The 288,358-nt window shown below is 36.6% G+C and overlaps 1 protein-coding gene across 4 annotated transcripts; it reads left to right on the forward strand.

The window, feature by feature from the left end:
• The first annotated feature begins 10,302 nt into the window (after positions 1-10,302).
• EPHA7 (EPH receptor A7) lies at positions 10,303-220,768 on the forward strand. Of its 4 annotated transcripts, none has more exons than XM_027551379.1 (17): positions 10,303-10,635; positions 15,047-15,111; positions 18,635-19,304; positions 80,534-80,689; positions 81,540-81,875; positions 182,074-182,198; positions 184,810-184,993; positions 190,347-190,455; positions 191,057-191,112; positions 195,452-195,577; positions 196,419-196,604; positions 197,193-197,254; positions 199,029-199,238; positions 199,952-200,101; positions 213,077-213,270; positions 214,498-214,653; positions 217,478-220,768. In XM_027551379.1, the coding sequence occupies exons 1-17, from the start codon at positions 10,539-10,541 to the stop codon at positions 217,590-217,592; spliced, it is 2,997 nt and encodes a 998-aa protein (XP_027407180.1). In that variant the 5' UTR covers positions 10,303-10,538; the 3' UTR covers positions 217,593-220,768. The 4 variants fall into 4 exon arrangements, with proteins under 4 accessions (XP_027407180.1, XP_027407181.1, XP_027407182.1 ...); XM_027551380.1 differs by having other exon boundaries at positions 195,464-195,577; XM_027551381.1 differs by having other exon boundaries at positions 184,810-184,978.
• The last annotated feature ends 67,590 nt before the right edge of the window (positions 220,769-288,358 follow it).

Genomic DNA, 288,358 nt, shown 5'->3' on the forward strand with positions numbered 1-288,358 from the left:
TTTTGATTTTAATATCTCAATGGCCCTGTGTTATGTGGGAATCATGGAAGACACAAATTATGCTTCCACAACCGCTGCCATCTTCCCATAATTCTTAAACAATTTATTTTTAAAAGAAACTTTAAAGGAAAAAAAATGGAGAATCAGATTTATTTTTTATTTATAGAAAGAAAAAAAAAACCATCTACAAGATGACTGTTTGCTGGAGGCTTAGATATGTTCTCATTGTTAGCAAGGGAGACTACAACTGGTAGGGATGTGACAGCTCCTGGTCCAGACAAGATGTTGACTAGATAGTCCAAATGCCCTTGTGCTGCAAACGTCCAGCCATGTGATGGCCAGGCCTTGCTCAGAAGAAAGAGAGAGAAAGGCTCTGGGAGTGAAGAGGGAAGGGAAACCCAGGGGCAAGCTGTCATCCAATATTTCAGCTGCCAGGGTAGGGGTTCTCTTATTGGTCTATTGAGACAGGTGCCTGAATGAGTTGTCTTTTGCTGGGAGAGGAGGCAGAGATCTGCAGTGGAGACACACACACACACACACACACACACACACACGTCTGATGGTGGATTGTGCCCCTAATAGAAGGTTGACTAGATACAGCAGTCCCCAACCTTTTTGGCACCAGGGGCCAGTTTCATGGAAGACAATTTTCCACAGACAGGTAGGGGGGTTATTTTGGGGATGATTCAAGCGCATTAGATTTATTGTGTACTTTATTTCTATTGTTATTATATCAGCTCCACTTCAGATCATCAGTGTGGGAAAATTAATAAGATGGTGCCAGTTGAGCTTCCTTGCCCCATGCTCTCATGTCGTCTCACCTCATGTTCTGTAAACAATGACTTTACATGGTTATGTAATAGCTGAGATCACTTATAGCATTGCACATGCATGTCATGAGGTACCCACTTGGCCACAGGCTACTTTTGTTCTGTAAGTATATATAAGCTTCACCTGGAAGAGCCTGTCAGGATTATGTGCAATTACGTTGTGTTATGTCTGCTGCTACAGCTGCTGTGCCAGCCAGGAGACAATAAACATGTCTGCAGTTCCTTTGGCTCCTTTCATTTTCTTCCAGTCTCTTAGCTCATGCCTTGCCTACCATGGGTTCAGCAAACCATGCACACAGTGAGACACAGAGAGAAAACTGATTCTGTGAGCAGGATCAGCAATACAATCAGGTATTAGATCCCAGAGATTGAGGACCCCTGGACTAGAAAACATTCTAATCATTAAGGAAACTTTATAGTCTGGGCTCTGGATGAGAAAGAAAATGACTTCTCTGAAGGAACCCCAGGTGGCACAGAAGTAAAGAATCTGCCTGCCGATGCAGGAGACACAGGAAACTTGGGTTCGATCCCTGGGTGGGGAAGATCCCTTGGAAGAGGAAATGGAAACCCACTCCAGTATTCCTACCTGGAAAATCCTATGGACAGAAAAGCCTGGTGGATTGCAGTCCATGTGGTCTCAAAGAGTTGGAAACAACTGAGTGAGTATGCATATGCACAGGGACTGAATATTTGTGCCTCCCCAAATTCATATGTTGAAATCATAACCTCTAAGGTGATGCTATTCGGAGAAGGCAATGGCACCCCGCTCCAGTACTCTTGCCTGGAAAATCCCATGGATGGAGGAGCCTGGTAGGCTGCAGTCCATGGGGTCGCTAAGAGTCGGACATGACTGAGCGACTTCACTTTCACTTTCCACTTTCATGCATTGGAAAAGGAAATGGCAACCCACTCCAGTGTTCTTGCCTGGAGAATCCCAGGGATGGGGGAGCCTGGTGGGCTTCCATCTATGGGGTCGCACAGAGTCAGACACGACTGAAGTGACTTAGCAGCAGCAGCAAGGTGATGCTATTAGGAGGTGGGACCTTTGGGCAGTGATTAGGTCATGAAGGCAGAGCCCTTGTGAACGAGTGCGCTTGTAAAAGTGGCCTAAGAGAGCCCCTTTGCCCCTTCTGATGTGTGAGAACACAGCAAATAGATGACTATCTATTAACCAGAAAGTAGGCCCTCATTAGACACCAAGTCTGCATGTACCTTGATCTTGACTTCTCAGCATCTAAAACTGAGAAACAAATTTCTGTTGTTTATATGCCATTGAGGCTATGGTACTTGTTATAGCAGTCCAAAATAAGACAGCCTGGGATTCAGCCAGCCAGTGTCTGATTATAAGTGTTAAGGGTATAATAAAATAGAGGAAGGGGTGGAGGCTGGGAAAGGGGGACATTTTGTTTTAACTAGGATGATAAGTGAAGTTTGAGTCAGGAGTAACATGAAGGAAATGATATCTAAAAAGAACACTACATGTTCATCTCCACAGGGCCTGAAAATGTATTTGTGAAAAATCAATATTCTTTTGTGATTAAAAACCAAAATCACATTTAACAAAAATGACAACAGGTAAATATGTCCTTAACATAACCAAAAGAGCATATATATATATTTGTATATACAAGTGTATATATATATATATATATATAAAAATGTGTGTGTATGTGTATGTATATATATAAGTGTGTATATATCTCAAAACCCCAAAGTTAGAAAGGATCCACCATCACCAAAATATGCCCTGATCTCACCATGAACAACAGTCAGCAGATACTACAAATGGGTGGATTACATCAAGACCTACATGAAATAGACAATTTAATAAAACTATAACTGATAAAAGAAATCCCTGTAAATTGGTTAAAGACATAAAAGATTCATACTGTAACCCTAAATGAATAAGATACTGTGAAAAAATAACTGGAAATTAGAAAAACAAAACAAGATAAAAAACAATTTCTAAAACTAAATAAAAAACAAGCCATGGAAATAAGAATTCTATTGGATGGAATAAGTAGCAGATTAATCAGAGCTGAAGAGAGGAAAGATAAACAGAAAATAAAAACAGGGCAAATACAATGAAATATCAAAGGGGTGACTGTAGAGCAAATTTTAAAAATATTATATTCTGCGATATTTGAACACATAGAACTATAATATTCATCCTAAATTTGTGACTGCTTCCCCCCACACTTTTTTATTTAGTATCTTTCACCATCCTGTTGTGTAGCCTTGGGAACAAGTGTAATAGATTGAATAACAGCTGTTATCCTCTAAAATGGACATAACTACCATTTAAAACGTGATGCTCTACTGGACAGTTTCCCATATTGTCCTTATTATAGTATACCTTTATTCAAACTTAGAAGGTGATTGTTCCTCAAAATTTAACTCAAAGTTACCATGTAAATATATGATAAATTGTTAAAATAAAGACAGATGTGATTGCATAGAAACATTAAATCCATGTTGAGATTTGAAAGAACTCTCATAAGGGGTCTTGTCCTTCTTTATTGGAATGCAGATTAAATTTCCTTTCCCTGTACTTGTGAGGTAGATAAAGTTGGTTTTGCCTTTTCTGATTATCATCTACCTTAAATGAGGCAAATTTCTGTAGTGTTTTTTACATCTTTAGTTTTACACAATTTGCCACCAGAGCTTGTTGCATAAAAGACTGCCGAGAGAGTGACTATCAGATATTAAAATACTTAATTAAACTGAGATTGACCTCAGTCATTTCATCAATCTAAAATCAACTAGAGAATGTATCAGCTTAACTTTGTAGCTTTAGCTAAAGCAAATGCATCTACATAACCAAGCAATGATAATAATATACTCACAGAATCTTGAGATGGAGTATGAATGTTCATGATTTTTTTTTTTTTTTTAATCTGATCTGAGTGCAGAGAGGGGAGAAGAAAAGACCTTTGGACAAGGCGGATGATGATCCTTATTGTAGCGTTGAATCACTGCAATTTATGGTTAAAAGTGTGACTATGTTAGATATCATCATTGTTCTCATGGCTGAAATCAACACTGAGTAAAATTGGCTAGTTACCTATTTCTCTAAACATATGATCTTCCTGTTTCTAAAAGGAAACATGAATCACAAAGGAATCCTGATGGCGTTAGGTCTTGAGAGTATTGGGCTATGCTTTGTTCATCTGAATATGACCCCTGTGCCTTTCTAAATATTTAATACTTGAAAATACTATTTTAATCAAGGTTTATGTCAATATTCTTTTACTGAAATATTATGTGTTTTAGATTGTGAATCTGTAATCTATTTGATCCGCATCATCAAGGAAAAGTATATAGTCATTTGTCTATTTTAATTGGCTCAGTTCAACTGAAAGGGAAATCTAGCATCTCCTTCTTGAGGTTTTCTTTTCTCCACAATTGTCTAAGAACTTCTAGAAGTACAGTCTGTTCAAAGGGATCATATTTCTTCTCAACGATTCATTTGTTCAGTCCGCTAATGTCTTCATTTTCCTTACTGCCACACTGTATAACATTTGAAACCTAGCTTTACACAGAATTACTGCAGTGAAACCTTGCTCCGTCACTCAACATTTGAGGTCTAATGGTATGTCTCTTTTAGTCCAGACTTAGATAATTAGGACAAACATCATACCTGGGTGGCTGGGTTCAGAGCGCTTCTGAGCCTCAGGCATGTAGGTTCACCCAGCAAATTTTAAGCCCAGAATTTTCATTCCCCTCTCAATGAGGACTTCTTTGAGGTCTTTAGGTGTATTTACGTCTCGGTCAGAGCCATTCTAGTATTTAGAGCTTCTAATATTGTTGAAATTCAAATGGGACTGCATTAGGGACTTAACACACTTTTCCTCCCAGAAATTTGCCCACTTTCTCCACAGAGAATACGCTGTGGGCCTAGTTAAGGGGTAGTAGAAGGCAACCGGAGAAGGCGATGGCACCCCACTCCGGTATTCTTGCCTGGAAAATCCCATGGATGGAGGAGCCTGGTAGGCTGCTGTCCATGGTCGCGAAGAGTCGGACATGACTGAGAGAATTCCCTTTCACTTTTCACTTTCGTGCATTGGAAAAGGAAATGGCAACCCACTCCAGTGTTCTTGCCTAGAGAATCCCAGGGACAGGGGAGCCTGGTGGGCTGCCGTCTATGGGGTCGCGCAGAGCCGGACACGACTGAAGCGACTTAGCAGCAGCAGCAGCAGCAGAAGGCAACACCTTTGGCAGTGTACAGAATTCCACACTTGAAAGTGAAAGTGTTAGTCGCTCAGTCGTATCTGACTTTTTGCCCACTAGGCTCCTCTCCATGGAATTCTCCAGGCAAGAACACTGGAGTGGGTTGCTATTTCCTTCTCCAGGGGATCTTCCCCATCCAGGGATTGAACCCAGTTCTCCTAGTATTACAGAAGTCTTTACTGTCTGAACTAGCAGGGGAGCAGACTTAGTGGAAAAAGTACCCTCAACTTTATAATTTTATAGCTAGGGCACACTATTTCTAAATTCTTTTCCCTGTAACATAGAAATATTATTTCTAAATTACTTTGATGCATAAGATTACTATTGTTCAGACCTTTTCTTAGACCTCCTTGAGATCAAGCAGGCAAATTTTGACAAAATTTCATTTTTAGTATTAACCATGGCAGAAGACCATGGGTAGAAGTGGCCTATAAAATGTTCCTCAAGCAAGAGAGTCCTGGGCATATCACAGGATCCTTAAAAACTGTACTATCAAGTCTGAGGGAACACTCAATCCCAGCCTGGCCATGTTTCGAGGGTGAAAGACTTTAGGAGTAAAGTGGGTGGAAAGCAAGAGAGTATCTGAGGTCTACCTGGAGACTGAGAGTTCCTCAGATGCTTGGTTTAAAAGAATCGGAGAGAGCTTTTCTGCAATATAATTCACCTTCTAAGGTGCCTTCAGAATCTATTCAGTTAAATATGGCCTGAACAGTTTGAAATAGGTTATATAGCATCTCACAATTTTTTACAAAGGCGTTTAGTACACTGGTATAGGTACAGAGTATAAGAAACTTAAAAGTGTCAAAGGAACAAGTATGTATTTATTATATATATACACATATATAAAGTTATACACACACACATATATGTATATACACATAATTATGTATGTAAATAATTTTATAATTACCTCATCCTTATTCAGTGTGGGCTTGGTTACTCAGGACACCCAGAGATCCTGATGCCCCCTGGTGGTCACTGAATTATCACAGATCTCCTTGACATCTGAAAATCCACTGGGTTTGAAGAACTAAAAAGTTGCAAGATGAAAAACCATGTAGCATGTAGAAGTAATTTGCATAATTTAAGCTAGTTCTTCCTCTCAGTGCTGGTGATTTATGGAATAGAGAACTATAAGTAATGGACGAGCCTCCTCCAGCAAACCAAATTTGGAAAATAAATTCTTAAGCACAAGTGGGCATGTGTTAATGAATTTGAATATAATGTGTCACATTTCTCTGCTATGTTTACTAATTCTTTTAATAATAATCAAATAATTAAAGTTATTTTATTTAACACTATTTTATTTAACACATTTTAAGTGATCAGAAAATTTCAGAGTGACACCTCGGCAATATTCAATTGGACTTATAATTTTGATAAACTATTTTTGTTAAGCTCTCTTGAATTAACTCAGTAATTGCAGTTAAAGAATTATAATTTTAATCTTCTAAGTGTTACCAATTTATCCAACCATGCAAAAGTGAATGAACTTTTATAAAGGCACAAAATATAGCCTTGACTTCTGATATCTGACTTCTAACTTCCTCTACTACTGGATAAATCTGAAAATCTGAAGAATAAGTAAAATCATTGCTATTTATGAGCTTTGCCTATGTACATTTTTTACACTGGACTACAAGTAAATATTTTATATATACTACATAAATCATGCTAATGTAAACATGTAAGTGATTTTCCTGCACAGTGGAAAGATTTGTTTACATTTAGACTGAAATCACAAATAGAGAACCCAATTTTCTGTAATATCTATTAACTGAGACATAATTTTTTTTTCTATTTATAATCAGTTTCTTCTGTACAGGACCTTTTCTAATTCAGTTTAAATTACCCCTTTTCTGTGATGAACTTGCATTTCCACATTTACCAGCTGTGAATGCATTTAGAGAGTAAGTGCAAAACTACTAGGTTCAGAAACAGACCTTTGATTTTGTTGTCACTGTTAACTATTTAGTTTGGCAGCCTTGGGTTTGTAACTAAAGTCTCAGGTTTCTCCTTTCCCCTCTGAAGGCCTGTTTACTACACACACACACACACACACACACACACACACACACACACACAAAGGCTTTTATTTGAAAATTTATGGAACTTATTCCCTGAAGTCATTAGAATGTACTCCTAAGTAACTATTCCTCTCTTAAAATTGGAAAATATCTCCCAGAGATTAACAGTGAGGTAAAATAAATATTAGTGTTGAAGCAAGTTAAATGAAGTTAATAGCTGTACCCTCATTTGGAATGTTTCCTGAATTTGTACATTTATTTCCATATATGTACAGTTATGTGTGATTATCAGTAATCAGATAGATAAAAATAACAGCACATAACTATTGGGCATATTTTCTTTGAATCTGAAAACATGCATTTGTCATCTTTCTGCTATACAGTTAAGACAGATGTTTCGAAAGAGGGTTTATAAATGTAATATTAAAGTTTTGGTCTCTTTTTTCCAAAGTTATCTAAATATAAGCAGGGTATTCTATTAACTGCATTTCCCAACAAATATATAAAAATTAAAAAACAATTTTTCTGGAATTTCTGCTTTGGCTCACATGTGTTGGTTATATATATGCCATTTGGTATAGTTCAGGAAAATGATTTCTAATACATGTTACAAACATACATACATTTGCTTTTCTAAAATTTGCCTTAGCAATAATATGCACAAATAGATAAGATGCTAAAATAAACCATTTTAAAAGTGATATAAAGGAATTAACTATTTTAAGTTATTATAAAATAGGACAGTTTTGTGAACTAATTATTTTTTATTTCAATGGCTTCATGTACAAAGAGGTTTATAGACTTTGCTGTTAGTCAATGAGTCTATTGCTAATTTATACAGTTTTTATATATTAAAATATATACTGTATAAAACAGTATAACAATCATCCTTTCCTTGACTAAGTCATTTACTTTAAGTTAAATTCCATGACTTTTTCATCACTTACCTAGATACAAAAGAAAGAAGGTTGGTAAACCTGAAAATGAGTATCATTGTGCAACTCTGCAGGCAAAACTGTTAGCAGTCTGGCACGTGTGCATTTAATGCAAAGTCTCTTGTTTCTAAAAGTGAAAGCGAGGCTGAACATGCCTCTATGTCTGATAGAAGGGACACAATAAGGAGATTCCTTACACCACCTACACTCATCAGAGTGAAGGATGTTACTTCTTTGGTTTCCTGGTCTAATGGAAAGGTATTTGTATTCACATCACTGAGTATTAGTCATTCAATAGATGAAAGGAATATTTTAAACTTTAAAGGCTACCTTGGTGTCATTCTAAGAAGTGGGGATGAGACCCTGGGGAAAGTGTTGAAATTCTGGAGAATTATTTTAACTATTAGAAGTGGTTTAATATCTGTGAGTATGTGAGATTAACAGTTTTACTGCCTACATGTGGGGATCTACATTCTTAGTTCTAGTGTTTTACCTTACAATTTTTACTCCTTAAAGCACCCGTTTGTGTAAACACTGCTTAATCTCTGTAACAAGTGCACTCTACATCTTTTTGTCTAGTTTCAAGGTTACTCTATTAAGTGATTTACATTTTCCATGCATCTTCTAAAGGGCACTAAAGATGCTTTTAGTTATAATTTTTAAAATGTTTAATAGGGGTAATGGCTAGGAACAAGTAATATTTAAGAAATAAAATAGAGACCCAAAGATAGGTTAGAGGGGAGGAAATCTCATTTCTCTTTTCTTCGTAATTGCATTAGGCAAGTAAAAACTACAGGAGACAATTTTTCATAAAATACAATTTTAAAATCTAGGGATCTGTCATCTCTGAAAAGTCTTTGCTATAAATACCAGAAACAATTCAATTTACTTTACATATCCAGATTGAAAAGATAGGAAAAGTTTGGAGTCTTAGACGAGGTCAAACTTTTTGCCTCTCTTAAATAGAGGCAAATCATGAATGACAGAATTTTTTTTTTTTTTTTTTAAAGGGAGGAAATATATATATAGGACAGGAAGAAAATGAAGCTCCTCTTAGACATGTGATCAAGTTACTAGGCTTGACCTTCGGATTTGATGATTTGGCAATTAAGGTTTTTAAGTTCTTCATCTTATTGTATTACCCATCTTTTGAATTGCAAAGTGTCTGAAACTACCTAACGGGAATGGGATTCCTCTAGGTAGTCGTCCTCAATATTTTAGTTAGACGAAATCAACCGGCGTTGTTGGTGACATTTTTTATTCTTAGTTTGCCTTTGAAAGGTAATTATTGACTAATTATTGAAAAGTACTCAATATGTGCGAAAGAGGTCTTGATCTTAATTTAAATTAATTGAATGCATGGTAACATTCTTTAAAATTAAATGTAATTTATGCAGCGAAGTGGAAAACGATCAAAGTGGGGGGAATTCCAGGAAAATCTCGGAAAATGATACGCATGTAAGAAAAACGTTTCGGAACTTTCAGAAGTTTCTCTTGCAGTGTTCTATTTAGTCCTACCACCTATCGGTAAACGATAGGGCGGGGGTGAGGGGGGCACATAAAACAAAAGACTTCCTTTCTCCACTCCCTTTTCCTCTGGCTCTCTTGCCAGAGCTTGTTGCAAACTCTTGGAAACATTGTTTGAATATAATACATTTGATTACTTTTATTCTATCAGAGATTGTGCTGGGTGGTGTCTAAAACTGTCTTTGGAGTCTTGTAGTAAGCCTTCAAGAAAGAAAAAGAACAAAGTTACCCGACCCGCGGAGGTTGTGAGTAACAACAACAAAAAAGTGAAAGGCACTTTACTTAAAGGCACAGCTCATTTCACTGTCCCGGCTCCGTGCTTGGTAGCTGAGAGAGCTTGCATCGCTCTGGTTTCTAAATGAGCGCGAGGAGCACTACTATAAACACGACTGTAAATTAGGAGGGTTATTTTAAGATTGATTTTGCTCCGCGAAAGCTGCGATTGCTAAAAGCCAAGCGCCCACAGCAGCACGCACCTCGGCTGCCATCCACGTCCTCCTCGGAGCATCCAGAGCCAGCCGAGAGCTCAGAACCTGGAGGGAATCCTGGATCCGCAACCTGACTCCGCTTGCCGCCGATTGGCCCGCGCCCCTAACCCAACCCCCAAGGTTGGGGCGGCCGTTTCGCTGGGACCCGCCCCTAAGCCCTGGGAATCGCCGCCTGGGAGGCCGGCTACGCCTGCCACTCAACCCGAGTGGCGGAGGCTCTCGGCTCGGAGCCCCGCCCCCTCCCCCCTAATTGATATTATTGGAGTGTGGAGCAAGCGGCCGGTCTGCAGTCGGAGACTTGCAGGCAGCAAACACAGTGTGAACGAAAGGAGGGGGGAAAATTTTTTTTAAAGCTAAACGTGGAGCAGCCAGCCGGAGATCGAGAAGGGGAATCAATGCGTGGAGCGCAATAAAAAATAAAAAGCCCATATACTTCGGAGCAAACAGCATTTAAAAAGCTACGGCTCAACTGAAACCTAAGATAAAACCTGCTCATGCACCATGGTTTTTCAAACTCGGCACCCTTCATGGATTATTTTATGCTACATCTGGCTGCTCCACTTTGCACACACCGGAGAAGCGCAGGCTGCAAAGGAAGGTAAGGTGATGGGAAAGCAAAGTTTGTTCTGACTTATTTATTTAGCTGTCTACCTGCAAGAGCCGGCTGGTCCGCGGGGCTGCCGGCCGCGCCTCTGGTGCCCGGCGACCCTCCCCCGCCGGCTCCCCGCCCCCTCACCGCTCCGGCCGCTCCAGGCTGGCCGGTGGCTAGCCGGGCTCTCTGAGCCGCCTGCAGCCCCGCGCCCAGGGCCGTTAGCCCGACGAGAGTGGGATTTCTGGCGCAGACTGTCCAGAGGGCGTGAGCATCAAAGGAAGGCGGAGGTGGGGGGGTTGGGGGGGGCGGGAGCTCGGGGGTGTGGGAACCGCCGACGAGCTCGTTCTCCCGGACCCGGGGCAGGTCAGATCTCTTCCTCTAGCCCTCTGCTCTTCCTCGTCTCGCCGTTCGTCTCACTGGGAGTAAGCTGTGGCCAGAGTTGGTCGGAGACCGGGGAGTGCAGCCTCTAGAACCCTGGCCAGCCCGCCGGCGAACGGCTGGATCCTTCCCTGAGGGGCCGTGACTTGTGTGAGCTCCGAACGCTCGGGTTACTAATGAAGTGCTCACTGCGTCGGAGGAGCAGGCGCGGGCCTGCGGTTGGCGCTCGGACGCCGGCGCGGAACAATAACGCCGCGGAGGTGAAGCAGCGGACGGCGCGCTCCCCGCGCCCCGCCGGCCTGAGACATCTCCATTCAGCGCGCGCCGCGCAGGTCCCGGCGGCCGCGGGGACAGTGGCAGACCAGCGGGCTCGGCCCGGCCAAGGGCGGGCGGTGGGAGTGGGGGTCAAGGGGAGGGGGATAAAGGGAGGGCTGGGACTGTGCAGTTGATAAAAAGATGCCGCCTGGGCGACCAGAAGTCCTCAAACCTCTGCCCCCACAGTTCTGCAGTTAAGGAATACGAGTGATCGAACCTTGCAAAAGACATGGACCCCGGGGCTAGTTCTGGTTCATGAGAGCAAGATTCTTTGGGGCAGCTAGATACGCCTGTATATGGCTTTTTCCTCTCGTCTTCTCCTTTGAACCATTGACAGAAGGTAAAAATACCTTTTGGTGCCTGTAGTTGGAGCTGGGGAAAAATAAATCCTGTCAATGGAAACGTCTTCTGAGCAGTGTCACAGTCTACCCACTCCCCTCCTTATCGTGCAGGCTGTACGTCTAAAGCTGATTTCCCGATATTGAAAAGCCGAATACTAATAATTACTTGTCCCTAAAGTGTGGAGGATGGAGGAAATCTGTTACCAGATATAGGTCTGTTACCAGATATAGGTCTTGGGGTCGGGAGTTGATAGGCATCGGTACTCGCTTCATCTATGTCTGAAAACTTCCTGATTTAGTGCTGCTTTTTACGATTCTCTTCATGGGGCCTTCTTTGGTCACTGAAACCTCTCTCCCCACCCCCGCAACCAAACGCCACCACCTACTCTTTGATCCAGCCTGACCTTCTGACCCCAGTTTCCACATCTGCAACCTGTGTTGATGCTGAACCCATTCAGAGCAAACCTTAACTTCCAGCTGTCGGTTTCGCTCTTGCAGATGAACAGACATCTGCTAGAAACACACAGCCATACACACCAAAATCCACATTTCTACTCGCGTGACATCAGAGAATAGGGACATTGAATCCTGCAAACTTATATTGATTGCTTAGGAATCTCGGGACCCGAGGAAAAGTTTGCACCGCCGGGGCGAAACCCCGAGTGCGAGCTAGCGCAAACCCCGGCTGGAGTTTGAGCTATAAATAACTGCATCACTAGGGGGAGAGGTTCCTGCAGTCAGAATGGCTTGCTCGCCCGCGTTTCTCTTCTGGGTGCGAAATACGTGGAGAGGATTCTGATTCTAGGAGGCCGAATTCTTTACATGCAGAAGTGAGCTGTTTAAAAGGTGGGCGGGGGTGGCGAAGGCGCTCCGCTTCTCGGTGGCGACTCACCCGGCGAGTCGCGGCGGTCAAGGGCTGCCGTTCTGGGAGCGAGCGAGCCCCGAGGCGACGCCGGGGCACCCAGGGGCGAGCGCCAGGAAGTGCCTGGAGCAGGTGCCTAGCTCTCTGGAGCGGATGGGAATGATTAGAGAAAGATGAGAGACCTCCTTTCTCCACTTTTTCCGCACATGTTCTCTCGGGGAGGTCGGTTCCCGCTACTGGGAGCGCGCATATAAGTCAGTCTAACGCTTGGAGGCGAAGTGCAGACGCTATATTTCCTCTCCATTAATGCCGCTGCCGCTGCCCCCTCTGAGGAGACGCTTCCCGATAGCCTCTCTCCTCCTCCTGGCTCCCTCTGGAGCTAGGGCGCCACCGGTTCCCTGGAGTGCCCAGGTCTGGCGGAGGCGTAATGGATGCTCCGCGCGGCAGGCGCGCCCGTCTGGCAGCCCCCGCCCCGCCCCGCCGACGGCCCCGCCCCGGCTCTCGCTGCTGCCCGCGCGGCCGGGTGCCGGCTCCACCGGCGCGCCCGGCATCTCGCTCCTCACCCGCAGCCCCCGCATCCCCCACCCCAGCCCGCGCGGCGAGGGCTCAGAGTCCCGGAACCCGGGACCGCACGCCGCGTTCCCGATTGACCGCCAGGCTACGCCTCCGCGGGAGGGAAGAGAGGCTGGTGCTCTGAGCGGGAAGGCAAAAGCGCGCAGTTACCGGCTGGTCCAGAGAGCAGACAGCGGAAGGGAGACGGGCTGAATCTTTAAGAGCTAGTTAAACGCTCAGGGGCCGGTTTCCCTTTTGTTTTTATTTGCTCGTGTGTTTCTCTCTTAACTTGTTTGCCATCACCGCCCCACCTGGGTCCCTGGCTCTCACCCCAGGCTGTACCGAGGGGTAACGGAAAAGCAGTAAATCATCACTGTGCTTATTTCACCTTCAAAAATGACCCAAGAAAGTCTCCTGGGTTTAAAATTCACTTGTCACTATGAAAGACGGAAATAATAATAATAATAAAATAAATCATCTCTAAAGAAAAGTACATAGAACCCACATTGTTTGTGCATTTGAGGACAAAAACAAAATAAACTTTAAAAATCATTTACTATAAATTCAGTAGTCCAAACATTTATTGATGTTCCTAGTTCGAAGTACAACTTAGTATTTTAAAAGCGTGGCTTTTAAAATTATTATTATTATTCGAAAGGGTGAGTGCTATCATGGTCTCCCTGAGAGTCTTAAGTATAAAACATTTTGAGAAAAAAGTGTTTGTATATCTATATTCAGTTATAGGGAATAACCTTGACTAGTGTGAAGGAGTCGAACACATTATCAACTGTTTCTCTCTTTTCTTAGAGTAAACAATTTTCATTACCTTTAACACCACAGTGTTTTACTCTATTCATAGTTATTGAAAAGTTTATTTAAGCATGTATTTCATTTAAGTTCAAATTCTAACATTTTGTTGAGGTTGATGGAAAGCATATTTACATGCCTGAAAATATATTCACCATTATTTCTGGAAAGATTGATTCATTTGTTAAAATGCTATGGAATCATGGAAATATTTTTGAAGAATACAAACTCATAATTCTGAAACTAGTTTGAGCAAAGAGTGAATGCTTTAGGAGATTAATTGTCCTAAAAAGCAGTAAAATATATCAAATTGGAAGCATGGTATATATTAATGTGTGACATTTGAATGCATTACCTTGCATTATATTGTATTGTAAATGCATCCGGAGCATTTATTACATTTATATAAATATTAATTGCATTATACTTTATGGTAGCGTAAAAGCATAATATAACTGTTTTTAAAAGTTAAGTCAAAGTTTGAATATCCCATTTTGAGAATTAGCTAATGCTTTGAAATATTTGTAAATTTAAAAAGTAGAAATATTAAAAACAGATGTTTGAATAACCCAGAAATGTATCTTGTAAGTGATAGGCAATTTACTTTTCTCATAATAACACTGCTTAATATGATTTTTAATTATAGTCATTTTGGCTTAAGAGAAGACATTGTGTGTGGAAAGTTAAAAAAATAAACTCCAATTCTCAAAAGGCACAAGGAAATAGTTTTTGAAGAATAGTACAAGTCAGTGACTGAGGAGTAATATGGAATTATGCTTTATTATGTTAATGCTATTTTATTTGACAAAATTTAGAGCACTCAGTGGTTTACAGAATTCTTTATAATATATAATTACTACTGAATCAGTATGCATCACATATCATTTTTTTACTTTTGCTTTCATACTTTCAAGTTTCTAATTAATTTTAACATTTCAATTAAAAAATGTAAGTTGGTTTTTCAATGTCTTTCTTCCCTTAAGAAAGTGGAATATTTTTGTCAGGTGGGTCTATATTTCATCATTCACTAATATAAATAACTGTTTATACATTTTAAATCATAAAGTGATAATTGTTTTAAAAATTAGATTGACTTTAATAACTTTTACAAACATATTTTCCCTTTTCATCTAACATTTAGAAATGCAACTTTCTTTTTCAGTACTACTGCTGGATTCTAAAGCACAACAAACAGAGTTGGAATGGATTTCCTCTCCACCCAATGGGGTAAGTGCTTCTCCTCATAAAATACCAACCTCTGTTTTTTAAAGTAAGAAATAAAACCTCTTTCCCTTCCCCAGTGGAGTTATTCAGATTCTTCACATTTAAATTGTTTTGATTTCACATATCTTGTTCAATATTTTGTTGGGTTTATAATGAGACATTGAATTCTTGGAGTAGAGATGGTATACTTAGAACTCTGAAAAATAGATTAAAAAAAAAAATCTCTTTAACCATTATCTTTTGAGTTCTTCTGTGCGTGGGACCATATGTCAGTTTCCAGGCTATAAATGTTAACTAATTACAGAGAATATGCCTTTCATGAACTCATATCTCTTTAGTTACTTTATACTTCTTTAGTATAATCACCAGGTAGGTTGTGTGTAGTTCTTTAAAAACAGTAGGTAATCTGTTTTCCTCTTTTGAAAAACGTTTTAGCATTATTCAAAATATACATGAAAGGATAACTAAAAGTCTAATATGCTCAACATTTTAACATAAAATTTGCTATGAAATATGATTTGGATTCTCCAAAATTTGTACTATGTGCTACCTGTTCTTATTAATCAGAAGTGATGGCAGAGCAAGCACATATCAGAGTAAAAATCTGTTATAATAAATGAGTGAAAGCTGTCCAATAAAAGTTTATGAGAATATAAGTAGATTCTAAAAAACTACTGTTAAGTGTCATGTATCCAGAAAGATACATCATTTACTTAAATTTAGTTTGATGTCAATGTCTTTGGGTATTATTTTAATTGTGAAAGAGGGTACATACTTCATCCCTTACTAAGTAAAAAGGCTCCAAGAAAGGGAATTGTAATCCCCATTGTTACTTAAGTTAATCTTTGGTACAATGAAAAGTTTGGAGTCAAAGAGCCCTAAGTATAAGTGAGGATATAAAAAGTTTGCAAAGAATGAAAGTCTGAAAGAGATTTTTGAGTTTAAGAACATCATGAAATGAACATGTCATAAGCTGGAAGTTAGTTTAAAAAACGTAAAATGTGAACAATGCAAATCTGTTTAAAGTAGATTAGGTTTTTAAAATGAATATTTGAGATGCTTAAGATCATATTGCAGTTATCTGTATTGGTCAGAAAGAGCTATGAAAAAAATGACAAGTATTTTACAGATTAAATATAAAAAGTAGGCTGAGTTTGAAGTATGAATGTCATACTTAACCTTGAAAGTTGAATGGTTTCTGTGAGTAAAATAATATACATTATAGGAAGGCATTCACAAAAAAATTGAGCACCTTTCTTGCCAATGATAGATGTGGCCCATTTTCCACCCTTCATCAGTTAAAACAAATAGAGATAGAGGATGGTTTTTATCTCGTAAGGAGAAGTAAACTGATATATGTTTCTAATATTTCATCCATGCAATCCCTAACATGATGAACCATGACTTTCTGTGTTATCTTGGACTGAAATGGACATTTTATCAGTGCAAAATATCTTGAGTGAACTTAACCCTACATATCTTATGAATCAGCAGATAATATTAGACAATGATGATTGACAGTGTATTTCATGTATAAAATGGGTTGGCTTACATGTGGTTAAATATCTAACTGGAAATAAAATATTATTGATATAAGTGTCTAGAAATAATTTTATAAGCATACTATAAAAGCACACTAGCCAAACTAAGACTTCTTTCCCAGTGTAGAAATCACTGCAGTCTCTTAGTAAGATAGTAAACCAAAAGTTGCATTAAATGCATTCATTTTGTCTCAATCCATCTAAAGTTTCCCTTCAGGAATAAATTTTTAAGTAAGCATTAAAGTTAACTGAGTTTCATTGGTAGTAAAATTGATTTTTCATGCATTGAACAAAATAATATAATTGTTCTTAGAGCTAGAAAAAAGAGTTCTGCAGATGTATTCCTTTCTAATAATTTGCCTTGGCTTCTTCTAACTAGGGAATTGTTAAAAAGAGCACATTTATCCTTGGAGCTTTTCACTTTTTGGTAGATGCTATTACTAGTTTCACTTCTTTTAATAATTCCAACCTAATTAAGAGACTAAAATCTGCTCATCCAAATGGATGAATTTGGTTATATTTGGCTAAGAGCCATTCAAGAAGATTATAAGCAGCTAACTAAAATGGAAAACTATGCACTGCATTAACTAGTCACACACTTAAGTTGTGTTGAGTAAAAAGCTAAACATGATAATGGGCTGTTTGCTACTTTTGAGGACCTTTGATGGTGTGTATAATAAAATTGTAGCAAATATATGTCATCACAAGAAATTTCTGAATTTCAGGATATTGCTACTTTGTCTTGTTAGTTTTCTCAGAGCTACTTTTAAAAGTAGATATTAGTATTTTACAAAATATGTAAGGAAACCAATGTTTCTGATCAAGTTTTATAAATAAAACTCATTACCACATGCTTATTTTTTCCCATTTGCTTTTCTTGAAGCAGTAGTTTAAATATTGCATGCTATGTGACTTTGGATTAGAAGACTAATAGGATTTTATATTTGGCATTTCCTATTAGGGAAATGAATACAAGTAGGTGACAATTTCACTATTAAGGTATCATAAATACAAAGTTGGAAATTTTTTAATAATGGTAAGAAAGGACATAAACAACAATTGCCTTAGGCTTTTAGGTGAAATGAATTTATTAACCAATGAGCAATATAAATAATATTTAGCAAGGTTTAATAAGCTTTAAATTGTTGCAAATTTAGCTGAGCTTATTATTTTCCTTTTTTGTGAAAATAAATGAGTTTGCTGTAGTATATATTATATCAGCATATGAATGGGTATTTTTAAACATCAGATATTTTTCCTGTCAGAAAGCTTGTTACCTAAATGTGATTCAACGTTCTGGTTTGCCATGGACATTTTATTGTCCATTGAATCATACTTTTATAATTATTTATAGTTATGTGGCATTATGGACCATATTATATACAACACTGCAGTAAATAAATAGCTCTATAAAACATTACTCCTTTATATCTCATTTTGCAAAGATTGTGAAAGATTCCCCATTATGAATATCAACATGTTGTGAAATGCTCTTGCATTTCAGAGTACTCTTGGCATTTTCTTCCCTGTGTTTTTAGGTACTCTCTTAATTTAAATATAACATCAACACTTAAAATGTCAACGGAGTGATCAAAAATTCCGCCATGTAGCTGTATGTATATGCATTAAATGGTAATTTAAGTCATTTCGTTATGTGCTTTAGTCTATAAAAATCATAAGCTCAGTGGAGACATTGGCATAAGCAAACATGTAAAAAGCAACACTAATACACCAGCAAACAGATCTAAGCAAAATGAAAGATTTATTGTATGCATAAACAATATAAGCAACCTAAATGATGTTCTGCCACCAGGATGAAGCTGAACAGAGACTCATTCTAAAGGTTACATTGTTTGTCACCGTAGGAGTTCACCTCACTTTTTCAAAGATATGCATTTGTGCCACACTGAAGAGTCCTCAGGCACTTGCAAAACCCTAATTTTATTATTTGATGAATGACTGATGACCTTTTCTAAATTTTACAGTGGGAAGAAATTAGTGGTTTGGACGAGAACTATACCCCAATCCGAACATACCAGGTTTGCCAGGTCATGGAGCCCAACCAAAACAACTGGCTGCGGACTAACTGGATTTCGAAAGGCAATGCACAAAGGATTTTTGTAGAATTGAAATTCACCCTGAGGGATTGTAACAGTCTTCCTGGAGTCCTGGGAACTTGCAAGGAAACCTTTAATTTGTACTATTATGAAACAGACTACGACACTGGCAGGAATATAAGAGAAAATCTCTATGTCAAAATAGACACCATTGCTGCAGATGAAAGTTTTACCCAAGGTGACCTTGGTGAAAGAAAGATGAAGCTTAACACTGAGGTGAGAGAGATTGGACCTTTGTCCAAAAAGGGATTCTATCTTGCCTTTCAGGATGTAGGGGCTTGCATAGCTTTGGTTTCAGTCAAAGTGTACTACAAGAAGTGCTGGTCCATTATTGAGAACTTAGCTATCTTTCCAGATACAGTGACTGGTTCAGAATTTTCCTCTTTAGTCGAGGTCCGAGGGACATGTGTCAGCAGTGCAGAGGAAGAAGCGGAAAACTCTCCCAGGATGCACTGCAGCGCAGAAGGAGAATGGTTAGTGCCCATTGGAAAATGTATCTGCAAAGCAGGCTTCCAGCAGAAAGGGGACACTTGTGAACGTAAGTAATATGTGCTATTAAAATTTCTCTTTGCACTTTTTTTCTGTTTCAGTGTCAAAGATTTCAAGTAATAATGATTATTTGAACAGGTGAGTCAGTTTGTACCAGCAATCCGATTTGGTGGATTTTAAGCAAAGTCACTATTGAACTTATTGATGATTCGCTACAGTGATTTCTGCACTAAGTGTGCAATAGGTATTGCAGTAAATATTGATGATAGTGGTATTCCTTCCTAAGATTTAACTAACCCTGTGCTTGACGTGGAAGACAACAGTTGCACTTTGGGCTATGAGATTTAAGAAAGGAGATTGGGCAGAGTGAGGTGACATTAATTAGGATTGAATGATGTGTGATTCCTCTTGTTTTGAAACCCATATTGTCTGGACTCATGGGTAGCAGGAAAAGGGCATTGAGGGGGCTGCTAACAAGAGTTCTTCTAACAGACAAGATACATACAAATAGAGTTACACACTTAGAATTATTTTTTATAAGTACTAAAATTTCTATGCAAAAATCATCAGATTTCACTTGCTAAATCTCTGAGGTTGCTTCTGCCAAAGCTGTATTTCTTTCCAGGACTAAATAAAAAAAGGAGTGTTCCTCTGATAAGTCAAGTTTTAGGTAGACTACATTTTTGTGGAAGTGGGCCAAAGTAAAGTTTTAGTTATCAGAATATATCAGCTGGACATTTTCTGTTTTGAAATAATAATAGCATATGAATTTGTGACCTTTTCCTTTGTGTAATAAAACTGAATTTTCTCTCACATAGCTTTATGTAGTCATAATAATTGGCCAGTTTTTTTCCCATTTAAAACTATGTCCAGGGATATTCAAAATCAATAGATATTTTTTCTGTTTGTGAATATCCTGAAAATATAATCAGGTTATATTATGTCTCTTATAAACTAGAAAACATAATACATTACCCGAAATAACTTTTATATATTCTTTGTACCCCTAAGGCAGCTGTATAATTTTAATATTCGTACTTCCCAGTTAATTTAGAGGGAATTTTAGTGAAAAATAATTATTGTAACTAAATGTTTTTTGCTAATTTACCATGTGCAGATACTCTTCCATGTGCTTTACACAAAAGAGTTCATTTAATGAGATAGATAACATTATCACCTCTATTTTACAGAAAAAAAAATGAGGCTGTCAAGGGTAAAAGATTGCTTGCAGTTACTTTAGTAAGTAATTGTCCTAGCTTAGATTCGAACTCAGAATGTTCTGATTCCAGAGCCTGGACTTTTAGCGACAGTGTTGCTCTGGCTTCCATCAGAAAGCAGGAAGAATCATAGCAAGTATTATTGTTTCATTGCTGAACTTAAATGCCTTGGTTCTAGTTTGATATGTAAATCACATTACTTTCTTATAAAATTCTCATTCTCATAGAATGTTTCAAGAAATTAGCAAATATTTAGATCTGTGTTGTCTAGGAAGGTAGCCGGTGGCCACATGTGAATCTGAGGTTTTAAAAAATGGCAATTCTAAGTTAAGATATACTGTAAGTATGACTTACACACTGAATTTCAAAGTCTTGGTACAAAAAAAAATGTGGCAAACATCAGTAATTTTTTATGTTGCTTTGATTTTGAAAAACTCATACATTAGGAATATTGGGTTAAATCAATATAACATTAAAAGTATTTCAGTTATTTCTTTTTACTTTTTTTAATGTGGCTACTAAAAATGTAAAAATTGCATATGTGGCTTGTGTTATATTTCTACTAAATGCACTATTTAGATGGAATAACTGAATAAATATGTTTTTTCTGTCCTGATTGAAGTGTTAAATACTTCATGTGAATGGTCGCTAGCATATAAAATGCCTCTGACCCAGCACTCAATTATCATTCCTGCCATAGCTGACATTGTAAAGTGAGCTCTGAGCTAAACAGAGATGATGTATTCCTGTCCCCTAGACCAGTTTAGCAGCCTCCCTGGCCATTCCGTGAAGGAGTCAAACCTGTCTACCCACTGTCATCTTTTCCTTTCCCTCGCTAGTAGTATTTTTTATTAAGTAGAACATCCTGCAGGATGCATATGTATGGAAATCAAAAACTGATGGAGATTTATCACTACTAATAGGCAGAATGCTATTCCACTGGTAAGTATAGAAATATTCTTAGTGAATTCATCAATTCAGTGAAATGGAATGTTCTTATTGACTTGAGATTAACAACAGGTACTTGAAAATGATGGAGGATTCAACAATAACTATTATAAGAACATTTTAATGACACACTGTTACACTTCAGCTGTGAAAGCAGCCGGTTTCAGTAGTATGCAGATTTTGATTGATGTGAAATTGGAATTTAAAATGTTTGCACAATTAAAAATGGAACACATAAAAATTCATATAAAAGTGCACAATTAAATTTGTCTAAAAAGAAACTGGGAAATAACATTAAAGATCTTGTTCTTTTAAGGTTTAAAGAATTTTAAAGCAAATTATAATCTTTTTTTGTTTTATTTTGTGTAATTTAACTCAAATGATCTCTACATTTACTTACTAAGAAAATCAACCAGGAATTGTTTGACTTCTGTACTTCTAAGTATAGAATTTAGTATGAAAAGCAGTCTTTAAATGCAGTGAAGAGATATATTTTCCGAGAAGTCTCCAGTTTCTTCGAAATGACGAAAATCATCTCATTAAATGTGGTACTATTAAGATTATTTACATTCATTTATTTTGGTTTCAAGCATTGGAACCACATTTGAGTATCAAATTATTGTCGCCTGCAAACTGTGCCAAGGTGCTTAAAAATAAAGTAAAATTAGTTCACTGTCTTCTGCATTAATTCTGCATTGGAATAGGTGAAATTAGGTATTAATAGTGCTGTTGCTGCTACCGCTGCTGCTAAGTCGCTTCAGTTGTGTCCGACTCTGTGCGACCCCATAGATGACAGCCCACCAGGCCCGGCCGTCCCTGGGATTCTCCAGGCAAGAACACTGGAGTGGGTTGCCATTTCCTCCTCCAATGCATGAAAGTGAAAAGTGAAAGTGAAGTCGCTCAGTCGTGTCCGACTCTTAGCGACCTCATGGACTGCAGCCTACCAGGCTCCTCTGTCCATGGGATTTTCCAGGCAAGAGTACTGGAGTGGGGTGCCATTGCCTTCTCCCATTAATAGTGAGAGTTCATTAAAAACATGTGATTCAAGGACTCAAGATTCCTTCTTATGGTTCAAGCTAAAAGAGGATGTGTGCACTGTTTTGTCTACCACGTAACTTTCTTAATTTTTAACCTTAGTGATGTTGACAAAGGAATTAAATACCTTATACTTAACCATGGCACTATGTTCATTTGCAAAAACATTTCCCTCCTTGGCATAATTCCAACGCATTGCTGTGAGAGTACTTGCCTCTGGAATCAATCCAGGCCTGCCTTTATAAGTATTTCTCCTGTTTCCTTTCAGTGATCCTGTTAAGAGTTTGAAAACAAATTTCAGTCCCATATTGAGGAAAACTAAAGAGTTTGGGAGAGGATGGTAGTGAGTCCCTAGCCAAATAACGGTAGTTAGTCACTTAAAGGCAAGTTTATCTGGGCACTTTCTAGAATGGCAGCCTGTTGTGATGTATGTTAACAGTGTAGTTTGAAATATGGACAATTATGAAAACTGATTACAGTTTTCATCAGTTGATGTAAAAGCTTTTATTTCTTTGTGATTTTGGAAAACATAATTCAATTTTGAAAACCACATGTTTCTCAAATCTACTAGTATATGGAGAACTTCTAATATTTTTATATAGTATTTTTATGAAAATATCTTTACACTCATTTAAAAACATAATTCTAGATAGCATGTTGATTATCAAAAAGTCCTTTTGAAAATATTTAGCATATCAGTTCCATCACAACTACTGTGTAAACTAGCCAGTATATTTGGATAGAAGTGTATTAATTTAAAAGAATGAGAGCAGATTTTATTTTACATATACAAATATCTCTTGAAGACTAGTAAAATTGTATTCTGAAACATAGCTTGAAATTTTTAGAAGTTTTTTTACAATTTTATTTCATTTAAAAAGTATTCTCAAAGTGTAGAACTTGTTATTATAACTTAAATTTGTATAAGTAATTTGCAGCTCACACTGAAAAATCATGGTCATTTTTCTCATTTAATCCGTATTGCACTGCTAAGAGGTGGAAAGTATTTTTTTTCTCTTTCAATTTAGGAAGAAACTGAAGCTTAGGGATATTAATAAATAACAAAATTGGCTGAGAATCCAGGATCCTGTTTATCAGTTCAAGTCCTTTATTTCCCTAATATATCACAACGCTTCCTAAAATTTATACTGAACTTCAACCATTGGATTTTAGTTACTGAAGAAGTAATGAAATTTTATTCTAGGTAGGGTGACCCTAAACCTAGTTTTTCTGGAAATAATTGTTTTACTTTTTACACTGTGTCTTTTTGCTTTTAAAAATGTTCTGATTTGGCTGATAAAATATATGGTCAACCTAATTGTAAAAAATCCAAGGATGTGATGCAGTTTACATGCACATACATTGGCACTACTTGCATTATTTATATTGCTTAATTTTAATTTCCTGAATTAAAATGAAGATTTAATAGTTTTTGATGATTTCATATAAAGGAAAATTCAAATAATCATAGGTTTTCTAGTTTTTATTATAAAGTATTTCCCTAATAGTTGCTTCTTAATATTTTCTATATACCATTATTTTATTAACATATAACTTATGGATATAGAACAAATGTTATATATTACTTGAAGAATTAAAACATTCATTAATTAAAACACTCATTCAATTTAATGGCATTAATAATAGTTGAAATCTGGTTGTTGATTTTGAAAACTGTATTTTCCACAGAAAAGTAGCAATTTGTACCATTACTTTGACATTTACATTTGACAGTAACAAATATATCTTTATGATATATAGTATTTATAGTATATAAACAGAAATATAAGGTACACTACAGAGTTAATAGCTCAGATGCTGAAGTCATAGCTTTTAAATTCTGGCTCAACATCATACCAGGTGCAAAAACTAGGACAATCTTCTAAGCCTTAGTTTCCTTAAGTATAAAATGGTGCTAATAAAAATAGTACCTGTTTCCATAGAATTCTTGTCAGAAGTGAAAGAAATAATACGTGTAGAAACCCTATCTGGGACATAGCAAATAATCAATGAATGCTTGCTGTTGTCTCATTATTAATAATGCAACAAGGAGTTGTCTAAGTAAAGAAATTTTATGGCACTGGGTAAATGAACATGTTTCCAAAGACACAGATAGTTAAATATCCTTTAGGTCAGTAATCTCATCCCTGGTCATTTGCTGAGGAAGATATATCAATGAAAGAAAATAACTTTTTATATAACCTTTCTTCCCACCAGCCTTGTTTATAATTTGAAATATTAAAAATAATCTAATTGTCCAAAGTTAAGTGCATCCTCTTGATTGAACTTAAAGTATCAGCAGTGTGATGTAGGAATTTTGTCATTTATTAATAATTTTAAATGGAAAACAAAGAAAAATATGTTATATATACTGATATTTAGAATTATGAAAAATATGCATATGAAAAAGAATAGATAAGAACATAAATATCACAGTGAATGTGTCAGATTGCTGAAATGGTGGGTGATCTTTTTTCTCTGTGTTTTTAAAGTATCTTGAGATTAAAATTTTCTAGCAATGTAAGTTTTAGGTAACCTGGTAGCTTATTCAAACACAACTTGAAATGTATCTCCAAAATATGGGTTTTTAAATTAACATCTGTATAAAATCGCTCAGGCAATAGAACAGCAGTAAATCTTTTAAATTATTTAAAAGAGGGGAGATTCACCAAAAGGCATTTAGTAAATGCAGGTCATAGATTTTGTTGGTTTTTAAATTATAAAAAGCTGGCAAGAGCTGTTTTAAGTGTTTCATTTTATTAATTCATTTAGTCTTATAGAGAGGCATTCCTAACTCAATCTGGTGGGTAGGCACTTCTATTACCTAGTTTTAAGGAGAAAAACATACTTAGAAGTCTTTAAAATGTAAAAGTTATACATTCTGTATATTAAATTAGATTTACATAAATTATATTTATACACATTTTTATGTAAGAAAACCAAAGCACAGCGAGGGGTGGGTTATCTACCTAAAATCACACAGCACATAGACTGGCCAACTGCCATTTAATCAAGGTAATCTGACTCCAGAATCCCTGCCCATAACTAATACAGTGGATCATATCTTTATAGATGAGCATTTATCTATCAGAAAATTTTTTTAAAAAGATAAGATTTTTTTCAGGATGTCTTAAAAGGTGATACAAATTTTCTTCAATTTATAATAATTTTAAAATACTTGTATCTCTGTCTTTCCCAAACATTCTAAATATTTCATCTGCTTTGCCATTTTCTATTCCAGTTCTTTTATGGAACAGTAAGAATGCACTTTGTAAAATGCGACAGAGACATTGTTACAGTATTACTCAGAAAGCTTCAGGTTTCTAATAACCAATAAAAATTCCCCATTTTTTACAGTGGCATTTTATTCTTTTCTTTCAGTCACATAATTTATCATCCTTGAGAGCTGTGTTCCATCTGCTTGATACTGGTCTCTTGTTCTACCTGAAGACATCTATAGATGTTTTTAACATTTGGTCCCCAATAAACAGAAATGCAAATAAACCATCATGACCTCTCACAATTACCTATTATATCTTAATCTCACATATCCCCGGTTTCAGCAACCTCTCTTCCAAATTCTGATGTTAGAAACTGGCTGTACTTCCCCTGGTTTTTACCTTGCCTTTTTTCTAACCCACAATGCCACCTGCCCTGTATCAGACTGTTGAAATTATGCCCTTTCTTACAATTTCAAATTAAATGACATTTATACCTTGTTAGCAGAGCAGGCAATGGCACCCCACTCCAGTACTCTTGCTGGAAAATCCCATGAATGGAGGAGCCTGGTGGGCTGCAGTCCATGGGGTCGCTAAAAGTCGGACAGGACTGAGCGACTTCACTTTCACTTTTCGCTTTCCTGCGTTGGAGAAGGAAATGGCAGCCCACTCCAGTGTTCTTGCCTGGAGAATCCCAGGGACGGGGGAGCTGGTGGGCTGCCGTCTATGGGGTCACACAGAGTCGGACACGGCTGAAGTGACTTAGCAGCAGCAGCAGCATACATTGTTAGATGATCCCACTTTGTGGATTCCTATAAGTGCTTTGCCCTTTACCTCTGGAGATCATCATATATGGTCTGATTTTTATCATTGTAATTTCTTTTTACAAATTCTAAAACTTAACAACCAAAATCTACTTATAGTATGCTACCTATATTTCACAGTAGCTGACACAGTTCCTTGCACCACCCAAATCTTCCAGTAAATGTTTATCAGATTTCTTAAAGACTTTGAGAAATTTGGTAAATATGCTACCTACTCCAAAGGCAAATATATTCTATTTCATTTTGCTCATAGCACACAGCAAGTTGACATGCAAAGAATAAGCAAACATGAACAGGAGTCTGCTCCAGACATGAGGAATTTATTTCTATGAGGATAATGTAACTACTTATATGTATTCATTGTGATATTGCTATTTTCTATTTGTCCATTATCTTTATGTTTTTCTTTTTAACTTCTCCATCTCCCTCTTTTAATGAAAGGAAAGCCATTTCTCCCTTTATACTAACATACTATCTATGTCTTAAGAAAAAAGCCTGATAGATTTTCCAAAATAAGATCTTGAAGTTTATCTTACATGGCAAAGTGGCGTTTGTTTTAAGATTATATTGGTTTTCTTCCAAATTATATATTGTAAATATTATCTTGATTTGCAAAAGAAATGAAAAATAATACAAAGAAACAAAACACAAGAAGTCAATTCCTAAACTAACATTTCACTCTATATATTGGAAGTTAACATACATTCAGTTTCATGTCCAAATGTATTTCTGCTATTTGAGTCATAACTATATTGTGTTACAATTTTTATACTCTTCTTAAAATTATTAATTTTCAGAACCTTGTAGTACTTTTTTAAAAGGCTTTTTGAATAGGTAATTTGCAAGATCTGGAACAAGTGCCATCCATGTGTGCTCCGGTCCCAAATTTTGCTTTTCCCAGGAGCAACTACTGTTAATCAGTTTCTTCTGTCCTTTGCAGAGATATTTGTTAACAATTTCTTTAAAAATATGGAGAAGGATCATTGTGATACTTAATAAGAATCATAGTACAATTTCCTTATAGAACACTGTAGACTTCATTTAAAATTATACTGTTTTTTACTCATCTCTAGTCATCTTTGTATGTACCCAGAGTTCATTGAAATGATAACTATTCAAAAAATAAAGAAGGACAGAAAGAAAGAAGATCTGATGAAAGTGAGGAAAATTAATCAGAGGAAAGAAATATGAAATTAATATATGCAGTTTAATTTCATATGATTTAGAAACTCAGAATATGATATCAAATGATTTCTAATTATCCTATCTTCATATACCCCTTTATATTTCTAGTAGAAGTTTAAATTGGCATCAGTTTCTAGAAGCTAATGTTAAAATTTAAATTATTGTTACCTTAAAATGTTGCAATTAGTTTGATTTTTTTATTGAACCTTGAGTTGTTTTCTGTAAGATAATTATCACTAATCTACAATAGATTTTATTCATAATAATATTATGTATAATATAGTTATTTTGTGCAAATAATGCTATTATTTTAATGGGATAAATTTAACCTAGCCATTATTTACTATTTTTCTCTATGAGCATAAAAATCTGATGCAGGATTCAGAGACGAAAACTTCAGACAATCCTTTATCCAAATTTTCCTCAGAGTTAATTTATCTCATCCTATGCAAAATATCACACAAATTCATTTTTATGAAAGCATGTCTTCACTAGGATAGTCACATAGTACTGCTGCTGTTAAGTCGCTTCAGTCATGTCCAACTCTGTACTATCCCATAGACGGCAGCCCATGAGGCTTCCCTGTCCCTGGGATTCTCCAGGCAAGAACACTGGAGTGGGTTGCCATTTCCTTCTCCAATGCATGAAAGTGAAAAGTGAAAGTGAAGTCACTCAGTCGTGTCCGACTCTTAGCGACCCCATGGACTGCAACCTACCAGGCTCCTCCATCCATGGAATCTTCCAGGCAAGAGTACTGGAGTGGGGTTTCTCCTCACATAGTACTAATACATGTTAATTCATATAGTAATAATATGTGGGAAGTAGAAGAGTACATTCACATGTAATATGAGGATTGGCAACAAATCCAATAACAAAAACAATTCACCCTTAAGTTTAGGTCAGATTAATGAGATAAAGTCGTTAGTTTTTGTTTTCTGCCTATAATATCAATCTCATTAAAAGTTTAGAATCCCTGTGTTTTTGTTTAGTTGCCAAGGTGTGTCCAGCTCTTTTGCAACCCCCTCTCTCATTGGGATTTACAAGACAAGAATACTGGAGTGGATTGCCATTTCCTTCTTCACAGATCTTCCTGACGCTGGGATAGAACTCACAGCTCCTGCATTGGCAGGCAGATTCTTTACCACTGAGCCAACAGGGAAGTCCAAATCTGTGGGTACACATGATATATATTAATCCGTAATAATAGCATTTCACAGGAACCCAGAATAATATATCAATTGAAATAAGTTTACATTATTTTTCTTAACTTTTGTGGTCTTATTAAGAAGTAAGGAAGGTTTATTATTTAGTGTTTTTTGTTTAGTCTAGGGTCAATCAGTAACGTAGAAAACAGGGGAAAATACAGTTTGGGGCATAATAGTTTGAAAATTTTTAATAGTTCCATTTTGTGTATTATGTATTTTGAATTTTTAAATTTAGTTCATTCACTTATTTACTGTTGATAATTATATTATCTCTTGCTTCCAATATATTAGAAAATTAAGAGGCTTTGAAAGGACACGTAACCGTGGTTTATTTTTTGTTTCATGTGTCATCTAGTTAACATCTCATTTAACCTCTTAACTATGCTGGTGTCAGCCTCGGACCTGCACTGAAGCTATTAGCACTGAAAGAGCCTTTCAAAGAAAACCTAGATTCAAGGAAGGATATTAACATTGCAATGCTTTTATTAATAAAATACAATATTGATCACATAATTTACATATCTTATCTTTTTCACTTTTCAGAGTTGCTTAACAATTTGTCATGTTAATATTACCTGTTATACTTTTTAAGAAGATCATTCTTTTAAAAGAGAAATTAAGGGTGGGAGTGTAAAGATGCGAATAAATCTAAAAATCACTAGATATAATAAAAGTTTTTTTCTGAGAAAAATAAATTATTAATTCACTATATTAATCTATGTTTTCCAATGATATATATATGTTCCAATGATATATATAAACATATATATGTTCATTTTAATAATAGTTCATTATTTTAGCTAAACAGTTCCCATATAGAAGACACTTAATGGTATTAACTTACCTAAAAGATATTAATTAATGACCTTAATTTAACTAGTAGATGATCTAAATAAACCTAAGTGATTTCAAAAATGTTTTTTTATATCTTCTGTCTTAAAAGGTGAAATAAAGTATACTACATAGTGTTCTTATTTTAATTGACATTTTGCTGTAAAGTAGTTTTATCCTTGAAAAGAGATGTGAGATATGTATCTTACCCACTCAAATGTATAAATTCATTATAGCACAAATGTTCTGTGGACATTCTTGTACTCCTTGAGGGTATACTCTCCTCCAAGACAATTAGAATCACAAATTCTTGAAGGTTGAGTGTACCTTAAAGATTTATCAAAGATAAATTGAAGAGGTTTTTTTTTTTTTTTTGAGAGGATTGTAATAAATGGGACAACTAAAAACCTCATTTATAGTTATAACAGTTTATTTATGACAGGTCTCAAGGTAAAATCAGAACTTACTGTTTCCAGTCTTCTTTCCACTTCAGTATCACAAACACACAATACATATATACATACACACGCATATACAGAAACATTGCCCACCTCGTCCCCTACCAAGAAGAAAACATGCAAGTGAACATAATGAAACAAAAAAATAAGATTATTGTTCTCTTTGACCCATTTTTAGATTTCTGAATTGCTGTGCACTAATCTCTTAATTTATAAGTACTGAATAATTAAGATTCTTTTCTCTGTGGAAATCTCAGGTGACAGTTACAAAGAGGCTGAATACTCATATAGGATATTCTTGGATTATTGCATATTTTAAAAAGAAAAAACTAAAGTAAAGCTGCCTCAGTAATGTCTTTAAATTTTGCTTCACAAAGTAAACAATTTATAAACAAATTTTTGTTTCTTTATTTTCATGTAGATTATATTTCCTCTACTATGAGTGAAAGTAAATTTCACTTTTTTTTTTTTTTAACTTACTTAATTCATGTAGTATTTTACCAGATCCTAAGAAGGAGGATTTTTGCAAATAATGTGTTTCAGATATTGTGACTGTTGTGGGTAAATATATTTTAAAATGAGAACAGCGAACACCTCTTACATTACCAGAAATCTGGAATTTGGGATGCAGCAGAAACTCTGCTGTATAACTTTGTGGTTTCTGTCTAGATTTCCCTCTGAGAAACCTATAGACTTTAGCCGCCGCTCAGTCTTTTCAAGGACAGGGGACAGTCAGGCTTCATGAAAATCTGTTTCTCAAACTGACCTCTAAAATTAGCACATGCTAACCTTAGACATTCAGCTTGTGATCTGAAGCTAGGAAAACACGTGGCTCCAGGTTTAGTATATAGAGACAGTATTTGAGTTTGCAAAGAAAACCTGACAGGAAAATTTAAATTTGCTTTTTCGACCATGTTTCTTGCTGTGTCTAATGTTTATTCTGCACAAACATTATGTACTTGAGCACTGTGTGTTTCAAGGCAGAACATAATGGTTTGTTCATTTTACCCCTTTGTAAATCTTTCCCATAAGAAGACATTGCTACTTACTCCAAATTCAGAGAGCTCTCCGTTGATTTTCAAGATTATTCACCAGGTCATCACTGTATGTGTAGTCACTCTTCTTTCTAATATTCTTCAGTCATCATTCAAGGTGGCAAAGTGAATGTTCTTTCCCATTCCAGCTCCCTCTGATTTCCCTTTTATTTTCCCCTCATCTTTTCCTATAGTGGCATAGACTTTGAAAATAGCTTTTCATTTACCATTGAGAAGGTTCTCCACTCTTCCTGGGTTTAAAACTTTTTAGAAGGTATTGAAAGTACATCTTCCTTCCCTCCTCTGTGTTTTTATTGATGAGATATAGCTTGAAACATTTTGCCCTTTTACCTTTCTAACATGACAGTGATTCTATACATTATAATTCAGCATCATTCATATTAAATAAAGAAATTTAGACCTTATAACTATTGCTCATTTTCATCGCAAAGTTTTGGTCTCATGATGGTATATCTTTCTGTTTTGAGCTATTATCTATCCTTTCACGTTTCTGGTTGAATTCTTAAGTATGTGTAACAGGAAATCTAGTTTTTATCTCTTCCATCATTGATAATGTTAATTCTTTGCAAACGTACATAAAATTAAGCTTTTACTATTGATCAGAGAAAGATGTTTTATAATGGAAAGGTATAGTGGTAAATTAAAAATTAAAACCACAAATCACAGTATGTGGCGTAATTTGTATTCTAACTTTGTTTTTTTTTTTTTTGAGCTAAGAAAATAAACCACACTTTTGATCAATGTTGAAGGTTATTGTCCCTTTTGTAACATTTATACTGTATCTAACTCTAGAATTACCATTATCAGTACCACAAAGGAACAGTCAAGATGTGTATATGAATGCTTAATCAGTTAAAAGTTGTCAACCCTGATATTTTAAAAAAGTTGTAACAATGACTGTTATGGTATGCTTGAATCTGAGAAAGAGAGATGGAGACACTAAGAGTGTAGTAATAATCTAAAAAGTTTTCCTGCCAGGAAGGCAGATTAAGGGTACATAACAGAAGAGGTGCAAGATTAGGATACTGACACAACTTCTTCTGATCTTTAGTTTTTTAAGGATCTTCTGTCTTATATACTCTATTACAGAGACAACAAACTACGTGTTAGGTCTGTAAAAGACAGCATACACATTCAGGAGGCTGTGAATACAGCTCACTTAAGCTCATATGATACAAGCTAAGACAAGGTTGATTTCTTGAAAAGCAAAACACTGATGTATACCAGAGACCACATTAAGCACATCTTTTATTGCAGCTACTTTTAAAAAACCATTTCCTAATACATGATTTAAAAAAAAAAAAAAAACAACACAGCAAACAAATGCAAAAACCAAGTCTGCTTTTGCATATTGGCTAATCTGCACTGAAAAATAATGTACATTTTATTCATGTAAACCTAAAGGGCATGGTTATTTATTATTCATTAATGTCAACAGATAACTGACTGTCACTTGCTGTCAGAGTGGAATCTGATAGAATGCTGACATTGATTGATAGACATGATCCTGAGAATCTGTATGGACAGACTTTTTAGATCAGTTCAACAGAAAACCCAGATTGGATATGAGGCATCTTTTTTTTTTTTTTTTTAAAGCGTATCCAGAATTCATTTGATTTTCAAGATTAGTTCTAGGTTTTTAGTACCACAATTATAAAATAAGACTACTAACTGATTTGATTTTAAAAATAATTCAGGCTGCTGGTGCTTCTTCTGGCTCACATTTTGGAGCAAGAATTTTAATTTTGTTCATGCTGTCTTATAGAAAGAAAAATCAATAAAATAAATTTTAAAAATTGATAGCTGTTTTGCATATGCATACCTGAAATAATTGAAATTCTTTGGGGAGATACTGTTTTCTTAAGAGAGTAAAAATTAAGAGTCATTGAGGTACCATATATAAAATAAAAGAGAACTGTGTTCTTAAATTTCTCCTTGAATATCTGTCAGCACTGTACATTTTTAAATGAACTCCTCTCACTAATAAGTACACTTCCTTTAGAGAGAGTTGTTAATATATTTAGAACAAAATGTTTGGCTCCAAAGATTTTAAGTGATGATTGTTTTTAATCATAATTTATTTTCTCAATTTGAGTGAAAGCACCAGCACTAAAAATAATATGCAGAATTCATGGTTTTTATTTCAAACTACGGGAAAATCATCATATTGTATTTTGTCTGCAACTTAATAAAAGGATTAATAAGTTAAAATTGGGACATCACATTTATTTTTGTGAAATTTATTTTTATTTTTAGTTCTTTTTTTTAGTACTGAGATTGAAATAATATATACATATATATATTTACTAGCTAACTCTGCAATTCCAGATATGCAAATATATTAAATTATATTTTGCATGGAATAAATAATGTTGATAGTTATGTATAATAATATTTTGGAGTCTTTGAGTTATAAATACATACATAATCAAAATAGTTATTTTTTTGTAAAATGTGTTGCATGTAAATCTCTTTGTAAAAACTTGTCATCATTTTATCATATGTGCTTTAAACATTTGAATTTGAATTTAGATAATTTCTATCAAATTATTCAAATATCAATAACAAATCTCCAACATATTAAAATAGCTCACAGTCAGGATCTCAAAGAAACATGTAATTTATTATATCAATAGCATCTTTGTTAGGCATTAAATATTTTTATGTATTTGTTAGTCAGAGAAGGCCATATTTCACAGTGTCAACCACTGGTAGAGGTCACAATAGAGTTCTGAAAATTATGTAGAATATTTTCAGGTACATTTGTTCTAAAATATGGTTGTCAAAACTGCTTATATAAAATGACTGGGAACCTTTTTTTCCCCTACTGACTGAATAGTTCTGTGTAACATATGTTACATACTAGTTAGTCATCAAAATGACAAAAGATTTTGATTTTCTATTTAGATATATACTAAGATTATCTAAGGGTTAATTTCTACAGACAAATGCCATATCTCTTTCATTAAAATTACTTTGGGAAATGGAGATAAGTAGTTCAGTGCTCTCTGTGCTGACATGATGTTTGCCTGTCCGATTGCATCCTTTCCAATAGACAGCAGAGATGGAATTACAAAAAAAGACATCTGTGCCAAGGTTTAGCTAGCCAAAAAGGGCAAGCTCTTGTGTTTAAAAGGTATAGAATCCAATCGATGAAAATGTCTGGACCTGTTAGCACCAATAAAGCTGAAGGCCACTGGGAAGCTCAGAGAGGGTCTTTTGTTGTAGAGCTAGAAAGAGACCCAAACTATGACAGTTTAGGGGAGCAGGGTCAGCGAGGAAGATCATCCATCTTCTGCAGTGGCAGCTGTCTGTCAGAGTCTAACCCTGTTCTGTACAGGAACTAAGCCTCTACTGTTGACACCAACCAATTCTCAGCCAAGTGTAAATGAAGCTAATATTCACTGACCTTATGCATAGCAAATGAAGCTCTGTGTGTCACTTAAGAAATCATGTTATCTGACACTTCAAAAAGTGAGTGATGGACAGTGTGTATATGTGTTTTTGTGTGTGTGTATGTCTGTCTGTTTTTGTGGATCAAGTCAACAGATATGTATTCCTTAAGCACTCTGTATTTTTAATTGATTTTCACAATAGCCACAGATTTACCATATTGACACTGATTTACCTTTTGTTATATTTTCACCTTCATGTCATGAAATTTTACATGCAGGGATTCACTGTGTTGCAGAACAAAGTCTCATTTGGCTTCCTTTAGATCTGATACAATACCTAGTCACAGAAAGAGAAGACTCAGTTTCGCTCATAAAAAAATTTTCAAAGAGAATTGAGTTACTAGTTCACATCCAAAACATGATAAATTAGAATATATGTCTTTCTGATTATGAAAAATGCATTTGTCTCATTATAGTATAGCAAGACAGAATTTGACTGTTTTGTTTATCATTTTAAAGCATTGTCTAAAACCTCTTTCGAGTTAGTAATGCCTGTTACAATATAATAGTCTTTCTTAGTCTCTAAATCAAGATATTCATATATTATGCTTACTAAGGATTATATGTTAAATTGCATTTTGTGAATTTCTCATTCACCAAGGTTTTTCATGGTACTTAAAAAAGATGCTCACAAAAGTGAGTGTTAAAATATACCGCCAGTCATAAATATCCATTACATCAACAATACTTTGTAGCCAGTGTGCTTTGTAAGTAAAACAGTACCACTAAAAAAAAAATGGAAAAAATAGCCATACTAAATATAAAGAAAAAATTCTAAAGAATGTGAAGAATGCAAAGATTTAAGGGAAAGATGAGTTAAAGCATGGGGTTGAATTTTCAGAGAGTTCTATGGAAGGTGATTTATCTGACATGGTGGATTTCATGAGACTCACCAGGACAGATCTGCATCTAATTGACATCAATCATTTTTTAACTGAAAATAAACAGTTGTAAAATATTTGGGATCTGTGTATTGATTTTTGTTCACCTCATCAGTCTTGTTTATTTGTACTTATTAAATGAATGAACATGTTTTTTCCTACCAAACTTAAAAAGACAGCATCTGATCCGTAAGATATTTTTTTCTTCTTTTTTGACAAGTAACTAAAATCAGATGAGATCAAACACAAAGTTTTCTCCTGGCAGTGTTCCTGAATCTAATCACATAAAGACACTAAACATGTGTTTAGTCAATTCTTATTTCTTTTCCCTCACATTTCTGTGAATATAAGCACCCTTCTAAGAAAAATGATGCTCAAAAACCAGAGAGAAATTATCCATGTTGATAGTAACTTCACTGAATAAGGACAACTCTTTGTCTGTCATCAGCTGTTTATCTTCTACAGGATTTAACAATGATGTCCATATAAAACAAAAGTATTAGAGTTGCAGCTTGTTTATGAATTATATGTGATAGGATCTGCATATATGGTTAGTAAATTAGGTCAGTGAATCAATTATTTTCAAAGCAGTGCTCTGACAAAGAATAGCTTCATAAGCTTTGCTGTTAGTGGTGTTAAGGGCTGGGAGGGCGAGTTAGGGGTTAGAATTAGGGTTAGGAAAAGGAAGTAGACTAAATTGAGCTGATTTTCATATATTTTGAATTGCATTTGTTTGTACAAAGGGTCTTTAAGATATATATATGCACATTTACTCCAGAATTGACAGGAGCCTACTATTCTGGATATAAATTTATTGATAGCAATTGATAGAAATTTGTGAAAAGCTCTCTGCAAGTACAGATATAATTTTGCTTAGACTTTTTACATTATTTTGTCATAGATTTTGTTGATTTCTTCAGAAATGTCATTTGAAGGGTTTTCATAATAGAAGGAAATAAGGGCAAACTTATTAAAAGGAAGTATATTTTGCTTCATGGAATCACACGTTAATGGATTTAGCCAGGTGTTTGAATCTACATTGAAAAGACCAATTGTACTTTATGATTTGCAGAAGTCAGATTGGATTAGTAACACTGAAGTTTAGAAACCAAAGTGTCATTTTGTGCTACGAAGTAAGTCTCAGCTCTTTTGCCCTGAGAGTTTACAAAGTTCCACTCAGTTCCATCCTGCTGGCTCAGTAGAGATTTTTTAACATGTGGGTCAGTGTATTATGGTATCATAAAGACTTCTGGTAACTTTCCAAAATGATTCCTTGTTGAATCATGTGAACTCGTGGTGGTATCATATCATAGGACTGCTAGGCTTCTTCTCACAGCCGTTGTTTGAATTGGAAACTTGGGAACATTGAAAGTACCTAAACATCTTTCATATACTAATTTAACAGTCACTGATGGAGCTATATCATTCAGCATTATACTATGTAGCAAATTCACTTATTACAATACTGATTTATATTTCAGATTTTTAGAATCCAAAGAATGCCTGAAATAATTGTGATTCCTGGTTTCTGGTGAGAAAGCTGTAATAGCTGACTGTTGTGGTTTGAGAAAAGATGCCATAGAGGGTTATTAAAAATGCCTAAATAAATCATGCTTCTTTAGTATGAGTTATAATTTGCTAGAGCAGATCTTAAGATGAGTTTCAAAGATCTTTGCATTCAATCAAACTGTAGAATCTAAGCAACCTTTTCCAGAGTTGCTTATAGTCATTGTCATATATTAGTATTAAATGAAATGAGATATTTTGTCCAATTAGTACTGGTTTCATGATTTTCTCTAAAGTAAGGATTGCCATAATTCATTTAATAAGTATTTTTACTTAAATCTTAAACTAATTCCCAAGAAAATTTTTGTTTCTATTTATTTTCAAAGAAAAATGGAAACATATTTCAAGTAAATTCGTTCTTAATTTTACATTTTATACTTTAAGACTTTACCTAGGAAATATGTATATACAGAGAGAGACATTATTGTTTTAAAAATAATAAATGGTGCTGTATTGTGTAAAAGACAGGCTTGATATGCTTATATTTTTAAATATGAATGAAATTGGTCTAGATTCAAAACCCCCTCTCCTCTGAAGTCAGTCTTTTCCATGGTAAGACTTTATATGCTGTGTTAAGATATCTTAATCATTGCTTATCTTCAAGGAACAATTTATGGAGTAATCAGGTAAATGGATAGTATTCAGTTTCAAATACTATTTATTTTTTCTATTCAAAAAGTGAAGGAAAAAATGGGACTGGTGATTTGTAGTTTAATAGGTTGGAGACTCATCAGGTGAATAGTGACATCTCTGACTTAGAGCTATGGAAGGTGTTTTTTCCTTTGTGTCAATCTGGAGGGAAAAATAAACTGGCAGTTCCAATGCCTGGTCTGACATTTCCCATCTTTTCTTGTGGAGGCAGCCGGGCAAAAGCACACATGGTGACTGAAAAGGTAACTATCCCTTTGAGGGCATGGTTGATTTTCCTTCTGATTCTTAAGGTGCTGTAGGGGTGAAGGATTTCTTGAGAAGCTTGACCTATGTTTGCTGTCAGGAAAAGTGGGTGATTTTCACTCTCTATACCTGCAAGTCTCTGAAGTTATGTGTAGATTGGAGTTTATTCTACACTGCTTTGTCAGCATAGCTGTGGCTTTTTTTGACAGTTGTAAAAGAATCCTGAGATGGAAAGAGCTGAGTGTAAAAATTGCTTTCTTTTGTAGAGCAGGAGACTTCTAAATAATTTATAGAAATTTAGATTGGACCATATACCTTTAACAAAATTTTACAGTATGCCATTTTATAGTTAAGAAAATTCTTTTTAATTCTGACTGATATGCTCCAAAGTACAAATATTATAATGAGTTGAAATCCAACTACAATTTAGTTCTTAGTGTTTTTTTTTGTTTGTTTGTTTGTTTTAGATTTTCTGCTCCTAAACCATGAAGAGTTTAACTTTTATTCTGTTTTTAGGTAGCTGAAAGTTGAATGAATAAGTAATAGGTTAAAAAAATAGATTGTTTTATTCTGTTGTCCTTATCTTTTAGCTAGTTAACTAAATAACCAATCATCTTCTTCCTCCACTTCTCCCATCCTGCTTTCCCCTTTCCTTCTGTTATTTATTTGTAATCATTAATATACTATAAGTAGTTTATAATGACATAAATATATTCATAAATATACAGATAGATTTCCCAGGTCAATAGGCCTTGCAGTAAATCCTCTTATGTACATCTTTTCCTTTGTGATGGAGAAATTATTACTTGAGTTTTTCCCTATTCATGCTACTTCCTTTAGGCCCTCTTCTGACCTTTTCTACCAAGACATGAACATTAACATAGAAGATCAAGGTGCTATATTTTTATCTTAGCAACACAATATAATTATTGCACTAAGTAGTCTAAATTTTTTTCTGATTTTCTTTTCCTCCATTATCAGTTTTCTGTTTCTGTTTGTTTCTTGGACAGTGATATCATGTTGGGAGTTTATTGAGTGAAGATGACACTGAAGATTTCATTCACATTTTTATACCTGTAATGACCTTTCTTGCTCTCAAAGTAAAGTTGCTTATTTCTACATCTGTTTGAACCCATGAAGGGCTAGTGTGCAGCATAAAATTCCAGAGGGATTGATTTCATTAGAATATACCCATGTGGTACTAGTGGTAAAGAGCCTGCCTACCAATGCAGGAGACATAGGAGACACAGGCTTGATCCCTGGGTGGGGAAAATCCCCTGGAGGAGTGCATGGCAACCCACTGGAATATTCTTGCATGGAGAATCTGCATGGACAGAGGAAACTGGTGGGCTACAGTGCACAGGGTCAGAAAGAATCAGACACAACTGAAGCAACTGAGAATGCACACATGCACAAGGCTGCAAGGACTGCTACTGCAGTCCAGCTGCAGTCGGACTTCGTGTCCGACTCTGTGTGACCCCATAGACGGCAGCCCACCAGGCTCTCCTGCCCCTGGGATTCTCCAGGCAAGAACACTGGAGTGGGTTGCCATTTCCTTCTCCAATGCATGAAAGTGAAAAAGTGAAAGTGAAGTTGCTCAGTCGTGTCCTGTTCTTAGAGACCCCATAGACTGCAGCCCACCAGGCTCCCCCATCCATGGGATTTTCCAGGCAAGAGTACTGGAGTGGGGTGCCATTGCCTTCTCCAGCAAGGACTAGTAGGCTATATTTAAATATGTATTGACAATTTATATTATTGCTGCAATTTAATGCATTTTTATTGCGGGAAATTTATGAAACTGACAGGAATATAATAGAAAGGGGAAGTAAGGATTCTTCAGCAGTACATGGAGAGTAGAAGATCAAACAAAACAAAAATATTGGCCTTAACAGGAATTCACTGGGAAAAGGACTGCTGGAGAAAAATGTTTGGAATATAAAATCAATTCAGTTGAGTTCAATAAATATTTCTTGGATGCTTTTCACTTATAGATAACTATGATAAGCTTATAGAGATAAACTTACATGAGTTTATAGATTGCCAAAAATACTCAATATTCACCAGATGGTGGAGTAAAAGGACGTGTGCTCATTTTCTCCTATGAGAACTCCAAAATTGCAACTAACCTCTGAAAAACCATTAACAGGAGAATGTTGGATCCCACCAAAAAGTTACCCCACATCCAAGGGCAAAGAAAAAACTCCAACAAGATGGTGGGAGGGAAAAATCACATTTAGAATCAAACACTATACCCGCCAGAGATGCTCAGAGGGCTCAGAGATGCACAAAATCTTGTGTGCACCAGGACCCCACAAGAGACTGAGCGAGACCTGCCTTTAGTGTTTGAGTGTCTTCTGTGGAGGCGGGGGTCACCTGTAGCCTGCCATGGGGGACAGGGGCTCTGGGTGCAGCAGACCTGGGAAGCATGGCATGTGAGCCTTACCATAGAGTCACCGAACAAACAACCCACAAACTGGAGAACAATTATACAAAAGAAGTGCTTGCACTGTTGTGAAAGTTCTAGGGACCACAACAGATTTCCTAACCCAGGGATTTGGCAAAGGGACTGAGAACCCCCCAGGGAATTTGACTTTGAAGGCCAGTGGGTTTTGATTATAGAACTTCCACAGGGCTGGGGAAACAGACACTTGGAGGGCACAAGCAAAACTTTGTGCACACCAGGACCCAGAAGAACCACAAAAGACTGAGGCAGACTTGCCTGTGAATGTCCAGGAGACTCTAGCAGAGGCTTGGGTGGACAGTGGCCAGCCATGGAGTCAGGGGCACTGAATACAACAGTGCTGGCATAAGTCCTTTTGAAGGAGATTGCAATTACCACCATTAACCCTAGCATCATTTGTCTTTAGGCCAAACTACAGGGAGGGAACACAGCCCCACCCATCAATAGAAAACTGTAATAAAGATTTACTGAGCATGGTTGTCTGAGGAGGCTTTACAAGTAGCTGAGAAAAGAAGAGAAGCTAAAGGCAAAGGAGAAAAGGAAAGATATACCCATTTGAATGCAGAGTTCCAAAGAATAGCAAGGAGATATAAGAAAGCCTTCCTCACTGATCAATGAAAACAAATAGAGGAAAAAAATAGAATGGGAAAGACTAGTGATCTCTTCTAGAAAATTAGGAAGAGAACATTTCTTGCAAACATGGGCAAAATAAAGGACAGAAATGGTGTGGACCTAACAGAAACAGAAGATAGTAAGCAGAGATGGCAAGAATACACAGAGGAACTGTACAAAAAACATCTTCATGACCCAAATAACCATGATGGTGTAATCACTCACCTAGAGCCAGATGTCCTAGAGTGTGAAGACAAGTGGACCTTAGGCAGCATCACTGCAAAGTTAGTGTAGGTGATGGAATTTCAGCTGAGCTATTTCAAATCCTGAAAGATGATGCTGTGAAAGTGCTGCACTCAATATACCAACAAATTTGGAAAATTCAGCAGTGGCTACAGGACTAGAAAAGGTCAGTTTTCATTCCAATCCCAAAGAAAGGCAACGCCAAAGAATGCTCAAACTACTGCACAATTGCACTCATCGCACATGCTAGCAAAGTAATGCTCAACATTCTCCAAGCCAGGCTTCCGCAGTACGTGAACCGTGAACTTCCAGATGTTCAAGCTAGTTTTAGAAAAGGCAGAGGAACCAGATGTCAAATTGCCAACATCTGTTTGATCATCAAAAAAGCAAGAGAATACCAGAAAAACATCTACTTCTGCTTTATTGATTATGCCAAAGCCTTTGACTGTGTGGATCACAACAAACTGTGGAAAATTCATCAAAAGATGGGAATACCAGACTGCATTATCTGCCTCCTGAGAAATCTTAAGCAGGTCAAGAAACAATAATTAGAATTGGACATAGAACAGGCTGGTTCCAAATTGGGAAAGGAGTACGTCAAGGCTGTATATTGTCACCCTGTTTGTTTAATTTGTATGCAGAGTACATCATGCGAAATGCCAGGCTGGATGAAGCACAAGCTGGAATTCAGATTGCTGGGAGAAATATCAATAACCTCAGATACGCAGATGACACCACCCTTATGGCAGAAAGTGAAGGAGAACTAAAGAGCCACTTGATGAAAGTAAAAGAGGAGAGTAAGAAAGCTGGCTTAAAGCTCAACATTCATAAAATGAAGATCAAGGCATCTGGTCCCATCACTTCATGGCAAATTGATGGGGAAACAGTGGAAACAGTGAGAGATTATTATTTTGGGCTCCAAAATCCTTGCAGATGGTGACTGCAGCCATAAAATTAAAAGATGATTGCTCCTTGGAAGAAAAGTTATGACCAACATTAGACAATATATTAAAAAGCTTTGATGAAAGCTTTTGCATTACATTACTTTGATGAAAAAGATCCATCTAGTCAAAGCTATGGTTTTTCCAGTAGTCATGTATGCATGTGAGAGTTGAACTATAAAGAAAGCTGAGTGCAGAAGAATTGATGCTTTTGAACTGTGGTGTTGGAAAAAAACTCTTGAGAGTCCCTTGGGTTTCAAGTAGACCCAACCAGTCAATCTTAAAGAAAATCAGTCCTGAATGTTCTTTGGAAGGACTCCTGCTGAAGCTGAAACTCCAATACTTTGACCACCTGATGTGAAGAACTAACTCCTTGGAAAAGACCCTGATGCTGGGAAGATTGAGGGTAGGAGAAGAAGGGGACAACAGAGGATGAGATGGTTGAATGGCATCACTGACTTGATAGACATGAGTTTGATCATGCTCTGGGAGTTGATGACAGACAGGGAAGCCTGGTGTGCTGCAGTCCATGGGATTGCAAAGAGTGGGACAGGACTGAGCAACTGAACTGAACTATACTGAGCATGGCCCTGCCCCCATAGCCAGTCCCTCCCCTGAGGAAGCTTCCATATGCCTCTAATCCTTATCCATCAGAGTGCAGACAGAATGGAAACCACGATTACAGAAAACTAGCCAAACTGATCACTTTGGTATCATCCTTGTCTAACTCCATGTAGCTATGAGCCATGCTGTGTATGGCCACCCAAGATGGATGGGTAATGATGGAAAGTTGTGGAAAAACGTGGTCCACTGGAGATCGGAATGGCAAATCACTTCAGTATTCTTGCCTTGAGAACAGCATGAACAGTATTAAAAGGCAAAGAGATATGACATTGAAAGATGAACTCCCTAAGTCGGTAGGTGCTCAATATGCTACTGGAGAAGAGTGGAGAAATAGCTCCAGAAAGAATGAAGAGTCAGAGCCAAAAAGAAAACAGTCAGTTGTGTATGTGACTGGTGATGAAAGTAAGGTCCAATGTTGTAAAAAATAATATTGCTTAGGAACCTGGAATGTTAGGTCCATGAATCAAGGTAAATTTGAAATGGTTAAGCAGGAGATGGCAAGAATGACCATCAACATTTTGGAATCAGTGAACTAAAATGGACTGGAATGAGCGAATTTTGTTCAGATGACTGTTTTATACACACACACACACACACACATACATATATATATACACACACATACTACACAACTGTGGGCAAGAATCCCTTGGAAGAAATGGAGTAGCCCCCATGGTCAACAAAAGATTCCAAAATGCAGTACTTGAGTGCAATCTGCAAATATCATTTTGAGATCAGAGAAATCATAGAATGATCTCTGTTTGTTTCCAAGACAAGCCATTCAATATCACAGTAATAAAAGTCTATGCCCCAACCACTAATGCCAAAGAAGCTGAATTTGTATTGTTCTACGATGACCTACAAGATCTTGTAGAACTAACACCAATAAAGATGTCTTTTTCATCATAGGGGAATGGAATGCAAAAGTAGAAAGTCAAAAGGTATCTGGAATAGCAGGCAAGTTTGGCCTTGGAGTACAAAATGAAGCAGGGCAAAAGCTAACAGAGTTTTGCCAAGAGAACGCACTGGTCATAGTGAACACCCTCTTCCAACAACACAAGAGATGACTCTACACATGTACATCACCAAATGGTCAATACTTAAATCAGGTTGATTGTATTTGCTGCTGAAGTTGGAGAAGCTCTGTGCAGTCAGCAAAATCAAAACCAGAAGATAATTGTGGCTCAGATCATGACCTCCTTATTGCAAAATTCAGACTTAAATTGAACAAGGTAGGGAAAACCACTAGTCCATTCAAGTATGACCTAAATCAAACCCCTTACGATTATACAATGGAAGTGACAAATATGTTCAAGGGATTAGATTTGATAGACAGAATGCCTAAAGAACTGTGGACAGAGGTTCGTAGCATTGTGTAGGAGGCAGTGATCAAAACCATCTCCAAGAAAAAGAAATGCAAAAAGGCAAAATGGGTGTCTGAGGAGGCCTTACGAATAGCTGAGAAAAGAAGAAAAGCAAAAGGCAAAGGAGAAAAGGAAAGATATATTCATCTGAAAATGCAGAGTTCCAAAGAATAGCAAGGAGTGGTAAGAAAGCTTTCCAAAGTTATTTCAAGTTAAAACTTTTGGTAGGTATATAGTGTAGTTGATACAGTTTATTTTTCACTGCATCAAATCATGTCACATTTTCCTCTTATTTGTGATGCTGTTTGATGACTTGTTTCAAGTTATATATTTCAGATCCTTCTGTTGTAATAGACTGTCTTCTCTTTGAAATTAATCAGTCATCTATGCAGGGCTACTTGGAGACGCTATGATTTTCTAATTCCTTGACAATATTTCACCCATGTTTTATCATCTATTGTCACATGGAATCATCCACTGTCACACGAAATCACTTATTACATTGGTAGTTGTAAAATGTCAATTACATAATTTTTTTCATTTCTTTTATGTTTGGTAGTTTGTTTTATTCCATAAGAAAGAGTTTTACTTCCTTCGGCCCAAATTTTATTTTTTGAATAATGCTATGAACTCATAGAATCTAATAAAATACTTCTTTAAAGAGAGTATCTACTTGAAGAAGAATGAGTTCTATTAAATGAAGAAATAAATTGAATATTAATAATATTTAAATTAATGACTTCATATTTTTTAGGATTTAAATTCTACCCATGTCTTCCAGTTTTTATTCTATTACTTTTTTACATATTTTCCCTCAGAGGAGAAGTTTAATGCATCTTTTTTGTTGTGCATCCTTTGTGACAGAATGAATAAATATTTTATTTTCAGAGACTTTTTGATACATCTTTCAGATTGGCAGCATAACCCTATTAAAGTAATTAAATAATGCTTAAAAATATCCCATCTATACTAAAGATACACAGAGATGCCTGTCCAGAAACCAACACCAATTATCTGTATAAATGGGCAAGTTACTTAATCTCTTTAAGACCTTGGTCTCTAACATATAAAGAGGGAAATACTGTCTATTTCAAGAGGTTGTGTTGTAGACCAAATGATCTAATAAACAGAAAACACTTGAACAAGGAAAGTGGACAATAAATGTGCATAAAAATGGGGTGATTCTTGTAAAGCATTTAGCACACTAACACGTGATAAGCAACCCATAGATGTTTAGCTACAATTATTATTATTCCAAGAATTGCTATCTGTGTTTCTGTTTTGGTTAATGTGCCTGGGAATGATCGAGGAGTCTTACTGATTCTACCTCTGTAAAATCTCTCCAAGGGACACTCCTCCATCCTAATGCCACTATCTTAGTTTAAGTCTTTTCATGTTTAACTCAGAGAATATCAGTAGCCTTTTAATTTGTTTGTATTTGCTCTTACTCGCCTTCCGTATTTTCTACTCACCCTCAAGAGCTTTTTTAAAATGCAGATTCAGTCATTTCAAAACTTTCTTCAAAATGTATAATTGCTTCACATAATTTCCAAGTTATTTTTTAACACCCTATTCAAAATCCTTTTAACTTGACTGTACATATCTGTTTACCCATTGCTCACTTCCCTGTTGGCTTAGTGGGTAAAGCGTCTGCCTGCCATGTGGGAGACCCGGGTGCGATCCCCGGGTCAGAAAGTTCCCCTGTAGAAGGAAACGGCAACCCACTCCAGTACTCTTGCCTGGAAAATTCCTTGGACGGAGCAGCCTGGTAAGCTACAATCCATGGGATTGCAAAGAATCCCACACGACTGAGCAACTTCACTACTATACTGAGTAATTTGAGGTATCCTAAATACTTTACTTCTCCTTCTGATTTTCATATATTGTAATTTTCTACCTAGATGGCCATCTCTTTTTGAAGACTTTTCTAATCTTCTTCCACTCTCCTCTCTTCCTCCTTCTTCACAAGTGCATAGACACACTGGCCAGGCAGGCATTCAACGTACATCAGCTTTGCTGTATGCACCTCATGGGATTATAGGTTACTACAAAGTAATGGCTTTTCCTTATGTTCTTCACAACTAGCACCCTACCTAAAGAATCAAACATAAAATGATTGTTTAATTAACTTGTTTTTGGATAGCAGGGCATAAAGATTACATATCATACCCAATATTCAGTTGTGTCAACAAGTAATTTCGGTGATGATAATTATGATGATAATAGAGATTCTCTTCCTAGACAAACAAAGAATTTTGACTCTTAAAAGGGAAATGACAACCTTAAAGGTCCAAGAATAGGAGACAAAAACTACTATGAAATATCCCTAATTTAAGATGTCATGCATGCATGCAAAATCTCTTGAGTTGTGTCCGACTCTTTTTGACCCCATGGACTGTAGCCCACCAGGTTCCTCTGTCCATCCGATTCTCCCAGCAAGAATACTGGAGTGGATTGCCATGCCCTCCCCCAGGGTAGTTTCCTGACCCAGAGATACAACCCGTGTCTCTATGTCTCCTGTATTGGCAGGCAGGTTCTTTACCACTGAGCCAGCAGGGAAGCCCTTTAAGATGTCAAGTAGAGTCTCAAATCATATCATTGAATTATAAAGTTTACATGGGGAAGTGTTCACAATATTAGGTTAAGAGTAGTATGCAGAGTAGTATTTACAATATCATTTTTAGGAGAGACTGGAAAAGTATACATAAAGTTGCTAACATGGATCATCTGTGACCAGTGGGGATATAGGCTATATTTGGTTTTCTTTGAATTAGTCTATGTTCTTTATGTTTTCTTCCTTGATCATGTGTTACTTTGCATGGATGTATGTACAATATGTATGTATGTGTCCATATATGCATCTATTGGGGGCTTCCCAGGTGGCTCAGTGGGTAAAGAATCCACCTGTAGTATGGAAGACACAAGAGATGTGGGTTCAATCCCTGGGTCAGGAAGATTCCCTGGAGGAGGGCATGGCAACCCACTCCAGTATTCTTGCCTGGAGAATTCCATGGACAAAGGAGCCTGGTGGGCTACAGTCCATAGGGTCACAAAGAGTTGGGTACAACTGAAGCCACAGAACATGCTCACACACATATATCAATCTATCTCACCTCTCTATATGTAATGTTACAAAGAAAAAAAGGAACATGGGAGCTGCAAATGACAAAATTAATTCATCCTTGCCTTGATTTTTACTCTTAGCACTTGCATTCCAAATGCTTTTTTTTTTTTTTTTATTGCTGTTTGATATTATGGGGCACCATTCTAGTTAATAGGTGGGCTTCTCTGGTAGCTCAGTTGGTAAAGAATCTCCCTGCAATGCAGGGGACCCGGTTTGATTCCTGGGTCAGGAAGATACCTTGGAGAAGGGAAAGGCTACCCTCTCCAGTCCTAGAGAATTCCATGGACTGTATAGTCCATGGGGTTGAAAAGAGTTGAGCATGACTGAGCAACTTTCACTTTTTTCTTTATTTTCAAGAATATTTTAGTATTAAAGAATTCCCCAAATTTGACTCCTAGTTGGGGAGCCAAGATCTCACAAGCCACATGGCAAGGCCAAAAAAGTAAAATAAAATAAATTATCTAAACCAATTTAGTAAATGAACCACTGTTAAGTGTATATGGAAAATGAACTTTTGAGGATTTAAAAAGTTATGGTCTTTAACTTTTATGATTTCTTTCTGATTACTAGATGACACAGAGAAGTAGATTATTTAAGCACACTGTATGTATCTCTTCCTTTCTCTCTGTCTCACACACACATACACACACATATATATGTAATATATATTACATACATATACATGATATGTACACATATATTTTAGTCTTATCGATTACTAGCCCTTGAGCTGTAGCTGTTATTAAGAAGGTATTATACACTTGCAGTCATTTGCATTCTTCTATGGCATTGAATATTACTTATAGAATAAGCTACAAATGGGTAGTATAGTTCTAGTAGATTTTATTAATTCCCCAAAAGTAAATGTGTCTTTTTGTGTGAGGAAGAAATTGGTATGTAATTGCAATTTAATTACAAAAAATGAAACCAAATTAGTTATAAACTTAAGTGCTAAAAGGAAGTAAATACACAGTAACAATCACCTTCAATAACATATTGAATCTTGCCATGTTCTGTATACTACACATACATTAATATTTGTACTGCAACTGATTTTTGATTGTCTGATATGGCATATTCAAACTCTGGGTTTCTTAGTTTGAATGAAACTACAGTTTTTAATTTTCGTGCTATTCAGTATGTCTGTTTTAAAGACTCCACTTTAATTTTCATATTAGACTACAGACAATATTTTAGGGTGATAAATCTTCTGGGAATCATGACAAGAGTATAATTTGTAAGAGTGTTTTAAAGATGTATGTAAACTTGTGGCCTCTAGATCTGCTTAGTCTTATATAATTTTGGCTAGATCAACCTTTTCTACTCAGACATTTAGGAGTAAAATAACATGTCAGAATCCCAATCTTAGAAGCTTCTGCAACACCAGGAAACTTGTGATTAGTAGATGGAAAATAGATGGAAAAGGCTACCCACAACTTTTGTTTTCCTGCCACAAAAACTGTTGCCTAGCTCAAAACTTGGATCACGAACACTTCTGCCCCTGATGACAGCTTCCTACCAAATTATCTCCCTGTCATTAGTTGAAAAAACAAACCAGACAAACAAAGCAAAAAACTGTACTGAAAATCTATTCTGTACATTGTAGGTAAACTTTCTGTTTTCATCAAAAGATAAATATTTAAATCAGATCAGATCAGATCAGATCAGTCTCTCAGTCATGTCCGACTCTTTGTGACCCCACGAATTGCAGCACGCCAGGCCTCCCTGTCCATCACCAACTCCTGGAGTTCACGAGACTCACGTCCATCGAGTCAGTGATGCCATCCAGCCATCTCATCCTCTGTCGTCTTCTCCTCCTGCCCCCAATCCCTCCCAGCATCAGAGTCTTTTCCAATGAGTCAACTCTTCGCATGAGGTGGCCAAAGTACTGGAGTTTCAGCTTTAGCATCATTCATTCCAAAGAAATCCCAGGGCTGATGTCCTTCAGAATGGACTGGTTGGATCTCTTTGCAGTCCAAGGGACTCTCGAGTTGTCTCCAACACCACAGTTCCAAAGCATCAATTCTTCGGCGCTCAGCCTTCTTCACAGTCCAACTCTCACATCCATACATGACCACAGGAAAAACCATAGCCTTGACTAGACAAACCTTTGTTGGCAAAGTAACGTCTCTGCTTTTGAATATGCCATCTAGGTTGGTCATAACTTTCCTTCCAAGGAGTAAGCGTCTTTTAATTTCATGGCTGCAGTCACCATCTGCAGTGATTTTGGAGCCCAGAAAAATAAAGTCTGCCACTGTTTCCACTGTTTCCCCATCTATTTCCCATGAAGTGATGGGACCGGATGCCATGATCTTCGTTCTCTGAATGTTGAGCTTTAAGCCAACTTTTTCACTCTCCATTTTCACTTTCATCAAGAGGCTTTTGAGTTCCTCTTCACTTTCTGCCATAAGGGTGGTGTCATCTGCATTCCAGCTTGTGTTTCTTCCAGTCCAGCGTTTCTCATGATGTACTCTGCATATAAGTTAAATAAACAGGGTGACAATATACAGCCTTGATGAACTCCTTTTCCTCTTTGGAACCAGTCTGTTGTTCCATGTCCAGTTCTAACTGTTGCTTCCTGACCTGCATACAAATTTCTCAAGAGGCAGATCAGGTCGTCTGGTATTCCCATCTCTTTCACAATTTTCCACAGTTGATTGTGTTCCACACAGTCAAAGGCTTTGGCATAGTCAAGAAAGCAGAAATAGATGTTTTTCTGGAACCCTCTTGCTTTTTCCATGATCCAGCGGATGTTGGCAATTTGATCTCTGGTTCCTCTGCCTTTTCTAAAACCAGCTTGAACATCAGGAAGTTCACGGTTCACATATTGCAAAGCCTGGCTTGGAGAATTTTGAGCATTACTTTACTAGCGTGTGAGATGAGTGCAATTGTGCGGTAGTTTGAGCATTCTTTGGCATTGCCTTTCTTTGGGATTGGAATGAAAACTTACCTTTTCCAGTCCTGTGGCCACTGCTGAATTTTCCAAATTTGCTGGCATATTGAGTGCAGCACTTTCACAGCATCATCTTTCAGGATTTGGAATAGCTCAACTGGAATTCCATCACCTCCACTAGCTTTGTTCGTAGTGATGCTTTCTAAGGCCCACTTGACTTCACATTCCAGGATGTCTGGCTCTAGGTCAGTGATCACACCATCGTGATTATCTGGGTCATGAAGATCTTTTTTGTACAGTTCTTCTATGTATTCTTGCTACCTCTTCTTAATATCTTCTGCTTCTGTTAGGTCCATACCATTTCTGTCCTTTATCAAGCCCATCCTTGCATGAAATGTTCCTCTGGTATCTCTGATTTTCTTGAAGAGATCCCTAGTCTTTCCCATTCTGTTGTTTTCCTCTATTTCTTTGCATTGATCGCTAAGGAAGGCTTTCTTATCTCTTCTTGCTATTCTTTGGAACTCTGCATTCAGATGTTTATATCTTTCCTTTTCTCCTTTGCTTTTCACTTCTCTTCTTTTCACAGCTATTTGTAAGGCCTCCCCAGACAGCCATTTTGCTTTTTTGCATTTCTTTTCCATGGGGATGATCTTGATCCCTGTCTCCTGTACAATGTCACGAACCTCATTCTGTAGTTCATCAGGCACTCTATCTATCAGATCTAGGCTCTTAAATCTATTTCTCACTTCCACTGTATAATCATAAGGGATTTGATTTAGGTCATACCTGAATGGTCTAGTGGTTTTCCCTACTTTCTTCAATTTCATTCTGAATTTGGTAATAAGGAGTTCATGGTCTGAGCCAGTCAGCCCCTGGTCTTGTTTTTGCTGACAGTATAGAGCTTCTCCATCTTTGGCTGCAAAGAATATAATCAATCTGATTTCGGTTTTGACCATCTGGTGATGTCCATGTATAGAGTCTTCTCTTGTGTTGTTGGAAGAAGGTGTTTGTTATGACCAGTGCATTTTCTTGGCAAAACTCTATTAGTCTTTGCCCTGCTTCATTCCGTATTCCAAGGCCAAATTTGCCTGTTACTCCAGGTGTTTCTTGACTTTCTACTTTTGCATTCCAGTCCCCTATAATGAAAAGGACATCTTTTTTGGGTGTTAGTTCTAAAAGGTCTTGTAGGGCTTCATAGAACCGTTCAACTTCAGCTTCTTCAGCATTACTTGTTGGGGCATAGACTTGGATTACTGTGATAGTGAATGGTTTGCCTTGGAACGAACAGAGATCATTCTGTCGTTTTTGAGATTTTATCCAAGTACTGCATTTCAGACTCTTGTTGACTATGATGGCCACTCCATTTCTTCTGAGGGATCAGAAGATGGTAAATTGTATATAAATTCTAATTAAGGGTTGAAAGAAATTTCAACTAGAGAAAAAAGGCTTTTAGGTGATGGTATGTGTATCGAAAATGTTAGTCACTGAGTTGTGTCCGACTCTTTGCTACCTTGTGGAATGTAGCCTGCAGTCTTCTCAGCCCATGGAATTCTCTAGGGAAAAATACTGGAATGGGTTGCCATTTCCTTCTCCAGGGGATCTTCCTGACCTAGGGTTTGAACCCAGGTCTCCTGCATTGCAGGCAGATTCTTTACCATCTCAGCCACCAAGGAACAGACGGATGTGAAATCATATAAAGACACTTCCAGGCCTGGTGAGAATGATGAACAAAGATGGTGTATGTATGAAGTTACAGGTCATGTTTGTTAATCAGATTGCTGGGGTGAGTGTGGAAAGGAATATAGTGAGAAAGTTAGGAAAACAGAAGATAACTTGTATTGGGTCTCAAGGGGCTTTCTATGTTGTAGTAAGGAAATTGTACTTTTGTATTTATGAAGAAACCATCACAAATTTGTTAAGTAGGGTATATAATCAGAAGTTGTGCTGTAGTGATAACTCGAAGGGAGGTTGGAGACTGGATTAGAGATGAGAGAAACTGAAAGTAACACCTATTTGAGTGACTAGAAAAAAAATCTCTGAAGGAAGACCCTGTTACTGAGAATGGGAAGGGAGAGGCGTGTTGGGACACATAAGAGACAAAACTAATGCTCAGAAAAACAGCAAGCTGTTAAGGGTGACATATGACATTAGAGTTTTGAGCTTATCTTTTATTACTGTCCTATTTAAGCACACTTAGCTTCAGTCTAACTTTATTTGTCAATATTTCCTAAATGTAGTCCTTAATTTTTGGTTTCAGTGTTTTCTGTCATGCTTGTTTCAGATTCCTGATACTCCTTTTCCTCCATTCCACATGAAACATGCATATATTGTATGCCGTTCAAACACTCAAGTTTAACTACCCCCAGCAGCCCTCTGTGATTTTCATGGTCTAAACAAATTTCTTGCCTCCTGAAGTCCCAGGATATTTTATTTTTGTATTTTTATGAAAAATATATTACTGTCTAAGATAACACATTTCACTGGTAAAGAGCAAGAGCTTTGAAGTCAAATTCTTATTCTACTGCTTCACTAGTCTTAACTTTGTGCAAATTACTTAATCTCACATAATGTTTCCTCATCATAAATTATGGATTCATGGTCGAATCCATGGAATCCAAGTGATATCTGATATTATTATTAAGAATAAATTGTATGGTGTATATATATTACTGAATGACATACCAGGAACAAAATAAATGTTTGGCAAATTTAGTATGGAGAAGCTCTATACAGTCAGCAAAAACAAGACTGGGAGCTGACTGTGGCTCAGATCGTGAACTCCTTATTGCCAAATTCAGACTGAAATTGAAGAAAGTGGAGAAAACCACTAGAACATTCAGGTATGACCTAAATCAAATCCCTTATGACTATACAGTAGAAATGAGAAACAGATTTAAGGGACTAGATCTGATAGAGTGCCTGATGAACTATGGACAGAGGTTTGTGACACTGTACAGGAGACAGGAATCAAGACCATCCCCAAGAAAAAGAACTTCAAAAAAGGAAAAAGGCTGTCTGAGGAGGCCTTACAAATAGCTGTGAAAAGAAGAGAAGTGAAAAGCAAAGGAGAAAAGGAAAGATATAAACATCTGAATGCAGAGTTCCAAAGAATAGCAAGAAGAGATAAGAAAGCCTTCCTCAGCGATCAATGCAAAGAAATAGAGGAAAACAACAGAATGGGAAAGACTAGGGATCTCTTCAAGAAAATCAGAGATACCAGAGGAACATTTCATGCAAAGATGGGCTTGATAAAGGACAGAAATGGTATGGACCTAACAGAAGCAGAAGATATTAAGAAGAGATGGCAAGACTACACAGAAGAACTGTACAAAAAAGATCTCCTCGATCCAGATAATCACGATGGTGTGATCACTGACCTAGAGCCAGACATCCTGGAATGTGAAGTCAAGTAGGCCTTAGAAAGCATCACTACGAACAAAGCTAGTGGAGGTGATGGAATTCCAGTTGAGCTATTTCAAATCCTGAAAGATGATGCTGTGCACTCAATATGCCAGCAAATTTGGAAAACTCAGCAGTGGCCACAGGACTGGAAAAGGTCAGTTTTCATTCCAATCTCAAAGAACGGCAATGCCAAAGAATGCTCAAACTACCTCACAGTTGCATTCGTCTCACACACTAGCAAAGTAATACTCAAAATTCTCCAAGCCAGACTTCAGCAATACGTGAACTGTGAACTTCCAGATGTTCAAACTGGTTTTAGAAGAGGCAGAAGAACCAGAGATCAAATTGCCAACATCTGCTGGATCATGGAAAAAGCAAGAGAGTTCCGGAAAAACATCTATTTCTGCTTTATTGACTATGCCAAAGCCTTTGACTGCATGGATCACAATAAACTGTGGAAAATTCTGAAAGAGATGGGAATACCAGACCACCTGAACTGTCTGTTGAGAAACCTGTATGCAGGTCAGGAAGCAACAGTTAGAACTGGACATGGAACAACAGACTGGTTCCAAATAGGAAAAGGAGTACCTCAAGTCTGTATATTGTCATCCTGCTTATTTAACTTATATGCAGAGTACATCATGAGAAATGCTGGACTGGAGGAAGCACAAGCTGGAATCAAGATTGCTGGGAGAAATATCAATATCCTCAGATATGTAGATGACACCACTGTTATGGCAGAAAGTGAAGAAGAACTAAAGAGCCTCTTGATGAAAGTGAAACAGGAGAGTGAAAAAGTTGACTTAAAGCTCAACATTCAGAAACTGAAGATCATGGCATCTGGTCCCATGACTTAAGTGCAAATAAATGGGGAAACCATGGAAACAGTGGATGGCTTTGTTTTTCTGGGCTCCAAAATCACTGCAGATGGTGATTGCAGCCATGAAATTAAAAGACGCTTACTCCTTGGAAGGAAAGTTATGATTAACCTAGACAACATATTAAAAAGCAGAAACATTTGTCAACAAAGGTCTATCTAGTCAAGGCTATGGTTTTTCCAGTGGTTATGTATGAATGTGAGAGTTGGACTATAAAGAAAGCTGAGCGCTGAAGAATTGATGCTTTTGAACTATGGTGTTGGAGAAGACTCTTGAGAGTCCCCTTGGACTGCAAGGAGATCCAGCCAGTCCATCCTAAAGGAGATCAGTCCTGAGTGTTCATTGGAAGGACTGATGTTGAAGCTGAAACTCCAATACTTTGGGCACCTGATGTGAAGAGCTGACTCCTTTGAAAAGACCTTGATGGTGGGAAAGATTGCAGGCTGGAGGAGAAGGGGACAACAGAGGATGAGATAGTTGGATGGCATCACTGACTCAATGGACATGGGTTTGGGTGGACTCTGGCAGGTCGTGATGGACAGGAAGGCCTGGCGTGCTGTGGTTCATGGGGTTGCGAAGAGTTGGACACGACTGAACGACTGAACTGAACTGAAATTTGGTTTAGCTATAGATGGTGTGTGAATTGATGGGAACTGCCTAAAAGCTTTAAAGCAGTGGGGAATAAAGGTCTCCCATAAAATGTTGGGCCAATCAGATTGAGCACTCTTAATGTGAGGCTCTTAAAATCAGAGAAAGACTTTGATTAAGTGCAATGGACAAGAAGAAAGGATAGTTTCCAATACCCAGTTTTGCTAAAATCTCATCCTTGGTCAAGACTTAGCTAGTGAATAACAGCAACAACATCCTTGTTCAGGTCAGAAAACCTGGCAATATGGGCTTCTCCTTTAAAATGGATGTGGCTATACATGGTCGCTGCATACAGTGTTAGCCATACCCCATACACATAACTTGAATAATCTAAGACCTTGTCAGAGATATTTGTGAAAATGATAGTAGTTGTAGCAAAAGGTGGGAAGACAAGTTAGATTTAATCTAGCTGGCATAGTTTCTCAGGATGAATCATACAGGGGTAAGTAGCGTCTCAGTCTATCATCTCGATAGTGGTAAGGGCAAAAACCATATTCAAGTGAGCCAAGAAATGAATGGTCAAGTGAGAAAATGGTGCTTGTCATGAAGAAAAGAAAACTAAGACAAAGTAAACTTGTTAGCAGGATGGATAAAAGTTTATCTATTTAGTTATTTGGATGGTCCACATTAAAAGGGGTTCTTATTCTGTGTTGGAGAGTTAATGATGGTAGACAAAAGCTTTAAGGAGTTGGTATTCAAGACATTTTATTCAAAGTTTCCTAAAATTATTTGATAGAATGTGCAAAGTTGACTTTAAGATAAATCCTTTTTGTGTAGTAATAATTCATAGTAATATTTGGAGCAGCATTTCCAAATGCAGTGGAAGATTATCTATAGTCCTTGAAGGAGAAGGGCAGAGAATGAAGAAAGGAAGGAGATTCAAAGCTGAGATCAAAGTGGGGAATTTCCGAGTTTGTGACTGGGAAATGAAAAACATTTGATTGATGATGATAACTTAAGCATGACTGTGCTTGTTGACAGAAGGAGAGATTCTATAAGTTTATCCCTCCAAAAGCTGGAGCAGAATTGGAAAGAGAGGATCACAGGGTATAAGAATAAAAGGACAGAGGCGAGGGTGCGGTGTGGTGCGGTGGTGGTCAGGGTGGGGAAGGGATGCAGAACTCTGTCTTGGAATTTCAGAATGTAATAATCTTTTCTCCTGACTTATTAGCTCATTGGTTCTAATGACCTTTGATATAAAGTTTCTAAGCTTTTTAATTTGTGATTTAACTTGTGATTAATTTAATTGGTAATTAATTTGCTAATGTTTGTTAACCAGTTGTTAGAATTACTAAATACATGTGTTAATATTCACAATACCAAAGGAAGCTGCTTTTTTTGCCCTATAAATCAAACTGAAAGGTCCTACCTTTTAAAGACATATTTTGCAATAAAAAGGATTTTCTAAAATAGAAATCTTTAGTTTGTTTCAGAGAAAGTAGGAAAACTTATGATCTTTTAAAGACATATTACATCTGATCTTTTTTTTTTTTTTTTTACATCTGATCTTACTAGTGTTCGCCACCACTTCTGTTCAGTTCTTGATTTGTGGAAAAGAAATGTATCACTTACCTATCTAATAACTTAATGTAATAATTTACTTTTATTGCTTATTTTCCTTTTCAATGAAAATTTATCACCTTAGAATTTTCTCAGTTTGTAATTGTGTTCAAGGACAGTTGTGCATGAAGCACTGTAAGGAGATGAATTTGTAAATAAAAAGTATGATCCTTTGAAATGAATATAGTCATGAGTAAAACACTAAATAATCCAGGAAAAAAATGGCTATATTTTTTTTGCTGAAAAGGATTTCATTATATTTAAGAGAATACTCTGAAAAATGTTCAGGAGGCAATGCTTAATGTTAACTGAAACACATGAAAAGCAAATGGAAACAAGGCAGTCACCTTCTGCAGAGCTTTTAATAGTTACAGTGAAAAATTAAGGACCACCTGCCATGTTGAATTTTATAAGTATGAATGATGCAGCAGTATTTGCCAATACGTTCATGAATAAGTGAAAAAAGAGGGGTTTTATATAGTAACACAAACCTTCAAATGGAGTTAATAAAAGACAGGGTTTTTCTTTACTGGGTGGAAAGTTATCTGCTATATAGAAAAAGGCCTACTGAATGAAACATTTGTCCTCAAATTCCTTTTAATCTGCTGTGAGGTTCTGCCTTTTACCTCACTTGGAATAATGTGCCAATTTTGTAAGGATAAAGAGAATTTTATCCTTTTTTCATTCCTTTAGCTTCTTGATGCAGCATTTCCTTGAATTTCACAGTACCTGCCTGTTTTTAGCAGCTCTAATTTCAGACTATCACTTTCCTGGGCTAACGTGTAAAAACTGATATTCTCATCCCCTTGATGGAGAATATTCAAGAAATGCAATCCCAGTGAGAATGCTGCTTACTAATGGATATTTCTTTCTCCAGGCATCTTAAAAAATTCTGTTTCTGTTTCAACTCTTTAATACCCCCAGTTCTCTGCAGAGCTGGATTAAAATGTCTGGTATCCGTGGAAGAACGCTTTTGTAGTAGCAATTGCTTTTGTATTATATATTGTAAGTAGTTATTGTTCACAGCTCACACCTTAATGGTTTGAGTTAAAGGTTTTTTTTTTTTGGCTCCTACCAAAATATTTGCTTTGTCCTGTGACAGTTTGGAACTGAAGTGCAAGGTATGCAAAGGTATAATAGGGTTTGATTAGTTTGGCATTGAAGCTTGACTTTTCAAAGTTAATTGGGTATTGTTCCTATAGATTGAAAAGATTTAAGTGGAAATAATTATAGATTTGTAAAATGTTATGGAGATTGAAATCTGTTTGGTAACTATGGCAAAGTATTCAGGTTCTTAGCACTAAAAAAGATACTTTACTGTGCAGGAATGTTAAACAGCAACAAAAGATTTTACAGTTTCCAATTCAATGTTAAGCAAGTTGTTACTGTGAAATATATTGATCCTAACTTACTTCTAAAAATATTGGTATAATTTCCAAACTTTCCAGATTTCCGAACCTTGATGTATGTCTAGGTTATTTAATTATTTTATTTGTATGTGAAAGTGAATTTTACTGAGGAGCTCATCACTGTAATTTTAGGAACTCTTAGAAAATCCATTTTCCTTTGTTGTTATCTCATTCTAGTGATTAAGGTGACACTCATTCTGTTGTTATTATTAATAGCTCCTTTTTCACTCTTGGAAAGGCCCTGGTTTGGAGGATAAATTATATAGTCACCTTCCATATGAAGTTTTTAGCTTCATCCTTTTCATACATTTTATGTGTTTCTAAAATAATCACATTTAAAAATATATTTTTGTATGTTTTAGCTTTTAAAAACATAAAGTTCTTAGTGCCTACTATATCCAAAATAAAATTTATATATGTATAACTGGTAGTTACATCCACTAAGAAAAGTAATTATAATGCCCTAACATTAAGTTATTAAATTATGACTCAAGTCTTCATATTTCATGATATAAACTGACTAATTATAGTTTTTGGAGTCAAATTTAGAGCTGAAAATGTGGAGCATCTTATAGGATTACTTGTGAAAAGCAACTAAATGGAAAGAAAAATTGTTTTGGAGAAAGAGGCAGTTCAAGTTTTTTTTTTTTTTTTTTTTTGCTTCTCTGCAATCAATGTGTGTTTTAAGTGAACTTGCATGAGGGTAAATTTGATTTTTGAAATTCATTAAATATTTATGTTCTGATCATGCTACCTAACCCATGTGAAACATAAGTTTACTCTAGATAATGATAATAGATCTCTTCTTCTCATATGATTCATATTAATATAAATGTTCATTTATGATTTTATTCATCTTGTTATACTCCATATAATAAGGGTTTTTGCTCTTATTTTCATTTATATGTATAATGGTTAATGAATATACATATACACAAATTAAATTATTGGAAAATACTTGGCAGTAATCATATGCCAGAATGAATAGTATATACAAAAGAGCACAGAACTTTGACAGAAATCTAGATCCAGGAAAAACACTCTACTAGAAACAGAACTGGATTCAGGAACTGATGGCTGTGTTCTAAGCCCACTTTTACTCTTTGGTAATATCCCATGGACGGAGGAGCCTGGAAGGCTGCAGTCCATGGGGTCGCTGAGGGTCTAACATGACTGAGTGACTTCACTTTCACTTTCATGCATTGGAGAAGGAAATGGCAACCCACTCCAGTGTTCTTGCCTGGAGAATCCCAGGGACAGGGGAGCCTGGTGGGTTGCCGTCTATGGGGTTGCACAGAGTCGGACACGACTGAAGTGACTTAGCAGCAGCAGCAGCAATATTATAAATTAGGATGTTCCTATGTTGCTTAACCTCTCTGAACTTTGCATCTCATGTCCTATGAAGGAGATTTGCTTGCCTACTTATATGATGTCGTGAGGAACCTCTTACTTATTCTAAATCAAACTGCATTTTAATTTCCAATATTTTAATATCAACTCTGCTGGCATGAGCTAGGTAATTGGAAAGTGTAAATGTAGAGACTGGGGAATATCTGGCGAAAAAAAAAAATCTCCTGATTCTACCTCCCAAGTATCTACTGAATGTCCAAGTCTCTATAAGCAAACTCACGTATCCTCTTCCAGGCCATCTTCTTTCACCTGTATTACTATAGCAGCCGTTTCTCTGTTCTCTTTTTCTGTACCCTCTAAATCCATTGTAGCCAGGGTGATCTTTCTAAGTGCAGGCCTTAGCAGAACACTCTTCTTAAAATCCTTCAATGGCTTTCTATTCCTCTTAGAATAAAATAATGATAATTATTAACTCCTGCCCCTGCTTCTTTTTTCCAGTTTCATTACTTGCTTCCACTTCTATTCTACATTTCAGCCCTTTGACATTCTGTCATTGCCTCAAACATACCATCATCCTTTTCCTTTCTGCTCTTTCTTTCTTTTGAATAATTTCTTTCTACTCTTCTCTGAATATTTCTTCCTGATTCTGCAGGTTTCACTTATAACAGAAGAGCTGTCATTTATCTTTGTTCTTAATAGCAATACTCTTTCTGAACACATCATGCTTTATGATAATTGCTTGTTTAATTATTGGTCTGCTGGACGAGAGCTCTGTGAGGGGAGGGATTTGTCTGTCTTTCTTCCCACAATGCCTACAGTTCTTTACATTAAGTATATATAGAAAAGTGAAAATATTTGTTGAATGAATGAATAAGTGAATGGCTATTATAGGAAGATAGTGCAGTAAACAAGATGAACTATGATAAACATTTGACACAGGCTTGCTGTGTTCAGAGTATCAAAAGAATATGGACAGGAATTAACTTGATATGAGAAGTAGTGGAAAGTAGAAACTGCCAAACTTCCTGCTGTTGATGGAATGACAAGTTCGGGGTTTGTTTTGTTCTGTTTTTCCCTTTTGAATTTTAGGTTTGGGTAGGCTTTATAAGTAAAGACACTATTATGTAGCTGGAAATTTGAAATAGGGGGCACCCTGTGAGCAGAGAGATAGTGGTAATAACAATAGTTCTGTCAACCTCAATCCATATGGCACTTTTTTTTGAGTTTTCTAACTTTTTTTATATAAATTTCAAATGAGGTTAATTTCTAAGCAAATCATCTAGAACTTTAGCTGGAGAACTTTGAAGAAAAATTAAATTTATGAAAGATAAACCAGATAAACCTAACTTTTATAACACAATTGTTTTCTTTTTGTATAAATATGAAAAACTCTACCCATGGTCCTTTTTTATTTTGCCTAGTTAGGACTAAGCTTCATTAATAAGGAGATGCCTAGGACTTAGAGTGAAACTGACAGATAGCTGTTTGTAGTAATGCAAGGTTTCTCAACAGCAACATTATTTTAGTTTCATGCCAGATAATCTTTTGTTTTGGAAAGCCCTGTAGGAGGTTTAGGAGCATCTCTGATGTCTGTTTACTATGTGCTGGTAACAGCACCACCCCTTTATAGTTATCGTAATAAAAACATACCTGCACACATTGCATAATGTTCCCCAGGATCATAATCACCCCCACTTGAGAAGTATTTCACTGGAGAATTAAAAATTATTTCCGTATGCCATAGATAGGAAAACCTTGTAATATATTGGAGTCTTGTAATTCCCTGGTAAATTATTTCTAGATCTTTATTTGGTGATTATTAGCAAAATGCAAAGGACCAAGGTCACTACTCCCAGATATTGCTAGTAACCTCGAGTGGTGAGGACTGTAGCTACTTATCTCAGAGAGCAAAGACACCAAAGGAGTAGAATGAGAATGGGAATGTAAGAAGGGGAAGGAAATTAATTTACATTTTGAGGATCTTCCTCGAAGGTGGAAGGAGAGAATGTATGTCTGCCTGAGTCTTTGACTTGGGGCCCATAGCAAGCATTGGGTTACCAGGGTGTATGTACACTTATGTAAATAAGTCTTTGTTTATTCAAAGGCATGGGTATGGAAGACAGTGAATATTTATCTTATAACGGAAGGACATGATTTTTCCAAAAATCAGCCACATATGTTCCTATAGGTGGGAGGAGCATCTCCAGCCTTCTGTTCTCATACATCATTGATCAGTTGTGTTTTCTCAAAGATATCATGTCAGTTGTTTGGCTGCAGACTACCGATATTGTGTCATTATGTGAAAATGACACCACAGTTTGTCACTTGATTACTTCATGACAGTAAAGCATGCTTCTGCACTGTGTGCTCTCTCTTTCTCTTTTCTCTTGTTATCTTCAGACTTGTTAATTAGGAGAAAGCTGCACCTCTTTCTGTCCAACTTGCCCTATATCCATAGATCGTGAATCTCTTACGATGAAAGTTCTATTAGGCATAGTGGCTAAGAAATAAAGCAACAGAAATTCTAAAATACTGTTCTTTTTTTTATGTTTGTTTGTTTTGTTTTGGAGTCATGAAGGAAGAAAATGCTAGCTTTCATTTTTCTTTGTTGTCTTTAAAAAACATTGGCAGGCTTGGAAGATGCGGACGGAAAGCTGTTTGATATCAAATTGTATATGGATGCTTACATCCCTGTTAAAGGTAGAAAATAAAAAGCTTAACCTGACCTGAAAAAATATGTTATATGATTATAGAAATCTATTCTTTTTTCATTACTACCCCCCTTTTTTCTCAATGGATATTTCATCTACAATATCTTCCTGTAAGATATCAGAACGTTTCTTGACTTCAAATCTCAGTTTTTATCAGACGGTCTTATGTTGTTTTATTTTATTACATGGAAGGTTATACAGATTGAAATGTGTGTTTGGTATATTTCCTTTCATTGTCAAATATATGGCAGAGATCTGTCTCCACCTAAATAGCATATTAAACCAAGTAAGTTTATCCAGACCAAAAGAGCAGAAGGGGAAATACGTTAATTTTCAGATGAAGATCTTTTGTAGAATAATGTTATTTTAAAGAATCTGATATACATGTTTTCTTTAGTTGTTGAAACTGTTAAAGAAATTACTAAGTTGAAACTTTTACACATTAAGCTATGGGATTTATAAAGTGATGCATTTAAATAGATTGTTTGCAAAAATGTTGGAGAATATTCCAAAAGTTTTTGTATGTTTTAGTGGATGCAAAATTATCTTAATTTAAAAAAGATAGTTGTCTTTACTATGTTAGCATAATGATAATTAAATTAACTGATGTTTGCAAAGTACCAACTATGTGTTAAATACTGTCATAAGTTCTTTAGTTTAACCAACACAGCAATCATATTAGGAAAAATTTTTTTTATTATTTTTAGGCACTTTGGTCCAGTGGTCTAGTGATAACTCTGGCATTTGAACCTAGGGTTTGAATTCAAGGTGTTTGGCTCCATAGCATGCAGTTTTAAAGGCTTTCTTCTACTGTTCTATAAACTTTTCCTTAGCCATCAGTACATATCCACATATACAAATATTTTCTATTTTGGCAATAAAATTGCAACCTATATAAATATACTTAAAACAGCAACATATCTTGGGTGGTAATAAAAACTTGCTTAGTATTTCATGACACTAGGAAAGAAAGCTTCAAAGGACCAAATTCCTGTGAAATATAAAGGAAATGAAGTTAACATTGTTACATTTACTAGGAAGAATTTGACAACCATCTTGTAAGATTGTGGTGACAGTATAATGTACCTAAAATGAATTAGATGTGTAGATAGATGAGAAAAATAGGTAAATGGACAGATAGGGATAGATATAAAGATGGAGATCTTGAATCTGTAAGTGCTTAATTACAGGAAGGGGAAAAGAGAAGAGGGACTTAGTTGCCTAAGTGTCAGTTGCTTGGTCGTGTCTGACTATTTGTGACCCCGTGGCCTGTAGCCCACCAGGCTCCTCTGCCCATGGGATTTCTCAAGCAAGAATACTGGGGTGTGTTGCCATTTTCTTCTCTAGCGGTTCTTCCCAACCCAGAGATTGAACTCGGGTCTCCAACATTGCAGGCAGATTCTTTACTGTCTGAGCCACCAGGGAAGCCCAGTAACCAGAGGTCAAATATGGTATAACTAAGCAGGTGTTCAAAAGCAGAGACATTACTTTGCCAACAAAGGTTCGTCTAGTCAAGGCTATAGTTTTTCCTGTGGTCATGTATGTATGTGAGAGTTGGACTGTGAAGAAGGCTGAGCGCCGAAGAATTGATGCTTTTGAACTGTGGTGTTGGAGAAGACTCTTGAGAGTCCCTTGGACTGCAAGGAGATCCAACCAGTCCATTCTGAAGAAGATCAGCCCTGGGATTTCTTTGGAAGGAATGATGCTAAAGCTGAAACTCCAGTACTTTGGCCACCTCATGCGAAGAGTTGACTCACTGGAAAAGACTCTGATGCTGGGAGGGATTGGGGGCAGGAGGAGAAGGGAATGACAGAGGATGAGATGGCTGGATGGCATCACTGACTCGATGGACGTCAGTCTCAGTGAACTCTGGGAGTTGGTGATGGACAGGGAGGCCTGGCGTGCTACGAGTCATGGGGTCGCAAAGAGTTGGACATGACTGAGTGACTGATCTGATCTGATCTGATCTGAAGCAGGTGTGGTTTGAAAATTTAGCAAATATATTTGTAATGAATGTCCTTTCAGAAGTTCAGCACCACATACCTTACTCCATGATATAACTATCTCTAAATTTGAGCATGAATCTTAAAAAAAAAGTAATGTTCTATTTTAATACTTCTGTGAGACTTCATGTGCTTTCTTTCTATTAGGAATCCAATAGTCTACCATCTTATTATTTCTTCTGACATTTGATACGGTTTTCTTTACTAATAGTTATGCTGTTTCTCTTTAGAAGTTAATAGTGGGAGTACTAATAAAACACCAAGGTGTACTGTAAAGGATTTATTCCTTCATATGTTAGTCTAATATATAAAATGAAATTTGGAGTAAATTTTTTTAACCTTTCACAAATCCACATGCAACAGTATATTAATCCATTAATAAATGGTGTGCTTATGCTAAACTCGTGATCCTTCAGAAAGGACTGCACCAAAAGAACAGGGAGAGTAACAGATATAGCTTAAAACTTTGTGTTTCTAGAGAAATGACTTTGGAGACATTGGTGAATCCTGAGAGCTAAGCATAACTCTGATTTTGATACTGTCATTCAAGCTCACTAATTAAACTATCTCTATAAAGTAATACTGTGGAATAATATGTGTTGATAAACAGCTGAGAAATCAGTGTTATACCAAATTCATAAGAGACAATTGATAAGAGAAGAATTTCATTTTGGGAAAATCCTAGAACATTACTGACACTGTGAGCTAGAATATCCTTCAACATCTGTAGCTTGAAAAACTTCACCTTTTAGACTCTTAAAAGACTACTAAGTTAAACTACAAAATAACCTTTTTCAAAAATAACAAAAGGATTATTCCTTACTGGGTTTGGACTCTCTCCTTTTGTAATTGTTTACATTTGGCAAGGATCACCTTTGATCCAGTCATGTCATATTGTTTTTATTTAGTCACTAAGTTATATCTGACTCTTTTATGACATGGGCTGTAGCCTGCCAGGCTCCTCTGTCCATGGGATTTCCTGGGTAAGAATACTGGAGTCGGTTGGCATTTTCTTCACCATGGGATCTTCTAGGGATGGAACCCCTGTTCCTGCATTGGCAAGAGGATTCCTTATCACTGAGACACCAGGGAAGTCCACTATTCATGTTATAGGTTGTATGTTAATTACAGTGACAGGAAATAGAAACACATGAAAATTTGTAGCCATCATTTTCCCATTGGCATACATCTACTCACAAAGGTGTTTAAGTCATAACTTTGCTGCTGCTGCTTCTGTTGCTTAGTCACTTCAGTTGTGTCCGACTCTGTGGGACCCCATGGACTGTAGCCTGCCAGGCTCCTCTGTTCATGGGGATTCTCCAGGCAAGAATACTGCAGTGGGTTGCCATGCCCTTCTCTGGGGATATTCCCAACCCAGGGATTGAACCCGTGTCTCCCTCATTGCAGGCTGATTCTTAACCACCTGCAATTAAAGTCATACCTTTAATTATCCCTAAATTACATAGGACTGAGTCAGTCACACCTTAGCTTTTAGATATTTTGTTTAATTTAAACATACATACAACTACTATTCTTATCAGCCTTTTGTTAAACACTTACTCAAAAGATAATTCAACTTAAATATTGAAAACAATTATTCTAAAAATATTGTCTGACCTAGTCCACCTGGTTTCCATCTCTGACAGTATATTTTCACAGTCTGTCACTTGCTTTTATTTTGTATGTTCTTTACCATTTGACTTGGATATAATCTTTGAACTGATTTTTTTTCCTTCCTTATTATCTGAATTAAGATGAGTATAGATTGATATTTCCACACCTGTATGTAGGTTTTGAGATGATTTGATTCTAATTAATTAAGAAGATTTAATGTATTATTAGCTCTCAGTATATAATATTATATATAGGCTTCCCAGGTGACACAGTGGTGAAGAAATCCATCTGCCAATGCAGGAAATGCAAGAGATGGAGATTCGATTCCTGGGTTGGGAGGATCCCCTGGAGTAGTATGGCATCCCGCTCCAGTATTCTTGCCTGACAAGTCCCATGGACAGAGGAGCCTGGTGAACTGCAGTCCATGGGGTCACAAGGACTTGAACACCCTGAGCACACACATGCATGTAATATCATAGTGCCATTAGTATAGCAGTAGAATCAATCATTATATTCTTTTTTATTCTTTTCTTTGTAAGAACTTTCCACAGATATTTCATTTACAATATTATCCTTTTCTATGAGAAAACAGTATTTCACTTCTAAAGTTCTCAGTTATTTCAGGTTGACATGTGCAGGCATATATATGTTGTTTGATCCTTTGTAGTATTGACATTACATTCCCTGAAATCACTTTAATGTTAAGGTACTTTATGATTTTATCCAGTTTTTCTGTTAGGATTAAATTTAGACTTGAAAAAAGTGAGATATTATATGTACATGTAAATAGGCTTTAACCCTTAGTTTTATCATGCCACTCTTCTCATAGGTCATAAGCAAAACAGTTAATCTGAGATATATGAAATTAAATGGAATAACACAAATGTATAGAAGGTTAGGTGAATGTATATATGTGTTTGCACTCATAATAAAACAAAAAATATAATATCCCATTGTATTTAAATTAGCTTTTTGTTTACTCTACAGTAATTGTTTTTTAAATTTAAAAGAGCCAGTTGGAAACAAATTGAAATCATTTTTCATAATGTAAGGCATCAGTGGTATTTCTTGTTTTCCAATAAAAACGTTAATTACAAGAATTTATTTTAAAGATGGCCTGTCTAATTCAAAGTTACTTGCAGAAGTGAACACATTTGTGTACTCTTTAGAACATGGCAATTCTAGATTATCTAAAACAAGAATATTCTTGGTTTTGATTTTGAATAGATCATATATTTAAAGAAAAGTGTTATTCTTTAAGAATATGAAGGGGACTATTTTCTTTAGAGTTTGGTCTTGGAAAATTGCCCTACATTGAAAGTTTTGTCATGATTTATAATTTAGTACTTAGTAGTTTCTCTTCCTTGGACTTTCCCTCTCCCATATTCAAAGAAAATGCTTTTGATTATACTCTTATGAAATATATTACATCTTGGACTTCCTTCGTGGTACAGTGTGATAAGAATCTTCCTGCCAGTGCAGGGTACTTGGGTTCAGTCCCTGGTCCAGGAAGATTCCACATGCCGTGGGTAACTAAGCCAGTGTGTCACAACTCCTGAAACCTGAACATTTTCGGGCCTGTGAGCCACAACTGGTGAACCTGCGTGCTGCAACTACTAAAGCCGTGCACCTAGAGCCTTTGCTCCACCACAAGATAAGCCGCCACAATAAGGATGTGCATTGCAATGAGGAGTAGCTCCTGCTCACCGCAACTAGAGAAAGCCTGCAAGCAGCAATGAAGACCCAGAGCCACCAAAAAATAAAAAATAAATAAATATGTTGCACCTAATTCATACATTTACTCATATTACTATGTTAAGGATGCTCATAGAATCATTTTAGAAATCATCTACTGCGTTAATCTAAACATGTGCAATTGTTTCCCTGTACAGTATAATAGGGAACTTAGGAGTGCAAGTCCATGAAATGTCTCCTTTAACTGATATAGTCAAGACTGTACCACATTCAACTAAGAATGTATCATGTCATTTCCAGTGGTCTGATTGCTATGAAAAATTTACTAACTGGTGTCTGTGAATTAACCTTTGATAAGTGGGATGACTATTACCAGATGCATACTGCTATAGGATGAATAAAGATTCTTTCTTTCAATGAATGTAGGTTAACCTCCTGCTATGTGTTAGGCAATGTGCTGTGGTTTTGGGATCCATGGATAATATAATCTCTGTCCTTGAGATGCTCACAGTGGGCTGGAGGAGACACACAGAAAGAAATAATTATGGCAGTGTTAATACCACAATTGTGACCAGTTTGTACTGCCTGCTACATAGCTTTAGGAGGTCAGGAAATATGGAGGAAGTAAAGCTTTTAATTGATTCATAAAAGATGAGTTACTTATTCTTCAAAAAGGAACTGAAGTAGTTAGAATGTATTTTTACACATCTAACACAGCTTTTTCTAAAGACTTTATTAAGAAACATTAAGTAATGTTCTAGTAGTACCAACATTATCTTTTTGCAAAATACTGTGGATGCAAAGTAGATAGGACACTAGAGAACTACGTTAGATTCTTTGCTTGGTGTGGATATAAAAATTAGCAACTAGTTTTCTATTATTAAGAAGTTTTAAGGGGATCCAGTTAGAAAATTCTTACTGTTTTGTTTCTTTCTAACCATTCTGTTTATCTGACAATTCTGTGTATCTCATATATATGTATATGTATGTGTCTATGTGCTTTTTGTGTGTATGTATAGCTAGCTCCTGTTTTGAGAAAAGGATTGAGCTCAACATTATTTGTTGTAAGGACTTATTCTGCTATTATTTTATTTCTGAGAATTAAGAATTGACTGAATCTCCTCATGTCCTGATGCATCTTTTTAAAATGTCCTGCTTCAGGGTTAACTGATTTCTTTATGATCTTCAGAAAATTTTCCACTGACATAATAGAAATTATTTATTTCCCCACATGTTTAAATTGCCTTAAACTGCTTTAGGGTAATTTGTTTCACAAGACTTAGTATTGATCCACATTTTATAACTGACTAAATAAGAAAAAAAAGAGTCTCCGTGAAATAGCTAGAAAGATTGCCTTAACTGATGATTTTGTTTTAATCATGATTGAAATTATTGCAGAAAACGGATGGTTCAAAGCCCATATCTTAGGCTGCTTGAAATGGAAGGTCTGTTCTTTATTTTTAGAAGTCAAGATGAAATTAATTCTTTTCATTTTGCCTATGGATCTTGCAAACTGTTTCTACATATTTGTAGTTTTAAATAGATTGTAGGAGAAAGATCAATTATTGATGAATTGCTCACAAAATAATCTAATTTTAATTCTTTGAATTAAAGTAAAAATGTTCATTTTGTTAAATATAATTAATCACAAACATTTGTACGTATATACATATTTCTTGTCCACCTGAAGTTTTTTTAACGTGAAATAACCTGTCCTTACAGAGTATTCTTATATTGCCAGATCGCTATTAGCCTCATTGAAAAAAAAGCCAATAACTGCCACAAATAGCTCTCCAGTTTAAATATAATTGGTCAATAATATGTACTTACACACATTTCCTGCATGTCTACATACACTGAGTAGTTTTTTCCCTTCACATTGATGAAATGCTACAGCTCTGGCAGGAAAGGTGACTTTTGAGTCTGTGTTCAGCATGGAAATAGAAGATAATTAAGTACATTGTCAAAGATAAAAATTAAGGTACAATATTTATAGTTTACATAGGTAATTTCCTATGAAAAATCAGAAATGTAATTAGCTTAAACACATAATTAACATAATTATTCATGCCATTTGATGCTAGTTCAAAAAGGAATATTGTATTGAGAGATCATCATATTTGTCTTTTAGCATATATAACTTTTGTCCATTACCTGACACAATGCAAAGAGTAGGCAAACAATAATTATTTTGTTAGAGAATAAATGCATACTAGGGCTATATTTGCCTAACAATTAATTCGTGTTTCTTACTTGCATATACATCTGGTCATGGGGAAGTAGCTCAGTGTTTATCAGTGGTAGAAACCAGAGTGGGATCAAAACTTCACATGAAATACAAACAGTCTGTTTTGGGGGGAAAAAAAAACTTCACATGGAAATTGACATTGTGAAATAACTATAATAGTTTACTATTTATTGAGTGCTTATTCTCTACCAGACATTGTGCTAAGTTCTTCACATGAATCTTGAACTTTAATTCACAACAATCTTTGGAAGTAGTCTTATTAGATTTGTTGTTTTAGATATGGAAAATCTAGGTTCAGAGAACTTAAGCAAATTGAAAAAGGTCACACAGCTAGTACATGCTAGAAGGAAGTCAGATTCATAATTTATATAAAGAACAAGTAGTATTGCTTTTTCAAGACTGTTGGAATGAGACTTATATGATGAAATTAACAGTGCCTTTCAGAATATTAACTTTATCTTTTAAACAATGTTTTTTTTTTTTAATATGATTGTGCTAAAACAGGGCTTCCCAGGTGACACTAGTGATAAAGTACCTGCCTGCCAATGCAGGAGACTTAAGAAATGCTGGTTTGATCCCTGGATCAGGAAGAGCCCTTGGTGGAGGGCATGGCAACCCAATCCAGGATTCTTGCCTGGGGAATCCCATGGACAGAGATGCCTGGCAGGTTATGGTCCATAAGGTCTCAAGGAGTTGGACATGACTGAAGCGACTTATCCTGCATTCGTGTGTTAAAACTGATCTTTCAAAAGAGGAATTCTTGCTTATATACTTTACATTATGTTTCACGTAGAGAACTTACATTACCTGACTGTTCTTGCTATTTTCAAAACTGTGAGGAGTAATTTAGCATAAAAGGAATGAATAATAAAAACAAATTATAAAAAGTATGATATCATAATAACTATAAGAGAAATATTTGAAAATAAGCTTTACAGTGGCATAAATGCTAGAGTAAATTGTATCCCCTGTCTGAATCTTCCTAACACCAATTGCTGTTTGAGAACTTATTGCAGCCTCTTGTTCTTAATGACATGCCCTCAAGGAAATCTTTTAGTAGAATACAGTAATAACTGTGTCATAAATAGGCTATATATTTTTTAGTTACTACAAATAACTAATATAATGTTTGGGTAGCTGGCCTCCCCTAATTTAAGTGTTTTTCCCCCATGGGAATTCCATAATTACACTGTTTTGCTTTAGATGTGAATTAAGGTTAGGATTATTTTACTTCATTTCCAGTGGGGTTACTAAATCCTGAGACTTCACAATTAATTTGTGCTTTTTATCTGTAGGTGGATCTCTCAGTGGACCTTTGAGGACAATACTGAGTGAGATCCAGAAGGATCTGATTTCATTTTGAATCTTTCTTTTTATGGGAGTTGACTATTAAGTAATTTACATAATTAAAAATTCCACTGCTGGATCCTTACTGGCAGGAACCAAAATGAATGTGCATGTCTCTGGGAGCACACACAGGATTTGGCAGCAATGGCACAGGGAGAACTGGAGGTGAATGGCTGAGAGGAGAAATCCTTGACACAGTGCCTGCTGCTGCCTGTCTGGGATGCATGCAGAGGCATGACAGCCCTTCTAGAACCCGACTTTCACTCTCTTGCTGAGGCACCCCTGAAAGACTAAGTGGGTGTGATTTAGCACGTGTGGTTTTGGGGTGGTGACGGTGGTAGAAATACATGTGTTTTTACACATAGCATTTCAATGAAAACACTTGCACTAGCGTTTAACAGCTAGATAACCAAATAGTGTGTTGTTAAAACAACCTTTTGAAAATTGGAAAAAAACAAAAAAAAAACTATTGTCTATAGCTGTTAATAATTAAGAATAAGGAAACGAGGACATCGAAGCTGAGAATGTAAAATGGCTTTGTCTAAATCACATGCCAGTAAATGGTGGAGTGGATTTGAACATAAGTTCTTTAAGTTAAAATCCATTTCTCTTTTGAGAACAGGGATTAAGAAAAAACATTTTTAATATTCTAACTTGACATTTTTTTTTGCTCTTTTTAAAAATCATTTGGTAATGAGGTCAGAATTAGGGTGAGATTCTGGTGTAGTAGAGAGTATTTTAATACAAGACTTCAGCAAAATTCCTAGCATATTTCAAACTGAAAATTTAATAAAGGAAAAAGCTATTTACATAGTGTTTAATTTTATTTTTCTTACAGTCTAAATCTTAAAATAAAATCTTTAAGTGCTTTTTATTTTATATTTCCTTTTTACTATATTGAATCAATAAAACATTAATTACTCAAATAACACAAATAAATAACATATATATTTATAATTTCCCCAAATTAGTTTTAAAAAACCCCAAAATTATTTTCAGCACTTGAGCACTTAATATCAAACTTTATTTTTCTACATCATTTCTTTTCTAAGTTCTTACAAGTTAGTTGTGAGGTGATATGGATGGTGATTCACAAACTGTAATATACTTGTTACATCATGTTGCTTTTATACTCCCTGCCCACTGTTCATTCTCAATGTGAAAAATCATAGCATGTCAATGACAGGCGGTCTGGCTTTCAGACAGACTTTTGTAATTATTCCCACTGAGGCACTGTCAATAGGATTAAAATACAAATTCTGGATCTGTCCATCCCGGATGAGGTCAGCACTTTGAGCAGTGGGAGTACTATTTCTGCAAGCTGTGCACTCCTCTGCATGGAGAAGCATAGACATGAATATGACACAAATATTTGAAAGCTCCTATGGAAACAGGCTAGCTTTTCCTAAATTAAATGTCCATCTGCAATAAATAAAATAACAGCATTCATTAGAATCCCTATGTACATATGTAGACTCTACAATAATATTAAGAACCAGAAAGTTTCAATTACAGAACAATCCACTTATAGTTCATAATTAATAAACTCTTTGCAGCTGTATAACTGTGGCCGGAAACATCTGCAAAGCCTCATATTTTACACACAGACACATACATATAATTCCTTCAGAAAAAGTTTAATTGTGCTTAAAATCATAGGTCTGGAAACAGAGTAAGAACTGAGGAAGCTGAGTCTAGTTGTGTTCAGTTAGCTCTTGGGAGAAGGAGATGGGAAGTGAAAAGGAAACCAGCCCTTGTCTGGCGCAGTGAATGTGGGTAAAAAATAAGAATGTTTAAATCTATTCATATATTCACTCAAAACTAACTTTGTATATAACCCCCCTACATATAACTTCATATTGATAGGTATCGAAATTATAAAATTATTCAGATAAAATTGCTAGTCTTCAGATAAAAGATAAATTTTTATAAAACCCTAAAGTTAGCAAATGGGTAAAATATATTGATTATATATTTTCCATCTTTTTGAATTTTTGGCTTAATTTTTTACACCCAAATATAGCTGTATAAAAATAGATGAATACAGAACATATGGGTTAGAAAGGCAAACTAACATATTTTTGACAGATAAAATTTGGTATTTTTTCTTAATGTTGGCTTACTTAAATGTTCAGTTTAAAATTGCATTATCAATGGATTTTATTATGCAAAACAACTTTACTAGATAAAATGTACATACCATACAACTCACCCGTTGCAGTTAACAGTTGTTAATATAGTTATGGGTGTGCTTAGTCGCTCAGCATGTCCAACTCTTTGCGACCCCTGGCAGCCCACCAGGCTCTTCTGTCCATGGGATTCTCCAGGCAAGAATACTGGAGTGGGTTGCCATGTCCTCCTCCAGGGGAGCTTCCCAACCCAGGGATTGAACCCAGGTCTCCCACACTGTAGGCGGATCCTTTACCTTCTGACCACCAGGGAAGTCCTAGTATAATTACAGAGTTGTGCAGCCATTGCTACAAATCAATTTTTGAACATTTTCATCGTCCCAGAAAGAAACCCTGCACCCAGTAACAGTCACTTTCTATTCCTCTCAATGTCCCAGCTTTTAGCAACCACTAATCTACTTTCTGTCTCTATAGACTTGCCTATTCTGGATATTTCATGTAAACAGAATTACATAGTATATGGTCTTTTGTGACTGGGATTCCCAGGTGGCTCAGCAGTAAAAAATCCACTTGACAATCCTGGAGATGCAGGAGATGCGGGTTCAGGCCCTGTGTCAGGAAGATCCACTGGAGGAGGAAACGGCAACCCACTCCAGTATTCTTGCCTGGAAAATTCCATGGACAGAGGAGCTTAGCAGGTTGCAGTCCATGGAGTCACAAAGAGTCGGACAGGACTGAACACACACACATTGCTGCTGTGACTGGATCTATGTGACGGAATTCTTCCACATGGCATAATGTTTTCAAAGTTCAGTCATACCAGAATGTATCAAAATTTAACTTCTTTTATTGCTGAATAGTATTCCATTGTGTGTATTCATTTATTAGTTGATGAACATTTGGATTGTTTCCACATTTTGGGCTATGATGAATAATTCTGCTATAAACATTTAATTATATTCAAGTTTTTGTGTCAGTAAATGTTTTCATTTCTCTTGGGTACATACCTAGGAGTGGAGTTGTTGAGTAACATGATAAGTATGTTTAAACTGTTGAGGACTTGCCAGTTTTCTTCAAAGTGGCTGTACCGTTTTAGATTCCCAATAGCAGTATATAGGAGTTCTAATTCCTCTATATCCTTACTAGACTTCCTTTAGCTGTCTTATTGATTATAGTCTTCCTATTGGGTATAAGTGGTTTATCAGTATAGTTTTGATTTCCTTTTCCCTGATGACTAATAATCTTGAGGATCACTTTGTGTGTTTATTGACCACTTATATATGTTCCATAGAGAAATATCTGTTCAGATTCTTTACCTAATTTTTGATTGGCTTATTAATGAATGTCAAGTTTTAATTATTTTAAAATTTCAACTTATTATACTTTCAACAATATCTAATCTTATTTCCCTCATCAATTTTATGGTGGGAATATCTTATTAACATACATTCTTTCCAGACTTTGATAGTCTTTGAAAAGACATAGAACCTCCAGCATGATGATTCTAAGCACCTGGAAAGTTTTTATAATATAGAAATATCTAAGCCTTAATAATGATTCAGTTATTTTTAATAATGCCAAGACTAGTTTCTTTTCAAAGCACACCTCATGCACAGTCATAGAAGACAGCCTACTAAGGCATAGACTTTCAGTGCCTTAAGGTTTAGGATGGGGTCAGCTATGTCTGAAATTAAAGGTGGAGTTTAAGATTTCCAAAAAATGTGCCCATTAAGGTCAAGGGAATCATTCTTGGCTGTAGAAATCTAAAAGTATGTGGATTTTCTAGAATAATCATTTTGTGGGAGAATGTCCTTAGAAGTATAATCATTTAGGATATCCCCCAAACTTATGCTTGTAGGTGATGCACCAGGGCAAGTCTGAGTATCTGCACCCTTGATCAGAAAAAAAAAAAAAGTATTCTACTTCACCTAATTCCACCTAAAGAGCGGGAATTTGTTTGTGGCTTTTACAATGGTCTTTAGGATGGTTCATTGAGAACAAACAGTTGTTTATACCAGTGCCCTGATTGTTGCACAAACTGCCTCATGTAAGTGTATATTCAAAGGCCTGGCACCCCATTGCTTAAACAGTTGCAATCCATTGAAGACAACTATGTAGTGTGCTGTTGTTAGGAGAGTTTAAGTATCAGAATACAAGTCTTTTGTATAAACTCTCTTATATCTTTGTGTTCAGAATTTTATTGCTCTTAAGTAATTTACTTATAAAGTTTGTGTGTTTTTTTAAGAATTTAAATCCCAAATGATATTTGAACCAATTGTGTTATATAAGATGATATTCTCATTTAAATATAAAAATAATTCTCATATTAAAAATAATTGAAGTATAATGTTACAGTTATTTCATTACTGGAAACAATAAAGCAGATCTTGAAATATAGTATATTCTGTAATGTAATTTAGTGTATATATATATATATATATATATATATATTGCAGTAGATAATCTTGTTACTGTCTAGTAAACAGAAGTTTCATGTACTTCTTAGATTTTCTTTGGTGGTTTTCCATTTAAACAACTGGCTAAGCAAAAACTTGCTTAGTGTATGAAATCTGACAAGATTATGGTTCTTAGCTCTAGGATTAATGAACTTATGTTATTTTATTCACTAAGGCACATTCATTACTGCTTGGGAAAAAACAGTGCAAAGAATCAGTCCCAGGCAGGTATTTGTGGTGACATGGAAAAATACTGTAACTAAAATAATTGGTGAAGTATTACTTTTAAAAAAGTAATTGAATATTGAAAACAAATTTTATACATATTTCTAGTCTTCATCAATACAGTGAAACATTACCTTAAAACAATGTTCAGTTAAAAAGCAAACTTATTGAAAGGCAGGAAACTAAAATGGTATGTTTCTTACTGTAAATAATTTTACAATAGTGCATACACTATATTAATTAGTCTGCTTTGAGTTCAAATGCTGTTGAACAAATTGAGAATTGAAGCACAATAAGAAAAAAGCTGTAAAACCACTGTATCACAATTCCTAGAAAGTTATTCTTATATACTTCACCATTATGTATGAAGGGAATTTATCTTTGAGGCTTCAGAAGGCATTTACCATGAAAAACTTTTTTACTAGTACCTTTTTGGAAAACAAGCTGCATTTATAAGAAAGGAGAAATTGCCTTTATTTCTATGTAGGCTTTTGGGAGCAGTTGGAGAGCTCATTTAAGTCTTCCTTAAGTGGTTAAATCTCAGGTATATCACTTCACCCCAGTTTCTCTTCCTGAGTATTTTACTCAAGCTATTTCATCTAGATATCTTATCTAAATTTTACTTTTATGAGCATCTGTTTCTTCTTTCCTAAACTTTTACCACCCAATTGCTCAAACTACTATCCTAAGAGATACAGCTTATGTCTTCTTGTGTTCTTGGCTTTCCTCTTCATACTGCAGCTCCCAAGATTTTATACTTATTTTTAATAAATTTAAATTAATGGCTTCCTTAGAGGATGAGTGAAAACCGTCTTGTTACAACTTATTATTTTCAATATTAACTGAACTGAAACAGAATAGTACTTCAAAAAAAAAGTGTTAAGACTTTTATGAGCACGTTTTTCTGGGATTGCTTCTCTCATTATCTATTTAATGATGGCCATGCATGTACTCCATCATTTTGCAGGCATCCTCAGTGCCAAAATTCATAGTGAAATTGAAGAGATCTATTTAATACACCTCTTCTGTAAGGTGTGCTAGCTAGGATATTATTTCACCATTTTCTAAATTAAAGTAATAGCTTTAAATAGTCAAAGGGTATACTAAAATACAGTAGGTACCCACTGAAAATTCATTTGGGGGATGCTAAAGCTTCAAGACACATTGAATAGATGCCAGACTTTGGCTCATTCAGCAGTCAAGGCTGAAGCAATAGCATATGGTTAAGTATCAGCAGTCCTGTGTTTTAAATCCAGTTTTAACCTAGACAATGGAATTATTTGAGGAACTCATGTTAACTTTGCTTCAAATCTGTTTTCCCATCTGCTAAAATGGTAACAGAATTTAATGTAATTTGAAAGTTGAGTGATAAGGGTTTTAAATTTCTCTACATTAGGTACCATAGGTATTCTACAAATCATGGAAGTGGAGCAAGAAATGGTCCTCCCTATTTGTGAGAAAAGTGGGAGTAAGCCTTTAGTTAGAAGCCTTTATTTGCAACAGAAGGATGAGAATTGCAAGAGATCCCACTAGGTAGTTTGCTGCCTACCAGTTCTGGAAGTGTTACCTGGTTGTCGTTGTTCAGTTGCTCAGTCAACTCTGACGCTTTGTGACCCTGTGGACTGCAGCCTGCCAGCCTTCCCTGTCCTTCACTGTCTCCTGGTGTTTGCTCAGATTCACGTCCCTTGAGTTAGTGATGCTATCTAACGATCTTATCCTCTGCTGCCCTCTTCTCTTTTTGCCTTCAATCTTTCCAAGCATCAGGGTCTTTTCCAATGAGTCGGCTGTTTGCGTCAGGTGGCCAAAGTATTGGAACTTCAGCTTCAGTCCTTCCAATGAATATTCAGGATTGATTTTGTTTAGGATTGACTGGTTTGATCTTGGGTTTCCCTGGTGGCTCAGACAGTAAAGAATATGCCTGTAATGCAGGAGACCCGGGTTCGATCCCTGGGTTGGGAAGATCCTCTGGAGAAAGGAATGGCTACCCACTCCAGTATTCTTGCCTGGAGAATTCCATGGACAGGGGAGCCTAGTGGGCTATAGCCATGGGGTTGCAAAGGGTCAGACACGACTTAGTGACTGAACAACAACAACAAGGTAAGGCTTCCAGAATTGATAGATAGCAGGCTACCTAGTAGAATCTTGTTTGATCTTACCTGCATACTAAGTCGCATCAGTTGTGTCCAACTCTCTGTGACCCTATGGGCTCCTCTGTCCATGGGATTCTCCAGGTAAGAATACTGGAGTGGGTTGCCATTTCCTTGACCAGGGGATCTTCCTGACCAGAGGCTCTCAAGTCTCCCACATTGGCAGGTAGGTTCTTTACCACTAGCACGACCTGGGAATAGAAACAAAATTTAAACGAAAAGAAAAGAAAAAAGCTTACCCAGTAGATGTTAAATGTTGATCTTACCTAGTAGATATTAAATCGTGTTGCCATTGTGTCCATTTCCTTGTTCCCTAAGTTCCTATCCCTGTAAAAAGTAAATAAATACACATAATATCATCAAAGACTATCAGCATACACCTCTTCTCTCTGTCTTTATCTTTTTTTCTTTTTTAATTCTCTGGGACTTTGTGTTATCAAGCTGCAGGTTGTGAATAAAGCATTGCAGTCTCTATATTATGGATGTTCTATCTAATCACTGAATTACAGATAATACATGGAGCAAGATACAGTGCATACTTACAGGAATTTCCAGCCTGGGAAATCCATGCTAAATCCTTTATCCTACCAGTTAACCTTTCTTTTATGTGGCAAGGTCATATCTTTAGAAACATTTTAAAGTGTTTTTTGATATTATTTCATAATGATCTCACTGTTCTGTGTCTTAGATTTGTTGTAATTGCTACAAGAACATGTGAAGATGCATTCATCTACTGGCCTAATATGTTTGCCAGTGTTTCCCTCTTGTGGGAATTGAGGAGGCCAACTAAAGGCAGACTGGCTTCTGAGAGCAAAAGTGGATCATATCTTTACATAGAGATGATGGTAGTTCTGTTCACAAATCTTTAACTTGTCTATCACAATATAATCTATCTTTAAGTTTTTAAGTTATCTAAAATACCTATCTTGTTCATATAAAACAGCCTTGTTTTTTCTTTAAGCTTAAAACATAATTTGGATTTCTTAATTGCACCAAATTATGTATTAAATATTCAGCATGTGAGCAAAAGTATAGAATGACTTAACTTTTTTTTTCTGGAGAATAAGATAGGATTGTCTTAATAAGATAGGATTGTTTTTCCCACCCATGAGTGAAAATGTGATTATGCTGCTGAATAATGCCCAAGTTGAGAATATTAAATAAACTTGAATCTAATACATACAAGTTATAATTGAATTCATGTTAAATATTCAGTAATTTTTCTTTATAGATATGATTTATTAATTTCCACTAAATTTGAAGGTCACTGAAACTTAAAGAGATATTCATTTAATAAATATGGAGGGCAAATTGAATCTCTTTAATATATTCAATGTATGGTACCATCAATTAATTTAAAAATGTTGAAATAATGAAAATTGAATTTGCTAAATTTTAATTGAAGATAAATATGTAAAATGTCTGGGGATAGGAAATGCTTCCAGGTTACCTGATTTTACAACATGTAGTCTAAGTGAGTAAGGGAAACTCACTGGAAGGTGATAGGTGTCTTGGGTGCCTGTCTGTTCATTGCTGAGCTGTGTTACCCTGACTATCCTAACTTTTCCCAGTAGAGGAGAAAGAGTCATCACCTGTTTGTAGTTAATGGCTTTCTCCTTATTTCTGATAGAATAGGTTTCTCCTATCCATAGGATTTCATTATTTTTAGTAACAGGGAAGTTTGCTTAGTGGAAAACAGACTGCCTTAGAACTTAAATTGGTTGAAATTATATCTTGAAGTTTTCTGAAAATTGGTAGGGGGAATACATTTCTATCATTTTAAGATAAAAATTTTTGCATCACTGTTATTTCTAGTCAGGTCATAAAATGATTTTAATATTTTTCACTAAGAACCATATTCACACATAAAGACTTAATTTACAGCTGTATTAGATTAAGAAAACAGAACTTTGAAGTGTGTTAATGCAAATCAACAAGCAAGTTAATTATTACTGAAATCAAAGTTCCCCTGAATTAACCATGCTGAGATTTTGTCTAAATAAATTATGTTTGTGTTTAGTTTTGGGCTCTAGATTTTGGACTGATGCCAACTACAGGTCCAAGTTTGCTGTATCATTTGGATTTTATTATTTCATTTTAAAATGTAGTATTGTAAAATAGGTTTACTGATATACACTAAATAGAATTATAGACTTATACCATAAAGGGCATGTTCTTCCCTTTTTTTTTTTCCTGTTTACTTAGAGACTTACAGCTTATAGTTAGTGATAGTTGTCAGGAAACATGGCTACAGATATAAAAAGAATGTTAGAAATTTCTTATTAGAATCCAGGTTTCTATTGAGTCTGATGATAGCACATTTGGAAATCAGATTTCATATTTTATTGTTTGCTAAAAATTACTAAAATTCAGAAAGGGTCTGCTTGTTCTCATGTTTCTATTTTTACTTTTGTATTCTCAGCCTGTGGCCGTGGGTTCTACAAATCTTCCTCTCAAGATCTTCAGTGCTCTCGTTGTCCAACTCACAGTTTTTCTGATAAAGAAGGCTCCTCAAGGTGTGACTGTGAGGATGGGTACTACAGGGCTCCATCTGACCCACCGTATGTGGCATGCACAAGTAAGTTCATAATTGTAAAATAAAGACTTTCAGATCCCTTCCATTTGTTTGTAGAATTGTGACATCATTGAGATAAGCCTGAAATTTCTGAATACATTCTTAATTATTATTAAATACTTAAAAACTTTCCATAAACCAATAAGGCTAAACAATAATATAAAATAGATATGCCTTACATCATGAACAGTGTAGTTTTCATGTCTCCCAGATCTTGCATTTTAAACATATTTTACACATGTATCCAATAGGAATAACAAATAAAATGTAAAAGTTATTTGTGTCTTGCATGGCTTTAAATGTAATTAAAAAGTAATGGTTTCTGAATTAAAATTCCACCACTAAATAGAGCAAATCTCACATCTTGATGCTTCAATGAAAGAATGTTTGAGAGACTCAAATCCAAAGCCAATTCCAGACATTACTATAAATCATTCTTGAGCACATTAAGAATGAATAGATGTATTCTCTCTTATATGGTTAAAAGGAAAACTAATTTTAAACAACTGCACAACTGGTTTTTTAGGTGCATTAACTATTCTTTTTTAATTGCTCGGAAGAAAAATAGCTAAAGACCGTGGCAAAACTACAAAGACAGTCGTTATCCTGTTTTCATTTTGACATATTAAATGGAAAATAAATAAAGCCTCTTGCCAAGTGAATTCAGGAAGGCTTTTATAAGGTTTCTCTAGGAAAGGTAATGAAATGTTTATGTGAAAGAAAGCATTTCAACCAGTTTTCTGTGTGGTAATTGGGCCACTAGCTTAATGCCCCTCGTGGATCCTTTCATTTGTTTGTTTGTTTGTTTTTGGCTATTTTTATTTATTCATTTACTTATTTTTGGTTTCCTAAGGGCCTCCATCTGCACCACAGAACCTCATTTTCAATATCAACCAAACCACAGTGAGCTTGGAATGGAGTCCCCCTGCAGACAATGGGGGAAGAAATGATGTGACCTATAGAATACTGTGTAAGCGATGCAGCTGGGAGCAGGGCGAATGCGTTCCCTGTGGGAGTAACATTGGCTACATGCCCCAGCAGACTGGATTAGAGGATAACTATGTCACTGTCATGGACCTGCTGGCCCACGCTAATTATACTTTTGAAGTTGAAGCTGTAAATGGAGTTTCTGACTTAAGTCGATCCCAGAGGCTCTTTGCGGCTGTCAGTGTCACCACAGGTCAAGCAGGTATGTTTTCCTGTTTGTCTTCACTGAGTGAAAAGTAAGTGAAATCTCGCGCTTGAATATTTCCTTAACTCAGCCGTACAGAACTTGATTACTCCAGCTTGTTGAGTATTCACACTGTTAGCTTTTCTTTGTTATTTCTTCTGTTGTCTGTTAAATCATTACTAGACTCATTAACATCTCCTGCAGAGATCTGGCAGGAGAAATAAAAGGGGATAAATTGTAAACCAGTTAAAGTTGCTCTAAGAGAAGCAATTCTGTTAAGCTTAAGGGGAGGACAGGGAAAATGGACAAAATAAGATGTGGGATATTTCTTGCATTTTTTATCTTTTGGTGTGCTATGTGTTAAGTGCTCGTGATCAAAATTTACATAACTAGGAATAATGAAGGAGTTGGCTTCAACGTCTCAAGTAGTGACAACCACATAAAATATGATATTTGTAATAGATGGCAAATCTGCCTTAAAAATTGCTTGAAGGAATTTACATTCCTCCCTAGATTTGTGATCATGTCATGTTAATGTCTATAATATTGGAAAAAGTATTTAGAAGATCTACTGAAGATTTAAAAATAAATGAATGAAGAAATATAATAAATATGATGGTTGTGAACTGGTAGCTTAGCCTAAAAGCAGTTTTGGCTTGTCTTCTTACTGGCATTTAAGATGCCCTACTTGTTCATTTTTTGCTGTGTTTAAGTTGGTTTTAGAAAATATAAATTGGGAAGGTAGCTTCAGAAATTGGGGATTTTCTAAACCTTCAGAAAAATCTTATGACTGAGGGAAGTTCCAGAAATTGAGGGCTTTTTCAAACTTTTGAAAATTCTTGCTGCTGAAAGATGATGCTATGCAGTCAATGTAGCCAAGTGCTATGTCATTGTCATTAATAAAATTAGACCTGTACCGGAGTACTGAGTTGTGTAAGCATCATAATAAGGTTATAACAAGGTATTCTTACTCTTTGGCTAGCTGTCAACAGACATTATTATTACAGATTCCTGGACATAAACTAATCTATTCTTCATATCTATACCAATTTTAATAAAATGTTATCTATTTAAATCATATCTGTACAATGAAACCTATGCATAAGTCTTATGCTTACCATTTTGAACAGATTAATGAGTTCCTATTTTAAAGGCTTCGTTTTGATGTTTGTTTAAAAGGCTATTGCAAATCAGATTTCTTAATGTAAAAGCTGACATCTGGAGGTAAAACAGCATAGAAACTTTTAAATCTTCAAAAATTGGACAAAAGAAGTAACTGATTTAACTAATACTTGTATTGACTCATTTTATTTAGCCTCACTTCATTTACCATTCTTTTAAAATGCTGTTGTCGCTAGATATTTTTACTTGTGTTGCTTTATATTGAAATTTGTCATCATAACATTACAGTAAGTGATTCTGAAACATTTTGGGTTCTTGTTTGTGACCCTAAAGCTATCTTTGGAATCATTAATAAAAACTCTTAGGTCTGCTGAGCTAGAAAAACTGCTCTATTCCTGCTGATAACAAGTATAAGAAGGGATGTTTTTATTTATTTTTGAATTCAACCTAAAGATAGTGAACTGATACCACAAGTTGAATTTGTCAGAGAGACCACTTTGGGAATCTGTTTTCTTGCTCTTTAAATGACTATTATTTAATTTTTCAAGCTAACAATTCACAGCCTAAATAGGTCGTAGATTTTCCATAAATTCCTGAATCAACTACCTTATAGTAGTTAAGTAAAATGGCTTTATCCCGTGTTTACCCTGGTTAAGAGTAAACTAGGTTTGTTTGCTTTGGGGAGTAATTTAAATGTATAAAAATTAGATTGCTGTGGTTATACAGCTCTGTAAATATACTTAAAAATGTTGAATTTTGTACTTAAAATGCATAAATTTTATGGAATGAAAATTATATCTCAAAAAAGCTATTAACATTTTAAAAAGAATAAATACAATACAGCTTAAAAAAAAACTAGGTTTGTACTTTTATGTTAAAATATTATTTCACAATTGCCTAGTCCCAACTACATACATCTCAAATGCTAAAAACCCACGAATATATACTTTTAGCTTTTTCTGCTTTCAAAAAGAAGTACATTAATAAGGCAGCAAGCTGTGGTAATTTTTAAAGTTATTATATATATTTTAGCATTAAATATAAAATATATTAGTGATTATTGTTCAGTTAAATTGATACCCACTCCCTCCTCCCCACATCATCAATATTTTTCCTTTTTCTAAGAGGAGAATGATTTGAAACTTTGCCCATATTTATGATCATCCATGGAAACCTACAATTATCCTTAAAATTCTCATTCTACATTAACCAAACTGCATTACCTCCCACCTAGTTTATGCTGCAGTCACTTCAATAATGAATTTAAAGGTCTCTGGTCAGTTATTACACTCATCAGCAACCCACTGGGACAAAAAGAATCTGCATGTGTTTGGGCAAGATGAGAGAGTAAGAATGGAAAATCATCAGGCAGTGTTTGAAAGACTGTGTGTATACTTTGTAGTTCTTTTTCTATTAAATTTGAAGTCTGAAGCTCAGGACCCTCCATAGCAGCATTTGTGGAAATGGAAGTGCACTGAAGACCCTTTGTCCTTTCCTCAGGATAGTAGTAGGGTTATAGGTCTTTAAGGACCTGTATACTAGCCCCTGTTGCCACTTACGAGGTAAATACTTTTGGGTGGACCACAGAGGTTCTACGTGAGTAAAATGGAGATAAAATGGTGTGTGTGTTCCTGTATTATCCTGTTAATGAGATGCTGGAGAAAATTTTAAACTCTTTATTGTCATAAAAGTGTTATTTCAGTGAGGAGCATAATGATTGCTGATTAATCCTCTTTTATGCAACACTTTGTGGACCTGCCAAGGCAAAGCACACTATAATCATTATCTACTGTCATGTGTCTGAGGTGGGGCATATAATCAAGGCCCAGAATTGGCAACTGTGTGTTATAGCATGGCAGGAGGGAGAAATTAATTTTTTTCAGTCACAGGTTATCTTAAGACAGATTCTTATTTAAAAAAATAATTAACTTTAAGATGAGACATGTATCAGATCAGATCAGTCGCTCAGTCGTGTCCGACTCTTTGCGACCCCATGAATTGCAGCACGGCAGGCCTCCCTGTCCATTACCACCTCCTGGAGTTCACCCAGACTCATGTCCATCGAGTCAGTGATGCCATCCAGCCATCTCATCCTCTGTCATCCCCTTCTCTTGCCCCCAATCCCTCCCAGCATCAGAGTCTTTTCCAATGAGTCAACTCTTCGCATGAGGTGGCCAAAGTACTGGAGTTTCAGCTTTAGCATCATTCCTTTGAAAGGAATCCCAGGGCTGATCTCCTTTAGAATGGACTGGTTGGATCTCCTTGTAGTCCAAAGGACTCTCAAGAGTCTTCTCCAACACCAGAGTTCAAAAGCATCAATTCTTCGGTGCTCAGCCTTCTTCACAGTCCAAATCTCACATCCATACATGACCACAGGAAAAACCATAGCCTTGACTAGATGAACCTTTGTTGGCAAAGTAATGTCTCTGCTTTTGAATATGCTATCTAGGTTGGTCATAACTTTTCTTCCAAGGAGTAAGCGTCTTTTAATTTCATGGCTGCAGTCACCATCTGCAGTGATTTTGGCGCCCTGAAAAATAAAGTCTGACACTGTTTCCACTGTTTCCCCATCTATTTCCCTTGAAGTGATGGGACCGGATGCCATGATCTTTGTTTTCTGAATGTTGAGCTTTAAGCCAACTTTTTCACTCTCCACTTTCACTTTCATCAAGAGGCTTTTTAGTTCCTCTTCACTTTCTGCCATAAGGGTGGTGCCAGCTGCATATCTGAGGTTATTGATATTTCTCCCAGCAATCTTGATTCCAGCTTGTGTTTCTTCCAGTCCAGCTTTTCTCATGATGTACTCTGCATATAAGTTAAATAAACAGGGTGACAGTATACAGCCTTGACGAACTCCTTTTCCTATTTGGAACCAGTCTGTTGTTCCATGTCCAGTTCTAACTGTTGCTTCCTGACCTGCATACAGATTTCTCAAGAGGCAGATCAGGTGGTCTGGTATTCCCATCTCTTTCAGAATTTTCCACAGTTTATTGTGATCCACACAGGCAAAGGCTTTGGCATAGTCAATAAAGCAGAAATAGATGTTTTTCTGGAACTCTCTTGCTTTTTCCATGATCCAGTGGATGTTGGCAATTTGATATCTGGTTCCTCTGCCTTTTCTAAAACCAGCTTGAACATCAGGAAGTTCAGAGAAACATAATATATGATTTTATATTTAGAGAGTTTTTGTGTTTGCTTATCAGGAACATATGACCTACACAAGCTGGCTAAAATGTATTCTTTTTTGTTGTTGTTTTGTTCAGAGGATATTGATATATTAGGGTGAAGTCACACAGATCAAACTTGTACATTGGAGATGTGTATGTGTGTGTGTAAGGGGGAAAGCACATGCATTTGATTTATGATGTTATGATTCTCATTCTTCCTTACAGTGGAAGACTCTCTGGAACAGATATGGTCTTGATAATTGCATAAGTGTTCTGAAGAGGTAACTATTTAATTGCTACTTTTCAGAACATTAATTCAGACAACTGTTCTGAGTAGTATTGTCAATATAAGTCAATTTATGTCTAGCACTGTGTGGGATCCTGAGAACAGGAGAGCAAAGAATGGTCCTGTCCTTATGAGGAGCCATTACTGTAGCCAATGTATATTAACTTATACAACTAACGAGAGGGTACCTGAATATAATGTGATACATGCTGTAGAACAAGATTAGGAACAAAATCTAGAACCTCAAAGAAGGAATCATTTTCTTCTGTGGAAAGAAAGGGAGTCATCACAGAAAAGATGCCAATCAATCTAGAACTTTAGAATGAATATGATTTTTCCAGAAAGAGGATGAGTAATTCATTTTCTGAGCTGTCAGGAGGACTTGCCCCATGAAAACAATAATCGCTACTACCTTCCTCACACAGATCAACTGCATTAACACACCAAAATGGGCTGCAGAAAAGTTAGTAAAAACAGCTCACCCTAAAATTACTGTCTCTGTCTGTAATACCTTGATTCACTGTGGGATCCCTTAGACAATCAGATAATTTTTAGCTTTGTTAGAAAACATAAAATTATAATATGTGGTTTCCCGCCAAGAGATGTAAGAGACTTAGCAATTATTCTTCAGGTCAATAATTATGTTATGTTTGGGTCTTTACCATCTAGCACAGTTCTTTCTGTATTACTCATGTTGTGCAGTTAATTCCAATGAGGAAGCTAGTCACATGCAAGAAAAGTGATTTTATGAGTGAAAACATTCAGACATGAATGGAAAAGGCATAGGATTTGATATTTGATGACATGATTACTTCACATTAGATAAGATATTTTACCTCTTTAACTTGAATTTTCTCCTAAATAGATGGGATCATGCTACTTAACTCCTCATATTATTAGAAAAATTAGCTTTTAACTTAATACCTGTAACATTTATTAGAGTAAAATGAATGTGTTATTACACTACAACAATTATAATAATTGGGAAGAACTTACTCATTGGAAAAGACCCTGATGCTGGGAAAGATTGAAGGAAGGAGGAGAAGGGGATGACAGAGGATGAGATGATTGGATGGCATCACTAACTCAATGGACATGAGTTTGAGCAAGCTCTGGGAGTTGGCGATGAACAGGGAAGACTGGCGTGCTGCAGTCCATGGGATTGCAAAGAATCAGACATGAGCAACTGAACTGAACTGAATGATAAGAATTACTAGTGAGTAAACAATATATTTTTTGGTACTTTTTAAATGTAAAAGGTACACAAAAAGAGTATCAAGTTGAATCACTTAATGTCTTTGGACTCGTGTAGTCCTCCATAGTAAAGGAGAGAGGTCTGAGACAGAATACCTCAAAGAGCTCATCTTGTGTCCATAATTAAATGGACAATCATAATAGAGTACAAACTATACATTGCACAGTGCAAGGTTGACTGCTGATTATTGATAGCTGAGTAATATGTGTACAGATACTATCATTTTTAATGAGATCTATGACTTACAATGCTTAATTAAGGATGAAAGCTATAACCTCTTAAAAGAGGATTAATTTCCCAAATTGGGCTCTCTAGGAAGCAGACAGTGTGACAGAGATTCTTGCAGGAATTGTGTTAGGGTTTGTAATTGGAATCAGCAGTATCTGAAGAGAAAGAAGGGAGTGGAACTGAGCAGAAGAGAAGCTGAGCCATGATACAGTCTCATTTGAATCCTCTGTCAACTCCATGGGAATTCTCCACCTGTAAGGGATCATCAGATTATCCCAATTTGAAAAGAGAGTAGCAAGCTTTTATACCTCTTTGTCACACAGGCATTGACTGCAGGCTCCTCTAGGAAGGTGTCATTTTTGAGACAAGGAAATTCTAAAAGGGGACAGGGAACTGAGGTCTGTTTTCGAGCAGCTGTCTCAGCAGCTAGCAAATTCTTTTTTCATTCCTTCACCAAAGGGAATGGGGCCATCTCTCATAACATACATTACATATAACTAAATCATGTCAAAGAATACAAGGGGCAAAGTTTAGAGTGTGTTTAGAGAATAAGTGGTATAAACTGGATGAATAGAGCTTTTTGGGAAGAACTAATGGGAAAGTTTATTTTTAAGAAAGAAGACCTTTCTAATTGGAGGAGGGAATAGTGGGAACAGGATGTTTTGAATAGGCAAGTTACATAACTAACCCTGGTTTATATTTTTTGTGTATCTTCACAGAACATTTGATGTATTCCATATAGCAGTTTTTATGGTTTTTAAATACCCTGCTTAGCCTTAATTCCTTTGCTGCTGCTGTTGCTGCTAAGTCGCTTCAGTCGTGTCCGACTCTGTGTGACCCCACAGACAGCAGCCCACCAGGCTCCCCCATCCCTGGGATTCTCCAGGCACTGAAGTGGGTTGCCATTTCCTTCTCCAATGCATGAAAGTGAAAAGTGAAAGTGAAGTCACTCAGTCATGTCCGACTCTTCGCGACCCCGTGGACTGCAGCCTACCAGGCTCCTCCGTCCATGGGTTTTCCAGGCAAGAGTACTGGAGTGGGTTGCCATTGCATTCCTTTGGAAAGCAGATATGTAGAAAACATTTTCAGAAAGTATGAGAAAGTATCGGCAAAGCTGACATGTCAAGGTAGAGACCCGTAATTTCTCTACAAAGCTATCTCAGAGAATCTCTATCAAAAAAATAACTATTTTCTTTTTCTCATCTTCAGTTTTGTTGTATATGAATGAATGATTTTTATGGCACTTATATACATACTGTATCATTAAAATTTGAAGTAAATTTGTAAAGTTAGTAAGACAGGTATCAATACCAATTACAGGTAAAATGTTGCAACTTAGACATAGTAATGTCACATGGCAATTATAAAGTGGTGACCCAGAGTATTGTAATCAAGTATACTGCTTACCTCAAAATTATTATATTATGTAATCTTGTCATGGGCTACTACCTTAAAGAATTTAGCTCTACAATCCTTTACATGGGAATTTGGAGAGTGATTCAATGGTTTGGTGATAGAGTACTCCTCAGTGAAAGGGTGACTCCTATGAAGTTTTGTTTCCTGAAAATATTAATCACACATATAGTCTCTGAGAAGGAAGTATTGGTAACTGTATTATTTGCCTCCTATCTATGATTTTATGCGCTTCCCATCTGGCTCAGTGGTAAAGAATCCGCCTGCTAAGAAATAGAGGTGGATTGATCCCTAGATCTCCCCTGGGGAGATCCCTCAGAGAAGGAGGTGACAACCCACTCCAGTATTCTTGCCTGGGAAATTCCATGGACGGAGGAGCCTAGTGGGTTAAAGTCCATGGGGTCACAGAGTCAGAAATGAATTAGTGATTGAATAGCAACAGCTATGATTTTATTACCCCCCTTTAAGAAACTTCAGAGACATCCCTTCATATCTTGACTAATTTCCCTTGTGTTTTCAAATGCCCAGATCTATTTCTCTGTTAAAATTAAGCTTTGCTTCAGTATTCCCTTTACTTAGATTTTTGAACTTTACATAATGTTCCAAATGAAATATAACCATAGAGTTATATTATATAACATTACAGGTGAGTAAAATTCTACAAAAAAAAAAAGAGAACCAAAAATCATTTTCTGTATTTGTCAGAAATATCTTCACTCCCATTCATTAATGTAACTCAACTGTGATGATTTTTCTCATATTGATAAATTAATTCAGATCATCTCTTTTCAATGATTTTAAAAAGTAGGCCATCAAGTTATATATCCTTTAAGTAAAAGCAACTAATTCCATATAAGTTTATGTATGTTGAGATTTCTTAGAAATCTATAAGCTTAACTTATATTTTAAGGGAACATAATGTTAAGAAAATATAGTTTCTTGTTTGAGAGATTTACTGAATATTATTAAATGCCGCAATTGCCATAAGGTGAAACAGGATATAAATGAAAAAAAAAAAACAAAAAAACAGTGACAACAAAAATTTTTTTAGAAATAGTGTTAATGTTGTTAAAATATACATTACTTATGCAGTCTGCAGCAGAAGAATATACACGCTTATAAAATATACATGCTTATGCAGTCTGCAGCAGAAGAATCAACTGAGTGAGATTCCTTTAACAGTAACCCATTCAAAATGTGCATTTCTGTTTCTAGTTATTTTATAAACCTGATGTATCTGAATGGCATAGCAGGATTCAGTCATGCTAATTTTTACTGGAGGGCATGACATTTCAGAAATTTATATGCTTTGCTTAACAAGTAGGAGATTTAGACTATGTTAGAGAAATTTAATGCTTTATTTTGAGTATTTTTGTGACATCTTTGATTTAAAAGTATACATTTAGATCCATTTACAGTTTTTCATCAATATATATCAGTAATTAAGACATCTGTATAAAAGAAGATTTTTTGAATACTATTTTAGTAAAATTTTCATTATAAGAAATACGGCCATGTGGCATTAATACTGACAACTATAGTTTGAGCAAGCTCCGGGAGTTGGTGATGGACAGGGAAGCTTGGCCGGCTGCAGTCCATGGGGTCGCAAAGAGTCGGACATGACTGAGTGACTGAACTGAACACTACTGAGTACTTAGTGTGTGCTAATCACTTTAAACGTAAAGACCCATATGCCTACATAGCATCTTCACATCCCAAATTCACAACAAAAATTTGGGAAACAGTTATGTCTTTTTGTGATATGATCTTACAGTAAGTATCTCATGCATTTTCTCATAATATCTGTGAAATATTTGTCTTTCCTGTTAGAATTCATAGTGTAAAGAAACAGTGCCATCTTTGGTATTATTCTCTAGCCTCTACTATGTATAGGGCCCAAAGTACATGCTTAGTAAACTTGTTGAATTAAATCCGTAAATTAGTTATCTATTTTCATGTAAAGAGACTTTCTAAGATTATCAAGATTAATATATAAAGGGTTAGCTTAGTTCAAATTTAATAAATTTTTATTTAAATTATGCAGTGACTAAGATAAGGATTTGAAGTATAAAATTTTCGTGATTTTGTCTTGAAGCTATAAATATATTTAAAATCTTAAAATGAGTTTTCATCCATATGTTAGTATTTAGTAGAGATTGAGAACAAAAGCTTGAAGGAACCTTATTATGAAATATTAAGATACAAGTCCCATTTAACTTTGAAATCTTGTATACTTACTTCTCCATGGGCTTCCCATGGAGCTCTAGTGGTAAAGAACCTGCCTGCCAATGCAGGAGACATAAGAGATGTGAATTCGATCCCTGGGTCAGGAATATTCACTAGAGGAGGGCATGGCAACCCACTACAATATTCTTGGCTGGAGAATCCCATGGACACAAGAGCCTGGAAGTCTACAGTCTACAGGGTTGCAAAGAGTCAGACATGACTGAAGTGATTTAGTACACATACATACTGCTCCATATTTTGAAAACTTACTGAAAATGGAGTTGATTTCTTTTTAAATGATATCAAATGTAGTAAAAGCATGAACAGAGACCAACATTGGAGATTTTTCATCAGTGCTTAAGACTACTATTTTAAGCACATGTTATCAACTTTTTATAGCTTATTTTTAATATTTTTTCATTTGTGTAGTTTTATAACTGTTTAAGACTATAGCACATAGCAGTTCTATGATATTTCTTAATTAAAATATGTGTAAGGAAATGTCTATAAGCACCTGTGTTTACACCCCATACCTTCATCGTAGTCCCACCTTCTAGTCTCAGTATCTTTGTAAATTGTCAAATCCACCTTTTTCTGATTTTATAAATATTTGTAATGAACTATTTACACTTATATTGTTAGGACTGTAAGTTGATCTATGTACTATTGAATGAAAGAACTCTGTTAACATTTGAAAGAAACCTAGTATGTTTTAAGAGTCATGTTTTTATTTCAATACATCTTGATCTTTTCTTAAATTCTTTAATCTCAAAATTGTTGTTTTGTGATAATAATGTTTATGTGTCTGAGGAAAGAACTTTATATGTGCAATAACTCAGATATAATACTGCTGTGGACTGAGTTATGTCTTTCCCCAAATTTTTATGTTGAAGCATTATCCTCAACGTGACCACAGTATATTTGAAGGCAGGGACTGAAAGGAGGTAATTAAGGTTAAATGAGGTCAAAAGGTTGGGGCCCTAATCCCATAAGATTAGTGTCCTTACCATAAACAGCACAAGAGAACTGGCTCTCTCTCCATACACTTGCAATGAGGAAAGGTCAATGAGTACATCACCACAACATCTGGCTTGATCTACAAGCCAGAAAGAGAAGCCTCATGCAAACCTGAACCCTACTGGACCTTAATCTGGGACTTCCAGCTTCCAGAACTTTGGGAAAATTAATTTGCTTTTTTAAGATAGCAAATTGATGGTAGACTGAGTAGACTAATACAAATACCCATTCCTGAGATAATATAGTTCCAGCCTATCATTTGAAGAAAATTACTGGACTGCAAGGAGATCCAAGCAGTCCATCCTAAAGGAGAGCAGTCCTGAGTGTTCATTGGAAGGACTGATGTTGAAGCTGAAACGCCAATACTTTGGCCACCTGATGCAAAGAGCTGACTCATTTGAAAAGCCCTGGTGCTAGGAAAGATTGAAGGCAGAAGGAGAAGGGGATGACAGAGGATGAGATGATTGGATGGCATCTCTGACTCAATAGATATGAGTTTGGGTAAACTCTGGGAGTTGGTGATGGACAGGGAGGCCTGGTGTGCTGCAGTCCATGGGGTTGCAAAGAGTCGGACACAACTGAGTAACTGAACTGAACTGAATTTATTTTCCATATGAATGACAACAGTTAAGGTGTGAACACAATTTTGTGGCTAGGTCAAGGAGTGGGAGTTGTAGACATTTTATGCATTTCTGTGATTTCTCCTCATCAAAAAGTACTAAATTAATTTAGTGTGATGCATTAAAGTAAGTACTGGAAGGACCAATAGTAATATTTTCCTTTTAACATTCAAGATAGTTTTTTTTTAACAGAGCAAATTCATTATCTCATAAATTATAGAAAGTGCTACATTGATGGTAGCAGAACATTCAATATGAAATAACTTATGAATTTTGTCCCTGATTTTCAAGCTTGAGCAAGTTTGTCATATTCTTGGCAATTTTAAACTAGCAATTTCTACATGATTAAGAAGTGAGTGCTATTTCAGGATTCTCTAGTGGAAAAAAAAATTATAACTCTATGTTTTGGATATTTAAATTTGTAACTTGTTAAATTTGAGCTTCCTCTAAACAGACTCTGCAAAAAATATGACTGCCCGTTAGGATCGTTATCCTGGAATACTCCATAATGATGGAATTATGTAAAGTAATTCTTATTGTATGCATTGTCTTTAATAGAAAATCCTTCATTTTGCTACTGTCAGTTTGTAGATTAGTGATTATAGAAAATTGAAAATATATCCACTAGAATATTATTTATAAAGAAACAGTTACTTTTCTTTAAAAGTCAAAAGTGTTCAAGTGAGATATAAAAAATCTATTTTAACTGAAATATGACTAACCAAACCACCTACTCTTTACTTTTAGGGAGAAAAAGATGATAAAACAAGTTACAGCAGGGAGTAATGTAAAATGTGCAAATTTTTTTCAGGTTACAATCCTGAGTCAATATATATTGAATTCAGTCTCTTTTTTTGGAGGTATTATATAATCATAAATAATAAATAGAAAAATATATGTAACGTAATAAGATTGTTCTGCTGAGAATATAAACTAACATATTGGTAAAAGATTTTCAATATAAATTGAACCAAGAAGTGATTTTTGGTTGATCCTTAGTTGACCAAAACCAGTTACCTAATTTACTTGGTATTGTTCCACAGTACAAAAAGGCTTTGATCTGTGAGTTGTTTGCTTAGTTGTTATAGGGCAAATTATCATAACCATTATCCCAAAGGAATAGCATAATGAAGACAGACACAGCTTCAGAAAAACTTCATTTAAGAGCAGGAAATCAATAGGCTGCATTTCAGAGAATGAAAAGCCAATGGATGGTAATTTCATACATTATTCATATATAGACAAGTACATATAATGTTAATTGGTAATGGTGATGATGATGACGATGTTGATGATGAACATCTGAAGAAACTAATATAATGTTATATGTCAATTATACCTCAATTAAAAAAGCAAAAACTTCTACCTATAAACTTGAAGTACATATTTAGGTTTTCTCCCCAGTTTCATTTCCTGCACTGCTACACCCCACCACACACATCATTTTAAGCCCTGGATGAGCTGAGGGACATGAGACAGGTAAGAGATAGTTTTTATTTTTTATTTAATTATCTGTTTAAAAAATTATTGGTGTATACTTGCTTTACATACTGTGTCAGTTTTTGCTGTACAGCAAAGTGAATCTGCCATATGTATACATATATCCCCTTGTTTTTTAATTTCCTTCCCATATAATCACCACAGAACACAGAGTAGAATTCTCTCTGCTATAGAGTAGGTTCTCATTAGTTATCTACTTTATACATAGTAGCATAGATATATCCCAATCTCCCAATTCATCCCATCCCCGCCTTTTTCCATTTGTTATCAATATGTTTGTTCTCTAGTTCTGTTGTCTGTGTCTCTGTTTCTGCTTTGCAAATAGCATTTGGTTGTTCTGTTTTCAGTATTGGTTTTAAGAGAGTAAATGTTGATTATTTTATTCTTTGCTTCATTGGTGATGATGAATTGAAGCAAATTTGATTCAAACAAGCTACCTGGTGGAATGATGCAGAACCATCCACAAAAACATCTGTACTAATCAAGCAATGTGGTAAATTAGAGCTATATAGAAAAGACATTGATCCAAGAGGATCATTAACCAACTGACCTAAGTTATAAGGTAAAGGAGAGAACACTATGGAGATCTTGCTTTTCAGATCTGTCAATTAGTACTATGAAAGCCTGGTTGCTGCTTGTTTCAATTCAAACTGTTTTATGACTTTGGTTTCCTTTATGCTGTTGTAAAGGGCCTCCTCCTAGGTGGCACTAGTGGAGAAGGCGATGGCACCCCACTCCAGTACTCCTGCCTGGAAAATCCCATGAACGGAGGAGCCTGGTGGGCTGCAGTCCATGGGGTCGCTAAGGGTCGGACACGAATGAGCGACTTCACTTTCACTTTTCACTTTCATGCATTGGAGAAGGAAATGGCAACCCACTCCAGTATTCTTGCCTGGAGAATCCCAGGGACAGGGGAACCTGATGGGCTGCCGTCTATGGGGTCGCACAGAGTCGGATACGGCTGAAGCGACGCAGCAGCAGCAGCAGCAGGCACTAGTGGTAATGAACCTGCCTGCCAATGCAGAAGAGACCCAGGGTCAATCCCTGGGTCAGAAATATCCCCTGGAGGAGGACATGGGAACCTTCTCCCATTTTCTTGCCTGGAGATTCCCATGGGCAGGGGAGCCTGGCAGGCTACAGTCCACAGGGTCTCAAAGAGTCAGACGTGACTCAAACAACTTAGCAAATGCTCTTGTAAGCAAGAAATAATTAAGAGGTAAAAACCCAGAAAAAATTATCCAAATTTCTTGCACTCCATTTACAAAGGAGTCAGTCACAAAGGGAGAGGTAATGCTGCAACTTAACAAAAATTAATCAGGGAGAAGGCAGGATGGATGATATACCTTCTGAGACAAAGTACTGTGTAGATATGTGCATGCAGTCCTGTGGTTGCTTGCCTTTTAATGACGCAAGGACCAGAGGAGATCTGTGAAAAACAATTAGCTTAGCTTTAACACAGGCAGTTCTTAATTATCCATAGCATGTTGATATCAGATAATTAGTGTCCTGAATTTTAATAATATTTGATCGTTAACTTCAGCATATAGAAAGATGAAGTGTATACCTGTGGCAGATTCATGTTGATGTATGGCAAAACCAATACAATATTGTAAAGTAATTAACCTCCAATTAAAATAAATAAATTTATATTAAAAATAATAAAAAATTAAAAAAAAAAGATGTAGAACATTGTCTGAGTATAGCATTCATAATGGTGAATATGCATGATGACAAATGCAAAGATGCTGATTAAGCCATATCCCTATTGCATAGTTTATTCAAATGCTGCTAATACTCTTAAACACAACACCCTTAGCTCCTGTTACATCAGGCTATGTCACATGTGATCTACTGTATTTATAGCCATGTATATGAAGTTATAACTATATGTATGTTTTAATTTAATACATTTTGTGAGCACATATACATTCCTAAGCAAATGGATGTTCAAATGTCGGTGAAAAATGTTATAGATTTGGGAGTCGTAAACCTATAGTTGATGAGTTAATGAATGGCCTTTGGTGGGAAAGTGGGGGTAGAGCTAGAATTTAAAAGTTTGGGAGAGAACTGGTACAATATCAAAAACACATGATGAAAATCAAAAAGGAGTACCTAGGCCAGTTGAATAGGAGGCTGTCACAGTAACCAAAGAAGGAAAATTTCCTGAGTCAGTTGATTGTAGAATTAAATGTCACAGGAGGTCAACAGAATGGAGGCAAGAATAAAGTCCAAGGATTTAACAATTTCAAGCCATGAGACACAATTCTGATAGACAACTTGGGGTAGAGAATGTCATAATCGTATTTGTCATGGTTCAGAACAAAGCCTTACACTATGACATATGTGATGTAAGTGCTCAGCGCTGGCTGAATTGAAATGTAATAGATTACTTTTTATGCTGATTTCATACAACATTTATCAGACTGGTAAAGACTCTAAAATAGATTATGAGTCTGAATTTTGTTGGAGAAAAGGACTGCCTTTGTTCTCTTCTAATACATTATAATAACCTTGTTTTCTCCTTGTTTTGTCACTTCATCCTATTTTCACACATCCCTGACATCACTAAGAACCCAAATATAGCCTCACATAAATTTCATCTTTGAGAACCTGATAATCTCAAAAACAGAGGTCATAAAAGAAAAGGTGTTAATTCTGTTAAGATAAACTATGCATTTATGGGTCTCTCATATATTTGTTCTCCTGGGTTCCCTTACCCTACTGCTCTCCACCCGGGTGCCCTTTCCCAATAAAATCTCTTGCTTTGTCAGCACATGTGTCTCCTCGGACAATTCATTTCCGAGTGTTAGACAATAGCCCAGTTTCGGGCCCTGGAAGGGGTCGGCCTTCCTGCAACAAATGGCGACTCTGGCGGGGACTCTTCTTCGCTGAGACTGACATCCTGACCACTCGGGGTACTCAGGGGCCAGATTGCCTGCTAGTGGACCAGACCCAGCGGCCACAACTGGGACCCTTTTGTCCCTGGTCTCCTCCTGACATGGACAACTGGCCAGAGTGCCCTGACCAGTAAGGAACAAGAGACTTTACTGACCTGTCTCCCTTTCCCTCTCTCTTTCCTCTCCTTAACGCTTCCTATCCTTCCCCGTTTTTCTAGTCCCCCGGTCCTGGATGCAGGAATCTGGTCGAAGGGCCCTCAGCCTGAGCTGAGGATTGGAGACTGATCACCTCCTCTTGGCAGAGAACTCGAATTCTGGTTCTGGTCTGGTCTGATTTCTGGTAGGGCCGAGTTCCAGTCCTCCCTTCTCTGGAGGCCCAGGGTAAAGTCCCATAACCCCTGGGTATCTGTAGGTGGCAGGAGACGTCTGTAAGGCCACCCCTTTCGCCCCCCTCTCCCGCCTCCTCCCCCTTCTTTCAACTTGGCTTCCTTTCCTCCCTTGAAATCTTTGATGTTAGTACTTAGATCTGAAGTTCTGTGTCTCTATAGGAGGTTTTCTGAGAGACTATATTCTTGTATTTAAGGGCTTCCCTGGTGGCGCAGAGGTTAAAGCATCTGCCTGCAATGTGGGAGACCTTCGTTCAATCCCTGGGTCGGGAAGATCCCCTGGAGAAGGAAATGGCAACCCACTCCAGTATTCTTGCCTGGAGAATCCCATGGACAGAGGAGCTTGGTGGGCTATAGTCCACAGGTCGCAGAGTCGGACACGACTGAGTGACTTCACTATATATTTGTTGGGCTTCCCTAACAGCTCAGATAGTAAAAAAAAAAAAAATTAGCCTGCAATGCAGGAGACCCTGGTTCAATACCTGGGTCAGAAGATCATCTGGAGAAGGGAATGGCAACCCACTTCAGTATTCTTGCTTAAAAAATTCCATGGACAGACTATGGGGTTGCAAAGAGTCAGACTGACTAAGCAACTGACAATTTCACTTTCTCATGTATTTATTATCATTCTTAATAGAGAATAATTCTTAATTATAAATCTAATATATTTTTTTATTTGGGGGCTTCCTTGGTGGCTCAGATGATAAAGAATCTGCCTGCAATGCAGGAGACCCAGGTTCAGTCCCTGGGTGTAGAAGATCCCCTGGAGAAGGGAATGACTACCTATTCCAGTATTGGTGCCTGGAGAATTACATGGACAGAAGAGCCTGGCAGGCTACAGTCCAGGGGGTCGCAAAGAGTCGGACACAACTGAGCAACTAACAATTTCACTTTCTATGTTTCCTTTGCATAAAGTATATATAACTGTATATGTATAGCTATATTTTATGTTTTGGTTTTTGTAGTTCTTTTTCTCCCTAGTTTCTTCGCTTTCCTCAGAGATTTAAAATCATGCTCCATATCATGTGCTCATCTATAGTTTAGTTCAGTCGCCCAGTTGTGTCCGACTGTTTGAGACCCTTTGGAATACAACATGCCAGTCTTCCCTGTCCATCTTCACCTCCCAGTGCTTGCTCAAACTCATGTCCATCGAGTTGGTGATGCCACCCAGCCACCTCATCTTCTATTGTCCTCTTCTCTTCCTGCCTTCGATCTTTCCTAGCATCAGAGTCTTTTTCAGTGAATTAGTTCTTCACATCAGGTGGGCAAAGTATTGGAGCTTCAGCTTCAGCATCAGTCCTTCCAATGCATATTCAGGACTGATTTCCTTTAGGATTGACTGCTTTAATCTCTTTGCAGTCCAAGGGACTCTCAAGAATCTTCTCCAACACCACAGTTCAAAAGCATCATTCTTCAACGCTAAGGTTTCTTTATAGTCCAACTCTCACGTCCATACTAGATGTGACTAGATGGACTTTTGTTGGCAAAGTAATGTCTATACTTTTTAATATGTGGTCTAGGTTGGTCATAACTTTTCTTCCAAGGAGCAAATGTCTTTTAATTTCATGGCTGCAGTCAGCATCTGCAGTCATTTTGGAACCCACAATAATAAAGTCTCTCACTATTTCCATTGTTTTCCCATCTATTTGTTGTGAAGTGAAGGGACCAGATGTCATGATCTTAGTTTTCTGAATGTTGAGTTTTAAGCCAACTTTTTCACTCTCCTTTTTCACTTTCATTAAGAAGCTCTTTCGTTCTTACTGTCATAAGGGTGGTGTCATCTGCGTATCTGAGGTTATTGATATTTCTCCTGGCAATCTTGATTCCAGCTTATGCTTCATCCAGCCAGGCATTTCACATGATGTACTCTGAATATAAGTTAAATAAGCAGAATGACAAAATACAGCCTTGATATAACTCCTTTCTCGATTTTGAACCGGTCTGTTGTTCCAGGTCTGGTTCTAACTGTTGCTTCTTGACCTGCATACAGATTTCTCTGTATATAGGAGGCAGGTTAGTAGTTTGGTATTCTCATCTCTTAAAGAATTTTCCACAGTGTGTTGTGATCCACACAGTCAAAGGATTTGGTGTAGTCAATAAAGCAGTAGATGTTTTTCTGGAATTCTATTGCTTTTTTGATAATCCAGTGGATGTTGGCAATTTGATCTCTGGTTCCTCTGCCTTTTCTAAATCCAGCTTGAACATCTGGAAGTCATGGGTCACATACTGTTGAAGCTTGGCTTGGAGAATTTTGAGCATTACTTTGCTAGTGTGTGAGATGAGTGCAATTCTATGGTAGTTTGAGCATTGTTTGGCACTCCCTTTCTTTGGGATTGGAATGAAAACTGACTTTTTCCAGTCTTGTGGCCATGGCTGTGTTTTCCAAATTTACTGACATATTTAGTGCAGCACTTTCACAGCATCATCTTTTAGGATTTGAAATAGCTCAACGGGAATTACATCACCTCCACTAGCTTTGTTCGTAATGATACTTCTTATGGCCCACTTGACTTCACATTCCAGGATGTTTGGGTCTAGTTGAGTGACTATACCATAGTAATTATCTGGGTCATAAAAATCTTTTCTGTATAGTTCTTCTGTGTGTTCTTGTCACCTCTTTTTAATATCTTCTGCTTCTATTAGGTCCGTACCATTTCTGTCCTTTAGTGTGCCCATCTTTGCATGAAATGTTCCCTTGGTATCTCTGATTTTCTTGAAGAGATCTCTAGTCTTTCCCATTCTGTTGTTTTCCTCTATTTCTTTGCACTGATCACTGAGGAAGGCTTTCTTATCTCTCCTTGCTATTCTTTGGAACTCTGCATTCAGATGAGTATATCTTTCCTTTTCTCCTTCGCCATCAGCTTCTCTTCTTTTCTCAGCTATTTGTAAGACCTCATCAGACAACCATTTTGCCTTTTTGCATTTCTTTTTCTTGGGGCTGGTCTTGATCCCTGCCTCCTATACAACATCACGAACTTCTCTTCCTAGTTCTTCAGGCACTCTATCAGATCTAATTCCTTGAATCTATTTGTCACTTCCACTGTATATTCATAAAGGATTTGATTTAGGTCATACCTGAATAGTCTAGTGGTTTTCCCTACTTTCTTCAATTTAACTCTGAATTTCGCAATAAGGAGTTCATGATCTGAGCCACAATCAGCTCCCAGTCTTGTTTTTGCTGACAGTATAGAGCTTTTCCATTTTTGGCTGCAAAGAATATAATCAGTGTGATTTCAGTATTGAACATCTGGGGATGTTCATGTGTCAAGTCTTCTCTTGTGTTGTTGGAAGCGGGTGTTTGCCATGACCAATGCATTCTCTTAGCAAAACTCTGTTAGCCTTTGCCCGACTTCATTTTGTACTCAAGACCAAATTTGCCTGTTACTCCAGGTACCTCTTGACTTCCTTCTTTTGCATTCCAGTCCGCTATAATGAAAAGGACATCTTTTTTTGGTGTTAGTTCTAGAAGGTCTTGTGGGTCTTCATAGAACGATTCAACTTCAATTTCTTCAGCATTACTGATTGGGGCATAGACTTGGATTAGTGTGATATTGAATGGTTTGCCTTCCAAACCATATCGAATGGTTTGGAAATGAACAGAGATCCTTCTGTCATTTTTGAAATTGCTCCCAAGTACTGCATTTCAGACTCTTTTGTTGACTATGAGGGCTATTCCATTTCTTCTAAAGGATTGTTGCCCACAGTAGTAGATATAATAGTTACTTAAATTAAATTCTCCCATTCCCATCCATTTTAGTTCACTGATTCTTAAAATGATGATTTTCACTCTTGCCATCTCCTTTTTGACCTCTTCCAATGTACCCTGATTCATGGACCTAACATTCCAGCTTCCATGCAATATTTTTTTTAATAGCATTGGAGTTGACTTCCATCACCTGTCACATATACAACTGGGTGTTGTTTTTACTTTGGCTGTGTGTATTCATTCTTTCTGGTGTTAATTCTCCACTCTTCTCCAGTAGCATATTGGGCACCTACCGACCTGAGGAGTTCATCTTTCAGTGTCCTATCTTTTTGCCTTTCATGCTGTTCATGGGGTTCTCAAGGCAAGAATACTGAAGTGGTTTGCCATTCCTTTTTCCAGTGGACCATGTTTTGTCTGAACTCTCCACCATGACCTGTCTATCTTGGGTGGCCCTATAGGTCATGGTTCATAGTTTCATTGAGTTAGAGAAGGCTATGGTCCATGTGATCAGTTTGATTCATTTTCTGTGATTGTGGTTTTCATTCTGCCCTCTGAAGGATAAAGATAAGAGGCTTATGGAAGCTTCCTGATGGGAGAGACTGACAGGGATGGGTGGGGCCATTGCTCAGTAAATCTTTAATCCAGTTTTCTGTTGATGGGTGGGACTGTGTTCTCTCCCTGTTGTTTGACCTGAGACCAAACTATGGTGGAGGCAGTGAAGGTGATGTGGACTCACTGCTGCCTTCAGGGCCCCTCCCCTGCCTACCCAGGCCTCCGCCAGAGTCCTGGACACTCACAGGCAAGTCTGGCTTAGTCTCTTGTGGGATCACTGCTCCTTTCCCCTGGGTCCTGGTATGCACACGGTTTTTTTTGTGCCCTCCAAGGGTCCGTTTCTCCAGTCCTGTGTAAGTTCTGGTGGCTCCATAGTGGGGTTAATGGTGACCTCTTCCAAAAAGGCTTATGCCACACCCAAGTCTGCTGCAGTGGCTGGCCACAGGGGTGGGGCTCTGGGTGCAGCAGACCTGGGTGTGGCTCATCTATAAAAATGTGAGAAAACCACCTAAAAATTTTGGAAACTTTATTTTTCTATTTTTCTGTAAGATAATACGAATCTCTCACCTTTTATTTTGAGTCACATTTCCTTTATCTTTAAAAATTACATAGGCAACAAACAGAAATCCATGATGCTCTTTCACCAAACTTTGGGTATTATAATTTGTAAGTATCTTCTTCTGCATCTGCTGCATTAAATACTGGTGTTAGGTTTGAAAAGATAGCAACTGACCTCTTTTACACTGTCTTGTGACTACTTTGATGTTTCATTATTTTCTTCTATCCAGGGATGAAATGGATGAATGGATCTTAATTATAGTGTCCTGGTGACTCTTTTTTCAGATCATTTTTCTGGACAAGCATCAGCTAATCTGACAAATCATGAACAGTTTACTTTATAGTGTGGTTGGGATTAAGTTACTAACTGGAACCTGCAGGGAACATAAAAGAACAGTGTCTCCTGATAAAACGCTTTGGATGTTTGCCATGCCTGTTTTCAATTTTAATCAGTAACCTTTAGGAATGGAGAACTGTAAACAGATAATTCTCCAACAGATGTATTTTTATACATTCACTTATAGCACTTCAAACAAAAACAGGCCCTGTGTATCAGATTTACATATCTAAAATCTTATTGTGTCTTTGCCTATGAATTTTCTTCCTTCCAGTTTTCCACCATGTAGAAAGAGCTACTATGTAATATTTGTTTTTATTTAAAGCAACTTTAGATATAGTACTTTCTTAGAATTAGGTTAAAGTATTTATGAGGAGTCTTTTAATTTCCTGAAGGTAATAGTACAAAATCATTTAAAAAAAAAATCATTTTTTTAAAAAAATTTTAACTGTCTTTTAATTTGACGGATATTTTTATGTGATAATGGAATGGATGGATTTTTGAGGAGAATTTGAATTCAAATTCTGTCTTTTTTCAAGTTCAAATAAAATAGAAAGTGAAAATTTGGGGGAAGCTACATAATTATTTCAGGATTTATAATAGTAAATCAATATTTACATTGTTATTTAAAGATTTCATACACCAAAGTCTTTCAACATTTATGCTATTCTTTTTTCTGAGAGCAATTGATTGTTTTTGTAAATTGCATGTGTATTCTACTAGATAACATGGTTTCTTGTTCAGCTTTATGTTTGTTGTTGTAGACAAGAAAACTATCATGCAGTTTCTTTATACAGGTCAATAAATGCAAAATGTGTTCATTAGTTAAACAAATGAGTAACATGTAAAACCATATTTTTCAGTAACTATCATTTAATTGACATTTTGCTTCATCTATCTTCTTTTAGGTATGTAATAAACATACCTAAAAGAAGTCAAAGTAGAAATTAGATTTAATAATCCCTCTATGTAACTGAAATTACCCTGATTGTTGTTATAAAACAGTCTTTTTTTTTTTTATTGTTCTTGGACTGTTAATAAATGTATCGACAGTAAAGCATTAACAACACATCCAGAAAGACTTTATTTAATAATGATGATGTAAAATACATCTTATGCCATTCTATTTATCTAATTTATAACTCTGTTTGATTACCCCAGCATGCCTTTCATCTGTGGGAATTGCACCCTGGGGACTAGTCAGCTTATTCATTCATCGCTTGTTCTTTTATGGTTGCATCCCCATTATAGTAGGAACATAGAATAATACTCTCTTCTGAAAGCTGCCAGCCAACCAGCTCCAATCTAGCTGACCTTTTGTTTGTAACTATAATCCTAATGGTTTTTCTATTGGCTTCTGTTTCTAATAGGTTGCACTACAATCTCCCTTTTTGTCTTATGGTATCATGATGAGGATAGGCCAGCAAGAATGAATTCCACACCTGTGATTACAGTTTTATAAAGAGGAAAGACTTGCTTCAAGTTAACCTGTAGGCTTTTTTAAAATGCCTTTTGATTTATCTGTCACCTGATCCATCAGCAATGAATAATTTTCATGGAAGGTGCACTTTAATTACATTCCCATTTGACTTGCATTATCAAGCCCTATCTAGGTAATTAATCTCACCAAGTATCCAATTTCGGCCTTTATTGCTGGCAGGCAGGCCTCTTGAATTATGTGTGCTTGAATGGGTCTTGGGTCTTTTTAACCAGGCAGACCCTGAAAGAGATCTGGAGCCTTCCAAATCCTGGAACCGTGTCTCAGAAAGGTGTTTTTTTTTTTTTTTTTTTTTTTCCCCTTAGATATTGTGATTAAATTATATTTGACATCAAAAGTACACTTCCATATTTAATGAGGCCTATAGATTACTATAATCATGAAAGCCTTCACTTTTAGGTGTAGCCAGTCTGCATGTCATTTTGTATGTGGTGGAGCTGTACTAAACTGTTAACTATAGCTAACATCTGTATCAATCTGCTGATATAAATTTGCCACAGTTACCACCTAAACTTAAGCGTGTTCTTTTAGTTCTGAATTTACGGTTTATATGAATTTAGGTGAATATTTAGTTAAAAGATGATTAAATCAAAATTAGAATCACAATTACCCTGCTTTATTTTAGTCATATACTTTTCAACAGTTTTCTTTATTTTGAATTAAAAAATAACTCATCTTTTATGTTTTCCCTATCTTTTGATTTTGATGAGCTTCATTCCTTAATTACTTATATCAGTTAATGCCAGAGTTCAATGATTTTACCAAGTTAGCTATATACATATGTGTAATAATTCTGAAATATATTATTTGCCTTTCAGTTATAGTCTTATTTTAAATCTAGTGCAAAATTTTTCAATGTGCTTTATGATTTTCTAATTTGGAAATTATGTTTATAGGAAATACAGCTTTTTGCTTCTCTCCTCTGAAGACATTACAAAAAACACTGGGAGCTTCTTGAAAATCAAATTAAAATATAGTGTAAATAGATCAGCTGCCTATTTGAAACTGATGTAAATATCTGACAATTTTTTCTTAGATTGCCTGATTAGTAGAAGAGAAGGCTGTTCAATCTTTTGTAGACTAAATAGGTTATAATATTTACACAGTGAGATATTTTGGAAACTATAGACTGATGATAGGGGGGAAAAAGGATGAGTACCTCTCCAACTTCTACTGTCACCTCTATATGGTTAATTGTATACACCTCTGCCACTTACCCTGACCCCTCTCACAAATTCATACCATGTATCTCAAGACTATAGTTATGGCTGAATTTGTAAGTATTTTGCCATCAAGCCAAACTCCACAGAAAAGAAGCCTATTTTTTAATATGTAACTATTCTTAATACGTAACTTTAATCTGACCCTTTGTTCTTGAGACAGATAGTTGAACACATTTTAATGGAATACATATCATAATGGATTTCTAAAGCATTTAACATCACTTTGTAAGAATCGCATAGTATTTTTTTATCCAAGTATCAGTTGCCCTTGTCATCTAGAAATGCCTTCTATTTGTTTCAATTGTAAGAGTATATAGAAACATTTTATCATTTACCATATAGTAACATTTTACCAAAACATTTTACCATTTTACCAAATAATTCAGTTTAAGCTATTTCAGTTATATATGTTCATAATTCATGGGGTCTCAAAGAGTCGGACACAACTGAGCGACTGATCTGATCTGATCTGATGTTCATAATTATGCTTATAAGATACAAGAGAGCTTAACTCAGAGTTTAAATTGGCAGGGATATTTGCTACTGAATGGTTCACTATTGTGAGTTCCTCAGTAGAGTGTGTATGTGTGTGTGCACATCTATATATATATACACACACACACATGCATACCCATATATGTACATAATATGTAATATGAATATGTATGAACTCATATTAGACATTTTAAAAGAAATTATGCCCTTTATGAATATACTATTAACATATATGCCCCTGATAATTAGGTATATAGTGTCCCTTAGTAGCTATATTTCCTCTTAAATATTAATAGCTAACCAAAGAGCTCATGGCTTTTTAACATCTCTCCTTACATTTATTTTCTTTTTGGCATTTTTGATTCAAGATGGTTTGTGTGTGTGCATGTGCTTAGATGCTCAGCTGTGTCCGACTTTTTGTGACCCCATGGACTCTAGCCCACTAGTCTCTGTCCATGGAGATTCTCCAGAGAGGAATACTGGAGTGGGTTACCATGCCCTCCTCCAGGGGATCTTCCCAACCCAAGGATCAAACCCAGGTCTACTGAGTTGCAGGTGGATTCTTTACTATTTTATTTTTCAGTAATTATTATTGTTCCATGTAGCAGCATTTTGAACTAGAATATAACAAACATAATTAATACTCACAGATAAAGGAAGTGAGACTTAAATGAGAAAGACTGCTTATATAGCATCATATAGTAAATCAATAGAATCTGGCTTAGAATTTAGGAATAATTTGTTAACTGAATCATTCTATCAGAGTTATTTGCTTTTCTTCTGTGTAGTCTTAGATGTTGATCTTTTTCAGTATATTGATTTGCCAAAAATATTTATTGCTTAGGCTGTTTACAGAGTCAATAAAGATATCAAAGTAAAATGAGTTTCTATATAATAGTGCATGTAGAGATACACTTAAAAGACATCAGATTAGTTTGATTTAAAATGATAGATTTAGAATCTGAATGTTTAATTCCATACTATACAAGTTGCTTTTTGACTTTGTGCAATTAATGCAATCTCTTTATCTTATTAGTTAAACAAGTATTATGTGAAGCATTGTGTGAAAAAGTTTTATAAAATTAAAACACTGCAGTTGTCATTTGGTGCTTTTGATATACTAGAATGGAACACTGTGCAGTAAATTTAACTGTAGCAAAGCACAGTCTTATAAAAAATTAGCAAAATAATGCTGATTATAATACAAATTAATGTTGACTTTATTCTCCCAATATATAGTCCTCTCAGTAGTCAGACCTACAAAAGAAAAGATTTTAAAAACCTGTTTCTGGGAAAAATCATCATAGTTAAGAAAATTCAAGGAATTAATAAGAGGTGTATTAGATATAATCGATTTCATAAAATGAGCTTTGAATTTATAATATATTGTCTCACAAAAAATTAAAAACCTATTTTTATTGTGAGTTTTCATATTATTTTACTTTTAGAACATGATGTTCGGTATCAGTGTTAAAAGCCTTCCCTAGTGGCTCAGTGGTAAAGAATCTGCCTGCAATGCAGGAGCCAGGAGCCTCTGGACGTGCAAGTTCGATCCCTGGGTCAGGAAGATCCCCTGGAAGAGAGGATGGCAACCCACTCCAGTATTCTTGCCTGGAGAATACCATGGACAGAGGAGCTTGGAGGGATACGGTCCATAGGGTCACAGTCAGACTGACTAAAGTGACCTAGCAGCAGCAGCTTCAGTGTTAAAATTGAATATGTTTATGAAATTTAATTTTCTGGATATATAGAGATATTATAACTATACATAATTTACTACTCCATCAGAATATAGAGATTTCTACTTTTAGGCTCAATTTATATTGTATTTTGAGGGTAAGATAATATAAAGCTAGAAGAGAATGATTTTATAGAAACAAATTGAAAGTATTCTAAAGATCAATAATCTTAGTTATATTTTTTAAAGATATTAGTATCCATCTTCATAAAATGATAGGAGAATTAAAATGACTTATTTTTGTTTTGATTATTTAATATTCAGATATGGTTGAAAGCTTTGAAGAAATTTTAAATACCTGGGCACATCTGTATTTGAAGTTTAAGCTCATTTATGGCAAACTGGAATAGGAGAAATATCACTTAGAGAGAAAGCTGAATTTCAGTGCTTCAGATATGGTATAGAATTTCTAAGTACCTGAAAATAGTTCTATTTGCTATATTTGATTGATTTCTATTTTTCCAGTGGTTCCTTCTCTTTTGGCTAAACCATGAGCCCCTGAATACACATTCTTGTGCACACCCCTCGATTAGATTACTGAAGACTACCTAGGCGGGGGGCAATGCAGGAATTAGAAAGCTAAAAAAAATGTAAAATACAAGAGAAAAAAAGAAAGAGGAAGGAGGACATGACTTTGCACATGCATTCTAACTTAGGAATTATATGACAGAAGTTCCAGGCTGACCTTTACCCCAGAAAGTCCTTGTCTACCTTTTACATTTCTACCTCCAGGGGCTGTTGATGGGTATTTCTAGCAACATGACAATATTCTTGGGCTTCCTGGCCTGGAGTTTTATACTGTTTGACACGGCATCTCTTTTTTTTCTTTTTTCTCTTCTTTTCCATACACCCTGTCCTCTTGCCTTTTTCTCTCTCCTTCCTGTCTTTCCTGCTACTGTTTGATTTGGTGGTGAGCAGTAGTAGCTAGGTACAGAAGAAAGAAAAAAAAGGCTACGATATGAAACCGCGATCCCAATGTCACAAGAGTCATATAAATGGCGAACAAAGAACAGGTTGTTCCCTGAGAATTCATTTCTTTGCCTCCAGGATGCTGCTGTTTTTTTCCCATCCTGTGATATTTACTTCTCTTTCTTACGTACATCTGACTTGAGAGCTGCAGGTCTGAGATCAGTGGTGAGGAAAACAACAGACTTGTCTGTGATACTGTCCTGTTTGATATGGAAAAATATTGGGATATTTTCTTTTCCTGCTAGCTATCCGTGACAGAAGTTTTTCAATTATCGACTGACTACATTTATACAAATATGCATGAGTGGTTTTTAAAAGTAGGTGTTTGAGACTTTTCAAGGCAAGATTTTCTTTCCTTCCGCTACTTCAAAATTCTCTTAAATAGAAAGCATCAGTACGTCCAGACTGATTTTATATTTTAAGAGTAACTTTTTCTAAGGGGGGAATTGGTCAGAGAACTACACACAGAAAAGTAGGTCTCATTTCTAATCTATATTCTAAAGAATAAAAATAGTCTTTTGTTACAGTCTTATTCAGCCAATGTGTAAATACACTCACTATAAGATCTTGTGATTCTGACCTTTTGGAAATGGTGTGCAGTCACTGGAACCTTGCTTTTGATCACGAGTAATCTTTGACATTATTAAGCAATCTTATCCTTGAGGATCTTTCTTAAATGTTCTGGGTCAGTCTCCCAGGGGAGAAAAGGGAGATTTGACATTGTAGATTTGAAAGCAAAGCAGCAGTACACTCTTCTGTTGTGTAATGTACTTTTCTGTGAAGATTCTCACTGTAGCTAATGTGCCTTCAGTCAAATACAGCAAAACCACATCATCAGTCACTTTTAATTACTCCTTTAAAGTTAGTTCACTCATACCTTTTTCATAACCACTCCTAGCCCTATGGATGCCTACCAAAGGAACAAGTTAGCTGATAGAAGCTTCTCTTTTTTTTTCCCCTTCCTTTTCTATAATGTTTTTTAAAGGGGATTTAATTTATATAACTCTAAGCACCCTTCAGATTTATGGTAAAATTTTTAAATTGGAAAAATGATGCCATGCAAAGCAAGAGATTACTCTTGGCTGCTTGATGGATAGTTGCTATTGGAGCTGGTGACGAGGGAAACTGTTTTTCCTGTTCTTACAAGGTGTAAAAGGTTTTGTATATCTGTCCATTTGACTGGCCACTAGGCTTTCAAAGTGGTAGGAACACTGTATCAGATAGTTTGTAATGTGCAGCATGTGAGTAGGATCTGAAACTTTCAGGTTTGTTTGCACTTGCATGGTTTACTGAAGCTAAAATCATGGAGGGGAGTGCAAGGAGTATTCTCTGAGCCATCTTAAGAATCAAGAGCAGTGCTGGAAATGAAGGTATGCGGTGGCTGTAGTTTTCTCTCTTATGTTAAAAGGCTTATAGTGGTTGAAAGGCTTGAGTGTTTTGGTACTCAGTACACTACATAAACTTTTTAAGTTTTTTCCTTTATTTGTTACTACTTTAAGTCCACTTTTTAAAATAGATAAATCACAATTAGACTTTATTCAGTTCATATTGGGTAGCAAAGATAATACAGTGCCTCTTTTCTAGGTTATAGAGAAAAAGCTGCATCATTCATCTTTCATGTCCTGAATAGATAATGTTCAGATCTCCATACTACCAAATCTGTAGACTATGAAGAGATGACTAAGAGGGTTTTCCCAAGAGTGCTTCGAATCTTAATAATCTCTTTTAAATTATTAGATGGCTAAATAGTTTCTAAGTTTTCACCAAATGCAAAGGAAAATTACGTAATTTATAGTGACTCATATTTCAGTAAGAAATTATTGTAATATGAATTGAGAAACTATAACTAGTTTCCAGCTCTCCTAAAAAATAAAAACTGTGGATGATTATCATAAGATCACTAAATGATGGGTGAACTTATGGGTCCAACAATTTTTTGTTCCTTTTCCCCCCTTTTTCTTAGTACTCCGTATCTTTTCTGGTGGGCTCCGTCACAAAACACAGGTGCGTTTTTAAGTGTAATTATTTCATTGCTTTTGTTTAAGTAATTCCTTATGTTCCTAATGACACCCAGAACCTTAACTAATCCTTTGAAATTGGAATGTAAATACCAATGAAATTGTAAAATCTTAAATAGAATTCATGTTCCAGGTTTGGTGAGACCAAAAAGCTTATATTACAATCCTAGACAGATAATATATCACACATGTAAATGATTATCCTTTACTTTGGATGAAAAGCCTCACTTCATTCTAATACTAAAAACAGACGTGGACAGAATTTTTATAATATTGCTTGAGTACCCCCCCCTCTTATATTTTGAGACATAGAAAAAGTAAGACTGGAGTTACATGAAAGGTATTTAGGGATTCAGTCCTGCCTGCTAACATTTTATTGACTCCCTAGTTTTCTGAGGAATGTGTTATTATTCAGAATGCCGGGGAAAATTAAGCAAATTGCCCCAGGTAATAAGGCCCCAGATGATGTGTTTGAATGAGATGACCACTGAGGTCAGACTATGGCCCATCCTCTTACCTCCTAGGTTATATTATTCCTTCCTGTTCTTGAGTTTTGAGGTTGTGTTGCTTTATTTCTAGAGAAAAAGTCCATCCTAATAAACATGATGCATAGACACACTGGAAATTTTCTAAATAGAGTTTACACATCACAATATGTATGCTACTTTTAGATTAATTGTAAAGGTATATAACATGCAAATACATTCATGGAATCCAGGGACTGAAATGGATTTGCGTTACACTTTTAACCTTAATATTTGTGAATTTGATTCAGAATATCCTAGTTATAATGCATGGAAAACCCACAAGGATACAGATTTCTACCCAGAGTAATAGCCACAGTAACATTTAACATACTTCTTTGGACATTTTTTCCAACATTATGTGTTAAATTTGCTCTCTAGTAATTGGAAAGTGTTTCAAATTGTGTGTGTGTTAGTGGCTCAGTCGTGTCCTACTCTGTGATCCCATGGACTGTAGCCCGCCAGGCTCTTCTGTCCAGGGATTCTCCAGGCAAGAATACTGGAGTGGTTTGCCATTGCCTTCTCCAGGGGATCTTCCTGACCCAGGAACCTAGCCCAGGTCTCCTGCGTTTCAAATTGTAGCTGTTATGTATGCAGGTCAAAGACTTATCTCTAGAAATATAAAATTTATATAAGTAGAAATATAAAATTGGTTTCTGTTATTTTGATAATCTTAAACTAGGATATTTTATGTTTAAATTAAAACTTTACATAGTTTGATTGCTTTAAATCTTTGCCAGATCACATTGTTGATCGTATCTGTTTGTTTGAAATTCAAAAATAATGTAAATAATTTTTTTTACTTAAGTGTATTGAAAATTTAAGGCATTTTTCTGGAACATCTCTTTTGCCTTCAGGAAGTGTATTAATAGAATGTGCACATAAACAATACTAATGTATTTATGAACGTGCTTACTTTTTGCCATGAACAAGAATATTACACTGTAGCACAAAAATTTAACTTCATCAAAGTTACAGTATAATTGAATTTCTGTGTAAACACTGCATATAATAAAAATATAAGCCACTTAGCTTATATTATAAAGAAAGAAATGGAATTTGCAGTATTTATAAAAGTTCATATCAGACAAAAGATTGCCAAGGCTCCCCTGTAAATAGCCATTCATTCATTCTCTTTATAGTCAGAGCCAGTTAGCAGAAATGGAACTTGCCAATGAGGGTAAGAGGAGTCATAATATCTAGTTAAGTATATATTTTATGAACATTATCACTAATTTATTAATTTTCCAAGGAGATTTTTATTCATTAATTTTTAGTTTTTGCTTTATTTGTTTTCACTCCTCAGCTCCCACCACGTCCACTGAACTTCACTGTAAAGATTCTGTGAGTCTAGTTCTGTGAGAATATTCTTAAGAACTCTTATTCAACACATTTTCTATGGTCATGCATCTAAAAGTGTAAGGCATGTAGTAAATGAAAAACACATACTTCTTGAGAAAGCAGATTTACTTTCTTCCAGTTTTATTGAGATATAATTGGCATGCAGAACTGTATGATTTTAGGGTATACGGCAGCTTAATGATTTGACTTATATACATCATAAAATGATTGCCACAGTAAGTTTAGTGATTATTCACTATAGATACAAAGTCAAAAGAAAACAATTCTTTAGATACATAATAAAGATACAAAATAAAAAGAAAATTTTCTCTATAATGAGAACTATTAAGATTTACTCTTTACTTTTATATATAACATACAGCTGTGTTAACTATACTTATCATGTTGTACATGCTTATTTATCTTGTAGTGCTTATTTATCTTGTAACCAAAAGTTTGCATCATTGAACCAACCACCTTCCTCACCATACAAAGATACCATGTTATTTTTTACTATGTTCTCCACCCTGTGCATTTCATTTCTGTGACTCATTCATTTTGTAATTGGAAGTTTGTACCTCTTAATTTCCCTCATTTTTCACTGATAAAATATTGGGTTGGGTAAAAACTCATTGATTTTTCCTGAAGATGTTATGGAAAAATCTGAACATTTTGGCCAACCTGATAGATTTTTCTATTTTATTTGTATATTAAAATAGATATCACTAATTAGATTTTAATACATTATTTCTATTTAATTGAACTGTGTGAATAAATATGACTTAGAGCTGTCTATGTTTCCCTTAAAACAGAGAGCTGATTTAATGAAATCCTCTTTATTCAGTAGCCACTTGCGGATACTTTGGAACCAACAAAAGACGTAGTGGTTTACAGTAGCAGCTGAAAAGTGGAAAATATATACCTGTGCAGAAATCATTAATCTACAAACTAAACAAGTATATAAAGAAGTTGCTGATATTTGTCACAGATATACAAATTATATTGAGAAATTTATTGGGTGAAAAAGCACAGTTGACTCAATTGTTTGTATATTTCAAATGAAAAAATAATTTTTTCTTAGTTATACAGATTATTTCTTTAGCTCTTCATGATCATTTCTTTGAAAAATGTTTATGTGCAAACATAAACGAATCTCATATACATTCCAGAAGGAAATTCTTTTTCAAAGTAAGTTCTAAAAGAAAGAGACTTACGTCTATGATTTGAAGGAGTTCCAGGGCATGCATTTTATATTCATTTTTAGCAAAAGATGTAATCTTTATATTTCAGGAAGGAACATATTAAAGAGTTGCAGAATTCAGAACGTGTTTATGGGTGGAGAAAACTAAGTAAGTCATTTGGACTTATTGGGTTGGCCAGATGAACTTTTTGGCCAACCCAATAGCTAGATGGATATCCATGGAAATCTTAGATAGCATGGTTTTATTATAGTGATGTGACTGTGCTGCATGAGAAATAAAACTAGAGGAAAAATTACTAGGCCATCTCTGTTTACTTCTCCTAAAGTACAGTGAAATTCCTTATTTGTAGTATTCTGATTTATTCATTCTTTGCCAAAAGATATATATTCTTAACTGTGGTGTTGGAGAAGACTCTTGAGAGTCCCTGGGACTGCAAGGAGATCCAACCAGTGCATTCTAAAGGAGATCAGTCCTGGGTGTTCTTTGGAAGGACTGATGCTAAAGCTGAAACTACAATACTTTGGCCACCTCATGTGAAGAGTTGACTCATTGGGAAAGACTCTGATTTTGGGAGGGATTGGGGGCAGTAGGAGAAGGGGATGACAGAGGATGAGGTGGCTGGATGGCATCATGGACTTGATGGACATGAGTTTGAGTGAACTCTGGGAGTTGGTGATGGACAGGGACGCCTGGCATGCTGCAATTCATGGGGTCTCAGAGTCGGATATGACTGAGCGACTAAATTGAACTGAACTGAAGATGTTATAGTTTTACTGCATACCTGTGTTGCTATTTACTTTTCAATATTACAGGCTTTTCTTCAAATAGCCATGCTTTATTGAAATGTTTGATCTTTATGCCCACTCTTAAATGTGAATATGTTCAGAGAAATCTTCTAAGGTAAAACCATTTAAGAAATGTTCAACATTGTGGTTAAGTGTTTTTGTTCATAAAGAAAAGTCCTAAGATCACTTCCAGGATGAGAAGTCAATAAATGTTTGACACTTAATACCCAAGCTAATGAAGAAGAGAGAGAATTATATATATATATATATATATATATATATCTTTTTTTTTTTTTTTTTTGCCCCTGAAGAACATACTGTTGATTGCCTTGGATAAACAGTTTATCCATGATTACCAGCTTATGCATTATTTGGAAAATAATTTAATTACTGTGTTTAGCATTGTATATAATGATTATTCAAGCTTCCCTTAGCAATCACATCCCCTTATCCCACTGATTGTGACATTCTTCTCCATCCCCTCCAAAATATAGCTTTTCTTTTGGCCATTGTAAAATGAGAGAGTTTACATTACCGATGACTTAATTCAACAATATAAATTGCTTATATCATTACAAGATGAGATCTTTGTTTTTGATTTCACTTCAACTGTGGAGTGTAGTGGGAAAAAACAAGATGGAGCCCTCAAGGAAGAGAGACATGATTTTACTTTCCAGTTCTGCCACATTACTATTGTGTGAAGTAGATAATGCATAGAGCAAGATTATTTCATATATAACATTATCAAAAGTTCTTGAGAAAATTACTAAAAAATATTTGAGAAAATCCAAGAAGTCCTAAGTTTATTTAACCTCAGTCATGCTTTCTAGAGTATGGAATGTACATGTTGGGAAATGTCTGCTTATTTTCAAAAGTTTACAAAGAACAAGTATATTGCAAAAGTACTTGAAAAATCAAATATATCAGGATTCATAATTAATAATTCAGTGCTCACATTCTTTATTAGGTGTAGAGTAAAATTCTTGCAAGAGCTCTTGGACCATATGCTGTTGCTGTGTTCAGTTCAGATCAGTTCAGTTGCTCAGTCATGTCTGACTCTGCTACCTCCTGGACTGCAGCATGCCAGGCTTCCCTGCCCATCAGCAACTCCCTGAGCTTGCTCAAACTCATGTCCATTGAGTCAGTGTTAAAAGTCAGTGTCTAAAAATGACAATTTAATTCCATAGTTATGTTACTATTGCTTATGGTCTAGCTTGGATGTTAATTGACAAAACCTTTCAAACTTTTCTGTCTAAAATTAAAACTACTGATAATTGGCTATTAAAAATTACAGTTATTCCTGCTTAAAAGATAAATGGTAATTGTTTATTGACCAATATCTCCTTCAGAACTTGAGGGACAAGCTCTATAGTTATTTATCTTAGGCATAATTAAGCATATTTAAGTTATATCATTACAATATAGATTTGAAGAAAGATATTTGTTCAATCTGACACTAAAATATGAAATTTCTGATGGAAGACAAATGTTGCAAGTTCATGGTAATAAAAATAAACTACCTAACTTCATTAATCCTGTTTTCATGAGGAGTTACTTACCTGCATGCAGTAAAATGATGAGACTTCCACTGTTGTAGCATCATCACTGGGGCTTCCCCAGTGACTCGGATGGTAAAGAATCCGCCTGTAATGCAGGAGACCTGGGTGCGATCCCTGGATTGGGAAGATCCCCTCGAGAAGGGAACGTCTACCCACTCCAAATTTCTAGCCTGGAGAATTCCATGAACTGTACAGAGTCCTTTGTATATAGGTCGCAAAGAGTCAGGTATGACTGAGCAATTTCATGATTACAAGTTAATTTTGATCATGAAAGATGGTTTTGAACATGGATTTTATAATGCAGCTTCAGTGACTTGCTTTCCAAAATATTTCCTTTATTTTCCTTTTTTAATTTTATCTTTAAATTAGGAACCTATAACTTTGTCTATTTTGTTACATACTCCTGCTCAATCACTCAGCCATGTCTGACTTTGTGACCCCATGGACTATAGCGCTCCAGGCTCCTCTGTCCATGGGAATTTTCAGGCAAGAATACTGGAGTAGGTTGCCATTTCCTACTCTCAGGGATCTTTTGACCCAGATATCAAATCCACATCTCCTTCTTTGGCAGACAGATTCTTTATTGTTAAGTCAGAGTATTGTTTTGTTCATGATGTGTATGTAGTTTGCTTAGGGAGACCACACCGTCTTTCTCCCTAAATCCTCCAGTGAATCTTTCTCCTGTTATTTAAGTTTTGTGCTTTGAGGGACACATTGATTATGTGGAGCTTTCATGGGAGTTAATGAGAATGAATTAATACCCAGAGTGAATAGTGATCCTATAATCCGCTTCATTTGCTATAACTCAGAAACCAATGTCCTAGGAGAAATCTTGGCATCCAAAGATAATAAAGTCAGGTAAGAACAGCTTATCTCTATTTTGAGTTAGAAAAAGTCAGTAGTGTGATGTATGGTACACTTCTAGGGATGTGAGGATTCTATCACACCAGAACTCTTCTCAGTTGGCTGATTGTTGAAAATTCACTGGTGACATACTTTCACTTAAAACATTCATTCATGGAATTCCCTGGTGGTCCAATGGTTACGACTCAGTACTTTCGCTGCCATGGCCGGGTTTAATCCCTGGTTGAGGAACTAAGATCCTGCAACCATATGATGTGGCCAGAGAAAACCCTTTCATTTATTCTTTTAGTATGCAAAAGTCTATATTCACCATATCACAAATTCAGAATATCATAAATTGCGCCTGATGGGAAAAACCGACTCAGTGGAAAAGACCCTGATGCTGGAAAAGATTGAAGGCAAAAGGAGAAGGGGACAACAGAAGATAACATGGTTAGATGGTATCACTGACTCAAAGGACATGAATCTGAGCAAACTCTGGGAGATAGTGAAGGAGAGAGGAGCCTTGCATGCTGAAGTCCATGGGGCTGCAAAGAGTCACACGTGACTTAGCAGACGAACAACATAAATTTAACACATATTTCTAGGTACTAGGAGAAAGAAATAGACAAAAAAAAAATCTGCTGTTAGAAACTTCTCGTAAGAGTGAGATGAAGAGTGAAACAGAAATCAATTAAATGTGTGCCATATTTAAAAATTAAATGATCCTGTCCAATTAGTGTCAGTGGCTCAGTGGTAAAGAACCACCTGTCAATGCAGAAGACATGGGTTCAATCACTGGGTCAGGAAGATCTCCAGGAGGAGGAAATGGCAATCCACTCCAGTATTCTTGCCTGAAAAATCCCCCTGGACAGAGGAGCCTGGTGGGTTACAGTCCATGGGGTCACAAAGAGTCGGACATGACTTAGTAACTGAGCATGCACATCCAATTAGTGTAGGAAAGGCATGAACAGAATTTCAGAGGAGTTAACTGAAAAAGCTTCTTAAGAGATGATATTTGAGTAAAAGTCTGAGTAAAGTATAGAAGCAAAATCAGAGGCAAGAAGAATGTTTCAGTCAGAACCATCTGTGTGAGGCCCTGAGGGAAGAGTAGGCTGGGCATGTTCAACTGGGGAGGAGAGTAATAGAAGATGTGGATGAATAGAAGAGAGTAGAGTGGATGCCAGAACTTTAATGGGATTAGAGGATATTGTATTGGTCCTTACAGGTCATTTAAACCACTGGCTTTAGGTGGAGATGGAATACCATTGGAGAATTCCAACAATAGAGTGATGTCAGCCTACTTGCACTTTAGCAGTGTAATGTTACGAATGGATAAGAAGGGCTAAAGGGTGGAAGCAGGAGGTTCTGGAGGCTATTGCAGTAATCTAGAAAGGAGATGGCATTGGCTTGTGTTTGACTATTAGAAATGGAATGGTAAGGACTGGTGGTCAGAGTCTGGATACATTTTGAATATAGAATCCACAGATGAACTGTTAGAAGGTGGCCTATGAGAAAAAGAGAAAGACTAAGGGTGGTTTCTTTGCTTCCCTGGTGGCTCAAGAGGATAAAGAATCTGCAGTGCAGGAGATCTGGGGTCAATCCCTGGGTTGAAAAGATCCCCTAGAGAAGGGCATGGCAACCCACTCCAGTATTTGTGCCTGAAGAATCCCCATGGACAGAGGAGCCTGACGAGCTCAAGTCCACGTGGTCACAAAGAGTTGGACATGACTAAGCTTAGGGACTAAGCATATGGAAAGGGTGATTCTGAGCATTTTTACCTAAGCAACTGGAAAGATGAAATTGCTAGTAATTCAGATGCAGGAGATTATGAGAGGGACAGGTATAAAGGAGAAAATTAGGAACTCGGTTTTGGATATGCTAAGCTTAAAATGCCTGTGATTGGATATTACAAATCTGGAGTTCATATCTGAGGTCTGTGTTAGTGATATAAATCTGGAATTATCAGCAAAATGTGAAATTTAAAGTAATGAAACTAAATAGGATAATAAATGGAATGAATATAGCTAAAATCACAAAGAGGGTTCAGATCTAAGTGCCAGGGCAGTGGGTGATGAGGAACAGTCAGAAATGACAGAGAATGAGTGGCCAGTGAGGTTAGGAGGAAAATTCAGAGTTTAATGCTCTGAAAGCAAAGAAAGTGTTTCAAGGAGAAGGCAGTGATCTGTGTCAAATGTTAATAGCCCTGCAAGGTGAGCAGTGAGAACTGAACTTTGGATATAATCAACTCAGCATGAGTCTAGTGGCCATCAGAACATCTCATATGTCTTCGATTGCACTAATCTATCGTCTAAGGGTGGCTGGCTGACATTCTGCTTTACTCTACACTAGCCACCTCCAACCGAGTGTATTGTGTCTAGATATGATGTATGACTCAAAAAAATGGATTTGACTAACTTGGAGAAAACAGAGGATGATACCATGGTAATATTCAAAAACTATGAATCTTTGTATCTAAGAAAATGTTTTTCTTATATTTAGTTTATAATTTGTCTTTTTGTTGTTTCATCCTATTCATTCATTTATTCATTAAATATTAAATGCTATGGTGTGTCAAACACCGCTGACCACTAGAGATCAGGTAGTGAGCAATGAAGGGAAGATCCCTGTTTCTGAAGTAGATTGTCTGAAGAATTTTAGTCCAAAACTGTGATGTACCTTGATGAGGTTCCAGCTCTGTGTATATTCTGCATTAGTAGGAAACTCCCTAAAACTGAAAAGGGAAGAGGAAGTATAATCTCACACTAAAAATTCAAGGAACAAATGATATCTTGGTTTTAAAAATTGCTTTTTTTTACTTGCTTCTGCTTATACTATCCAGTGAATTACAGAAAATCATCACATATGATGGTTTTAGAGCACATGCTAGTCAGTCTTTCTTCTAAGGAAGTTCTAGCTGTGCTATTCATTAAACATTTAATACTCATGTTAAATTCATTTAAAATCATTTCTTATACCTGTTTAAATTACACTGAATGTCTTGGCAATGTTGTGTTGTGATTTGGGTTGTATTTTTACTCGTTTGTGGAACAAATATTCATTGAGAATTTACTGTACGTCAGGTATTTTTGCTGAGCGCTGGGGATTCTGTGGTAAAATGGGCGTAGTGTCCCCTGGAACCTAGATTACTGAGGGAGATAGGTACTAGTCTCTGTCCTTTACTGCTTCCACATTCCTCTTAACATTGTTCTTGAGTGTTATGAGATTTTCATCTAAGTGCTCAGTTGCTCAGTCATGTCTGACTCTTTGCAACCCCATGGACTGTAGCCTTCCAGGGTTTTCTTTCCCTGGAATTTTCCAGACAAGTATACTATAGTGGGTTGCCATTTCCATCTCTAGGGGATCTTCCCGACCAATAAATAGAACACAGATCTCCTGTGTCTCCTGCATTGGCAGGAAGATTTTTTTTTTTTCCACTCCACCACCTTGGAAGCCCATTATTTTCATTAATGAGTCCTAGTCTATTAATCCGGAGAAGGCAGTGGCACCCCACTCCAGTACTTTTGCCTGGAAAATCCCATGGACAGAGGAGCCTAGTAGGCTGCAGTCCATGGTGTCGATAAGAGTCGGGCATGACTGAGCGACTTCCCTTTCACTTTTCACTTTCATGCACTGGAGAGGGAAATAACAACCCACTCCAGTGTTCTTGCCTGGAGAATCCCAGGGACAGAGGAGCCTAGTAGGCTGCTGTCTATGGGGTCGCACAGAGTCGGACACGACTGAAGCGACTTAGCAGCAGTCTATTAGAGAAGGCAATGGCACCCCACTCCAGTACTCTTGCCTGGAAAATCCCACGGACGGAGGAGCCTGGTAGGCTGCAGTCCATGGAGTCACTAAGAGTCGAACACGACTGAGCGACTTCACTTTCACTTTTCACTTTCATGCATTGGAGAAGGAAATGGCAACCCACTCCAGTGTTCTTGCCTGGAGAATCCCAGAGACGGGGGAGCCTGGTGGGCTGCCGTCTATGGGGTCACACAGAGTCGGACACGACTGAAGTGACTTAGCAACAGCAGTCTATTAATAGAATTATCTGCTATATGGTTAATGTTTGGTGAATATACCAGGCAGTTTATAAGTCTAAAAGTATTGTTCCTGAATCTTTGATGATGTTATGTGATTTTTTTTTTTTTTTCCCAGTAAGCGTAGCCATCTCTTTACATCTGAGCCAGCAAAGAAAACAGATAATTATTTAATCTCATGTGTTTGATGATAACCATTTTTCTTGGCAAATGCTTGAACTGAGCAAGTTTTCTTCTTTGGTATTTCTATGATTCAAAGTCCTTTTTTCAGCCAATTAAATATATTCAGTGTCTTCAAAGTGTGTCTGAGTAAATATAAACTATTAAAAGTACACCAGTATGTGTAAAACAGTCTTTCTACTGCAAGCAATGTTGGTTCAGTGTACACCTGTTTTCAGTATTAAAGTGGTCATTCATTTGGTTGGAATATTTTAAAAAATTCCCTTTGCTTATTTTATCTTTTTTTTCTCTGCTGAGTGTCCTAGGTACATGTGTGTAGCAGGAGCAGGTGTAGAGGGTAGAAAGCAGCAGAAAATAGTAGCAGGTTGTAGACTTTTCTACCAGTTTAACCAAAGCTTGAAATTATGGAAAATTTTAGACAACCCATCCTAGCAGATGCTTCCTGTGAGTCAGTTACACATCACTGGTTTGGCCCATATTTTTGTGCAGCTGAATGGGCCTGGCAGTTGTTTTGAAGAAGGGACATGCTATCTCTTTTAGAAGGATAAAGTAAGAAGTTTCTTACTTAAAGAGTTTTGATGATTAAAAGGAAGTAGAAGAAGTGAGATAATATTGAAAAATCTGTGAAATAAAAACCAAGCAGGTCTAATCCTTTTAAATTCCATTGGTCCTCTGCTTTGAACTTAGAATTAAATGTTAACTATATTTTATACAGATATTTCCCTGTGTTCATATATGACTCTTGGCAATCCTAATTTTTTTTGCCCCTGGTAGACTGTTAAAAGGAATTTTAGTCTATACCATAGGTATTTATTTGCATTGTGATTTGGACTGTTTTGTTTTTTTTTTTCTTGTACTTTCTTTTCACTTGGGAAAGTGCAGAGATAGAGGCTAAACAGAGTTTTTCTGATAATATTCTTATCTGAAGAAAATCTCCCCTTCTGCATACTCCTCTTTTCATCTCACTCTCCTTCCGTCCATACCCATTTTTTTAGCCTACATAACCCCAATCCTAGAAAAGGTGTATTGATGGGAAAGAATGATTTTTTCATGATTATTATTAATAAGTAGAGAATAGGAAAATGCGTTTGTGTAAGTTTAAGATGTGCAGCATAATGATTTGACTTACATATATTAATGATTATAAATATTGCTAACATGAATCTATTCTTTTCCTGATGATGTTTCTCAAAGTCAAAGAATGGATCCTTCTTATTTACCCCAACATACTTGCAGATATATTTTTAAAGCACAGCTGTCAATTTTATCTAGAAGTAATGTACACAGTTCTGAGAATATACAATTTCCTATTTCCAAACTTTTCATTTTATTCACTAATATATTAAGTGTATGAATTCTGTGACCCCAGTTTTTCCTTATTGATGATCCTGCTATATTTTGTATTTCAGGCCTTTCATTTGCTCTTGGGTTTCCCAAAATCTAATAGTGGTTTGTAGGCTTCCCTTTACCAAACTAAAAAACCTAATAGCCACTGAAGTTTATGGAATATTATTTAGCACCATCTTAATTCATTTTCAATTAGAAACTTTAAAAAATTCCTTGAGATTTCACTGATCACTCTATATAACTGAGGTCCAGTGAAAAAGATTCTGATAAATATTATAAGGAATTAATCATAAGAATATTTCTTGTTAATAAATTTCATATGTAGGTAAATAAAGTTACCCCAGGGCAAACCTAATGCAGATTTGAAAACAACAACATCAAAAAAATTATTCTATCCATTAACATTAATGTTGTAGCTTTTTCTAAGCAAACAGATAAAAAAAAATAGTAGCAACATTTCTATTAAAAAATCTCAAAAATATTCCTTGTACTCAAAAAGTCTGTCTCCCCCTTCAAAGATGCTTTTAGATAACTTTTGGCAACATAAAGCAGACCACTGATAATACTTGGAGGTAGTTTTGTATTTGTGATTAAATGAATGTGAAATATATAAATGGAAGGACTCCTGGAGTTAAGATTTTAATATTTCAGTTGTAGATAACTCTCTTTGAAAACATAGCTTTTTATACAGATTTGGTGTGAAAATGTTTAGTTGAGCAGATGGAGATCCAGCTGGTAGAGTATATGTTTGTCAGGGTATCTGGCATTTAGCTACATCCAAAAATGATATCAAACCAAAAGATGCTAAAGAGCAGCACTGTATGAAAGCCAGTAGGATCAGTTAGGGGTAGCATTCCCTCAGTTTTGATTTTCTAACCTTGTAGGGATGTATTGTAATCCAGATGGAATTTTCCATTTCAAAAATAAAGTCTGAGAAGATGTAAATAAAATTGTCAAACATCTGCCTTTCCAAAATCATGATTACAGTAGGCCAGGAAACACATGCTTTGTGTGTTGAAATTTGTTATCTAATGAATAGTATATATCTATAAGCATACAAAATCATACACACTTCCCAGAATTTTATATTCTGTATACTTAAAGTCATTATTTTGGCTTCATGAGCTAAACTGTAAGAAGTGGCAGAGGATAATGAGTAGAAAAGTAAAAGGAAGATATAAAGCATTTGGAGAATAATGACAGGAGCCCTAAATATATTTGAAAACATTTTACCCTATGGGATAGCAGTATTTAAGCCCACATTGCAGTGGATAAAAAGGCCAGCTTAGTAAGGAATAATAATATGTTTACTCCTAAGTTTTGTAACATATGCATTTGGTTGCTTAATATAGTCTACTTATTCATTTCTTTCTCAAAGAGATGAATTTTTAGAAATAAATTATTTTGTCAATATGTACATGTATTCAAGAAGTTCTGTAGTGCACATTTGAAATCATTTGAATCAAGAGAAATGTACAAATGTTATAATTGTAGTTAATAAAAAATTTTACATCCTATTTTTTGTTTGGTTCTCCTTTTGATACTGTGTTAGTAAAATAGATATTCAAATTTAAAATTCACTGAAAATCACAAATTTGATTGTTGTTTTATGTGAGACCTACATAGCATCAGTTAATATATTTATAGAACTATTAATACACACATAAGTATGTGCATACAGAAGTAGGGGGTGGGATGTCCCCTAAATACTTAAAACTGCATACCACAGTGAGTTCAAATATCTGCAGGTGACTTTTGGAAGGTTTACTGTAAAAATTTAAATTAATTACTGACTCCAAAGAAAATTTTAGATCCTAATTTGATTTAATGAACTCATAAAATTGGTTTCCATGATTTATAAGTATAAAATCAGAATAAGATAGTCACTAATATGCATCTTTGATTCTGCCATTGGATAATAAGAATTCACTTCACTGCTTTAAAATGTCCCCTTACCAAACACCTTTAGCATGATTTAGTTAGCTCAGATTTAGAAATTGTTTAAGGAAGCTTGTGTATCTATATAATGCTAGTGTATTTATCAGAAAAGCACACCTCTGTGAAATAAAAAATATTTTGGCCTCTTCAGGGAGCTTCATATTTTATAAAACAAGACCCAAAAAGTACAGTTACTTTGAGTAGATTATAAAAGATATTTGCTTTTTATTTCTATGTAATTCTTTATCACAACTACTAGTAAGTCACTTCAGTCATGTCCGACTCTGTGCAACCCCATAGACGGCAGCCCTACAGGCTCCCCCATCCCTGAGATTCTCCAGGCAAGAACACTGGAGTGGGTTGCCATTTCCTTCTCCAGTGCACGAAAGCGAAAAGTGAAAGTGAAGTCGCTCAGTCGTATCCGACTCTTAGCGACCCCATGACTGCAGCCTACCAGCCTCCTCCATCCATGGGATTTTCCAGGCAAAAGTACTGGAGTGGGGTGCCATTGCCTTCTCCGCTTTATCACAACATTTCTTCCTAAATTTTAAAAAATGTTAATGTAAAACTTTCATCTCTTTCAGATATTCATCTCACACTTTACTTCTTTAAATAATTTTTTATAGTATGAATTATATATATGTATGTAATGTATTAAGGGCTTCATCCATGGCACAGAGGTAAAAAATCTGCCTAAAGTGCATGAGACACAAGAGATGCAATTTTGATCCCTGAATCAGGAAGATTCTCTGGAGGAGGAAATGTAAATCCACTCCAGTATTTTTGCCAGGAAGATCCCACAGACAGAGGAGCCTAGTGGGCTACAGTCTTAAAGTCTTTGGGGTCACAAAGAGTCTTACACAACTGAGCAACTGAGCACATATAATATATAACTTATAGTGTAAATTATGTATGTATATATGTGTGTATATATATGTATGTATGTATGTATTATATATAAATAAAATATGTGAGTGTGTTCATCAGTGTGGTATGAAAACCTTATTGCTTCTTTTACTTTATACTGAGTTTTGTTAGGTTCTTTGCATCACTATTTCAATGAGTTCTAATAGTACCCTATAAGTTAATTTTGCCATTTTACAGATGAGAAAATACAGGTGTAGAAAGTTTGAGTAACTCAAAGTTGTATAAAGGCAGGAATCTAACCCCAAACCATGGTGTTTATCACTATGCCTTAGGCTCTGTGTTAATTTTCTAGTCCTTTTAAAAGTGCAGATTAAGTCTTAAAGGGCATAGTTTAGATATCTGAGTAACCGACAAATTCCTTTAAAGAAATTCCCAAACTGTTAACCTATTAATGTTGATCAATTAATGTTGTGGTCCCCATGGAGTTGCATAGACCACAGGGGTCTGCAGAGGGAATGTCTGTCTCTAGAGAGCAGTGCTTCCCACTTCTTGCTGATGATCCACACATTTCCAGGGAGGCCACATCTTAATTCCATAAGGCAAGCCAGAAACCTAGATTCTTTCAAGTGAAATCTTAATATTTTACAATTTGTGTGTAATAATTTCATTTTAAAATAAGCAATATGCTCACTGGGTTAAAAAAATAAGAAGGAAAGGAGAGTGCATTAATTTCTCAACTGTGAAATACTCAACTATAAGGAGAGGCAGGTTTAATTCTAATGGTAAACAGAATCTGAGACAAAAATGTGTATACACGAAGTTTCTTGGGGACTTTTCTTGAGATCAACACCTCTAGAGTGCAGCAGTAGCAGGACTGAACACAGGTATTCAAAGAGCAACCATTGATACAACTACAGCAGTAGCAGTAGCCAATCCCACAGAGCACTTTGGCACTGGATAGGCACTGTAGAGTTGTCCTGGTTAGGGAAAGGAACCAGGGCTTTATGCCTTCTGTCCTCCCTTCTGCCATTAAGCGGTCATTGGATATGCTTCTGCTTAGGGATGTAAGCTTGTGCCATGAGACTCTTTGTTTATTGTTCAGCCCCCAAGTTGTGTCAGACTCTGTGTGAGCCCATGGACTGCACCATGCCAGGCTTCCCTGTCCTTCACTATCTCTCAGAGTTTGCTCGAACATAAGTCCACTGAGTCAGTAATGCGATCCAACCCTCTCATCTTCTCTTGCCCCCCATCTTCCTTCCTTCAATCTTTCCCAGCATCAATTTTTTCTGATGAGTCAGCTCTCTGCATCAGGTGGCCAAAGTATTAGAGCTTCAGCTTCAGCATCAGCCTTCCAATGAACATTCAGGGTTGATTTCCTTTAGGGTTGACTGGTTTGACCTGTTTGCTGGCCAAAAGGACTCTCAAGTCTTCTCCAGCACCACAGTTTGAAAGCATCAGTTCTTTGGCACTCAGTCTTCTTTATGGTCCAACTGTCACATCTATACATGACTAGTGGAAAAACCATAGCTTTGACTATGTGTACCTTTGTCAACAAAGTGATGTCTCTACTTCTTAATACACTATGTTTGTCATAGCTTTTCTTTCAAGGAGCAAGTGTCTTTTAATTTTGTGGCTGCAGTCACTGTCAGCAGTGATCATGGAATCCAAGAAAATAAAATATGTCACTGTTTCCACTTTTTTTTCATCTATCTGCCATGAAGTGATGGGACCAGATGCCAAGATCTTAACTTTTATTAATGTTGAGTTTCAAGCCAGCTTTTTAACTCTCCTTTTTCACCCTCATCAAGAGGCTCTTTAGTTACTCTTGGCTTTCTGCCATTAGTGTGGTATCATCTACATAGCAGAAGTTGTTGATATTTCTCCAGGAAATCTTGATTCCAGGTTGTGATTCATCCTGCCTGTCATTTCACCTGGTGTACTCTGCATGTAAGTTAAATAAGCAGGGTGACAATATATAGCCTTGATGTACTCCTTTCCCACTTTTGGATTAGTTCATTGTTCCATGTTGGGTTCTGTTGTTTCTTGACCTACATACAGGTTTCTCAGGAGACAGGTAAGGTGGACTGGTATTCCCATCTCTTTAAGAATTTTCCACAGTTTGTTGTGATCTACACAAAGACTTTAGTGTAATCAGTAAAGCAGAAGTAGATGTTTTCCTGGAATTCCCTTGCTTTTTCTGTGATCCAGTGAATGTTGGCAATGCATCTCTGGTTCCTCTGCCTTCTCTAAATCCATCTTGTCCATCTAGAAGTTCTAGATTCATGTACTGCAGAAGCCTAGCTTGAAGGACTTTGAGTATAATCTTATTAGCATGCAAAATGAGCACAACTGTATGGTAGTTTGTACATTCTTTAGTGTTGCCCTTCTTTGAGACTGGAATGCAAACTGACCTGGTTTTCCAGTCCACTGCTGACCACTGCTGTGTTTATTGAGTGAAGCATTTTAACAGCATCATCTTTTAGGATTTGAAATAGCTTAGCTGTAATTCCATCACCTACACTAGCTTTTATTCATAGTAATGCTTCCTAAGGCCCACTTAACTTCACCCTCCAGGATGTCTGCTGGACATCTGAGTGACCACAGCATTGTGGTTACCCAGGTCATTAAGAGCTTTTTTGTATATTCTCTTGGGTATTCTTGCCACCTATTCTTAATCTCTTCTACTTCTGTTAGGTCCTTGCCATTTCTGTCCTTTATTGTGCCCATCTTTGCATGAAATGCTCCCTTGGTATCTCCAATTGTCTTGACGAGATCTCTAGTCTTTCCCATTCTGTTGTTTTCCTGTTTCTTTGCATTGTTCTCTTATGAAGGCTTTCTTTTCTCTCCTTGCTATTTTCTGGAACTCTGCATTCATTTGGGTATATCTTTCCCTTTTTCACTTGCCTTTCACTTACCTTCTTTTCACAGCTATTTGTAAGGCCTCCTCAGACAACCACTTGGCCTTCCTGAATTTCTTTTTCTTTGGTTAATTTTTATCACCATCTCCTGTACAGTATTACCAACCTCTGTCCATAGTTCTTGAGGCACTCTATCAGATCTAATCCCTTGAATCTATTCATCACTTCTGCTGTATAAACATAAGGGATTTGATTTAGGTCATACCCCAATGGCCTAGTGTTTTTCCTTATTTTCTTAAATTAAAGCCTGAATTTAGCTATAAGGAGATCACGATCTGAGCCACAGTGAGCTCCTGGTCTTGTTTTTGCTGACTGTATAGAGCTTCTCCATCTTTAACTGCAAAGAATATAATCAGTCTAATTTCAGTATTGACCATCTGGTGATATCCATGTGTATAGTCTTCTCTTGTGTTGTTGGAAGAGGTGTGTGCTAGGACCAGTGCATTCTCTTGGCAAAACTCTTGTTCGCCTTTGCCCTGCTTCATTTTGTACTTCAAAGCCAAACTTGCCTGTTACTCCAGATAATCCTTGACTTCCTATTTTTGTGTTCCAATCACCTACGATGGTAAGGACATCTTTTTTGGTGTTAGTTCTGGAAGATTTTGGGCTTTCTGGTGGTGCAGATGGTAAAGAATCTGCCTGCAATGTGGAAGACCCACGTTTGATCTCTGGGTCAGGAAGATACCCTGGAGAATGGGATGACAACTCACTCCATTATTCTTGCCTGAGTATCCCACGGGCAGAGGAGCCTAGTGGGCTACAGTCCATGAGGTCGCAAAGAGTCGGAGGCAACTGAGTAACTAACACTTTCACCTTCACTAGAAGGTTTTGTAAGTCTTCATAGAACCATTCAACTTCAGCTTCTTTGGCATTAGTGGTTGTGGCATAGACTTGGATTACTGTGACATTGAATGATTTGCCTTGGAAATCAACTGAAATCATCCTATCATTTTTGACATTTCACCCAAGCACTACATTTCGGACTCTTTTGTTGACAAATTCTTGTAATGGATTTTTGCCCACAGTAGTAGATATAATGTCATCTTAATTTAATTTGGCCATTTCCTCCATTTTAATTCACTGATTACTAAAATGTCTTGCCATCTCTTGCTTGACCACATCCAATTTATCTGGATCTAACATTCCAGGTTCCTATGCAACATTTTTCTTTACAGCATCATACTTTACGTTCAGCACCCAACTTACCCACAACTGGGCCTCGTTTCCGCTTTGGCCCAGCCTCTTCATTCTTTCTGGACCTATTTCTCTGCTCTTCCCCCATAGCATATTGGATACATACTGACCTGGGGGGCTCATCTTCAGGTGTTATAACTTTTTGCCTTTCCATACGGTTCATGGGATCCTCAAGGCAAGAGTACTGGGAGTGGTTTGCCATTCCCTTCTCCAGCATACCATGCTTTGTCAGAACTCTCCAACATGACCCATCCATCTTTGGTGACCCTACATGGCATGGCTCCTACCTTCACTGAGTTACACAAGGCTGTGAATCATGAGATCATTTTGGTTAGCTTTCTGTGATTGTGGTTTTCATTCTGAAGCCTGTGAGATGGTAGTACTTGCTTCTTCTGTCTACCCTCTGATGAATGAGAATAAGTGGCTTGTGCAAGGTTCTTGATGGGAGGGGCTAGCTGTGGGGAAAAGTAGGTGGGGAAAATTAGTCTTGCTCTGGATGCAGAGCCATGCTCAGTAACTCTTTACTCCAATTGTATGGTGATAGGTGGGGCTGTGTTCCCTCCCAGTTAGTTGTTTTGCCTGAGGTAACCCAGTTCTGGCTTGTACAGGCTCTTTGGTAGGGCTAATGGTGACTTCCAAGGGTCTTATTGTTAACACACAGCTCCCAGGACTGCTGCTACCAATGCCGCTGTCCCCTCAGCAGGCCACTTGTCGATTCACACCTCTGCAGGAGACCTGCAAACACTCACAGGCAGATCTAACTCAGTCTCTTGTGGGGTCAGTTCTCCTTTTCCCTGTGTCCTGGTGCAGACAAGCTTTTGTTTGTGCCCTCCATGAATCTCTGTTTTCCCCAGTCTATAATCAAATCCTGCTGGCCTTCAAAACCAGATTCCCTGGGGATTCCCAGTCCCTTTGTCAGATCCCCAGGTTGGGAAGTCTGATGTGGGGCCTAGTACCTTCACAACACTGTGAGAACTTCTTTGGTAGTATTGTTCCCAAGTTTGTGGTTCACCCACCCAGTAGGTATGGGATTTGATTTTAAAGTGATTACACCCCTCCTACCATTGCATTTGCCTGGAGAATCCCAGGGATGGGGAAGCCTGGTGGGCTGCCGTCTATGGGGTCGCACAGAGTCGGACACGACTGAAGCGACTTAGCACATAGCACCATCTCATTATGGCTTCCCCTTTGTCCTTAGCTGTGAGGTATCTTATTTTGGTGGGTTTCAATGTCTTCTTGTTGATGAATGTTTAGCAACTAGTTGTAATTTTGATGTTCTCTCAGGAGAAGATGAATGCATATCCTTCTACTCTGCCATCTTGATGCTGATGAAGCTCTTATTGGACTAGAAAAGTTTTCAGAGGGCCACTCAACCATAAGCTGTCAGGTTAGCTTAACATACTTAGTACTAAAGAAGAGGAGTTGTGGGCCTGGGTAGTACACCACAGCAGATATGGCAGCCTGCGAACCACAGTCTAGCCCTGGCCACTTTAACCATCTAAGTAATCCAATAACTGTTTTCAAAGTAAAAACAACAACAACAACAACAACAACAAAAACACAAAGTATTCCCTTATAATATAGACCCTTCACCAGAAGTGCCTACTTTTCATCTCTACAAATTCAAATTCTATCCATCTTTAAAGACCTTCTCAAGCCTCCCTTTTTCTATGACTCTTTATGGACCATACCCTCAGCCACTCTCATATATTTGTATGTATTTATATATATGCAATCAAATAACAGTGTATTGATATTGCCCATTCTTAGCTTCACAAAATTTTGTTCGCAAACTTCATGTCAGGTACTTGTTATAAGTGCAGACACTGGTACCTAAACTTCGGAAGTCCTGATTCTGTAGGTAACTGGGTTGGAGCCTAGTCATGTGCCTGTTTACTGTATGCAGCCGATTCTTTATAATTTAAATACAAATGCCAGATGTTTCTATAGCAGGTTGAGATACACTGATTTAAAAGAGAGACATATAAATGCAAATTTGATATCTTCTTCAGGTGTAAGTTGTGTCTTTGTAAGCCTTCCTCATAGGGCTTAGGACAAGTAAGCAAAGCAACTGCTATTTTATTTATAAATTATTAGATGAGAATAAAATACATACAAATATACAAATTCTTTTGTAAACATGAAACATTTTATGAGTGAAATTATGTTTCAACTAATCAAAATTATTCTGGAAAACTTCTGACTTGGTAAGCTCCCACAATCCTGTATTTCAGCATTTTAATGCTGCCTTAGGACTTGGCTAATTGTGTTGGGCCATCTTGTCTCTAAAGCATTAAGTACTAGTAAAGCTGTGTAAGCTTTAAATATAATTTTCTAAATTATGTTTTCTGACTAATGCTTATAAAATTTCATTTATTATAAAAAATGCAACACATTTTTGTTATAAAATATATATATTTTCCTCAGTTGTAATTGCACATCTGACCTGTGTCTACTATCATCTTTCTAAAACCATTGAAGGGGAAAGTAAGCATTATACTTCCACCGAACCTGATTTTGCTAGCTACATTCTTAAATATATTTACTAAATATGAAAGGGAGTTGTTTTTCTCCCTAGTGAAGTAAAATTGCTCTACAAATCATTTTGTGCTAATGATTGTATTCTTTTAAAATAGCCAAGCATATTCAGTCTCTAATCACTTTTCCTATCACTGCAATATAATGTTAATTTTAAAGAATTCTCTTTTGGAATGAAATAACTAATTTACTGAATCTTTATTTGAATTTTACTTATGTATCAAAATACTTCACTAAGCTTTTGTTGAATCTTCAGAATATTCCAACATGCTGAAGCTTCTTAGTATTATAATACAACATTTATTAAAGCACGTAGGAGAAAAATAAAACCAAGCTTGACAGTATAATATTGGATAAAATTTCTTCAGTTTCACAAGAAGGTTAATTAATCAATGAAATGGATCAGTGATTTCTCTTCCTTCAGTAAGTAACCTATTAGTACTAGCACACAATGTGTGCTATAGATTTTACCAGTAGGTCACATCTTTAATTATCTAACATACTTACTTATTGTAACATTTTACCCAATTTTACACACAGTCCATCATCTAAATATCTAGTAAAAATATATTATTAAAAGACATCCTCATCCTAGAAAATTTATTTTTCAGCTTACCACATGAGTTGAAAAAAAAATGTAAAATGAACTATTTCATTGCATTAAGAATTTTATTTTCTATGTGAGTTAATAATTATCAGTTATTGGTTACTAAATAAACTGATTATGTATGATATTATAAAAGTATGATAATACTTGATTATTTGATTATTAATATATGCAGTCTCAGGAAATCCTGTTGACTCTATCCTCAACATATTTATATGTTTAGAAAATATGTATGTAGAATCTGACCACTTTCTTCACTTCCATGGCTATTCAGCTATTCCAGACCACAAGCATTTCTTACCTGGATGACAACAAAACTTACCAACATGTCTCTTGTAACAGTTTTCAACACATAACTAGATTCTTTTTAAAGCATATACGATTTTATTCCTCTGCCCAGAAAACTGTCATAACACTCTATCTCAGTCAGAGCAAAAGTCTACCAGGCCTTCTGTGCTCTGCTTCCTCCCCACCTCCTTAACTACCCTGGTCTCATCTTCTGTGATTGCCCCCTCACTCACTTATTCCAGCCATGTCAGTTTTGTTGCTGGTTCTAAAACACACCAGAAATGCTCCCAACTTTGGACCTTTGTTTGTGGTATTCTCACTACCTTAGAATTATCTTAACCTGGATATTGGTTTGGCTAACTAATTTGTCTCCCACAAATCCTTGTTCAGAGCCTACCTTCTCAATGAGATCTATTCTGACAACCTATGAAATGTGACAGCTTTTAAATTCTTAGCACCTAACATACTGACCCTGCTCTTCTGTGTCTTTTTGTCAGAACACTTTTCACCTTTCATCTTATATAATTTTTTAGTTGTTGATTTATTGTCTTTCTTCTGGAGAATGTAAGCTTCAGTGTGGTAGAGATCTTATTCCTGTAACACAAAGAAATGTGTGAACATAGTAAACTCTTAGTAAATATTTGTTAAATTGAATTGAATTGTGACTGTAGTAAGAAAGTGAACTATTAAACACACATTATGTGTTAAATGTGTTACAGATTATTTATGTGTTAAGAATTGGAGTATAAATAACAGCAAAGATTGAGAGGTTGAAACACCAGAAAAATTAGCTGTATTGATCAGAAAAGACCACCAGTTTTTCTGTCAGCCACAGTAATAGTTTCCTGGTTCTAGAATTCTGGGAAAATTAAAAAAAATTTTTTTTTCAAATAAAAATACTGACAGATAAGGAAGACCTCATGCAGCTTTAATAGCTAATCTTATTAGAATATCATCACCATAAAGATAATAACATAGACAACAAAGCAAGGAAATAAAACAAAAATAAAATCCTGTATAGTTTTATCTCCACTATTTCTTAAAAACAATTGTGTTTAAAAACCGTATTAGCAGAACATAAAATTTCATGATTAAGGACATCTTTTAGATTAAATGAACTTGTCATAACTTAAATTCCATTAATTTTTAGCATTATTTGTCTTTTTCTCATTTTTAATGTAAACTACCTAAGGAATAGCACTGGTCCACAACCCTCCAATGAGATACTGTGAATCAGTGAACTTGTTGCCTTCAAAATGACTGATTCCAAATAGTTTCTTTCTACATGTTTCTTTCACTTTCTCACCAAGCAGATGGCAGCATAGTGGCAAGCTATGGAGACATACAGGCCAATTTATTCTGCCATGCACTGAAAACTGTGCTCGAATTTGTAGGCAAAACAAAAGCAAGAGAAAGAAACTAACACTTTTGAGAGCCATATTATATACCAAGCACTATGTTAGTGTTTTCATACATGTATGTGGATTTCATTTAAGAAATCCAGAATTAGCAAGAGAGAGATATTAGCACATAGGAGTATGATATGTTTATAAATATAACATTTTTCTTCTAAGAAGGATAATGCCATAATTCGCTTAGCTCTTCATGAAGTGTACTATTTTCATCAAAAGGAAACAGTAGAGAATTCCAGATACAGAAAAGATTATGAAGAAGGTATAGAGGTGAGAATAAGAGCTGTGGTTATTGGATAGCTGAAGTGAAGGAGGGTGAAGAGTTCCAGTTCATATTGTAACCTCATTGGATAAACTATTTCATTACTTTCTGTAACTAATGACTCTCCAAGGGGTTCTTAAGCCAGCTGTGATGGCAGCAGGAGCCGGTTTCACAGATTGAGGTGCTAGACAGGGTCAAGATGTCTGCTTTCATAACAGCTGAAGGAGTTAGGGGGTGACTTGGGTTGATATGAAGGAAGGACATCACTTACTTGTTTTATTCTTGCAAAGTTAGTTATGCCCAAGCAACTGATATTTATACTTGCCATTCTGTATAACTCTGATAGAGTACAAATGCTTCCAGTATTAAGCCTTCATAGGCCAAGACCTTATTAAAAGAAAGTTCATAGTTGGATTTATTGCTTTGCTAGGGTTAAAATAGAATATCCTGAAAAATGTCTGGGGATCAACTATGGTCCATAATTCGTACGTAAAAAGTACGAATCAAACGAGCACAAAGCTGGGTCTTAAATAAATGATCCTCTCAAGTTGGTAACCTTCTTTATCGCACACCTTTGTTTCTTGACTACTGCTTTTTATACCATGCATTCCTGGGGCATGCCTCCAAGTATCATGCATGGAAAATGTCAATTTATTTCCACATTCAGTTCAGTCGTGTCAGAACCTTTACAACCCCACGGACTGCAGCATGCCAGCCTTCCCTGTCCATCACCAACTCCCGCAGCCTACTCAAACTCATGTCCATCATGTCAGTGATGTCATCCAACCACCTTATCCTCTGTTGTCCCCTTCTTCTCCCACCTTCAATCTTTCCCATCATCATGGTCTTTTCCAATGAGTCAGTTCTTTGCATCAGGTGGCCAAAGTATTGGAGTTTCAGCTTCAGCATCAGTCCTTCCAATGAATATTCAGGACTGATTTCCTTTAGGATGGACTGGTTGGATCTCCTTGCAGTCCAAGGGACTCTCAAAAGTCTTCTCCAACACAGTTCAAAACCATCAATTCTTTGGTGCTCAGCTTTCTTAATAGTCCAGGTCTCACCTCGAAGATTACTAGAAAAACCATAGCTTTGACTAGATGGACGTTTGTTGCTGAAGTCATGTTTCTGCTTTTTAGTAATTTGTCTAGATTGGTCATACCTTTTCTTACAAGGAGCGAGTGTCTTTGCATTTCTTGGCTGCAGTCACCATCTGCAGTGATTTTGGAGCCCCCAAAAATACAGTCTGTCACTGTTTCCATTGTTTCCCCATGTATTTGCCATGAAGTGATGGGACCAGATGCCATGATCTTAGTTTTCTGAATGTTGAGTTTTGAGCCAACTTTTCCACTGTCCTCTTTCACTTTCATCAAGAGGCTCTTTAGTTCTTCTTCGCTTTCTGCCAAAAGCGTGGTCTCATCTGCATATCTGAGGTTATTGATATTTTCTCCTGGCAATCTTGATTCCAGTTTGTGCTTCCTCCAGCCCAGCATTTCTCATGATGTACTCTGCATATAAGTTAAATAAGCCTTGCATATAAGTTATATACTTATATATACTCTGCATAAAAGTTATAAAGCCTTGATGTACTCCTTTCGCAATTTGGAACCAGTCTGTTGTTCCATGTCCAGTTCTAACTGTTGCTTCTTGACCTGCATACAGATTTCTCAGGAGGCAGGAGAGGTGATCTGGTATTCACATCTCTTTAAGGATTTTCCACAGTTTCTTATGATGCATACTGTCAAAGACTTAGGCATAGTGAACAAAGCAAAAGTAGATGTTTTCCTGGAACTCTCTTCCTCTTTTCATAATCCAGTGGATGTTGGCAATTTAATCTCTGGTTCCTCTGCCTTTTCTAAATCCAGCTTAAACATCTGGAAGTTCATGGATCACGTACTGTTGAAGCCTGGCTTGGAGAATTTTGAGTATTACTTTACTAGTGTGTGATGTGAGTAAAATTGTGTGATAGTTTAAACATTGTTTGACATTGCCTTTCTTTGGGATTGGAATGAAAACTGACCTTTTCCAGTCCTGTGGCCACTGCTAAGTTTTCCAAATTTGCTGGCATATTGAGTGCAGCACTTCCACAGCATCATCTTTTAGGATTTGGAATAGCTCAACTGGAATCCCATCACCTCCACTGGCTTTGTAGTGACACTTCTTAAGGCCCAATTGACTTTACATTCCAGGATGTCTGGCTCTAGGTGGTTATCTGGGTCATGAAGATCTTTTTTGTATAGTTCTTCTGTGTATTCTTGCCATCTCTTAATATCATCTGCTTCTTTTAGTTTCATACCATTTCTGTCCTTTATTGTGCTCATCTTTGCATGAAAATTTCCCTTGGTATCTCTAATTTTCTTGAAGAGATCTCTAGTCTTTCCCATTCTGTTGTTTTCCTCTATTATTTGCATTGATTGCTGAGGAAGGCTTTCTTATCTCTCCTTGCCATTCTTTGGAACTCTGCATTCACTTGTGTATCTTTTCTTTTCTCTTTTATCTTTAGCTTCTCTTCTTTTCTCACCTATGTGTAAGACCTCATCAGACAACCATTTTGCCTTTTTTGCATTTCTTTTTCTTGGATATGTTCTTGATCACTGCCTCCTGTACAATGTGATGAACCTCCATCCATAGTTTTTCAGGCACTTTGTCTATCAGATCTAATCCCTTGAATCTACTTCTCACTTCCACTATATAATCATAAGGGATTTGATTTAGGACATACCTGAATGGTCTAGTGGCTTTCCCTACTTTCTTCAGTTTAAGTCTGAATTTGGCAATAAGGACTTCATGATCTGAGCCACAATCAGCTCCCAGTCTTGTTTTTGCTGACAGTATAGAGCTTCTCCATCTTTGGCTGCAAAGAATATAACCAATCTGATTTTGGTATAGACCATCTGGTGATGTCCATGTGTCAAGTCTTCTCTTGTGTTGTTGGAAGAGGGGTTTGCTATGACCAGTGCATTCTCTTGGCTAAACTCTCTTAGCCTTTGACCTGCTTTGTTTTGTACTCCATAGCTAAATTTGCCTGTTACTCTAGGTACCTCTTGACTCCCTACTTCGGGTTCCATCCCCTATAATGAAGAGAACATCATTTTTGGGTGTTAATTCTAGAAAGTCTTGTAGGTCTTCATAGAACCGTTCAACTTCAGCTTCTTCAGCATTACTGGTTGGGACATAGACTAGGATTACTGTAATATTGAATGATTTTCCTTGGCAACGAACAGAGATCATTCTGTCATTTTTGAGATTGCATGTAAGTAATGCATTTCAGATTCTTTTGTTGACTATGATGGCTACTCCATTTCTTCTAAGGAATTTTTGCCCACAGTAGTAGATATAATCATCATCTGAGTTAAATTCACCCATTCCAGTCCATTTGAGTTCACTAATGCCTAAAATATGGATGTTCACTCTTACCATCTCCTGTGTGACCACTTCCAATTTACCTTGATCATGGACCTAACATTCCAGGTTCCTATGCAATATTGCTCTTTTCAGCATTGGACTTTACTTCTATCACCTGTCACATCCACAACTGGGTGTTATTTTTGCTTTGGCTCTGTCTCCTCATTCTTTCTGGAATTATTTCCTCACTCTTCTCCAGTAGCATATTGGGCAACTACCGACCTGGGGAGTTCATCTTTCAGCATCATACCTTTTTGCCTTTTCATACTATTCATGGGATTCTCAAGGCAAGAATACTGAAGTGGTTTGCCATTCTCTTCTCCAGTGGACCACGTTTTGTCAGAACTCTCTGCCATGACCCATCTGTCTTGGGTGACCCTACATGGCATGGCTCATAGTTTCATTGAGATAGACAAGGCTGTGGTCCACATGATCAGTTTGATTAGTTTTCTGTGATTGTGGTTTTCATTCTGTCTGCCCTCTGATGGATAAGGATAAGAGCTTATGGAAGCTTCCTGATGGGAGAGACTGACTGAGGGGGAAACTGGGTCTTGTTTTGATGGGTGGGACCATGTTCAGTAAATCTTTAATCCAGTTTTCTTCTGATGGTCTGTGCTGTGTTCCTTCCCTCTTGCTTGACCTGAGGCCAAACTATGTTGGAAGTAATGAAGATAATGGCAACCTCCTTCAATATGTCCAATGCAAGCACTGTTGCACTCAGTGCTCCTGACCCTGGAGCAGGCCACCACTGACCCACACCTTTGCCAGAGACATTGCCATATTAGCTTATTTAAAATATAATTCAATTAGTAAATCTTCTTTAAATCCCTATAATAAAGTCCAAAGCCAGAAGGTTATAGGTTTTTTGTAAGATTGTTTTATAACTACCCAGGGGAACATACAACTTACACAGTAGAGAATAAAGCCCCCAAGGACATCTGCCTTTATACCTGCTTTCATCATAGCATAAGGAAAGGAGAGAAGAGAGGAAATTTGAAGTGTCCAATATGTTTGGCAAAGACGAGCTCGGGAGAAATGACCCTTAGTAAATACAGCAGGTAGTGTTACTAAATGCACAGTATGAAATTACTACATTCCATCTTGGGCTTCCAAAGTTGTAAAGAATCTGCTTGCCAATACCGAAGAAACAGGAGATGTAGGTTCAATCCCTGGATCAGGAAGATCCCCTGGAGAAAGAAATGGCAACCCACTCTAGTACTCTTAACTGGAAGATCCCATGGGTAGAAGAGCCTGGCATGCTGCAGTCCATGGAGCCTCAAAGAGTGGGACACAGCTGAACCCGCATGCATGCACATACATTCCATCTTAAGGTTGTAGTTTAATATTCTCTTGTCAAGGCTAAGTATTGTTTTATTTCTGATTTCTAAATGATTTCAATATTTGTTCTTATTGCTACATTGCTTACAAATTTAGAAGCCACACCTAAGAAATACATCCAGAGAATCTTGAAATCACCACCATTGATTTATATAATGTAGAAACTCAATAATCAACAAGAAATTTCTGAAAACGTATGATTCTGCTTTAGAAGTGAAGTGAAAAAATATATGTCTTAGGTTTACTTAGTCATTTTTACCAACGGACATAGAAAATAATAACTTAACTCAATTAGTAGTTTATGTGTTGTTGTTATTGTTCAGTCGCTCAGTCCTGTTTTACTCTTTGTGACCCCATGGACTGCAGCACGCCAGGCTTCCCTGTCCTTCACCATCTCCCGGAGCTTGCTCAAACTCATGTCCATTGAGTTGGTGATGCCATCCAACCATCTCGTCCTCTGTTATCCCTCTTCTCTTACTGCTTTCAATCTTTCCTGGCATCAGAGTCTTTTCAATTGAGTCAGCCCTCCACATCAGATGGCCAAAGTATTGGAGTTTCAGCTTCAGCATCAGTCCTTCCAATGAACACCCAGGACTGATCTTTAGGATGGACTGGTTGGATCTCCTTGCAGCCCAAGGGACTCTCAAGAGTCTTCTCCAACACCACAGTTCAAAAGCATCAATTTTTTGATGCTCAGCTTTCTTTATGGTCCAACTCTAACATCCATACATGACTACTGGAAAAGCCATAGCTTTGACTATATAGACCTTTGCTGGAAAAGTAACATCTCTGCTTTTTTATATGCTGTAGAGTTTTGTCATAGCTATTACAAATGTGTAAATTATTAATTTCATATAAAAAAGCGACTTGAGGCCTGATAAGTAGTCATTTAAAAGAGAAGATACTATTTAAAATATGCAGATGTTTGCAATTAAATTTTTTCACATATAACCTAGAAATTCTGTGAATGTAATACATACTTAAAGGCAAACTATAGCTTTCAAGGTCTCTAAAGATATCTGTAGCTCCACAGAGAAAAGCCCTAAATATTTCAAGTTGATTCTCTAAGAGTAACTTCTAATGTTATGAGCTACTTGACACATTCAGGTAATGAAAAACTTATAAGGATTTAGTGTCACATTATTTAGGAAGCTAGAAAGGGTCTGTTATATTCTTGGTCTTAAATATAGATAATGTGCTGCATATTCAATATTAAATAGAAAAGATTTTTAGAAATCAATTCCTGATGAGACAAAAGCTTAGTGCTGTGTAGTAAAAAGCTGAGCAAAGAAAGACCAGCAGATGCTCAAGCTGTTGCTGTTTAAAAGGTTGGCACCTGTATTCTTTTGAATAGTGCTCACCAACATGATTTTAAGGTTGTGTTTCTAGTGCTTGGTATGGTCGTAGGACATGTCTGTAAGTTGGACTTGTTACTCTGCTGGTTGAATGAAGATAGCTAAAAGTTCAGTGGATGCATGTTATCATTAATAATTGTGAAGTAAGTTAGGACATATGAGAGAGCTGGGCAGGTCTCCGGAAGTGCCTCTGGCCCTTTGCACTCAGATGTCTTTTTATGCTACATTGTTAAAAGTTCCCCAGCTCTAAAATTCTTCATCTCCAAAATTGAATCACCACAGCAGTTATTAGGATGATTATTGTGCCAATTAAATAATTGATAATTAATATTAGAAAACGTAATAGGAGTAGTGGTAATGGGTGTATTATATAGGATTTTTTCCCGTATTAAGGCTTCTTAAAAATAAAGCAACTTACTCATATAACAGAAACTTCTCAACATTTTTTGATGTAATTTATTTTTATTCACCGTATTTTAAAAATTATGTATTTTATAATAACCTAAACTACAAAAGAATTTGAAGAAGAATGCTGCTGCTAAGTCGCTTCAGTCGTGTCCGACTCTGTGCGACCCCATAGACGGCAACCCACTAGGCTCCCCCGTCCCTGGGATTCTCCAGGCAAGAACATTGGAGTGGGTTGCCATCTCCTCCTCCAATGCACAAAAGTGAAAATTGAAAGCGAAGTCAATAGACATTTATCTATAATTGAATCACTGCTGTACACCTATAACTAACACATTGTTAATCAACTGTGTTACAATATAAGAAAAAAATTAAAAACTATTGTACTTTAGGTATTTCCCTTAATGAAAAGAAATATTTCCTATGAAATATTTGTTTAGCCTCAATGTGTTTGTTTAGCCTCAATGTGAACCCAAAAAGATTGTTTCAATATGACTGTTTTTATTACTAATTTTCAAGACATTATAAATAGGCTCTACTGTGCATATTGAGACAGCTGTTGTCAAATGGAACTTATGTTTTATAGAAACCAGACAATGGAATAAGTAAATGCAGGTAGGGATAAGGTAGTTGATGGAATAGAAAATAATGGAGAAAAAAGTATAGACTACAATACAGAAGCAGAAGAACTGAAAAGAGAGATAAAAGGACTAGGAATATAACATACAACACAGGAAGGATAGACAACATGAAGAGAAAGGCCATCCCTAAAGTCTTCATTTTTCCTAATGTATTTGCTACAATCTGTGTCTGGCTGCCAATTGGTAGTAAGAATGGTGCTGTTGCCTCAAAGCTCCCATTTTCCCAGACTGAGACCATCTTCCTTAGTCTGGTTCTCTTCCTTGACCATTACTTTATACAGGGCAAGGAAATCTCTGCCTGAATTTTTTTTTAATAATTTTTATTGGAGTAGACATGGATTCAATGCCTAATCCGGAAAGATGCCCTGGAGAAGGAAAGGCAACCCACTCCAGTATTCTTGCCTGGGAAATCTCATGGACAGAGGAACCTGACAGGCTACAGTCCATGAGGTCACAAAGAGTTGGACATGACTTCATAACTGAACAACATCAACAATATAGTTGCTTTACAATGTTGTGTTAGTTTTTACTGCACAGCAAAGTGACTCAGCTGTATGTATACGTGTACATGGGCTTCCCTGGTGGCGCAGATGGCAGAGAATCTGCGTGCAATGTAGGAGACCCAGGTTCGATCCCTGGGTTGGGAAGATCCCCTGGATAAGGGAGTGGCAACCCACTCCAGTCTTGCCTGGGGAATTCCATGGGTGGAGGAGCCTGGTAGGCTATGGTCCATGGGGTTACAAAAAGTTGGACACAACTAAAGCAATTGGGCACAGCACAGCACACATGTATATATGGGCTTCCCAGGTGGTGCTAGTGGTAAAGAACCCACCTGCCAATCAGGAGACATAAGAAACAGGAGTTTGGTCCCTGAATCAGGAAGATACCCTGGAGGAGGAAATGGCAACCCACTCTAGTATTCTTGCCTAGAGAATCCCATGGACAGAGCAGCCTGGAGGGCTACAGTCCATTGGGTCATAAACAGTCAGACATGACTGAAGTTATTTGGTATGAATGCAGCATGTGTGTCTGTGTGTGTGTGTGTGTGTGTGTGTGTGTGTGTGTGTATATATATATATATATATGTATGCATACATGTGTATATGTGTGTATATATATATTGCAGAATGTATCAGATCAGATCAGATCAGTTGCTCAGTCATGTCCAACTCTTTGCGACCCCATGAAGTACAGCACACGAGGCCTCCCTGTCCATCACCAACTCCCAGAGTTCACTGAGACTCATGTCCATCGAATCAGTGATGCCATCCAGCTATCTCATCCTCTGTCATCCCCTTCTCCTCTTGCCCCTAATCCCTCCCAGTATCAGAGTCTTTTCCAATGAGTCAACTCTTCGCATGAGGTGGCCAAAGTACTGGAGTTTCAGCTTTAGCATCATTCCTTCTAAAGAAATCCCAGGGCTGATCCAACCAGAATGGACTGGTTGGATCTCCTTGCAGTCCAAGGGATTCTCAAGAGTCTTCTCCAACACCACAGTTCAAAAACATCAGTTCTTCAGCGCTCAGCCTTCTTCACAGTCCAACTCTCACATCCATACATGACCACAGGAAAAACCATAGCCTTGACTAGATGAACCTTTGTTGGCAAAGTAATGTCTCTGCTTTTGAATATGCTATCTAGGTAGGTTATAACTTTCCTTCCAAGGAGTAAGCGTCTTTTAATTTCATGGCTGCAGTCACCATCTGCAGTGATTTTGGAGCCCAGGAAAATAAAGTCTGACAATGTTTTCACTGTTTCCCCATCTATTTTTCATGAAGTGATGAGACCAGATGCCATGATCTTCGTTTTCTGAATGTTGAGCTTTAAGCCAACTTTTTCACTCTCCACTTTCACTTTCATCAAGAGGCTTTTGAGTTCCTCTTCACTTTCTGCCATAAGGGTGGTGTCATCTGCATATCTGAGGTTATTGATATTTCTCCCAGCAATCTTGATTCCAGCTTGTACTCCTTCCAGCCCAGCGTTTCTCATGATGTACTCTGCATAGAAGTTAAATAAACAGGGTGACAATATACAGCCTGATGTACTCCTTTTCCTATTTGGAACCAGTCTGTTGTTCCATGTCCAGTTCTAACTGTTGCTTCCTAACATTCATACAAATTTCTCAAGAGGCAGATCAGGTGGTCTGATATTCCCATCTCTTTCAGAATTTTCCACAGTTGATTGTGATCCAACAGTCAAAGGCTTTGGCATAGTCAATAAAGCAGAAATAGATGTTTTTCTGGAACTCTCTTGCTTTTTCCATGATCAAGCGGATGTTGGCAATTTAGTCTCTGGTTCGTCTGCCTTTTCTAAAACCAGCTTGAACATCAGGAAGTTCATGGTTCATGTATTGCTGAAGCCTAGCTTGGAGAATTTTGCTCATTACTTTACTAGTGTGTGAGATGAGTGCAATTGTGCGGTAGTTTGAGCATTCTTTGGCATTGCCTTTCTTTGGGATTGGAATGAAAACTGACCTTTTCCAGTCCTGTGGCCACTGCTGAGTTTTCCAAATTTGCTGGCATATTGAGTGCAGCACTTTCACAGCATCATCTTTCAGGATTTGGAATAGCTCAACTAGAATTCCATCACCTCCACTAGCTTTGTTCATAGTGATGCTTTCTAAGGCCCACTTGACTTCACATTCCAGGATGTCAGTATATATACATATACTGACATACACACACATATACATACATGCATCCCTCTTTTGGATTTCCTTCCCATTTAGGCCACCCCAGAGCATTGAGTAGAGTTCTCATTAGTTATCTTTTTTATGCACAGTTTCAGTAATGTATGTGTGCCAATCCCAATCTCCCAATTCTTCTCACCTGTCTTTTCCCCTCTTGATGTCCATATGTTTGTTCTCTATTTCTGTGTCTCAATTTCTGCTTTGCAGATAAGATCATCTGTACTATTTCTCCAGATTCCACATATATACATTAATATACAGTATTTGTTTTTCTTGTTCTGACTTATTTCACTCTGTATGACATTCTCTAGGTCCATCCATGTCTGATTGAGTCTTTATACTGCTGTACAACATCTATTTAAGGAATATTTAACTCTGATGATTAATATCTTTTTTTTAATTTTGTGTCTTAAAATGGGAAACATATGAGAAATATCTTGTGTTTGACTTTGCAATTAAAAAAATTAAAGAATACATTTTATTCTGTTAATGTATGTATATTAAATTTTATTTTTATATATTTGACTATACCAAATAAGAATCTTTTACTATATGAGACTCTTTTATAATAACATTTATTGTTTCTGGCTATAAAAGCTACATGTGTTTATTATGGAGAATAGGAGGTTCAGATATGTACAGCATTCAAACAGGAAAGGAAATGATCACCAACTGTTAAAATTTTCCCAAATTTTCATTAATAGTGTTAATTGGATTCTATATTCTACTTTTTCTTCAATACCATATAGTACCATTTTCTTTTGAAATGAAATATTTCTTAAAAACATTACATTTAGTGGCTTTATAATATTAATATATGGAAAATATTCAATAGATTGTTTTTAAATCTTCACCACTATTGATAATCCTTTCCTATTTTTCTAAAGGTATACCTTTTAGCATCTATTTAGGATACATTTACAGAAATAAGATTAGTTAGTTGAAGATGTTATACTTGTTGTTAAATTGTTTTACAAAGGGGTTATTTCAGTGTATACTCTAACAATATAGGAGAGAACTAGTTGTCATCTACTGAGGGGGTTTCCCTCGCTGATTTTCATTCAATTTTCCGTGTCTTCCACAATGAAACTGAAAAGTTACTTGGGGGTTTGAAGATATAATTTTCTCCATTGAAGCCATAACCAAAATTTATATTAACTTGATTCATATCATAGGCCAAGTAATTTATTCCAAAACTCAGCACCATGAAAATGCAAATTAACTATAATCATTCATCTCATTGAACACTATTCAAAAACATACCCCTTTTTAGTCTTTTTAAATGTACTTGTTAGCTGCCTGATAAAGCAATAAAGCTGTCAAGGACTGTCAACCAAGTACAAAGTAACTAAAATGGTTAAAATTCACCTCTTAAAAACTTGCTTCCCATTCTCCTGACCTCACTTTATTTGCCTTTTAAAAAGTAAGAACTGAGGGATGTTATTTTCTGATGTAAGTGAGGATTAAACAAAACTTCTATCTACATTGTTTATTTAATTGTGCAACTACTCATATTGATCAACATCAGAAGTTACATTAATGCTAATTTTACTTTCTAGTCTCTACATAAACATTTATTTTGTTCTTTACTTACATCTGCTCAAGAATAAACTATCGTATATTTTAACTGTATAGTGATGGGCATCCGGTCCCATCACTTCATGGCAAATAGATGTGGAAACAGTGGCTGACTTTATTTTTCTGGGCTCCAAAATCACTGCAGATGGTGATTGCAGCCATGAAATTAAAAGACGCTTACTCCTTGGAAGGAAAGTTATGACCAACTTAGACAGCATATTAAAAAGCACAGACATTACTTTGTCCACAAAGATCCATCTAGTCAAGGCTATGGTTTTTCCTGTAGTCATGTATGGATGTGAGAGTTGGACTATAAAGAAAGCTGAGCGCAGAAGAATTGATGCTTTTGAACTGTGGTATTGGAGAAGACTCTTGAGAGTCCCTTGGACTGCAAGATCCAACCAGTCCATCCTAAAGGAGATCAGTCCTGGGTGTTCATTGGAAGGACTGATGTTGAAGCTGAAACTCCAGTACTTTGGCCACCTGATGCAAAGAGCTGACTCATTGGAAAAGACCCTGATGCTGGGAAAGATTGAAGGCAGGAGAAGGGGACAACAGAGGATAAGATGGCTGGATGGCATCACTGATTCAATGGACATGGGTTTGGATGGACTCCGGGCGTTGGTGATGGACAGGGAGGCCTGGTGTGCTGCGGTTCATGGGGTTGCAAAGAGTCGGACACAACTGAGTGACTGGACTGAACTGAATTGAACTGATAATGATACTTGGGTAGGTTTGTATTCATTTTCTCATATACTTTTGTTTGATTAAATAAATTATATGACTATAATTTATGAAATTTGAAAAATGGATTTTATTTGAATGGCATATATAATAAGAACATCTTTGATTAGCCTTATTGGGCACCAGGAATTTTTGGCATTGTTTCAGTATAAGTGATAATTTCTTTACAATTCATTATTCTATAAATCAATATTACCTTTCAGTTAAAATTTTATGTGGTGAATGCTGGAAAAAAGTTTTACCTAGAAACATTTTACAAAGGAATGATGCTAAAGCTGAAACTCCAGTACTTTGGCCACCTCATGCAAAGAGTTGACTCATTGGAAAAGACTCTGATGCTGGGAGGGATTGGGGGCAAGAGGAGAAGGGGATGACAGAGGATGAGATGGCTGGATGGCATCACTGACTCGATGGACATGAGTCTGAGTGAACTCCGGGAGTTGGTGATAGACAGGCAGGCCTGGCGTGCTGTGATTCATGGGGTCGCAAAGAGTCTAGCACGACTGAGGGACTGATCTGATCTGATCTGATGATTTCTTATTATTGGCATTTTATATGGTAAAGTATTTGATATACAACACTTTTTAAAGTGGGCTTCCCTGGTGTCTCAGCTGCTAAAAAGAATCCACCTGCAATACAGGAGACCTGGGTTCAATCTCTGGGTCGGGAAGATCCCCTGGAGAAATGAACGGCTACTCACTCCAGTGTTCTGGCCTGGAGAATTCCATGGATGTATAGTTCATGCGATCACAGAGAGTCGGACATGACTGAGCGACTTTCACTTCATTTCACTTTTTAAAGTAGCCATCATTTCAAACAGAATTACATAAATTAAGATTATTCCATTTTGTACCCTTCAAGGAAAGGAGATCTCTGAATTTGAAAGATAGTTTAATTATGTATAAAAATTGCCATATTAATTGGGTTTTAAAAATCCACATGTAAATATCAACTAACTATATATTTTATTATCTTAATCAATAGTGCATTGATTCTACTAATTATAGCAGCAAAAAAAAAAAAGAAAAAATAAAGTCTTTTTCCTCTTATGTATTGAAATCTGTTCTGTGGTAGCAAGAGCAGGTGTTGAAGGGCTTGTGGGCTCAGCTTATTGAACCCCAGAGAAAAGATTCTAGCATCCTGAGCAAGTGGATGATTAGAGCCTGAGACAGAGTTATCATGTAGCATATCACTCATTAGTGATTAAAACTCAAAAGATTAAAAATGGCCAGCATTTCATGAGATTCAAAGAATAGCTTTCTCTTTGGATAGCTTCAGGTTTCTGTGACTCTGATACTGTTAGCTTATTCTGCTCCAACACATCTCTCCCGCCCTACACGCTTTACCGAGAACACTGCCAGTGTGAGAATTCAGGATAATGTTCTTTCTCTATTCTGAGAGTGCTGACATCCAAACAAAAATGCCCACATCCATATCCATCATAAAGAAATATTGATATTTGAGAACTAAGTAGAAATTATTTACTACTTTCCCTACTTTCAGGTTACCATAGAAGGTGCTTTTGTTATTAGTAAAGCTTCCTGGTTTCATCCAGACTTGAAGCCTGGATGAGAGCTTTCCCTAGAATGAAGAGGACAAGATGGAATTACACGGTCCTCAGGGGATAAGCAACACAGTTATAAAGACTGGTCTGTATTAAAATGTAGCATAAGTGCACACATATTTTACCATAATTGTTCTTACTTTTCCACTGTCTGCTAACTGCTTGATCTGAATGCTGTGAAATTCGGTTTGTACTAATCAGACTAAGGGGAGTACAAACAAGCTTGATTCAAATATTGTATACTTTACAGCATGAAATTTAAAAATAATTTTTTAACTTTCGTTAAAAACATTCAGCTCCTTAAAACTTTCTATTTTAGGAAGAAAAAAAAATGGTGAGGCTAAGTACCATTCCTTCCATAATACCTATTTGGCATGGTATTGTGGATGTAATTTAGTCCAGACAGAGCTGAAAGAAAGAATGTGAAGTCATTCAATCATGTCTGACTCTTTTTGCGACCCTATGGACTATAGCCTACCAGGCTCCTCCATCCATGGAATTTTCTGGGCAAGAATACTGAAGTGGGTTGCCATTTCCTTCTCCACGGGACCTTCCCAACCCAGGGATCAAACCTGGGTCTCCCACATTGTAGGCAGACTCTTTACAATCTAGCCACCAGGGAAGCAGAGCTGAAGGTGACAGCAAAAAAACAGTTACTTAAAATTTGTTATCAGAATCAGAACAATTCATTCATTAGCTGAATAGATTTAAAGTTTATTATTTTCACGTTTTCTATTATATGGAATAGAGATTGTTTTAACTGGGAATTTGTGCTTATGTTTATCATCATGACTGTACATTGGAAGTGAGAAATAGATTTAAGGGACTAGATCTCATCGACAGAGTGCCTGATGAACTATGGATGGAGGTTCGTGACATTGTACAGGACACAGGGATCAAGACCATCCCCAAGAAAAAGAAATGCAAAAAAGCAAAATGGCTGTCTGAGGAGGCCTTACAAATAGCTGTGCAAAGAAGAGAAGTGAAAAGCAAAGGAGAAAAGGAAAGATATACCATTTGAATGCAGAGTTCCAAAGAATAGCTAGGAGAGATAAGAAAGCATTCCTCACCAATCAATGTAAAGAAATAGAGGAAAACAATAGAATGGGAAAGACTAGATATCTCTTCAAGAAAATTAGAGATACCAAGGGAACATTTCATGCAAAGATGGGCTCAGTAAGGGACAGAAATGGTATGGACCTAACAGAAGCAGAAGATATTAAGATAGGTGGCTAGAATACACAGAAGAACTGTACAAAAAATATCTTCACAACCCAGATAATCACAATGGTGTAATCATTCACGCTCACCTAGAGCCAGATATCCTGGAAAATGAGGTCAAGTGGGCCTTAGGAAGCATCACTACAAACAAAGCTAGTGGAGGTGATGGAATTCCAGCTGAGCTATTTCAAATCCTAAAAGATGATGCTGTGAAAGTGCTACACTCAATATGTCTGCAAATTTGGAAAACTCAGCGGTGGCCACAAGACTAGAAAAGGTCAGTTTTCATTCCAATCCCAAAGAAAGGCAATGCCAAAGAGTGCTCAAACTACCGCACAGTTGCACTCATCTCACACTGTAGTAAAGTAATGAGCAAAATTCTCCAAGCCAGGCTTCAGCAATATGTGAACCGTGAACTTCCTGATGTTCAAGCTGGTTTTAAAAAAGGCAGAGGAACCAGAGATCAAATTGCCAACATTTGCTGGATCATCGAAAAAGCAAGAGAGTTCCAGAAAAACATCTATTTCTGCTTTATTGACTATGCCAAAGCCTTTGACTGTGTGGATCACAATCAACTGTGGAAAATTCTGAAAGAGATGGGAATACCAGACCACCTGACCTGCCTCTTGAGAAACCTGTATGCAGGTCAGGAAGCAACAGTTAGAACTGGACATGGAACAACAGACTGGTTCCAAATAGGAAAAGGAGTACGTCAAGACTGTATATTGTCACCCTGCTTTTTTAACTTCTATGCAGAGTACATCATGAGAAATGCTGGGCTGGAAGAAGCACAAACTGGAATCAAGATTGCCGGGAGAAATATCAATAACCTCAGATATGCAGATGACACCACCCTTATGGCAGAAAGTGAAGAAGAACTAAAGAGCATCTTGATGAAAGTGAAAGAGGAGAGTGAAAAAGTTGGCTTAATGCTCAACATTCAGAAAACGAAGTTCATGGCATCCGGTCCCATCACTTCATAGGAAATAGATGGGGAAACAGTGGGAACAGTGGCTGACTTTAGTTTTTAGGGCTCCAAAATCACTGCAGATGGTGATTGCAGCCATGAAATTAAAAGACGCTTACTCCTTGGAAGGAAAGTTATGACCAACCTAGACAGCATATTTGGAGAAGGAAATAATGGCAACCCACTCCAGTGTTCTTGCCTGGAGAATCCCAGGAACGGGGGAGCCTGGTGGCCTGCCCTCTGTGGGGTCACACAGATTTGGACACGACTGAAACGACTTAGCAGCAGACAGCATATTAAAAAGCAGACATTACTTTGCCAACAAAGGTCCGTCTAGTCAAGGCTAGGGTTTTTCCAGTAGTCATGTATGGATGTGAGAGTTGGACTATGAAGAAAGCTGAGCGCCGAAGAATTGATGCTTTTGAACTGTGGTGATGGAGAAGACTCTTGAGATTTTCTTGGACTGCAAGGAGATCCAACCAACTAAAGGAGATCAGTCCTGGGTATTCATTGAAAGGACTGATGTTGAAGCTGAAACTCTAATACTTTGGCCACCTGATGTGCAGAGCTGACTCATTGAAGAAGACTCTGATCCTGGGTAAGATTGAAGGCAGGAGGAGAAGGGGATGACAGAGGATGAAATGGCTGGATGGCATCACTGACTCAATGGACATGGGTTTAGGTAGACTCTGGAAGTTGGTGATGGACAGGGAGCCCTGGCGTGCTGTGGTTCATGGGTCCCAAAGAGTCGGACGGGACTGAGTGACTGAACTAAACTTACCATCATGGTGAATTTTTTTTCTATACTACATATTTTCACAGTGTTTGGTTTTCTAACATGGAAAATACAGAGAATTATAACATTTGGTTGGTACAATGGTAGTGTCATCGAGTATTTTCTTTGTAAGGAGATACAATTTAGATAGGCTTAATAATTTATAGTCCAATTTAATTTTTCTATCAGTTCCATTAAAGTCCTGTGTTCAAATATATTATTTATCATTATGCTTAAAAAGAAGCATATACTATATTATTCTTTTAAGGTTAAATTGAGATATGAACAGTTCTAAGCATGTTGATCCACTATGATATTTTCTGTTAAAATAAGTCTCAAGATAGAGTGGATATATGTATACATGTAGCTGATTCACATTTTGTACAGCAGAAGTTAACACAGCATTGTAAAACAATTGTATTCCAGTTAAAATAATAATAATAATTGCTACAAAAAGAGTTAAATGTTTTGCTTTATTCATTCCTTCAAGAAGGAATTGATTTCTCTCATGTGATGAACTAAAACCTAGGATTTCCACTGTTGTTCATAGAATTCTGTGCAACTCTTATCCTAACTGGAAATAAACCAAGGGCTGATGCTCTCGTGCTTTAGAAAATGCAGTTAGACTTATAGGGAGTCTGTGTTATTTACATATTTCATGAATATGTGAACTGACTTGAGCTGTACATGGAATTTACCTTAGGAATCAGGGAAATAAAAGGCAACTTATTTAACACTGAGCGTTATTAAACATTAGAATTAATTTCACAGAAAAAGACTACATTCAGTTCAGTATAACATAGGTTAGCTTTAGGTATCTGTTTTACTCTAATGTCTCTAGTTTTATAATTTTTAAGATCATAGTTCTGTGCCATGCATACTTTTAGGGCGTTGGATATATCATCAGGAATTACTATTTACTTTAATTAAATTCATTTGAGTAGTTGAGAAATATATTCCTAAAGCTTTGAGGTACTTTGTAGGAACCTAATACTTGGCAAACTCTGAAGGCATTTTTTATATTTTCATTCTGACAAAAGCAAACATTTAAAGTTTCATTATCCCATTAAATGAGATGAAATATAAAGTTTTCAATTTCTAGCATGTCAGCAAAATAAAGAGTCTTCCAACTGGGATTCCTGGAAGAATTTATGAGAGTAGAGAAGAACTGTAGGCTGCCTCCACAATTCTCTAGTCAAATCATGTTTTTAAAAGTTCTATTAAAGTTAGAGAGAAGTTTGAACTTATTTAGTTGAAATAAGTATGATTCTAGCATAAATAGTGATTACCACATAGTTTTCTTTGGATATCTGTTAATGTGTGTAATGGTGACTGTTTTAAATACCATTACATCTGTGTGAACATTCAGGGTATATGGGAGCAGTATATTTTTTTAAATCTTTCTGCAAGTTTGCAAAGATGACACTATTTGAGATATTGACAACAGGGAGAAAGAGATTTATTTGGTTTCCAGTATTTATTCCCATAAGAAACAGAATAAATGAATGACTTTGACTTTCATCTGCCTTGGCAGTTTACAGTCTGTATTTTTCACCAGTAGCTTAAATATGTCTAATAAGTCTAAATTAACATTAAAATTTATGAAGAATTAGAAGGAAAGCCACTTTCAGAATCAGTAGTTATTGGTCACTTAATTGCTTGGTATTGTGTATTATGCTCTTTTATTTTTATTTATTTCTTTATTTTGCCATAGAAGTATTTCTCTCTTACATGGACATTTTAGTTTGGAATCATACATGTGGCTTTTGATGGTTATAGAGAAATTGAAGGAGGAAATATTCCTTACAAAAAGTGATTTGTAACCATCACAGGGCATCATGGGATTATTTTTAGGAGATTTCAATCCACTAAATTCTGTACAGCATGAACTGCTTCAACCTCTCGTATGATTCCTTGAACATTTACTTAAATGATTTCTCTTTTCACTATCATCACATTTACATTTCTTTTTCCCTGCTTAATCAAATCTTCTCCCATACTTAAGGTCCAGCTTATGCTTTTCTTCCTAAACTCTTTCAGTTGTTCACTGAGTCCATACATATAGATTTTATATCAAGAAATAATAGAAATAGTATAGAAATGGACACTATAGAAATAGTTGTGAAAAAATGCAAAAATTGAAACCCTCATTGGAGCTGCAGTTTATGTTTTAAATATGTTTTAAAATAAAATTTTAAAATTTATTTTATACTTCTAGAGACATAGAGGGGAGATAACTAAGAAAATTAATAAACTATATGGTGATTTAGATGGTAATAAATTGGAATAGGGAGTAGGAATGGGTGGTAAGGCAGAGGTTGATTAACAAGTTTAAAAACAATTAGGGTAACATTAATAATATGAAGGAGGAAAGGGAGCAAACCATGGGCAGGAAGAATGTTCCAGACAGATGGAACACCATATGTGAGGCCATGAAGCTGGAACATGCCTGGTGAATTCTGGTCACAAGACTATAACTAAAAAGCAAGGGAGAAAGTAGTAGGCAGTGAAGTTACCTAGTTACTCTAAACACTTGAGCTGTTTTTACTGATGAAGCTGGGAAAGCACTGGAGAATTTCAGCAGAGGAGTGACAAAAGCTGAATTAGGGTTTTATTTTTTATGTATGTTTTTATTGGGGTGCATTTGCTTTGAAATTCTGTATTCTTTCTGCTGTACAGTGAAGTGAATCAGCTATGTATATGTATATCCATATGTATTTTCTTTTTTGAATTTCCTTCTCATTCAGGTTACTACAGAGCATTAAGTAGAGTTTCCTGTGCTATACAGTAGTTTCTCATTAGTTATCTAAGTTATACATGTGTATGTGCTCAGTTACTAAGTCATGTCAGACTCTTTGCAACCCTTGAACTGTAGCCCACCAGGCTCCTCTGTCCATGGGCTTCTCCAGGCAAGAAGACTGGCATGAGTTGCCATGCTCTTCTCCAGGGGATCTTCCCAACCTAGGGATCAAACCTGCATCTCCTGTATTGCAGGTGGATTCTTTTACCCACTGAGATACTGGGGAAGCCCCAGATAGTATAGTGGCAGTCAGTAAGTGATTTGGCATTGATCTGATTTGGAAAGCTGGAGCAGAACAGATAAAATAATCATTACAACAAGCAGTGGAAGCCCTGAAAATCTTTTCTACGCAGATTTGTTAGTTTACCTTGTAAATACAAGCAGTCCAATAAAAACTATTTTTCTATCTTCAATCTAGAACACAAATTACAGACCCTCAGGGTACCTCTATATTTCCCTTCAAAACACGTAATTTGAGCAAGTATCCACAATTTAGGACTTACATATAACAACCCCTCCATCTTATAATGCCTATTAAGTCTTTATACCTTTTCTTAGTGGATCCTGTGATTTAATCAGAAATTTTTCCAGTGTTCTTTTCCTTTGAGTGCAGTGAAGGCTGTCTTTAGCAACAGATGCAGAACCATCTTTCTCCTATTCATTTCTCAGACATTTATGTCTTGCAGCATGTGAGAAGCATATTAAGTGGTGGTTAGGTAGTAGTAGAAAGGTTTCCACAGATAATGCCTGACAATTCAATCAAAGAAAATCAGGAGGAACGATTCATGGAAAGAAAGTGACAGAGAAGATAGGTGGAGTTCCTGTAGACATTCACAGAATAAAGAGTGGTCCTTTGCCTTGCTTTTTCATACTTCAGAAATGCAGCTTCCTCTCCCATCTTTACAGAATCAGAAATCAGATATCTACTGATAATATTAAAAATCTCCAGTAAAAGCTTATTTAATTTCATTTTAAAATGCAAAGTAGATACTCTGCTGATTCATATCATTATGTATATGCATTTGCCCCCATTTACTTCCATTTTGTTTCTTAAAAAGGAATAAATGATCAGGTTTTGCTACTCAAGGTGATCTGTATGCTGGATCTAAAATTGCAGCCATCGGCAATATTTCTCGTCTTTCTACCCTGCCTTATTTTTCCTTCTTAGCACTTCTCACTGTTATCATATATATACTTGTATATATTTTACTTATGTTGTTTCCTATATATCTGCATCCCACCCGTATTAGGATATAAACTCCTTGGAAATATAGGTGTATATAGTTTTATGATCTATTTTATTCATTGCTTAATAAACAGAACTTAAAAGAGTGCCTAAAATACATTAGACACTAAAATATTTGCTGAGTGAATGAAATAATTGTAATTAAAAATTATATATATAATTTGATGTATATGTATACATATATTTTGTATATACACATACCAATTGTTTCCAGTTGTGTTCTGGTTTTACATATACCACTCTTTGACACAGAGAAGTTTACCTTTTTATAAGTCTATCTTTTGCTTAATGGTTTGCTGCTGCTGCTGCTGCTGCTAAGTCACTTCAGTCGTATCAGACTCTGTACAACCCCATAGACAGCAGCCCACCAGGCTCCTCCATCCCTGGGATTCTCCAGGCAAGAACACTGGAGTGGGTTGCCATTTCCTTCTCCAAGGCATGAAAGTGAAAAGTGAAAGTGAAGTCGCTCAGTCGTATCCAACTCTCAGCGACCCCATGGACTGCAGCCTTCCAGGCTCCTCCGTCCATGAGATTTTCCAGGCAGGAGTACTGGAGTGGGGTGCCATTGCCTTCCCCATGCTTAATGGTTTATATCACTATTATTATGCTTTGAAAAACCTTATCCATAACAAATTTACAAAAATACTTCTTTACTATTCTTTTATTAAATGGCTTTGATTTTATATTAATATTAAAATTCTAAACTATCAAGAATGTATTTTATATGCAATGTAAAGGTGTTTTTTCCCTGGAGAAGGAAGTGGCAACCCACTCCAGTACTCTTGCCTGGAGAATCCCATGGACGGAGGAGCCTGGTAGGCTACAGTCCACAGGGTCGCAAAGAGTCGGACACAACTGAGCAAATCCTTAGTAGTAAAGGTGTTTTTAAACTTTCTCCTCCCATTAATCTTTTCACTTGCTTTGATATTATTTACTGTAAAATTCATCCTTCTCACAGGGTTTTAAAATTTTATACCAAGGTCATATAGACCCTAGGGTCTGTTCTGGACTTCCTAATCTTATTTAATTCTTTATTATTTATTTTGTTGGCTAATATGACATTATTTTACTTAATACGTATTTAGATTTTTATATTATGTAATTCATGCCACTTAATTATAACTATCTTAATTTTATTCATTATAAAGTATTTATTGATACTTGTCCACCTAAATTTTAGTTTTTAAAGCCTCTTAGAGTTTTCACTTAGTTTTCATTTTATTGAATTTGTGAATTAATTTGAATAAAATGAAGATCTACTTAACACTGGGTCTTCCTATCCCAAGAACATATTCTGTTCCTTTATTTAATTACATATATATCTGTGTAGCTGAGTAAAGGATTATTATTTTCTTCATATAAGTTCTGTTGACTTCTTAGGTTTATTCCTAGGTGATTATTCTTAATGAATTTTTATTCCTGAAGGAAAATAAAATTGCTGTTGACTTTCAGAGTTGTAAGACTAAGTCTACAATAAGAAAAACAATGTTTCAATTCATCAAATTTATAAATATGTGCTGCATTTTGAAGGTTATGAAACAGTACACTATGAATAATTGATTATGCACTCAGTCAATTCCCTCAACTGAGCATTTCTAGAAAGTGCCTCACACCATACCCAGTGACCCACCTCTTTAAATTCTGTAGCAAAACGGTACCTAAAAGTGGGAATGATCTTTGTTTCTGTTCTTTGTGGTTCTAAGATATAGATGAGAGAAGTATTGTTATGGCTGCCCAGTTAGCAACTATTTGACTTACTGGAAAACCCACTGATCATAATACAAGAAAAACTGAATTCTAATCTACTGATCTGCTAAATTACCATTTATCTTTAACACGTCACTTCACTTGTTGGAGTTTCAGTGTCCTCAGCTATAAAATTCAAGAACTGAACTGGAAACGATACTGTAATTTGATTGTGTTCCCATTGACACCCTACTACTGTTTTGCTTTCTGGCTCTGCTTCAGTGAATAAAGCAAAGTCCCTGACGCCATAGAAATCATATTCTTGTGAATCTGCTGCTGCTAAGTCGCTTCAGTCGTGTCTGACTCTGTGCGACCCCATAGATGGCAGCCCACCAGGCTCCTCTGTCCCTGGGATTCTTCAGGCAAGAATACTGGAGTGGGTTGCCATTTCCTTCTCCAACGCATGCATGCATGCTAAGTCACTTCAGTCGGGTCTGACTCTGTGCGACCCCATAGACAGCAGCCCACCAGGCTCCTCTGTCCATAGGATTCTCCAAGCAAGAACACTGGAGTGGGTTGCCATTTCCTTCTTCAATGCATGAAAGTGAAAAGTGAAAGTGAAGTCGCTCAGTCGTGTCCAACTCTTAGCGACCCCATGGACTGCAGCCCACCAGGCTCCTCCGTCCATGGGATTTTCCAGGCAAGAGTATTGGAGTGAGTTGCCATAACAGTTCTAATTCTAATGCTCTCTGTGTCTATAGAACAAACTGGGATGAGTTCTGGGGGAGAACTAAACTTTAACTTATAATCAAGAAAGATATAGCCACTGGAATTCAAGTACAGTTGACCCTCTGTATCCACAGGTTCCACATCCAGGAATTCAGCTGGCAAAACTTGAATTTGCAACATGCGGGCAACTATTTGTATAGCATTTACATTTTATTATAGCTATATATATATTGGAAGGAAAGTTATGACCAACCTAGATAGCATATTAAAAAGCAGAGACATTACTTTGCCAACAAACGTCCGTCTAGTCAAGGCTATGGTTTTTCCTGTGGTCGTGTATAGATGTGAGAGTTGGACTGTGAAGAAAGCTGAGTGCCAAAGAATTGATGCTTTTGAACTGTGGTGTTGGAGAAGACTCTTGAGAGTCCCTTGCACTGCAAGGAGATCCAACCAGCCCATCGTAAATGACATCAGTCCTGGGTGTTCATTGGAAGGACTGATGCTGAAGCTGAAACTCCAATATTTTGGCCACCTCATGCAAAGAGTTGACTCACTGGAAAAGACCCTGATGCTGGGAGGGATTGGGGACAGGAAGAGAAGGGGACGACAGAGGATGAGATGGCTCGATGGCATCATCAACTTGATGGACGTGAGTTTGGGTAAACTCCGGGAGTTGGTGCTGGACAGGGAGGCCTGGCATGTTGCAGTTCATGGGGTTGCAAAGAGTCGGACATGACTAAGCAACTGAACTGAACTGATATATATATATATATATAAAACAATTATATTGCATTTACATTGTACTAGGTCTTTATAGGTAATGTAAAAATGATTAAAAGTATATGATATGTGTAAGTTATATGAAATACTATCTCATTTTATATAAGGGACTTGATCATTGCAGATTTTGGTATCCTTGGGGATCCTGAAATCAATCGCCCGTGGCTACCAAGAAACAACTGTACAGTAAATTCTCTATTGACTATCACCAAACCCAAGAAGCTCAGGAAATACAATCCTGTAATATACTAGCCTTATAACCTGCACATTTTTATTTAAATTCAGTTCAACCAGCTTCTGCATTTGTCTATGGACCAGCTTCCTCAACATATCCTTTCAAAATGTCAAAATGCTCATTCTTAAACTACAGTAATAGCCACCTCAGTGGTTTATTTTGTGGAGAGAATGAAATAATATATGGAAAAATTTTTAATATAAAGCCTTAAAAAAACTCTGCTCAACAAATCTTAATTTTTGTCCCTGTTCAACATACTCTGAAATTGGAACTTTTCTTCACCTGTGAATTATATTAGGTTGAGGTCAATGTAAAGATCACAGTAGGTCAAAAACAGGATGCATAAGTCACAGAAGCAGCTTTTCTGTTTAACAACATGCTGATCTACCAAACACTTCCTGGAAGGAGAATTTCTGAAATGACACAGATTTAAAAGCTAAAGCTAATTTTGTTCCCATCCAAACTAAAGATAATTACAATTCTAATGAATGAGAAATTGGATATGAAATATCATAATGGAAATAAGGGTCAACCAGGGTATTTTTGGCAGAGACATATGCTGAAGTAGAAAATTTAGTGGCTTAAAAGACATTTAGCTCAAACCTTCATAGTATGTTTTGGTGTAGATTTGGAGATACAGTATATAGGGGCCTCAATTACTGAGTTTCTGTTTTTAGTAAATAGTTGCCCTGTAGGTCACTAAGTGCTATTGCTGACAAGGTTGTATACGAGAAAGCTTTTATTTTAATAACCAGTGGCAGCTTTGCACTTAGAAAGAACCTTCCATTTCTCAAAACCGTTCTTTGGTTCAGGATAGCTATACAGATTGCAATCACCTCAGGAATAGTAGACCTAAACCAAGTATTAACACAAGAACAAATGGGACATCAAAGAAAAGGAGATTTTTGAGTAGAAACAGAGCACCAAGGCTTGTTCTTATAAAATATGGTTTGTGGTCTTTATGGCCACATGGAATAAAATGCTTTTCTTAAGATCCATATTCAATAACCTGCAAATAATTAGGCTCAGTTTCCTCAGGAAAAAAAAATTAGTTAGACCTAGTTCATGTAGAATCTATATTGTAGTTGTCAGCTCTGAGTGTTGTAGGTTTAGTGACCTTGGGAAAATTACTTAAATTTTAAAAAATCTACTTTCTATCTGTAAAATGGTGAAAAAGCCTTCTGCAAGGACTTTTCATGATTAAATTAGGTAACTATATAGCACACCTGTTTCAGTGAAGAGCATACAGTAGTTGGGAAATAAATAATGGCCAGCAAGAAAGCAGAATTTTATTTTTATTTGCAGTGATATGGATGGACCTAGAGATTATCATACTAAGTGAAATAAGTCAGACAGAGAAAGAAAATTGCCATGTAAGAGTGCATATTTCATGTGAAATCTAAAAAAAAATTATACAAACATTTACAAAACAGAAACAGATTTACAGATTTAGAGAACGAATTTATGGTTACCAAGGGGGAAGGGTGAAGAAGAGGGGTAGATTGGGAGTATGGGATTGACATGTACACACTGCTTTATTTAAAATAGACAATCAACGAGGACTTTCTGTATAGCACAGGGAACTCTGCCCAATACTCTGAAATAGTCTAAATAAGAAAAGAACTTGAAAAAGAACAAATATACATATATATAACTGAAGCACTTTGCTGTACACATGAAACTAACACAACAATGTTAATCAACTCTACTGCAGTATAAAATCGGAGAAGGCAATGGCACCCCACTCTAGTACTTTTGCCTGGAAAATCCCAGGGATGGGGGAGCCTGGTGGGCTACCGTCTACGGGGTCGCACAGAGTCGGACACGACTGAAGCGACTTAGCAGCAGCAGCAGCAACAGTGTAAAATAAAAATGTAAAACATGATATCATTACTGTGTGACTAAATCCAATAAAAGCATAATTTAAAAAATGTTATTGACAGTTGTAAAAACAAACACAAAAATCTGTATGTGACCGTGTGTAATGAAAGGTTTTATAGAGAAAACTACAAAACATTTTCAAATGAGATGGAAAAGACTTCAAAGCATAGAAAAGGCCAAGAATATTTATCATTTGGAAGTCTTCATGACATAACAATATAAAGATTTGTTAAATGAATTTTTATATTCAATGTGATTATAATCAAATTTCCAATAGAGTGTGTGCATGTTTGTGTGTATAAAACAATCTGTTAATCAAATTTCTGAACTAAAGTAGAAATGAATAGGAATAGAATAAAACAATTTTGAAGAAAAGATGTGGAGATATAAAGCTGTGGAATTTAAAAATATGCTATCAGCAAAAGACTAAGTAGCCTAATAAAATAGAACAAATATTTCAGACATATACAAAAATATTTAACAGTAGTGATATGATTAAGTAAATAGTGCTATCAAAACATTTATTGTACTGTAAATAATAAATATTTCCATAGAATAAAGGCAATTGTGAAGAGAAGAATATAACAGACAATTTTGAAGAAAATATAGATTGCTGTCTTTATGACCCTTGATTAGCAAAGGAATTTCCAGTAAGCTCAGTCCATAAACAAGAGACTGATAAAATTACTAGAAAAGTGAAAATACAAGCCACACAGTGAAAGGAAATGTTATATATATCTGAAAAAGGGATAGTATCCCATGTTTATTTTTAAAAAAGAAAAATTGCAAAATAATAATAAAGCAACCTAATCAAAAATATGAAACTGAAGAATCAGAAATGGTTCATAAGTCAATTAGAGAAATGCAAAAGTGAACAGCAATAGAACATTTGACACATAAGTAGAATAAGATATTAATTAAAATATAACAGAATATTGTGTTCCATAAGATATATAAAATGGAAAATTTGATAAATTCCTAGTAGAAATAGAAATTTATAAAACTGATTAAAGTAACATAGCAATATTTATCAAAATGAAAATTATCTTATTTTTGAAATTTTAGTACACACAGAAGTTCAAAATGGTTCACTGTATTATTGTCAGTAATTAATTACAAACAAAAATGGACATTAACTTAATGTCTAGTAGGAAATAATGGCTGTTGAATAACATTTTTTCTACTTTTAGAATTTGTGGGATTTAAAAATAATGTAATCAAATTTTGTCCAAAGTTTGTTTCATCTTTCTGTCTCTGTCTCTCAATTTCTGAAAGGAATTACACTTATTTGGAAGCTTTTTTCCCCACAAAAAAAGTAATTAAAAAAATTTTAAATCTTACACTTAGAAAAGACCATCAAATTAATCAAAGGCGTTTGAAATTTTTCAGGTAAAATTCAATAAAATATGTGTAAACAAAGATATGTTTGTATTCTAGTTTCTGTAGACCTCCAAAACTTTCATTTATTTTCAGTGTCACCTATTAACATACACCTTGCAAAGTTGGATTTAAACTAAGCATGTACAAATAATTGTTAGAGGTATATAAGTTTTTCAGAGCTGGGAAACTGTAATTAATATAATCATAGATGGTGACCCAAGATGATATACATTATATTTATATATTCTTTGAAACAAAGCAACATTTAAATTTATAACATCAAAATTTTATTTTTAAAAGTTTGTATATGTTGGAAAACAGTCCTCTTAATAATAAAAGTCAAACTAGTTACTTATGAAAAAATATGCATTTCTACAACACACATTCAATATTGATAGATATATATAAATTAATTTCTGATACATCAGAGTGGAGTTTATTTTCTTACCTATAATAGCCATTTGATTTAAAGTTAGCCTACATTAGTGCATTGTTCCTGATGCATTGACCATTTAAGAGGGTAAGGAAAATCCTTATAATTACATGGGGAAAAACTTAGTATATTCTATTTAGAGTCCAAAGTTAAAACCCAGACTATATTGTCATTTCCACATTCAAAATCATAGTGTATTAAGACTTTTCCCACAGCTAGCATCCTTGAGGTTGACATCTTCTTGTGACTGAGTAGATAGCAGCAAGAAATTCAATTACAGCAAGCCGGCTCTGTCATTGCACCTGTCTGCTTGCGCAGGAAATGATTTGTAAATTGGGCTTTATCTTTCCCGTCCCATAAATCTCCTGTCCATAATTGACACTTGTCACCACAGATGAATAGTGTGAGAAAGAAAACAGAAAGTAAATGAGTAGCCCACCTGGGAAAACGATGTCTTGTTGCCTTTGGGAGTCATTTACAAACAGCAGTACCTACGGGCCAGAGTTTTTATCCACAAGCAGGTGGCAAATATTTTGCAACTGAAAAATACAATTCCTGAGCTGAATCACAGTGCAGACAAGAACAAAGGAACGATAATTAATATATAACATTTTTCCAGAGCATATAAACTTGTCTTCCCAAGAAAATAGAAGCATTTCTTGGCTATTTGTGATACTCACGTATTGCCGCTACACATTTGTAAATATCAGGTTGGTGTCTGACCTGTCAAATGCATTCATGAAGCAAGCATTTTGGCTGTCTTGGGAGTTGATATTGTCACTTGTTACACAACTCAACATCAGTTCAAAGTTGTTTGATACCAGTGTCGACAGATTGGTTTTAAAAAGACATAGGAATAACAATGTTTTCTTTCAAATGTAAAAGAAAGAAACAGGATTTCATAAAGATGATCTTGGGAGAAAAGCACTAACTGTAAATATATGACAGATAAACCTTTATATCTAATTTTCCTAAATGGCTTATTTAATTTTACATTTCTTTCTGAATCTTATCTCATATTGTGAAATACTCATATTTTAAAACAAAAGAAAAAGTATTTTATAATTTATTAATAATCTCTTGGTGTTAAAATATGTAAATAGTCTAAAAAACCATTCTCAAATTATCACCAAAATTTTATTAAAAAATATAACCACAAGTTCAAATAAATAAGAGCAAATATTTTACCAACTAAATTATAAAAAACAAAAATCATTATTTATGCATCATGTATGGTTTTGACAGTCTTTTCTACATATTACCTGACATTTTAATAACTCTTTAGTGTATAAAATTTCATCAACAGTTTTAAAAATCTACAACTTGCTTTTAAGAACAAAGAATTTATCATTTCTTTGAGTTTTGCAAGATCCAGAATTATTTCTTTCACTTTGTATTTTACAAATATAATCTAACTTTAAAGGATAACAACTTCATCATTCACTTTGCTCCCACAAATCAGCACAAATATAAAGTTTATTTCTTCTAAAATAAAAGCAAAAAATTAGAAGTGGAGCAATTGCAGAGCATAGATTTAACTTGACTACCTCTCCATTATCAGCTCCTATCACCTGTGGTTCAAAGGGTTGTTTGCCTATATATCTAGTGTTTAAAGAAATTGTCAGCGTTTCTGTTCTTTTTGTACTGCAAAATGAAAGTTTGAGTGAAGTAGCTTCTCCATAGTTTATTGTTAGTATAAAATAAATGATTTATGTATGCCTACTTTAGTATTCTGGTCTTGTAAACACAGTGGGGAATGACTTGGATATTGATCAAAAGCAATAGGTATTTATAGCGTAATACTGTAGTACTCCATAACTCTCTATCAGGGTCAACTTTGTCATTTGGCAACTTAACCAAAGAAAAAAAGAAAAACCTTTCAACACAAGTAAGGCATTTTACCTGCCTTTTCTTAAGTCAGCAGTTTTCCAATAACAAGTATATCTCTTATTTTTATCTATTGAGTGTATTGGTCTGGACATAGATACTGAAAATACTAAGGTAATATCAACAATATTAGGCAGGATGGAAAATAGAGATGTGGCTACTGTTGCCAGTTTATTTTTAAAACTTCTTTAAGCAGATGCATTGCTTGTCCAAATGTCAAAAAAACCTTTCAATTTGTTCCACAAATGTATGAATTTCCTGCTTTGTGTTTGTTCCTGTGCAGGAGTCACAGGATATAACCATGAACAAATACAGTCACTACCCCAGTGAAGCTCATATTCTGTAAGGGTAGAAGGCATATAAACAGATAATTCCCCTTCAAGAAAGTGTGAGTTGCTCAGTCGTGTCTGACTCCTTATGACCCCGTGGAATGTAGCCTGCCAGGCTCCTCTGTCTATGGTATTCTCTAGGCAAGAATACTGGAGTGGGTAGCCATTCCCTTCTTCAGGGGATCTTCCTGATCCAGAGATCCAACCTGGGTTTCCTGCATTGCAAGCAGATTTTTTTATCTTCTGAACCACCATACAAAATACAGAGAAGCTGAGCTTTCAGTTGTCTTAAGTCGTGGACCGGAGCCTACCAGCAGGCTAAAATAAGGGTTTCCATACAGAACAAATTGAACAATCATAACTATGGACTCATGAAATAGCATGAACTGTTAAATACGGCAGAGATTTCCCTGTTAAACTAATTTAAAGGCATCTTGCAATCCTGACAGATATATATGAGAATGAAAGGACAGGTAAGTGATGCTGCAGAAGTAAACAGAGGTCAGTGAGGACAGACCTTGTATACTGTGCTCATTTTAAGACAGCTATCATTTTTTCTATACTCAGGTTGCTAAGCACTTCTTATCTTTTCTCATTTAATGCTTTTAGTGCCTCCTTTTTTTTTTTTTTTTTTAAGTGCCTCCTTAAAATGACATTATTCCTTTGGACAGATGAGAAAACTGAGGCACACTGAAATAAAATCAAAGGTTACAGTAGGTGTTATAAAGAGATGTTAAGGCCATCCTTTCAAATAATTTAAAAGAATAGCGAATCAGTATATTGACAAAGACAATTTTCTCTTATCAGAAAACATTACAATTAATATCTAGAACTTAACATGTAATGATTTATCTAGTAAATTTCATTCTTACATTAGAATTTGCATGAATTGTTTCACATTATATAGAGCATTTATCAAGTCACGTTCTCTATTAACACAAATAACAAAAAGAAACGGGATATAAAAATTGAGTAAGTTAGTATATCTCTGCACCTGAGACCTGAATATAGTATATCCCTGTGGATCCAAAGTAAAATACTCAAGGTTTCAAATATATTGAATTTGGAATATTTACATTACAAGATGCCAGTTTGCATTAGAAGAAAATAATGTCAATGAACTAAATAGAAATATTTCTACTCATGCCATTTTGTAAAGTCAATTTGGCATGTTTATTTTTTCTTTAATTTCTTTCTTAATATTAACATTTCTTGGATGATTGCTAGTTGCTAAACATTGTATATGTGAATCACATTTATTATCTATTAAAATCTCTGCAGTACCCTTACCATTTCAGTTTTGCAGATGAAAAATTATGTGCTTTGGAGCAGTTTAGCAATTTGACCAAAATAACATAACAGAGCTTGGATCAAATATTTTCTGTGTAACTTCAAAGCTTGTGAAAGTTGAGTAGGGGGCACATCTTTATTAATATATTTTCCACTTATCCTAATTACCCATTTATAAAAACAGAACAATGCCCAATCATATGTTTGGTGAGAGTGGGAGTTAATTTAAAGCATGAGAAATCAAATTCAGACTGATTTGAAAATATTTTTCCTTCTAACTCTGGGGCATAATGAATTTACATGCCGTGTGTGTGTGTGTGTGTGTGTGTGTGTGTATGTTTAATTATGTGTATGTATGTCCTCAGTCTCCAGGTGTACTTTTGCACCTTACCTAAGGAATAATCTACAGTTTTTCCAATGGATTAATGGTCAGCTGCTAACAAATGGCTTCTTGTTCCTTGAACACATAATTTGGTAATCTGATACCAGAAAATGATTCCTTGTCTGTTATTTAGTGGTGAATTAATCTATTCTGCAAATACTTTATTTGGCCATGTTGTTAGATGCTTAATGGTAATTCTTTTTTGTCTTTAACTTAAAAAAAAAAAAGACACCAGAACTCTGTTTGATTCAAATATTCTTATTTTAAAATACTGTAGAAGGAACTTCCCATTCAAAATGAATTCTTAATAAGTGCAAACTGTACAGAATCCACCTTTCATTTTTCATTGATATGTAACACAAAATATGTTACACAATTGCTTTTGTTTGTCATCCAAGCCAATTTACAGCAGAAATAAAGGATGTGTTCAGAAATATAAAGGAGTTTTCCAGAGAAGTATACCACTGGTCAGATTTTATTACTGGACAAAAGAGAAATGTTCTCATTTTAAAGAGCAATTAAGCATTTGTTGCTCAGTGAATTGCAAATATTAAGTGAACATCAGCAGGTTAATACTTGCCACAAAGACAATTAGAAGACATTTCAATATTATATTAATTGCGTGCAGTTGTATTTTTTGTTTTCTTTTGTTTTATGATGAGGAAAAATCAGATTTGTATTAACCAGGAAGTAGAATTACCTTTGGAGAAGGCAATGGCACCCCACTCCAGTACTTTTGCCTGGAAAATCCCATGGATGGAGGAGCCTGAAAGGCTGCAGTCCATGGGGTCGCTGAGGGTCGGACATGACTGAGCAACTTCACTTTCACTTTTCACTTTCATGCATCGGAGAAGGAAAAGGCATCCCACTCCAGTGTTCTTGCCTGGAGAATCCCAGGGACGGGGCAGCCTGGTGGGCTGCCGTCTATGGGGTCACACAGAGTTGGACCCAACTGAAGTGACTTAGCAGCAGAATTACCTTAAATGGATTATTCATATGATTTTCTTAATCATAATATACCAGGTCACTGAGCATTCTGAAGAGCCTTGCTCTGGCACTGAGTGAGGTAAGACTGCTATGTGAATGTGTAATGGAAGGTGCTCAGAACTCTGCATTGCTTCACTTCTCAGGAAACAGAAGTTGATGTTGAGCCTTGGTGCTGGTTTGTGGGTTTGTTGTTGTTTCATTGTTCAGTGGTGTCTGACTCTTTGCGACCCCATGACTGCAGCATGCCAGGCTTCCCTGTCCTTCACGAGGTAATCTGGGTAATCTATATGTGTGGGTAATCTATTGATTTAAGGCAAATTTATCTAAAACTGAGTAACCTAAAACTAAGAAAGGGAGGGGAGAGAAAGAAAAGAATAAATAATTTTTTTCTGTTTCAGAGGAAAATTTTAGATCAGAGTTTTGTAAGCAAAATGAACTATGAGGACATTAGTCTCTCAAAATTAGACCTGACAAATTGACTCTCAGAGTTGAAGAGACATCTAATACTATTTCTCTCGTACTGGCGTTTGTTTGACTAGAAACTGAAGAGTTATCAATTGCATGCCTTTGTTAAATATGGAGCTTATTTTTAAGAAAATATACACCAATAAAATTTCTGAGATTGCCATAAAGCAATGAGAAATATCTTTAATGTATGAGTCATTTATTTCAAAATACTATTCTGTGGTTAGTACATTTGCAAATAAGTAGCAATAAAATTATCAACATATTGGTCATAAAGTGCTTTTAATTACAGATATGAAAAGTTTATATATGAATATAGTTATATATATCTGTATATGTATCACATGTTCATTTATAAGATACATGACTTTATTAGATACTGTAGAGGAAGAACTATATTATTTTCTTAGATGAACAATTACTTAGAATATTAATATATTTTATATATTATATAAATATGTATCAATTTGAATAAAAATAATTTGTTCTTTTATAATTTGAGAACATTTTGCTTTTTTATCCCAAATAGTTTAAGGCCAGGATAACAGGCATTAACTAAAATCCTTCATGATAATGACCATTGAAATAAAAATTTGGGGAATTGAAGCTAATATTTTGATGGCTTTGTTTTATTAACAAGTATATTATATATAACCAAAATTTTGTATATCCTATAACTTTATATATATATCTTCCTAATCCTGTGCAGACACACAGAACAAGACATAATGAGGGAACTTGATTGCACTGGAAATATTTTAATAAAATAAAATAACACTCATAATACCATAAGCAAAATTATGCTTATTTGAATAAATAGTTTGAATGTATTGGTATTAAAATTTATCTTACTGATATATTGAATCCCAGGGACAGGGGAGCCTGGTGGGCTGCCGTCTATGGGGTCGCACAGAGTCGGACACGACTGAAGCGACTTAGCAGCAGCTAGCAAATATCTCTCTAAGTCCCAGTTTACATAACCGTCTTTTTTTATGCATCATCTAATGCCTTCAATTAGGAATCTGAATCACTTTCCTTGATCTGTTCTGTTCTATATTCAGAAGAGAAATTAATTGAGGAGGCTGGAAGGATAGGAATCAAGTTAAGTGATTGATCTCCCTTTCTCTTGCTGTGGGGAAGACAAGGCTGGCAGACACCTCTAGTTTCCTCCCTATTATCAAGTCCTTTCTTCTTATTTACTATCCTTTTTTTAGAACAGCAATATACCCTGCTTAAATTATAGAAATCCATGTCCAACTTAGGAAGGAAGATGAATGAGACATAAACAAAAGATTGCTCGAGCTTGCTGAAAAAGTTGCTTTTCCTTATGTAGACCTTGAGCATTCCACACTGCCTTTTCATCGCATGCCTGCAACGTGGATGTTATTGCTGTAGTAGCAGCAACCTTAACACATTGCAACATTGAAGGAAAGGCCAGGAGAATCTCTCTCCGTCCTTGAGCCACTGAACCCAATATAGCAACAGCCTATCTGTGAAGTATATTCATTTTTGAATGAGAGAAATAAAGAAAAGAAAAAAAAAAAAAAAAAAAACACCACTATTTGTGTGGGTTTTCTTACTTGCAACCAAACAAGCTCTAACTTAGAAGTGAGCAAACTTTCTGAATAGGACCAGATAATAAAAATTGCATGCTTTATAGGCCATATTTTCTAATTCCAAACCTCTTGTCTTTTAGCACAAATAGCACCCATAAACCATAGACGCAGCTGTGTTCTAGTGAAATTTTACTTGTAAAAACAGGTAACTAGCCAGATTTGGCCCGGGGCCATATACTCCTGCTCTAACTGATAAGAGGGTGAAGCTGGGACATTATTGTCCTGTGCTTGAGTTCTAGTTAGTCATTGAGAAGGAATAGTGGCAGGAGACTATTTAGAAATAAAGTCAAATCTCCATATATGAAAGATGAGGGCAGGGGCAGAAGCTAAGCAAACATTGATCAGTTTCTGTTTCTGGCTAAGAGACATCAGTATTTTAGGAGGATTCTGGAAGATTTTGATTCCTATATTGAAGTATCTGTATTCAGTAGTAATCAGAATATAGATGGGCATTTGATAAAAATGGGCAAACCCATTTTCTGTTTTGCATATTCACTAGATTAAAGCAGAATTGTTTTTAACTTGTTTTCTATACAAATGTACAATATTTTAGCAACATTCTGGGTCAAAGGTGTTTGTTGGCTATCCTGGCAATTTAAATGCTATTTATGATACTGATTTCTATGGAAAATGAAGCCTAAATTATAAACAACTAAACTACAAATTAACCTTTGAAACCAAACTTATTCGTAAATTGGTAAATCTCCCTATATATAGTTATTCATTATAAACCAGATTCTCCCAGTGCATAAAAGTGACTCTTTGAGTATTAATTGGCTGCTTTAAGAAACTGCATTAATTTTGTTTTGGTACTAAAATGTTATTTACTAAATTAATGCCACATGGCACCATTGGCATTATACAGGCTTAGGATATTTAACGCAGCTTTCATTTATGCCTAACTTCCTAGGCAGCAGCAACAAGTTTAAAATACAAGCCACAATGCTAGTCGAAATGTATTTAGCAGACTCTATTAAACTAAGTGCTTAGTTTGTAGTAGGTTCTTGAAATAAAGTAATAAATCTTGACTGGTGGTGAGAACTTATTATTAAGCAATATGAATCTCATAAGTTTATGCACTTTGGAGATGAAATATACTCAGAGCACCTGGAGCATTTGGGATTATAACATTTTTTAATTGCACATTTTAGGTGGGATAATTTTAGTGAGTTTCGAGACACTTTAGGTTTCCTTCTTTTTCTGCCCCTCCATCTTCTCTTCCTCTGCTTCCTTTTACTTTCTTCTTCTTCCTTTCTTCTTTTCCTTTTTGAATAATCAAACTTTGAATGGAGAATTAAAATCGAATTAGTTGTAAGGAGCACTAGAGTGATGATTTCTGGAAAAAATGTAAAAAAAAGTGACAGACAAAACCACTAATGAGACCAATAGCTGCAAAACCAATATTGTTAGATAATATTTAAGAAAATATACTGACTTGGATACATGTGAGTTTTAGGCCTAAAAAGACACAGGCAGAAAAAATAAACTGTATGGTGGAAAAGTATGAAATTGATGGTGGCCAGAATATAATGACATTTGCTGTTCGCTTTTAACTATTATCAAGAACTTGGGATAGAGTAAAAGAATGGTGTTTAATAGGAAACTGTCATACTTACTTTTGCTGTATTCTATTTTGTATCGTATCACTTTAACACATGCATACCTCTTTGTAAACAGATTTGCACTCAATTAGAAATATGAATTTCAAGTATAAATGATTTTTAAAATATTTTAAATGTATTTATTAAAAGTAATTCATAGATGCACATTGTTTATCTATACTTTGATATATTTATACATGGGCCTCCCTGGAATCTCAGTGGTAAAGAATCTGCCTGCTAATGCCAGAGACATGGTTCCTATCCCTAGGCTGGGAAAGTTCCCTGGAGTAGGAAATGGCAACCCACTCCAGTATTCTTGCCTGGAGAATCCCATGGACAGAGGAGCTTGGCAGACTATAGTCCATAGTGTTGCAAGAAGAGTCAGACACAACTTAGCAACTAAACAACAATATTCATACATAAACACTCATGTATGTGAAACAAACATTTTATGAAACTGTGTCACGATAAGTAGAGAACTCAGTTTTTATGGTTTCATTTTTTGAAATTTTGGTTGTAACACATTATACTCATTTTGTAATAATGAGAAATGGTGGTGTACTGGAAAAGGATTTGGGGATTAAAAATTCAGTGTGGTCACATTGTAAGCACACAGTTGGCATTCAGTAATATAAATTTTATTCTAATGGAAAAATATGATTTATTCTGCATGTGTATTATTAATGCACTGCTTTAAGGCAAATCTCACATCTCCTCTTTATTTAATATTCTTTCTATTGACAATGTTCCTCTTAAACAACCTACATGTTATTTAAATAAATGTTACAATGCCTGTGAAGGTAAACTGAATCTTCAGATTTCCAGAATGTTATTGTAATGTACAGAACAATATTTTAAATATTATGTACCCATTTAGGAAGAGGAACAAATGAGCTTACTTAGCCACATGATTATATATGTAAATATTAGTGTATATTATTACATAACTTAAGAATAATTTATATAGTTTCATTATATATATAATTTTTGTCATATTGTAAGGAAATAAAGTTACAGCATATGAAATAAAAAATAATTTAGAAGTCTATTTTTAATATAAGCTAAAAGAAAGTATATTCATGTTATAAAAAATATAAATAGATGGATGTGAAAATTATAATTAAAGATACCCATAACACAAAGATTTGTAGTATATTAATGTTTCAAAAATCGCTGTCATTATAATATATCTGTCATTAAAATACAGTGTTATTCTCTATTTATAATAAAACATGTTCCAAGGTCAAAGAAAATGTACACAACTGAAAAGGTTATTCTGTTGCCCTATAAAGGAGGTTTTGGCCACTAACAAATGTGTATACATACATGCCCATATATTTTATTCTGTTTAAGCATTTATTTTCATTATTGAAATGGTCTCTTGTGGGCTATAGCTATCCCATGCTTCCTTATAAATCATTTTTATAACTAGTTCATCATTAAAGTAAGAGTAGTCACATAGTTGACCTTATAAAATAAGGTAGCTTTTAACTCTGGATTCATAGAAAATTAGAGATGAAGCCATATTACTTGATAGACCACAAGCAAAAGTATATGGATTTTTTAAAAGTAACCAAATTAATAGTTTCCCCATCACATAAAATAGAAGAGATTGCTTCATTTGTATTTTTCTCTCAACTTAATATATAATATTTTGAAAAGAATATGTGTTTGTCCTCTTTCCATTTTGGTAGTTGTTTGATTTTTTTACAGTGATATGTTCCTTCTAAATGACTTAGCCTCAGTGTCTTTCTGTTTAGCTGGCATATATAAAATAGAAAGTATAAATTATAGAAATTGGTCATTTCTAAATTACTGAAATTGAATAAAACCTGTCAATATTGAAAAACCTCACATTTGCCAGCATTTATTATAGACAATCCTGAAATTCCACATTGAATTGACAGTTTATTTTCCTGCCAAAGCTTCAGAGCAATTGTTCTCAAACTTAGCTGTTCATCAGCTTCATCTGAGTACCATTTGAAATAATTATGCCTGAATCTGACCCCAAGATCAGTGTATTCTGGAATGGGTCCCAGGCATCAGTAAGTCTAACACAAACAAAATAAATGTAGAATAATAATATACATATATGTATATATTTCTTACCATGTCGCAGGAATGGTTTTAAACATTTAACATGTAATCATGTACTGATTTCCAAGACAGTTCTGTTTATAAAGTATGTACTCTGATTATAGCTGTTTTAAAGCTGAGAAAACCAGTGCTCAAGAAGTTTGGTTCATTGTTCACGATTGCATAATTTGCAAATAAGTGCTGGAAACCAGGTGCACACCCGGTAGACTAACTCATGATCCCGTGCTCTTCACTCCTTTACTCTCCTGCTTCACCACATTTCCTGACTTCAAGGAGCATCAGAATAACTGAGGAGATAAATAGCTATAAATTAATTGTTACATTGTGTAGTACTATCCACAAGGGAAATAGGGTTTTAGAAAAAAAGATCTCTACTAGCTGAAGCAGATGAAGAATGATTCAATGAATTGTAACTTATTTGTAGAGGCCACCAGAGAAAAATTCTTGGGTCCAGTCTTGAACCTGGCTCTGTTACTATTTGCGATAGAAAGTTATTTCATGCAGATTATAGACACAATATCAACATTCTTGATAATTAACTTATGTAGTTATACCAGTCAAATGGGCCTTCCAGGTGGCACTAATGGTACAGAATCTGCCTGCCAATGCAGGGAACGCAAGAGACCCATGTCCAATCCCTGGTCAGGAAGATTCCCTAAAGTAGAAAATGCGAATGGCTCCAGTATTCTTGCCTGGAAAATTCTCTGGACAGAGGAACCTGGTGGGCTACAGTCCACGGGGCTGCAAAGAGTCGGATGCAACTGAATACAGAGACTTACACCAATCAAACACTGAACTACAGATGTTTTTTTGCAACAATGAAAGTTTTTATGTGTTTTACTCCTTACTGCCTCCCGATAATTTGCTAGCACTTGGTTCATATTTCATCGATGCTTTAAGTTGTGCATTCAAATTTTGCATATTCATGTTCTAAATTGTTTCTTACACTAAAATCTCCCTGAAGGTGGGTCTTGTCAACCTTGTAGTCTGTACAATAGTTTGTGCCATGCTTAAATGCTCAGTCATGTCCCACTCTTTGTGACACTATGTACTGTAGCCCACCAGGCTCCTCTGTCCATGGAGATTCTCCAGGCAAGAATACGAATGGATTGCCATGCCCTCTTCCAGGGGATCTTCCCAACCCAGGGATAGAACCTATGTCTTCTGCATTTCAAGTGGATTCTTTACCGTCTAAGCCACCAGCATGGTAAAGCCCATACAATACTTTGGTTATACAATAATCAGTAGTGAAAAAATTACATGTTAAATTTTAAAATTAATGAAACATCAGAAATCAATAAAAATATTATAGTGATATTACCTTCTGGGCATTTCAGTGTAACAGTGAAGTGTACTTCAGACTAATGCTAATATACTTTTAAAAGTCATTGCTACTAAAAATGCTAGTATGTGACAAGTAGCTTGCACCAGAAAGAACGTGATCAAAGAGCCTGTAAAGAAAAATAAATGCTTCTTTCCTTTTTTTAATGCTTCTTCTTTAAGAAAGTTCTGTTAAGAAAAAAATGTTATCCGAGCAAGAACAAAAAAATGCTTGCTGACTTAGGTGTACCTCTCACATAACTTCATCATCTCCTCATAGGCCAAAAATTTGCTTCTGCAGTTGGAGTAGCCAGTCTGCACTTTGAGTGTCACTGTCTAAAACATTTTAAGTAATATTAACTTTATTTAGCCCCAATTTTCTTTGATAAAGCAATGATTCTAAGTGAGTTTTAATAATGGCATGTTTTACCTATTCAATCCATATAACCTCACCTACCTTTTTTCACCTGCAGGCACTAAACCACTCTGAAATGTTTTATCCTCCTTAGATGACCCATATTAAATACCAATTTGCCAGCAGTTTTATTGAAGCATAATTTATAAGAGAAAGACATGGGAGGGGAACATGCTTATATTTATAAGTGTCTGGTCAAATATATCAATAGTACATCCACAGACTGCTGGTTAAAGAGCAATGCGTATCTGTATGTGTTAAATGATACAGGTTATAAAATATAGCACAAATGAAAACTATCAAGATGTTGAACTATTAAAATGATATCATCTCTGTCTTCTAAAATGCATCCCCTAAGGGTCTCTTCATCATTATGGCCCCTCCTGGATTCTCAACTAATGTTAAGTGTGAGGCTTAACAGCTTTTCTGCTTCTAGTACCTGCTCTCAAGAAGTGCCAGCACCTAGAATTGTTGCAGTGTAGTTGAAAAAAGGCATGGGATTAGAATTTTAAAATGTGATTGATTCCAAAATCTTCCCCTTTCTGAGTGGATGCTACTTAATTTCCATAACCCTCAGCCTTTCCATCAATAAAATAGAACAATGGTACCTACCTTCACAGTTATAGTAGGGAAGAAAGGAGGTGATATATGGTGGCTCAGATAGTAAAGAGTACACCTGCCATGTGGGTTCATACCAGGGTTAGGGAGATCTCCTGGAGGAGGGTATGGCAACCCTCTCCAATATTCTTGCCTGGAGAATTCCATGGACAGAGGAGCCTAGCAGGCCACAGCCAATAGTGTCGCAAAGAGTCAGACACAACTGAACCACTAAGTACAGCAGAGTATAGCACAGCAAACTGTAAATTTATATAGAAATGCCACCATGCCCTGCATAGACTAAATGCCATATATTTATTGACTAGAACTGAACTAGTAAAAAATATTAACTGTTGATTGAAAACATAGGTGACATGTATGACTCAATATCAAGACCTCCTTAGACTCGCTGAATTGTCAGATTGAAAGTGAAAGTCGCTCAAGTTATGGCCAGCTGTTTGTGACCCCATGGCGTATACAGTCTATGGAATTCTCCAGGCCAGAATACTGAAGTGGGTAGCCTTTTCCTTCTCCAGGGGATCTTCCCAACCTAAGGATCGAACCCAGGTCTCCGGCATTGCAGGCAGATTCTTTACCAGCTGAACAATATTGGGTTATAATTTAGTTATTCTTTTCTAGGTAGGACTGGTGTGAATAGTACACTTAGTTCTGGACAGCTGCCTAATTTGTACCTACCTATTTTTACAGTAGTTTAATTTGTGTTAATAGTTACAATTACATAATAATTCTATGAAAATACAAATGCACCTAGAGTTACTCCTCATCAATTAATATTTTAGGCAGCACTTAACCACAGTTGAGCAGGAGTCCAGTTTCACGTTTAGGACTAATGGCCGTAGTAGCTTTCATGATAAACCTCAGGTCTTTGCCCCTTAAAGCATTTTAATAGAGAATTACTATTTTAATTAGTAATCAGGCTTACTAATTCCTACAGTAGTTAATTAAACATCCAAATAATTGGTTACTAATCAGCTGATGACAGAAAAAGATTTATTTCCAGAAAGATGTATTAGTAGATCATTTTTACGAAGATGTTGACTGTTGCTTAAAGAACAAGGCTCTTTTTAGCTGAGGAGTGACTTTTGTTGTTCTTGTGAAGTGTTTTATTACCCCATTGGAATGATATTAACTTTATTCAGTTGGCTGATGGGCTTCCCAGGTGGAGCTCATGGTAAAGAACCTGCCTACTGATGTAGGAGGCGTAAGAGAGGCGTTCCCTGGGTCAGGCATATCCCCTGGAAGAGGGCATGGCAATCCACCCCAGTGCTCTTGCCTGGAGAATTCCCGTGGTCAGAGGAGCCTGCAGGCCACAGTTCACAGGGTCACAAAGAGTCGGACAAGACTAAAAAGACTGAGCATGCATGCAGGCAATGGGAATCTAAAAAATGTCAACAGATACAACAACTTTAGTTGTGTAGTAAAAGATTTCTACACAACTTCGTATCTGTTGAAGTACTTGTTGACCCATCTTACCTGATTGTGTTGTTTAAAATACAAATACTATTTTCCACTCACCATTCTTTGCTGAAATGTAGTGAAAATAACAAGTATCAATAAATTACTTCTTTAAGTCCAAAATCAAATTTATGAGCTTCATTGAAGTTCTAATCACAAAAAGAAAGTTTCTTCCAGGTGTATAATGGAGATTTCTTTTCTATAAAATACGTTTTGAGTCCTAATCAAGATCAAAATTCCTTGACTTCATGTTATTTCAGGGTAAATTTTGATACATCACACTAGTATAAACTACCCTATCACTAAACTTTTTTCATCAACTTTGTTAAAATCCATTAAGTCTATTTTTCCTTTACTGTGTCTATTAATTTTCTACTGTTACCATACATAGTTACCACAGAAACTTAACAACACTCATTTCTTATCCCCACGTTCTGTGGGTCAGAAGTCTGCATACAGTGGGACTGTGGGGCTCAGCTGGAGCCTCAACTGCCAGCCTAGTGGACAGAAATCAAGTTATCAGACGGGTTGGGAGCTCACCTAAAGACTCTGGGGAAGATCTACCCCCAGTCTCATTGATGTTGTCAGAATTCCAAGTCTTTGTGCTTCTATCATGGTTTCTATTTCTCTGCCTCTAAACACCTGTGGCATGACTTTGATCCTTAAAGATTGCCCTCATATCTTGTGTTTCCCAGGTATCCCCTCCAGCGATGGCAGGTTGATTCCTTCTCATTCTTCACATCTCTTTGGCTTCAGCCTTTTGCAACATCTATCTAACCCTGGGTGGAAAAAATCTCTCTGTTCAGAAAGGATAGTGTGATTAGATTGGAAAAAAATCCAAGAAAATATCTTTATTGTATGGTCTATAACGTTAATTATATCTGTAGTGTCCCTTTTGCCTAGTAATGTTGCAAATTTACACAGTCCAGAGATTATAGAGTATGAACTTTGGAGTGCCATTGACTGACTACATTATGTTTTAAAATTGTCTTTCTTCTCACTTTGTGCTAGGAAATGTTTCCATAAGTATAGGTAAGCTTAATATTTTGGTGGGGGTGGGGGGAAAATGGAGCCCTTCTAAGTACACAGATGGTGATGGTTTAGTCGCTAAGTTGGGTCTGACTCTTTGCAAATCCATAGACTGTAACCCTCCAGGCTCCTCTGTCCATGGGATTTTCCAGGCAAGAACACTGGAATGGGTTTCCATTTTCTTCTCCAGGGGATCTTCCGAACCCGGTCTTGGGTATTGAACCCAAGTCTCCTGCTTGGCAGGCAGATTCTTTACCACTGGGCCACCTGGGAAACCCTATAAGTACATTCCATCTTGTAATTTAAATATATTTTTTAGTACTTGGATTTTAATTGAAAATTGAGATCAAAGATCATGCATGAGTGCTTGCATCTCAAAATCTCTAAAATATTGATTGGTTCAGGTCTGTACATAAACCCACCATTCTTACTGATTATTTTCGATTCAAAGACTCATACTAATGATCCCATTGCCCACAAATTTACCTTTTGGCTTGTTATTCAACTTTTGCTTTTCTGTGGCATCAACTTTATCGACTTTCTTTTTATGCTGTTGAGATCTGCCACTTTAAAACACAGAAACCATTTCTGTATTTTCCAAGATCATCATTCACTGTCATTTTATAGACTCCAAATATGTCCCCGATAAGTCTTGAAAATAATTAAGGGCAAAATGTTCCATCTGTTCCTTCAGTTGAATTTTTATATTTGAATATTTCTAGAAACTTAGGTGAGAAATTAATCTGCTAATCATTTTTTAGAAATCCTACTACAAAGTCATGTTTAAAATCTTGCCTGTTTTCCTACATTTTCCAATGAAGGAAATTTATTATTGCTATTTAATATTTATTAGCTTCACATTAATTCCAATTACAAAAGATTTGATTTCACTTTATTTTGAAAATTATAATGTAAATGTCATAATGCCATTTTGGTTCTTAAGTATGGATATAATTTGGTTAGTTGTATGCATATTCTTTTCAAAATGAACTTCAGATTGTAGTTAATTGACTATTTTGGTGTAAGATCATATTCTTAGTGAAACTGTCACAGTGTGATTAATTTATCAGATAAAATATATTAACCATAGAAATCAATGTGTTTTAAGATTTCTTCCTTCAATTTTACTTCTGTGTATAACTTTATCTGAAAAGAATGACTGCTAGAATCTGATTAGCTTAGAGATAATTTTATTTATAAACTGTACATCTTGTGAGTTGTATATTCTCTATGCCTGAGATTTTGAAACACAAGGGAAAATATTATCAGTTTTTATGTACCAAAGTATTGTATTTGAAGGACATAAGATAGGGAAAGATTTTTCCTATCATGCAGTTTATCTATTCTCAAGGGCTATATGCTAGTACTTCTGTCTCTGACTTTTAAATGTGTGACTTGATACAGTATCAGCAAGGGATACATTTTTTTAAATAAGAAATACACAGGAAATCAGGAGTATAGTCACTGACAGATATGATTCCTCATACAAAAGTGCCATGAGCTTCAAAATACTATATATTTCAAGTGTATTTTTGGCATCTTTTCCCTTCAATCCTCAATTATCATCATTTTATTGGTAAATTCTTTTTCAGGATGAAATAATGAGTATAATGTTAATGTATAACTTGCAGAAATCAAGTCTCATTCTGTGCTTATATCTTGCTACAACATGTCAGAAACTAAGTTAGGTACATTTATACCTCAAGTCTCCATGGTATCTTGCAGGATTCAGTGTCTGCTGCTGCTGCTGCTAAGTGTTTAGTAATAGAAACGAAGCAAAATGCTTTATAGTTTGACTTACACTTCCAAATCACGTGAAGCTATGTGTGTTCCTAAAAGAGACCTAGAAATTAGCTGTAACCAATTTCCATCTAACCTATTTCCAAATGGCACACATCATGCCATACACCCTGATGGGAGGCCCAGCAGCCTTACTGAGTAATTTATGTATTGACTATTGTAGTATTCTCACCTGTGCTGCATTCTATTTTTTAACTGATAGAAAATAAAATACAGGTTTTATGGGGCTTCCCAAGTAAAAAGAACCAAGAGATGGCGATGGGACTCCTGGGTCGAGAAGATCCCCTGGAGGAGGGTATGGCAAGCCAATCCAGTATTCTTGCCCTGACCATTCCATGGACAGAGGAGCCTGGTGGGCTATAGTCCACAGGGTCACAAAGAGTCAGACACGACTGAAGCAATTTAGCACGCAGCATGCACAGATTTTATGAGTGGTTTTAAGTAAATTAGACTATTAGAGATTACTGGCTAAGTATCAATAAGACCTTATCTCACCACTAGTTGAGGTTTGTGTTTCCAAGGCTGTGGTTTGGGGATGCAACTTCTTGAACCACATAGTTGCTGAGATGCTAAAAATATTTTGGGTGGAGAGATAAATCACTTTAGAAACAAATATTTCTTCATTGCATATATTAAGGTTTTAAAAGTCATGGAAAAAAATAAGATTTTTTATTAGAAATTGGCTTTATTGGAAACATATCAGAAACACAGTTAGTCTGTAAACACAGTATGTTGAGTACTTCAGCTGCATGCCCCTAAAGGGAAAGTTGTTCCACTTAATCTGCCCTAGTCGTGCTTTTGTTAGTAATCTGAGAGGAAATGGGAGTCATGCAGCTTCCAGGTCCTTCCCTCAAAATCGCCAAGCCAGAAAGCTGTGACAAATGTCTTTTCTTGACATTGATATAAGAAAATATTAAGAAGTAGAAGAAACAAAATAAAGCCAAAGGGATAAACATCAGAAGCTTGCTTAAACAGCTTTAGCCCCATTTAATTGCTTTTCTGTCAGCAGGATTATTAACAATTTTGGACATCTGAAAATTAAATTAACAGCCTGAAAATATTTTACAGAATGAGATAGAGCATGATACATGAAACATAATGACCCCACTGAAATTCAGCCAAGCCAGTGTGACTACTCATTTAGACAGAGAAGACAACTAGTTAATCATCACTGAGCAAATTAGACAGAGCAAATTAGTTTCCTACATTCCACAGTCTTAGCTACCAAAAAGAGTATATGCCACTAATTAGGATGAAAGAATTCTAAGCATATTATTATCTGTATAGAAAGAGAAAGCAAAATTATAGCTTGAATTACTTCTATTAAAGCTTGAAGCCTAGGTTACATAGGTATAAATTACATGTATAAGCATCTGTGTGTGTGTGTATATGTGTTCACACATACATATTGATATTTAAGTAACAGAAGCCTTGGCATTTTCTTGCATCTTGACCTAATGAAGTATAAATTTTTTTTCAAGGTTAATTAGAATTCTTGGGAACACACTCACACACACACAGACACATGCATGTCAAACATAAAACCATCTCTTTTAAAGTGTGATTCCTTTCATTAAAGATGAAAGTAGCCATTCCATATACTTTACCTGGCACAGTGTTAAATTATTTTTTCTTTTAAAAAGTGTATTGTCATTGTATATGAAATAAATATTTGGACTTAGTTTATCACTGGAGATTAATCTGAAATCATATTTTGTAGCCTTAATTAGCATTTATTTGCTTAATTGTCATTCTCAACCCCATCGTTTCCATTTTCACTAACTTGAACAATGCTATCTTCTGCTGTTTGCACTTTAATTTAAATTTCTATTAAGGTTTATGAACAGTAATAAGGTCCTGTTTGAATATTCATTAGCTTTTGAATTGTGAGCTATGAAAAGGTGCTTTCTTTTACCTTAATGAAACTGGCACAGCATGGGACTGATCAGTTGTGACATTTGATTTGAGGCATCCAGTGAATTTTCTCATTGTTTATTGACACATCTTGTCCAAACAGCTCCCTCGCAAGTGAGCGGAGTAATGAAGGAGAGAGTGCTGCAGCGGAGTGTGGAGCTTTCCTGGCAGGAACCCGAACATCCCAATGGAGTCATCACCGAATATGAAATCAAGTATTACGAGAAAGTAAGTGCTAAGAACCTCTGAAACGTACAACCTCGTATGATGCTCGCTGTGTCTCATGTCATCCTACTGCACTGTCGACTAAAGCTAGTCATTATAATACCAACTGCTTGGAGCTACTTCAAAATGGATAGTTGATGCTAGCCAATTTTAATAACCCTCTCCCTGAATCTCTGGCTCATTATTATAATGATGGTTTCTGTGAATTAAGTTTTTGTGTTACACCAGTGAAAATATTCCACTAGTAGTGTGTTTAGGTATTCAAGTTTTGATATCCTAATTATTAGATGTAGGATGTTTAGTACCACAGAAACCACAGAGCCCAATGTGTTTCTGAAAATGTTTCTTTCAGGTTATCTATTTGAGCCCTTCATGACTTATTTTATGTATGTGGTTTCATTGATAATGATGGTGGCCTCAAATAATTTAGTAATTTGAAAAAAAATAAGACTATTTTCTGTAATAAATATGTAGTCAGGTGATTATATTTCACTCTGTTAAATTCCTCGTGAAGTTATACTAATCATGCTAGTTATGTCTATCATTTCTTTACACCCCTCTCTCCATGAAAAAGTAGTGTGGCTAAAACTCAAGTGCTGCTCCCTCAGTCGCCTGTAATGGCTAAATTTTAGTAAATAGTAATGTAACTCCATGTTTGAGTTTATTTACTTCTGACCCATCTAGAGAAAGACAGAAAGACTGACACACCCCTGTTCACAAATATTCTAGTCTCCGTCTCACCGAAAACCTGATTCAAGGTTTGAAACATGGAACTATTATTATTACTAGTAGTAATAGTAATAATGCGTTATTATTATTATTATTGACTTAATTAGCTAAAGTGCTCTAATATACATAACCATTTTAACCATTTAGATAGAATTTCACAATAGAAACATGAAGCTCTGTAAATATTTGGGGACTGAATTGACTTGATTAAATCACTTAAATGCATACAGTGCTAACCCTTGGCAATGGATACTTGTTTTTCACTTTAATGGAAAAACAAAGTTTTTAAGTTTGTTATATTTTTACTTATTATTTACTTTATGAATACATAACTTCCATGGCCAAAGTTACATTTTAAATACTTCATTTTTGTACTAGAGGATATACTTCTTATCCCATCAAATGTATTTCTAAGGGGATCCTTGATTTTAGTTTTGGTTTTGTTATGTCTGTTTTCCAGTGAGCTCTGACAGTTACAGTTTCTTCTGAAATTTCATCAGATTTCAAAAACAATGAAATGTGTTTTAAAAATATATTAGGTGGTAAGTGAGAGTAAAGTTTCTTATAGTGCAACACAATATTTTACAAATCTGGAATAAATTTGATTAGTTACTTTTTTACATGGTAGAAACAGAATATCTGTTTACTGAATTTGCAAATTACAAAATAATATTACAAGTAATACTATTGCTTTATAATATATGTAAGCTTGTGAGATATATATATATGTAAAATTATGTCATCTAATATCAGTTTTTCCTCATTCTTTTATTTTAGATAAATATATATTTATAATATTTTTATATATTGTATATATTTATATATATAACTCTTTTATAAATGATTATAATGCAGACAGTATAAATCAGCTTTACTAAGTCCAGTTTACGTATACATTTATTTACAGTTTTGCAAATATTATAATTCAAACAACCAGTTTGACATTTTTAAATTTCACTGAATATTTTTATTACCAGGCACAGTTGAGGGCAGGTTTTATTATTGAACAAGTAAGAACCTATCTAGAATCGTATATTTTGCCGAGTAGTTTTTATAACTTTTTTTATAAAGAGCACATTAGAATCATATCAACTTTTAAATGTTTATTCATTTAAATATTGTTTTATGGAGTTTTTATATTCTTTGAATTTTTATATTATTCTTACTTATCATATATAACATGATAAACACATTTTTAAAGTCTGCAAGTCTCAGTTTTCATATCTGAAAAATGGAGAAACTAAGATATTTAAAAAACTGCTGAATCATAAAGTATCTAATTCTTTGTTTTATATTTAAAACATTAAGTCTTACATTGATAACTTCAAATATTCCATTAAATGCTGTTTAGCAAAAGTGGTTTTATTCTGTGAGAAGTGTAGGTTTTAATGAAAACAATTGATGTCTCACTATGCTGGTGGTGGTTAGCTAAATTTCTTGATTTAATACCTTTGTTAATTTTTAACATATGGTTTGCTTGCTGAATAACATTCAGGAATGATATTAAGAGAACTGTATCATGAAGTGAAGATTTCTACTGAACCATAGATTTTACAAATGGAGTTATATTTTGGTCAAAAGGATATTTGATTATATTTATGACTAATAGTTCTTGCCAATGTGCCCTCTACCAACAAAGCAACGACTCAAAACATCATAAATGTTTTAACAAAATTATTTCTCTTTGAAATGTGTAGAACAAAGGCACGTGGTCACATTTACATTTTATATTATCTGAGAAACGGCTCAGTGTTCCAATATTCCGCAGGGTACAATGTAGCCTTTATAAAAACAATGCAGCAAATTGAAACAAATTGCAAGAATTGGCTGTCAAATTGTCTGGTTGTAATCACAATTAAATATTCCCTGTATATATTGTTTCCAGGATCAAAGGGAACGGACCTACTCGACATTAAAAACCAAGTCCACTTCAGCCTCCATTAATAACTTGAAGCCAGGAACGGTGTATGTTTTCCAGATTCGGGCTTTTACTGCTGCTGGTTATGGAAATTACAGTCCCAGACTTGACGTTGCTACACTAGAGGAAGCCACAGGTAAAATGTTTGAAGGTAATTACCACCTTTGGTTTGGATTCTTATCTCTATAACGCTGGTGTAATTTTTATTTCAATATTGAGTGTCATGATTTAGTTCAAGGTGATTTTTACATTTAAAGGTGAATGTATGTGCTGTACTGTGCTTAATCTCTCCGTGGTGTCGGGCTTTTTGCGACCCCGTGGATTTTAGCCCACCAGGGTCATCTGTCCATGGGGATTCCCCAGGCTGGAATACTGGAGTGGGTTGCCATGCCCTCCTCCAGGGAATCTTTCCAACCCAGGGAGTGCACCCAGGTCTCCCACATTGCAGGCAGATTCTTTACAGGTGAGCTTAATCAGGGAGGCCCTGAATGTATGTGCACATATAAATATATATCTATATACTTTGTAAAGGTTATTCAGAATAATAATTTAAAACTTGCTATTTTGTGATGTTATACACTTTGTCTAATTTCTTTAATCCATACTGGGTTTATTTTGAGAAGATTAAGTCAGAAGCAGAAGCAAAGCTTGCTCAAAAGTGTATTTACACAAGCTGTCTTCATAGACCCTCAAATGATCTTCTAGTTGTCAGGCAAAGCTGCCACTTCATAGACACCCCTAAATGAAGCCAGAAAGTATACCAAGATGGGCCACAGAAAGATAATTTATAAAAATCAGGGTTAATTGAAGCTACTTGAATTTTAGCAATGATTTCGAAACTTGCCATTCAGGAGGAAGACTTTGTATTTATTTTTACTTTTGTCATCTGTTTTTTTCAGTTTTATGAAATATTTCAAGCATAGTAAATAATGTATTTAAAGAATATATGAAATATTAAGAATAATAATTAAATATCTCTGTATATTCCACTCAAGCTTAAAAATAGAACGTCACCAAAATCTCGTCTCCTTTACCATTTGGTGTTTTATAATGCAACATAGGATCATAACAAAAAATACATGTAATTAGAGTGCATCACAAATAAACGGATGTATCTTAGGCTGCACGTCCCGGTTTACTGTAAGAGGACAAGTTTAGAACAGCTTGAGTACCACTGCTGGCTGTTCTTCAGCTAGGTTGAAGCCTCAGGGTATGTTTCTGTATTTTGAAAGTTTTTTATTTCTCTCAATGTTATTCACATACAAGGTTCACCCAGCTGTTACCTCCTTCTCTCCTTGCCAATCTAATTTTTCATGGAATTCTACACAAAAATTAGCTTAAAATAGTATATTATTTCCTTTTTTCAGTTTTTAATAGGAAGTTTTTTTAATAAATTAAATCAATGCAACTTTGATTAAAGAGTTTGATTTTGGGAGAATATTTTTCTAGATATTCTAAAAGTTAGAATAAATTGGTATTCTTTTACATTAGTTCACGCTTAGTAAGTTTCTAACAGTAGTCTTTTTTTCAAAATATTTTGTTATATTTTTAAATTGAGCAGTAACTCTGGCAACCTCAAATAATAAAACATATGTTGAAATATATTTTAAATGTAAATCAGTTATATAGAATTATAAACACAAAAGTCATCCATTGAAAAAGATTTCTTATAACTTGGTGTGATAAACTTAGTATTCTTTATTATCTTGCCTCCAAAACATTACAGTCTTTTACTCTATCAACATTTAAACATTTGAGTGGTCTTCTGTTAAATGTATTCTAAGTAGTTTTCCACTTAGACTGATCTTCTGATATTTTACTTTGTAGTTTCTAATATAATTAAACAATTTAAATGATTTTTTCATATTCTATTGATTAGTTCAAACTTAAAGAAACATCAGTCAGTTATACTTACCCAAACATTCTTTATCAGTTAAAGCTTGAGTTTAAAATCTTTAAAAAATTAGTTTGTGTATTTTCCTGACTTTGTAAATTAAGAATATTGGGCCAAACTATTATTTATTACCTACTGAATCCCAGGGACGGAGGAGCCTAGTAGGCTGCCGTCTATGGGGTCGCACAAAGTTGGACACTACTGAAGCGACTTAGCAGCAGCAGCAGCAGAAATTCATAGATCTTATTTCGTTATTTAAAAATGAAATAACTAACAATCATAGAGATTGACATGAAGTAGTAGAACCCAAATGAGCACATGAAACTAATGCTAAAAATGCATTTTGCATTAGAAAGGATTTGGTGATTTTTATCATCAGAATATTCTCTCCACTGGAAGGTAAAGTTTGATGAAAGAACAATCCATATCTCCCATTTACTTTAGTCTTACAAGTGCCTAATATAGTGCTTGACACATAGAAGATACTCATCAAGTAAGCAAGAAATGAATACCTCACATTAATCAAAAAAACAAGTTATCAGTATCAGCTGAAGCTAGTAGAAATATCCTTGGTTTCACATTTCAGCTCTGCCATGTCTGGCTGTGGGACTTTGGATGAGCTATTTCTCTGTGCCCAAGTTGCTAAGAGAGTGATACCCAACTCTCAGAGCGATTGTGAGGATTGAATAAGTTAATGTACACAAAGTGCCTAGCACACAGACGGCTTTGAGTGTCAGCTTTCATTATTTAATACAACCATTCTCAAGTGTTTTGGTCTTGGGAAGCCTTGCTGCTGCTGCTGCTGCTGCTAAGTCGCTTCAGTCACGTCCGACTCTGTGCGACCCCATAGACGGCAGCCCACCAGGCTCCCCCATCCCTGGGATTCTCCAGGCAAGAACACTGGAGTGGGTTTCCATTTCCTTTTCCAATGCATGAAAGTGAAAAGTGAAAGGGAAGTCGCTCAGTCGTGCCAGACTCTTCATGACCCCATGGACTGCAGACTACCAGGCTTCTCCATCCATGGGATTTTCCAGGCAAGAGTACTGGAGTGGGGTGCCATCGCCTTCTCCATGGGAAGCCTTACAAGCTATTAAAAAATATTGAAGATCCCCAAATAGATTTTGATTATTTGGGTTACATTATTTGATATTCACCATTTTAGAAATTAAAACTGAGAAATTTTTAAAACACAAGTATTCACAAGACACATTTCATTAGCCAGCAGAATGATGACATTATCACTTGTCATCTAAGTTCTGGAAAACTCAACTGTGCACTTGTGAGCATGTGAGAGTAAGTGAAAGAGGCAAATAACATTTTATTATGTGAAAATAGTTGACCTTGCAGATTCCTTGGAAAGCTTCTGAGGTTTCCCAGACATGCTTTAAGAACTACTGATTTAGCACACAGGTTACTGTGCTAGGGATTAGGGATGCACAGAAACACACAAGCACATTTGATGTGCTCAGTTAGTGAGAGAGACTTGCTCACAAGTTCTGGCCATACAGTTAAGCACTGGTAGAGTGCACGGCCCACTGCTATCATAGTGTCGGGAAACAGTGACTCTCGTGCTAGGAAGGAGGGCTAGGAAGATGATCCACCCAAAAGAAGTTACTTGAGCACTGATTGGAAAGGGAATTTAAACATATTATTCCATTTTACATATATCCTAAAATCCCCTTCTACACAGAACCACTGCTACCAATTTTACAATTTTTAAACTGTGGTGTAGTGATTATGACATATAAATTATTTTTAAATGTGTTATCCATGAAATAGATGAAAATATGAATCATAAATAGTGACTACCGTAAGATTAAAGTGTGATCCTAACTATATATAAAAACATATAAGTAAATATTCACAACTTCTAATTCACCATTCACCTGACTTCAGTTGTCTCATTGGAGTTGTGTTTCTGAAGCTAAGGGCAGAAGGGAGTCTAAGACAAGCAAAGAATTAGACCCACGGGACAAACTGAATGGAAATAATTTCAACACATACATGTTTAATTTTTTCCTTCCTTGTGAACAAAACTACTCCATTCTTTTTCCTCTCTAAATATATATTAAAAGAAAGATAAAAACAAAAAACAACCAAACCAGACCAACAAAATTACTTGAAGTCATCTTTTCTCTGTTGAATCATAATAGGCTGTAATTCAGAAATTAAAGCTTTAAAGTTGTTTTCTTTTTCTTCTTTTTCCTTTTCCCTTGTTTCATTCTCTCAGGGAACAAATCAGCAGGTCCTGACTTAGGGAGTGTATATAATATCTCTTTCCAGAAATTTATTTCACTGGAGCTATTTTTACTGTCTTTTCAACATAAGAGCTATCTATAGTTAGCATAAGTATACAAAATTAAGAGATGAGTTGTGAAAAGGAGGGAAACATAGATAGAGAGAGAAAGACCAATTAAAAAAAAAACAAAACACCTTTATGTTGCCTATTGTGGCAAGACACATTCTGCCTACATTTAATTTATTGCTCTGGAGACCAAGTCCCTTGCCACCACTAAGAATGAGTAGTATTTTCCATCCTACCTTAAAGTTTACAGATGTTGATTGTTTCAGAAATAAACAAACTGTATTAGTTTTCATTATATTAGATATTAATCTGTAACTGAATCATCTATTGGAATATACATTTTCACTGTTTTGTATCCATTTGGGTATTTTATTAGGTTTATACTAGTATTGAAAATAGAATATTCTGGGGAAAATATGACAATTGTGAATTGCCAGATAAGTAAAACTTCACTAATTTGGAAAAATACAAGTGAGAAGGCCATGTGACTTGATGAAGAATAAGAATCAGAGGCTGCTTTAAAGGACATGTAAACATATACTGCTCCCAGAGAGACTCTCAGAAAGATTCAGCCGGGTTTGCCTTAACGAGCATAGAAGAATCACTTAGTCTTGTACAGGAAGTGTCTACAATTGGATAATGCTAAAATGTTTTTTACAGTACTTGCAGAAAGTTGGCTCTTCCATAAACAGCCTAGCTGCTCTGTAATCTTAAACTCTCAAATGTGTGCATTGCATACTTTGTCAAATTAATATAAGTAATTCTGTTTATTTTCCTGAATTAAGGTGAATTATAAATTCATATTGATTTGCTATGATTACATCATGATTCTTATTCTGTATTGATGATGTGAGAGATAAATCATTTAAGGTACTTTGAAAAATGCTGAGAGTATGTTATTTGGGTTTGTTTGTTTTTTTCACACACCAGGAAACAGACACAGTGGGATCATGTACCTTACTGAGGGGAAAAATGGGGATTTACTAGCAATTGTAAATGAAAAATCTTTATTTCTTGGATCATAACTAAGTTTCCAACAATTAAGCAGGGGATTGCCATTCAACAAGGCATTTTGCAGGGATCTTTCCTAGCTGAAGAATATAAAATAGATGAAAGTATTGTTCTTACCACTTACTTAAAATGTAAAAAATAAAGATTTATTTAAATTTGTTACAATAGAATACATTTATTTAAGTTAAAGGTGAATTTAATAGCATAGATATCTTGCTTATAAGATTTTGCCTAATCTTTCAAGTTGAATAGTATTGAGTATTTTATTGAGCCTTCTTTTTTGTTTGTTTACAGCTACGGCAGTCTCAAGTGAACAGAATCCTGTTATTATAATTGCTGTGGTTGCAGTGGCCGGGACTATCATTTTGGTGTTCATGGTCTTTGGCTTCATCATTGGAAGAAGGTAGAACACAAATTCGTTCTAATCTCTAACATAAAATGTATTGATTTTTCAGAATTATGTCAGCCTATTACTTATTGTTTAGTTTAGAATGTTAACTAGTAAATGCAGTTATTCTTTGTCTCATATGAAACACTAAAGGTCAATAAATTTTCATTCTCCCAAGGTTAGAAGAGGAATGAGTAGTGTCATTTCTATTGGGTGACTCTTTATTAGTTATTTTTTAGAGTTCGATTTTTATAATAAATGTAGGAGATACCTGGGGAAAGATTTACTTTTTTAGTTAATGGTTTCTGGAAGCCATTTAAAATCTGTTGTTGCTGTTTTTCAGGAAAAAATATAAACAAATATTCACTCATTGGTAAATATAAATCTGTTAAATAGGTCCCTTCCACACTGTCTCACACTTTATATTCTTTGCATTTTTCAAATCATGTGAATTGCTATATTATTATTGAGTTCAGAACTATGGACATAAAGTTTATGTATTTTGTTCATAGCTCTAACTAGCAAGTTCTTAAGTAATTAAGATATATCATACTGAATTTTAAATACACAAAACTAGATTATTGATTGAGATCATCAAAATTTTATTTTTTTCCAGGCACTGTGGTTATAGCAAAGCTGACCAAGAAGGGGATGAAGAGCTTTACTTTCATTGTAAGTGTTTGGCTTTTCTTTATTTATTTACCCCAGTTAATACAGAAATCTGATTGTCAGTATTGGCATGAATAAATTCCTGATGCATCAGGCTTGAAAATATACCATGAGCTCAAAATGTTGCTTTAAAGCATTTGAACAAATATGCAGAATGAAAACATTATGTGAATTCTTTAAAAATATATTCAGAAATGTAATCTCTCATAAGAAATTTTAATATAACTGAAAGGATATTCAGCAGCTTTTATGTCACAATTGTTCCTTTTGCAATCTTTGCCCAAGTGTTTCATATCATGCTAATAATGATTCATTAAATGTTGCATGCGCCCATGTTCTAGCTCAGGAATTCATTTCAAGTTAGAAGGACAGGCCCTTTTTTCTACCCAGTGAGTGATGCTGTAATGAAAAACTAGACTAAGGAGCCTCTCTCTGTCCATCTACTATAAACTGGCCATCACAGGTAGATATTTTGAGACACAAATAGTGTAATAATAGGATTCAGTACTCTGATGTTTTCCTGTGGATTTGAGCTACCTGATTCTTAAAGTTCATTTTAGAAATTATATCAGAACATAGCTCAGGGAACCAAAAAAAATAGATGTTCAACTGCATTAATCTTATTGTTGTTGCACATGGATGGCAAGTGAAACCCTGAGAGCTTTGAGAGTAAATGTTGACTTTTTGCACCCAAAGTAAAATCCAATGGATGATGCTCTTATCCAAATCCAGTATTCCTATTTTTAATCCTTGAAAACATTGAAAGTAATTTTATGTATAATTTTTCTTAGTAACCATACTCTTTACTAAAATTTCTCATAGGTAGATAAATTTTCTATAAATGGCATAAGAATGACATCTATTTTTGTGTTACTCATCAAATTCTTGTGTCAGTATCTAAGAAGATATTGTCATGTCCCGATTCTTAAGTCATGGGAAGATGTAGCATCAATCAAGGAAGTGTGTGGTTGAAAAAACACAATGTGAACACCACTATTATCATCCCTAAGTTTCTTCAGCATGTTATTAATTGTTGAACCAACAGTTCCCTTGACTTTAGTTTTCAAAAGAGAAGTGTCTTTATATAATACATATTCAAATCAATGATGAAATTGTAGAATTTGAACCACTGAAGGCAGGGAGGGTATTAGGACTCTAGAAATTATAGTAAAAGTTATGACCAGAGGGGGCTTTATCATGATGATTAAGTTTCAGGGCCCCTGGTTTTCGCAGACTCCTTTCAAGGCCCTGGAAGGGTCCTAACAAGTTAGGGTGTAGAATCTTTTTCCTTAAAGAGAATATCCCAAATTGCAGAAGGTTTAAGCCTCACTAAACTTAAATCTGCCCCTGATTATTGCTGAACACACATGATTCTATGACTCCTCTCCTGGGATTATTGACATACTCCTAATGCTGGTGCTTCCTCTTGCTAACTGGCAGTGATTTTGTGACAAGTCCCAGTGATGAGAGTACCATAGGCTGTTTATAGCTAGAGGATATGCAGAAAAAGTGAAAGTTATATTTTTTTCTCTTTCATGACATGAGAGAATACTTTTAACACTTCCCCAGACAGGAAGGAGAGGATCAAAACTTGAATGCCTTAATTTTTGTGTCGTTTGTATATAGATGACAGTAAACATATATAGAAGAGAGTAACATAAGACTATAGTTCCTGGAATCCCAGATTCTACCCATATGTGAATAATTTGATGGAAGAATCATTTAATAATACCTTAATCAGTATGTCACTTTTCTTTGCTTATTGAAGATATCCAAGACATCCCCAAATGATCAAACGCTGCCTCTTAGTTAATTTGCTTTTAGCTTGCAAGTTAATGCTGAAGGTAAATTAAAACATGGCTTACCTGAGACATGTTGTATAGCTTTCTGCCTAACTGTCATCATTCACTTTTAATATTTTGATGTCATTCCCTTTTTTCACATTTGACATCCAGTTTGTAATTAGAAAAAATAAAGCTGCATGTTTTACCTGCTAACATAGAAAAGATAAACTGGAACTTGTTGTGTATATAAAGTTTTCATCTCTAGAGCAAAATATCAGTGGTGGTTTTAAGATATTTAACATTCATGAGAGATGTAAATGAGATATTACAACACAAAAAGCTCACACTCTTAAATCAAGATAAGCAACAAACCAAAATATTCAGAAACTGTGTCAAAATTGTTCTTATTTTAAAACATCCATTTTTAAACGAATAATGAAAGAAATACACTTAAGATATCCTATCTTGGTAAATCCTTGATATTTTTGAATCACCCTTTTTACAAGGATATCTTTTCTTGTCATTTGATGAGAACCAGGCATTTTATTTGATTTTATGACTGTATTTATAGTACATAAAGTACAACACTGTGGTCACCAGCTATTTACAAGTTGGTGTCCTTTTATTCCTTTAGTATACAGACAATTTTCTTAGGTGCTAAGCCACCGGATTGAATTTTTACAGAAACTTGAAAGCAACCGTTTAACTAGCTTTTAGAGCACTGAATTTAATAGAATGTCCAGTCATTTGTACCAGGTGCCCTCCACTCTCCATGGCCCCAAGTGCTACATTTAAAGATATAAACACAATGGAGGAGTTTAGTGAACCAATTCCAATTTACGTTTTGTTTCCTCCTACCATTTCTTCTAACAATGTCTTCGAATCCAAGCTGGGCAGTATTTCATGTTTTTATGCCAAAATTGCTCTGGCCTGTCAAAATGTTTTGTGACATCTTGAATAAAGAACCATCAGAGACCCGTTTGAGATGCAGAAGGTTACCTCCAATCTAGCTCCCTTATCGCAAAATCAAACCAAAAAAAAAAAAAAAAATGAAAGAAAAAATAAAAAGGAGAAGATGGCTCATTCTCCATCTGCCTGCCAATCTAGGAGGTTAACCTATTGTTTTCTTCCCTTCTCTCTTTTTCTCTTCCCCCTCTCTTCCCTGTACTCCTTTTTCTCTCTTTTCTCTTTCTATCCCCTCTCTCTTTTCTTCTTGTGTTTTTTTTCTCATGTTCAGCTTTAGTAACAAATGAGCATCTGTCAGTTTTATAAACTGCAACAGTAATTGTTTAAGACAATCAATTTTGGATAAACAATCAACTACAACAGAATAAATCAAGATTTTTAAATCCCATTTTTCCTTTATACATTCTGCTTCTTTTTGTTTGTTATGTGTTTATTTTAAAAATATAATTTCAAGTTGATGTGATGACATAAGCACAGTTAGGCTACAGTGTAATACATAAAGAAATATATTGTTCTCCAAATAGTAAGATTTAATGAAAAGATTGTTCAGTGGCTTTGTTAAAAAACAATAAAGTTTTTTTTGAGGATATAGTGTAATTATTTTCATTGCATTAATATAACCAAATATATGCCTATCTATCTTATCTTTGTCTTTAACCAAATGATTAGATTTGGAATACATTATTGTAATTGATTTAAAGTTGACATAGCATTATCTGTTACCTGCATGCTTCTGGGTGCGTTTTAAGACAATTTTAACTTTTAAGATGATTCTATGTTGTTTGAATCTTGACTACCTTTTCTGAGGTGTATTGGCTACCTCCTCATAGCAGTTAAGAACTTCCAGAGCCTTATAATTGAAAGTTCATATAAACCATTCCTCTTTCAAATTGCTGTCATACATGGTTAGCAGATCCCAGGAATATTGTAAATTTTCTAACTTTATTCTGCACTTTGTACATTTGGCTTCTATTGCCCTTCAAGGTGAAGAAGAAACTGTGTCTTTAGTAGATTTCTCTCTGGTTTTGTGATAGCAGTCCCTCACAGCTTGTATTAATTTTATGTATATGTCAACGGTGGTTGGTCTTTAAAAAAATAAATCAAAAGAATAAGTAAGATGTCTAAATGTTTTTAATATTACTGTCAGTGTAGTAGGCTACCTGTAAATGAAATGTCTTCTTTTCCCAGTGTATTAATTTGATTGATTGACTGACTGATAGATTTACAAATGTGTTTCCAAGTCCATTACAAACCTCAATATGGCTTGAACTATGCCATGATAGCAATGAATTTAATTAAATCTCCAGTCTGATAAGAGTCATGTCAGAGAATTTTGGTGCTGTCTTTTGTTGATTTACTGGAAAAGCAATTCAGTTAGTCACCTATGAACTGGATCCTATGTTACCTATAGAAGCTTGCAGATAATACCTATACGCCTGCAGACTGAAGTAGTCTGTTAAAACTGCTGTGAATCAGGTGATGTGGAAGCAAGTTCACTGTTCCAAGGAGCACTCTGCATAATGAAATTCCTGGGCTGACTGCACAATAAGTGCTTTGCTTCATCACAGTCATGCTTTCTTACATCATTACAGTTAAATTTCCAGGCACCAAAACCTACATTGACCCTGAAACCTATGAGGACCCAAATAGAGCTGTCCATCAATTCGCCAAGGAGCTAGATGCCTCCTGTATTAAAATTGAGCGTGTGATTGGCGCAGGTAAGGCTGTTGTAGCTTCCTTGTTCAGCTGTTCCATTTAGCCAAGATCGAAAGTCATACATCATAATGACAGGCAAATAATTATACCTCAAGTATAGAACCTTTGCATTTACCTGAAATGTTGGAAGCAATGAGCCTGTACTTGTTTATGAAATCTTACAAAAAAAAAGTGAAAAAGAAGCATGTGGTGCAGAGAATTGTGTATCTTTTGTCTCTTGTCAGATTTTTAAGATATTGTTCTATTGTAAGCTATTTCATAATAGTTCTGGCCCATCCAATAAATGAATTTATATTTAAAATAATTAGAATGTTGTGAATATTGCTGGAATATACATCCACTGACTTGATTTATCATCTTCCTGCTGTGTTCATTTTTATTATTTTTTGTTATATTTGTAGCTGTTGTACTGTTTAATTTCATGTAGAAAATTAATATGTATTAATTATTTAAAAGGAAAATTATTTTCTATGTGTACAATGTATCTTCACAGTAATTGTACATTTTTGGATGAAATCCTTTACATCTAGCAAACTTAGGTACATATGAATTCCAGATTTTTAAATCTTTCAGAAGTATTGGTGTTTCAAGTCATGAAAACAATAGCAATATGTATAATTTGCTAATGTGCCCTTATACTCCAGTAAACAGTGTACATTTTGCAGTGTATTTCAAACCTAAATGGTGTTTCTGAAAGAGTTTTTGTTAAGCCAGTTAAAAAAATAGTAGTTTGTGTAACAGTTTAAAAAAGTTGAAAAGTGCTTTTAAAGAATTTAATGCAGTTACTCTGAGAGAGGAGATATTTCTGTAATTAAAATACACCTGCCTGTTCTGTTACTTTAGGAGAATTTGGAGAAGTCTGCAGTGGTCGTTTGAAACTCCCAGGGAAAAGAGATGTTGCAGTAGCCATAAAAACCCTGAAAGTCGGTTACACGGAAAAGCAAAGGAGAGACTTTTTATGTGAAGCCAGCATCATGGGGCAATTTGACCACCCAAATGTTGTCCATTTGGAAGGGGTTGTTACAAGAGGTACATATTGACAGTGTATTTCATTTAGCAAATGGACTGTCAGAAATCAGTGTTATTTCACAGATACTAAAAAATCAAATTGTAAATACACTGCATATTTTTCATGAGTTTTTCTTTGGATGTGTAACTGACTAAAATAATTTTCTTTTGTGCTACCATCTCAGACAAAAAGTGGATAAATGAATGAGGGTTGAGAATTAAAGAATAAATTTGATAGATGGAGTGACAGATATTTTCATTTATCTTCAAAAGTCATAAATGTAGTACAGTTTAGTCTTTCCATTTTCTGTAAAGTGTCCTTTTCTCTGAGTTTTGTTCACAAAACAGGAGTCAGAAGAACACATTGACTTTTATTGTTTAATTTTATCAATCATGACTATGTTCCAAACAGACAGTTAATGATTCTGTGTTTGGCAGCAGCACTAGAAATGTTAGAAATACTCACCACTCACCCAGTCAGTCTTTCAAAAGAGCACTAGATATTTTATCTGGGGTGAGAAACAGAATAAATCGGAAGTTTACATTACAACTTTTTTTTTAAATTATATATAGATATATATATATATATTTTTTTTTTTTTAATTTTAGGGAAGCCAGTCATGATTGTAATAGAATTCATGGAAAATGGAGCCCTAGATGCATTTCTCAGGGTAGGTAACAAAATTATTCTCCCATTCTAAATATACTATACCTGTTACCAATGTAATTTTCTGAACTTTTCTTTGCAGTATAAAATGTGAACAGTAGAAACTTGAACAGGTCACAAAATTGTCTTTGAAAAACAGCTTTAAAAAGTCTTAAGACTGGATTGAGGAAGATTTTTTGAGCATTTAAGCGATATAATGTCATTTAAAAATAGTTTCCATTGATATATTACCACAAATACTGAGGATACTGGAAGCCCTGTAATTGGAATACTTGCTGCAGAGTAGCATTTTACTTTTTCAAATTTACAATTATAAATGAAATACAGAGGTAATACAGAGAAAAAGTGAGATAACCATTCAATGTTGGTAGGACTCTACTCTATGGAACCATTTCTACTAATAGTGTTATATGAACATCAAGCTTAAAATAAAGAATTATTGACATTTTAAAGTATGTTATTTTTAATAAATAATAAGTTCTGAATGTAAAACATACATATTTTTATGTTCAGACTTTTCATCTAAGAACATGAAGAGGTGTTAACCTTTTTTCAAAGGGCGAAGAGAAAATAGTAAGAGGAAGAGAACATGCAGAGATCATACATGATCTAGAATGGAACATTCAATCCAGATTAATAAGCATTAAGGGGATTTTGATGTGCTGTGTCTTGTTAATATGCATAGCTGTCAACTTTCTAGAAGAAAGCATCACTTAGCAAATTCATCTATACAAACCGCTGTCAGCTTGCATCGTATTTGGAATTCAACTGGAGAAATCTGTGGGTTAAAAATAAGTTAGAAATATATGGTGGCCAGTTGGTTGCAAAGAGTTCTCAATCCCATTTATTAGCACATCTACCTCAGGGAATCTTTGTTGCAAGTAATATTCCTACCTACAGCACAATGAAAAGTAGAAGATGAAAACAGTCAGCTGGTACAATCCCTTTCTACCTCTTAATTTCTCTCCATTTTTACTCAAAGATTTTTTCACCCTTCCTTTTTTTTACCATTTGGATAAAAAAATCTAATATATATGTCTTCATCCTTTTTATATATGTTTAGACTATTTATGTAAATTTTTAGCAAGTGGGTAAAATGCTTAGCTGTCAGGGCTATTTTTTTAATATTTCATTCCCTAACTTCCTGATGATCTGTGCTTTTATTTTGGGGCTTCCCTGACAGCCCAGTTGGTAAAGAATCTGTCTGCAATGCAGGAGACCCTGGTTCGATTCCTGGGTTTCTGCTGAAGAAGAGATAGGCTACCCACTCCAGTATTCTTGGGCTTCACTTGTGGCTCAGCTGGTAAAGAATCTGCCTGCAATGTGGGAGACCTGGATTCAATCCTTGGGTTCGGAAGATCCTCTGGAGAAGGGAAAGGCTACCCACTCCGGTATCGTGGCCTGGAGAATTCCATAGACTGTATAGTCTGTGGGGTCACAAAGAGTTGGACAGGACTGAGTGACTTTCACTTTCACTTTCCCTAACTTTGACTTAAAAATTAGCATATACTTTTGGATTTGCGTGCTTTGAAGCTATTAATTAATACCAGTTACATATCAATATAAATAAATGATTACTAGAACTCTATTTTATATTATTTGACTTTCAAGTTAAATCAGCACCTGTTGTTTTTCACAGATGTCTGTATTATGTAGAAAATTAAGTAGTAATTCCTCTTATATGACAGAAAATCACTTGTGTGCAGACATTTTTCATGGTAATTTTTTTCTCTTTTCAAAGTATGGTTAACTGGACTTTCATTTTTGTCTTCCTGTAGAAACACGATGGGCAATTTACAGTCATTCAGTTAGTAGGAATGCTGAGAGGAATTGCTGCTGGAATGAGATATTTGGCTGATATGGGATATGTTCACAGGGACCTTGCAGCTCGCAATATTCTTGTCAACAGCAATCTTGTTTGTAAAGTGTCAGATTTTGGCCTGTCCCGGGTTATAGAGGATGATCCCGAAGCTGTCTATACAACGACTGTAAGAAAAAGTCTATTATTGCACCTCTTCATATTCCTGCCAATTTTCCTACCAAGAAAGCAGGGCTTAATAATACAAAACGAAACAGGAGAAAAGAGGCAAATTGATCTCTACCTTTGTTAGTTGTGACTTTTTTTTCCTTTTGGAAGAATCATCATCGCTTTTACAGTCTTCATATAGACTAAGAGGAGAAGTAATGATAAGAATGTCAATAGCTTATTTCATATTGGGATGCTTATATATATAATATACATTACAGCATTTGGTTAATAGTGGTCATAGTTGTAGCAGAAAACTATAATCCCACTTTTTAATCAAGATTTTAAGAAAATATTAACTATGCTAATTCTTGTAAGTTTGCAAGATTAGAAAAAAGGAAAATATATGGGGATTGACTTGTATACTATTATTCCAATATTTCTTTCCATTTTAGTAGTTATTTTACCTCATTTGTCATTGTCTTTTTGACTAGACTCTGGCCATACAACCACATAAGTTTATAATTGATTTGCCTTAGAATTTAAAACTTAACCATGACATTTAAAAAGCAAGTTAGTAACTTTAAATACACTTGGAGAAATTCAAGATGAACAGACCTGATACTGCTGAGTTGTCAACCAAATACACAGGCATTTAGCTTAGCCTTATAGTTCTACTATAAATGATTTATATGTCATTATATATATCTAAAATGTCAATTTCTTTTAATACAGGGTGGAAAAATTCCAGTAAGGTGGACAGCACCTGAAGCCATCCAATACCGGAAATTCACATCAGCCAGCGACGTATGGAGCTATGGAATAGTCATGTGGGAAGTTATGTCTTATGGAGAGAGACCTTATTGGGACATGTCAAATCAAGATGTAGGTGTTATACTACTTAAACAAAAAGGATTTAATACATTAATATTCATTTTATGGGAACATGTAGGTAATGGCTCATAAGAAGAAACTTTTACAGTTCTAAAAAACATGGTTGCTGAGTTTTCACGATTATTACCACAAATTACCACAATAATTACTGGCAATGGCACCCCACTCCAGTACTCTTGCCTGGAAAATCCCATGGATGGAGGAGCCTGGTAGTCTGCAGTCCATGGGGTCGCTAAGAGTCGGACATGACTGAGCGACTTCACTTTCACTTTTCACTTTCATGCATTGGAGAAGGAAATGGCAACCCACTCCAGTGTTCTTGCCTGGAGAATCCCAGGGACGGGGGAGCCTGGTGGGCTGCTGTCTATGGGTCACACAGAGTCGGACACGACTGATGTGACTTAGCAGCAGCAGCAGCAGTGGTTCAACTAATTTTCTTTTGTCTTCATTTTGAAGAATTGCTTTTTCTTTTTCATTTAAATTCTCTGGACCTAATAGAGGCCGGAAAAGGATATTTCTTTAATAAAAGTAATGATGCTGAGCTTGCACAGCTTTAGTGGGAGAGTCACCTGAGTAAAAGATTCATTTATGGAGGGGAGAGAAGGAAGGCTGTGTATTATTTTGTCTTTGAAGCTTATCTTTCTTTTGCTTTTAATTTCCTGAAAAAATCTGTTTAAATTATGTTGTTGGTTGATTTAGTTAAGTTTTAATTTCATGAGACAACGTAAATTTAACAACCAATATGTGTTTCATAGAAATATTTTAGAATATAATCACAATGGGAATATCTTTTAAAAATAAAACTTATTAAATGTGTATCCTGTTGCTAAGGCAACAAGTACATTGTTAACCTTTGAGAAAAGAAACTGATGATAGTTCTCGGGTGTGTACATCTCACTCCAAGAGACTATTTATAAAACAATATAGCATAAGGGCTTCCCTGGTGGCTCAGATGGTAAAGAATCTGCCTGCAATGCAGGTAGACCTGGGTTCAATCCCTGAGTCAGGAAAATCCGTTGATGAAGAAAATGGCAACCCACTCCAGTATTCTTGCCTTGAGAATCCCAGGGACACAGGAGCCTGGCAGGCTACAGTCCATGGGGTCACAAAGAGTCGGACATGACTGAGTGATTAACACTGCAACAGTAGCATAAGTACAACTAAATATTTACTTCTATAAGTTGAATTTAATAAAATTAACATTTTTGTAAGGCAGAAACTTACAAATACTGTCAGATTCATATGCCTTTATTGAAAATGTGAGTGAAATTTAGATAAAAATAGAGTAAATGTAAAATCTAGGAAGGTACCCCGCATTAAACTAGAAATATGGAGAAGACCTTGGTTCATAGCAGAGGAGAGAATTCACCAAGGGAACACTTTGGAAAGTGCAGAAACTAAGGCTTAGTGAAGTGTATGTGGACCAACTAAGTGGAGTCACTCTCCTATAACAGAGATACATACATTATTAGTGATCTGAAATGAAGATTGTATGCATGTGCTAAGTCACTTCAGTCATGTCCAACTCTGCAACCCTATGAACTCTGTCCATGGGATTCTCCAGGCAAGAATACCAGAGTGTGTTGCCATGCCCTCCTCCAGGGGATCTTCCCAATCCAGAGATTGAACCCATGTCTCAAGTGTCCTGCAAAAGGCAGGTTCTTCACCTTGAGCACCACCTGGGAAGCCCCTGAAATGATTAGGTTGGGGTAAATTGACAAAAAAAGTGTTTTAAGGAGTTTGGAAATGATAAGCATGCATGCTCTTGAAGAATAGAGTAAAAAAAAAATAAGTGGTGCTTGAAGAAAGTCTATATTACCATTGAGAAAAAGCATGTGACAAGCAAACCAGTTTGAAGTACTGAATTCTTGAGATATTATAAACCTGTGTAACAACAGAAGCTGCTGCTGAGTCGCTTCAGTCGTGTCCGACTCTGTGCAACCCCAGAGACGGCAGCCCACCAGGCTCCCTCGTCCCTGGGATTCTCCAGGCAAGAACACTGGAGTGGGTTGCCATTTCCTTCTCCAATGCATGAAAGGGAAAAGCGAAAGTGAAGTCGCTCAGTTGTGCCCGACTCTTAGTGACCCCATGGATTGCAGCCTACCAGGCTCCTCCGTCGATGGGATTTTCCAGGCAAGAGTACTGGAATGGGGTGCCATTGCCTTCTCCAACAGAAGCTGACTAAGGTTAAAACTGAGTTATTTTTCAAAAATAGATCATAATCATTGTTATATAAAATTAGTTTTGTTTTTTTTTTTTTAATTTTCCCTATCAAGTTCCTATGTTTCTTAAAACTAGTAAGTTATTTTCAGACAACTAAAATCAGACTGTTTGTTGGAAGGGTGATTTTCAGTACTTCTTTAAACAAATTTCAGCATTGACTACAAAATTCACAGCGAAAAGAAGGAGAGGTTTGAAAAAATCATTTACTATTTTGAGTTGAATAGTGACATAAAACTTTTTTAATGGGGGTTTCTTTTTTTTTGGTTTTGGTTTTTTGAAGATAAAAATCTGAATGATGAGTCCGTTTGGCAGAGGCAAAGTTGTTAATATTTGACAGGTCTCAGTGTCAAAGATTTCATGGACTGTCAAAATGTGGGCAAACAAATCCTTGGGGCAGAGAAAGAGAAATATTTACATTCCCTAGACACTCAGTAGAGTTTCATTTCTTTTGACACCTTCCTTCTGTACTAGATTCAAACATAAAGGAATGACAGGAATATAAGATAACTTTAAATTTAAAGTTCACTTAACTTCTAAAAACAAATAATAGAAATGGTTAAGAAAAAAAAATCTTCTATTTTAGATTTAGAATTCCCATTTGTTTTTATTAAAAATTAAATATCATAATATATATTTTGCCTTTCAAGTTTTAATATTTTTACTGATCAAATGAAGTTTTAAGAGCACAGTGTTTAATTCTGACCTAGAACGTTAAGCACCATCTTTCTCTTTTTTTTCAATTGCAGAGGTCTGAATTATATTATTAAATTTAAATGCAAGAGATTACCTACACAGTTCAGGTTTTATAGTGACATTGATATTAACATTCTTCCTAAAGGATAATATTCATTATTTTATACTTCTGTTAAACTGCTATTTGATCAATTATATATTTCATTTTCAATATACAAATAGTGGAACAAACTTGAATTTAAATAATGAATTCCACTATAGTAAAAATGATTCTCTAGAGAAAGCTTTTTTACTTGGAGTCTCCAGGTAGGAGACTGTGGAGAGACTTAAATGATCTACCAGCTCCTTGATGTCTCTGGAAATCCTGTTTATGTGACTATATTTTATTTTTCTGAAAATTATGCTTTTATATATTCTTCAGAGATATTAATATTTAAAATATTAGATTGATTGAAAGAAATCACTTTATATGATTTAAATTTAGTGCTAGAAATTTGTCAAGGATTTTATAAAACCCTCAAATTTTCAAATACGATTATAAGAGAATTTAGATTATAAGAGAATTTTCTTAAGACATGTGAAACAAGATAACTTAAGACCTAATTTGATAATTAGGTTTGTCAGGAACGCCACAAACTCTGGGCTGAAAACTAAATAAAGTGAGGTTTCTGTGGTTACTCTGAAGAAAAAAAAGGGGGTGCTCCTTATTAGTAGGGGGCTTCCTGGGTGACGCTAGTGGTAAAGAATCCACCTGCCAATGCAGGAGATGCAAGAGATATGGGTTCGATCCCTGGGTCGGGAAGATCTCCTGGAGGAGGGCATGTGTGCGGGCAGAAGAGCCTGGCAGGCTACAGTCCATGGGGTCGCAGAGTCCGACATAAATAAAGTGACTGAGCACGAAGTCCCTTAGTATCCATAGAATATTGGATCCAGGACCCTGGCAGACACTAAAATCTGTGAATACTCAAGTCCCTTATATAAAATGACATTGTTTTTGCACTAAACTTGTGAACACCCTCCTGTATACTTTAAATTATCTTCAGATTACTTACAATGCCTAATACAATATAGATATTATGTAAATAGGTATAAATACAATGGAAATGCTGTATAAATAGTAACTGGCATGTGGCAGATTCAAGTTGTGCTTTCTGGAATGTTCTGATTTTCCTTTTTCTTTTTGAGTATTTTTACCCATGGATGCAGAATCTGAAGATGCAAAGTCTCAGGATATGGAAGGCGACTGTATTGTAAAATCAGTGAGGTAGACAGTTGCCAGGGGGCTTTGGCCATAATCTACACAGAGGAATGAACAAGACCATGTCAGGAAAAAATGATATGCTTATGTATGAAGATACTTACACCCAAATGGTTCCAAGTAGGAAAAGGAGTACGTCAAGGCTGTATATTGTCACCCTGCTCATTTAACTTATATGCAGTGTACATCATGAGAAACGCTGGGCTGGAAGAAGCACAAGCTGGAATCAAGATTGCTGGGAGAAATATCAATAACCTCAGATATGCAGATGACACCACCCTTATGGCAGAAAGTGAAGAGGAACTAAAAAGCCTCTTGATGAAAGTGAAAGAGGAGAGTGAAAAAGTTGGCTTAAAGCTCAACATTCAGAAAACGAAGATCATGGCATCTGGTCCCATCACTTCATGGCAAATAGATGGGGAAACAGTGGAAACAGTGTCAGACTTTATTGTTTTAGGCTGCAAAATCACAGCAGATGGTGACTGCAGCCATGAAATTAAAAGACTCTTACTCCTTGGAAGGAAAGTTATGACCAACCTAGATAGCATTTTCAAAAGCAGACACATTACTTTGCCAACAAAGGTCTGTCTAGTCAAGGCTATAGTTTTCCAGTGGTCATGTATGGATGTGAGAGTTGGACTGTGAAGAAGGCTGAGTGCCGAAGAATTGATGCTTTTGAACTGCGGTGTTGGAGAAGACTCTTGAGAGTCCCTTGCATTGCAAGGAGATGCAACCAGTCCATCCTAAAAGAGATCAGTACTGGGTGTTCATTGGACTGATGCTAAAGCTGAAACTCCAATACTTTGGCCACCTCATGCGAAGAGCTGACTCATTGGAAAAGACTCTGATGCTGGGAGGGATTGGGGGCAGGAGGAGAAGGGGAAGACAGAGGATGAGATGGCTGGTTGGCATCACCGACTTTATGGACATGCATTTGAGTGAACTCCGGGAGTCAGTGATGGACAGGGAGGCCTGGCATGCTGCAATTCATGGGGTTGCAAAGAGTTGGACACGACTGAGCGACTGAACTGAACTGACACCCAAATTTTTTTCATGTGCCCATAACGTCCATGAGTTTTAACTGCAATAGAAACAGTTAGAATCTAAGCATTTGCAATTAAAGCCAAGAGAGTAGGCTTTCCCATATATCTCCAGCTTTCATTCTTCTTTATTATCTGTAGGTGGTTAGCCCTTTTCATTAATGACTTTTCAAAGAGCAACCGTATGTGTATAAATGGAGTCAAATATAAAAAGTAATACTCAAATTGGAAATACTTACACTTGGTATTCACAGAAGCTTTTAATTGAATTTATGTCTCAATTCACATGGGCTTCCCTGGTAGCTCAGCTGGTAAAGAATCCACCTGCAATGCAGGAGACCCCAGTTCGATTCCTGTGTCAGGAAGATCAGCTGAAGAAGGGATGGGCTACCCACTCCAGTTCTTGGGTTTCCCTGGTAGCTTAGCTGGTAAAGACTTTGCCTGAAATGCAGGAGATCTTGGTCCTCCTGCAGGAGGAGATCCTTCTCCCCTGGAGAAGGGAATGGCTACCCACTCCAGTATTCTGGCCTGGAGAATTTCATGGACTGTATTGTCCATGGGGTCGCAAAGAGTTGGACACGATTGAGCGACTTTCACTTCACTTTTATGTCTTAGTTCAAATGTAATTTTCATAGTCAAATTATGAAATTTTAAAATTCTTATTCTATGGATTACTTTTTTTTTCTGTTTATCATATTCCACAAAGTTGTTTCTTCTTATTTCAAGGTAGGCCAATACATCATTAGTTTTACTAGTAGGAGTCATAAGGATAATAAAAGATTAAACTTTCATAAAGATAGGAGACATAAAGGTAATTCCTTAAAATGGTCCATGAAAAGACACTTAAAAGCTTTGAAAACATAATATGCTTAAAACTAAATTTATTCTCAACTAAATTGTGAGCCCTCAACTTTTCCTTTTAAAAGTTATGACTGATTTATTACTTTGATTTGTTTTATATTATGATAGAAAAGAAGTGTAGATTTTTTGGTAAAACTTTGTCATAGTTCTGTATTGAGGTCCAAATATTTAATTGCATAAAATATGGGTCATGTTCCTATGAAGTTAATGAGATAAAAATTGGCACAACAGGAGAACAGAAGCCAATCATGTTATATCATATTTTGAGTTATTATATGCCTATTATCATGAGGTCTGTTCATGCTCCTTTTTGCCTTAATTACAATGGTTATATTTTAGTCAGTTCAGTTCAGTTCAGTCGCTCAGTCATGTCTGACTCTTTGCGACCCCATGAATTGCAGCACGCCAGGCCTCCCTGTCCATCACCAACTCCCGGAGTTCACTCAAACTCACATCCATCGAGTCAGTGATGCCACCCAGCCATCTCATCCTCTGTCTTCCCCTTCTCCTCCTGCCCCCAATCCCTCCCAGCATCAGAGTCTTTTCCAATGAGTCAACTCTTTGCATGAGGTGGCCAAAGTATTGGAGTTTCAGCTTTAGCATCATTCCTTCCAAAAAACACCCAGGACTAATCTCCTTTAGAATGGACTGGTTGGATCTCCTTCCAGTCCAAGGGACTCTCAAGAGTCTTCTCCAACACCGCAGTTCAAAAGCATCAATTCTTCGGCACTCAGCCTTCTTCACAGTCCAACTCTCACATCCATACATGACCACTGGAAAACCATAGCCTTGACTAGACAGACCTTTGTTGGCAAAGTAATGTGTCTGCTTTTGAAAATGCTATCTAGGTTGGTCATAACTTTCCTTCCAAGGAGTAAGAGTCTTTTAATTTCATGGCTGCAGTCACCATCTGCAGTGATTCTGGAGCCTAAAACAATAAAGTCTGACACTGTTTCCACTGTTTCCCCATCTATTTGCCATGAAGTGATGGGACCAGATGCCATGATCTTGGCGTTTTCTGAATGCTGAGTTTTAAGCCAACTTTCTCACTCTCCTCTTTCACTTTCATCAGGAGACTTTTTAGTTCCTCTTCACTTTCTGCCATAAGGGTGGTGTCATCTGCATATCTGAGGTTATTGATATTTCTCCCAGCAATCTTGATTCCAGCTTGTGCTTCTTCCAGTCCAATGTTTCTCATGATGTACTCTGCATATAAGTTAAATGAGCAGGGTGACAATATACAGCCTTGACGTACTCCTTTTCCTATTTGGGATAATTTTAGTAATAATACTGAAATACATCTCGGCAAGCAAATGAGTTTGTTTTCCAAGTATTTCTTTACTTCTGTAGTAAAGAAGTATCCCCTGATGGATAAGTAAGTGTTCCCTTACAATGTCATTTACCCTGGTCACTTCATATTCTTCTAGGAATGATCTAGAATTAGAAATTTCTGTCAATGTGCTTCTTTTGTTCTTTGACTCTTATTAGAGTACTAAGACAACATCTAGACACAGAAATCCAAGGGGGTTCTAGTAATTTTACAAAAAAGTTGTTTCAATGAATTCCATGGATAATTACGTAATGCTTTAAGAAGTGTAGGATCAGGGATCTTAGTGTGTGTTTTTTGCTGTTTCTGAGAATATGTAACTGTTGGCAACAGTGCACTTTTTGTTTTCCCAGTTGGAAATATAAGCAGCTCTTAACAGCATCAGCTCTGGTCAGACAGCCTATGTCAAATTCTGTCCCTTCTACTAAGAGCTCTATGATGTTTTCTGTGCTTAACTTCTCAGCGCCTCTAATTCTTTGTCTCTGGAATCAGTATAGTAACACTTGCCTAATAAGGTTTCTGTAAAGATTGAATGAGATAATTAAAACAGTGCTAATCATATAGCATATGGAGAAGGAAATGGCAGGCCACTCCAGTATTCTTGCCTGGAGAATCCCATGGACAGAGGAGCCTGGTGGGCTACAGTCCAAGGGGTCGCAAAGAGTCAGACACGACTGAGCGACTTCACTTTCACTTTCTTTTCAATCATATAGCAAGTATTCAATAAATATTTACTATAATTCTTGTATCCTTAAAAGATAAGTTGTTTTTCTAGCAGGCTAACCAAATAAAAGCTGCAGAGCCTCAAAGCTTCAGTCCTGTCTGAATCATCATCCCATGAGGTGGGTTTATCTTCAACAGGCTTGCCTTGAATTATGACAAAGCTGTCTTCCCACTGGTTCAGCCTTAAAGAATCTGCCTTCCAATGCAGGAGACGTGAGTTCGATCTCTGAGTCAGGAAAATGCCCTGGAGAAGGACATGGCAATGGCAACCCAATCCAGTATTCCTGTGGTGGAAATCCCATAGACAGAAAAGCTTGGCAGGCTACAGTCCGTGGGGTCTCAAAAGAGTCAGATCCAACTTACTGACTGGACAGCAACAACATGCTGTATAGAGGCCAAGGTTCCCAGCACACATCTCTGGTGCCTCTGTAGGTAGGAGCATGATTGTTAATGGGAACTTTAGGGTCCCTAAATCTATTGCCAGTTGAGAACATCTCTTATTTTAAATGTTCTATTTTGCTTCTGCTCCTTTAAAAACGTGTAAACCACTGTGTTTTTGAGAGCTAGAAGTTTCATTTTGTATTGATAAATGTTCTCTGTTATAATAATAGGCATTGTCAAATTTCTGTAATGCAGTAGGATATCTACAGAAGCTCATTAACTCTTTCATTCCTGTAGAGTTATTTAATAGTACTCTACATGATTCATTGGCACAAAGATTTTAAGACTATATTGTGCTCAAAGCCAAAGAATTCTAATTGGAGAGCTATTGAAGAGTATTATGTTAGGAGAATCATGGTAAAGTTTAGATGTACTTTTAAAAGATTATTTAGAGGGAAATGAGAAAGGAAAGATTTTTCTACTTGCTTTGTTCTTTTCAGGACTTCTGAGAAAAATCTACAAGTGGGAAATAGGAGTTGGTAGAAAATGATAAACACTGCCCTAATCTTATGAGTCTGGGGATAAAGTCCTGAGAATTCAGAAAAATACTGTATATATTCAAATACAAACAACCTAAATATGAGGAAAGCCACTCTTCCCAGTTAAAAAAAATGCCCCCCCCCCACAGTTGTTTGTTATTTGGTCATTTTAAGTATATAAAGTTTTGCTAGTTATTTACTTATTCACAACTTGAACCTCTGTTTAAATAACTTAATCCAGCTTTCCAAAGCACATTATTTTGACTTTTATCTAACTTGTTTAACATAGAGCAGTTTTGAATCCTAGAACAGTGATGTCCCTGGAGTCTTATACAAAGCGACATGAAATTCTTTGCATTTAAAAGTTTTTTTTTTTTTTTAATTGAATTCCTCCTGCAGTTAAATATTTGTGATCTTTGTGGAGTTCCCATGTGTGTATGTTTTCTAGTGTGCTTTTTAAAAGGATATTTTACAGGAATTTTTGCAATGATATCCAGCATTTGTAGTTATAAGTCATAAATAGGAAAAATTTTTAAATTCAGTCATATGACTTTCATTAGCATTCAGTATCAATACTGATTAAAGTGACTAAAGGCCAAGGTGTTTTTTCCATAGCTTTTATTCAAAATAAAGCACTGACGGAAAAATCCCATAATGTGTGATTTTGTAAAGACCACCACATAACTACGGGAAAACAGCTCCATTGTATATACACACACACATATATATATATATATGTATATTTTTTCTGTGTGTTCTATTTTAATCTAATACATTTGTGGTATTTTCTACAATACTTCTTCCTATCCCTCCAATACCAATTTAATGAAACAAATATAAGGTAACATTTTAAAAGTTGCTGTTTGCAAAATTAATAATAATCTTTAGGGTAAATCATATTTAAAGCAAAAATACATAAGCAGAATTAATTTACACTAACCCACTAACCTAATTTTCAGAATAAAGCCATTTCCAATTACAGCACTGTACAAGATCCATATTGTTGTTGTTTAGTTGCCAAGTAGTGTCCGGCTCTTTGAGACTCCATGGACTATGGGCCACCAGGCTCCTCTGTCCGTGGGATTCTTCTCCAGGCAAGAGAAATGGAGTGGGTTGCCATTTCCTTCTCCAGAGGATCTTCCCGACCCAGGGATCAAACCTATGTCTCCTGCAGGCAAACTCTTTACCACTGAGCCACCAAGGAACCCCCAAAATGTTGCAGAGAGATCCATATACATATATGAAAAAATGCTTCTATCATTTGAATATATTGTATTTAGGAAGTAATATCATCAGAAAGTGGTCACTAATTGGCTATACATATAAGAAAGTCTAGATTGTTCTCACTTCAGCTTTTCGGACTGGGATGACTGGAAGTGTCGTTAATTGAAAGACTAAGAGCTTTGGGGAAACGGTAAAAAAAAAAATCAATTTTAAATAAAGTATGAGGTTACTATGGAAAGTCCAAGGGAAGATGTCTGGTAAACTGGTGGACCTACCACCTAGTGATCAGGGGAGAATTTGGGCTGAGGATTTTATATTTATGAAAACTTTCAAAAATTACTGTAGTTAAGTTTATCTCTTTAACTTTTAAACTTTATCAGTTTGCATGTATAAATTTCCCTTAAAGAAAAGTGAACACTGTGGTTCTTATACTAAGGATTTTCTTGAAAAATTGTTGATGCTAGCTACTTTGCTTATTCCATCTTCAGTTCAGTTCAGTTCAGTCGCTCAATAGTGTCCGACTCTTTGCGACCCCATGAATCGCAGCACGCCAGGCCTCCCTGTCCATCACCAACTCCCGGAGTTCACTGAGACTCACATCCATCGAGTCAGTGATGCCATCCAGCCATCTCATCCTCTGTCGTCCCCTTCTCTTCCTGCCCCCAATCCCTCCCAGCATCACAGTCTTTTCCAAGTATTCGATCTTACAACCTCTTATATTTAAATGTGCTATTTTTTAAAGTCAGCAAGCAAGGCTATATTTCCCTGAAAACAATAAGTTCATCAACATTTCTTAAAGACAGCTTTTGTCTGCCTACTTTAGTCCTATTTTCTTCAAAAACTCAGGGTTACCTCTTTTTTTTTTTTCAGAGTCATTTTTTTCCCTACATTTCTACTACTCTTATGTTAGCATCGAAAGATTTGTTAATCCCCCTTGAATAATATTTTGATTTTTTACAAGTCCTTATTTTGTTTTTATTTTTCTTTTTGCCTTCCTATTATTTTCCCTCTGCTGCTTAGATTTGTAACAATTTCTGATTTTATGAGAAGTTTAAATGACTGTGTCATGAGAATGGGCTGCATACATCATTGGTTTGAAAACCTCCATTTTGTTTTTTTAAATTTAGAGTTTAGTCTTTAGGAAAAATAATAGTCTGGAGAGATTATTTATATTTTGAATATATCTATTTTAAAGCATAACTGTGAGGACTGTGTCTTCTGTATTGCTGAAAAATTCTGCTTTGGAATAGGCTCATCAGTGGTGAAGTTTACAAAATTGCACCTGGTACATGCAGGTGATTTTGAGTAAGGACAGTAGATAATGGAAATCTTTGGATATTGTATTGACATAATTTTCACAAAATCTATCTAAAGGACTGGCCTTTTTTTTTTTTAATTTTGAAGCCAAAAAAAAAAAGTTTTTGAAGTGATAGAAAGGTTGTTTTATATAGAATAAATAATGACATTTTAATAGGCATTCCCTTTTGTAATAGGGGATATTTGAAAGAGACTTTTATGAAGTCTCATTTCCACATATAGCAGATTGTGTTCTCCTCTCTCTAGTTATGAGAGGTTGCTGACCCTTTTGAGCTTCTATATTTCTCTGTTACTGAGAAGCCTAATCCCTTCGGGACATGATTTTGTGGTACAAACTTTCTGTATGATTTTTCCTGTAGTCCAGTTAATTACTAAAAGTTATATAATTGTAACTTAAGATAATTGTATATCTACACAGATCAATAAAAGCGCTGCAAAAGAAAAAATAAAATAAAATCTACTTTTGCTTTCCACGTAAACAAAAAACCCATCTAAATAAATAATTTGGGGGCTAATTTCCATGCACAGTGTTTATGAAGGCTTATTTTGTACTACCATTCAAAGCTTCTTAAGTTGTTATTAGGTAGTAATAGACAGTAAATAGACAGTAATGTGCTGATGAAGTTGAACAGCCAGGTGCTCTGAGTGGGCAAACTCTGATTTGTAACCTTTCCCTATTTCCTGGTATAATCCTTTCTCTACTCCATGCCCCGAGGGTGGTTTCAATCTGCCTGTTTGAGGTCACTGGACTCAGAGTTGAGAAACGATCCAATAGCTTTCTGAACAATACAAATCAGTTCTAGAACAAAACTGTATCTTGTAACACTATACACTCCATAGGCATATGCGCTTCATGTTATTTAAAACAATAGTGTGCTTGGAGCATTTTCCGTCATAGTACATTCACATAGTTGGATGTCTTGTTGAAATAATATCATTTGAACTCTGCAGAAAGTGAAACTTTCAGGGCAGGACTACTTCTGGGTAACTCAAAACTTCTTTTTACAACTTGAGGAATTCATAAATGTACAGAAAGATATGTACATGCACAGCTATATACAATAAAATCATTCCATAACATCTTCCCTTTTGAAAACCTCTGGGATGACATTAAAAAATTTTCCATCTGTTGCACCCTGGGTGAACTTAATTGCTGTTCCCTATTGCTGAATTAACTAGGAAATGTCATCATACCCTGAACTTCATGTATCCCTTAATAACATGCTTACTATTCATGGATGTTTTGGGGGAAAAAAAGTAAGTCTTTCACATAGCAGTGTGCTTTACTCTTATGTGGATAAATCACTCTGCCTCCTGGGCAGTTGATTTTATTCTAGTTGAACCTCAGTCAGTAATATTTTAATATCCTTTGGCTATTAGGTTATAAAGGCAATAGAAGAAGGTTATCGCCTGCCAGCACCCATGGACTGCCCAGCTGGTCTTCACCAGCTGATGCTGGATTGTTGGCAGAAGGAACGTGCTGAAAGGCCAAAGTTTGAACAGATAGTTGGAATTCTAGACAAAATGATTCGAAACCCAAATAGTCTGAAGACACCCCTGGGAACATGTAGTAGGTAAGAAATAGCTAAGGAAATGAAATCTGGGAGAAATTCAAACATTCACATGAATCATTTATTTCCACAGCTCCACCCCAACAGTATGTTGACATTTGTGTTAAATTATTCAAGTTCATAATAAATTTGTTATTTTAATAGAAGTTAATTTTTTTTTCTTTTCAGATGGCTTAACTTAGTTAAATCAATTTAAAAGAGACTTATTAATTATTATTGCTTTTTGAAATATTTAGAATCAATATCACTGGTCATCATTTTAGAAAAATTTCTGAACTGGATGTGTGTGATTTAGTGGCATTTTATATTTTCAAACCATTGCTATTACATGTATTTTTATTGCTGTTGCCTTAGTTTTTATTATCATTATTATCATTATTATATCCATACTATCTGTTGGATTGTTTGGTTTCAAGTTTAATAGTAAAATGATTCCATGAAGTTAAAGTTTATAAAGGTAATTCAATACATGATTTAAGAGGTATGCTCATTAAAAAGAGCCTAACCACCCCATTTATGTTTTACACTTGGCTTGCTCCATGATAATGTAGATTAGTAGTTATTCAGCTCCAGTTGTCAGGTAAACCTGTTGCACTGTATCTGTAGTATAGTCAGGCCCTTATGAAGAAGCATGAACTCACAAGGTGCTTATAAGAGTCCCATTAGTACAGTGGGTGTATTATGTTCTCAAAAGCACCCTCTGAGAAAGTCTGTGTTTTCTTTGCTCCCAGTTAGTTTCAGAGAAGCAGATTAACAAATATTTACTGGTTACAAATATCATTGGCTGTACTTTGAAAAATACATGGAAGATACTCATCATATCTAAATAAAATAGAAATTTTGGAGTTAGTAGATTTTTTTTTAATTTATTTCATTTAAGTATAGTTCATTCACAGTGTTGTGTTCATTTCTGCCTTATAGCAAAGTGACTCAGTTATACATGTATGTACATTCTTTTTCATATTCCTTTCCATTATGATTTATCACAGGATATTGAATATAGTTCCCTGTGCTACACACTAGGACTTTGTTGCTTATCCATTTGGAGTTTGTAGTTATTGGCCAACCTTTACACATTAGATTTTTATTAGCATATCTGTTTATTTGTTACTATAACATCAATTAAAATATGTAATTTTATTTCATATATCCTTATTTTTCTGGGGGCCAAGACATGCTTTCTTTAGTAGTTCAAGGAAAAATTTGCTTTCCTGTTTTATTCTCACCCAGGCCAATAAGCCCTCTTTTGGATCAAAACACTCCTGACTTCACTACCTTCTGTTCAGTTGGAGAATGGCTACAAGCTATTAAGATGGAAAGATATAAAGATAACTTCACAGCAGCCGGCTACAACTCCCTTGAATCAGTGGCCAGGATGACTATTGAGTAAGCTTCAACTTCTAAAATTATACTTGTGAATGTATCAGGTCAATTCAAGCATTATACATTAGGTCATCTTCCATCTATTAAAGACATATGAACCCCAAAAGCAGGAAGAAAATTATCTAAGTGTGTACCATGTCCCAGGCATTTTGCTAATAGACTTCTGAACACATGATATCTTTTTCAACCTTCATGGCAATAATTTTCTTAAGTCAATAGTCAATAGTTTTACACACAACAAGGCTAAGGCTCAGAGAATTTAAATATTTGCCCTAAACTGGCTCAGTAGTAAGTGGTGTCTAATTTCTCTCCACAGTCAGTATTCTGCACATCAACCAGTGAGACTTCCTCTTTTATTATTTAGATTCCTAGTCACTGGGGAAATTTTCTCCATTGCAAAAGAGAATTTTTTTTCATCATGTTTGTATCAAACATTAAAAAAATTTCAAAGTTTCATTATCTAAGTACATTATGAAATTCAGTATGATCACTTTCTGAGAAGTTCAAGAAAGCTTAATTCAATTAACCGTAATAAGAATTTAACTTAAGCTTTGAAAGTTATATGATTGATTGACTCATTTGTTTAACCTGAAGAATGACCTGATTTTAAAAAAACTGAAATTGCTATGAAGTGGGAGTATAAAGAACTAAATTTTTCTTTCCAGCCCCATCACTGATTATGTAGAAATACATTTAGTATCTCTGGACCCAGCTGCCTTAGCTGCAGCATAGCTCTTGTGGGCAACGCAGTTCCTCTCAGTCAGGGTGTTTGAAAATGGGAAACAGTTATGAAGGTTCTATTAGCAGGATGCTATTTATGTACTGTTGTGAGAAGTGTTTCACATTTTTTCACATAAAAAGAAAGCTGGCAATCATGTAGTCTTTCCTGGCGTGTTAGGAAATGGCACATACGTGAATTTTGGCATGTGCCTGCTCTCTTAGTTGGTTTTCTGCTAAGCACCACGTGGGTAGAGCTGATGTATTTACACCTGTCTCTCCAAAGCAGTCTACTCTCCTGAAAAACTGTGCTTCTCAAAGTCTTATTAGACCACAGCTAGGAAATACTGCAGTACTCTACTGTTGCTATATTTGAACTACTTGTAGATACCTAAGCTCAGTCATTTGGCCCACTAGGAGAGGTCTGTAGCACAGTCCATACACAGATACAGCTGACTTATGGCAAATTTAAACTATCAAATACTACCCTGGTGGCTCAGACGGTAAAGCGTCTGTCTACAATGCGGGAGACCCGGGTTCAAGCCCGGGTTGGGAAGATCCCTGGAGAAGGAAATGGCAATCCACTCCAGTGGTATTGCCTGGAAAATCCCATGGACAGAGGAGACTTGTAGGCTACAGTCTATGGGGTCGCAAAGAGTCAGACACAACTGAGCGATTTCACTTTCACTTTCAAACTATCAAACACAGGTATTGTACACTTTAAGGAATATTTTTTCCCAAAATGTAGTCAAATGATTGAACTAAAGTAAGAATACAAGCAATAATATGCTCAGAATTACAACATGCTAATTAAACTCAGATAATACTTTGCTTGATCCTTGATGATTCTTGATCTGCTAGAGCCAAAAAATGTTTCCATTCATACTGTATCCTATTTTAACAATTAAACATTTTAAACTTCACATAGACTTAAGAATACTACATTGCAAATAATATTTCCTAACTTTACCTTATGGCTCAGCAGTAAAGAATCTGCCTGAAATACAGGAAATGTAGGAGACGTGGGTTCCCTGGGTCAGGAAGATACCCTGGAGTAGGAAATGACAACCCACTCCAGTATTCTTGCTTGGAAAATCCCATGGACAGAGGAGCCTGGCAGGCTACAGTCCATGGGGTCGCAACTGAGTGACACGACTGAGCACACACATATATATAACTTTACCTTAAGTTAATAATAACTTTCGGACTTTGATACTCTCTTTTCTTTTGAAAGCTGCCAAAATATGTTGTAATGTGAAAACCACAAGTTACAGAACAATTTACACAATATGGCCCTATTTGTGTACAATATTAAGTGTGCATACATATATGCTTATGTAAAACAAGAAAAAATGTATATACATATATATATATATATATACACACACACAGAAACACACACACACACACACAGACAAAGATACCATCCCAAGAGGCTCTGGGAAATGGAATATAGGATACTAGAAATGAAACTTTTGCTTCTATAAAGACTTGAAATAAGGACAGGGAATTTAGGAAAATGTTCTTGTCCCAGCTCTACCTTGAACTTGTTGTGGGACCTGAGTTTCCTTATATTGAAAGTGAACGGTTGAACTTGATGGTCCCTAAGTTTCTTTCAGTTCAAGAATTGTAAAATTCTACTTTTCTGTCATCAATTTGATTTTACTGATGTTGAATCACCTTGTATCTGAGACATCCACAGTCAGAACCTTAGGGAATATCTATTTAATTAGAATGACACTGCTTGTTTTTTTTTTTTTTTAATTTTGTTCTCTTTTATTCCAAAAAGTACTACAGACTTGTAGTAAAAAAAAAAAAAAAAATTTAAAACTGTATAGAAGATACTTTCTTATATAAAAGGTCAAATCAGTTTAAAAATAACTTGTCACTGACACATTGAGAGCCTGAGCAGTAGATTTTTACAAAGGAGAATGTAGATGCAGGTTGCCAATCCAACTCAGTGAAGGAATAGAATCCTAATATCCAAGAACTCTAAGATAAGATCCTGTTCCCCTAAGATAAACAGATTAATTAAAAAGTTAATGACAGTTGAGTATGAAATAAAATGTTTGTACGATAACTAACAATAAAATGCATTTGTCTTTTTCAGGGATGTGATGAGTTTAGGGATCACACTGGTGGGCCATCAGAAGAAAATCATGAGCAGCATTCAGACTATGAGAGCGCAAATGCTCCATTTACATGGAACTGGCATCCAAGTGTGATAAGCGTTTCTCCCTTATGAGGGAGATTATGGACCACAAGAGAACAGTACTGGCCTTCAGTATATGCATAGAATGCTGCTAGCAGACAGTTGATGTCCTGGGTCCTTCCTACAGTGAACTGAAGATTTAAGAAGCACCTATAGACTTGAACTCCTAAGTGCCACCAGAATATATAAAAAGGGAATTGAGGATCCACCACCGGTGGCCAGGCAAACAGCAGTGACAATAAACAAAGTACTACCTGAAAACATCCAAACACCTTGAGCTCTCTAACCTCCTTTTTATCTGATAGACTTTTTAAAATGTACATAAAGAATTTAAGAAAGAATATATTTGTCAAATAAAATCATGATCTTATTGTTAAAATCAATGAAATATTTTCCTTAAATATGTGATTTCAGACTATTCCTTTTTAAAATCATTTGTGTTTATTCTTCATAAAGACTTTCTTTTAGAAAATTGTTTATAGCTTGGACCTTTGTAGTGTTAATCTATGACACATTACTACACTGGGTACCTTTGAAAGAATCTCAAATTTAAAAAGAAATAGCATGATTGAAGATATATCTCTGTCAGAACATTGGTATCCCTTTTATGTCATTTAATTTTGTTTAATCAGTGCTGTTTTGATATTGTTTGCTAATTGGCAGGTAGTTGAGAAAATGCAAGTTGCCAAGCTCTCTGATATTTTTTAAAAAGAAATTTTTTTGTAAAGATCTGACAACACTATCTTTTCAATGAAAATAGCAATAATGATCCATAAATACTATAAGGCACTTTTAACAGATTGTTTATAGAGTGATTTTACTAGACAGAATTTAATAAACACTCAAATTGTAGGTTTATGATTATATAAAAAAAAGATAAGGCACTTCATCTAAAGAATGTTGGTGAAGGCAAATCTCTGAAAGCAAGAACTATCCAGTGTTATCTAAAATTTAATCTGAGCACATCACAATTTTTTCAATATCAAAACATTTAGGAAATTTAGGAGAAATAGTTGGCATATATTTTATATCTTATTCTGTTTAATGCAGTCCAAACATTAAAGGGAAGAATTAAGATTTATGTTAGAACTCTGAAGCATGATGAAAGGGGCAGTTCACAATTTTCACCTTTCAAAAACAAAGTTGCTGCACAGAATATCACCATTGCAGTTTAAAAAAAAAAAAAAGTATTTTTATTTGTGAACACTGATGTGAGAAGTTGAAAGAACTCTTTTTACCACGTCAGGAAGAGGTGAAGGATCTGGCTTTTTTTTAAAGCTTTATTTATTAAACCATGTTATTTGATTACTGTGTTAGAATTTCATAAGCAATAATTAAATGTGTCTTTATAGCTATTTCAGGAATGTATACCTATTGTGAGTAATGCTTTCAAAAGTTAGGAAAATCATGAACTACCCCAGAATTGAACTGTTGTATTTCCAAAGAGAATTGGGCTGTTTATAATAATTATTTTAATAGAGAAAGATCCCAGGGATCGGTCATAATTGGTCTTGTTTGATAATGTGGGCACCCACAAACAAACAAACAACAGAAACAAAACCTGTAAATGTTCCTTTGTAAAACTTGTAAATTTTATTTATACTGTCTTGTTTTGTACACACATTTCTCTGTAGTGGGCTCTGAATACATTGAAAATGCACTATATTTTTCTATTTTACTTGCAGAGCATCACAAAAGAACAGGTATTTTCAGTGCTACATAATGTGTTTTCCCACATTTAGGACCAAAGATGGCTATAGAAAAACTCAAACTGATTGCTTCCCAAGCCCCTCCCCACCCCCTTTTTTTTTCCTTTTAAATCACTGTACAGTGTTATTTGATATTTTAATTTATTTTTTGATTGACTAGAAAAAATCATTTTAATTTCACTAAAATGTTTTTTGTCCCTAAGGAAAAATAATCTGTAAAATAATTTTAATTAGCATAATACAGTCACCTAGACACTTCCATTTGTAATCTTTGTAATAGACTGTAAATATATTTTTGGAACTATAACACAATGTGCTTGAGGGTTATTTTTCAGTGTCTGCAGTGTATACAAGTGTTTATACTAAGTACAGCACTTTACAATTCTAATCAGTAGCATTGGCCTTTGTGAGAATGAGTGAAAGAGTTTGAGTGAGTGTTCTTAATTCCATTTGGATTCTAGACTCACTAATAATGAAGTTCTTTTCTTGTTCATAGCTTAAGGTGCTTATTTTTTCTATTAAATTAACAAAAAGCCATTCTAGAAATAGAAGACATAGTAGGGTACATGCAAACGGTGTCTTTCCTGCTTTTTTCTAGCACTAGATTTATAGTTGAGTAGTCTTTCTTGAGTAGAAGGGCAGAATAAAAGTTTTTTTGAGTTTTTTTTTCAAAAATAACTTTTTCCTTCAGCAATATACCTCATCTGCCTTAAATTTTTTACAGCTCTTTACAGGGAAAGGGAGAAGGGATGGGAAAGACACACAGCACAATAGGAAGGGTATGATGCATCACTCTCTCGTTGGTAGGTTTCTTTTCCCAATCAACATTTTGATTTTGAAATACATGTATGTGAACCAGATATTCAGAGAAAAGTAATTAACCTTGTAATACTGATTGTAATACTGTCTTCCAGAAAGAGATGAAACGGTATAATGATAAGAATGTACAACTTGCACCTTGAAATCTTCTTCTTCTTCTTTTTTAATTTTTTTGATAAATTAGTGCTCAGGGGAGGAAGGGTAGAGAAAGCAAATGTTGGCAAGAGAACTCAAACGTTATAAAAATGCAAAAGGAAACGGCCTCCTTGCTTTAACAGAGCCACCTTTTTTAGAATGCTGTCTTCACATGTGACTTGTGTTTTGCATTCAGGACTGAAATAAAAGTAACTTTTATTACATCTGGATCTAACATTTTCTCGGCAGTTGATCTGGGCCTTGTTTTCTAGGACTGGTGGTTTATGCTTGTTCAGAGCACTCTGAGTTGAATCATATTGTATACTTATGTAATCTACATTAGCTAGTACTATTTAGGACGCTATTTTAATTGCTCCTCCTATCCGTGTTTTAAAGACAATTAAAATGGTGTAATTCACCTCTCTTTTTTATTTAGGTAATGCTGATATTCTCCCTTTTGTTTCCTGAGTAGCCTAGAACTGTGCTACTCACTGATGTGCATGTTCAAATAAATTACTGATGTGTATTTTTTTGCTATATGTAGAGAAATCATGGGGAACTCGGGGCGAGATGTGCTTTTTGTTGGTTGAATTTGTCCCTCCTTGCCTAAGAATTACTACAGGGGTCATCCTTTTATAAGGACAAACTGCTTTTGAACAGTGTCTTCAATGTATCAAGCACAAATAACTCTTTCTTCAACACGAATCATAAGTCTCTTTTTACCAGCTTACAATAATAAACGAATCTATTAGACAATGTAAAGAAAATCCTGTCTCCAATCATTGGTGGATTCCTTTATGTCCCTTATGCATTCTTTATTTTTTTACACAGTATCATGAAAGGAGATGTTTAGAGTAAAGGTTTTATTGAAATATTTCAGGGGGCTAATCAGAATACAAAGAAATTAATATCCTTTGCATCGCCTTCTTCTGCACACAGACTTAATTCCACTGTAATTATTACAGAATAACAAGACTATGTCGTCAAAGAGCCATACTATCAAATATTTTAATTAAAGCTCTTTTGTTCCTTATTGAATCTACAATGGCATGGTGCTAACAAGAATATTTGCATGGGAAAGGTAATGTCAGGGTCATGGGACCCTGACAAATGTCTTATACATTTAGTATCATGCAGCAACTTGGAGAGTCTCTGCATTTAAGGTGCTGCAGGAAACAAACACACAGAGTCCAGAGAAAATGGGAAAAGTAATCAACCTGGTTGTCTGATTATTTATCAATGACGCTGACAGTGATCAGACCAGCTTGCACATGAAATGAAGAAAACTAAATCATCCCTTTTTCTCCAGCATTACCGTTGTAAGGTCTACAAACATTGAACAAATATCCAAACATATTTCAAAAAATGAGACTAGGCAGATACCAGGTGACGTGCTATCACTAGTTATCACGCTCCTGATGTTGAGGCTCAGGGTAGGCGACGCTGAAATTGAAAGATAATCGTGAGGTCTTGGCTATCCCAACTCTCCAACAAGCAAGGATGCACTTGCTAAGTTCACACAGTGATGATAACATAGCCTGAAACGTTGACCGGCAGTCAAATGATCTCTTAAAGTCCTGGATCCATAAGGGATACAAAAATACACTATTCTACCAACACTCTTCTTTTCCTCCAAAAGAATAAAGCCATTATGATGAATGTACAAGTTCTATTGCTAAATAAAAATCAGATTGTAATACTTTCAATAATCAGTAACAATTTTTTTCTTGGAGTATTTTTATCTCCTACTGTTACCCTTTGTTTCATGTTAGCTGCAATGAAAACTCAATACCAGTTTCGAGAGGAATTTCTGAGAGAAATCAAAGAGGTGATCAAATTCTTAAATTCAATCCAAAAGATTATATTTACTGATATTAATAAATGATAAAAGACAGTGCATGGTGACTGCAAACATACAAGCTGCTCTGAAGGGAACAGCATGTTCTCGGCTTTATGGCCATGGCCCTTCAGTAGCCCCGACACAACTGCTCTATTGTCTAATGCATCACAGCACAGCTTGAAGACTATGAACAGGAGAAGAAAATATTTCAGTAGGATGCTTCTGTAAGTCTCATTAGAGTGAAGTGCTGTAAGGGTTTTTTTTTTTTTTTTTTCAAGTTCAGTGATTGAATGTAATTAAATGTATAATTAAATAATAAAAGACCTCTTCTGATTGACCTTGAGGTTAAAATAAATGTAATTAATTGATCTAATTTAATTGGGCCTATTTCACAAAGGTTGGTAAGTGGCAATAAAGTAGCTCTAGTCTAGTATTCCATGGCTCTGTGACAGCACTAGAAATCCCTTAGGTGTGGAACAATAGTAGGGATTCTCAAATTGCAGACATTTGATGATTTGGGGAGAGTAACAAGTGAGGTGTTGTCTATTCCAAACTTCCACGAATAACAAAGCTCCATAAGATGTACACTACAACATATATTTCTATTTTAGATATCCCAGGTTTTTACTACTGAAGATTATCTTTGTTTTCCCTTTTAAGTTCATGGACTTTAAGTATATTTGTAGACTTTATATATAACTAAAGAAACACAGTATGTTTTTAATGAATGATTGATCGTAGATCTTAATTAAAGATGCTCAGAAGAAAAAACAAAGGAAGCATTTGTTTTTAAGTAATGCTGATTCTAGTTTAACAGAAGACAAACACTCACTGTTCAAGTCTCACCATTTCACTATGGAACCAAAACTAAATAAAGTGAATGACTGGAAAACAAACTCGAGAAAAACAAATAGAGATAAATAAGCTTCTTATGTAGAACTAGCATTCATACACATCATAGTTTCTACATTTTGCAATTCACAGAAAAGAGACAAACAACTCACACACTTTTTTAAAGTGACGTGAATTTGCAGATACTTATTACACAGATGGTAAGACCTATAGCAAATTACAAGAGAAAATTCTAAAGTTAATCTGGTGTGTCTCTGTCAATTAGCTAGAAATAAGCACTGTTAAGAGAAAACCGGATGGAATATGAGGCTAAAATGTCCTCTTTCCATACAAAAGAGACCCACATCTTTCTTCAGCTCTGATATTTGCACGGAGTGTTTTAGGGATCTACTGGGCCGGGTATCTGCTGGTCATGTGTTACTGTAATTTCGTGTTTCCACTTAAATAGTCACCACCTGCACGCTGAGCTCCAGGTGTATTCACTGGAACCCAACTTAACAGAAACCACAGGAATCTGACTCTACAAACAAACCTACTTAGCTTGACCTGAGAAATAGGCAGGAGGTAATTATGGGCTCCTGTGGCTATTTCAATGGCTGCACTCTTCCTAAAGGAGCAAATACCTGTGAGCTTAGGTGTGATGCAGGGCCAGCAGACAGAAGCAATTAAACCTCTTCTGATCTAATTGAAAAACAAAAACCAGCAAACACCAAAGAATATCATCCTTCAGATTTGCAAAGGAACCAGTAATATTGTGTATTATGGTATATATAAATGCAGGGATGAGAACTTCCCTGGAAGTCCTGTGTGGTTAAGTCTTCACCTTCCAATGCAGGGGGAGCGAATCTGATCCCCGATCAGGGAGCTAAGATTCCACACACCTCATGGCCCAAAACCCGAAATATAAAACAAAAGCAAATATTGTAACAAATTCAATAAAGACTTTTAAAATGGTTCACTTTAAACAAGAAAAAGAAAAAAATAGGGATGAACTGCAGGAAACCTGGAGAGTAAGCTCAGAGAAGCTGAGTCTAATGGAAGAGGCAATAAAGAGCTATTGGCAGTTCTGACCAGAAAAAAAGGATGTGGTGGGAATGGAGTTTATAGAACCAACACCTGGCCATGATGCTTGAAGGATGAATTAATTATGCTCTTTCTGAGTCAGAGCAATAGAATCGACATCTTTGCTTCCATAGCTTTGTGCTCCTTTCTCACATTCTCTCTCCACTTTCCTACATGGGAGAATTCCCCCTTTTCAACACACAACTCGGAAGCTGTTTTCTTCCAAGCCTTCACTGAACACCCAACAGCCAGAATTCTATCTTCTGTGTTTTGCTTCTGCTGGTGGTGCTGCAACTTCCCGACTGTGTTCTGTCAGATTCTGTATGTGTGTGTCTCTCCCACTAGATCAAGTGCTCTTGGAGGGCAGAAGCCAAATGGAAATCTTTGTTTTGTGTCCTTTGGGACTCAGCTGTTTCTGGCACTTGGTAGACACTTTATAAATATTTTAGAATCCTTGAAGTGCAAATTAATTCAAATTGTTTTTTTTTTTTTCTTAAAAGGTAGTGTGGATCAGGTGCTCTGAAGGATAAATGGGGTACAGTGAAGGTAGTAGTAAGACGGGTGTTGAGGGAGAAAACTAATTGCTGAGCACGGATGGATGCTTCTGTGATAGGCTAGGGCAGCAGGAATGCCCAGGAGACAGAGCAACAGGGCACAGCCATGGGGACCCAGGTGAAATGGGGAGGCAGGGACGAGATAATTAGCAAACAAGGCCAAACAGCAGCACCTTCCTGATGCTGAAAAGAGTCGGAGGTATCATCGGTTATAATAACCGAGAAAGATTAAGGAAGAATTTGAAATCAAGTAGAAGAAATTGGACTTGATGTGAGAAACGAGGAAGGGCTATTTACCAATACCTGGTTAGACGAGGCAAAGACATGGTGAGAATGTTTTTTAAGGAACAGTAATCTGCAGAAAGATAGGAGCTGTGATTGTGACATTTTAAGATTAGACCTAGACAAGGGGAAAAGAAGATTTTTCTTCTTCTAGAATGGAAAAGTCCACCACTCCAGCTCTCAAAATCCAGACTATCTCAGTAATTCTATAGTTAAATAAAAATAGAATAAAGTGGGATTTTGTGGGCCAACAATGTGAGTCTACTTACCATTTACAGCTGGAAGAGGCAGCATAGTGTGGTGGGTGATGGCAGAGGGTTTGAATACAGGCCACTTGGGACTAATTCTATCACTCTGTGGGTAATGCAAAGGACACAATTTAATTTCTATGTTTCCTGTCTTCTATGTTACCCGTAAAATGGTACTAAACATTAATATGTCCCACTTCTAGAGCTGGAAAGTACTTATCACAAGAATAAGTGCTCAGTACAATTTAGCTCTTATTATTTCCCTGGGAAGTATTTTTGTCTACATTTCTGTCTGTTTAACACACATACAAACACACCATTGTGAATGCTGAAACAATTCACTTACAAATAAATTTTAGAATTTAATTTTATACTTTCCTCCCAAATTTTATCCTTATCTTTTTTCTCAGTTTTCAAAAAGGTGACTACTGATCATATCTCTCAAATCAGTACTCAGAGAGTCAAACTTCACTCATCTGGCCATAGACAATTATTCATTACCTCCAACAGATTTTAGCTTTCTGTTATCACTGGAATCTAGCATCATTTTCACAGACACTGCCCTAAATTACGTTTTCATCATCTCTCACCTACACTAATGTTACATCCTCCAGTGTGTTTTTCTTTCTCTAATCCTTTTTAATTACGACCTTCAGAGTCATTTCTCTAACACGTATCTGATCATGTTTTCCCCCAGTTTAAAACACTTTAATGGCCCCTCCTTGATCAGAGAAGTGAACTCAGCTATATAACATAACACCAACAGTTGGGATCCTGCCTTTTTGATCTTCACCATTATCCCTCCTGCTGGATTTCATAAACCACTTGTGATTTTGACATACAAAATTCTTTCATACTCCCTGTCATTATGAGTTTTCTGAGGGAAGCAACTGAGTGTGTTTCATTCCTCTTAGTATCTATTGAGCCCAGCACAGATTTAAAAGCTGATGGTAGCTTCAATGCCTGTATCTTTAAAACAAATCCTGGGCAAAAATGGAAATTTGAGGAAAAATACACAAACTCCCTCAATTCACAATTGATATCACAATGTAATTTTATCACTTTTTATTCACCTTCTTTAATGACCAGAAAACACATCTAGAGACTACAAAACACACATCTAGAATCTACAAAACAAATTATGTTGTTAATAAGCAATGCATTCTGAATTATAATAGAAAGTTATATACCTATGTGTTTATATCAAAATTTACATTTTCTCTTATTTAAATATGTGCTTTAAATTTTATCTTTCATTGCTGCTTTTTAGAGAAGTGGTGAGGAGCAGTCCACATGACTTTATTTTGCCATCTGATCAGAGAGTCAGAAAACCTTTTCTCCTTGATATCATTACCCACTGATGTTATATAGTATTTTATACTGTTTCTTTATCTGTCGGTGACATTGCCTCACATATAGGAAGCAGAATTTTTGTGTAATTCACATTTCTATTCCAAAGCCTGGCACAGTTCCTAGCAACTTTCAGATTCCTAACAGGTGTGTGTTGAGTGGTTGAGAGTCACATGATTCTCAAGCTCTTCATTGCCTCAAAAAAATCTAGTGTATTAGCAGTACATCTTAACCTAAGCCATGAAGACCACTCTACCAAACTGAATCACTCTGCTTCAATTGAAGTGTCTCTTTTCAATGTCACAGATGTTTCCAGATGCTGTGCTATGACGTGCCTCATGCAGTCTTCATCTTCATTGACCTAAGACATATACGTAACCCCACCTGAAGACTCCAGTCCACAGTATCACAATGATCTCCACCCCTTGCCCAGCACGTACTCCAAATGACATCAGCAACTGATGCGCACAACTTAATTTCTGATTGGAGAAAACATCATATTTATATTCCACTAACTGCTCACAAAGTTCTTTGACTGAAACACAGACATGGAATTGTAACTTCATCATTTCGAAACACCAGTCTGATTATTTAAAATATCGCCACTGTCATACATCCCTTCTCCCCACCTTTTTCCAAATAATTGAGCTAAAAATTTTACGTATGTTCCTAGCCTTATAGCTACTCCTTTCCTTTAGCAAGAAGTCTATATGACCTTAGCACAAGGTGATATCATACTTAGTATTTAGCCCGATTCCTTGACTTTAACATTTTTTTAATTGATTTTTATTGGAGTATAGTTGCTTTACAATGCTGTGTTTGACGTTAACATTCTTAAAATGCATACCTTCATGCTTTATCATTTGTTTATGCGGGTATGCTAAGTTAAGTAAGTTAAACACATCCCTCTGGAATTCTCAGTTCAGTCATTCAGTCACGTCCAACTCTTTGCAACCCCATGGACTGCAGAACACCAGGCTTCCCTGTGCATCGCCAACTCCTGGAGCTTACTTAAACTCATGTCCACTGTGTCAGTGATGCCATCCAACCATCTCATTCTCTGTTGTCCCCTTCTCCACCTGCCTTCAATTTTCCCCAGCATCAGGGTCTTTTCAAATGAGTCAGTTCTTCACATCAGGTGACTAAAGTATTGGAGTTTCAGCTTCAGCATGAGTCCATCCAATGAACATTCAGGACGATTTCTTTTAGAATCGACTGGTTTGATCTCCTTGCTATTCATGGGACTCTCAAGTCTTCTCCAACCTCACAGTTCAAAAGCATCAATTCTTCAGCACTCAGCTCTCCTTATAGTCCAACTCTCATATGATACATGACTACTGGAAAAACCATAGCTTTGACTAGATGGAACTTTGTTGGCAAAATAATGTCTCTGCTTTTGAATATGCTGCCTACGTTGATCATAACTTTCCTTCCAAGGAGTAAGCGTCTTTTAATTTCATGGCTGCAATCACCATCTGCAGTGATTTTGGAGCCCAAGAAAATAAAGTCTCCCACTGTTTCCATTGTTTCCCCATCTATTTCCCATAAAGTGATGGGACCAGATGCCATGATCTTAGTTTTCTGAATGTTGAGCTTTAAGCCAACTTTTTCACTCTCCTCCTTCACTTTCATCAAGAGGCTCTTTAGTCGCTCTTCACTTTCTGCCCTAAGGGTGGTGTCATCTGCATATCTAAGGTTATTGATATTTCTCCTGGCAATCTTGATTCCAGGTTGTGCTTCATCCCGTTCAGCATTCCTCTGGATGTACTCTGCATATAAGTTAAATACTCAGGGTGACAATATACAGCCTTGACGTACCCTTTTCCCAATTTGGAACCAGTCTGTTATTTCATGTCCAGTTCTAACTGTTGCTTCTTGACCTGCATACAGATTTCTCAGGAGGCAGGTCAAGTGGTCTGGTATTCCCAACTCTTACAGAATTTTCCACAGTTTGTTGTGATCCACACATTCAAAGGCTTTGGCATAGTCAATAAAACATAAGTAGATGTTTTTCTGGAACTCTCTTGCTTTTTCGATAATCCAGAGAATGTTATCAATTTGATCTCTGGTTCCTCTGCCTTTTCTAAAACCAGCTTGAACATCTGGAAGTTCATGGTTCATGTACTGTTGAAGCCTGGCTTATAGAATCTTGAGCATTACCTTACTAGCATGTGAGATGAGCACAATTGTGTGGTAGTTTGAACATTGTTTGTCATTGCCTTTCTTTGAGACTGGAATAAAAGTTGACCTTTCCTGGTCCTGTGGCCTCTGCTGAGTTTTCCAGATTAGCTGGCATATTGAATGCAGCACTTTCACAGCATCATCTTTTAGGATTTGAAATAGCTCAACTGGAATTTCATCACCTCCACTAGCTGTGTTGATAGTGATGCTTCCTAAGGCCCACTTGACTTTGCATTCCAGGATATCTGGCTCAAGGTGAGTGATTATAGCATTGTGATTATTTGGTCATGAAGATCTTTTTTGTATAGTTTTTCTGTACCACCTCATTCTTGCCACCTCTTCTTAATATCTTCTACTTGTGTTAGGTCCATACCATTTCTGTCCTAGAATTCTCACTCTGCCTCTATTCTCTGCTTCCAGAGCAGCAGAGCAGCGGCAGACCTTGCTCCCTGCCTGGGTAATGTGTTTGAAAAGAGGGCTGAAGAGGGTTCCTATCTATTGCTGAAATGGAGCAAGACCTTGTAGTCCTTGCCCACCTCATGTCCTCCACCTGCCTTTTGTCTGTGGGAAAACTTTGGTGAAAAAATAAGTTTAATCAGAGAAGTGAGAAAACAGAGAAATGAAGGATAACAGTCAAAGGAAACCAAATAATAATAGTTTAGTCCTTAAGCATAGTCAAAGACTTTCAATTTCTTCCTAAGGACTATAAATAATATTCTGAGCCATAACCTGTGGGCTGTCTTATATATTCTGAAATCTATAAAAGGTGGAAGAAGTTAACTACATGATGACCAGGCAATAGCTGTGACATAAGCTGCCACAATTCCAAGAACTGGCTTGAAGTAAATGGGAACAAACCAGCTCTAGAACTGAAGATTAATTGTACTTAAAACAAGCAAGATGACACTGCTCAGACCTCCACATAACCAATTTCAAGATAACTGTCAGAGATGACTATATGTTTCTGCATGTAGCCTCCTCACTTCATGTGTAAAAGCTCTTGCCCACTGGTTGTGGTACGGGGTGGGGTATAGTCAGTCGTTGGCAGAAGTCTGCCTCCCCAACGTGTGCCGATGTAGGCATCCAGAGTAAAGCAAACTTTCCTTTCTACCAACCTCATTGCTTTAATGGCATGTGAGTGCCAAATAGCTGGACCCCACTTTCAGTTACCCACCCCTCACACATTCAGTGTGTTAACAATAGGAGCCAAAATCTGTGTTAAAAGACATACATTTTTCCATCATTCAGTAGAAAACATATCATCATGTTTTTTACTTTCTTTCCTTACATGAATATTCAATTTTCCATTATAGCAGTACAAATGTTCTCTATGCATGAGCTATGACCATGGAGTTATTGTAAGGAATTTTCCTTTCCATATATTTTCTGACACTGCATTTGGGCTGGCTTACATATGGTAGGCACATAATCTATAATTTTGACTGAATGAATAACTGTGCCTGCAATTGAAGCTAAAAAAATATATTTCAGAGATAACTGAAATACAATCTTTCATATACAAGGGACTCAGTTTTGACTACAGAGTTTTAACAACCATCATGGATATCGCCATATGTATTTACTATCAAAGAAAAATCTTTACACTTAAAAAGAATACAAATAACTAAGGTAGAGGGAAGAGTTAGAAGCTCTCAGTATTAGAAGTTCTCAGTTATAGAAGTGTTAGTCCTGGTTCCACCATTTACTAATTCCTTGACATTGGGAAAACAAGTTAACTCTGTGAAATTCAGTTTTCTGGTTCATCAGATTGGGAATATCTGTTTTGCTTTTTATAAACAGTAACTTTAAGAAGAGCACATGAAATTAAACAGACAAATGAACTTTAAAAAATATAGAACAAATGTTAAATAACATTATGTAAACTATTTTTCTTTGAAATGAAATTGCAGATTTCATTCATCTTCTTGCCAAATGCTTTTCCATAGCTTCAGTTTAACTTGGTAAAATTCAAATATAGGCACGTAGGGAAGGATTTGATGCCTTCTTATTTTTAGTGATTATGGGATACATGCTTCTGATCTGATCCGATATTTTCTAACTTCCTTATCATTTTTTTTTTAATGTGGACCATTTTAAAAGTATTGAATTTGTTACAACCTTGCTTCTGTGTTATGTTTTGTTTTTTTGGCCACAAGTTATGTAGGATCTTAGCTCCCCAAATAGGGATTGAACCTGTACCCTCTGTGTTGGAAGCCAAAGTCTTAACCACCAGACTGCCAGGGAAGTCCCTCCCTTGTAGTTTTTCAAGCTTCATGGCCTGTAGTCCAAGAATTTGCCTTTTTGATTTACTTTTACTTCTGTGGCCTGCAGTCAGGCACAATGTCAAATTCAAGTTTTTCTTTGTAACTTCTAAAGCTTCCTTCAATCTTGCATCATGTAACCTGCAAGGCCTCTTAATCCTATAAACTCTAAATCACATCTCCTACCATCTAAACTACATACCATTTTTCTGCTCTTACAGCCCCACCTGGAGTTTCATGGCCATCGTGAATTCTCTATGTTGGCCCCTAGGTTACAAGTGGTGGGTGTTACTCAGCACAGGAGTAAGCTGCCTGAATTAAAGGCCTGCAGCTTCTGCATGAATAAATGCTGCTTGCTCATTCTGTAGTGCTCCAGGGTATAGTAAATTTTGATTTCTTTATTTTAATCTTGTTTGTACGCATGTCTAATTACACTTGTTGGTTTAGCTCTGTGTAGAGAGTGTTGGGTAATGTTATTATCCAGGGTTTACTCATCTTGGAATGTCAGCCAGAGGCCTAGAGTTGAAATAACATGACTAAGGTTGGGTCAGCATTGCTGTTAGGGTCTGTGTAATTTTAGAGATTTATATGTTGGATGTAAATATTCACAATGGACTCAAGGAAGATAGGAATTTTCTCACCAGGTTTCAGGTGATTTGAAAAACAGATAAGAAGATGACTGGCATTTTGGAGACTGTTTTTTTGTTCTTAGGATTTAAAAAAATTTTATTGCAGTATAATTGATTTAACATGTTAATTTTGCTGTGCAACAATTCTTTGGATTTTTAAATGAGTCACTCCCTTTAAAATCAAATAGATTGCATTAGTATTTTCTGATTTTAATGTATTTCATACAGGTAGAAATATGTATGCATATGTATAAATAGCAATGTTTTAAAGCTAACCACTTCAAAACTATTATGACTGAATAAATTAATATATAACTGCTATTGAGACTAAAGAAATACATTTCAAAGAGTTACTGAAATAAACTCTGACTTTCTCCACCTTTGACAATAAAATTACAGCTGCTATCATGTGTAAATTCATATAATTTTTTTTATAATATATGACACATTGTGTCTTGATTTGCATTTTACTGTTTCCCAAATCACCTGTAATTCAGTTCCCCAAACTCACACCTTTTGTTATCAAGTTTCAGCATCTTTTATCAATTTAACTTTTCAAAATCTGATGGCAAATGGTAAGAGTATTCCCCATTTCCATTTCAGAAGAGATGTGCAAAGTTGTTACCTTCCTGCTATTCCAATGTACAACAGCTAAGTCTCTTTTATCCTTAGGAAAACTACAAGTTTGAGCAAGGTAGGTATATACAAATACTAGAACTCGGCTGGAGGAAAAGGTGAGTAATGTTTGTTCCTTCCTTAAAATCTCAGTTCTACCAATTACTAGTGGTGTGACCTTGGGTTAGTTAACAGCATTTTGCCTCATTTTCTGTTTTTTTGAGTGGGAATGATAAATAGTACCTGTTTCATCAGGTTGTACTTAGAATTAAATAAATTAATACATTGTATTGGCCAAAAGTTCTTTTGGGTTTTTTTTCCATAACATCTTATGTTTTGGTCAACCAAACCAATATGTAAAGATCTTAGAAGAGCACCTGGCTATTATTATTTCAGTCATTAAGTTCTGTGATGAAAGACCCCTCAGTGTTTGTAAGTTAAGTGGCAGGAGCCCATTGGAGGATGATCTACCTCATTTTGAACTTCTAAGAAGATTCTCTGAACAATAAAGAGCACCTGTAGCAGAACAGATGGAAGATAGAGTAAGAAAAAATAAAAAGATTTGTTGAAAGCCATTTAAATACCAAGCATTTTGCTAGCCCTCTGAAACCCAGGACTATAGAAGAGAAAATGTAAAGAACTCGAAACAGCTTTAGAACAGTTTTGAAAGAAAGATCTATACCTGAATACACAGATTTCCAGAGTAAAGCAAGGACTCCAGAAAGAATGGGAGAAAACCAGCTTAGGATCTGCCTTAGGGCACAAAAGTGGACTGTGGATTTCTTAAATCCCTTCCTAATCAGTTGCAAATGAGACAGTTCCACAGATGTGGGAGCAAGACGCATTTTCCTTGCAATGCTGACTTGGCTGCTCACTAATTGTGACTTTGAGGAAACCTCTCAAACTTTTTGAATATGTTTCATCACTAGTCAAATGAAACTAAATACTTGCTTCGTATCTGTGAGTCTAATTCTGTTTTGTTATATACATTTGTTTGTTGTATTTTTTAGATTCCACCTATAAGATATCATACAATATTTGTTTTTGACTTATTTCACTTAGAGGGCCTAATACTCTCTAGATTTAAGGGTTACCAGTGGGGAGAGGCGAGGGGAGATAAGGGTGAGAGAGAGGGATTAAGGGACACAAACTACTATGTATAAAATACATAAGCATCAAAAAAAAAAAAAAAATACTGCATAGCACAGGGAAACACAGTCCTTACTTTGAAACAACTTTAAGTGGAATATAATCTATAAAAATATTGAATACTACGTTGTACACCTAAAACTAATATAATATTGTAAATCAGCTCTACTTCAAGAAAAAATAAAATACTTGCATAAAAGTACTGCTTTAAGGAAAAAAGCAAAAAAAAAAAAAAAAAAAAAAAAGGCACACTGTCTGATAATATAGGACAATTTCCTTTTCTTGACCCTTTGCTTGACCATGCCAAGGGCTCACTAGAACACACTGAAATAGGAAGTATGCCTTTTCCTTGGTCTACCAAGTGGCTGTCCCCAAGGGTAAAATGCTGGTAGCCCAGGAAGTTGTGGTAGTGACTCTGTCTTCACAGTGCAGAAACTCTGGCTAATCTCTTTTTCCCAAGGAAACTGAAGGATCAAATGTTTGTGATTTGTCTCTACCCAAATTAGCCCTCCTAGTTAAGGAGTGGCCAAGGTGTGATATAGGCAAAATCTCTTATAATTACCATGCTTGACTTTTGTTTTGGCTAGCAGAAATCTTCATGGAGAGAAGTGGAAACAAAACATCCAGTCCCCACCAAAGGCTCCCAAATCCAAGGTATCAGGCTACCAAAATTTTAATGATGTAGCAGAAATATTTGAATTATTTGGAATTAACACTACTGTAGTGCTTCCCTGGTGGCTCAGTGGTAAAGAATCCACCTGACAATGCAGGAGGCACAGGTTCGATCCCTGGTGTGGGAAGATCCCCTGGAGGAGGAAATGGCAGCCCACTCCAGTATTCTTGCCTGGGAAATCCAAGAGACAGAGGAGCCTGGGGGGCTACAGTCCATGGACTTGCAAAGGAGCTGGACACTACTTAGCAACCAAACACTAACAAACAGTGTATTTTAATACTCAGTTAACACCACAAACCACAAATGTATGGAATCTGTGTAGAAAAAGAGAAGAAGGAAAAAAAAACCAGTCAAGGTGAAATATTAAAAAGCTAATTGGTTGTTGAAACAGAGGTACATACTGGACACATACACACACTCACACAAGAAATCCTCATTGAATGGAGCATTTGTGGGTGCACATGATAGCCCCGTGCTTACAGTCATAAACTGATCCACAGATAGTGTGGATAAGATAGTTTAACTATCTCTCAAAACTTGAGAGTATTTAATAGTAAAAAAATGTAAGCCAAAGAAAGAGAAATGACTAATTTTTATTTTCATAAACTTAATTTCCTTTTTTACCCAAATTCCCTTCCCATTCACTTCCACAACCTGCTGAAAGTTATTTTATTTTTAAGAAAGTGTTCTAGCAGCCTACCTTTCTAAAACTGCATAGGTTTACAAAACCCATTTCTTTCCTATTTTCTAAATAGCTGCAGGCAGAATCATGAAAATTATAGAAAAACACAATCTTCTACTTTATCTTGATATGCATTCTATATTGTGTCACCGATGGGAAAAATAATATCTTGCCTTCATGCACAGTTCAGCATATAAAAGGCAATCTATTTGAATAACTATGCAAAGAGCTACAGCTAAGCAATAAAATGCAAGTCAAGAAAGTATCTATATCCCATCCTTTTATGAATGTTTTAAAATGGGAGCACGTATACTTCTAGTCTGATCACAAGAGTCATTAAAGTTATAATCCTAGCCAAGCTCATGTTGTACTGGGCAAAATATTGTGAAAAAGCTTAAAGTTTGTTTTTCAACTTCCAATAGTTGGCCTTCTCAGCTTTTACTATGTAATATGATACAAAGTGTTGTCATGACTTCCATATTGTAGAATTCCAAAAGGGAGTTCCTATTTATTTGGAAGCATGATAGCTTAGTTGGTAAAGAATCCACCTGCAATGCAGGGGACCCCAGTTAGATTCCTGGGTTGGAAAGATCCACTGGAGAAGGGATAGGCCACCCACTCTAGTATTTTGGGGCTTCCTCTGTGGCTCAGCTGGTAAAGAATCCACCTGCAATGCAGGAGACCTGCATTCAACCCCTGTGTTGGGAAGATCCTCTGGAGAAGGAAAAGGCTACCCACTCCAGTATTCTGGCCTGGAGAATTCCATGGACTGTATAGTCCATGGGGTCACAAAGTGTTGGACATGACTGAATGACTTTCACTTCACTTTACTTATTTATCAAACTTTCATTACAGTGTGTTATCTAATTCTTTTCTTTAATTTGGAGGGTAGTCATTGAGGTTTGCTTGAAATGATTTATTTAAATAATTTATTTTTATAAAACTGTCAGTGTCTTAAATATTTCTCAGGGAATGTTCATTCTAATTTAGCTGTAGGGATCTTAAAAATGAAAAAGAAAGAAGAGCTAGTCTTGTAGTTTTAATAAAAAAAAATTCACACACAACAATTAAATTACATAGTATTAGATAACCTAAGGGGCTTCCCAAGTGGCTCAGTGGTAGAGAATCCACCTGCCACTGACTCAATGGATATGCGTTTGAGCAAGCTCCGGAATCGGTGATGGACAGGAAAGCCTGGCGTGCTGCAGTCCATGGGGTCACAAAGAGTCGGACATGACTGAGCGACTGAACTGAACTGCCAGTGCAAGAGACACAAGAGATGTGGGTTGGATCCTTGGGTTGGGAAGATCCTCTGGAGAAGGAAATGCCAACCCACTCCAGTATTCTTGCCTGTAGAATTCCATGGACAGAGAAGCCTGGTGGGCTATAGTCCATGGGGTTGCAAGACTGAGCACTTGAGCACACATACACAATGGATGATAACCTAAGATTATCTTGAGAGAAGTACAATTTCCATTTTACCTCACATAATTTTCATGGCAAATTGCTTGTCAGTCTTTAGAAATAAATAGAAACATGATAGATCCAAACTTCTCTGATGAGTGGTGGGAGGGAGGCTCAAAAGGAAGGGGATATATGTATCCACATAGCTGGTTCAGGTTGTTGTACAGCAGAAAGTAACACAACATTGTAAAATAATTGTACTCTAATTAAAAACAAAACAAAAACAGAAACTTCTCTATTAAGTAGCACTTTCTCACACCGTCTCATCAGATTGGGTATCATTTGTCAAAAACCTTGAGGGACACTGGAATGTAAAACAAGAAAACATTTTGCTTCAGAGAATTCTGAATGGAATAGTTTTTTGTGCATATTTGGAAATAGCGTTTCCATTGCTTAATAAGATATGTTAAAATTATTTTACGTGACTATCAGTGTAAGGCACAATCTAAACTCCCTCTTTTAATGATCTTTCTGGTCCCATCATTGCTGGCACCCCACCTCCTTTGCAGCAGTCCTGCTTGTATCACTCACAAAGTTTGAAATCTTGCCAGATATACTGGTATCTTTTTAAAAAATCCTCACTTTACTTAAGTATTACTTCATAGAATAGCCAAAATTCATGGACATGAGCCAATCCCAGATGGTTTTGCCTAAATATTTGCTTTAGTGTAAAAATCTTTAGTTAGCAAATTGATGTTATATATAAGAAAAGAGGGCAGAGTCTAGGGCAGAGGTCTGTAAGCTCACACTTAAATCATTGGTCAGTTTAAACTTGGACACACAGAAGAATATGCTGGAAATCTTTTAGAAATACTGATGCCTTGCTCCCACCTGTAACATTTTGATATAATTAGTCTGGGGTACAAGCTGTAGATCACAATCTTTCTTTTCTTAAGTCCAGGTGATTTAATTGTGCAGCAACTCTGAGGGTCACTGACTTGCCCTGTAGCTTTTATACACTTTAAGATGGGCCCAAATAATACTCTTCTAGCTCTTTGCTCACTTAATTTTTTTTTATAAATGATAATTGCTCACAAGTCTCCTTCCCACCACCATCCCTCATAACCCCAGGAAAAATGAAATGGTTGCCTCTATCTCATGATTTTTCATAAAGCTTTAGACATGTCTACAATAGGGAAATGTACAGGAAAGGATATTCATCTTGATTATGTTAATCCTCCTTAGCCAAGAAATGGAAAGTTGAGATCATCCCTCTGGATCAACAGAGATATGTTTATCATTGCCTTAAAATTGTTTGGAGGTAATTTGAATACATCCTTTGGGTTCGTAAAAGATTCATGAAATGCACTATATTTCCCTGTGGGTCACTCTATACCATGTAGAATACTAAAGGCTGTGACTTTGCTTTTTATTTTTTCAAATGCTATTATTTCAGAGTTCTCAGTTATTCAGTATGAGTACACCAATTTAACTCTATAATAGTCATCATGGTTTTGCCTCTACATGGAAAATATTTTCAGCTATATCTCTTCAGCAAGACTTTAAAATAAGTGGTAATTTTCAAACAGGTAATAATAGTGCTTTGTAATATATTTACAAGAAAAATTTAGAAAATGCTTATGAAGTTTGATTGATTCTTATTGGACACCTGTGCATTAAGTAAATATACTCAGGGCCCTTTTCCATGGGCTAAAACTAGGCAAGAGGTATTTCCAGAGATTTCATAGCGCTGATGTTGGTTAGTGACTTCTGATATTTTCAGTATTAGAAATCTTCTTTAGATATACATAATCAATGTTGCAAATTTAATTTATTGGCTACATCAGGAACTCTAGAGCTTGTTATTCTTTCTTTAAATATTCTTAAACATTTTTCTAAATGTATTTAAATACTTAATAATAAAAATAATAGTTAAAGTACTGTTAGTAATAATAACAGGTAACAGTTTGCCAGAAATATACTAAACATGGTATGGGATTATTTTAATTAAGTCTTCTGAAGCTCAGTAAGGTGAGAATTTTGTTATCCTTACTTCCTAGATGTGGAAATGGGGTTGCCGAGGCTAAATGGATTTCCTTCAGTTACACAGAGCATAAACTGTGAGAGCTAGGATTCACACTTAGGTTGATTATCTCCAGAATCCATGCTTATTATAATGTAACAAAATTAACACCAGAGTTTAGCCAAGTGTGTGACATTTAAACATCCAGAAGAAAAGTTTAAAAGCCAGGCAGTAGTTATTGGCCAAAGTGATGTGCTATCCAGATATTTAGAAACATGAATGCATATTGATTTTATTTTTAACCAAAAACTTGGTGCCATTTACATGCATCTTTCTTTTTACATAAATGGATTTACAGTTAGTGAAATCCAAAGTGTTTTCAGAATAAGTATATCAATGTTTGAATATGAAAGACTATGTGAATTACCACCATCTGGATATTAATTAATGAGGCTTTCTTTTCTTAAAAATGTTGAATAAGTTAAAAATAAGGAGATACTCATTGCTTATTTTGAGTATAAACATTATATCCATCCTTTATCTTCTAACTTACAATCACAGTATTACCAAGGGTCAGGCTATTTATAACATCAAGTTCAAATAGCTTAGGCTGTAACTGTTTTCTTTCAAAGACATCCCATAAATACCCCCAAACAACACTTAGGTTTTCCTAGTAGCTACATTCACAAGGTGATAAGTGTTCTGATGTGCTAAAGCAATACCTAAAATTGAACAATTCGCTTGTAAATAACTGTCATTACATAATTTCAGATAGAAAACTAGCATACTTTTTAGATGGAATGTCTCATAAACTGTCTATAAATTCTAAGAAGATGAGTTACCATTTAAAAGTGAATATATGGCAATTTGGATACAGTTTGAAAAACATATTGGAAATATTAATAAATATAAACAAAATTACAAGGATAAAAACTGTCCCCAAATCAGAGAAAAAGAGGGGATAGTCAAGGGTGCTGAAAATACAAAAACATGCACACACACAAACACACATACACCTACATATATACACATTCATATATGTTAGGAACACTCATGTAGGATTATGTAGTCTTTTGATAAGAATAAAAAAGCATTTGAATCTAATAGCTAAACTTGAATGGATATTTACTGTTGAAGTCTGTACATAATAGCTATCAATATGGACGACATTGCTAGACTCAGTATGTGGTGTCTTTTTATTCATTATGGTAATTCTATGAAGCAGATATTACTATCATCCTCAGTCCAGAAATGGGAAAGACAACTTCCAGAGCAACTGAGCAACATAGCCAATGTTTTACAGCCTTTGTGGCTATCTTTGACTCTGAAACATCTGACACTTTCCTAAATACCACATAGTGTGTGTGTGTGTGTGTGTGTGTGAGTCAGTCACTCAGTTGCGTCAGACTCTTTGCAGCACCATAGACTATAGTCTGCCAGGCTCCTCTATCCATGGGATTATCCAGTCAAGAGTACTGGCATAGGTTGCCATTTCCTTCTCCAGGAAAATACCACACTAACTGAAATTAATTGCTTTTCTTTTTTCTTTTGCTTTCCTGGTTCTAAATGGCCCCTTGCCTGAAGAGGAGAGAAATCCAGGTATATATCTATAGAATCTTGCCATAAATATTTTCCAGAATCATAGAATATAATTATCTTACATTCTCTGTTATATGGTTGAAAAGACTGTTACGTTAAAAAAATTATTTTATTCTAAATGACCCTTACTTCAGGCTTATTTAGTCATGGATTTATTTTTTTTCCATTTCCAATGATAAGTAAAGGTTACAGTTCTCAAATTAGAAGTATAACTTTAAAATTCTGAAAGAAGATTCAATAAAATTCAATGAGCACCATGAAATATTTTGAAAAGCAACAAAATTAAGAAAAATGATTTTATCTTCTTAGTATATGTTCTAAAAACCATCTGGACTTAGTCTTTCAGATGCCGGGAGGCATGATGCTTTATTGCATTTGAGAAACAGGTATAAATGGCATAAAGTATGAGAAAAATTATAAGCAACTTAAAACTTTAGAAAGTAAAAAAGACTATATTAATACATATAATCATGAATTTGTTCATGCATTTGGGTGCTCAGCTATGTCTTGACTCTTTGCGACCCTATGGGCCATAGTCCTCCAGGCTCCTCTGTCCACAGGATTTACCAGGTAAGAATACTGGAGTAGGTTGCCATTTCCTCCTTCAGGGGATCTTCCCCACCCAGGGGTAGAACCCGAGTCTCCTGTGTCTCTTGCATTACAGGCAAATTCATTAGCAGGCAGTTCTGAAATGATACTGATGATGCTGGTTTAGGGACCATATTTTGGGAACCAATGAATTGGATGGCCTCTAAGTTCTCTATTATGTCTAACATTCTGACTTTTCTATGGGAAGATTTCAAAATATTTCCCCCGAATTTCCTTCAACAATATTTTAATCTTGACCTTTTCACATTTCTATACATAAATAATAAAATAGACACATCCTTATCCTGGACACTCATTTGCTTCATAGCATTTTCTAACCTTTTTTTTTTTTAAGGAGAATGAAATCTACACTGTACCTAATCTATTCTCTTTTGTCTATTGTTCTTATTATTGACATTTTAACAGATACGAAGAAAGAGAAGTTAACTTCCTCAAAAGCTTGCTAGTGAAAAACTCTCAGATTTAACTCAAGTTCTTTTCTCCTGGGTCACTAAATTATGCTTTAGTTCAATCTTGTTTTAGAGATGTGCCTGATATTATATCTTCTACCGAGGAAGGATTTTGAAATTATTTTGGTATCTCTCTATGCTCTAGATATGAATAGATTCAAATCTGAATCAACACAACAATCTCAAGGTGCAATTTTTCTGGGTAATAGTGTGAACACAATGATACCAACCGTCAGAATAATTATCATCACAGCCCAGCATAGTAGTTTGAATGTGTATCTGATGTGTCAGCTTTGATATGAGTTCTGGGTATACATATCAGTTCCATAATGCTTTTTTTTCCCCTTTCAAAAAGACAAGTTCAACAAGAGCTCTTTAGCAGTCATGAGGCTGGGAGAAGGTTATATAGTTGCCTGATATCTCAGCCGCTCTCTTGTCACCCGGCTTGTACTGCAATACTTAGCAAATAATTGTCAGCAAGGAGCCAGAAGAGAAATCCAAGGGCAGACCTACATACCAGGAGTGTTCCTTTCTCATGGCAGCTGCAGAGTTCAGGATGCTCTGGTCAGTTTGCTTACAGCAGATCCAAATTACCTTTTGCACATGTATAGGTCAACATGAAAATATTACATTGCATTTTGCCCTTTTTACAATCAATCCACACAAATTGTTGATGTCTGAATTTAGACCATCTTATTTCTACATGAGGAACACAGGTATAATTTAAGATACTGTCTCATCAGGGGAAGAGTCTTTTTATCTCTTAATATTCTGAGGCAGTTATGAGATTTTGCTTGTGCAGCCGCATATCCTGGGCTGGCTTTGTCAGAAGGGCTGAGTGGGAGGGGTACCACCCTCCCAGGAAGTTAGAAAGTAAGAAAGCCTTGTGCCCTCAACCAGTCTTTATGTTGCCCTTGTACTTGATTTTATATTGCTGTACTCTACTCAGGCTCCTGAGTGCTGACTTGGACATTTATTCTTAAAGTTTGGTGTCCGTTGGTTTCCATCTGGCCTTTGCCATAATTGTCTGCTGCTGGTAATTTGGTAGAATTCCTGATTATAAATAACATTCTAATAAATAATGAAAAATGAAAAGTAAAAACTGATTGCTGGTGATTTCAGACACACTGTGATAGTTTTGGAGGAGGGGATAAATAGGTTCTGACCTCAGAATGGTGGCACAAATTGCAAAGAGTCAAGGGTAATGACAGTTCCACTCATGTTGCTCAGTGTCAGGATATACTCCTATTAGATTATCATCACATGAGTAAAAACACAGTAATTGCCTGGCATGGAGCAAATGTTTAATAAGTGAGGCCAATTACCATGCTTATCCAATTAGGTATATAAACTTATTTGTGATGAAAGTTCTCTATAATCAGGCTAAATATCACCTCTGGGCACAGCCCATGCTTCAGCTAAACATGTTTCCTGCAAAGGGCCCCTGGACTAGAATGCTTCCATTCCCTTTGTGGTTGTCATACACATCCTGACCATTCTGGTCCTGCAAAAGCGCTTCTTCCTTCTTAACTGGACAGCCCCCTACCTCCTGTCAACAGCTCCCAGGACATTTTGTTCTTCTCTTACAGGCATTTAAATAGGGTTTTTCGAACTAACTAGTTCAATTCTCAGCTCTACCACAAACTAGCTCTGTGATCGAGAAATTCATTTAGCACTTATGAGTCAAAGTTTTCTTATCTGAAAAAAGGAGGTAATAATACCTGCTACACAAGGAATTAAAATTAAGGTTTATAAGTTATCTGCATAGAGCACAATAAACAGATGTTGTTTATTATTAAGAATAATGGATATGAATAATGAATGACTCAATGGACATGAATTTGAGCAAACTCCAGCAGATAGTGAAAGACAGAGAGGCTTGGCATGCTGCAGTCCATGGGGTTGCAAAGAATCAGACATGACTCAGTGACTGAACAACAAATTATTAAGAAAAACACAGTAGGGCTTGATTATAAAGATTATCATAGAGAGTGGCAGTAATTGACTGAGTGGATCTTCTAATTTAAAACCCTTTGCAGATTCCCCTTCATGTTTGAACTGTACTAGTTAGAGAATTATTATCTCTGGACTTCCCTGGTGGCTCAGACGGTAAAGCGTCTGTCTACAATGCAGGAGACCCGGGTTCAAGCCCTGGGTTAGGAAGATCCCTTGGAGAAGGAAATGGCAATCCACTCCAGTACTATTGCCTGAAAAATCCCATGGACAGAGGAGCCTGCTAGGCTACAGTCTATGGGGTCGCAAAGAGTTGGACACGACTGAGCGACGTCACTTTCACTTTTCTTTATCAGCATAACAAAGGTAAATCTAGTCATAAATGCATGCATATGTGTACAGATACATGATTTTATGACTTTTATTGTACTAGGGAAAAATTCATATCTGAAAATATTTCCATTCTATACTTTCACGAATATTCTAGCAGTTAATTTAAGAGTGATGGACATTCAGTCCCAGCTTCATATAAGGTTTATGATTCTAAGCACTTTGGGGATAACACTGAGCTAATAACCACACACGTACCTGTGGCCTTAGAGTCTTTCCCTGAGAAGTTTTTCAGAGAGAGATGGCCAAGAGAGAAAGCATGATGACAGAGTATACACAGGCTTGGGACAAAGAAGGCAAGAATTCAACATTTACACACTTCAAGTTTTGTCCAAAAATGCTCTGATATCCCTCCTGAGGATAATATCCTTCCTTGTTGAGTATTTGTTAATTGCTTCATCCTCCTGGCATTCTATTTCCAAGAGGAAGGCCCTATTTACTTAAACTTTTTCATCTTATCTTATATTTTAGGTACACAGGTTAGCATTAATGGTCTTTGACTTTTTCATTGATCTAAGCATGGTCCACCTCTATACATATAGTTACTTAAATAACTTAATACTGTATTAAGAACCCATGAACCCAATATCTCAAAGGCCTAATTATGAATCTGTTATTATTTTGGTATTTATCAAAATTTAAATAAATATATGTATTACACCATGACCACCTGAGCACCAAAGAATTTATGCTTTTAAATGTAGTGTAGGAAGAAGACTCTTAAGAATCCCTTGGACTGCAAGGAGACCAAACCAGTCAATCCTAAAGGAAATCAACCTTGAATATTTGAATACTCATTGGAAGGACTGATGCTGAAGCTGAAGCTCCAATACTTTGGGCACCTGATATGAAGAGCTGACTCACTGGAGAAGACTCCAATGCTTGGAAAGAGTGTGGGGAGGAGGAGAAGGGGAGGACAGAGGATGAGATGGTTGGATGGCATCACCAACTCAACGGACATGAGTTTGAGCAAACCCTGGGAGATGCTGAAGGAAAGGGAAGCTTGGCATGCTATAAGTCCACGAAGTCACAAAGAGTTGGACACAACTTAGAGACTGAACAACAACCTGATAAATTAGGTGACAGTAGACAAATGACTTATGTCTTCCTACTGCCCACAATCTTCCTTGGGGGAACTGCCGCCTGTCTACTTCCTGTGATCCTAGTGGTCTGCCAATCCAAAGAACCCACACAACTAGCTTACTTCTCAATGACCTCAAGCCATGCATTGACTTTTTCCCTTGTTGTCACTTATCTGCCTTTTGACCTTATCTGCACCCTAACCACCTACAAGTACTTAGGAGACAGATGGTGGTAGTATAGAGCAGTTCACAGTGATGCAGTTGGTAAGGAGAATCAGATTATGGATATATTTGAAAGATATAGGCAACACTATTTACACTGAATAGAAGTAAGGTGTGAGATAAGGAGGCAGAGCAGGAAAGAATGGCTTGAAAGGTGGAGCAGTTGAAAAATAGGAACGCCCTATTAACAGGCAGGGATACTAATATTGGAAGAGGAGTCTGTTTGGGGCTAGGTAAAAATCAGTTAGTTTTGGGAGACGTTAACCCTTGGGGCTATTAGATATCTTTAGATATCCAAGTGGTGGTGGCAAGTAGTTTGATCAATGGATCTGTGGTTTAGAGCACACAGAGGCTGGGATTTAAGTTTGGAGGTGCAGCATGCAGATGACAGGCTAAGCCAAGAAACCAGATGAGATCATCAGGAATGAATGGAGATAAAGAAATGGACCAAAGACAAACCTGGGGCAATTCTGAGTCCAGAGAAATGAAGAACCACCCAAGGAGATCAAAGAGTAGGAAGAAGGTGGTGTTTCCTAGGAGATGGGGAAAAGGGGGCTCCACACAGGAAGGAGTTAACAACTCTGTCCAAGTCACTGATGAGTCATGTAATAATGAGAACTGGAAATTGACCAGGAGTGGACTTGATAAGAGCTGTTTGACAGAATCAGTGTAAGTAATAATGATCAATATTGTACTAGTTTCATAGTTGCTGTGAAGTTGCTAAGTCATGTCCAACTCTTTGTGATACCGTAAACTACAGCATGCCAATCTTCCCTGTCCTTCACTATCTCTCGGGGTTTGCTTAAACTCATGTCCATTTTGTCACTGATGCCATCCAACCATCTCATCCTCTTTCACCTCCTTTTATTCTAGTCCTCAATCTTTCCCAGCATCAGAATCTTTTCCAATGAATTAGCTCTTCACATTAGGTGGGTCAAAGTACTGGAGTTTCACTTTCAGCATCAGTCCTTCCAATGAATATTTAGGGTTGATTTCCACTTAGATCTTTGAGATTTGGGGTGCATGGTAAAATGTTTATTGGTATAGATTCAGGGGAGAATGAAAGAAGAGAAACTGTTGATAGTCATTGATGTTAGGCTTCCCCCTTGAAAGGTCCAGCTTAATCTTTTTGGAAAGATTTACTTGCTTTTAGACACTTAACTAAATGTAAAATTTACATGACAATTAATTTAATAAATTCCTTTCTAGCTTCTAATGAAACATCTGTGCCTTTTTGTCTACTGTGATTACTGAGATGTATGGTATGCAATAAAATTATTAATAATGTTATCCTTTCAAATGAGAATCTACTCCTTGATTCACACCATTAAATAACCTAATCTGTGAGTCAAAATGTCAACCAATACCTTGGACTGGGTCCTAAGGATATTGGTGGGTAAAAAAGAACATTCCTTAGCTGGTTTATTTTTTCTTCAGTATTAGTGCTAGCTTGGCTCATCTCTATATCTGTTGTAAGATTGATTTTTACCCAGGAATTTGAAAATAATCTAGCTGGAGCATTTCTAACCAGATGTATGTATATATTTCTTATTAAATTCTGGCTAGAATCCATCAGTTTTGAAGCTGTATTGTTTTACAGATTTTGTGACTGGTTTGTCACAGAAAGTAGAATAAAATCCAATCTTTTTCTTTGTTTCGAGGTATCAGTTTCATTTGGCAATGCCAGTATTTCCATAGCATCTACAAGATGCTTGATGTTGAGTTGTGGCTGAGGCTGAGGCACTGTGATAACACACATTCATGGGCCTGAACCCAGTGTATCACCAGATAGACCAGGAAAGGCCAGCTCTTCTCAGCAATGTGTCCAAGTAGCAATCTACCGGGTTTTAATTTCCAAACAAACAGATGGGTTTCAATAATAAACACAAAACAAACCTACAACTTGAGGATGAATATTTACTTTGTACCTAAACTGTTATGGTTAAGCATTAAAGTTTTCCACTTTAAATAATTAGTAAGGGCAGACAAAATTATATAGGTTGTAAGAATTTCAACAAAGGTATTTTATAGGTATTTGGTAATCTCAAACTGTGTGATATCTCTGTTATTTCTAGGGAATTCTAAATGCAAGTATAGATAATTTATATATATGTATCATTCATGAGCAAGTCCATGAGTGTTATTCACTTAGTCATGTCTGATTCTTTGCAACCCCATGAATTGTAACCCACCAGGCTCCTCTATCCATAGGGATTCTCCAGGCAAGAATACTGGAGTGGGTTGCCATGTCTTCCTCCAGGGGATCATCCCAACCCAGAGACTGAACCCAGGTCTCCCCCACTGCACGTGGATTGTTTAGCATATGCGCCACCAGGGAATCCCAAGTATAACATAATTATTTTAAAAAGAAAATTACTATTATGAGAAGAGTAAGGACAGAATGTAGAATTTTACCTAAATCTGTATAACCTTCTCTATTAGTTTGCTAGAACTTATATAACAAATACCATACTGGGTAGATTAAACTACAGAAATTATTTCCCTACAGTCTTGGAAGCCAGCAGTCTTGAGATGAAGCTGTTGGCAGAATTGGTTTCTTCTATGGATTCTCTCCTTCACTTATAGATAATCACCTTCTCTGTGTGTCTTCATGTGGTCTTACTTCTGCATAGCAATATTCTCTTCTTAAAAGGACATCAGTCAAATTGGTCAGATCAGATCAGAGATCAGTCACTCAGTCGTGTCCGACTCTTTTCGACCCCATGAATCCCAGCATGCCAGGCCTCCCTGTCCATCACCAACTCCCAGACTTCACCGAGACTCACGTCCATCGAGTCAGTGATGCCATCCAGCCATCTCATCCTGTCATCCCCTTCTCCTCCTGCCCCCAATCCCTCCTAGCATCAGAGTCGTTTCCAATGAGTCAACTCTTTGCATGAGGTGGCCAAAGTACTGGAGTTTCAGCTTTCCCATCATTCCTTCCAAAGAAATCCCAGGGCTGATCTCCTTCAGAATGGACTGTTGGATCTCCTTACAGTCCAAGGGACTCTCAAGAGTCTTCTCCAATACCACAGTTCAAAAACATCAATTCTTCGGCGCTCAGCCTTCTTCACAGTCCAACTCTCACATCCATACATGACCACAGGAAAAACCATAGCCTTGACTAGACGAACCGTTGTTGGCAAAGTAATGTCTCTGCTTTTGAATATGCTATCTAGGTTGGTCATAACTTTCCTTCCAAGGAGTAAGCGTCTTTTAATTTCATGGCTGCAGTCACCATCTGTAGTGATTTTGGAGCCCAGAAAAATAAAGTCTGACACTGTTTCCACTGTTCCCCATCTATTTGCCATGAAGTGATGGGACTGGATGCCATGATCTTCGTTTTCTGAATGTTGAGCTTTAAGCCAACTTTTTCACTCTCCACTTTCACTTTCATCAAGAGGCTTTTTCGTTCCTCTTCACTTTCTGCCATAAGGGTGGTGTCATCTGCATATTTAAGGTTATTGATATTTCTCCCGGCAATCTTGATTTCAGTTTGTGCTTCTTCCAGTCCAGCATTTCTCATGATGTACTCTGCATATAAGTTAAATAAACAGTGTGACAATACACAGCCTTGACGAACTCCTTTTCTTATTTGGAACCAGTCTGTTGTTCCATGTCCAGTTCTAACTGTTGCTTCCTGACCTGCATACAAATTTCTCAAGAAGCAGGTCAGGTGTTCTGGTATTCCCATCTCTTTCACAATTTTCCACAGTTTATTGTGATCCACACAGTCAAAGGCTTTGGCATAGTCAATAAAGCAGAAATAGATGTTTTTCTGGAACTCTCTTGCTTTTTTGATGATCCAGTGGATGTTTGCAATTTGATCTCTGGTTCCTCTGCCTTTTCTAAAACCAGCTTGAACATCAGGAAATTCACGGTTCACATATTGCTGAAGCCTGGCTTGGAGAATTTTGAGCATTACTTTACTAGCATGTGAGATGAGTGCAATTGTGCGGTGGTTTGAGCATTCTTTGGCATTGCCTTTCTTAGGGATTGGAATGAAAACTGACCTTTTCCAGTCCTGTGGCCAAATTTGCTGGCATATTGAGTGCAGCACTTTCACAGCATCATCTTTCAGGATTTGGAATAGCTCAACTGGAATTCCATCACCTCCACTAGCTTTGTTCGTAGTGATGCTTTCTAAGGCCCACTTGACTTCACATTCCAGGATGTCTGGCTCTAGGTCAGTGATCACACCATCGTGATTATCTGGATCGAGGAGATCTTTTTTGTACAGTTCTTCTGTGTATTCTTGCCATCTCTTCTTAATATCTTCTGCTTCTGTTAGGTCCATACCATTTCTGTCCTTTATCGAGCTCATCTTTGCATGAAATGTTCCTTTGGTATCTCTGATTTTCTTGAAGAGATCCCTAGTCTTTCCCATTCTGTTGTTTTCCTCTATTTCTCTGCATTGATCACTGAAGAAGGCTTTCTTATCTCTTCTTGCTATTCTTTGGAACTCTGCATTCAGATGTTTATATCTTTCCTTTTCTCCTTTGCTTTTTGCTTCTCTTCTTTTCACAGCTATTTGTAAGGCCTCCCCAGACAACCATTTTGCTTTTTTGCATTTCTTTTCTATGGGAATGGTCTTGATCCCTGTCTCCTGTACAGTGTCACGACCCTCATTCTATAGTTTATCAGGCACTCTATCTATCAGATCTAGGCCCTTAAATCTATTTCTCACTTCCACTGTATAATCATAAGGGATTTGATTTAGGTCATACCAGAATGGTGTAGTGGTTTTCCCTACTTTCTTCAACTTAAGTCTGAATTTGGCAATAAGGAGTTCATGGTCTGAGCCACAGTCAGCTCCTGGTCTTGTTTTTGCTGACTGTATAGAGCTTCTCCATCTTTGGCTGCAAAGAATATAATCAATCTGATTTCAGTGTTGACCATCTGGTAATGTCCATGTGTAGAGTCTTCTCTTGTGTTGTTGGAAGAGGGTGTTTGTTATGACCAGTGCATTTTCTTGGCAAAACTCTATTAGTCTTTGCCCTGCTTCATTCCATATTCCAAGGCCAAATTTGCCTGTTACTCCAGGTGTTTCTTGACTTCCTACTTTTGCATTCCAGTCCCCTATAATGAAAAGGACATCTTTTTTGGGTGTTAGTTCTAAAAGGTCTTGTAGGTCTTCATAGAACCGTTCAACTTCAGCTTCTTCAGCGCTACTGGTTGGGGCATAGACTTGGATTACTGTGATATTGAATGGTTTGCCTTGGAAATGAAAGGAGATCATTCTGTCGTTTTTGAGATTGCATCCAAGTACTGCATTTCGGACTCTTCTGTTGACCATCATGGCCACTCCATTTCTTCTGAGGGATTCCTGCCCACAGTAGTAGATATAATGGTCATCTGAGTTAAATTCACCCATTCCAGTCCATTTCAGTTCGCTGATTCCTAGAATGTTGACATTCACTCTTGCCATCTCTTGTTTGACCACTTCCAATTTGCCTTGATTCATGGACCTGACATTCCAGGTTCCTATGCAATACTGCTCTTTACAGCATCAGACCTTGCTTCTATCACCAGTCACATCCACAGCTGGGTATTGTTTTTGCTTTGGCTCCATCCCATCATTCTTTCTGGAGTGATTTCTCCACTGATCTCCAGTAGTATATTGGACACCTTCTGACCTGGGGAGTTTCTCTTTCAGTATCCTATCATTTTGCCTTTTCATACTGTTCATGGGGTTCTCAAGGCAAGAATACTGAAGTGGTTTGCCATTCCCTTCTCCAGTGGACCACATTCTGTCAAATCTCTCCACCATGACCCGCCCATCTTGGGTTGCCCCACGGGCATGGCTTAGTTTCATTGAGTTAGACAAGGCTGTGGTCCTAGTGTGATTAGATTGACTTGTTTTCTGTGAGTATGGTTTCAGTGTGTTTGTCCTCTGATGCCCTCTTGCAACACCTACCATCTTACTTGGTTTTCTCTTACCTTGGGCGTGGGGTATCTCTTCATGGCTGATCCAGCAAAGCGCAGCCATTGCTCCTTACCTTGGACGAGGGGTATCTCCTCACCGCCACCCTTCCTGACCTTCAATGTGGGATAGCTCCTCTGGGCCCTCCTGCGCCCGCGCAGTCATGGCTCCTTGGACGTGGGGTTGGTCCTCCTGGCCACCGCCCCTGGCCTCGGTCGTGCGGTTGCTCCTCCCCGCCGCTGCCCTTGGCCTCGGGCTTAGGGGCGTGGGTTATCTCCTCCCAGCCGCCGCCCCTGACCTCGGACGCGGAGTAGCTCCTCTCAGCGTTCCTGCGCGTTGCAGTCTGGTACTCTCGGCCACTGCCCCTGACCTCGGACGTGGGGTAACTCCTCTCGGGCGCTATGGCGCGCCCGTCGCAGCCGCCTGCGCCTCACATTGGTCACCTTAATTACCTCTTTAAATATCATTTAACCAAACAGTCATATCTGAGGTGCTGGAGGTTAAGAATTCAACATATCAGTGAAAGGAAGATTCAATATAGCTCTTAACATTTTCTATTGTACTAGACAATTTAAAACTCACATCTAGATCAATGGTTATTAAATATATTTGAGTGCATAATCTATCAGAAAAAATGTTTTCAACACATACCTATATACAAGCAAACATTTCATATTTATATACATGTACATATTATGAATTTTATACATATTATATAATACTTTTATTGACTGATAAATTGAGACATCTGAAACATAATAGTGGATAGTTTAAAAAATTATGTGAAGTAATTATTAAAATATTGCAGTTTTCAAAATGTTTTCTCTTTTTCATGGCTTCATACTATCGTTATTTAAGTTTTCAGAGTAATATGCATGTAAGAGGAGATCTGTCATGTCAATGATGAATATAATTTTATATTCCAGATAATCTTGTTCTTTTATTCCAGGGAAGCAAATAAATTGTTATTATTTTCATGTCACAGTGTGGATGGAGTCCTGCTCTAGGGGAAAGTCACTGCTTTAGTAATTGGAGATTTGAACAAAATTTCTGGCTTCATGAAGCTTACTTTCTAGCAGGAATACAGATGAAACAATAAACAAATATATATACAGTCGACCCTTGAACAATATGTGGGTTAGGGGCACTGACACTCAGCAGAGTCAAAATTCTGAGTATAAGTTGTAGTCAGCGGGCCCCCTTGTATATGTGGTTCTTCAGTATCCTTGGTTCCATATCTGTGGATTCAAACAACCCCAGATTATGTGGTACTGTAGTATTTCCTATTGGAATAAGTCTGCATATAGGTGAACTCATGAAGTTCAAACTGATGTTCAAGGGTCAACTGTGGTTTTTAATTTATTTATTTTTCTAAAATTTTTAAAAATTTATTTGTTTTTAATTGGAAGATAATTGCTTTACAATATTGTGTTGGTCTCTGCCATACATAAACATGAATCAACTATAGGCATACGTATGTCCCCTCCCTCTTGAGCTTCCCTCATATCTGCCACCCCTTTCCACCCCTCTAGGTCATCAGAGAGCCCTGGATTGAGCTCCCTGTGTTCATACAGCAAATTCCCACCAGCTATCTATTTTCCATATGGTAGTGTATATGTTTCCATGATACTTTCTCCATTCAGACCACCTTCTCCTTCCTCCACTGTGTCCACAACTCTGTTCTCCTGTCTGCATCTTCATTGCTGCCCTGCAAATAAGTTCATCAGTACCATCTTTCTAGATTCTATATGATGATGCAACAAGTGCAAGAAAGAAAGACTCAGACAGATAAAGGAAAAGAGCTGTTTGCTTGGAATGTGCATGGAGGACCTCTGTAAGGTTACATTGCTGCTGCTGCTGCTGCTAAGTCTCTTCAGTCGTGTCTGACTCTGTGCAACCCCATAGATGGCAGCCCACCAGCAGAGAATAAAGTGAAGGACAAAGCCTGGGGAAGGTTCAAGCAGTGCTTGAGGATGAGGATGGCAGTTGGTTTGCTATGTGATCTAGCTCCTCCCTCATGAAACTCTAAATGTCACAGATGTAGGACATTTGGGCTGTCAGTCTCAAGGCAGATACCTTGGTACCTTAGCAGTGCCTGATACAGAGTAAAAAAACCAATACTGCTGCTGCTGCTGCTAAGTCGCTTCAGTCGTGTCCGACTCTGTGTGACCCCATAGACGGCAGCCCACCAGGCTCCCCCGTCCCTGGGATTCTCCAGGCAAGAACACTGGAGTGGGTTGCCATTTCCTTCTCCAATGCATGAAAGTGAAAAGTGAAAGTGAAGTCGCTCAGTCGTGTCCGACTCTTAGCGACTCCATGGACTGCAGCCTACCAGGCTCCTCCGTCCATAGGTTTTCCAGGCAAGAGTACTGGAGTGGGGTGCCATTTAAATAACTCCATGTTCTTTATCTTTTGAAAAGCAGTTTAGTGTGATGATAAGTTAGGGAAGAATTGTAAAGATATGATGGACAAAGATTCTATGTGAACAATAACATGAAAACAATTCTGATATAAGCAATGAGAAATCTGCAGAAAAGAAGTGGGATGTTGATGATTAAAGATACAAGGAAACAAAAAATAGACAACTAAATAAGTATATATAAAAACAAAAGAAGAATAGATACCCAGTTCATTCAGTTTCTGTGGGAGTGGGTTAGTCCCTCAGCTATATCCAACTTGTGACACTATGGACTGTAGCCTACCCCAGTCTGCATTGACCATGGGATTTCCCAGGCAATAATACTGGAGACAGGCAGTCTCCTGCATTACAGGTGGATTCTTTATAGCTGAGCCACCGAGAAGCAAAACCCAATTTCCAGATCCAGGAGACTCCTTCTGTGTCATTTGAGTTCTCCAGGAAGCAGAGGCTGAGCTGAAGTTAGGCGTTCACAAGCTTTTGGGAGGTAAGGCTTGTGAAAGGTAGGAGAAGAATGAAGCAAGACAGCAAAAAATCCTTCAGACCTCAATGCAGCAGTGCCAGGCTGACTCCTGGGACAGGGAAGGAGTAGGTGGGGGGACGGAGGTTGGGAGAAGGAGGATTGAGCAGGGGGCACCTCCAACCAAGTTGTACATCTGAAAGTGTCTCTCTCCTAGCGGGCACACCAGAGCAGAGATTGCCCTTGGAGACGGATTGCATTGAGCAGAAATAGCCAGGCCCTATCCTCTGCCAGTACTCTGTTATTGCTGGGTCCCTGGAGGAGAAGAGAAGCAGAGGAGGAATGTCTGGGGGCTGTTAGCTCCTTGCAGTCTCAATACAAGCTCTTCCTTGAGAGGAGACCAGAGAGGTGCTCCATGCTCACCACTTTGACAGAGGCAGCAGCAGCCCTGATGGCACACTGGGTGGCCTTCCAGGGGACTCACAGTAGAGGTCTCTTACCCAGAACTTTGGTTGTTCTCTTGTGCTGTCATTAGCAGTTTTAACAGCAGTTAGACTTATCTGTCTCCCTATTTTAGCCTAAGAGGCTAAAATTTTTCTACAGACAAGAGGCAGGTGGAGGACGTGGCGTTGAGGGGTTAGTTTGGGAAGGGCCCATAAGGTCCTGCTAGGTTACACTCTCACATTATATGAGTGAGGGTGTTGGTTCAAGACTGTATGGATATCAACAGAGCCTATTTTCTTTGTCTCTGTCTTATTTATTAAGATGCACACTCATGCAATGGGAAATTCTATTTCCTTCCAGTGCCCATTTGGAGAGTGGGAGCTATCTATAACATGTAATGAGGAGATGCAGAGGATGTGGAAGAGAATGAATAGGCCTTGGGAAGGCAGGATTCTGTGAAGGGTTTTGCTCCCTGCACCCGTTGGCTACTGATACCAGAGGGAATGAGCACAGATCAGAAGCTACCTTTATCCCTGGCTCAGGTGACTGTTCATATGACAGTTTAACTAGCAGTTTTTGAGGGCTCAGTGCATGTCAGAAACCTCTTCTATATTATTTTGGCTTTAAATATAGTAGGGCTGAAAAGTGAAAATGTTAGTCGCTCAGTCGTGTCCTAATCTTTGTGAACTCATGGACTGTAGCCAGCCAGGCTCCTCTGTCCATGGAATCCTCCAGGCAAGAATACTGGAATGGGTAGCCTTTCCCTTTTCCAGGGGATCTTCCCAACCCAGGGATCAAACCTGGATCTCCTACACTGCAGACAGAGAGAGCCACCAGGGAAGCCCCATAGTAAGATTATTTCCTCCATTTTGTAGATGATAAAATTGAGATAGAAAAAAGTGATTAAATATCTCATGCAAATTCACACAGCTACCTACCATGTGACAGAGCTGAGATACAAATGAAGCAGAGATTCCAAATTTCAAATTCTACCCACTAATTATTTCTCAGAATGAGAACTTACAAGGCTTACTAAACTATTATGTTAAAAAAAAAAAAGAAAGAAGAGTATTACTTTTCATCCATAGATTGCATATGAGGAAAGATGCATGTATTTTCCTTTGTTTGGAGATTTTTTTCCTACCTCATTACTTTACATCTTGCCTGTGATGGGCAGGTCCTCTCTTTAGGCCCTATTTATATTTCAAAATCTCTCGATTGCTGTGATATTGAGAACAGGTTTCTCATTAGTATTCAGGTGACAATAAGAAGAAGCTACCAAACAATGCACATGATGGAAGAAGGCTGTCATTATACACTGAACTTATGAGAAATGCCAGTCAATACTGGTTGCTTGTAGGCTTTTCTTTCTTTCTTTCTTTCTTTCCTTTTTTTTTTTTAAAGGAATCATTTAGAAGCAACCTCTGCCTGCATAGTAACCTGCCGTGAGAAATGGGAGTTTCTGGTTAGGTTGAAACCAGAGTAGAGAGCTTAGAAGAGATTTAGGGAGCATATCAGGTCCACAGAGCCAGCCTCTGAATCAGGCAGGGGAACAGTTGACCTTTCATGGAGGGCAACAAGCCCTGGTCTCTTTATTCTTGACAAAATTACGCAGCAGGCCATGTTCATGTTCTTGTTCCGTGTTCAGAAATCCCTGGAGAAAGTTCTGCTTCGACACCCTGATAAGAGCAGCTAACAGCTCAGTCTTCACTGAGGGGACAGGGGGCCGGACCCAGAGCAGCGCTCGCTCCCCACCTGGTGGTGGGGATCTTCTCATGCTGAGATGTGTGATTTCTCAAGGCCATGCAGTGAGAGCTCTCAGGGAACAGGGATCTTAGGCTGGCCTCCACTGGCTCCTTGGTGTGCTTCTACAGTGGGTGAGGATTCTTCCACCACCCATTGGGAATGGGTGGGCATCTTGAGATGAGACAAAGGCAGGTGGAATGGCCCCCTGCATTGGGGGCAACTGTCACAGCCCCAGAAGAACTCTCTCTGCCCACCCTTCAGTATCTGTACAAGTCTGTGTGGCTGGTGATTGGCATGCAACTCAGTATATCTGCTCTAGAATGTAAATTATGTGAAAGGAATGACTGGGTCTGTCTACCTATGTCTCTATTCAGAGCACCCTGGTGATGACTTCATCATGTTGTTTAGTCTCTAAGCTGTGTCCGACTCTTTTGTGACCCCAGGGACTGCAGCCTGCCAGGCTCCTCTGTCCATGGATTTCCCAGGCAGGAATACTGGAATGGGTTGCCATTTTCTCCTCCAGGGAATCTTCCCAACCCAAGGATTGAACCCATGTCTCCTGCTTGGCAGGTATATTCTTTGCTACTGAGCCATCTGGAAGCTGAGTTCAACATAGGCAGTTGATATATAATTATTTTTATGAATAGATAGGCTGAAGGAAGAGCTTTTTATCTGTGCTGGATGGTGAATTGAAATTACCCACGTGACAGACTACCTCCAGAACTGCCTGGGAACCCTTGCAGATGTACATAAGTGTCTCCTCTGCTAGCTTGGCATTCACCACTCACCTGGCTCTTTTCCTCATCCACCTATTACTGGTTCTCTGTTGCCATTTATGTCTCCTCTGGCTCTTGCTGATCCTCCAGTCTTTGTCTTCCTGCTTTCTCTAAACTTAGTCCCACATGTTTCTTAATAATCTGACCTCTGCTTCCACAATCTTCACTTTCAAGGATCCTCCAGGCCTTTTCATGACATTTTGTGATTTGAAGCTGTGTGACCAAAGCCAACTTTTCCTTGAACAACCACCTTCCTGTCACTTCTCCTTTCCTAACCTTCATTTGTATATTTTTGGTGGAATGATATCCTGAATGCTGGGAATTTTCTTTGGAAGCAATGATTCTTGCTAATGTGCCACCCTTCTCTGGGAACAGAGACTAACAGGAAAGCACATGTAAAGAACACTTGCCCAAGGTAGAAAGAAAATGCGGTGTGACTTTCCATTCTCTGTATTTTGAAGATACACTCTCATTCAGCTGCTGTCTGAACAGCTATTTTGAACCCATCACTGGGCCAGGTTCTGGGAGGAATACAAAGAAGTAGGTTCCTCATCGTTCAGTGGCCTGAAGGAAGAGCTGTGTAGTTGGGCATACATGGCAAATGCCAGGAACGATGATAACAGGAGGTGGGGTGGATGTGAGCACTGCCAATGCAGCAGGAGTTTTAGGAGCAAGAGCATTGCTAAGAATCCCAAAGACCACAAATAAGTGGTTTACCTTGGGCTGCTTTGGTTTCAGTCCTAAAGAACTGCAGTTATCCTGGGAGAGTTTTCATAGGCTGGAAACATCAGTGGGACAAATCCTAAAACCTACTGGATTTCAAAAAGAGAAATGGAAAGTGTTTCTTTTAAAAGGTGTGCATTAAAATATTTGCCTTTCCAACACCTTATCCTGAAAATATTTTCCCCATGTGTTTTCTATATATGTCTCACTTTAAAATAAAAACCAAGGAAAATAACCTTAAAATATATTATTGCTATTTCTAGGAGTATTGAATATGCAAACATGTGTGCTACTCAGACCATGAGTCATGTGAATAATTCAGTTTTTCTTTCTTTCTTTTTGCAACCTGTGTAAGTGTTGTTTTCCATACTGCAAAGGATTTGGTTCCTTAGTCAAATGAAGTCTCAACTGGGTTGAATATCCAAGATGGTTCCCTCACATCTCCCAGATTTAGGCTGGCTGTGGGCTGAGAGATCCTCCCGGGTCTTGACAGGAACACATATACATGGACTTTTGATGTAGCTTTGGGGATCCCAGTAGCATAGCACTTAAGTTCTTGAAGGGATTTTAACCATTACATATAATTTATGATGGTTATCTATGGTATACATTATATATGATTATATCATTTCATATATTATATAGTATATCCTAACAATCATTTTCCTTGACTCCAAACTTTTTATGTCAAGAATTTGGGAAGAACTTAGGTGGGAGGTTTGTCCATGATCCATATGATGCCACGTGGGGTTGATTCCAAGAAGCTCAAGTAGCACTAAAAGGCTTCTTCTATTCTAACCTCAGAAGCTCCATAATCATTATTCTCTATTAGCCAATTAAGCCACTGGGACTAGGCCATCATATTTGAGGAGCAGGGAATTAGACTCCACCTCTTTATATGAACAGCAGCCTGTGTTCATGAAGGGAATCTACCTACCAGTCTGTCCCCTGGTCATTACGATTCACATCTCTCCCACATGTAAAACACACTCTTGCCACCTCAAAGCCCAGGGTTCCCTTTCCAACATGACAGCTGCTCAAAGTCCAGGAGCTCGCCATCTAAATCATGTCCAAATGTGGTAGAGGTTTCCCAAGTGTAGTTACTCTCAACTTGAGACTGTGAACTGGAGAGCAGTTATCTCCCTTCCTCACATCCAACATACAATGCTGATACAAGAGTAGGATAAAGTAATAAATGGTCCAGAGCCCTAAGTGGAGGGGTGTGAGATGAGATGTATGTAGCATCATTGTCCTAAAGCATTTCTGAGGATTAACCAGGCACATGTTGGCTTTTTCCTGACATAGGCTCTGATTCCACTCCCTGAGAAACACTCTCTGTGGATATGGACAGACTCTGCTCTCTGGACTTTTTGCTCTGTGTTTGCAGTTGTCTGGTTTTCTCAGCATACTTCCAGCCCTGGAAGACAGGACCCAGAGGTCTTTCTTTCTTTCTTTTTTTTTAAATTGAACTGTCTTTTTCAATCCAAACTAACAAGTAAAATTCTCTTACAAACTATGAGTTGCTTAAAAACAACATTGGGGTTCACTTTATTAGACAAAAGTAAGATCTGTCCATCTGTTAGATTCAAGTTCCTCTATTCCAAGAATCAGGGGGCTGTTGGACAATGCCATTAGGATCCATAAAAATCCTTTTGTCTAGCTGAGCATATACAAACCATATCCTCAAGATTATTAAGGGCCTCATTGTTTATTTCTAGAGAATCTTTGAGCAGACCCTTAAATCTTCCTGAATTCTCAACAAAGGGTCTTACTGTTATATCATTTTTTTTTGTGGTCCAAGCATTTTACTTTTTATTTTATTTTTTTTTATTGAAGTATAGTTGATTTACAGTGTTGTGTTACTTTTACGTATACAGCAAAGTGATTCAGTTATACCTACACATGTCTTTTTTTTCTGATTCTTTTCCTATCTAGGTTATTATAAAATATGGGTATAGTTCCCTGTGCTATACAATAGGTCCTTGTTGGTTATTTATTTTATATATAGTAATGTGTATATGTTAATCTCAGACTCCTAATTTATCCCTTCTCTTCCCCCTACTCTTCGGTAACCATTGTATCCTAAACTTTATCATTACCCTGAGGCCATTTCTCATTTTGATAATCTTTTCCCTGGCTAAAAAGACTGTCTTGAAGCCTCTATAATTCCATTTTAAACTCACTTCTCTATCATGACTCCAAAAAATGTTGGTGCTTTCATCATTCTGCCTGGAAATCTCCTTAGCAAAGCGTGGCAAGTAGGTATAATTCTATTTTCCACGTTGTCAGAGGTGACAGTGTTGCCAAATATTCATCCATAGTATTGGAATATTATTATGACAGAGGGTATTTCTAACAGAGGGTGTCTTTCCTCCAGCTGTGATAACAATGTCTTCATTCTTTACTAACAGTCTTCTCAAGGCTCTTTTATCTTCTGCCTGTTTTATAGTCTCAATGAAAATGCTATTTGTTTCAGAACCTCATTTCAAGACATAATTTGTTTCCATTATTTATTGCTGCGAAAAACATTACTTCAGAGTTTAGTGATTTAAAACAGCCATTTTACTTTGCTCACAACTTTGTACATAGGACCTTGGGAAGAACTTAGTTGGAGGTTGGTTTTTGATCCACATAATGTTATCTCAGGTAGCTGGGCTAAAAGATGTGCATCAAGTAAGTTTTCCCCACATGCATCTAGTATCTCAGTGCTTCTTGTTCTCTTTCTCCCTCTCCATGTGGTTCCTCACCCTTAAGGGTCTTAACCACCTGACTTGGGCTTTTGTTAAAAAAAAATCATTTTACATTGGAGCATAATTGTGGGCTTCCATGGTGGGCTCAGACAGTCAAGTATCTACCTGCAATTCAGGAGGCTTGGCTTCGATCCCTAGGTCAGGAAGATCCCCCTGGAGAAGAGAACAACCAGTCCAGTATTCTTGCCTAAAGAATTCCATGGATAGAGGAGCCTGGCCGGCTACAGTTCATGGGGTCACAAAGAGTCAGACATGACTGAGTGATTAAACACATAGTTGCTTAACAATGTGGCACTACTTTCAGGCGGACAGCAAAGTAATTCAGTTATACATATACATGTGTCTATTCTTTTCCTGTTTAGGTTATTACAGAATATTGAGCAGAATTCCCTGTGGTATACAATAGGTCTTTGTTACTTCTCTATTTTAAATATAGTACACGTCAATCCCAAACTTCAATCTATCCCTCCCCCCAACTGTCCCCACAATAACCATAAATTTGTTCTTTGAGTCTGTTTCTGTTTTGTAAATGAGTTCATTTGTATCACATTTGTTTAGATTCCACATGTAAGTGTTATGGTATGATATTTGTCTTTGCCTGGCTTTCTTCACTTAGTTTGATAATCTCCAGGGCCATCTATTTGTTGAAAATAGCATTATTTCATTCTTTTATACGGCTGAGTAATATTCCACTATATATCTTCTTTATCCTTTCATCTGTTGATAGACATTTAGGTTGCTTCTATGTCTTAGCTATTGTAAACAGTGCTTCAATGAATACTGGAGTGCACATATCCTTTTGAACCATGTTTTTCTATGGATATATGCCTAGGAATGGGATTGCTGGATCATATCATAGCTCTATTTTTAGTTTTCCATAGTGGCTGTACCAATTTACATTCCCATAAACAGTGTAGGAGGGTTCCCCTTTTTCCACATCATTTCTAGCATTTATTGTTTGTAGATGTTTTGAGGATGGCCATTCTGACTGGTGTGAGGTGATAACTCATTTTGGTTTTGGTTTGCATTTCTCATAATCAGTGATGTTGAGCATCTTTTCATGTGCCTCTTGGCCATCATTATATCCTCTTTGGAGAAATGTCTCTTTAGGTCTTCTGCCCATGATTGGGTTATTTGGGTTTTTGATATTAAGTTATAGGAGCTGTTCGTAAATTTTAGAGACCAATTCCTTGTCAGTCTCATCATTAGAAAATATGTTTTCCCACTCTTGGGTTGTCTGATTTGGGAATTTTACAGCATGGTGCTCTTTGGTAGTGCCACTTATTACATGGTGCATGGCTTCTAAGAGAAAGGAAGCAGGAGATCCCCAGGTGAGGTCAAAGCCTGGAATTGGCACGTCAATATTTCTGCAATTATTTGTGTTTGTTAAAGAAGTAACAGGGCACACCGTGTTCTATGAAGTGGAGAAACAGTCTCTACTTTTTGGTGTGCAATGTCAAGGTGTCATTGCAGAAGAGCACGTGGGTTTATAGACTGTGGGCATGTTTGAAAGTACAGTCTGCCACTTTCTTTGCTGTTCCTACCAAAACTGCACTCCATCGCACTTTGTGGTCATATTCTTCCACTTTTTACCCTGCTCAATGCCATACTGAAAAATTGATGCTATCTTACCCCTATTTTGGAGAAGGCAATGGCACCCCACTCCAGTACTCTTGCCTGGAAAATCCCATGGACAGAGGAGCCTGGTAGGCTGCAGTCCATGGAGTTGCTAAGAGTCAGACACGACTGAGCGACTTCACTTTCACTTTTCACTCTCATGCATTGGAGAAGGAAATGGCAACTCACTCCAGTGTTCTTGCCTGGAGAATCCCAGGGATGGGGGAGCCTGGTGGGCTGCTGTCTATGCGGTTGCACAGAGTCGGACACGACTGAAGTGACTTAGCAGCAGCAGCAGCAGTACCCCTATTTGCATGAAAACTAGTTGCGTGGAAACTTTCATGTCACAGAAACATTTTATTGTACTTAAAACTGTATTTTTTAATAATACAATTTGGTGTTAAAAGTAGGTTCTATGCTCTATCAAATACTTGTTCATCTGCAATTCCTCCCAAATGTGATGAAACATCAAGAAACACAAGGAATATCAGTTTAAATGAGATGAGACCAGGTCTTTTCTTGACCTTAGATATATGCAGTGTTACTGTAATATGTAAAACAGTATTTACAAACTTCTGTATGAAAAGGGAAATGTACAAATTCTTTGATAAAACTTGGCATCTGCATTTATTTCTGAAGAAATTTTAACAATCAGAAGATTGCCAAGGAATCTGTGAAATGCACAATATTTAGCATATATCTACATATTTTATTATAACTTCACATCCTGCTTTTTACTTTTTCTCAACTTCTGATCTGAAGAATAATTTATTTAAACAATGATACAAATTTTCCATAGAAGCAAAATACAGTTTTGGACTTGAAGAGGATGTTACTATGAAGTGGACACAAATAAACTAACTTCCCTCTGTTTCAACTATAATATTTTTATAACATTTCATAGCTTTCAAAGAATGAAAGAAAATATGTGTAAACTGTTGTCTTTTTTCCATTGATCAAGATTAATTTATACTTGCCCCAGTATCTAGATAATATATATTTGTTGTTGCTGTCTAGTTGGTAAGTTGTGTCTGACTCTTTTGCAACTCCATGAACTATAGCCTGCTAGGCTCCTCTGTCCATAAGATTTGCCAGGTAAGAATACTGGAGTGAGTTGCCATTTCCTTCTCCAGGGGATAGTCCTGACCCAGGGATTGAACCCATTTCTCCTGCATTGACAGGCAGATTCTTTACCACTGAGCCACCAGGGAAGCCCAAATAATACATATGATTTTCCTTATTTTACATTCGCTAGTCCCAAAACTTAATATTCTTCTGGGCTACTTTCTTCTGAAAACTGCATTTCTTTAGGTGTAATCTAAAGAAAATAAGAATATGTAAGGTATGTTGATTGGAATCTGCTTCTTTATCTTAGCCTCCATTAGAAAGAATAATTTATATACAAAAATGCTAGGCTGATGTGCACCACCTGAAAAGCAAACGTAACTTTGCCTGGTCCAGTAAAAGACCAGGCTATTATAATTTTAGGGAGTAAAATTTCATAGAGAATTTAGTAGCTTGCATAGGAACAATGGATCAGATAGCTCTGTTGTATAGTATAAGTAGAGACCATCTGGGATCTGGAAAGCATAATGCCAGACATGTATGTGTGTGTGTGCTCAGTCACTCAGTCATGTCCGACTCTTTGAGACCCTATGGACTGGTGCCTGCCAGGCTCCTCTGTCCATAGAACTTTTCAAAAAGGCAAGAATACTGGAGTGAGTTACCATTTCCTTCTCTAGCTCGACCCAGGGATCAAACCCGCATCTCCTGTGTCTCCTACCCTGGCAAGTGGATTCTTCACCACTGAGCCACCTGGGAAGCCCATAATGCCAGACATTCTACCCTTTATCTTACTGAGTTAAGAGTCTTTTTTTTAAGGTCTTCTTCTTCTGCCCCTTCTCTTCTCCTATCTTGTAATATTTTAAAATGTTTCTTTAAAAATAGTTGATTTAATGCATAATTTACATACAATAATTTGTACTTATTTAAGGTATAAAATGTGAAAAATTTGGTAGATGTATACATTCATGAAACCATTACCACAAAAAAATAATAAATATCACATTACTCTAAACTTTCCCCCTTGTACCTTTGTAATCCCTCCAAAACCCCACCTCTCCTCCCATCCCAGGCAAATACTGATCTGATGTTACTATGATTAGTTTGCATTTTCTAGAATTGCATCAAAAAGGAAACATATAATGGCAGCCAAGGTGGTATTAGAATAAATACATTGAGTGTCCCTCACCCCAGGGGCAAACCTACAGTATAACTATTTAGAGAGCAACTATAGATGAGAACAATGTGACGACTAGCAGAAAAGATCTTCTACAACTAAAGATATAAAGAAGGAAGAACATGGCCTTCCTTGGTGGCTCAGTGGTAAAGAATTGACCCACCAATGCAGGAGACTCGAGTTAGATCCCTAATCCAGGAAGATCCCACCTGCCATGGAGTAACTCAGCCTGTTGGCCACAATTATTGAGCCTGTGCTCTAGAGTCCAGGCACTGCAACTATTGAGCCCACACGCCACAACTACTGAAGCTCCATGCCCCGGAGCCTGCTCTCTGCCACAAAAGAAGCCACTGCAATAAGAAGCCTGAGCAATGCAATGAAGAGTAGCCCCCACTCACAGCAACTAGAGAAAAGTCCATGCAGCAACAAAGACCCAGCATAACCAAAAATAAACAAATAAAAAAAATTTTTTAAAAGAAGAAACCACAATGAAATGGGTAATAGTAGTGGAGATGCAGTATAGTCAAAACCTATGCCCTTAGGTAAGCGACCCCCAAACAGGAGAATAATTACAATTGCTGATGTTCTCTGCAAAGAGTAAAAGGTCTGAGTTCCACACTGGGCTTCCCAGACCAGAAATCCTGCATCAGGATGATGAAAGCCTAGAATGTTTGTTGCTGAAGTCCAGTGGTGCTTATTTTGAAGAGAACCAGAGACCTTGAGAAATAGAGACTTCTATTGTGTAAGAGCTCACACAAAATTTCACACTTTCCAAGACCCAAGGCAAAAGCAGTAATTTGAACAAAGCCTGAGTCAGACTCCCTTGCTGAATGGAATGTTGGAATGTTTCCCTGGGAAGCAGGAGGCAACTGGGACTAACTCTGAGGACCCAGACTTTGGGAGCAGCCACTTCAGGGAACTCATCCTACCATGAAGATAGTGGCAAGTACCATTTTGGAATCCTCCCTTTAGGTTATGGTGCCTGGACTCAGTTCTGCTCACCAGCTAGTCTTCACTGGTCCTGGGACATCCCAGGTCAAGTGGCCACCTGGGCTGACACACAGTTCCATCCACCTGCAGGTAGGATGCCACAGGACCCCCCAAAACCTATTCGCCCTGGGACATAGCCCCACCCACAAGAGGGCCCAGGACCTGGCTGCACCATCCAGGGAACCAATACTAGCTCCGGGACCTTCAGGGTCCAGCAGTCAGCCATCAGACACTACCATCAAGTGTACTAATGTTTGCATTACAGAATCCCAGGACAGGGAAAGGGGCAGAGGACAAATTTGAATACATAATGGCTGAAAACTTTCCTAACTTAGAAAAGGAAATAGACATCCAAATCCAGGAAGCACAGAGCACTCCAGAAAGGATCAACCCTAAGAGGCCCACACCAAGATACAGTGTAATTAATATGGCAAAAAAGAACAAATAGTAAAAGCAGCAAAGGAAAACCTACAAGTTGCATATAAGACAACTCTCATAATATTGCCTGCTGACTTTTCAGCAGAAAATCTGTAGGCCAGAAAGGATTGGCATGATCATTTTAAAGTGATGAAAAGGAAAAACCAACAACCGAGAATACTCTACCTGGCAAGGATCTCATTCAGATTAGAAGGAAAGATCAAATGTTTTACAGACAAGTGAAAGCTCAGAGTTCAGCACCACCAAATCAGCTTTACAAGAAATGTTTAAGTGAATTCTCTAAGTGGAAAAGAAAACTCTACAACAAAAACTATGAGAGCTACCAAAGGAAAAATATCCTAAGTAAAGGCAAATATACATTAAAGATACTGCATGCTAAGTCATTTCAGTTGTGTCCGATCCTTTGCAACACTATGCACTGTGGCCCTCCAGGCTCCTCTGTCCCTGGGATTCTGCAGGCAAAAATACTGGAGTGGGTTGTCATGCCAACCTCCAGGGGATTTTCCTGACCCGGGGATCAAACTGAAGTCTCACGTGTCTTCTGCATTGGCAGGCAGGTGGTGATCAACCATTTATAAATCTAATAGAAGATTAAAAGACAAAATCAAGTTTGCCTGAGCACTGGGTCCTGTGCTCTTTAACCTTTTTATGTGTTTCTTTCTCTGGTATTGAGTAGTTTCCTTACTCAGGTAGTGTATTAACACCATGTTGAGTAAGTAAGGATGCCCTGTTTAGATCTCCAGAATTCTCCCTTGTGAGGCATTCTCTCATTTACCAACTCTGTCTGACATGCTGGTCTCCAAACTCTCAGCTTGATCTCTCCATCTCAGAAAGTCTGCCAGGCTCTGCCTGCATCCCCCTTTCTTGGGCAGTAGCCTGCAACTTTCTAAACCAGAAAACTGGGAAACCTGTAGGCTAGAAGGAAGTGGCATGATCATTATTTCCATCTCTTATAGATCACTGTTCTTTGTGGCCTGATGTCCAGTGTCTTGAAATCCATTGTTTCATACATTTTTCCACTGGGGCGTTTGCTTCAGTAGAAACATAAATCTGTTCCCTGCTGTTCCATATGGACCTGAGTGGAAGTCTTCACATTTTCTTTTACAATTTAGAATACAATGCCCACCTCTATCCAGTGCAGGCAGATTGTCATTTATCTGTTTTTAACTAAGAAAACACATAAATATAAACCTTAGTATTACCCAACGTTTAAAAGAGAGTTTTAAAACATTTTGAGCATGTTAAGAGAAATCTGGGAGGAACCAGACATGGAACTCCATTTATTACTGACTTGCCTCCTTGAAGTCCCTCTTCGGCTGAACACCAACCCCCAGCACAAACTCTGCCCTGGAACCATCCGCAGACCCAGACTGAGCAGGATCTTCTCTTTCTTTCCCCACCTACGATGTTTGATGTGTCTGCCTTTCTAATGTAAATAAATAAAGAATTTCCAGTCTTCTTTCAAAATTCTCTCTGCTGCCTCATTGATACAGATTAAAAAGACCTGCCTTCAAAAGAAGTAAAAACAGAAATCTCCTCATAAAGTGCTGTGTGTATATGTGTGAATGTTCATAAGTTTGTGAGAAAAAATTTATGAATATGTCTTCTCAAATTTTTATGTATCCTATACCTTGAAAAGACTCTGATGCTGGGAGGGATTAGGGGCAGGAGAAGAAGGGGACGACAGAGGATGAGATGGCTGGATGGCATCACTGACTCAATGGACGTGAGTCTGAGTGAACTCCGGGAGTTGGTGATGGACAGGGAGGCCTGGCGTGCTGCGATTCATGGGGTTGCAGAGAGTCGGACACGACTGAGCGACTGAACTGAACTGAACTGATACCTTAAGTTTAGAAGAGTAGCAAACTTAATTAACCACTTGTAATTAGACACATAAAAAGTCTGTCTGATTCTAGTTTCTTGATTGGGAAGATCTCTCCCAGATTTAAACTTTTTTTTTTTTTTTCCCTCACTGGATGCCTTCCAATCCTTCCATGTGGTTCTGAAGGCATTTTTCAAGGACTGGAAATCTGGAGTGACAGGAAGTATTTCTATGGGGCATGACAGGAAGGCAGGAGTCCCGAAAGACCACTGCATATTTCCCCCTAAGATCACCTTACCTGGGAGAGGTGCACCTGTGTTCATGGCTGCAGGAACTCTTTAGTTTAAAGGTAAAGGCAAGAGTCAGCAGGGGAAGTGTAACTTTGCACTTTGCTGACAGTCTGTGAAATAAATGGCCCTGGCCTGGTCTCTGACACTGAACTCAGCAGGGATAAAAACCTACTTAAAATGAGCAGTCACAGGCAGCTAAGGTGTCAAGAAACCTTTCCTGGGAGGAACACCTGAGAAGGCGAACAGGGTTGTCATCCTGAAAGCTCTCACATGATTTCATTTCTGTCTTAATATCTGTGTCAAGACTTTTCTACAAAAGAGAATCATCAAACTTGAAAGAGTAAAACAGGCCGTGTTAAGAGTAAATTGAAATTCAGAACAGGAAAGAAAAATATTATGCATGATGGTAAGACAGCACTTAAATATTTTAAATTCATGTCTTTAGGCAGAAACAAATTAAATTCCAGTTTAGTTGTAACAAATCACTCATTGATTCCAGAAATATTTATTGAGCGCCTACCAAGTGCCAGCACTGTTCTCTGCATATGTTCATGGAGCTGGAAGAAAAAAGAGACAAAGATCCTTTCCTCTAAGTGCTCTTATTTGTAATTGTGATTGCAAAAACCTTATCTTAACTCTGTGAAATGTCATAGGGAACAAGAAACTGCCAGTTGACAGGTTTGCCAAATTCTTTCTTAATATTCAAAGAAATGGCAGAAGCAGATTTCAGAAACTCTGTGCCAATGACAACCTTGGATAAAATTAGAAAATAAATTTGAGTCCTTAACACAAGAAAAAGGAATTACCATGCACCCAGCTATATGAAGTCATGTGAACAGCCTTGCTTCACTGCGTCATTGAGTTTTTAGACAGGTAAATCAGGAGAATTTTATGTGAAAATTATATCTTGATTTCCATAAGACATTTCTTAGCTGTTTCATACCACTTTGAGGGTTGATTAGAAGGGTTTGGACTGGCTGAGTAAATACTCTATAAGAATCTAGATTTAAAGGGTTGATATCAAGTTGGAAGGAGATTTAGAATTTCAGTTGATATAAATATACTTTCCTGTAATGTAACAGGGACTCTTGACCTAAAAAAGGATTATTAGAATATTTGTGAACCATAGGTATAGGTACGAAATGAAATAAAAACATTTACTTCAAAAGTTTATATGAGGATTAAGGGTGGACGTGTTTGTTACAAAATAGAAACTCCATAAATGTCACTCTGATCTCTTGCTCCCTGGCTCAAAACATAATGTTTACTTTTCATCCTGTTCATGCTTAGATATCACCATAACTAAAGCAAAATATATGCATACTATGATTCTAACTTTGTTAATATTTGGTGTTCTATTAGCTTAAAAACCACTCTCCATATATTATATGGAGAAGTGGAACCACTCTCCATATATTATACTATATAATGTTGTTTATATTTTGAATGTTGGCTATATACTTATTTTGAAACAAAAATAGCTTAGTCACATTTAATAATTAATATTTATGCTTTTTGATGAGAGAAAATAAAAAACCAACTCATTCTTTTACATTACCTACATTTTCTCATAAAATGAAAATAGAAAGCATATCTAATCATGTTCTCATGACTATCTATGTCTTTGGTTTCTCTTTCTGTGAATCTTAACTGCAGAATGATGGCCCCATAAAGATAAATGTACAAGAATGCTTTTTACAGCACTGTTTGAAATTGGACAAATAAAATAAAATTGTGCTTTTAAGGGAGTGGTTATATAAGTTACAGTACATCTATACAATGGAATTATATGTAACAGTAAACAATAAGGAGATGAGCCTATAAATATTGACTTGGTGAGATCTCAAGACAGCTTAGAAAATAAATAAAGCCTTGGTACTGTATACTTCCAATAATATAAGTAAAAGGACAATGGACATATGAAAGTAAGTGTGTGTGTGTGTGTGTATGTGAGTGCATAGGAATAGGGGCTAGAAGATGGTACTTACTCTATTCAAATTTTATTTTACCTTTTACATTTTCAGTGAAGTATAGTTGATTTATGCTGTTGTGTATTTTCTTGCGTACAGCAAAGTGATTCTGTTATATATATTCTTTTCCATTATGTTTATTACAGAACATTGAATATAGTTCCCGGTGCTGTACAGTAGGAACCTACTCTTTATTTTATATATAGCAATTTATATCTACTAATCCAAAACTCTTAATTTATCCTCACCTCCCTTCCCCTTTTGGTAACCATGAGTTTGTCCTCTATGTCTGTGAGTCTATTTCTGTTTGTAAATAAGTTCATTCAGTACTTACTCTTTTGATAGTATGATCTCTGATGAGAGAATAGGGAATCAGTACTAGTGAAATGAATGGGACATTTATATTTTATTATTATTATTTCTATATTGATCAAGACTTTTAAACAAAAATGCACAAATGTGTATCTAGTATAAAAATAACAAACAATGAAAAATAATACTGATATTATTTGTGGAAGTTTAAAGTATAAATTGACAAACACAGAGCTTCCCTGGCGGCTCAGATGGTAAAGCATCTGCCTACAATGCAGGAGACCCGGGTTCGATCCCTGGGTTGGGAAGATCCTCTGGAGAAGGAAATGGCAACCCACTCCAATATTCTTGCCTGGAAAATCCCATGGATGGAGGAGTGTGGTAGGTTACAGTCCATGGGGTCTCAGAGAGTCGGAGACAACTGAGCGACTTCAGTTTCAGTTTCAGAGTCATTGGTCAAGAGATGGATTCTTCTTTAAGCCAGGTCTCAAAGAGCATGATAATAACCAGATGAAAAAATGAGGACTCAAATCCTAACTGCAATTTGTTTGTTTAAAGAGAATAATGAAATAATATTCTCATGATTAAAATTTTCTTTAAAAGTCTAATTTGCCTGTACAAAGAAGCAGTTTTACCATTTGCAATTAGTCTTCTTTAAAAAACTAGAGAGCAAATATAATTACTGTATTTCCTTTTTTGCAACCATTCACATGAAAAGATCTAAACCAACAATATAAAAGAGGGAGATTCATTAACTAGGTTTTATTTTATATTATCATTGCAATTAATTTGTCTAGATTGACCCCCTCAAAATAAGAGCTCATCTTCTACTTTTGATATTCACAAGAGGGATTCAGGCTCTAATGTTGATTGTGATCATGATAGTCTCCTGTACCACCTCCAGTCCCTCTTCCTCTTTTTCCCTTTATCTTCCTCTTCTTTTCTTCCCCTCCACTTCCTCCTGCTTCTCCTTTTTTCCCTTCTATATTTTCAAATGGTACTTTTTGTTCATTTAGTTACCGAATCAGAATGCATAGAATGGATTTTCCTGTTAACTGTACTAAAGAATAGGCATCAGTGAAAAACATCTCTAAACATTCTTTCAAAGAAAGCTTTGGAGAGAGCATCCTCGAGCTCAGTGTCCTCACAGGAATACCGCAATCACATAGTCCAACCTTTACATTTCCAATTTTTGACCCATGCAATTTCAGAGACTGCTGGGTGTAAAATAAGTGGTCTGATGCCAATCACTCATTGCACTTGCATTTAGATATATTCCAGAGAACTAATTGGTCTTTTTTTAGGGTGATACTTTGATGTTGCTGGTGTCAAAAACTTCACCCCCTCCTGCTAGAGACCGGTATCCTTCTAAACAGGTCGTAACTTCTCTGTCTATCTTGGCAAGTTATATCTGCTTTTAAAGAGGCTGTCAGTTTGGTCATAGGTCACTTAAAGCACTTATTTTGTAAATTGCGGGTGTTTGATTCTCTCAGAGGTGTCAGAGCACTTTGTTCTTATTTCTTTCTAAATTTTGCCATGAAGAAAAAGAGCTGTCATAAATCACCTTCTTTGACTTTCACTGGGTAAGGACTGTGTCCTTCAAATTCAAGGAACAGTTACTACTACATGAATTTCTTTGTTCTGCCTATTAGAAAGAAATAGACAAATATTTGTAAAATCATATGTAACCATCTGTATGATAAGCTCATTCCTAGTACAGTAATTATGTAGTGATCCAGGCCAGCCTGGGGATTTCCAGATGGCACTAGTGGTAAGAACCCATCTTCCAATGCAGGAGACATAAGAGATGCAAGTTCAATCTCTGGATTGGGAAGATCCCCTAGAGAAAGCCATGGCAACCCACTCCAGTATTCTTGTCTGGAGAATCCTATGGACAGAGGAGCCTGATGGGCCAGAGTCCATAGAGTTGCTAAGAACTGGACACAACTGAAGTGACTTAGCACACACGCACACCATGCCAGCCTACACAGAGAAGGCCACCCTGTCCCATTCAATAGGGGTGGGAACAAGACCTCTCCATTTTTAACATCTCATCCATGAAGACTCCACCAAGGTTCTTTATCTGTTTGCAACACACTCCTCTATGAACCCAGATGTAGAAGGGAGAGACATTCTAGATTTTAACTTGACAAATATTCATCTTTGTTTGGGTTCCATTTTGAAGTGTGCATGTCTGAAAATCATTATTATGTTAGTTTAGCTCAAAGTCTATGCCATGGCTCAGCATAGATCTTTATGTCTTGAATTTGTCTTGCTTCCAGCCCCTGACACAAATCTAGTGAAAAAAAAATGCTACATGACTGAGGTTAAATTTTCAGCCATCTCATTTGAAATCAGAATTTAGTGTAGTTAGAGAACATAAAGTGATGCTTTATGCTCTCAACAAATATTTAGTATCTCCTCTGTTTTAAGTACTTTTCCTGGCTTTTGATAAAGCAGATAAAAGCACTTTTTGCATGGTTCCTCAGAACTAGCTGTCAAAGCAAGGAATTCCAGTCCTAGGTGGTGGGTGCTCCTTCATGTGCCGTTTATGAGTTGGCCAAAGGCCAGGATAAGATTAGGCTATTGCAGAACATTAGCCCATAATCAAGAATCATCAGCCTCACAAAGAAGGTCAATATCATGAAAAAGACATTAAAAATTCCATGGAATGCCCTATGAAGCAGAGTTAATATGCTAAGCACCTCATTAAACAGACTTAATAGGCTAAATACTGAATAAAAAGGAGAAATATCTTAGGTAAGAAAGATATATAAAATATAAAAATATGTAGAATTATATGTCAAAGTTAAAAATACGGGTAAATTTTGGAGAAATAATACAATGTTCAAGCTGGTGCAAGAAAAAAATATTAAATATGAATAGGCTTAAAATAAAGAAATTTGAATGTAATAAAAAGTCATATGCCTCAAATAGTTCTAGGCATAGAGAATATTACAGGTAAACACTGTCAAAATGTCAATAAGTAGATTTTATGTCTTTCTCAACATGCTTCTGTTGGGCAACATATATTAAGCTGGGCAAAATGTCCAATTATTTTAATTATGTATGTTTAACCTTGATACTAAACTAAGAAAACAAAATTATAGACAAATTTCAAAATAGACTGGTACAAACGTAATTATGGTTTTGTACCCTGATTTTAAATCATTTAAACTAGGCTCAAACACTTTTTTATTAATCAAAATAGGAACTATTACACAATCAACACAAATCTGCCAATGAGAAATAAGTTTGTTTATTCATGTAGCATAAAAATCTGTAGCTTCCCAGGTGGTGCTAGTGGTAAAGAACCCGCCTGCTAATGCAGCATACATAAGAGATGGGGGTTTGATCCCTGGGTCAGAAATATTCCTTGGAGAAGGGCACAGCAACCCACTCCAGTATTCTTGCCTGGAGAATCCCATGGACAGAGGAGCCTGATGGACTACAGTCCATAGGGTTGCACAGAGTCAGACATAACTGAAGTGACTTAGCACACACAAAAATCCATATTTCAGAATTCAGTGAACTCTTAGGAAGATTTTCTGTGTCCTTCTGGTTGTGGAAACACTTTCCCTGCAAAAAGTTGTTGAGGTGGCTAAAACTCAGGTGAATATAGAAAATAAGGCAAAACTTCATGGCCCAATTCATTCAACTTTTAAAGTATTTTATATGTGACATTTGGTACTAGTGATAAACCCGCCTGCCAATGTAGGAGACTTAAGAGATGCAGGTTTGATCCTTGGGTCTGGAAGATCCCCTGCAGGAGGAAATGGCAACCCACTCCAGTATCCTTGCCTGGAGAATCCCATGGACAAAAGAGCTTTGCGGGCTACAGTCCATGGGGTTGCAAAGAGTTGGACACGACTGAAGTAACTTAGCACAGCACAGCACATTGTGTGACCTGTGATCAGGTTTTACTGTGGAGAAATGAGACCTTTCCATGGACCAATACTGGGGTTGCAGGAGTTGCGGTTTTCAGTGTATTTCATTGATTTGCTGAGCATGCTTCTCAGATGTAATGGTTTCCCTGGGACTCAGAAAGCTGTAGTGGATCAGAGCAGCTGCCGACAACCAGTGACCATGACCCTTTTTTAGGGTGCAAGTTTGGCCTTGGGAAGTGCTTTGGAGCTTTTTCTCAGTCCAGCCACTGAGCTGGTCATTGCAGATTGTTGTATAAAATCCAATTTTCATCACACTTCATAATCTGATCAAGAAACTATTCACTGTTGTTGTATAGAATAAGAGAAGATGACACTTCAAAACTATTTTTTTTGATTTGTGATAAACTCATGAGGCTTCCCTGGTAGCTTAGCTGGTAAAGAATCCACCTGCAATGGAGGAGACCCCGGTAGATTCCTGGGTCAGGAAGATCCACTCAAGAAGCGATAGGCTACCCAGTCCAGTATTCTAGGGCTTCCCGGGTGGCACAGCTGGTAAAGAACCCACCTGCAATATGGGAGACCAGAGTTCAACCCCTGGGTTAGGAAGATCCCCTGGAGAAGGGAACGGCTATTCACTCCCATATTCTGGCCTGGAGAATTCCATGGACTGTATAGTCTATGGGGTTGCAGAGTTGGACATGACTAACTGACTATCACTTTCATGAGGCACCCACTTATTGAGCTTTTTCACCTTTCCAATTTGCCTCAAATGCCAAATTACTGCAGAATAGTCAACACTGAATTCTTGCACAACCTCTCATGTAGTTGTAAGAGGATCAGATCCAATGATTCACTCAGTTGGTCCTTATCAACTTCCAATGGCCAGTCACTGTGCTCCTCATTTTCAAGGCTTTAGTCTCCTTTGCTGGAGAAGGCAATGGCACCCCACTCCAATACTCTTGCCTGGAAAATCCCATGGATGGAGGAGCCTGGTAGGCTGCAGTCCATGGGGTTGCTAAGAGTCGGACACGACTGAGAGACTTCCCTTTGACTTTTCACTTTCATGCATTGGAGAAGGAAATGGCAACCCACTCCAGTATTCTTGCCTAGAGAATCCCAGGGATGGCGGAGCCTGGTGGGCTGCCGTCTATGGGGTCGCACAGAGTAGGACATGACTGAAGTGACTTAGCAGCAGCAGTCTCCTTTGCAAAACTTCTAGAATCACCACTGCACTGTACTTTCACTAGCAGTTCCTAGACAAAATGCATTGCTGTGAGTTGTCTCTGCTGTCTTATGACCCATTTTGAACTAAAATAAGAAAATTGCTCAAATTTGCTTTTTAAAATCATTTCCCTAGTCTAAAATACATATAAAATAAACAGCAAATAATAATTCATTAGCAAAAACATAAAGCAAGAAATGTGCATTGAAATGATGTACAACAAAGCCACATTTAAGAATATATTCCAATATCAAATGGTGAAGTTCAACAATGCAAAACCAAAATTACTTTGCAATAATCTAATAGATACAAAAATTCTAATTTAAAACTAGCTGATATACATTATAATTAAGTATATTTTTTTCTTGGAAATGCAAGGGTAATTAACTAGCAGAGTAATTCCCAGTATTTTTCAACACATTAATGGGAAAAGAAAATCATATACTTTTTCATACATGAAAAAGTCATTTGAAACTTTTCTGCACTTGTTTGTGCCTGTAGAAATTAGGCTTATAGAAAGAAAGAACAGGCCAAAAATTACTTAACTTGGTAGAAGGTGTATTTCCAAAATCCAAAAATATGGACAAGGAATTTTAGAAATATTATCTAAGGTTTGGAAGAATAAATGGATCCTTGCTATCGCCCCTATTTTACAATATATTGTGGAAGGTCTCGACAGAAGGTAGTATGATAGCCCATATAGAACAGAAAAGATTATGTTGTTATTATTTCTAGAAAATTTGGTGGTTTTATCTAGAAACCAAAGATAATAAACAGAAAAGCTATTAAAACCAATAAAATACTTCAAGACCAATATTTGAATTAGCAAAGTAACCCAAAGTCAGCAATATCCTCCTACATCAGCAATAAGCAGATAATATAATAGAAAAGGTACAATAAACATGTGACATTTAATCTAACAAAATTCTATTAAAACACATTATATAAGGCCTGAAGAAATGGAGAATTACATTATGTTCATAAACTGGCCAATTTAACATCAGAAGAAGTGAATTTTTTTGGAAGTAGGGAAAGCTTTCTAAAACAAGCCACAGTAGTACAAGTAATGAAAAAATCTGCATTTATTCTACCATACTAAACAAAATGCCCCATTTAAAATAAAAATCTAAAGATAAGTGACAACTAGAAACTATGTGTAACACAGACAACACAAAGAGTCAATATCAATACAATATAAAACTTAAATAAGAAAAAGAAAGCAATCTGTTAGAAATATGGTCAAATGATATAAAGAGCCAGTTGCAGAAGACATTAGAATGCCAATAAGCACATGAAACTATTGTCAACCTCACTAATATTTAGAGATACTAATTTTAAGAACATATTTTCACCTATCAGATCACCAAAAGCTATAAATTCTGACATTATTAATGTGTTGGCAAAGCTATAAGGTACTGATTCTCAAACATTGCTGCACATGGAAATCACCTGGGGTCTTTGAAGCACCCTAGTGCCTGGTTCCCACCCCAACATTCTGATTTATTTGAAATAGACTTTCACATGCATGCCTATGATTTCACCTTGTAGAGAAATATCATGTGCGATGTGCTATAAAATGTATTATGTCCAAAGGACTATTAAGAGGAAGATTAGATTGCCTATTGCGAATCTAATAGGAAGACAATTATTAATAAATGGGGTAAGCAGAGACACATTGGGAAAAACTTTGGGAAATAGCATCCAAAGAAGGAAGGACCTGTTTCATGATATAGAAAGCCACATGTTAGTGGAAATATTAAAGCACGTAACTTGGTACAGTTTGCAGAGAAAAATTCAGGCTATTAGATTGATAGATGGAATAGATGACCTTACAATGACCTGTGAAAATGTGATACTAGGACAGCTGCTAGCAGTTCAAACTGAATCTTCCGTTTCACCTTTTTTTCTTTTTTACTCTAAGAATTCCTGACTCAAGGCTTTCTCCTGGAAAACAAACAAACAAACAAACAAAAACAAAACACATCATATTCAGAATCTGGTTGTGCATTCATTGCTTGTTTCTACATGGTTTTCTTGATCTCTCCAACTATGGACTTGGAGAATAGGAATATACCATTCAGGGTGCATTTAACCACATACTTTCCATCTTGGGAATGAGTGGAGATTTTCCTTCAGCTTGTGGACTATGCCACACTTCTGCTTTAGAGCTCAGGCACTTAGCGGTCCCTCTGTCATTTAGTTATTTCAGGTGCTTTGGAACATTGTAGCACATCCTCCTACAGGCCTGAGGGTTGGCAATATGCAGTTTAAAAAGCCCTACATTTCTGATGCTTCAATTATTTGCTAAGAACAAAGATGACTAAATTTTCTGATCCTATATGCTGTAACATTTACTTGGGGTCTGGCAAGAACAGAGGTTTCGAGGCAAGTAAGCATATGCCATCATTCAAACAGCCCATTGTATTATATATATATACACACACACATATATATTTCAATGATTATATGAATAATGATTTTCCTACTAAGAACATGGAAAATTCCTTATAATACTTAGTGAAAAAAAAGATTACATTTGGTCCACATATGTGCATGTATATTAATATATGTATAATGCTCTGTACATATCCCTTTCCTGATGATAATTTACTCCAGGTGTTTATAAATATAATTATGGGCAGCAGAAAGAAAATAAGGTATCTTTGACTACCAAAAAAAAAAATACTCAAGCTTTTGAAATGGGTTATGAATCAGTAGGCAGTGAAACTGTCGATTTGACTATCATCTTTAAAAAAAAAAAAATTAGGGGGGACTTCCCTGGTGGTCCAGTGGCTAAGACTCCATGCTCCCAATGCAGGGGGCTCAGGTTCATTCCCTGGTCAGGGAAATAGACCCCACATGCTGCAACTAAGGGTTTGCATGCTGCAACTCAGAGTTCGTTGCTTCAGTTAAGACCCAGCACAGTCAAATAATAAATAAGTAAACAAAGAAATATAATTAAAAAGATTTTTTTGGTCACACCACATGGCATGTGGGATCTTATTTCCCAACCAGGGATTGAACTCATGCCCCTATACTGGAAGGGCAGAGTCTTAACCACTGGTCCACAAGGAAAGTCTCTTGACTATCTTGACTCCTTCATCTATTTGATCATTCAGTCGCTCAGTCGTGTCCGACTCTTTGCGACCCCATGGACTGTAGCCTACCAGGATTCTCCATCCATGGGATTTTCCAGTCAAGAGTACTGGAGTAGGTTGCCATTTCCTTCTCCAGAATATCTAGTCAAACCAGTCAATCCTACAGGAAATCAATCCTAAATATTCACTGGGAGGACGGATGCTGAAGCTGAAGCTCCAATACTTTGGCTACGTGATGTGAAGAGCTGACTCGTTAGAAAAGACCCTGATGCTGGAAAGATTGAAGTCAGGAGGAGGAGGGTGTGACAGAGGATGATGGTTGAACGGCATCACTGACTCAATGGACATGAGTCTAAGCAAGCTCTGGGAGATGGTGAAGGACAGGGAAGTCTGGGGTTCTGCACTTCATGGGGTTGCAGAGTGGGACATGACAGCAAGTGAACAACAACAATATCTAGTTTACTTAAACTTCCCAGTTTCCTCATTTTTAAAGACAGTAACCTCAAGTTCTTGGCTAGATGAAGAAGAGAGGCAGGAAGAGGAGGAGGAAGACTAACCAGAGAGAGCTTTCAATGTGAATTATACTGTGGTGGGCATTTGCAAAGAACTTCACAACAATTTTTTATTGGAACCTTACAACTCCTCCATCACTGTTACTATTATCTTCCTTTTACACGAGGAAGATGAAACTCAGAAAATTAAATAATTTGCCCAAGATCACCTAGGGTATGACAAAGTGTGGTTTGAACCCAAAAGATCTGACTTTGCCATGAATCTATAGTCTATAGGAATTTGTTAAACATCAGTAGAAGAGAAATTTGAAAAAGCTCAGTAATACCTATAAAAAGAGATGGGACCAAGTATTTATCAAACAAATTCAGTTTTATGTGAAAATACTTTATAAAGGAGTTTTTATTGAATTTTATAAAATACTCAACAGTGACATAAACCTGAACTCAAATACTGAAAGATACCACAGATTTACAATACCTTAATTCAGAATTTGTAATTAATTATACCTAAGCTAGATAAAATTTACCTGTGCACATTTTGAAGAAAAGAGCATTGCATGTAAAATAACCATAAGTGATATCTTTAACAAAGTTAAAGGAACTCTTTGTGTGTATTTAAACATACTCATTTGCCACCAAATGGCACTGCTAAATTCAATACATTTTATTAAATTTAGGCCTGACATGATCTTCTTTTGGAAACCTATAACAACTAGTTCAAATTATGCTAAGTACTTTAAAGTAATAAAATATAATTCATTGGAAAATATTTAATAGCTCAGACATTCTTCAAAATCAAATGAAACTTCCATTCAGTAATTTTAAATTAATGAGGTTTTATTACACCTATTTGAATGAATGTCTATAATTTCTGTTACTTTTGAAGAGATGCTGGGGTTTGTTAAGATGTTTCAATTGTAGGATGCAATAAATGTTCATTTTCCTTTTAATAAGCATTTCATTTTATTAGTCAAAGATAATGTTACAGTATTTCTTCATTTTCAGTTTTCTATTCAAATTGGTTTTAAGTTCACTCATCTGAGACCAAAAATACCTAGTATTCTTAAACTCCAAATGATACAGAAGTTTCTAAATTTGGAACATGTTGTTCTTCCTCCCATTTGGGGGATTTTGTTTCATAGATGTACAATAACTTGCCACAGCACTTGAACAAAATTACTAATGCCATATCCAACGATGTTCTTATTATGTTATACCCCTGACACCAAAAGCAATTGTATGGGCTTAGGCACAGCATAGGTGCTTGTTCTCAGGCTGATCAAACAAGCTTAATTATGACCTCCAGATAAAGGCACTGCCATTAAGCCATTGAATTATCACAGATAAGGCTGAGTCTCCGTTACTGTCTGATGATAAATCACAGCTCACAATGGGCAGAGGAGTCAGAGCTCACACAGTTAATCCTTTGAGGGTTTGGATGGGCCCGTTCTCCTACTGTTTTGAATCTATTTATATTGCACTCAGAACCCCCAAATGGCCTCTGCTTATCTCCAGCTTTAGATAATTTATGCTTTTTGGTGTGTCACCTCACTGCTGAAGCTGTTATCAGGAATGAGGAGGTTTAGGAAATCGGATCCGGTGAAATACTAATCCTCCTGCCAATTACTACACAAAAACAAGTTTTCTGTGCTGATTTGCTTTTGTTTATTTGATACTGCAAATGTGGATTTTATGATTACAGTTTAGGACAATTGTTTAGCTCCCAAACAAAATAAGCGTTTAATTTGACTAGCTTCCTCTTTTCACAAGAGTGGTTGGGCAATTTGCACTGATTCAAATGGCCAGATGGTTTCCCCTCTGTTTGTCACTGACTAAATAGATGTGTAAATATTTTTATTTTCATTGAGGGTTGGTCTTGAGAAGAGCATTTGTTGAAACCCCTCTCAATGGTGGACTTCTGGTCCAAGATGCACCCACCCTCATTTAGATTCTTCCATGTGAAGTGTCTTCTATGGGAAACTATTTCACATAGAAATATGATGCCTGTCTTGGAACTGCATTAAGTTGAAAAATTTTTTCATCCCTTACTGCTGTCCAAGTTTTATGAAATCTTATCTCTGAGAATTTTATGAGGTTGTTTGACTAGTAGTTAAATGTATTACTTTCAGTGATATGAAACATTCCTAAATGAGTAACTACCAAGCCCATAAAATTCTCATGTGCTTATTAGCATAGTATAATGAAAATTTGAAATGCAAGGTTAGACCATACTTTTAAACAGGCGAATTAAATTCATACTGAACATAGCTATGTTTGTCTCTTCACTCCTTTCTAAATAAGATCTCTAAGGTTTTAAGGTTTGGGGAGGATGCAGTCACCTGGTTGTCAAGATTGATCACCAATTATTCAACTCTTCCTGTGTTCACTGTTGATGCCAGTTATTGAGATAGTAATCTTTGGAGTGATAAGGGAAGCTACAAAATTAATTCAACCTTGAGATTCCATTACACTTAATGTCACCTAATAGAACATTTGATATTTTTAATCCTAGTTAAAGACTTTCTCCCTAAGCAATTGCTGATGGCAGAAATGATGGAAAAGAAAAATATCTGAATTTATAACTTCTACAATTCTTTTTCTCTGGGTGTATTTCTGGGTACAGCATATATGTAGGTGGCTTCTCAAACGGCTCCTTGATTCTTCTATAAAAATGTGAGGTGAGTGTCTGTATTTCAAATTGAAAATGAAATGCTCATTTTTCTCTCATATATGAAAGCTTCTTCTCTTAAAAGACTTGTTTCTGCAAGGTATCCTAAATGTTAGCTTAGAAACTTTCTTACCTTTTTCTCTAAAGTACCAGAATTAAAAAAACAAAAACAAAAAAACAGATAAGAAAAGAAACCTGGACTAGTAGATCCATGCCATTCCAGAAACTCAATAGTTTTGATTTTAACAAATCAAATTTTATGTAAGATTTAATTTATTAGTATGTACTTTAAGTCACCAGCCAAATAATAAACTTCATTGCTTGTTTTATATTTATCACCTGTCACATTCCTTTTGAAATAGTCATTTTTTGGGGGGGGATTATTTTGTTTATTTCTCTCCCATTTAACCATATCAAGTTCAAATTCTTCAAGGACCAACAGACTGCACTATGAACTTTCATACACGTTTTACTGGAATCTACGGTCCTAGAGCTTACTGCTCTTTGTGGAAACACATAACAATAATTAAATAGAGCTGTCACATTGTTCACGTCTCTATACCTGGAATGAAGTTCAAGGACAAAAGCAAAACCTCTCTCCACTTAGTGGCACAAGTAAATGACGCTGTGAGTGGGAAGTTGAGATTACTATGATTTTAGAAATAACATTATCTGTTGCCTCATTTGGCTATGACTCAAAAAAAAAAAAAAAAATTAAGTAGCATTAAGGAATGTGTGTGGGCTTCCCAGGTGGCACTAGTGGTAAAGAACCCATCGGCCAATGCAGGAAACATCAACTTGGGTTTGATAACTGGGTCGGAAAACCCCAAGAGAAGGAAATGGGAATCCACTCAAGTAATCTTGCTGGGAAATCCCATGGACAGAGGAGCCACCTAGGCTACAGTTCATGTGATCTTAAAGAGTCAGACACAACCTCAGTTCAGTTCAGTTCAGTTCACTTCAGTCACGCAGTCATGTCCGACTCTTTGCGACCCCACGAAGCACAGCACGCCAGGCCTCCCTGTCCATAACCAACTCCCGGAGTTCAATCAAACTCATGTCCATCAAGTCGGTGATGCCATCCAGGCATCTCATCTTCTGTTGTCCCCTTCTCCTCCTGCCCCAAATCCCTCCCAGCATCAGGGTCTTTCCCAAGGAGTCAACTCTTCGCATGAGGTAGTCAAAGTTTTTGAGTTTCAGCTTCAACATCAGTCCTTCCAATGAACACCCAGGACTGATCTCCTTTAGGATGGACTAGTTGGACCTCCTTGCAGTCCAAGGGACTCTCAAGAGTCTTCTCCAACACCACAGTTCAAAAGCATCAATTCTTCAGCGCTCAGCCTTCTTCACAGTCCAACTCTCACATCCATACATGACCACTGGAAAAACCATAGCCTTGACTAGACGAACCTTTGTTGGCAAAGTAATATCTCTGCTTTTTAATATGCTACCTAGGTTGGTCATAACTTTCCTTCCAAGGAGTAAGCATCTTTTAATTTCATGGCTGCAGTCACCATCTGCAGTGATTTTGGAGCTTAAAAAATAAAGTCTGACACTGTTTCCACTGTTTCCCTGTCTATCTCCCATGAAGTGATGGGACCAGATGCCATGATATTCGTTTTCTGAATGTTGAGCTTTAAGCCAACTTTTTCACTCTCCTCTTTCACTTTCATCAAGAGGCTTTTTAGTTCCTCTTCACTTTCTGCCATAAGGATGGTGTCATCTGCATATCTGAGGTTATTGATATTTCTCCTGGCAATCTTGATTCCAGCTTGTGCTTCTTCCAGCCCAGAGTTTCTCATGATGTACTCTGCATAGAAGTTAAATAAGCAGGGTGACAATATACAGCCTTGACGTACTCCTTTTCCTATTTGGAACCAGTCTGTTCTTCCATGTCCAGTTTTAGCTGTCGCTTCCTGACCTGCATATAGGTTTCTCAAGAGGCAGGTCAGATGATCTGGTATTCCCATCTCTTTCAGAATTTTCCACAGTTTATTGTGATCTACACAGTCAAAGGCTTTGGCATAGTCAATAAAGCAGAAATAGATGTTTTTCTGGAACTCTCTTGCTTTTTCGATGATCCAGTGGATGTTGGCAATTTGATCTCTGGTTCCTCTGCCTTTTCTAAAACCAGCTTAAACATCTGGAAGTTCACAGTTCATGTATTGCTGAAGCCTTTCCAAGCTTTCCGGCTTGGAAAATTTTGAGCATTACTTTACTAGAGTGTGAGATGAGTGCAATTGTGCAACAGTTTGAGCATTCTTTGGCATTGCCTTTCTTTGGGATTGGAATGAAAACGGACCTTTTCCAGTCCTGTGGCCACTGCTGAGTTTTCCAAATTTGCTGGCATATTGAGTGCAGCACTTTCACAGCATCATCTTTCAGACACAACTTAGCGACATTTAAAGTAGTGATAATAGGCTATCTATATATTTGGGGACAGACTGAGATGGAAGGATCAGAATTGAAGATCAGTGGACAGTTGCTCAAAGGTGGTGTCCGCAGGACATTCTGGGGTCTTGGGCTCAGGGATGATACATGTCTACAAGAGGAGTTTAAAGGAGATGGTAATAAAAATAATACATTTTGATTGTTCTGATAGATCAAGTGATTAGACAGCAGAGAGTTGGAAAACCACTGTAGAACTGTTTAGGATACATGACTCCATTCACAGCCTGTACAATTTAAACCCACAGCCACAAGTATCTGAGATAAAACAGAATTCTACTCAGACACTTCCTTAGTATTTCCCCATAGACACTTTTGGCAATTCAAAATAGAGCTGTTGTGTGTTATGCAAAAATACATAACTAAGAATAGAGACCTTGAAAAGTATATTTAAACCAAGAGGAATGGGAGCACAAATTTTGGGTCAGCCACAGAGAGTGAGGATTTTTGTCATAAATATTTGTACCTAGGTCTATAGTGTTACAATAATCATAAAGTCAAACAAAACCAAATGACCAGATGTTGTGGTCTGAGTTAAGCAAACAGGTATGGAAAACATGGAAATCACCAGATATCTATGTCCACTTGCAGTTTGTTCTTTGTTTTATGCATGTATATTCATGTGGGACATTGACTCTATCTTATGAAAGCCTGCTGAGAAAAAAATTTATATATTGGCTTTTGGATTTTATGAGATTTTTTTTTTTTTTCCAGAGGCAAGAAGTCCAAACCTTTTACAAATCCTGCCAGCCTCTCTAAATCTGTGAAAAACACTAGAATACTCTGAAACAAAGGTGAAAGTACTTGTGTTTATTTTTTTTCCTCCTATTTTTCAACAGGGAAATCTCAAAGGCAAAGATATTTCTCTGCCTCTCACGTTAGTGTTTGGTACATTGGTATGGAGCAAGGACTGTTTCTCTGGAGACTCTGGTTCCCTTTTCCAATCTCTCCCACATTTGATTTCAGGAGATATCAAGTTAAAGAACAATCTTGAGTAGAAGAAGGACAAAAAAAAAAAAGACACCAAAACTCAAAAAGGTGAGCAAAGAAAAATGAAGACAGGAAGAGGCAGCCAGTTGGACGGAAAGCTGGAGGTGGAAGGGACTTTAGCAAACTGATTTCCTGACTTTACAATGAAAGAATCTGAGGTCCAGAGCCTAAGAGTAATAAACACACTCATGCAAGTACTCGGTCAGTGACCAAGATGAAACAGGATCTCATTTTCTTAGTTCCTACTTTTAAGCTTTTCTTCTAAATCAGTTTATCTTTCTCCTTTAGCTGATGTGTGAAGGAGAGAAACCTCACAGTTTAGAGCATCTTCTAGATTTTTAAACTCTTTGCTTTCAGAAATCTGAGCTCTGCCTCTTCTTGTCACTGCTGGGAATGTCTCCAACCCAATTGATGGTCAAACCTCATAATTCACTCTAACCTAAAGAAAGTTTGGACCACAGGCTAAACAAAGAATACTGGTAACCTGTGGAGTGACTACAGATTAGTTTGGAAAGTGAATTTACGCTTGCTCATCCCTCCTGAAATAGGAAACAGACTGTGTTGTGTTGTGTTGTGTAAATAGCTCTAGAGCTGGTCTGTGTGTTGTTCAGGACCAGTGAGCAAGTGTTTAGACCTGTTTTGGGTAGCCGAGGGAAAGCAGTGTCGAGAAGGGAGGCTTGGCAGCCAAGGCTCCCCGTACATCAAGGCATAGAGAGTTGATGAGGTGGTTCCTCGTGCTTCTGTATTCCAAAAACTCATGGCAGTGAACAGAAAAGATGAACTTTTTTTGATATAAAGAGCAGGAGAACATGTAAAAAGATTGCACTGACAAGGTTGTGTGATAGTGCAGAAAGAAGCATATAGTCAAATTTTTGCATGGCATGCCTAGTCAATTTTGGAAGAGATGGGATAATATAATGAACCTTCATCCCCAGCCTAAGTGAGAGATAGCTGGCCAAGTCACCAATATTTTAAACATTTACTGTCTTAGGTGCATTGGCTCAAAGGTAATAGAAAGCCAAAAACTCATGATCATTTATCTTTGTGCATTAATGTGTGATGTGGCTGCATGCATCTTTTTGATCTTTAAAGCAAATAGAGAGGAAGGTGCTGCCTCTCCTTGCCTTGTGAACACTCTGGCACCAAGCCCCTGGGTCCTGCTGTGCCTGATGTTAGCTGTGTGCCTGCAAGTGCTGCTGGGGTGTAACCAGATGAAACTACCCACAAAAGAAAGAAATGCCAGTGCTCTTAGTGCTGCCTCACTTTGATGTTTTGTTTTGGTTTTTTGTTTTGTGAATGGTTATTTATTTTTTACTATTTTAATTGTTTTTATTTCAAACATTATGAAATACACATAACAAATCATGAACACTTTTTCTAATCCTGTCCCCAACACCATGGTTTGGTATATACACATTTAGCCTCTAACCCTAACCCTAAACTATTATATATTCAGCAAAAAATGAGACATAAACTTTTCTTTGTAACTTATGTTTTCCCTTACAATATTATGGATAACTTTCTAGATCTGTACATCCCAATGTGCTTTATTCTTAATATTGGTTGAAATATTACTGAGAATCAAAAGAAAAAAGTTGCTCATGATCCCACCATGATTATTATTTAAGTAAAAAAAAAAAAAAAATCCCAGTTAACCATCAGGTGAAAGTTTGCTCTCCACTCATCCAATACACATGTGCTTTCCATCACACATGAATGCTGTGATAGTAAATACGAGTAACAGTTGGCAGAATACGCTTCCAGATTTTGACCACATTGATACTGACATATCTATATACACATCTACATATATATGCATTTTTAACATATACGTGTATTTCATTTTAAAATGAACCAGAATTTTCTTAGTGAAAAATAACATAGTAGTTTTTCTTTGGTTTTAAGTTTGCAAAATAATTTGTTAACTGTCAATATGAAGGCAACCTAAACCCAAAGAAAAGAACATCATGTAAAAAGGGAAATTTCTCTTTAGTGTCTGCCTAACAAAATTTTCAGACTTATGGAAATTAAACATAGAAGCTACATGGGGCCAACAGGAAAGTATTTCCTCAGTCACTCATTCATTTATTCATTTGATAGTAACATCAAATAGTTACTATCTATTTGATGAGCCACACATTAAATCTCATCCAAAAATGAGATCTGATAGGTGTTTCACATTAGGATTAAGAGGCATGTAAAATGAGTTCCTGTGTTTTCTGTTCCTTGAAAAAAAAAGACAAAAGTAAAGTAATAATGACATCGGTTATGTTTACTCTCAAAAGTACATTTCCTCTCTCTCTCTCTCTCAAAGGAATCCCTAATCACTGTTTCATGTTGTGTCATTGAAAATGATGCTAGGGGTTGGAGAGGAGGAAGGAATATTTAATGAGCATCTGCAATGGATTCTGACTCCAGTTTTGATGTCTGGTTGCTGATAGCTTTCAAAATCCTCTCTTTTGCTTCCTTGCCTCACTTCTGGGAAAATCAATAAAAAGCTCTCAAGTTGCCTGTCTTGTACCAGTGGGAATTTCGGACTAGCAAACTACCTGCCTGGGACCCCACAGCCAAGACTCACCCGCCAAGTCAATTGTCCCTCTCTGCTCTCTAAGTTATTTTCAAACTTGCTTGGGAGCACCAATCCTCCCTGGAAAGCCTCATGATGAGGTAACAAACTTTTTCAGACCCTCTCACTGCATTCATGGTGTCATTTGTTTCAACATCTGAATAAAATTTGGGGTGAGGAGTTGAACCACTTACACCATGGGGTAACCACAAGGTAGTATTTAATACATGCAGGCATCTATGGAGTTTTATATAAACTATCAAACATAATATTTATCACAAACCAATGAAGTAGGCAAAAGAGCAGATGATGTGATCAAATAAGTAGCAGAGCTTCCATTTAAATTTAGATCTGATCCAACATCCATATTCTTTTTATATAACATGTGTTGTAGGCATTATTTTTAGCTGCAAGGTTCAGAGGATCCATACAAATGCTCAGATAATAAAGAGTTCACAGAAGAGTAGTAGAACCAAAGTTGATAAATTCAGAAAGTATTTGCAGGAGACACAATGATAGCTTATGAATAGTAGGGACCTTTCCCAGCCTGTATCTATTTTTTATCAATGACCAGAACTTTTCAAGAAGCCATTAAGCAAATTTTGCCTCCCAGAAGAGGAATCACATTTGCAAGCCTCAAGCAGATACTGGCAGAGGAATAGATACCACCTTGACTATCCCACTTAGGCAATGGTCACCCTGGGAGGTGGAAAGATTCTCTACACCTAACATGTGCCAGGGTAACCATCTGAAAAAAATAGAGGCTTTGGCATCAAGAAGGAAAGGGGGGTGCCTCTCAGACACGTAATCCGCTGTGCCCACTATTCTGTTTTATTCTGCCTTTTTGTGCCATGCTCGTGTGAACTCGAATACTCTAGTTATTATATATTGCATATATTTCAGTGTATTTTAAATGACATTTTTACTAGCTCATATCTCCTCAAGTTAAACAATAATAACAACAACGAAGGAACGTAAAGACCCCCCTTTCCTCATGCTCTCAATTTCAAGCCATTTGTCACTCTGAGCCTGGTAGCTCCTGAGGTTAGTAGGTGACCGCGTCTGGCTACATCTCTGGCTCTGTGTGGGTCTGTCTCCTATAGGCTCCTCCAGTGACTGAAGAAAGATAGCAAAGCCCAGAGGATGGGTAGGAAAGTGGGGGGTCTTAAGAAGACCTGGGCGTGTGACAACCCGTGGACTCTGTCAACAAAGAAAGTTGATGATCACTCCTTTTAAATGATCCTGGTCAACTTGACCCCTAAAGGCCAAAACTAGATTTTTGGCTCATTCTTTCCTGATCCAGCCTATGTAAAAAGGCAGGGAAAACAAAACAGAGAGACTGCTTTGTGTATTTCGGGAAGAGGCTGATAGCCTGCTATTAAAGATACCACAAGATAAAAATAAAGAAGATAACCCTTTGGCCTTTTATCCTGTGGAGAATCCCTGTCCTAAATAAGTTCCAGCCATCAGGGCTGAGCTGCAGTGAGCTGCTTGAGAAAAATAACCTCCCATTCATTTAAGGAGCCATAGCAGCCAGAGAGAAAAGGGTCAGGTTGAAATACAGAATACATGCCCAGTGACATACAAGCAAATGAGAAACTGAACTGTTTTTAAAAGAAAGGAAGGAAGGGAAGAAGGGAGGGACGGAGGGAGGGAAAATGCATAAAAAACATACAGATGCAATATTACACACCCACAGA

The sequence above is a fragment of the Bos indicus x Bos taurus genome, chromosome 9, assembly GCF_003369695.1.
Source record: "Bos indicus x Bos taurus breed Angus x Brahman F1 hybrid chromosome 9, Bos_hybrid_MaternalHap_v2.0, whole genome shotgun sequence".
Taxonomy (NCBI): Eukaryota; Metazoa; Chordata; class Mammalia; order Artiodactyla; family Bovidae; genus Bos; species Bos indicus x Bos taurus.

Bases quoted from the DNA above. Each gene is read 5' to 3' on its own strand.
- EPHA7 (XM_027551379.1), top strand. From the start codon at position 10,539: ATGGTTTTTCAAACTCGGCACCCTTCATGGATTATTTTATGCTACATC. The intron at 184,994-190,346 runs GTAATTACCACC...GTTTGTTTACAG, and splicing joins CACAGGTAAAATGTTTGAAG to CTACGGCAGTCTCAAGTGAA. The intron at 197,255-199,028 runs GTAGGTAACAAA...GTCTTCCTGTAG, and splicing joins CCCTAGATGCATTTCTCAGG to AAACACGATGGGCAATTTAC.